We start from the raw sequence: 285,403 nt of genomic DNA, 5'->3' as shown, positions 1-285,403 counted from the left end.
TAGTTCCCTTTGTTCTGCCTGGAGTGTCTGTGTACAGCAGATGTCCCCAAGCAGGCCCAGTCTTCTTTCCTCCGAAGGAAATGGTTTTGAGGCAAACAATCTTAGTTTGGCTACAGGAATTTTGATCTGTGGAGAGAATTTTTAAAAAGCCTGCTATGACAAGGGATATTTCTCTGGCACCAGACAGTTTTGCAATGACACATCTGGGCATGCTGCCTCTGTGCCCAGAGTCTGTCTGTCAACTGCCAGCTGGTAGTGAAAGGATAGGACAGATTTACTCACTGGTCAGACTTTCCCATCTCTTGTCTGCACTAACTGAAGCAAACAAAGCAAAATATGGCCAGATACAGGTGTGTATGACCTCATGGAAATCCTGATTTGGATTCATTGGTGACTTAAACTGGGATGAAAAGTTACTGCAGCTGTTCTTAGTCAGAAAATTGTGGGAATAACTGCACAGTACAATATACAGTGAGACAGCATCAACATGAGCTCTGTGATAAGGCCTGTGCTGATCCCTTGTCTGCACTTGGGCACTAAAAAAAACAAGGGAGGGGTTTTCATTGCCAGGAAGGCAGGGCAGCTCTGCTCTAGCCCTACTCAGCCCCTGGGATATGGTTTAAAGCAGGCAGCAAATGTAAAACAGGAAAGCAGCTAACAAGATAAGGTTGTTTCCACACCCTATTTTTACATATGCCCAGATCCTCCCAGGTCTGAGGCTGGAGGTGACTAGGGGCAGTCAGAAGCCCTTGTGACCTCGGTGGAGTCTCTTTCTAGCATTCCTCATCTTGCTATTCCACTCTGTCACACGCATAGGCATGACTTCCACTGCCGTTTACTCCCTCTAAGTTTGCATACACTGTCATGGATTTGGTGTTGCTAAAAAATGGGCAGGGTATTCCTCATGCAGCCATACCTGGGATTTATACTGAAATTGGTGGTTGCCCATGAGGCAGGAGGTGAGCTAGAAGGAGGCCATCTGTGATGGAGCTGACAGGAGTTGCTAAACTTCTTCCAGGGCTATGTACATCTTTTAATATTCATACTCTCTTGTGAAAGTCTGGAATAAACCTTTTAGCCTTCCACCACTCCTACCTAAGCCATGTTTTCTTCCTTTCTCATCTCCATGGAACTGCATCAGAACAGCATCATTCTAGACAAACTTCCCCCTAAACAAATGCTTTAGTTTACTGCAAGCTTGGGGAAAGGAAAACATGAATTTTAGATCTCATGGTAGAGACAGTTGCTGGGAGAGGTCCAATACTCCATGTTCAGGGATGTGAATATCTCCCTTCTATTAAAATAAAGGACTCCCACTCTCCTATGAGAGTGACAAGAGAATCTCAAAATTAATATACAATAATATACTTCTAAAATTATTTACCACTGTAACTCCATACCTCTTTGTGCAAGTTTTGAAGAAGTGACTAGAAGATAGAATTGACCTCTATTTGGCTATAGTTGCAAACCAGGAAAATGAGGTAGCATTCACTGATGCTGGGCCCAAGTGGTGGGGATGGGAAAGGTCCCTGCTGTCCCAGTGAGAGTGACCACACCCAAAGCATATTGGGGAAGTGCTCTCTGGCACTCATACTCCTCTGGGAGTATGCTGAGTGGCACCAGCTCTGTATTGGGCCATATGGGTGCAGGGCTGGGCACATGTCTGTGCCAGAGCAGTGTTTTATTTCTAAACATGGGTGGACATGACAGCTCAGCACATCCCCAGCTGCATGGACAAGCTTATTACAAGGGATGAGGAGTCCACGCATGGTGCAGTCCCACAGAGCAGGTATGATGGCTCTGCCCTGTGGCTGATGGAGCCAAGGTGGTCCTTGAACGTATGCTGGTTGCAGATCTAAAAATCTCCTCATGATTGTTGATGACTCTGGATCAGTTTGAAGACATGAGGCAGGTGCCAATGACAAACTCTCCTCTGCAAGGTGGATGTGGGGGATATAGGGGTTACTCTTCCCTTTGGGTGATTTATTGTGCTGTTTTCTTGGGATCATATTAACACAGATAAACTGCTCTCTACAGCTTTGGAGTCAGCAGTGCTGCTCAGAAGCTGTTTTTCTGGTCAGTTCTTCTTTGAAGCTGACTGTTTCCACTCCCAAAATATCGTGTCAGGGTGAGTTTTGATCCCTGCGAATGGGTGAGGATGTTTGTTGCTCCCAGCAGGACCACTGCAACACGTCAACTAAAAAGAAAGAAAACAAATCCCCACACCGCCATCAAAATCAGCTGTGACAATAAACATCACTGTCCTGAGGGGTGAGAGGGGAGGGTGGTAGGTCAGGAGGCACGGGAAGACAACAGCTTAGGTCAGCTTTTCAGATCACCCTGGCTAAGGCTGATTCTGCGTGAACTGCAGCAAAGAGCCTGCTCCAGATAAGAGGGGAAATTGCTCAGTCATTTTGAGGCTTTTCCTCAAAACTCTGGTAGAGAGAGCTTCAAAAGACAGTGTGTTGAGAAAGAAAGGGTGAGATTGCCAAAATTTGAGGGGAACACCTGATTTTTGCTGTGAATTGCAGCAAAACTCCTCTCCTCCCAGGCAGTTTTATGGTACATCTGGCTTACATGGATGGGTTGTCCTGAGTGAACTGGGTTGGTATTTATCAAGCCTTCCTTCAGTACAGCAACATCTTCTAAGGTTGTATCATCTCATACCCCCAACTGGCAAGCTGTTTAGCTCTTCTCTCTTTGCCATCCCTCTTAAAGCACAATTTATCTTATAAATGAGATCCCAGTGTGACTTGCTGAATAAATCTCATGTTTAGGAAAAGCCTCTTATGTTTATTTGAAAGAATCACCAGAGAAGTGAAGAGCTTTGATATGAAACGTAGGAAGCCAGATAAGGAGGTTGATAAACTCTGTGTTTGCTCTAGGTTACATGGTTGAAGAAGAGTATTTTGCTATGTACCATGCTGCAAGCCTCTGAAACAGACTGTTTAGGTGAGCTAATTTCCAGACAGGTGTAGTAAAACTATGCATTTTACAAATGATGCCATTAATGGGCTTGTCAGGAAGGCAGAGGGATACTAAATGTAAACAAATCCACAAAAAGGACCATTTCTTCATTTGTTTGAACAGCTCCAGCACTGGAAGTCTCCAAATCACCCCTCTGAGGAGGCCTCCCAAATCCTACAGTGATAGAATTGTGCAGATTGAACCAGACCTCTTAAATCTCAGAATAAGATTAAATGATTAAAGTGAACTTCTGTAACTGCAATGGAAGACAGTATAGGTCTGGTGACAGCTTCATTTTATATCATGCAATGATGATGCTGCTGAGCCATGATTGCAAGCCACAGACCTGTTTTCTTATGTGATCTTGACAACTAAGAATGAAGCGAGTTTGGATGGAAACCAACATAAGGATTCAACCTACGGAACACTATTTCTTACAGAAGAGTTGTTTTCCTGCTCTGCATATATACTTCAGGCTAGGCCTGTGTAAACCCCAAGAGTCCAATGTTTATCAGATTTCTTCTGATATCTTTTGGTTTTGTTAAAGGAAGAGTTCTATTCTGGGAAACTTTTATACCCTACAGTCTACAATCTTGCTTTCAGTATTGAAAATTTGTATTTTAAACACATACTTTTTAACCAGTGCTACCAGAAATCCTGTCATTATTGAATTTGAGATGAGTTAAAAATATCTTCCTTTACATTTTGTGCTTGTTTCTCAGGTTGGGAACTGAAATGAAGTTTTTAATTTGGGTAGTTTTGCTAGGTTTCTAGTACTGCCTTGCTTGTGATGTGGCTATTGCATAGTAACATAATACTTATTTACCTAGACCCAACTGTTTTTACTGGAACAGAAGATTCCTTCCCATCAAACCTTGCAAAAATTTTTTATTTCCTTCAAGTTCTGGAAATAAATAAGGAAAAGAGAAAAGAAGAGGGTTGTCTGTAAGCTGACAGTAGCCTTTTAAATGTAATGATAATGGCCCAGCACTGGTGAGAAAAAAACCTGTGCTACAGGCAGACACTTAGAGACCGCCCTGCACAAGGACTGTGGGTCTGTGGCCACCAATCTGCACTCCTGCTGGGGTCCAGCAGTGGGGCTGGGAGCATGACAGGCCAGCTACACCTGTGCCCAGCACCCTCTGCACCCCAGGGACAATCCGGTGAAGCATAGTTCCTTATCAAGGCACCATCCTGCCCCATCCTGCCTATCTCAGACTAGTGGCAGAGCTCTGGGGCTCTGCCACATTACGATCTTCCCTGTTACATGTTCCATTTGTTAGTTTCTTTACCATCCTTCATGGTGGAGCTTTCCTTCCTTCCCTGCTTTTCTGCTCCGTTTCTGTCTTGGGAAGAGGTTATTCAAGTCTGGTAATTCACTGTTCAAGTGAAAAGTTTGTCCAGCTGTGTACTGCGTGTTTCTGAACACCAGAAGTAAAGAAGTATGCTGTAGTACTTCCCTGAGTATTTTTTAGTGTTTATTTCATTTTAGTATTTATTTCACAGTCACTGCTGCTGGCAGCACAGAGACACCCTGCCCCCCAGTTTGAAATCTGAGATTTCCAGACAAGGTCTTTAGGAAAGCTCTACTGAACGTGTGGCTGTCCCACATGGACCTGAGACACTGATGCTGCTGGAAAGGCACATGAAACCAGCGTGTCTCCTCACCTGGTGTATTTATAGAGAGCAGTTGTGGTCCCACTCAGCTAAACTGAGGCTGTTCAAACCTTGCTACGCTACCTCTGTCTGTGCTTTGACAGCCTCTGTCTAATAAAAATTCAGTCCCTTGGCTCTAAGTCTAGAGCTCAAATCAGTATGCAAAAACAAATGCAAATATGGGAGAGGTCTTGCTGGTTGATGCAGGTGAGCAGAGAGAATGGTTCTGCCCTTCTATTCATCTTTTTCCGGTCTCGGCTTTCATTTTTGACCTTATTGCAAGTCTTGGCTCTGGAATTTCCACTGCCTTTTCCTGTGGCATCCTTTGTATACGGACAGAATATGTTAGCAATCAGATTCAGCATCATTTTTTCCACTCTGTCTGGAACTGCAGCTCTGGGGTATCAGCTCTCCTGCTGATTGCTTTGAAGCTACTTTTTACCATCTCAAAAGTGTCACTAAATTTTGAGACATCTCCTTGTTAGAAGAGACAGGGAGGTGTTGCTGCTCAGTTTTCTTTCCATTTCTCCACTCAATTATTCCTCCTTAGCACAATTTAGTATAACATGCATGCAGTCATTCTCTTTCTGACCAGCATGGATTTCAACCAGTTGATTTTCCATCAAGTGTAATTTTATTATTTTTTTTCTATTGCTTCACTTCTCTTTTTTTTTTTTTTTTTTTTTTTTTGGTGAGTGTATGTAGCACACAAGGTTCCTATAAAACCATTAGTAGACTTTTTGAGCCTATTTCTGTAGCTTTTCCATTGGTATCTAGCAATATTTATCTAATGTTAGTTTTGAATACATGTATTTTAGAACCTGAGTTTTTGGCAGTTACTTTCCACATCTGGGTCATCGTCTTGTTAATTTTTGTACAGCTGTTCCTCTATCATGTTTTAAATACTGTTTTTGGTTAGGGATGGGCCAGCCCACTTATTTCAAGTAAGAGCAGATCAGACCCGTCATGCCTTACACAGACTCAGAGAGGATCAGCCAAAGTCGTGGGAATAGGATAGATTTTTTTGCCCTGAGGCTGAAGAGAAAGTTTCATTTAGGGGATTCACTCTTTCCCTCTTCAGATGTCAGTCAGGGAAATTGTTCATTCAACATGGCTGGCATCTTTTTCTTGGCTGAAAGCAGACAGACAACTCAATCTAATTGCACAGAAAGGTTAGCCTGCTTTCCCTTTTCAAGTAAAACAGGTTTATATGTTTCTGTGGAGCTGACTGAACAAACAACAGGTGGATCTAAAAAAGCCCTCTGGAAAATCTCTACAGTTGATGCACTGGGAAATGACAGGGGAGTGTGTTACAGCCACTCCCCTTGCTAGGGCAGCTCGTGTTCTGCTAATGTCCTGAGAGAGTAGGGGAGTGGAGGATAGCCTGATGGTAGCCTGACAACAGAGAGTGGGTTCTGAAAGTTTAAGTAAACTGTGCCAAAGTCATGACTTTATGTGCTTGTCCATATTCAGTCTAGAATCTCAGTGAAATTTCTAGGGTTCTGCAAAGAGCCCACTTTAAATATAGATAAGCATTTGTATGCTTGTTATAAAGATCAGTGTGAACAGGGAGGTGGCCATCTAAAAGTGGGACATGATGACTTTTCACATAGTTGCTAAACAAAAATGTGACAGCACAGCTCAAGGTGTTAAATTACTTGCTTGTTTTTGAGGATAGTTTGACTTAAAATATGCAATCTGTACCTCTTAACCTTACTGCCCATACTAGGTCTGTTACTGGTATAATGGGACCAACCTCCAAAAAGTTCTGAACTTTTTTTCCCTTTTAAGTCTTTCAAAAGTAGCTTGCAATTGGATTAGATTTCATTCTCAACCATTGCTCTCTAAATCTACTGTAGCCTTTTTCCACTTGAGCTATTCAAGTAGAGGAAGGGCAGGCTAAGTGGTCCACACTCAGGTGTGTGGGGTGAAGAGCAAAGGGTGAGGAGGGACCCTGCACCACTGACCCGCTCCTTAGGCATCCAGAAATAGTATTGTCAATACTTTAGGGCAGCCAACTGGCCTGTTTGTAGGTGAATGGAAATACCGCTGGCCTTTCGTATTAAAGAAAAAACCCAACCCAACCAAAAACAAATCAAACAACCCATCTAGTCTGAGTATTTTATACCTATACAATAGGAAACTCATTTGGTAGCACTTGCCCTGGTAGTGGCTTGTGCTAGTACACACTGGGAGATGCTTGGAGATGTCTCCTACTACTCTGGAAACATGGTTGGAAAAAAATCTACATCAAAAATTGCTGCTCCAAAACACGCACCTTTGGTTGCACCATGATGCCCCAGATCAGCATATGTGCCTCCGTTCTGGAAAGGGATTCACACTATTATCAAAAACAAGGGCTGGGAATGCATAAATCTAGCCTGCGGCCTTGCCATGTCTGGTCCCCACATCCCTGTCTTCTGCTGTGTTGCCTGCAGTGCTCCCTCCCCATCCTACAGGTTTCCCTCTGCCTGGAAGGAAAGGGTATTGTCTTCCCTATGCCCCTCTGCCTTGCCTCCTGCCTGCATTGAGGGAGGTGGTATCTAGTAAGTTTAACAAGAACAGAAACCAGCATTTAATGATCATGTGGCCAGGTGGGGCTGGTCACTTCCAGTGAAGTGCAGGATGGCACTGACAAAGGGGCTGGTACCTGCTGCTGCCTGGTTTTACTCCTCTGCTGGATGCTGCCTACTCGATACCTACCTTTGTCATGCTTGTTTGCTCATGGATCTGATCCTTCTAAGAGGTTTTTCTCCTCATAGTGACACGGTAAAGTACCATCCAGCCAAGTGAATCTTCACAAAAGTTTTTCTGCAATAGATGAATTTCTGTATTATGGGAAAGGACCTCTCCGAAATAGCTAAGTCATGGACATTTTTGGTGTGCTGCATGTGGTTTTTTTTTTTTTCTTTAGTTAGTTTTAACTTTTGCTAACAGTTCTCTGGTAAGCATCACTAAAGCTCACCACAAAAGCTGCAGTAACCTTGTGTATTTCTCTCAGTATAGAGCTCCTTCTGGGAGGGATCCACAGTCCTGTGGTTCAGCATAGGCTGTCTCTGTTTCCTCTGACTGTGAGTCACAGGGCTGTGCCACTAGGAAGGTCATGGGACTGCAGAACATACCAGTGGGTGGATTTGGGTTTTCTTTCATCATAACCTTAGCTGATACCTCTTCTCCCTCAATGACCTCTTGCGGGTTTTTACAAAAGCTAAGCCATATGCAGTATTAGCATATAACTATCCAGTCAATATTTAGGTTCCCGGGAAGCATCCCTTCCATGCAGAAGTCACCAAGTTCCATACGCACAGATCAGTTTCCATAGTAACTAATGTGGTTCAATGAGAGGGGAAAATCAGAGGATTTTGAAAGGCAAAGACTAACACTGCAAGGGAGTAAGTGGAACGAACCCCATGTACAGTGACTTGGGGCACACCACAGGTTTTATGATGTGTGTTTCAGGCAGATTTGCATGGTTTGTGAACCGTTTCTTTCCTCAAAACTTGGCAGTGCAAAGTAAAATGGTACTTCACAGTATTGCACACTTAGAAATCCTGTGTTAGCTATTCATGCACTTTGTGAGCTCATGAAGACAAGAGGGAAATGAGTTTTACTGCCTCTTTCAAAGAAAATTGTCATACTGATATTTTATGACATTTGGAGAAGCAAACATGCATTCTTCCAATGCTCCTTCCTCATCTCTGCTGCAACAATAGATGATGTCAAACAGCAGAAAAGAGCAGGACTCAGGCAGAACCATTTTTCAGTTTCTCATTTATTCCATGCTGTCACAAATACCACCATCGGTGGGTAAAAAAATTATGATGCAGCTAACATATTCTTATATATGCTGGTCAGAGTCACTACTACTGATCCATTTTTGCTTGAGCTGTGGGATCTGATGAACTGAACAGAAGTGTATATTTTCCTTCAGCCTTGTGCTATAAGTCAGGGAACAAACATACTGGTTAAAAATATATCTGAAATTAATTTATTATGTGAATCTAGAATCTTGTACATCACAGATTGTATGGTATGACATATATTCCTGTGGAAAGCAAATGTTCAGAATGTTAATTCTGCAGAAATAGTTATTCAGAAGGCAGGAACAATCAGTTAAAAAAGGCATAGGAAACTTTGCATTAGTACATTGGTACCAGTAGGTGTACATGTTAAACTAACAGCATGCATATTGCAATGCCTTTTTCTTGGACACAGTAAACTAAGAAGAAGCAAAACCACATAAAGCAAGATTCATGTCACCCAAGTTTAGCTGGGTTATGAATGTTGTCTGAGTTAGTCGTCTTGGCTCCATTTTTAGTTAGTGCATAGTAATGATGTCTCCTGTTGTTGACTCACCCCATCTATTTTAGATTACCCATTAGAGGTTCCTGTTGCTGTTCCTTTACTAAGAGAGAAACTAATGGATGATTAGATTTAAATAACCAAAGGCTGGTGAGGTGAAGCCCATGTAGAAGTGTACATCCAGTGAAGGTCAGAGGGCAATAGCTCCACAGAGAAAGAAGTTTGGCTCTCTAGTCCTTATTCCCAACCACAAAAAGGGCTAGGATCTATTTGTTTTCCTTGAGGCGCAGCATAGGCTGTGTTCTTCTAGTTACACATTTCAACCTCCAGATCAAGATAATTGCACCTACTCTGTATATTAGAGATGGCTCCTGCCCCTGCTAACCCTAGACTGATCCTGGGCACTGTCTGGGACAGCACTGTGGGGTCTCAGTCTGAATTGTGCAACTTAACCACACTGATAGTTTGACAGTATGGAAAAATCTCAGGAGAGGAGCCATGACACAGCATTGCTTACTAGTGGAGGTGTAGCTAGAGAATCAAAACCAGGAACCCATTATGTGCAAAGGCACAGTGGCTGGTGTGACATTATGCCTGTTAGATAGAGAAATGACTAAGAAATTTCTATAAGCTGAGCAGCAGAAGGGAGGGCTGCAACAGAATTAAAAAGGAAAATCCACACGGACGTTGAAGATCTTGGGCACACAGAGAGCACGGCTATTCTGGGCCTTGGTGAGACTGAGAAACAGACACAGCATTTCCTGGCAATATGCTCAGGAGTGGAAGCGTGATGTTCAGATCAGATGTAGAGCTACTTCTTGACTCCATAGTCAAAGCAGGTAGGAGTAGCTGAGCGGGGAATGTTACACAGCCACAGCTCCCTGTCTGCATGCTTCATCTCTTTCTGGAGAAGCCGAACACCCTGCAGGGCTGCAGATGAGAGAAGCATTTTCCTAATATTGTCTGTGCTCTTTTCCACGCTGATTCATGTTTCTGGGGCACAAAGGTGAGCAACCAAGCAGAGGTTATCATTTCTCAGCACCTTTGAGCCCTGCTTCACCAAAGGAAAAGAATAAAGACAGCTGCCAAGAGGTTATTGCCCCAAAGAATGCAGGGGATGCACAGGGAAGGGCAGCCAGCCGTCACTGTGTCTTGATGGCAGACAAAACCACAACCCAGCCCACAGAGCACTGCAGCCACTTGTGCTTTAACACATTATGCCCTGTGATAAAGAAATTACATAGATTATAGCTGAACATGGAAAATATGATTCATCCAGTCTCCAAGTACTGATCCCTCCATCCATCAGGTCTGAAGTGTACAGTGGAAGCTGAGGTGAGGCGGAGTTTCTGGGGAGCGGTCTACAAGGCTCCTCCTGTCTTTCTCCCTTCTTCCTAGACACAAGTGACAGGACCCTGTTCATGCTAATAAGACATGAGGGGGACATTTTGAGCTGTGGGGGTGACCAGAGGTGCCGCCAGTGCCGATGAACAGACAGCTGTGCTGTGTGAGCTCCCCCATGGTCCTGGCATCTCTGGCACCCTGGAACACCCTCAGTGCCTTCATTCTCCTCTGCCTTGGCCTGCCATTGCCTGCCAGTGCCATGGATCCCTACAAGAGTGCCTCAACCCAGACTCACTGCTCCTCTTTGATGAAAATAAATCGTTGTCTTCCAGGTACTGAAGCACTAATGAGAACAGATGAAACACAGTGGATGTGCAGGGGAAACTGTGACTTCCCTTACTCATGTAGAAAAAGTAACGCCCTGTATGCAAAGGTATGAAGGTTTCCTGTAGTAACATTGTTGTGGTTAAGCCGGTATTCTGAGAGAGTAAGCTGAAGTTGCTGAAGTTCCATTTGCATTTTGAATGTGCATAATTGAAAGTATTAATTATTTCATTGAAGGTGCAGGAGCCACAGCCAAAGCATCTGTATAACTCCACTTGAAGCTCAGGTATAGCAGTAGGATATAGATAGTCCTAGGACATAGGATAGGATATGCAGCAGCTGGTGTAGTGCTAAGCAAATGAACAGTTCTTACTTCTTAGCCACCAGCACTTTTGATTTACAACAGTCACATGAATTTGGAGACTGCAGCAAAAATGCTATAGGGCTTTGTATTCCTCGATGGAGTTAGAGAAAGCTTTAAAACTTAAGTAGGAGAGACAGATGAACTGAGAAATTGTAGTAGAAGCTTTAATATTTGAAATTTTTCATTCATATTGAAATCATTACATGATTTTGTTGTCATAGAAGCCTCGAGATCCATCAAGGACTAAGAGCTTTTAGGTTTCAAATAAAACACCATCATTTCACATGATACCGTAAGAAATATTGCTTGGGTGTGAAAGAACAGGTAGCATATAATCTCATTAGAACAAATCAATTTTATACCTGCCTGTCAACCAAGCTATTGATGTGCTCTTCATAGCCTTCCCCAGCAAAAGGTAACATTGCTATACCAAGCTTCAGTGAGGGTGGATTAACCTAAAGCAGGATTACTCAGTCTTTGGACGAGTCTTAACCTGCCTCCTCACCTCAAATATTATCCTAGCAGACACATATGGAACTATAAGATTCTGCTGCAATTTCCTTCCATTCTCACCCGAGCCACGTGCTAACACCCAATTTTTGGGACAAGGGACCCACAACTGGGACAAGGCAGGGACCTCTGGGGCAATCCTGTCCTCTCTTAATGCAACATTCAGTGATAAAGCCTGAACTGCTTCAGGGGACTGAAAGACATGTAACTGTGTATGTCCAATTCTGCTTGCTTTGCTATGTGAGGTGGTAGCGAGGGACAGAGAGGTGGTGGTAAACAGTGTGGAAACAGATGATAAGCATTTTGAGACATGTGTGTGCTCTGCGAATATTGCGCACAAGAAGTGCAGCATCCCTGCAGTTCAACAGCAACTCCCAAAGCCACTGCTTCGGGATTCACACTATGTGCCCAGAAAAGTAAATGATGTTCAAGAACTGAAGTCTGCAGTGGTTTTTATGCCTGTCTTTAGAAGACTCATTTCTAGCTATGCCTTGGCCTCTTTTATGCTTTCGGGAAAATTGCTTAAAGGCACATATTTCCAAATAATGAATTGGAAACTTCCTTTGATGCCACTTCCATGAGTGTCTGTTATTACCTCCTAGAAGCTGGAGCATGAGAAGGTGTTTTAACTTGTGTTTGATGGCAGGACATGGGAGAATGTCCCAGCCTAGTCAGGACAATTCCTGAACACGGGTAATTCCCTTTTTGCTCTCTACAATCTGATTTCCATCAGATGGAATCCTTCATGTTGGGAGGGGGAGACTGCTTGCTCCACTTAGCTCTCCATCATCTGGACTAACCCCAGTTTAGCCTCCCTGTGATGAGGCTTAAATACCTACTGATGCTGTGAAACAGCTCAGCAATAAAGTGAGCTTCTGCTAGGGCATTCAGGATTAATTTAAGGAAAACTGCTCCTAAGAAAGTAGAGAGACAGAAAGCCCCTGAGGTATTAAATATGCTAGTTACACAGTCTGGTTGGGGTGTTTAAATGCATACAGGGACTAACACTTAAAGACTGTCCACCCAAACTCCAAATGCCACTCTAATAAAGTTTGCAAATGTGTATGCAAATATTGAAAGTGGAAGATTAAAGACAGAATATTGGAAACAGAAACCTTGAATAAGTAAAATTGTTTTATAACTTGTTACTGTTATTTCAGTCTTTCAATATATTTTCCTAAGTTTTATTATGAGGTAATATTTTGACTGGAAAGGAGGTGTATGACCTGTGAAGTAGTGTTCAAAGGGAAAGATTGTATAAGCAGTGAGGAACCTACCTCTTCCACATAGGGTAGGATAAATGAAATTAAAACTTATTATTCTGGGTTCCTAATTCATTTTGCTCCCCATGACCCAGCGCACACACACACATATTTGCAGAGAGCACATGAGGTTGTAAGTTAGTGCAGTTCTGAAGGGAAAATGCCCAAATCTCTTTTTTTTTTTTTTTTTCTAAGCGCATATGATTTCTTCCTTACTTTACAAAGCAGAAGGCTGGGGATGCAATCACTGGCATTCTTATCAAGCAAGACCACTAGATGACCCTTTTAGCCTCCAAGCTTGAATCTTTTCCTGTGTTTGGTCAAAGTACTACTGTTGTCCTTGCAAGTAGTATCTCTTGCTGACTGTGCTTTTTGGCTGCAGCTCTGTGTCTGGTTTTCTTCATGGATGTGAGGCCCAGCAGAAGATTTAGTGGTTTCTTTTCTTGATGGCAGCATCTCAGGCAGTGTTTTCAGTGTTATCCTGTGCTAGTAAAAGCAATCAGATTTGGTCCTACAGATTTGCTTCTAGGTAGGTATTCTCCGTGGGCACCCAAACTGAACAGTGTATCCCTAGAGCCTTTCTGTTACCTTTCTCTCTGAAAAAAAACAAACCAAAAACTAAAATGGAAGATTACCCTCTAACCTTCCAGATTCCTCAGGCTCATATTGCAGTTTATTGTCTAGAAGTAGTTCATTGTAAGCATGATATTCAATAAAGTGTGTTCTTGGGATGGTAAGTCCCCTGCTGCTGCTATGTATGATTAACTTGTTATAATCTTTGTAGATGACAAACTTTTATTCTTCTCCAATACTTTGTGGAGAGAGAAATTATGTTTTTATCTGGATTGTGCCTGATGCTTCCTTCTCCCACAGATGTCCTCATGCTGCATGTGTACTTGCACAGCTTGTTGTGCCCCAGTTTTATGTTACACTCCTTATTGTTTGTGAGTAGCATTAATAATTTTCATTGTGCTTCTTTCTAAAGGGCTGATGATCTGACTCCCTCTGTTCCTCTATTTTGGCATATACATTTTTCTTGCACAGCTGTTAGAACAAAGAGTATTCTTTTGAGATGACATCTTTCAAACTAAACTGGAAAATGGTCATCTGGCAGCTCCTTGTCCAGTCTGAATGGCAGCAGTGGGTACAGTATAGAGCTGCTAAAGAAGTTTTTGTGCAGAGCTGTATTTCTTAGAAACAAATGAATCAAAGAAGCTCAAGCTCTGTGCTTCCCTGGACTTACCATGAGAGAACTGTGCTTTATGGTGTATTCCTTCACCTTTTTACCCAAAACATTTTATAAAATTCGTTTGGTTTTAGATTGCAGACTGCTTATCTCCTTCAGATACTGTAAAGATCAGCCCCATTAGCACCTTTGTCTGAGCTCATTTCTTGACAGTGCTTCCCCTTTAAAGTCTTCAGGTAACCTTGCAGACTGTTCTGTGTGAAAACTGTAGTAAAAATGTATTTCTTTTGACAGGAAAAATTATATTGATTCAGACTTCACAGAAATGCAGATTAACACAGGGTTCAATGGTGACAGGTAATGGTTTTCATTAACAAACTTATCAAGGCTTTACCCTCAACAACTCAGCTAAAATGGAAGGCCTTCAGATTAGTGAACAAGATGTTGTACTTCCTAAATTGTGCATCTCTTAAATTACTTGATTAACCAATTGTCCTGTTGTACATAAATAGCATACAGCGAGAATGGTTTTAGTGCTAGACACAGTCTTTGCAGATGTAGGGTTAGCTGGTACCATCTTATTAGGAAACTTGGGTGACCCACTGAATTTTACTTTTCTTTTTTCTCTGCACTTATTAGGGCATTTGGTACTCCCTTGTTGCCCCTAATACTTTTTAGATATACTTGTGGACCAAAACATATCCACTCCCTGCTGCAGGCAGGGAGTCCTGGGACCCTGCACTCAGACTTTCCTTCTCCCTTGCTTGTGTCTTCACTATTCCTAGCCTTGAGATGGGAGGTGTGCTCACCCTGCCCTTGTCTCTGCAAACTTCTTGGTGATACTTTAATAATTAATTATCAAAGCCCTTCTTTTCTCACAAGAGATGAATTTTTATGTCTGATATGTGACACCAGGCTTCAGTGCCAGCTGAACTTTTTTCAAAATGCATTTACAATCTTAAGTGATTTATAATAGAATAAAGATTTGTTTTTATCAGGTCTTGCCCTCCTTACCTATTTTAAAAATTTATTCCAGTTATTGGTGCCAGCAGCGTCACAGTGTGATGACAGAGCCCATGAAAGCAGGAGCATAAGAAGGATGGAGGCACATATGTACCACGGAGGTAAGGGTCTGCCAAAGTGAGACAGGGCACAGTGGAGGTCCTCTGCAGCAAGGGTGTGTGGCTGTGGCTGGAGGATGAGGCCACATTATGCCAGTGTGGCATGGTGGTAGGTCAAGCAGTCATCCACTAGGGAGGAGTTGAGGTTCTTTTACATGGAGGCTGTGTTGCACAGGCATGGGGGATAGAATGGCACATGTCACCTTGTGCTGCCTCCAGAAATCCTGCATCACTGTAGTCATAAAGCTGCAGTTTATGAAATGCCCCATATCTGTGGAGAGTGATCTGGGCACTGAAAACCTTAGAAGAACAATCGTCTCTGCGAGCAGAAGAGTCTCTTGCATGTCTTATTTTAAATTGGGTACCTTTGCATGTTTATGTTTTCCTTTGTTTTCTACTAAGAGCACATAAAGGCATCGAAATGTTTAAGTGTCTTTATTTGCAAGACACTCCAGTCAGTGTCTTGCAAATAAATTGATGAACTTCTCCAGGATCCTCTAAGGCAGAGAGACATTGTTAATATTACCCTTCTTAGATAGCTTGCCATTGTTTTGACATGTTTTCCACACGAAGAATGGCAATATACTTACAATCAATACCTTTTATTTTGATCAGGAAAAAAACAGGGATGGAGGAATACTAGGTGAGAGCCAAACTAAAGTCTTTATGAGGACACATGCTCTTTCCTTTATAACGTGGGGCATCTGTTTGGTTTGGCTGAGCAGCAGCCTGCATAACACTGATCATCCTTTGCAAACCAGGGGGGAACCTTCCCTCTGCAGTCTCAGAGGCTTGTGAGCCTCTGCAGCCCAACCCTGTGTTAACTACCGCTCAATGAACATAAAGAGTTTTGAAAATGTTTTGTAAAAGTCCCCCCTGAGAAGACTTACTGCTCAGAGGACCTCTCTAGTCACACATTATCCATGCTTGCCCTCAAAGGGGCAGCACTCCTGGGCCACATGGACCTCTTGGCTATTTTTATGCCATGGAGACAGATTGTTCCCCTATTCAGCCTTAGACTGTGGGGGAATCAAAGTGGCTTAGAGCTTCCTGTCCCAAAAGCCTGGGAATGCCTCAAATGGCTGAGAATTAGCTGAGTCAGTCTGTGCAGTCTGGTATTAGTCTCCAAGAACTTTCTGAAAACATCCTTGGAAAACAGCAAGGAGAGGGTTATAAGGAGGCTGATGCCAGGCCTTTAACATTCTCAAAAGTCTACCCAGGAAAAAAATAAACCTCAAACCATTCAAACAATGCAGTCCTACACACAGATTTCTACAACTCAGCAGTACAGCATGCTAAGTATTGACTTGTTTAGTATCCAAAAATTCATCATACACCTCCATCCCAAGGAGCATTCAGCCAAGTGATATGATGAAATTTTGTGTGTACAGTTGCAATCCTACTCGTTGACAACACTGGAAAACAATGAAAAGCTTCATCCGTACAAATACCATGTGAGAGCATGACCTTGCTTGGACAGAAGTACAGTGCGACCGGACTTGTCCACTGGGGAACTTGGACAAAGCAGATGTGGAAGTCCCAGTCTGGAGAGGACCCAGGGGATACTAAGGTCAGGGAGCTGTGTCATGAATCTGATTCCAGCTTCATCTTCAAGCTAACTAGGGGGTTTGTCCTTCCTCCATTCCTGTTTTGGAAACCTTTTAATATTTAATCTTAATTATTGCTTATATTTGCAACTACGTATCTTCATGCATTCCAGGTAAATAAGTGATGAAGCAACACGTTATGACTCACTTATTCTTCTTATATACAAGCTTAAAATTTCTCTAAATGCAAAAGAGAAAAAGATGCCCAACAAAAGTATTATATAAACTGTGGAGTTGGAATATAATGGATCTGCTTCTAGGCTTACCAGAGTCTTCTAAACCACTGCTATGCAGGATGAATTTGTATGAATTAGGAAAATGAATGAAGGTATCCACTACCTAGGCTGCTTCTGTTTTATGATTAAACTTGAGAATCATTCGTGTTGTGGTCTTCTGACAAAAGATCTGTCCTCCCCAGGTGCCACCTGCACATTGCCAAAAAGCTTTCCAGAGAACAGTATGCTGATGCTCATGTACAAAACCTACAGCAGATCTCAGGATCCCAAATCCCTTGAAATAAGTGACAGGAGTAGGGGCATAAGCTGAACAAAATGTGTGCACACAGGATTAGACCTCAGGAGGAAGAATGAATAGCACATGTAGATTCAGAACATGTAAAGCAGCTCAGCTTAGAAATTGAGTCAGCTTTCTGATTTATTGCATGTAACATCATCAAAATACACCCAACCTGAATGTTGTCTCTGCTATTTCTTATGACACATTGGAAAGGACATTGCGAGCAATAATTTATAAAAGCATTTGAAAGAAGTCCCTTTTCAGAAAAATTTATGGTCTGAAGCAGTGATTTTCAAACTTTTCCCCTCATGACCTTGTTCTTCCATGGCCTCAAGTGGCAGTGTCCCTGGCATGAGTGCTTCCAAGCTAACGGCTCCAAGAGAGGGAACCGTTGACCTGGAAACACCGTCTGGCCAGCAGCTCTGAGGCAACCCCCTTGCTTATTATTTATTTGTATTGTAGGTGGCCTAGAGAGATGCTGCAGGGCTGGGTCCCGGCAGGGTGCCCGGCAGTCGATGGCAAAGGGGAGGAAGCAGTGCAGTGGCTGCAGCAGACCAGCTGGCTCACCATCATGAGGCTTGGGGGATGGGCAGTGTGGCAGAGGGGTGTTTGAGGGAACATGAGAGGGAACAACGCTGGGCTGATGGTGGAGGTGTTGTGGGGACTTCCTTTTACAGAAGATATATGGCAGGGCAGGAAATATTTACATATTTTCTAGAAATTCTTTGTAATTATTGTGCAATAGCGAGGGAACTATGCTATGACAGGAACTCCTACAAATGACCAACATATTACAGTTTGCTTAGTCTGTGCAAAGCCCGGAAAAGAACTGGTCTTTTATGTTGGTTTTTTTGTTTTTCCTAGCCTCTCTGCATTTCAACAGTATCACAGCAATGTTGTTTTCAATTAGAAAGAAATGTCAGGAAGGTAATGTACATTACCAGAGGCATTTTGGTAGAAAGCAGTCTCATACTATACAGAAAACGCTACCAATACTCATAGGTCCAGATTGCTTCTTTCCAAAATTTGCTCTAGCACACTGCATGCCTTATATAACAAATACTACTTTAAATGAAAATTATTAGACCAAAATAAAGCATACATTTTTTTTCAAATATTTTTTTCTTGAGTGAGGAGAGACTCATAGCAATGAGATGAATGTTGGAAACAGTTTTCTGGTGTATACAAATTGAAAATGGATTCTCAAGCAGAGGTAGAAACCCGGGTAATGATCATGATGAAAAAGTCATAGGAGAGATAACAGACTCGGGCAAAGGTTGAACTGGACCTGAAACGGTAATATGAAGTAGCTTTAAAAAGCTGACTGTAACTTTGAGTTGCAAATGTGAAACCTAAAAATTCTAACAACATATCAAATTTCAGAAGGAAAAAAAATAATTTGCAGATATTTGACTGGAAATGAAGAGAAATTCTTTGGCTACCCCTTAGCTGGGGAAAAGAAGCAAGAAAAAAGAAATATTAGCTCGAGATAAGAAAGGTGATAGCTACAGAAGAAATGTATAAAGCTGTATATAAAGGTGGGTGTCATGAAGAATGTTTTGGCAGAAACAGGGATGGAGTAATCTGTGCAGAAACTGATTAGACCATAAGTGGCTTCTGTAGTGATGGTGAGTTTATCTTGGTGTATGACATTTGACCAAGACGAAACATGAGAGTAATTACAAGAAGTTAGCACCGACATGGGCCAGGGCTGTGAGATGAGCGGATCTTGTATCACAGCTGTCCACTACAAAAATACCTTCCACTGTCATGTTCATGCCTGATGTGTCATTTGATGCAAGAAAAGAACAAAATTGTGAAAATTAAGTGCCTGGGATAAAATAATGCCAGAAGGATGTGAAATGCTGAAACTAAGACTGAGTAAGGAGAAACAGCTTAAAAAAAATATGTTGTTGACTACTGTGATAAGAAGTTCCCTGCACAGGATGTGCCACATGAAGATGTGCAAAATCATCAGGAACCATGGTTCCTATAAAGGAAACAAAACAGGAAATGTCATGAATCATCAGCAAGCAGGCACTGGACAGGTTACATGGCTTAATCCTTAATGAAATTAATAATTTAGCAAGGTTGGAAAAAAGATATGTAAATAGCATCATAATGTTATGACACAAGCTTAGGAAAGACAGACTGAAAATTAACGCTGATCATCTCTGCTCAGCAGCAATATGCGAGACAAAGAAGTTACACTGCCACAGTGTGGAATGCCTCATTAACTAAACAGTCTCAGACACTAATTAAGACTATATAGAAACAGATACAAAAAGGCAAGCATGCTTGGAGACCTAGGAAACTTCGGGAGTTGCCTGGCACACAGTTAGCAGGGACAATCTCTATAGAAAGCTGTTTCATCAGCATCTCATCTGTAATCTTCAACTAATTCCCCACTGGTTTGCATCTTTGATTTGTATTATAGTTTCCTGTGTCCATTTACTACCAGTATTGTTTAGCAGAACTTGAAAGTTGGAGATGAAGGCAGCATTGGGCTTTTGGTCAAGATGAGCCAGCCCAGTAATACCTACTTCAGAGAGTAAAAAAAAAAAAAGAAAAAAAGAAGAGGACCGGTGTGATGGAAATTCTACAGGCTGACATGATTTTCAGGTTCCAGCTAAAGCAAGAGAAACAGATGAAAATGAACTGAATACAGTATAATTTGATGAATACAGTATAATTCAGTTGGCTGTTGCTTTTCATTGTGAGTCACCTTATAATAAGGTGCCTTAGCTGCTAGCTAGCTCTTTCCTTTATTATAGCAGTGACCTCTAGTGTACAGCTCTCAGGATCCAGACCTAGCATTTCCAGTTTACAGAGCAACGCCATTTTCCATCTGATGGGAAGGAAGTATCCTTACAAAGTGACATTTTTGTTAATTTTGGATTTTTTTTCAAAGAAAAGAAAAAAACTCCCTTGAGACTTTGATAGTCAATAAAGTCTAGCTACATCCACGTGTTTGATTTGTGACTGCCCAGCCCTAATGTTCTAAAACTATTTCATTTTGAAGTGGCTCAGGAAGAAATTTTGCAGCCTCTAGCACTGCCTGCACTGTTATTTTATATTTTGATGAGATAGATTACCTTTTTCTTTGTTAGAAAGCTAAATGTCAGATTCATTTTAGTGCAGGACATACTAATCTAGTGCCTAGTAGGTAAAGTCAGCTGGGATTTCTTGAAATGAAATGTGCTAATTATTTGTAAGATGAGTTACGTTTAATTTGTTTCTGCTGTAGAAATTCCAAGGGAATCACTAGGACACACAGTAATAACCTTTCTCTAGCTTTGAGATCTGTCTTTGATTGAGGCCAACACAGGAAATTTCACGACTTGTGTTCCTATAGGAATACTGTGCATTTCATTGTATGATGCTTCTTCTTGACAGCACCTTCTCAGTCAGTGAGGATGGAAGCTGCCCTATTCCACTGTTGCTGCCTGAAGGGAGGCCTCCCTTACAAGCTGCCACTGCAGAGGGGTAGGGTGACTTGGGGGTATCAGAGAGTTGGTTCTGAGATATCCTTCTGTGGACCATTGAGGGCTCACAGAGAACTAAATCTTTTATCCCTCTCATGCAGAAGACCTACAGCCACCCCATCCTTATTTCCTCTGGAGGCAAAACTAGATGGTGCTTGGAGAGGAGCTTGCCAGAGGCAGTGGTGGGTACCACAGATCTCTCCAGGCCTCCCTCTAAGCCATAGAGCTTTCCTGGGATTTGCCCCTGACAGAGTGAAGTCCCATCATCCAAGGTGTTATGTTATATTTCATCTTCTGGTGGTCTGGCTGCACAGGCCACCTCTTGCCTCCCACAACCAAATTTCTCTGACTGCATTTTCATACTCAAGGGCTATTGATAATTATCAGTACTAATTTAACTTGAGGGCATAAATGACCATGTCAGGAAAATAACTCTTCCTAAAAACACAATTGTATTTAAATCTGTTCATCTTGACAGGCATTTCCATTCAGTAGTCACAGATGTTTCAATATAATTGATAAAAAGAAACCATAATCCAAGTAATGAGGATGTGAATGGCGGCTGACTAGTAGGGTCTATGCACTGTCATAAATAACATACCCTCACCTGTAAATTGCTTTCTAGATGGTGAAGTTACAGAAGATCACGGAGAAAGGGGTCAGGAGCTTTCAGGAAAGCAAAGAAAATACATTTCAATGCAGTGGCTTCCTGATGCAAAACATCCAGCCTTACTGCTGAAGTATTCCAAAAATAGACAAGCTTGCTCATTAGCCTTGTGAGCATTTAAATAGGAGAGGGATCGTTACCCAAATTATATCCCTTAGAAGGGACTTTCACACTGGGGTAAACTCAAAAAAGAACATTTATGGAAAAAGCAATTTTCTTTGCCTGCAATCTTCTGTATTCCCCTAAGTCTCATTGAAATAAAAAACTTCCTCCTTCTCCAGCCTGATTCTCTTTTTTTCTTAATCCAGCTGTGAAATCATAAAGCCCAGTGTTTATGACAATAGTTTGCTACCATGGAAACAGCTATGTCGTCACAAATTTAGCCTTATGATATGACCTCCCTGACTGCAGGAACAAGTCAAAAATGAAAATGTGTTAGAAACGAGACCTTGTTTAACCAGAAATGTCTATTTTAAATCCTTTTGCATAGAACACCCAGCAGCTCTTTAATAAGAGGACCTTTGATACGAACTGTGTACCTCATTACGTACTGCTTTATTATGCCATTTGAATTGCTTTGAATGTCACCTTTGAATGCAAGCTGTCCTTTTATTGCTGAACATTTTGAATTCCCAGTGTCCTAACACAGCACTGTGATGATTTCTACAACTTCAGATCATTGCCCTTCTGAGCAGTTTACTGTACCCTGTGGTTTTCCTTGTTTTCTTCTTTTAAAATAAGGTAAAAAAAAATAAAGGAAAAGAAAAATCCATTATTGAGCAGATGTTGAAGTGAATCTACTGGGATTCTGGGACACCTCCTGCCGCCACATTGTATGTTCAGTCCTCTCATTATTGCTCTGCAGAGGAAGGGTCTTTCGTGCAGTGGTATAGCCAGATATTTTAAAATCTGTCATGCCTTGACACAGTATTGTCTGCCTCCGTGTGAGATAACCTAACCATGTATACATGGACAGTGGTTTCTAATATGGAATTTCTCCTTGCATTTCAGAACAGCAACTCACCATTTCTGCAAGAGATGGTGTCCAGCTCCAGCACAGGGGAGAGGGACCCACTTGAAGTGTCACACTATGGGAAGGTCACTCTGCACCTTTCTATGCTGGCTGATGTGTTACTTTGGATATCCGCACAAAATAAATGTATGTTATTTTCAGCATAATACCTGTGATATAAACCAAGAAAAAATTAAAGCCTCTGTAAGCAAGATGAGAAACATTTTGAAGTTTTGAACTAGTCTGTTAGTAAGCAAATCCTGCAGAAGATCATGTGTTGCTGTGCTGAAAATCCTCATTAAAATAATTACACTGACTGAAATGTGGAAAGTGTTATCACAGGGGCAATGGGGCAAGGCTCTGGTGGGTGGAAGGGGGAGGAGAATTCAAGTGCCTGGCTAGCACAATCTGGGGCACCAGCATCCTACATCTGCAGGAAGTGCCAGCTACACTGCTGTATGTAACTGGTGTGGCTGTGGTCTGCCCACACTAGCTTCATCCAGGAGCACAGAACTGCCTGAACTACACAGCATGTCCCATCTATTTCCATCAATTATGGCCATTCTGCACAGTTTCTTAAAAATACATATAATTTTATCCTTGTTTTCTTCTCTTGTCCTCTGCTTGTTATTTTATCCTCAATAAATGGACATGGCAGTGGTCTGTGTGATCGTAGAAATACTCTTCTACACCTTACTGACATCTCTGGATATCTTCCCACCCTGCTCAAACACATGCAATTTCATGTCCTTCCATTGTTCAGATTATTTAAGATTATTTAACAATTTCTCTCTTTGAATTTCCTCCACTTTTTTTTTTTTGTCAGTTGTAACAGAAAGATGACCCCAGATGGGTGTTGTGCTCACACTAAGACCTACTTGTGGCAGTCTACTTCTGGAAAAACCTCCACTAGTTTTACACTTGAGCAGTGTTCCTGCTTGGAATGCCCTTGCATTTGTGACAATGCCTTCTGTACTGCTCAGGATCTACTCTCTTTCCAGGTTGTGCTGTGCTGTGCAAAAGCAACATTCCTGCTTTCTGTGTCTATGCAACTGATGTTTCCCTTAGATAGAAAGCATTTCACATTTGTCTTTTTAAATTTCGGTTTGGTTGCACTCTATTTCTGCAACTTATCTAGCTCACACTGTGTTTTAAATCATCTTCTCCAAATTGTAATACCGAGTTGACTATGAACATTGTCCCCTCTGGTGATAGCAGAAGAACATTTACCTCAAGGAAGGCTCTTAGCCCTAAATAACCTTCATCTGTCAGACTGCCCCAGTGTCTTCTGCGCTAAAGTACTACAGAGCCTCCAGAGCATTCCCACACCGTTCCTTCAGCCTCCACCCATTTTAGGGTGGCTTGTCAACTGCTGGGGCCTCCTTTTAATATGTTGCTTTTTATCCCTCCAGTGCTAATCAAAACTTGAAGGGTTCAGTCCTTTTGGTTGCTGTCTGTGGCTTGTGAAATGCAGATGTACAGTAAATGACAAGCCTGGCGAGGGGTGTTGAAAGGAAGCAGTGGTGGGAAGCATTTCAGTTTAAGGAAAAATAGTGTGGGTGTGGTGCAGCACTGAAAGCAAATTGGATAGAAAAAGAAATTGGGGAGCAAAAATCTATTTTCAACAGGGCTTTGAAAATCTGGCCGAGGCCAGGCCCTGTCTGGAATGATGTAGAGCCATAACTATTTCCTGGGGCTTGCATTTTCCATAAGGGAGAACATCTGATAGCAAAGCAAGGGGTTTGTTCTTTCTGAGTACATCCAGTGAAAGCCTTATCATTCTTATGGGAGAAAACAGAGGACACTTGCTCCCCTGCACACAGCACAGATGTCTGGCTATTCTCCATGTTAGGCGAGATCTTCTGGGCATGCAGGGAAAACGAGAACTCATATGGTGAGAGATGCATCCCTTTGCAGTAGAGAAGAGACAGCATCTCACCCAGGCAGACATTGTACTTAATGGAGAACTGCCAGGAAAGAGATATGCAGAAAGAGGTGGTGCGTGTAATTACTATATTCACTGAGTTTATAACAAAAATATATACTTTTGTTTCTACAATCAGGATTCTCTGTGCTCTGTGCTTTGTGAGGGTGCTCACAGGAGGGAAAGCTTCACTGTGATCAAAGCAGATCTCTGTGAGGTTTCAAGGTAGGATTCCCTGGGAACCAAGATGGGTATTGGGAAGCACCTGTGTTGCTTGCACACATCACTGGTGCCCACTGCTGTCCATGCTCCCTTTCCAGCTGAAGGACAGGAGTAGATGCTTCTTGCACGTGAATCATCTGACCTGCTTAGACACCCGCTTTCTGAGGAGACAAATTGCACCCAAAAAGTACTTTCCACTGAGGACACAGGAAGGGTGGCTATCCTAGATGTGCATTTGGAGCAGAAATCTACCTTGTTTGCAAATGAAGACCTGCAAAAACTCCAGAAAACCTGCAGAGAGCTGCGTCTGGCCTGATAAGTCACAGCCCCAAGTCTCCCCAGTGGAGGGCCCAAGCCCCAGCAGGAAGGATCTGGTGGTCACTGTGGCAGTGCACACAGAAAAAAACTCATGGCAGGATCAGAGGAAATGGTTCAACAGCAGCTCCTGTGGGTCACTGCTGCCCTGCAGGCACCAGCAGAGCATCTAGCTGGAAACCATCTCTTCCCAGTACCAGACACTTAGCAGCTGTGCAGTGTTGCTGAGAGCAGCACTAAGTCTTTGAGGAATTTTGTTTCCAGGCCTTGTGGCAGTGCCTGGTGCACTCAGCTGGGTGCTGGTGAGCTGGTTGCAGGGACAAAGACTGTGCAGGTTGACAAGGACTGTGCTGAAATGGCCCATGTCATCAGGTGACCCTCCAAAATGTAACAAATCTCACCCTGCAGTGCTTCAGGGGGCCATTTCCAGTGAAGCGCAGTCCTTGAACCCTCTTTCTGCCTCTTTCTGACTTGGCTACTGACACCACAGGTACCTGCACCAAGGTGATGGACACCCAGTACCACTGCTGCCTCTCTAAGAGGAGCCTGGCCCACTGAAGGAACAGTTTCCAAAGCTTCTCTAAGCAGTCTCCTCATAGGGATGTCAAGGGCAGATGGTAACATCCCTGGGGCCAGGCCCTGGCTTCCCTCTGCACAGCCTGAGCAAGAAGAAGGACTGACGGCAGGTGGAGGTGGATGCTAGTGCCACATTCAGGGGATCTGGATTGCTCTAATCAGCCCTGAGGAGGTTTGTAGAGCCCTGAGGTCACTTGTTATTATGCTGAAGTGATGGGAGGATCTGGTTTGGCCTACAGTGAAGGAAGTGCAAAGGCGGTCTGAAAACAGGATGCTGAGGATGGCCAGGTAAGAGCAGCAGCATCTACTTTTCATGCAGGCCACTGAATCTGGACACAGAAACTTCACACAGCAGAATGGCAACCCTCCTGATAGCCAATGGCACTATCCCTCTGGCCAGGCAGTGAATTTGGCCTTCAGGCTGTAGAGGGGGACCCAACAACCAGCTGGTGTAGTTATTACGCACATTTCACATAGCAACCTCATTTCTTCTTTTCATTGTTTTCTTTTCCTCTTTTTTTTTTTCTTTCTCCTCTTTGTTCACCTGAATAATAGCTACTAACAGTTTAGCTATACTGTGCAACACATCTGTAGTAGTGCTGTGTATATGTATACAAATAGCGATCTTCTATTTCTGGTATGGTTAGCCTCCTTTTGAAACACATCTTTTACTGCTAGCAGATAGTTTTTAGCTATGCATGAAAACCATGACACTGAAACCTTCTTCCTTCCTTCTGCATGCACTGAATCCAACAAGAGAACAAACAGAAGAAGAAACTGCATTGCTGATAATCCAAGGTAAATTCAGGCGGGAGAAGGAGCCTCTCAAGTTGAAGTGTATTCCTTATCTCCGCATGTCCAAATGTCTGAAATCACTCAGGTTCAGGAGGGAAGTGTTGCTCTTTTGGCTGCTGCTGCATAAAAAGTTCTGCATTTGATAAGGAGCATGGTCCTGACAGGATCATACTAGAGCCAGTGTGCACCTACTGCTGTGGACCTGAGTGCCAGATGCCTCTCAGGTGAGCGTTAATATGGTACACTTTTTAAATTTCACTTTCATCTTGTTTATGAGGGGAGAATCATGTCTTTGCTTATCAGCTGGTGGCTGGTAAAATGGAACTGTGTTGCTCTTTTAGCAGGGCAATTTCAGTATGTGTGCGTGTAGTCCCTCCACTGTGCTCCTTACAGCTCCCCCAGCAGAACCTTGCAGATAGTGCTGCAATACTGCTTGTTCTCTACAAAGACAAAAGCTCTGGCTGGGGAAACTGTCAGTGCAGCATCAGGAGAGCTTCAACTAAGAAATACCAGGGTGTCTAAAAGCCATTAAGGTGGATAACTAGGAAACATCAGGCTGGAGAACTGCAATACCCTCCAATCTCCAAAGAAATGTTTACTATGAAAGACTTTTTTCCTAAGCAAATATTCAATTAAGCCATCAAGGAATTCTTTTAAATTCACATATTGGCACCAGTGGGGGCAGACACTGCAGCTACGGGAATGGGGTTACTGCCTGGTTTTCTACAAAATACAAGATAGTGGAGGGAGCTGCTGTGACCCAAAACCGCCACTACGCAGATTTCAGGTCCTCGGGGTCAGCTTGGTTTGTTGGCTGATCATGCGCAGCTTTCCAGTCACACTGCAGTGGTAGTGGTATTACTGGAGGTAGGAAATGTTGGGAGGATTTGTCTCATTGGAAATAGTTTCTTGAGGGGAAAGGAGAAGATGGAGATACGCTGTAGAACTTTGTCATTTAAAATTGGATTTTCCCTTAGGTCTAACTAAAAATAAATTAGCTAATAGTATATTCAATTAATTTTGCCAAATTTGAGCAATTCTTTTAATTAGGATGGAAGAGCTTAATCTCACAGAAAACAGACAATTTCCAAAGGCTGGCACATGAGCATGCCACCAGAGTATGCACCTATGAATTGATGTGAGATGAGGAACATAGACTTACACAGAAAATATAATTACATGCAAGTAGTGGAGACAGCAGTGCAAAGTGAGCTATTTAACCTTGAGGAAGTGGGCATGTACTGTCAGGATGACAGGTATTGTAGAGCTTTTAAATTCTTTTAGCAAGAGACTGGAAAACTAGTGTATTATGATAAAATTGGAATTTCATTTTATTGCTAAGGCTAGGCCTATTAATTGAGTGTCCTTACACGCATACTGGTGAGTGGAAGAGGGACTGAAGCTTTCATGGTCGTGTTTCTGAAAAGCACATTTTGTCTGCACCTTAGCAAATGCTGCAAGAAGTTTATTTATTAAAAGTGGGGAAAGCAGGAGGGGAGAGACCCAGCGTGATCATGACTTTATTGAGATTACAGGGCAATGGCACTGTAATGCTAAAAGGTGAAGATGTCAGGGCACATAAAGGCATTGGGGTAGTCGTGCCTTTTGCCTTACTCTCAGCACACCCCAGCATGAAGGGCCTCATGGTGGCAGACACACAAACTCTACAGCTATAAAAATCTCTATGATGAGTCACTTTTAATGCCTGGTACCATATATTTGTACCTGTTCAGACCTTGGAAATGAGGGCATTTAATTCTGATTTCCAGCTACTCCTCTCTGCTATCTTACTGACAGCACAAACAGAAAAAATATGAAATAATAAAATGTTTTACTGCTTCCTATTTCTTATTAAGGTAGATGTTAACCCATTGGCAGTCAGCTAGGTAATTTTACTATTTCTTTAACCAGGTTAACAGAACTGTGTGTGGGATTGCAAAGAAGAAAATTTGACAAAACTCTTTTTACCTATTTTACAAACTCATTTTTCATGTATTACACATTTATTTCCATTTTCAGTCTGTCCAGTTGCACAATAAAAGAAACAAATTTATTATTTACTTCTCTCTTCTGTTATTAGAGAATCCGAACTAGGGAATATACTGACGACATAAGTGAAGTTTCCTAGCTGAGTCTAGATGAATGAACATAAAACTGCTTCTTTCTGAATGCTCTGTGACATAGTCATATTCTGAAATACTAAGTATATAAATACTGTAAGTACTTCAGGTACAACACTAATAAAAAAAAAAAAACAAACCAAAAAAGGATGCTACCCAAACCTCCCAAACAAACAAAACCCCACAAACCAAAACAAGAAAACCAGAGGAGAAAAAAAGAAAAAGAAAAGAAAAAGTTAAAAAGGAAATCCAGTATGCCGTTCTTCGGCAGTTTCCATAAAACCACAAAGCATTTCTGAGGATTTTGAAACCACCTTTCTCCACAGGCTTACATGACAAATCATGTGTGATGACAAGTCCAGAAAATTATCAGGAGTCTTGTGATCTTTGGTGGTTTTTTGATGTTTTTTACAGTCTCAGTTTGTGTGACTAAACAATTCCTTGATAAATTTGGCTTTCAGTTTTGGAAAAAGTTTGTAGCCCTTTGGATGCAGAGCTGACCTCAGGGACCAGAAGTCTAGAGATCGAGTAAACAGGAAAATAATAAAAAATGTTCATTTTTTAAAATCATGTGCTTTTCAAAACAGCTTTATGAGTTTTGAGGTTTGTGGCATGATTGTTGAGTGTGTTCATTTAGCAGTATTGATTCACATTTGGGAGTATGTGCTCTTTCTTCCTTGTGTGTCAACATGTGACTGCTCCTTCTGCTGGGGACAGTTAAGGGCACTCAGTTGATGAACAAAGGAATCATGTCCCTGTGGCCCAAAGGTTTAGTTTTTCCAGGCAAATTGAGGAGTTGTGTTGCCTTTTTGTGGCAGAAGCTGGTGTCCTGCAACCCCAGATGAAAATGTGGATTGGGGCATCTAATCCGGCTGCCGCCCCTTTGTTTTCAACAGAGATCATGCCTTGGCCCAGTGCTGTCATGGAGTTCAATTTGGACAGCTTTTAAAATGAAAGCAATTTGGCTTTTTACTGTGTATTTTCCTGCAACATTGTGCTGTTTGATGTGATTCCTGACATGCAGACACCTTTTCCGTCCAGCCCTTGAGGATAGGGATGACAAAGGGCCCTCCCCAAAAAACCTGCAGGGATAAACAGGAATGAATGCCAGAGCCAGCTCAGGTCTGAGAGAAATCTGGGAGTCTCAGTTTTCCTGAGACTATGCCAGGCACTGCCCAGGTAGCATGTGTGGAGGAGATCCCTGTTTGCTCTGCCTGGTGCAGGAGGGGGAAACACTATCAACTATACAGATCTGATAAAGTCAGAGCATGATCTTATCTGCCCCACTAAGTTTGACCATACACTTGATGAAAGAAGTTGTATTTATGGGGCCCTTCAGTATTTATAGAATCTAATATAAGAGTAAGAGCTGAGGGAAGAAAGGCAGAAAACATGGATATGTGTTATATGTATACCACAAAATATCTCCTAAGGCTCAAGACTTTTTTTTTTGGAAACCACAGCAGTGGTCACTGTAGAGATTCCTTTATAGTTTCGGTGGCCCTTTACAGCTATGTTTAAATTACATGTATTTCTATTCTTAGCCAAATTAATACATCATTGTCTAAATCTTTTCCCAGGTCTAAATCTTTCCCCAGACTTCCCTGGTCAGACGAGCAACCTGTTTTACTAACGTATTTCCACTCTGAAAAGCATCCATTCATTATTAATATTTCTTGGTTCACAACAAGTTTTGCTTATGCCTTCTTTACTTACGTAGCTTCTGAAAATGTCTCTGGGGCAAATGCCATAATAATTCCCTGCTTCCCTCTGACAATACAAAGTAAGCTGCTAAATTAAGTGTAGCATGTGCTCCTCTACTATAAATTGCCCTGGTTGCCTTCTTCACACTGGCAGCTGCCTGAGGCCCTGGCTTGTGTCAGGGGCACCCTCTGTGTCAATATTATCACTCCCTGCCCACTCCAGACCTGCCTCACCTCTCCTCTGGCGCTGAGGCTTGATGCCTTTTCCTAACGTGAGGCATGAGTAGCACAGGTATGGGCTGGCTGGAGATGGGCAGGAAAAGGGTAGCCCATTGCCTGGCAGTAGTAGTCTGTGAGCTGGTACACTCCCAACCCGTTACCCTTGTAAAAGCACATTTTCGCCTTCCAGGTTTCACAATGTGAACCGACAGTTGCTTAGTCAGTAGCTAAAGAGCTTTTCCTTGGGAACAAAGTGTTCAGCAAAGGTTTCCTCCACCACAGGGAGTGCAGGAGTCCACTGTCCGTGTCTACTGTCCTGTCCCTCTTCATCAGGCAAGACAAGCAGTGCTCTGCCTGCAAATCCTACTGCAAACCTTCCTGGCCAAGCCCTGTTAACACTGCCTGTGTGATGCCTCATGATGCAATGGAAATAATGTCCCTCTGGGAGTTTTGGCTACTGAGACACAACGCTTCAGAGTGGGAAGGTGGGAAGAGCAGTGTTTATCTGGGTGCCCCAGTGCTGCATTTTCCTCTCCTACCTGCCGATTCTCAATGCGCAACACCACACAGAACAGAATCACATTTGGGAAAGTTTGGGAGCTTTGCAAGAGCTCCTGCTTATGACCCAAATTCTCAGTCCCCATTAGGTGACACTAGCACTGTTGTTGCTATAAAAAGAAATCTTCAGTGGTTGCCTCTCAGAGCTGTAGCCATCCATCCAAGAATATCACAACAAAGCCACTTTCACATTTTCTGTGGATTTTTTCCTGATTGTCAGAATTTAGTCTCCTCCACGATGTTCTGTTTGACATTTCCAAAATGGTGTTAATAACCATGTGGTAAGAAATGTGGGATCTGCTGGACTTGCTGCTGGATGTGGGGCAATTACTCTTTCCTATCTCCCACCAGATATGCCACCTTCTGCAGAAATAAGGATTTCTGCAATGTGTAAGATCTTGACAGGACACAAAGGGGACTTTGAAACATGCACTCTTCCCCCAGTATGAAATTCAGCCCAAACTCCCCTTCCTGCCCCACTGTCAAGGAGAACCAATGTGTGCTGCCAGCCACACTTAAATCAGACAAAATAGGCAGCGTCAGGAACACAGGCTTCTAGTCTCCTGCCAATCTCACCAAGGCAGCTGCCTAAAAGAGCCTGGACAAAACCAGGACGTTGTCAAACTGATAGTCAAATCAAAGTCCTGATTTCCAAGTGGCTATAGTCAGTGGAGAAATACCCCTTGCTGCTGCTGGGTATGCATACACCTGTGTTGGTTGGTTCATTGCCTCTACTTCTTTTCTTTTACTAACCCTGCATTTCAGTAATTTTCCAGCCCACAAAAAAACCCCCACAAAAAAACAAAACCAAATAATAATCAGAGACAAAAGAAAAAAAATTACTTTTTCTTTCCTCCTCCAATTTCCAGGAAGGCTGGTTTACCTAAACAACAGAAATTCTGAAAAATCCCATTCTGAAAAATTCTTGGAAGAAGTGACCAGCTCCTCTGTAAGTGCTGCCTCTGTCCATGGCTAACCTGTGCTGAGGGTCACTGGGGTGATGATGGGAACAGGGACAGTCAGGTCATTCGAGAGGGCTCTTCTGCTTTGGGCTGCTGGGTAGCAGCTATCCTTGGCTGAGGGTAGCAGTTGAGTCTTTAGAAAACCTGTAGAAGATTTTGTTCTGATCGTATCAGGCCTCTCATGCCACTGGCTTCCTCCTTTTCTTATGTGACTTGTGATTTTAAGTCTCAGGTCGATGCTTTAAGAGAGTGGGACAAACGGACAAACCAGGTTTTCTTCAAGCCCAGTTTGTTTTAAAGAAATATCCATTAGATGCTCTGAATGATTTATCACCTTTGGAAAGGCAAGCAAAGATATACTTCTGGGCCAGATTTCTGTGCTGGCATGGCAATTCTGTTTGCAGGACACCATTTTAAAGGTATACTTGGTATTTCCATGAGACCTAGAAAGTTCTGACAGCCATGTAGACATACTTTCAGCGTGCACTTGAAGATATAAGTTGGAAACTGACAGATGACCATAAAACTGATTGAACAAAGTGATTTTTAGTGATAGTAATCTCATGATTTAATGCATAATAGGTGACTGTACTCTAGATCCTGTTAGCAAAAGGTACATGGAAAAATGATCAGGCATGTTTTAGACCCAGAGGTTGTCTCTCCACTATAATAAAACAGAGCAGAGACCATTACCTGGCCCTGAGGCTAGCAGACACAGCACAGCTCACATCTGTACTATTAAATTCACTTCCCCCAAAACTGGATCAGTGTCTCCATCCCAACTGCTGCAAAGGGTGCCAGACACATGCTGACCCCTGACTGTGTTTGGGAGAGTACGAGCAGCTGGAGGTCCAGCATCCATGAGGAAAGGTCCAGTTTGGCCCAATGCTTTGAAGATGCCTGAAGACCACTTGGGCTGTGCATGGAGCTGAGGTGTTATGATCTATAAATGGCCTGCTTAATTTAGATGGTGTGGCCACCCTGACTGAACTGGTGTGTCTTTTTGTCCTCCCCTCCAGCCTCCCCTATGGCTGGGCAAAGTTCAGGCTGCCCATTCATGTGTATGAGCAACGTGGATGCTAAGTGAGACTTCGCTGAGATTTTAATTGACAGTTGTGCTTTAACCTTCCATACCAGTGTAGTTACATGCTTTGGGCTATGTCTGTGAGAGTGTATTTACCCATGGCAAAAGTCTGGAGTGCATGTTCTGCGGTTCACTTAATGTCACTTTCTTGCTACTGTCATAACACAGACTGGGTGTCAGGCAACGTCGCTCATCCATGCATGTTCACCTCAGGCTGTCTCCTAGTACACTGCGACCTTGCCTTGCATCAGATACATGACTCAGGGAAACATTTTTGCCTGGGTTCTCCATTATTTTTCTCAGGCTCCAGCTGCAGTTGGGGCAGGACCAAATTCCCTGAAAGGTTTTGAATGAGTCTGTTATGGGGAAGAACTTCCTGGGGGTCGGAAAACCTCTCAAGTGCAGATTAGATATGAGCTTTTTCCTGTTGTTTCTGTTACAGTATAGAAAACCCACAGCATTATTTACAGTTGTTTCCTTTAGCTGCCTCCTGGCTTTCAGAGTGGAAATTTGTCTGTGTTTTGACACAGAAATAAGAGTTGGAAGAACAGTACAAGCTCCCCACTGTGAATACCCCAAATGTTCTAAAAACCCTGCTTCCAACAGCGTACTTCAGGGCACATCTTCTGCCATTGTCTGCAGTTGCAACAGCATCTCTAATAAGCAGTTTCTAAACCCTGTCTTTCATATTTTCATAAGAAAAAAGAAGTAGTTGCCAGTTTATCTAACCTTACTTGAGTCCCTCACTAAAAACCATTTGGGCCTTCTTTTCTGTTGAATGTAGCTTAAGTGTGTGGAAACAGAAGCCAGAGTGCTCATTTCTTCTGTTCAGAGTGAACGAGTAATGTGAGCATATTCAAAATGTTCGGAGGCTTGATTCAGAACAATGGCAATGAGTATATCCTCCATGCTCAGAAGTTCTCTGGTAAGTCACTTTTCATTTCTTTTATTGAAGCCCTCCTCATACTGAAAGGAAGAAGCTGGTGGTGGTGTTGTGTTGGGCAGCTGCAGCTGTTTTCTCCTGTGACTTGACCCTGGATGCTGCCAAGGAGGCATCCCTCCCATTGCTCCTCACATGGAGCAAGGAAACAAAAAAGCACTTTTCAAGGTCATCTGGATCATGGGCTGACCCTGACTGCCTATGCCAACCCTGTGGCAAGCTGTATCATGCCTATGGCCCTGCTGTGGTGCTAGGCCCAGAAACACAGAGAGAAGGCCAGAAGGGACTGTGAAATCACCTGAGGATGTCTAAACATCAAGTTTTACGCTGTACCTGGTCACCTGAGCTTTGGGAATCATTACTTGCGTTTCATTCAATTAGTTGTGCCAGAGAGATGCCTAGACAGAAAAGGCATGCTTCTCCGATCAGCTCTCACCCCAAAATCCAGCAGGGTCACCAGAGAGAAAAAGGCACAAAGGTATTTCGAAGATGCAACTCATCTCAGTGTGAGGATGAAGTGTCCATTTGAAGTAATACACCACACTGTGGGAGTACCTGTTGTTCTCCAGAGATAGAAAGGGTTTCTAGTTGACATGTAGCTGTCCCCACTGAAGGACATGTAGGGGAATCTTACCCAAAGAAAGGCAAAGAACTGCCACTTCCTTCCATATATTGTGTTATAGTTCATCTTCTGTTAAATATAAGAATTTTTCTGGCTTGAGATGCCTAGCTCTGGGGCTTATCCCTGCTTTGTTAGATTAAAGGGTCTTTTGGGATTACCTGTTAGTCTTATGTGAAAAAACCCAATCTTTTTCCCTTGAAAGCAACCTTTCACTTTTCATGCAGGAAGGTGCCCACAGAAGTGGGATGTTGCCATCACTGAAGCCAGTTTATACCTTTGGTTAGACAGGCTCTGAGGCAGGAGCGCAGCCTTGGGCTGTCTGGATGGGGTCCCAGATGAACTGGATTCCCCAGGAAATGTCAGGGTTGTTGCTGGTTTCTGAACTCTTTTAGGAAAGCAAACACATATTTGACTGAAATAAAAAAAAAACAAGCCACTGCTGTATTTTTTTCCCTCTGATATTAAACAAGCATTTAATTTAAAAAAAAAAAATCCGACAGATGGCAGGGCTGTACCTAATGCAAGACTGAGTACTTCTCCAGTGAATTTAAGGTGGTCTGCAAGAGATTTTAAAAGATAAGGTTTGAGGGATAGATGCATTATTGAGGTTATATAAAAGAAAACCCTAATATTTATTTTGCTTTAAATTATGCTGGAAAAATTTTCTTCTTTTTTTCCTAAAACTTCTTAGCTTTGCAGTGCAGGGCCATACCTGGTTTATCCAGAGGCCTCCTGGGTGTGTGCCCAGGTACCTCCAGGATTTCCTCTCTCTGGTAACTGGTCAGCAGGAGAGGCAAGACAAGCTGTTAGGTGCAGTGCCTGCACCCTTCAGCCCTGTCTGAGGTCTCCAAGGCAGGAGATCAGAGCAGTGATGAGGGGACACCAGTCCCATGAATGGTCTGGCTCCAGCAGCACTAAACCTTCTGTTTCTCTCCCCTTTGCCATTTAAATTTCCCTGGTTTTGCTTTCTGTCACTGCATGGTCCCACCAGGAGTCAGTACCATGTCTCCCACCACATGGGGAGCCAGAATTTTAATGCGGAAAAAAAAGTAAGGCAACATCTCCGAGGTCCTACTTTTGCAGAAGCAATATGGAGTGGTTTGTAACTCTCAATAGGTCATGACTCATTTATAGAAAATGCAAACGAAATAATTCTTTATGTAAAACATACTGAGAGCCTTGGATCTCAGACACATTATTCAGTTGTTTATGTTTGAACTTTCCTGTGGGGTTTTTTGGGTTGGAAATGAATAAGTCAGGCACAATCATTCACTAGGAGACTTCTGCCTTAATCCCTTCCTGTTTTTTTTTGTTTCCCCCACTTCCACCCACATGGCAAATGAGGTTTGGGCAACCTACCTGCCGACTCCTGCCTGCCATCTCTTCTCCTTCAGCTTGTGGTGATGGTGAACCATTACCAATTATTTGGACAAAAGCATTGGGATGAAGTAAATGGACACAGAGGTTGTTGCAACAGTTGTGCAACAGAGGTGGCTGTTTTCTTTTACCCTGATGATTTACCGGGAATTCTGCTGTAGGCATGCAAAAGGAAAGGTAACTATACAACTGAATTATTGAGGTGGTCAAACCAACACAACTCAGCCACATTTTCTCTCAAGCTAGGAGAGCTTGCAAGTCCTCTGGAGTTCATGCGGGATTTTCATTGGTTTTGATGGGGTTTTGTAGGTTTTGATGCTTTTTATATAGAGGAAAATTAAAAGGAACCAAACATGAATGTTTAAACTGAGTTTTCCATAGGTTTTTCACTCTTTCATACAAATATGCTGAGGTGAGATTCTTACGTAGAAACATAAAAAAATTTCACACTATTCTCCACACTCTTACAATAAGGAGGAATGGATTTTTTTCTCTCTTTGATACCTGAAAGACACAGCCTGAGGACTGGGGTAAGAACTCTCTTATGTCCTTTCCAAAATCTTCCTTTACAAGATCCTGAACACAGGCTGTTACTATCTTTGTGAACCCTGGACCTTAGCCAGATCTGATGTGCTCACCCAGCACTTGCTCTTTGGACTCTCCACCACCAGTCCTCCAGCTTCTGCTATTTTTAATGGACCTCTCCAATGAAGGGATAAATCCTTTCAGCCCTGAAACTTGGAGCACCTTCCTTCTATGCAGGAGGAGGGATGTGGAGGTAGCCTTCATACATGAGGGGAAAGAAGTGAAGATAATTGCACTAGCAGGAAGGAGAGGAGCAGGCACAGCCTTCTTTCCCCTCTCTGGGGCTTTTTTATTTCCCAAGACACTTGCCATGAAAAATGGGCACCAGATCAAGCCAGTGCTCTACAATTTATGTGTGTCTCTGAGTCTGTAGAGAGCATTATATACTTTTCCCGTAGGCCAAAGAGATGAGTTTGTCTTTCGGATGACTTTGTGCCAAAATAAATCTGGAGATAGCAATGTGAATGCACCAGTATTTATGCGGGATTTTTTTTTTTTTTAAGGTTAGTAAAGTAGGTACTGGGAATAAAATAAAATTTAAAAAAATCCCCAATGGGTGGTTTGGGGAAAAATACAACTCTTTTTCTGTGTCTCTTCCACGCCTTACCCTTCAGGATGGTTTGGGTAGGACATTGGCTGAGACCTTATTTTCATTTCCATTGGGAATGTTTTTTATCTGGCACACAAGCTAGATGTGTAAACAGCCCAGGAGTTTGGGAAACTGCTTTACTATTTCCTCCTATAACTAACAATGGAAACCCTTTGAGAACTGTATAAGTCTCAGTGGACATTCGCATGTCTCCTGACATGCGGAATTGGCTGCCCTGCTCAAATATTTATCCTGACAGTGCTTCTCCCCGAGGAGCAGCTGTCTGCCTGCTCTCTGCAAAGCAGGCCAGCTGCGAGGGAGAAAGGTAGGGGAGGCTGGAGCTGCCAGTGTTGGGGTGCCCAAAGAACTGGTCTATGAAGAGAAAAGCTGCTTTACAAATACGGTTTGGGCTGATCTGAGTTTCTTTTGTTACAGTGAATTCAGCATCACACTAAAAAAAGCAGAGCCATTGCACTGTATGCAGAATTGGCCAGTTCCAGCGTGTAATAGGTTAGCTCAGCACAGTTGCACTTCTTTGCCTTGCTTGGTGGGTTCCCAATTTGTCTTCATTTTTATTCCTGTCCCCACCTTCACTTTGGCCTCTTTTTTTTTTGCAGGCAGTGCCTCTTTGGATTAATTGCATAGAGCCTGTCCCACAGAGCTAGGCAGAGCACAGACTGATCCATTGTGTGTATAGATATTTTTAAATGATCTGTTAACCAGAAACATAAAAACTCAGGCTCTCTTTGATGAAAAATATTCAGCTTAAACAATTCTGAGAATTCCTTGTTGCACATGGTTGACAGTCAAAGAAAGATGAAACACTTCAGAGTTGTGTCCTTAGGAATACAGACTTTACGGTAACTTTTCTGTGTTTGTGGCCCATTAAAAGAAAATAGGATATACACAACTACCTGCATAAATGGGAAATTTTTTTGAAAAAAAGATTTTGAAAATGGGACCTATAATTTTAAACCTGCATGTAAATATCTTCCTAAATCAGGCAGCCTGTTATAGCTCAGAGAAGTTTTATAAATTAGTTTGTAAGTAGATGACAGCTGAAATAGAAACAGCAGCACACTGTGGGGAACTCATTGTAGCTGCCCTTGTACAAAGCACTTCCACCCTTCCAACAGTGTCCTCAGTGTTGCACATGGCCTTGCTGAAGTGCGTATGCAGGACAAGATGAATTTTTGTCCCACTGGAAGACCCCTGTCAGCCTGAGAGAAGTTCCTTACTCAACTCATTGAGAAATGTGCTGTTGTTGGTGGTACTACAGGAGGAGAGGTATGGGGCATTTTTGAGTGCAACTTGTGTCTGAAATTCAATGTGAGGAGGAGCAAAAATGACTCAAATTTGCAGAAGTTGAGCAGCTGACCAGCGAAGAAGGAAGGGACCTCACAAGAGCACATAGGTGTTGGGCAGGTGATTCCTTCTCAAAGACCATCACAGCTCCTGGCCTCAGGCATCCAGCTGGAAACTTCACTGCACTTTTGAGCGTGGCTAAGCCCAGGACCTGGGGCACTCCATGCTGCCTAGGAGCAAATTCTGCCACTCCCAGCAGGGAGATGTCTGTGCCTTGGTGTGGCCAAGCTGCCAGCAATAGAAAGCAGACCTTTTAGTGAAGTCCATTGGCGTTTTTGGAGCACAGTTGTTTTGAAGAAGGCAGCTTCTTTCCAAAGCCTGCCTGAGTAAGCAAACAGCATGTGAGACAGGGTGAGCCAAGGGCAATACATTGTCATATGATGTGCCTATTTCTTTTTACCCACCTGTTTGGTTTTTTTTCTGAATGAAGAGACACGGCCAGTAGGTTTGACTGACTGAAACAGAGGAGTCTCTTTGTAATATCCATGCACAAAGAGCAACAAGACAGGCCAATATGCTAAAACCTTTCTGCCAAAAGGTGACTCCCCAAATTTGGTGTGTGTCTGGTACTGGAACCCAAGTATTAGGAATGACCAAACCCAACCCTGGCTTTCATGGATTTTATCTCAATAATTCCACTGAGCCCAGTAGGGAGTATTGAAAATCCTGGCCCATACAAATATCAGTAATAAATACCTCTGGCATTTTGTCTAAGACTTTGTATCCAGTTAGAATGCATGATTAGGTTCATTTATCGGTTTATATTTCATACTTTTCCATCTCTTAAGACAATGGCTTTACATGGCATATTTCACAGACAGGAAGACGATTTTTTGGCACCAAAGAAATACGTGCAGTATTTAGAGGTCACCGAATATACAACTAAATTACATTTCCGTTTGGGGTGGTATTAGAATGGCACCACATAGCAGAGCAGGTTTAGTTCAGGAAATGAATGATACTTTATGTAATCAAATCTGCAAGGGAGATTTGGCAAGAAGGATGCATACAAACAAACTACTGCTGAGTCTGCCCATGGCATTAAAAACATTAATTTTTAAGTTGTGGGGGATCACTAAAGATCTTCAGGAGAGGAAAAGGGCATATAACCTCCATTTCTTTAAATCAGAGCCAATACTAGCAGAGACACTGACCCTAATACTCAGTCAAAGCATCAGTGCACTATTTATGCATAGGAGTTAGTGCTGCTGTCTTTGTGGTCTTATGGCTACTTATTATACATGCAGGGGTCAGTACTGCAGGTACTGTAAGGTCCAGACAGTCTCATTTAATGTATTTGTTAGGGAAAGGCAGTGAAGGCATGTTATCGCGTTGGAGACCTGAGCGGTCCCAGCAGGGGCCCTGCTCCTAGCAGGAGGCCCTTTTTGGGCTGAAGTACACTGGTTACTTTGCACACGTGAACAACCATCCAGACACCTAAAATCACATTTTAATGTGTTCTATCATCAGAATGTCTTCCTCAGGGAGGACCATTCCTCCCACTTCTTCCAAACCCATATTTTCTGTCAATCAGCTTAATTATACTCAAACCTCAGTTTCAAAGTCTCACTCTCTAAAGCTCAAGATATCATGTTATCTGGGTAATTCCAACAAAACACACCATTTAAAACCAAAGGTTTGTCCTACAGAAACATCTGTCTCCTGTTTCCCAAGACTGGGGACCATTATCCACATCAGACCAGTCTTTGCCAGCTCACACAGAGCATTCCCAGTCCTACACTGGCCACATGTTTTATTTCTGCAATGCAAAGAGGAACAGCACAAATGAATGCTATGCGCTACCCTTGCAGTCCTAGGAGGACGAGAATGGATGTGCTGGTCCTCTGACCTTCCTCACTTCTTCCAGACAGGAGAGTGAAAGGATTATCTTTGGGGCTGCAGGAGAAGACTGTACCTGGAACCTCCTCAGACAGCTGGCATTGCTCTGAAAGGCTGTCAGGAAAGATTTGGCAGCCTCCACCCTTGGAGGTTTTCCAGATCCAAATAGACAGAGCACTGAGTAACCTAGTCTGATCTCAGCGCTGACCCTGCTTGGGCAGAGATTGGACTAGAGATCCCTGGGTCTCTTTCAGCCTCAATTATCTTCTGATTCTATGAAAAAACCTCTGTTTTGATAGTATTCAAAAGAGATGTTTGAGAAACCTGGATCTATGTTCTTAAGATTTCAATGGGAAATGCAAGGAAGACTTGAGTCAGACCCGGTCTGCACTGCTGCACATGCAGAGAAACATCACTGAAATGAACTGATCTGCAGCATCTGCTTGTCACCTAGGTACTGCCTGGACTTTATCTTGAATTATGTGACAAAGTGGTCATGCCAAAGAAAAGCAGATTTTCAGTGCTTACAGCTGACTCCTCAAGAGTTTGGAAGGGCAGTTCAGGGTGCATTTGTAACTGCATGCAGAGAGCATGTGGTCCTCCAAGTCTGGGAGCAAAACAGAATTTTTTGTTCTGGATTTGATTCCATACTCCCACTACTGCCTCTGTTAACACATGGCTGCTGTGTGAGTGTGGTCTTTGGCAGCCTCCCCTAGTAACGCTTGGGCTTCACAGGAGGTGCCTAAGCAAGGACAAATGCAAAGGAGAGGAGGAGCATTCACCGGGGCAACACCAACACCAATGCTGCAGGACTGGGGGTTTTATGTTATCCTGGAGACTCTCACCTTTTAGCCTAAAAATCAAGCACATCACCTTGATAGCATTAGGAGGGAGGAAATTTGAAGATTTGAACAATATTGTCTTTAAGTGGTGGCATGGCCGTAAGACAAGGTGCATACTTCAGGGAAAAGTACATTATAGTTTGGGCTTGCCCAGTAGGATTCCATGGAAATAAGCAGTGCAGAACATGCAGTAGCATTATAACACACTATAGTTTATCTTTCCGTATTTAGAAAGCATGTACTGACTGTTAATTTTTATGCTATGATTTGTAAGGCACAATTGATCAGAAATTTCGAGAAACTCTTCTTTCTCTGTCTCAAAAAATGCATGTATTTGGAGCTCTGCCCTTCAGATTTCAGAAATTCTTGTAATATGGATTTAAAGACAATAATAACACTACATTTCCAGCAGCAAGATTTCAAGAATCAGATGTCACCCCACCCGACCTCAATTAAGTCTGGCTGAATCAGCTGGATGGGATCAAGCAGGGTGTGAAAATCTGTATTCTAGCTCTGGGCAGAGAAAAGAAGATCAGTTGGAAATTTCAGTGTGAAGCTGGTTCTGTATGAAGTGGAGAATTTCAAGTGTGAATGCGTGTATGTGTTCGTGCATGTGCTGGGGAAAGTAGGGTTGGCAAGGGAGACAGAGGAGAGCTTTGTGTTCAGTGCTTCCCCTGACACAGCTCAGCCTGTTCCCTATCTCTCAGTTTCACTTCTGAATGTGCAGGAACATGCGGTGGCTCCTTGTTCCCACCATCTTCATCATCCCTTGTACGCAACAGGTAAGTTCATTAAAAAGAAGAAAAAGATTTCTCCCTTCTTCACCTTGTTCTGGTTAAAAGTTTTTATTTGCTTAACAACAAATTAAATTTCAGAGAAGCAAATTCCTCATAAAGAATAAGCAGCCATTCCCTACTCCTGAGTAAATTTCATTTGCAGCTTATTTACTGCATCAGTCCTGATTTTGGTAGTTTTTTTCTCTCTGTACATTAAGATGATTTAGTGGGAAAAAAAGTGTTAGAGAAGCTTAAATTGCCAGTGACCTTGTGTTTTGGTTTTTTTTTAAATTTAAGCACAAATGATTATCTGATGCAGTAAGGAAGTAAACATCCATGTTCATATTCCATATATGCTCATATTCCATATATCTATGTATATATGTGTATGCAAATATATATACACACAGTGGTCTGACTTCAGGCTAGTTTTACAAAGAGAAAGGCACCTGGGCTGTGTTATGCTTTGTCTCTTATAAGAAAATTTTAAGTGATAGCTTTTTGTGAAGGTATTTGTGTCAAAGCCCAGTTTCATTATTTATTTACTCAATTTTGAAAATTTGTCCTTTACGATCAAGATGAGTGTCAGATGAAGAATTTTCAAATGATTGTCTCCCTCTGCTAACTTTCTGCATATTTAGAGCCAGACTAAGAAAACTGAACATTAGTGATAATACATTGCCTACTTCTGCTCTTTGCTTATTTATGCCATACTGACCTTGTTCAATCTTTAACACATAAGAAAACAAACAACACATGAAGGGTACCTACACAATGGTCTCATTTTCTGATCTGCCCATAGGATCAGGAAAAGTATGCAGGGGGCTTCTGTGATGTGAATAACTTTGGTATAGAAACTTGGGGAAGCACAAATTAGAAAAATATTTGACCTGTAAACTTGACAAGCAAACTTTACATTTTCATTGTAACTTAATAGATATTTCAAGATTTTTCAGCTAAACCAAAGTTTTCGGTAATTTCACTACTAAAACTGTCAGATATTTGCCTGATGGTGTTTTTTCTTACTGGGGAACTTTGTAGTCTCACACCTTTCAGCTGACATCTTATCCTAAAAAAAGAGAGAAAAATCACTTAGGTAGAATTCTGTAGGTTTAAAGCATTCTTTAATTTGTAATACAAATTAAACATATCGGCTGAAGCACATAAGATTACTTCCTGCTACACATACCCATTTTGAAATGTGGTATCTGATTCAAGCCACATAACCTCATATAGCTGGCACACGGCCAGATAATAATAATAATAATAATAATAATAATAATAATAATAATAATGCTCTGCTTAAAAAGAAAAAAAACTGCAAGGAAGCGTTTCCTGAACGGACCATACAGTCTTGAATACTGCTAAATGTATAGGTACACCTGTGTGTCTTGTTTCCATAATGATCCTTCAAGAAGCTTTACATTTCAATGCACATGTTCATCAAATTAATGTTATGGTTTATAGGAAATTCTTAGCTGCCTAAAAAAAAAGTGCACTTAAGTTAGTTGCTTCTATATTATTGCTGCATTTAGGTAGAAAGGATTAGAAGAAATCCTTTTGCAAAATTACACATTTATTAAACTATCTTCTTCATGCTGCATGGAATGCCACATGACATTCTTTAATTTTCATTTCCTATAAGAATTGCCTGTGTAAATTAATATCTATCTTAAAAATCATTCAGCCAAAGGAACTTGAAAGCTACTATTTTGGAGCTTCATTAGTAGCTGTGGATTAAGATATTGTAAGTATAGTTGTAAATGACCATGAAAAATGGAAATTAGTGTTAGAAAAAAGGCTTTTAAAAGGTCATTTACTGCTGTACGCAATTAGGTCGGCTTAATTATAGTGTGAGAGTTTCCATGGGCTATGACATATGAAATGCTGAATTTTGTAGAGATTTCCAGTTTGAAAGTTGAGCAGAAAGGAAACCCAGGTGAATGACCCCTTCATGACCTTTCCCTCAGTATCTCTGCTGGAGGTGATTTCTATATCAGTAGAGCCCTGCGGTTTGGAGGAACAGAGAAAAACTGATAGGTTGGGCTTCATGTGCCTAGAAAAAATATAGACTACATATTTTATTTTTTTTCTACAAGCTTGATGGTGGTACTGGCACCTGATGAGGGGCTGGATCTTGTCTTGCTCTTTTGCTCTTTGGGCAGTCAGAGCTGCTTGACGAGAGTGGCTCCCAGGCCTTATGTTGTATAGTGGCCAAGTGCTGTGTGTGCCTCTACTTTATTATGGAACTGGTCATCTGTGGAGAATAAATATAGCATGATCCGCATTTCTGCTGAAATCAGCAGCATGAAAAGATCTAATGCTAAGATCTAAACTGTTATGTTTTAGATGTAGTTCTTAAAAAATGCAGATAGAATATAGCTGTCTCAAATAGATCCTTTCACACTCTGTGCTGACTTAAATCTCCCCCCATGCCTCAGAAAAATAAACCCGTCAAGAATTACTTAGGTTTTCCTTCACTTAAAAAAACCCCAAACAACAAACCCCCCCATGAATTCTGAGACGGAATGTGCAAAACAGTAAATTCTGGCTAGATCTCGACTTCTTACTGCTGATACAAATCTCTTTGCTCCATAAGCCCTGGATTCAATGAGGACTTAGTCATGCAAATAAATACACTCTTAGAAAGCAACCTATTAAGCTCAGTATGACTACTAGCCTCCCTTATTAGGATTAAATTTTTGTGTGTAGCACAAGTGAATTTGTAAATATTATAATGTGTACTCCCAAACAACTACTCAAATTTTAGAGCAAAAATAACATTCAAAAGAGGTTCATTATTTTAAAAGGCTTTTGCCACCAGAACTGGCACACAGGACTGTGGCTAGTTATATAACTATGTGACGAATCAAAAGTTAATTAATTTGATAAAAGGTTTGTAGGAAGGAATACTTAAAACCACCTACTTTAAAACACTGTTTTTTCTACTTCAGTTCTACTACACGTTTTGTTCTATAGAAGGCAAAGGAAAGACCAATGAATTGTGTTTTGTGCAAGCAGTAGGCCAGGCTAACTGTTAGAACACCTCAGTCCATGACAGTGGATGAAGATGGTCCTCTGCCTCTTACCTAAACTCACAGCCTTTCACTTTTCAATCCCATGAGATGAGAAATGTTATGTGTCTTCATCCAATGTGACAGTGTTTTCCACCTCAACTTTATTTTATGCTATTCCAGGTACACATAATACATTCAGCGCTCAAAATATCCCACTGTGTGTAAGTTTTTCCACAGCCCACCAGTGCAGCCTGGAGATAAACCTTCAGAAACTGGTGAAGTCCACCAGCGCAAGGAGGTTTGTCACTGGCCATGCAGATGTCCGCCTGTGCCAGCCTGCACCCCTGGGGTAAGCTTGGTGAAGGATGGCTGTGGCTGCTGTAAAGTCTGCGCCAAGCAGTCAGGAGAGCCCTGCAATGAAGCAGACGTTTGTGATCCCCATAAAGGTCTCTACTGCGACTACTCGGAAGACGAGCCTAGGTATGAAAAAGGCGTGTGTGCATGTAAGTGGTTCTTTCACGTTTCCTTCTTGAAATGCAGGAGGGTGGGACCATGCAGGTAAATGGTTTTGGAGGAAAATTCTGCTTGCAGGTGCTGTACAGCTCTGTGCTAAGCAATTTATCCTAATTTAGTTCTCTGACTGCTCATTTAGAGAATCTAAGAGTAGTGCTGGGGCTGGCTTTTAACTTTCCTGCATATGCATTAGTGAAACCAGTTCATCATGCACAAGCCTGTTATTGGCAGACATGTTGGTGACTGATTTAAAGAGCTGACCACATTTATGGCTCACCACATTTTAGCACTCTGTTAAGCAAGATCCACGTGCTCCTCCTGTGTTAGTAACTGTTGTTCACCATTTTCAGATCTGGTAGCTGTAGGATGTGAGCTCAATGGAGTTTATTATCCCAACGGGCAGACCTTCCAGCCTAACCCACTTTATAAGTGCCTGTGTGTCAGTGGTGCAATTGGATGTACACCTGTATTCACACCGAAACTAGCAGTGAGTCCCTGCACCAGGGTCACGGGCAGAAAGAAGCCTGGACAATCTATTTGTGGCCTAGGACAGCAAAAGCAGCTTCAATCAACCAACTACAGACTAATGTCAGGTGAGCCTGGCCACACTGGTAAACTTTTCTGTACAAGAGCCTTTATGCATTTAGTGTCCCCGGCTCCAGCAGCCAGGCAGGCAACGCACTGGCACTTTCTCAGTTCTTACTGAAGGCCATTGCCAGGGTGACTGTTCTGTCCCACTTATCCCTCTTACTCTCAGGTCACAGATTCTTTTCTCTAAACCTAATGAATGTGAAAAGCAAAAAGGCTTTTGGCTTCTGTCACCAGGGAATTGGGCAAAGCATCATTCTGCAGAGGTTTATTACTCATCAGATCAGCCCAATTAGAGATGCTGGTGGACAGCCATTTTGCAGCTTGGAAGCTGTCTCACTTTCTCCTGCTTTGTGGTGGTACAGAGTCTTGGTTTTCACATACATAAATTAACATGCTGCAGGCCTCTTCTTCCAATGGAAAGCAGAAAATGATAAAAATTGCCTTAATGGCTTTCCTGACAAATTTGAGGACACTGTAATGACAGTACTCCCCCTTACTTTCTTCTCTATTCAGTCTGATAAAAAACATCCACAAGCTTGTCCATGCTTGTCAACTGCCAGGGTCAGTTGATATTCCCTTTAACTTCATTCTTGCTCTCCTGCTAACCCTGTAGTTTTCTTTTTCACTTTAAGGAAGCACCATGACAGAAGCAGCTATCCTGGCCCTTCCCTGGCCACAGCTGCCTAAGCTTGCGCCGTCTCCTCCCCTGTGCATGTGCAGCTTTCCATGGTGAAAGCTGAGCCATTTATTTGGTGGCAGCTTGAATCATGATCATGGATCAATAAAATAAAACTAAAAGGATTGCAAAGCTTATCAGAAAACCTTCAAAGGCTGTTGAGTAAACAGGTAGATGCACAGAAGTCAATCTGCAGATAAACAGACCTGCTTACAAAATCTGAAGTTCAGTTTGGACAGCTTCTCACACATTAGCAGTGGTTATACAAGTCAGTAAAAATAAAAAAAGAATCCTTACTTCAAAATTATGATACAATACCTCTATCTAATATCAAAGCCTTTTAAGAGAAATGTCCTTAATGTTGTTGTATAAACATGCATTTGGTAAGGCAACTGACTTCAAGTGAAGAGTGATTTCTTTTCTAGAAAACAGTGTTAATCTGATTCAAGAGAGAACACACTGAAAACAATGGCAACCAAACCATTTGACCATTTGACATACAGTAATTGGGTTTGTGGGGAGATATATCTCAGATATCTGGAGAACAGTATTAAGCCAACATTCATTCCAGAATTTGAATCAACTGTGCAGAATAACTTTGAGAGAAGACCTTCCTGTTGGCTCAGTTGAGAGACCTAACACCCTGTCTCTGTGGTGGCTGTACGTGCTGAAGGATGCTGTTCTTTAGGAACCTTCTAAAGAAATACACCTTGAAATTTTTGTTTCAAAGTCTTTCCCCTTCCATTTCCCAGACCAGCAGACGTATCATGTCAACTTGTGCATGAACTCCATGGATGGCTCAATATCTATTTTGAAAAGTCCTTTTTCTGTTAGTGTGGATAAGTGCTAAGTTTCATTTTACTGCTCTTGTTTTGTTTTCTAGCTTTCTGTTTCAATCGAATTTACCTAATTCAGACACATAAGGATGTAAACAGGTCATACTTTAAAAAATATACCAAGTATAAATGACCATTTAGCTTCTCTTTATTTGTTGCAGTTCTGTGAAAGGCTTTTAAATTGCTTGCTTCAATGAGATCTTTAAATTGCTGTCTACTTCCAGGTATTCTGGAAAGCTGACAGCAATTCTGGCAATTTCAGGTAATTCTGCCTCTGCTCTTACATAAATGTCCAGATTCCACATAGTTTTTTTGCAGACTTTCACCATGAACTTTTCCAGTACAATTTTATTTCTTTTTTTAAGTGTACTCCACCTAACCCAGGCGTCATCCATCAGAAAAATAGGCTTTTTGGTGATATCTAGAAGTGATTGGAGTATTTTATTCCTCAACACAAACTCTAAAGTCTTCACAGTATCTACGAAGAAATGAACATTAATGTTTTCAGCAGCCCTTTACAAGCTACGTTTGGCCTGAAATAAAATAAAAAAAATCTGGACATTCCATAAAAATTCCACAAATAACCCTCTCCACATAACATTTCCATTAAGCAGAACTGGAGAGTCATATAACATATTCAATTTGATAGTCCTTACTAGGATCTGAGTATCCAGTGTCAGTAATGTTTAACAGCAGCTCAGCTGGCTTTTGAATAATGTTATTTATGTCTCATTTCTACGTTTACCTCCAGAAGTACCTTCAGGAACAGAAATCAAAGTCTTATCCTTGTATTTTCAATTCATCCTTTTGGGGCTGTTCTGCTGCATAAATAATATATTGCTGTCTTAGCTTACAGAAGCTTACCGCTAGTCTTGAAGAAAAAGTGCCTTGTACAGGCAACTCCCTGGACACCCTGCTCCAGGACCTGTGGTCTAGGCATATCCAGCAGAGTGACCAATGACAACAGAAGATGTGAGATGAAAAAAGAAAAGAGATTATGCTTCATCCAGCCTTGTCTGACTAATATGCTGAAGAAAATAAAGGTATTTTCTAATATAAAATTACTTCTTAATAGAAAACGAAAATATTGGAGCTAGTGGAAAAATGGATGTATTAGCAGTTACTAATAATTCATTTACTTCTTTCTTTTTTAAGGGTTTTAAAATAGCTCTTATGTTTTCTACATTCAATCTTCAGGCTTCAATAGTAAACTACAGATGTGCAATTTAAAGCAAAAAAAATGTAATGTCCTGATATAGATGTGTTGCTAGTGCTGCCCTGATGCACAGTCACTCCAAAAGTATTTTCTATTTGTTGACTGCTAAAGGAAAAATAAGGCAGTTTCAGACCAAGTTAGTTTCAGACTAACTTTTAAGATATTTCTAAGTAAATGTTGCAACTATTTCTTACATGGTCTGTTTTTAATGCATAGAAAACTCAGGCTTTTCTTTGTTCTAATATTAAAGATTTCAAAAGGAAAAACATGTCAACCAACATTCCAGCTTCCAAGAGCAGAGAAGCTAGTTTTTTCTGGATGCTCAACTACTCAAAGCTACAGACTAACTTTCTGTGGGGTGTGCTTGGACAAGAGGTGCTGCATACCTAACAAGTCCAAAATGATCACTGTACAGTTTGAGTGTCCCAACGAAGGCTTCTTCAAGTGGAAGATGATGTGGATAACGTCGTGTGTATGTCAGAGGATTTGCAGTGCTCCAGGAGATATGTTTTCGGAACTCAAAGTCCTATGACAAGTTACACCACTGACTGTAACACACTGACAATGCAAAAGCACATTCACACCCTGAGGAGTTAGCATAACCCTCTGCCACAGCAGTGTTTATACTGTGGCAGTATAAACAGTATAAGCAGTGAAATAACATAAGTGAATACTTACTCATTTTTTAAATGTCACTGGAAAACACAAGCAACAGTGCATCTTTTTAATGTAACTGTTTTTATACGGGGAAATACACTCTTAAGAAGGATGCATGTAACACCAGTACTGTCCAAACAAGAACTTTTGGTAATTAAGAAAGGCAAAGCAAGACAGCTTCATGCCTCACTGTAACAAGGTGCTGCCCACAAAAAAAGCCAAACATGCTCTAACCTATTAGAAAAAATATTACCCTGTAATACTTCATCTATCATTCCTGATTCTTAAATTAACCTTTTCAACTATGTATCTGCAACAGTAAAACACATCAATGCTGTTTGAAAATGAAGAATTCAACTTTAAACTCAGATTGCTATTTGCAGCAGATAGTGTTCCTCTAGTGTTGTGAATATAAACAATGCATGTGTAAAGGACTAAAAAGTGGGCGGGCAACTGCAGATAATAGATGCAAGATTTCAAGGAAACTACTATTTTTAGAACATTTTCTTAAAAAATGCTCTCCACAAATGCTAGCACAATGTTTTACTGAATGCTTCTGGACGTGTACATTGAAAATTGTGCTTACTTATACACCCACTCCAACTCTGCTAGAAGGACTTCAAGCTTCAGGAAATCATTGTATTCATCCATTCTGATGTTAAAACAGTCTTGCTGTTTTAAGACAGCTGAGGCTGGTAAGCAAGTGGAAATAGCTGTATGTTCTATTTCGTAAAAGTTCTTACTGTAATATAAAAAGCTGCTTACCCTGATAATTATAAATATTAAAACATCTATTTTACTTGCCTTCTTTCAAGCCTATAAACTCTGTTCTCCAAACACTCGTTATAATTCTTTACATATATATATATATAACTTCACTCTAAGTGCATGTTTTGGTCAGAGGTATACTGTATTATCTCATTATCAAGTGCAACTCAGCATTCAGGAATATGAGTCATTAAAATAATATGTTAATTAATACTCCAAGTATAACACTTGAAACAAAATTTATCTAGTGGAATTTTCTGATATTGCCAATTTTGGTATCAATTCAGAATGCTCTAATATAGCTAAGTACAACATAGAAGCAAAAATATTAAAATGATGAACATAGCTTAGAGCATTCTGAAATGTCCACTGTAAAGCTTAAGAAAGCAGTTTCATTAGAGACTTGCTTTCATCTTTGAAAAGACTACATAAGCTTTTCTTTCCTTCGTAGCTGCTTCTTAAAAACCAAATCTAGCAATGATCTTTCTTTGAAGCAAGTCCTACCTTTAGTTTACTGTAAAGTCTGAGAAAAGAATTACATTTTTGGCTGCTAAAATCTCTTTTCCTTCTCTTCACAGCATATGGTGTGTCAATTTACTCCACAGTTAGGATTACTGCTCTTACTGATATCAGCTATAATTAGGTGCTGTCAAATCTTTCTTACAGGCAGGGCTTATCACTTAATATGACAACTCTTGAGCTGAGGAAGCCGTTGTCCTGGTCCCACTTCAGAATTACAACAGCCAGGCATGCTGCAAGTCATTCTGGTTAACTGAAGTGGCTGGATGCTTAGGAAGTATTTCATTCTTTTTAAACAAAAAAATAAAGAGCAGTTCTTCCTTCTTTAAACAGCTATCTTCAGTCTTGATGGGTCTGTTCTAGGCCCACCTTTTGTCACATCCAGTTCATTGTACTCTTCTATTAGATCAGACAATGAGGACACAGCTTCAGAAAAACAGCTTTGCTCCATCCCATCTATCTGCAGATAATGGTGAAGGTGAGCCTACAAGAATTAAAAAAAAATAATTCAGTGTTATTATTTTTCTTGGCCCCTAATTGCTTTGGCTCAGTAAGTACCATTTAGCCTGCACTGAAGGGGGAAGTGCAAGCACTGTAGAAAGGAGACTTAAAGACTTGTATCATGACACCCCTTGTTTAAACACTTCACAACTTTAGTAACAATCCTCTATGGAATCACAATCAATATTCCTTATTCCTTAAACATCCATCTTTTCATACTGGTCGGGTGTACCCTAGGGGACAAACAGTGTTATTGGGTTTATGTGGCAAGGTTTTGGTAGCAGGGGGAGTGCAGGGCTGCAGGGGTGGCTTTTGTGAGAGGATAACAGGAGCTGCCTGCATGTGGGACAGAGCCACTTCCAGCTGGCTCCAGAATGGACCTACCACTGGCTAAAGCTGAGCCCATTAGTGATGCTGGCAATGCCTCTGTGACAACATATTAAGAAGGGGTAAAAAGGATGCACAACAGCTGAGATTGGATTTAGGGCGTTGTGAGAGAAACAGCCCTGCAGACACAAAGATCAGGAAAGAAGGAATGGGAGTGAAATTCTGAGACTGGGAAGAAAGGGCAGGAATGGGGATGAAGGTGTTTTCAGTTTTGGTTTTATTTCCTGCTGTCCTACTCTGTTATTCACTGGCAGTAAATTAAAATAATATTCGCTGTCTGTTTTGCACATGACAGTAACTGGTGAGTGATCTCCCTGTCCTTATCTTGACCTACAAGCTTTTCATTGTATATTCCTCCTGTCCTGCTGAGGAAGGGAAGTGAGAGAAAAGCTTGGTGGGAATCAACATTTAGATTAGATATGAGGAAGAAATTATTTAGAGGGTGGTGAGGCACTGGAACAGGTTGCGCAGCAAAGCTGTGGATGTCCTATCCCTGGAAGTGTTCCTGGCCAGGCTAGATGGGGCTTTGAAACACTTGGTCTAGTGGAAGGTATCCCTGCCCATTGCAGGGGCGTTGGAATGAGATGACCTTTAAGGTCCCTTCTAACCTATACCATTCTATGATTCTGTGATATTGTCAGGTAGGTACAGATTAATAAGGGATTTACGCTTTTTAAGAAGCAGCTGTTGGAATGGCTCCTTTTCAGGTAACATAAATAAAAATCTTGGGCTGTTAATTTTAAGCAGTCCCTTTGCCATACTAAGATTTGCTTCCCAATAACACAAGATGCTAATGATTAGTGACTACAGATATTACAACAATAAGAGTTGCACCTTTTTCTTGTAGAGCTTCATAAATCTCTCCTTGAGTTCAATGAAAGTTGGCTTTACGCAGGTGTTGTTTGCTAAAGCCAGAAGTGAATGGGAATGGCCCACGGGAGGTACTGAACACAAACCAGTTTTCCAGCCCTCTTGATTCCAGGAGACAAAGTGCAGAGAAGGTTTTAACCTGTGACACAAAAATTTAGTTATCTAAGGAATGTAAAGAACATGAAGGCTAAGTTTTCTGTCTTAACTAACAATCTGAAAAGGTTAACATTTAAGCTTTCAGAACAAAGAAGGACAGTTATAACTATCATTGTGAATAAGACATTTTAGACTTCAGACTAAACCACTGAGTCTGTTTGAAAGTCAAATTGCAAACACCAATATTGTTTTGTTAATTTAATGTATCAGGATTTGAAAGATGAAGTTACAAGTACCTATTTCTAGAAAAGAGATTGTAAGCCCTCTGAAATTTAGGAAAGGGGCAGCTTAATACTGTGTGGGGACAATCAGTTGACCTGTAGTTTTGAAATAAGTTAAATGCTTTAGCTTCTCAGAAATTTTCCCCATGCTTCCCTGTCTGCCTATAAACTCCCTTCTGTATGTGAAGCTTGCCTGCCTTTCCTGTTATATCTATGTAGCTCAATAGTGTAAAAGGTAGTACCAGGGTGCTAACAATACAGAGTTGTCAAAATAAGGATGATTTCCTATCTACATGACAGTAACCATGAAAGAGAGATATCTTCCGTTCAGTAAAAAAAAAAAATTCTACTACAGAACGTACTTCTCCAATATCCTTTACTGTCAGGAGACCCCTGGAAGGTTGGGCTTTGCTTTCTTTTGCATTTTTGAGAAAGGGAGGAGCAGTACAGGGATATCTAGTCAGCTTCCTTTATTTGGAAATCCAGGAATGCTGTGACTTATTCTCACTCATTGCATAAGTTAATTACAGTTTCTTCCCTTCTAAAATTCAGAAAAATATTTCTGAGTAAACTGATTTGGTATTGAAATTCTTCAAATGAAAAGTTGGACTGCTCTGGATGACTGACAACAGTTTCCCATGACTACTTTGTGTGGTATTACAAACCTTTCAATATTTCGGCGAAGGTCTGAAACCTGCACATTTCCTCGAACAAGAAGTGCACAGGCAAGGTAGAGGCTGTGCTTTGGATCTGCTTGAATTAGTTGATGATCTCTACTAAATGCATCTGAAAACATCTGATCCAACCTAGGTGAAAAGAAAGCAGTTATCTACTCTTATTAAAGTAGGATACAAAAGCTTTTCAGAACACCCACCTGCAGGGTTTGAAAGTTCATAAAATTCTGGAGATAAAGGTACATCTAACCTGGGACCATAAATTATAGGAAAAAGATTCAAACTTTTACATATACATATGTTGGCATTGCAAGTTTTTAAAAATACACTGGATCCATCTTCTCCCTCATGTTGCAAGCCACCGTTGAGTCAGAGAAGTTGCCTTTATAAAGGCAATTTGAGGTCAATAGTTACAAGGTCTTATGACAATTTGAGTGGACAATCTCACTGTGAAGGATCTGACAAGGAATATCAAAGTGCTGCTGACCCTTACAGAACTGGTTATCTGCCTATTACAATTCATTATTTAAAAGGATCAATGAATCATAGAACGGTATTGATTTGGATTAATGATTTAGAAAAAGACAGACTATACATACTTGTCTACTTATTCTAATTTTATCACGCATGACTGCTGATCATATTCTTTCTCTCTTCACTTCCTTAAGCAAGTTTCACTGTACTGTGGGATACCAAAGATGGTGTCTTCATGTTCCTGTGGACCCACAACATCTAAGCTATTCTTTCTATTTGTCTCAGACTCTCTGCATTCATCACCTCTATTTCTTTTTTCTTATATCACCTCTGCCACAATCTGCCTATTACAAAAAAATAACTAAATAAAGGAAACAAAAATATTACTGTTCCCACTTCATTCTGAGACATCCTTGACTGAGCATCTCCCCATAGTATGCTTCCTTCCCCCAGCACTGTACTGTCTGATTGTCACAACTTGCTATCACAGAATAGGGGTGGTCCTGTCCTCTCCTCTGCTTTGCATACTTTCATCACTTACCTTTAGTTGCTTCTACCATCATTGGGACCTCTATCTGATTGAACTTAATTCACTAAATCCAGTAAAATCTATTTTAACTGGTTATTTTTCTGCTATGTCAGAGGGATAAATACCTCAAAGAACTTTACAATAGTGTCGGCTTATCATTACAATAAGTTGATAAATAGGCACATTGCACCTCCAGACTCAATTAAGATGCCATTACTTCCCAAAGAGTCTAGTTTAATTCCTTGTTTGTTCTTTACAGTATTTTGTCAGTCAAGTGCAAACTGTTACTCAAAAGAACTTGTGGTGTGGGTTCTAAGTAATAAATTTTTCCAACAAAAACATTTCCCAACAGAGATTAAAAAGATGTCAAGTTTACTGGCTCAACCATTACAGAGAAAAGAGACAACAGATGTTCCAAAAATCAACAGGATGAATTTGAAAGTGTGGTAGACTTAAAAGTTTTAGAACTTCCACCCTTAGTTTTGCTACAAAATGGAATTTTTTAACGAGAACTACGGAAGAATCAGAAATTAAGCTTTAAATGTGAAACTCCCATAATATTTTTTTCCTACCTTCTAGAAGGTACGTTAACATCCGCCAACGTATACAAAGGAGTCAAGCTTGAAACCAAATAATGAAGTCGAGGAAATGGAACCAAATTCATACTGATTTCATTAAGATCCATGTTCAGGGAACCTTCAAATCTAGCAGAGCTGAAAATTAACAAACCATTATAAAACTATTATAAACCAAGGAAATCACTTCTATAATGTAAACCTCCATTAAATCTATTTTTCAACTGTTCTGTACAATAAAACAGTAAAACAACACAGCATTCAAGAAACCCTTCACGTATAATTGCAAAACTTTCACATCTGGCAGAATCAGTGCTAAATCTTATTTACTTATACTTCTCATTAAAGAACAATAAATCATCAAGAATAAGACCTTGTTTCCCAATTGCAGTCTTTAGCACTGTTTTTCAGTATGTGGACATAGTTGACTAATACCAGTTAATTAATACCAGTTTTACTAAACAAGCTATAATAAAACATGTGTGACTTAGCATTCCTGACAAGCTGTTTAAAAGAAAAACAGGCCAATACTCCAGAAGTATATTTCTTGCAGTAATAGACCATTTAGGAGCAAAAATGATCTGACAGTATAAAGTAATACAACTGCGCTAGAAAGGCAAACCTTTCTGGGCTCCACTGAACACCTGCCTACAAATTCACTTCAGTTTTAAGACTGTCATGGCTAAAGCAACACCACTACAATCTGAATACTTCCAAATACCTCAGCATTTAGTAACCAATTCTTAAAAAGAGAAGACTCATATCAAATGAAAATCAATTTATATTATTCAAGTTGATCCAGGCCTGCATATTTGCAGCAAACACCACCTCCAGCAATACCACTTTTTTATAGAGGAATAACCTGTAACTTTACCTTGTCAGGTTCAGCAGCAAGTTGGCTACAATATTATTCATTGCATCAAATGGCTTCTCTTGGAGAGTTTTTACACTGCCTGTACTTGATGTTACCAAGCTATTTTGCTTCACGGTTGACCCCAGCTTCCCAGAATTGATCATCTGATTAATTTTATTAACTATATCAAACAGAGACTTTGAGAGAGAAGAGAAAAAGCAAAGTAGTCTTGAGCAAAGAACTTTCAAATTCAGTACCCCAATTTTTCACTTCTATTAATCTTAAAAACCTGTTGGCTTTTAAGTACTGTTAGCTCAAAGATTATTCCTTTGATACATCTAAGTCCAACTTTTGAGCAATTCCAGTTGACTGAAGTGTTTCTGAAAGCCTGTTCCTTACATGTCACAAGTATGTATAAAGCTTGACACAGAAATTTGAATTCTATTCAACTGTTTAAAATCCTTATCCTCTAAAAATGAATATTAAATTTCCATAATACCTGTAAAAGGAAAAATATATTCTCTAACTATATATCACTTTCTCTTGCTTTTTTCATAAACAAATACCAAGACAGTCACCAAAGTTAGATTCAAATGGGTCTAGTACTTTGCAAGGTCAGGGATGCCTATGGTTCTCCTATCAGCCTATCTCCTCATCAGCACAGTTAAGTCTGTTGGAATCTGGAGTGGTTTGTCATTTCTCTTGCAACACTCTATTAATACTATGCACAAAATGACTGCTAAAAGAAGACACCCTGTCTCAGTAAATAGAAGCTTTTCAATGTTTACCTTGAAAAAGACAAAAAAATTCACACTCTAGACTACTTTGAAGGTGCAGAGCAACTTTTTAGTGATACTCATGTTAATTTCAAAAGCCTGCGACTTAGAACTTTAATTATTACTTTAATTGGTACTCAAATCAATACAGAAAAGGGAGAAATTTGTGCAGCCTAATTAAAAAAAATTGACAGAAATATAATATTAATTCTTACTTCATTCTCTACTGGTAACACACAGTCTGCATGTTCATTAAGCTCCTTCATAGCCAGAACACTATTATATGGAGAAGTAATAACATCATCTTCACCAGAGGGATAAACTGAAGTAACAAATCTATACACTTCTGGGAATTCATCCTCAAGCAAATTTAGTACAAAAGTTCCAAGACCAGATCCTGTCCCTAATTATGAACGAAAACAGAATGAGAGAAGATAAAAGGTTAAGGTTCCCCATGTTATCTTAGGCCCTAAGACTCACATATTGGAGACATACAACTTTTCGATTATATATGTTAATGAACATTTTCTGAAATATTTGGCTGACAGTGGAGGCTACTCAAATGTAACTTAAGGCAGGAAGGTTTTTACCAGACAGGAAAATAATTAAGTAAAAAAAGTATTTTCCACAGTATACCACTCAGGATGAAGTATATAATCTCAAAAATTTCTGCAATTCAAAAAGTCCTATTATGTAACTAACATTTTCCAAGCTAGCATTTCTATTTCTTATTTTAAAATTTTTATTTGGATTTTGAAACAAAACATTTGCTTGAAAGCACTGAACTGCCCCAAACAATTACTTTCTTTCCTTTTATAAAGTTTTCTCATTCTCCAGTCAAAACAGAACCATCCCTTTCTACCAGCACACAAGCTTTTTTCCTCATTATCACTAAGAACACAGCAGTGAGCTCAAATTTGAGAACTGAACTGTGATCTTTTTCTGAATTTGCAGCTACATTCTCAGTGGCAGACAATTTATTCTTATGAACAAGACAGCAACTTTCTGCAATAACAGAAACAACATCTGCAGGGTCTCTGAAATTAAGCAAACGGCCACAAAAAAGGCCCTTGACAGAGCTCTTGCTTCATATTTAGAGCTATTTTCTGTGTCTTTTTCCACATCATAGCCAGTTATAATACATGCTGCTCCCAGGTTTCTGGGCTAGGAAGGCTTAGTGGCAAAGGATTCTCCCTTTTGACTTACTAACAAAGCAACTAGATTGGATTCAAGAGAATTACGTGGAAGGAAAACAGAAAAACAAAATTTTTCTAAAATTTCAACATTTGAAGTCTCCTTCAAGCCTTTCAGAAAACGCTTTCCCCATGATTAAAAGCAATTTGATTACAACAATGACATCAGTGTTCAGAGGCCACTGACCCTTCTTCTGATCAGTAATTCCGAGGAGTTTATTTGTCTTTGGTACCTGCCTTGATCCATCCATTGCATCATATTTAAAATTTTAGCAGCATTTTTGCTCTGGGTAACACATTAGGGTTCCTTAGTGGTCTAACAAAATAAGTAATAAATCACTACAGGTCCACTGTGTTTTTTTTTTAATTATACATTCTGAACAATGTGAATTATTATGTTTATCTTCTTTTCAAGATACATGTTTTTCTTTTTCATCTGTGGCTACTGCAACCATACTCACTATAAAGACATTACTTACCACCTCCCATGGAATGAATTATAAAGAAACATTGCAGACAGTCACAATGTTCTGCGGTTTTCCTCAGCTTTTCCACTATGTTTTCCCGGTACTGATAGCCATATAGCTTATGACCTACAGCCCTGAGGATACAAAAAGTACTTTAGAAAAATATTCCAACAATCAATCTTTCAATTTTTTTATTTTATCTCCTTCTATTTGACAGTTTAGACTTCAGAGTCCAAAGCTGGGTGCAACACCTCATCTGTGAGAGTTTCCAAGCTGTGTCTACATAATGAGAATATGGGAGTCAGGATATGGTTTTAATTTTGAGGATGCAAGCAGCACTAAGTTCACATTTGGAGCATGCACTGTTATTTTGTACCGATGAGGAAATAAACTCCCACATTGGATGATCTAATTGTAATAATGAAACGAAAATTATATACTCCTTAACAATAAGGATACCCCTATGCAAAATGTGTACTGATCTTCCTTTGAGTACTATGCAAGTCAAATGATATCAGTAATTAAAAAAAAACCCAAACAGTTCATTTTCCATACACATGCCTGCTAGATGGTGAAGTTACAGGATGTTTTATTCCATGTATTGCCTTACAGGATGTTTTATTCCCTGTATTGCCCACCCTTTTGGCACATTTGCTGATGATTTGCTTTCCAGTCCGTAACGCACTGAATATTATTAGAGGCACATTAGGGTCTCCATGAAAATTTGCAATTTGTTATGTTAATCAATCTTTTTCTGAATTTCTCTTTTTGGGAACGTAGTTTAGACGCGCAAAGCCAGACTCTGTGGTGCTTAGAAATCAGAAATGTATTTGTTCATATATCTCATTTCCACAGTAGTTGCACAGTCTCAAACTAGATTATGGCTTAGACTGAGCAATGGAAGCAGCTGAATACCAAAGAAACAAAAATAAAAAGCATGCTCTTTTGAAACGAAAATCAAAAAAGAGGAAGAAAAAAATAGACAAAATGGTGTATCAGCAAAATTATCCTTCTGTAAAAGCCTTTTCAAAGTCCTCCTCCAGGCAACAGTGACTCCAAGTTTGCTGGTAAAATGCTGCAGCTCCCCAGGTGCAGAACGAAACAGAAAGCTACAGTTATCATTTCCCTTTTCAAATGCCATCTAATTAGTTGCTAAGAAATGTGTTCTGAAGAGGTTCTCACCAGTTGTTTCCTGAACCAGAAACATCTGTGATAAGCTGCTTGCTATCAAACATATCCCTCAATGGTCCCTGCAGAATTTCATTTACCACACCCTCCTCCATGTCAATCAACAGTGCCTTTGAGAAGAGAAAGAATTAAAATTCAGTCAGTAAGCAAACCACCCTTGAAATAACCCACTAAGAAATATAAAATTATTTACAATATAAAAGGTATACTGTTTCTACTCTGCTCCAGAGAAACCTTTTTTTTCCCAGTTGTTAACTAGGAGACCAACTAGATTAACCTTAGCTGATTTGCCAGAAGTTGCTCAATAGGACAGCATTTCAGATAATGAAATTTTGTTAAAATTTTATAATATTTTGCCCTGATAGAAATGAAGACCTTAAAATATTTTGTTTCAAGTTTTCTTGCTTCTTAAATCATTTAAAGTGGCTTAAGGAAACCCACTTCTTAGAGAATTCAAATAAATACTTAGTTACTAATAGCTGCAATCATTTTATTGGAATTACAATTTAAATTACTCAACAAGACTGGCAGCAAACTGTATTACTTGAATGAACCATGAAAGTTACTATTAGAAATTCTACTATTCAAAGCAGTATTTAAACCTGTATGCAATTTTAAGGACTTTATGAAAATTCCCACAGTTGGACGTAAATATGCAATGTAAAAAGAATGACCTTTATAGATTGCCTTACTCGTGCTTTTAAAGAGCAGATTTTTCCTTTGTAAATACCGGGACCATCACTGCCACTTCTGAAAAAAACCAGTAACAGAAAAATCTAAGCTCAGATTCGTAAGAGAAAATACATAACATAATAAAATTTTCTTTTTAATATTTTGTGTTCAAAGGAGTATGACAATGCAAACAAACAGAAACACCCTGAACATACTGCTACGAAAGACCTCACAATTCCCGGAAGTAATACAATTACAGGACACTATCTCAGTCAGAAATAGCCTAAGCATTACTTCAAGAAGCTGAAAAGAGAAGTATTTAATGTTTACTCTCAGATACAGCCTCTACAGGAATTCTACAGTTTGCCAGAACTTGAAAGGATTATCTTTTATCAGTATGTAATATGTGTATCTGCATCACATAATTGAACAGAGCGCACCAAGCAGCCCCACAAGGTTTTCAGTGGGGGTCGTTACGACACTGTACTTCTGCTCAGGTGTGAAACCCGTGTTACTGCACTAGCACAGCACTTACTTTTTGACTTACTTTGCTATTAAGATTTACCAGTTCAGAAATCATACTACAGTGCCAGTGTTCTGACTCTACTCAGTCCCATTAGAAATGAGGGGAAAAGAGTATGGGGCTGCGCTGAATTCCTCCAGGATTTTCCATCTTCTCACTCAAAGAAGCTCTCCAGACACTTCTCATTAGCTGAACAGCTCATAGCAGCCTCCAGTACTCATGTGATTCCTCTAGCCTACACAACACCTATATGAGTCCGCTATAGCAGCACTAAATACACCTAGAGAAGTTCTATTTCTCTTCAGGGACTAACAAAACTCAAAGAGGAAAAAACCCAACTCCAAAACAACACTTCTTTTTCTTCCTGTTGTCTTTGTGATCTTTCATGAGAGACCATTCCTTCAATCACTTGGATTCAATTGCTGAAAAAAAATCTCCACGTTCCTAGAATCACAGAATGGTTTTGGTTGGAAAGGACTTTAGAGACCATTTAGTTCTAACCCCTCTGCCATGGGCAGGGTCACTTTCCACTAGACCAAGTTGCTCAGAAAGAAAACAGATGTTTCTATTGCAGTCAACCCCCCAACTAAAAATTTGATGATTTCATCAGGCTTGTACAGAAACATGGGCATTTTTTACAATCAAATTTTCTTGGTTAAAAAAAAATGTTATTCCAGGAAATACCCACAAGGAGTGGTAATCATAAACTTCAATGCATTTGCATTGTTCTTTCAAAGAGGTAAAATTTGAGATAAAACAATTTGTATTTCAATGCCATTTTAATTAAAATCACATGCTGTACTATAACCTTGTCATATGATGGAAGGAAAAAGAGGTTGGTCAAATCCTTTTTAATTAACTTAAAGACAACAGAAACATCCAAGTGCGCATTTTATTTTTCCAAATTGCAAGTATTTTTCTAACTAGAGAGATAAGAGATGACTGAATGCTCTTAAGATATGAATTGGTTAATCCAAACTTTCAACGTCTTTAACTACTGAAGCAAGTATACTTAAAATGGAAGTTTAGAGAAGAATACAAAAAAGCAAAATCTTTTCCTAGCACAAACTAAGTATGACTTGAAACAAAGAAAATTATTACTTAGGTTAAGAGAAGACACTTGAACTGTGGATCCACTGTGTTAAACTCATGAGCTTCTTGATAAGACAACTTACCTTGTATCTACGTTCCTAAAGAAGCTGCTTAAGGCTTCATCATAAATTCCTTTCTAAAAGGAAACAACACAAAATTATGTGTAATGTCAAAAATTCTCAGTGTTTTTTCATAAAATAATTTAAGTTGGAAGGGACCTCTGAAGGTCATTTGTCAAACCTCACCACTCAAAACAGAGTAAACATCTATGTTGAATCCAGCTAGCTCTAGTCAGCTCTAAACAGAACATTTCACTGAAAAATCAGGTTGTTTTTAAAAACTGACAGGAAGACATAACTAGAAAACTAATTTTTCAGCACAAGATTAGACAACTGTAGTAGCTTACTGAAGATCCCAAGGCAATTATTAAATCAAATAGCTGCTGTTTAGCTGACTCAGTTCATCACTTACACAATACTCAGTTCATCATGGGCTCAATGCCCATGAAGTTCTGTGAAAAGGAAAGCATATCACAATGCATCAGTGATTCCAAAAGTCCCTGCTGAGAGACAGCATGCAAATTACTTACCCCGCCATAAAGCTAAAGAGACCTGGCAAGTTAAAATACTTTAACATTATTATTTACAGATTACTCACCATACTCAAGACCTGGTGAGGGAGAATTTGGAAGACACTGTTTTGTACTACACTACAACCAAAAGACTCTCCACACACAATAAGAACTTCACCCGTTGCTTCTAGAGAAGGCATTGAAGACTCCTCATCATTATCTGTTAATATATTGTGTTAACCAGGAAACAGTATCTTTATAGTCACAGCAAGGAAAGTGTGATTTTGTTCAAGGTACTCAGCACAATCCTATGCCCTCTTCACAGTGCTATTTTCTTTAGCACAGCTGTATGGCAAGTTTACAGCACAAGCTAAAATGGAGAACAACAGTGGAATTTGGGGGGCTGTCCTTTTGCTTTACTGCCAGTGGCAAAGAACTCACAGTGAACAGCCCTCTCTTGTCACTTACTGCCTCAAACCTGGTAATGCCTGGCTGTAGGGAGACATCCTGGGCTTTTCAAGATGGAAAGGCTGGAGAAAGCTGACCGGAATTAGGGATCACAGAATATTCTGAGCTGGAAGAAACCTGCAAGGATCATCGAGTCCAACTCAGCTCTACACAGGATGGCCCCAAGAGTCTCACTATGTGCCTGACAGGATCACACAAATGCTTCTTGAACTCTGTCAGGCTTGATGCTATGACCACTTCTCTGGGGAGCCTGTTCCAGTGCCTAACCACCCTCTGGGTGAAAAACCTTTTTCTAATAGCCAACCTAAACCTCTCTTGACACAACTTCAGGACATTCCCATGGGTCCTATCAGAGCTCAAATCAGTTCAGCAGTTCAATTACCTAGGTAGCCTCATCTCCTCGGATGGTAAGATTGATGGAGAGATAGACAATAGGTTAGCAAAGGCATATAGTGCTTTTGGAAAGCTTCATAAAAGAGTTTGGCGTAATAAACACTTGAAGAAAAGTACAAAGATCAGTGTTTACAGAGTCATAGTGCTGTCTGCTCTTTTATATGGTTCCGAATCATGGGTCATCTACCGGCACCACCTGCGTCTCCTAGAACACTTCCGTCAACGCTGCCTCCGTACAATCCTAAACATCCACTGGCCAGATTATGTGACCAATACATCTGTTCTAGAACAAGCAGCAGTCACAAGTATTGAGGCCATGTTGCTGAGAACACAGTTGTGTTGGGCAGGACACGTCTCCAGGATGAAGGACCACCGCCTCCCTAAGACCCTGCTTTATGGTGAACTTGCCACTGGCTGCCGCAAGAGAGGAGCCCCGAAGAAAAGATACAAGGACTCCCTGAAACAACATCTCAGCCTTGGCCATATTGATCAACATAACTGGTCTACTCTGGCCTCAAATCAGGAGGTCTGGAGACACACCATCTATAATGCTGCTGCTTCCTTTGAGAACGCACGCAGGATTGCTCTCGAGGAGAAAAGACAAGGCAGAAAGAATCGTGCCTTGCAGAATATACCACCTAAGGAGTCTTTCTGCTGTGCCTTTTGTAATCGGACATGTCTGTCCCGTATTGGCCTTATTAGCCACCAGCGTGCTTGTAAGAAATATGGATAGAGCCTTTCCCAAATCTTCGTTCGCAAAGCCTAGCCATGATCATTGGTCACCAGAGAGAAGAGATCAGTGCTTGCTCTGCCTTTTTGCCTCATGAGGAAGTTGTAGACTGCAATGACATCTCCCCTCAGTCTCCTCCAGGCTGAACAGACCAAATGACCTCAGCCACTCCTTATATGGCTTCTGTTGCAGACCCTTCACCATCTTGTGGCTCTCCTTTGGATGCTCTCTAATAGCCTAATGTCTTTTTTATGTTGCAGTGCTCAAAACTAAACACAATATTCAAGGTGAGGCTGCCACAGTGCAGAGCAGAGCAGGACAACCACCACCCTCGACCAGCTAGTGATGCTTTGCCTGATGCCCCCCAGGGTACGGTCGGCCCTCCTGGCTGCCAGAGCACTGCTGATTCATATTCAACTTACCATCCACCAGGACCCCCAAGTCCCTTTCTGCGGCACTGCTTTCCAGCCTCTCATTCCTCAGTCTGTACGTACATCGGGGGTTGTCCCATCCCACGTGCAGAATCCAGCACTTTCCCTTGCTGAAACTTCATACGGCTGGTGATTGCCCAGCCCTCTGACTTATCAAGGTCTCTCGGCAGTTAAAACTCACGACTAGTTAAAAGGCACAAGAACCTAGGGGTAGTTTTGCTCACAGTGAAGCGGCCTTGGTTTAATCAAACAAACACAGAGCTTTGCAGTCACAGCGACGAAGGCGGAAGGGAGCGCAGGGGCACCGCTGCCTCCCCACGGCGAGGGCGCTCGCCCCGGGCCAGCGGCAGCCGGAGCCGCGGCGGTAGCGGCGCCCTTACCTTGTTGACGGCGGCGTGTTCCCGCAGCGCCAGGTCCCAGAACCGGCAGCCCACCTGGTTCCCGCACTGTCCCACTGCAAAGGGGAGAGACACGGCTCAGGCACGGGGACGGTGTAGCGGTGGGGGGCTCTGGGCACCAAGACTCCTTACCCTGCACCACCACCGACTGCGTCATGGCGGGGCCGGCGACGCTCTGCCGTTTCGAAGTGGGCGCCCGGAAGCCGCGCCCCCTGAGTTCCTGCGGTGGAACGTCCCACCCGTTGCCTTGGATGCGGGCGCCCGCCCCGAGTGGAACATCCCATTAGGGACCGCCGGGGGGTGTGAGGGGATCGGGGAATTGTGGAGATGGTGAGCTGCTCAGACACCCGCTGTAGTCGTGAGGGTGAACCTGTGAGGAGCTGCAGGGTCTCAGACACCGGAGACTCAGCAAAGACCTAAAATGAAGTCCTTGTGTGGGAAATCACAGAATATCCCGAGTTGGAAATATTTCCATACAGTACAGTTCATTACCTTTTATGGCTAAAAGTGGTGCGATAAGAAGCATTTTATTTTCCCCAAATTCATAGTTCAGGAATATGGTGTGACGTGTGCCAAACGGTATGAAAATACAAATTAAAAATTAAGTGAAAAAGTGGTCATTCGGAAATGCTGTTGTAATGTACCTTCCCACCAGGCTCGCACGTTATGTTTTTCTTTAAGCTCAGTTTCGTATTTCTTGTGCATATAATTTTCCACAGTGCAACTGGGAGGTGCTATTGCCCATGTGTTTAACCTCAGGAATAAAAAAAGGAAAGAATGAAAAATGTAGAGATGCTATTGTCTCAGCACAGCAAGACTGGTCTAGAACAGCTAAGCTGCAAAATCATAGAACCGTTTAGCTTGGAAAAGACCTTTAAGATCATGAAGTCGAACTGTTAATCCAGCACTGCCAAATCCACCACTACACCGGTAAAGAATGTGCGATAAGCAAAGCAGTCGCTTGCAGAAAGCTGTCTTGTGACACAGATGGCATTTCTGCTTCCTGTGGGAGAACAAAAGCACTTCCATGCAACTCAGTTCATTAGGTTTTATGGCTAAAACTATCCAACAAAACAGTCTTTTCCCAAATATATTATTTCTACTGCTGGTGTGCAAACAAAATTTGCTAAATGAAATTCCTAATCCTTTATTTGCTCCTGGACATGACCTAGGATCCTGTAGAGATTAATTATAGGTCCACAGGAAACTAAAGTTATAGCAAAAGAATAGTTCGAAAAACTTTCTTGGAAAGATTATGTACGTACTGCAGCAAATAAAATATTGTACAATACAATCTAATAATGTATTGTATACAAGAAATAGATATACACTAATTTTTTAAAACTTAATTGAAAGAGAAGAGTCTATCTATTGGAAATTAGTATTATTCTTAAGAAAAAGTACTGAGTGGCCCAAGGTTACTCAAGTGTCATGTATGGGGTTGTAAAGGACCAATAACTTTAGTGTTATAGGCATGTTTAGCATGAAAAGAGTAATACTGTCTCAAACACTTCTTTTATAAACTAATAAACAATGTAAAACTACATGAATATTAAGAAGGAAAGCAGGTGATAATTTCTCTCTGGACAGTCTAGATGTAACTTATAGCTTAATTTTGTTCCCTGTGATTATCTGGACTGACTTATAGGCTGTGCTCTGTTCTAGCTATTCAATGTCAAACTGTTTCTGTACTTCTTGCCTACTATCACGTCCTTAAAGTCTTCCCTTCACATGCCTTTTTGGTCTTAGGCTAAAAGTAGTACAACATTGCTTATAAGCATTCTGAAGTTTAATTTAAAGTCTGCAGAATCTCTTCATAATAATATATCTGGCTTGCTTTCTTCTTGTGTAATTACAGTTTCTACTTGTTCTTTCAGTTAGTTGTAGGTTTTGTGTTCTATGTCCCATCAAGATTCAGCTTAATGGGATTCACTCTATTGAATATGAGATTGCAGAAAGACACTGTGCTTTGACTTCCAGTATGCTATTAAAGAGGTCAGTGCTGGCAAATGTTAAGTGATTATTCTCACTGAGCTTGGAAACACTAAGTCAGAGATGCAATTGAGATTCATATTCATATGGGAATATTTTTTAGCTTCCAGGAAGTTGATGCTTAATAGCCAGGTTGGCTTGATGAATATGCCCAGAGGTTTAATGAAACAGTCAGCTCAATTATACAAAAGAAATCATCACACACTGACTTTCTGTTTTGTTATAGATGAAGCCCTACTTCATCTACCATGTTATAAATGCATGAATCTATACGGGTCCCATCAGAGACTTTTTGTCTATGTTAATCATTTAATCAACAGACTTATGTTAATGTGTGTTTCTTACCCTAAATTTCTCAGTAACTTTGTGTTGAAGGTGTTATATGGGAATGGTGTTCCACAGCCTTGGAACACAGATTGAATAATTGTATGAATAACCTACATATTGAGAGGTTATGAGTTGCCATGGACCACAATGAATCTGCAAATAACCCTTAAATCCCAACTGTAACAACAGCCAATAATGCATAACAAGTTAAATATGTGTGCTATGCTTTCAGCATCTTTTTAATAACAGTCATTTGACTATTTAGGCCACATGCTGCTGTAGGGAGAATACACTGGAATTCAAACTAACGCTATCCCTTGATTTATATCAGGTCTTAGTTCACATATGAAGGTTTGTTGGTTTGTAGTTTTGTTTTTCTGTTTGGGTTGTTTTTTTGTTTTTTTTTTTCCTGGCTCTTTTTTTTTTAAACTTAAAATGGCTGGCTTATGGGGAATTACTGTAAGGCTTGTAACATTCCATCTTTAATTTTCCTGTCTAGGCTGTTGTCCATACTCTTGATCCTTGAAGAGAGGGGGGATCTTCAATATAAGAGATGAAGGGGCCAGAGATCCTATTTTAATATTTTATTTTGAAGCAGTTTGAAGAGTATTTCATTTTGAAATTGGATTCTTTCTTATATATACATGCAAAGGTCCAGTTTCAAAATATTCCATGATATAATAAGAGTGCCCTGATTTAGATAAAGGCTGCAACAACACTTCTTAAAATGTTGAAGGTGGCAGAGAAAAGTTATCATTTCTTAAGGTCAGTGCTCTTTTTTTTGGTAAGTTTTCTGCTGAATTGAGATAGTTATACTCATATTGAAAATGCAAATGGATAATCTGACAATGTAGCTCAGAATGTGAAGGTTTTTCCCAAATCTTTGGAGATTAAGGGTTTTGTACTTTGAAGCTATAATTTTTAAGATAGATACAGAAGACAAATTGAATTCTGGGAAGATTTCTCCTTAGGCAGTCACCTTCTCTTAAACACCAGCAGCTTTGAAATGAATGTGGAGGTGTATGTAATATAATGCATCACATACAGACTTTCTTTGGTGCATATGAAATGGTAATTTCAAGGTCTATGTGGATGTTGGGGGCAGGGAAATTTGCATTATTTTCTGCTCTCTCCTGAGTCTGCAAGTATCCTCTGGTTTATAGTATTTTTCTTTGGAAACCCTGTTCTGCAGAGGGAAAACCTACATCTCTGAGGCCTAGAAAGAAAAATTGAGGAAGATATCCTCCACGAATACTGCTATGTTTGATTAGCTGATGATATAGTAAAGAGAAGTAAATTGAATGGTAACAGTTTATGAATTTTAATGTGGTTTTTATTAACATATACTGTTTTAGTGTATTTTTAGTTTTCCATATATAAAGTATGCAAAGGACTGATTAATCAGGTTCACAGAACAAAACCAAATCACATTGCAGCAAATATGGCTAAGAGAAATATTGTTTATTGGATGTGGATATGAGAAAATATGCTTTGGTTTGAAGTAGGTATAAGACAGAAAAACATTCCGGGTATGTGAGTACCATTTAACATACAATGCTCCACTTAATACCAACATTCACTAAACTGTGATGCTCTTAGGGGGCACAGGCATATGCTATTCCTGGCTATCTCTGCTTAGCAGCTGCAGGCAACCTCAAAAGGAATTTCAGTAATCCTTGTAACAAACCTATCAGAACAGGGAATCTGCTGTTCTTTTCTCTCCAGCAATAGGGTCATGGAGACTAGGGCCTGAGGAAGCTTAGCTCAGGTTGTGGTGTCCTGAGCTTGGTTGAGCCAATCTAACAACTCATTAGCACTGGAAGGAGGGAGACTTCCTTTTTTTTACCCCTACTCCCAGCTACACTGCGATGACATCATGCATCGCCTCTGCTACCCACTGGGAATCCAGCATTCCCCCTCAACACAAATTCCCAAAACAAAAGCCCTAAATATTTTCTGTTCTGAATCTGCCAGGAGCAGAAAAAAGTTGAGTGGGCATAGTGGTTTTGGTATCCGAGACAAAGATGGCATTTGAAGGCAACTGGATTCAGGAAAGACCCACGCTGGATTCAGAGAGGCTGCAAAGGTATACTCTTAACTGCTTGCTTATAAACAGTGGGCTATGGAGTGATGAAAAGAGGGGTCTATATACCACTGCCAGAAGTACGGGGTCTCCATAAGGAGTGGGAAAGGAAATCAGTCCTCAAAGCACATTGCCTGAGAGTTCCAGGGAAGGGAAGTGGAGACATGTTCAGGAGAAGGCAGGTGGAACAGGCATGGGGACTGAAAGAAAGAGCAGAGCTGACAAGGCTGATGAAAGGAGAGGCAGTGGCTGCTGGAGCCATGCTGTCTTCTCTCATCCACCTACCACCCAACACTAGACTCTAAAGACAAGTGGAGAGTCAGTGATGGGGTCCCAGCTGCTGGAGAGTTCCCGTGCCAGTGTATCCAGAGCTTGCAGTTCTTTATCCAAAGTAAGCCAAGCCCACTGCAATCTGTCAAAACCCTTTCCCCACTAGGGGTAAAGTAGTAGGGAAGCTGCTTACACATGTGTCTTATTCTGGTGGTTCCTCCAGCTGTCCATAGATTCAAGATCTTTGGATTCCAGTTGTCACTTGTGTGTTTTCCAGATGAATTCCCAATCAATTTTTAGTCTCTAGGGTGTTGTCCTTTATTTTCGCCTTTCATACTTTCTGCTTTGCAGCTGATCATCTTTTGAGTTGGTTCCAACAATAATTTTCCCAACATTCATAAAACTTTCTGTCAACAGTACTTTATTCTTAGAGAAAAGAAACCTAAATGTGATCACTGAAGAGACAAAGTTTTGCAAGTGACTTGTGTCCAAGCCTACTGTGAGTTAAACCCTAGCATTAACTTCCATCTACCTTCTATGGTTATAACATAGCTCAGATTTGCAGCCCTTTGCTGTCTGTTTACATCTTCCCGTTTCACTCCCAGTTCCTCTGCAGCATCATATCTTCCAGAGGAACACGTTCTTTGAGTATTACTGCTATAAACTAAAGTCCTGCAGCAGTCTTACAAGGAAGTGATGAATTTGTAATAAGAGAGTCAACTGAAATTGGACCATGATTCTACTTTCTATGCTTCATGTTTACTTGTGTTACATCACTGCAAATGAAATCACAAGACTGTGAATTTAGTGCTATGTTTCTATGTAAGTGCATTTAAAAATTCAGAGAAAAAACTTGGAATTTGGAATTTTGTCTCTCCCTTTCTATGTAAGGCAAGTATTATTCTAAAACTGCCCAGTTTATGTAAATGATCAAATATATAAAGCATTTGTGTTAAAAGATATACATCCTGTCTTTACTCTGTGCTAGAACATATCCATGAAGTCTAGAAGTGGAATAAAAATTTTAATTTTTCATTGTTTATAAGCTTACATAATTAGTATACTCTCTGCCCCCCATTTTATTTGAGGAATGTAAAATTAAAAATATACAGTAAAATCTTTTAACAGTTATTTGTGATGCAGATCTATTATCTGGCTTTATTCTTTAAAGAGCATTAGCAGATGCTTTCCTGTGAAACAAAGGGTGACTAAAGTATGAAGTGAAATGATGTAGAGATCTATCTTGAAAATAACATATTTAATATAATTTTAATTTCTTTTATAATCCCACATTTTCACGTAACAGACTGGCCACACATACACTATAAGAAATGGTAAAGCTCACTCTTGTGGTATAGTAAGAGAAGTGCAGAAGCAACAGCCCTTTATTCTTCAGTGATTTTTCTTTGCATGTAAATATTAGACGTGACCCTTAAGCATGCTGCTTTCTGTAGATGTAGTTGTGATATTTTCATTCTTCTTCTCTTGCTGAACATGGTTACTTTTGTTCTATTTTTCTTTCTGTGGTCTAAGGAACTTTACAGGATCAATGCAGTGCACTATCAGGCTGCTGGACAGGTATTAATGCTTACAGCACCACTAACCAAAGCTGCTTTACTAAAACTCACTGGCTTTTCATCAATCATGAAGTTACGAATGCAGCCAATGAAGGAATTGCGTGTAGTCAGGCTCGTTGTTAGCAGAGACTCTGAAAGAAGCATATAAAAAAATTAAATAAATAAAAATTTAGAGCTCACAATGACCAAAATCATCAGTTCGGTGGCAGAATCTTTTAAATTTGCTACTAACTGCAGCTCTGCTGAATCTTCAGTGGGTCTTTTAAAACACGTGGCTTACTGCCAGTGTAGAGGTCATTAGAGTAAGTATGGTTAGTTATCTACAGTTATGTAAAGCCTTGATACCACATTGTCACCAGAGAGAAAAATTGCATTTTTTGACAACTACATTTTCTTTTAAGTAAGTGAATCCCCTTGTCTGTTTTCGTAATTATACATTACATTACTGTGTCTGATTTGTTAGTTTGCATCTAATTTGCTGTATTTGCATGGTCATCATCATCACATCATCATGGCTAGGCTTCGCAAACAAAGATTTGGGGATTTGCATGGTATTATATCTTGTTTGGTTTTGTGAAGTTCTATGTAAGATTTTTCTGTGCCAGGGTGATAATACTGTTATAGAGCCAATGAATGACATTACCTTAGTATTCTATAATTAATGTAGAAATAGAAGGCTCCGTTATGAAGCAGAACAGCATTTGCAATTACCCGTTTATATCACCTCTCTGGGAAGAGTTCTGTCCTAATAAAATTCCAGTTTGGATTTAAAGATGAAGAGGCATCTGTGCATAGGTTTTATTATTCCTCTTAGGCTCATTTTACTTCCTGGTAGTGTGGAATGGATGTGAACACCACACACTCAAGCCACTAATCCAAGATAAGCGATATAATGAATTTTGTAGTTAGAGCTGTTCATGATTGACATGCAAGGCACAGAGAAATAATGCTGCATGTTTTCAATGAGAAATGTACAGGAGTTGACTTAAAAATTGAATCACGTAGTGTTGATTACAGTTTGTATATGAACCCCAACAGAGTAGCTCTGTCTGTTGAATAAGGGAAGTAAATGTAGTAATCTTGGCCCACGCTACACAGATGGTCTGTGAGTCACCAATACACATGAGCAGACATCTGTGCAATAGAAACAACTAGTCAGAAAAAGAATCTCCTTGTTGTGTCTTGTTTTCAAAGATGCCATTGCTTGAAGATAAGGAAAGAAGCCTACCAGCAACTAAACCTTGAGACTCCAGTGACAGTGACAGCGAGTTTCCAATCCCATAAATAAATAAATTGTTTCTTAAAAGAACAGTAAATCCATAGTGGAAGGTAAAATAGAAAAAGAAGGATTTTTTTTTGTACCTCGCTGACTTCTCTACTTAGTCCTTACTGACCCTCCAGCAGCTGTGAATGTTTTGATTTCAATGCAGCAGCACTCTCTTTTCTTTGAGAACTTGAGACAGAACATTTCTGATCTGCTCTTGTGCCTTTGAATTTTACCAAGTTGTTCACATGTTTTGTTATTTTTTGACACGAAAACTAAGTCTTTATGCTTTCTCTGGAAACAGTGTTGAAATCTGAGAACAACATACCACAAAGCTGTGAAAAACGTACCTGGTACACCTCCAATAAACACTGGCTCCCTGTGGTCAATTGCCTTTGGATTTAGTGGCCCTACCACATGGTTGACTTCAGAGTCTACATCCAGCTGCACCACATTAGCATCTCTGATAACTGAAAGGAGAAGGAACAGGGATCAATAAGAAGTAGCACATGATTTTTTTATGACAGAAGGGAGTTATCTGTTTGATCTGATTAGTTAATTTAGTGTTTGCTAGATTGAGTGTGAGCCCTCAGTGAGCATGTGGGCAGAAGGGCCAATGGAAAATACAGAGTGGGAGCAAGGGTGCTTTTGAGTGGGGCTCTTGATTGCTGGTGGCTGTGTCTAGGCTGTCAAATATGAGCATACAATGGTGTGTGGCTTAGGAAAACTGTTTGCCAAATCATTCCCAATTGGAATGCAGTGACGTTTCCTCCTTGCTTGTGGGCCTGGGTTTCCTTCAGAAGGGAACCAGAATGCACGGGGAAAGGGTGCATACTCAGATCTCTTCTTGATGTGACAGCAGGAGACATCCTAAGTCAGCATCTAGACGGGAAGGTAAAGGGTTCAAAGTACCTGAGGTTTAGAAGTACTTTTTTGACTTTCAAATCCAGGAAAGAAGGATGACTCTCTGGCATAGGGGCAAAATCCTGGCTGTAAACATCTCTCTATTGTGAGCAAAAGGCTCCTCAGGTCTGTCTTGACCTTTAAAGGCGGCATATACTTGTGCCTATTACATTCTACCAACTTATTTAACCTCTAATTGAGAAAGGAAGAATATCATCTGGTATGTGACTTAGGAAAGGTTGCCAGCATTTCAGCTAGGCTGCTTTGTGTTTTTTGAATAAGGAGCTTCCATCTTTGCTTGTTCTTCCTATCTTCACGGGAACTTCTGCTTGTCCTTCCAGAAAGCTCTACAGTTCTGTATCTGAGGGATGAATAAGACTCCATCTTTCACACAAACCTGGGTCTTGACAGGTGAAAAAGAAGAACTGAAAATACGACCACATTCCTAGTGCTCTAGCCCATGGAGCTGGATATCTGGGGAGGGAGAGATGGGCTCTGTCACCTTAATTAGGGGATGATTGCATTTTACTGACCTGCAATTCGATGCCACCTGCCATCACAGAGACTCTGTTTCAGTGTCACTGAAGTTGAAAAATCCCTGATTCCATTATTCAATTTCACAGTAACCTGGGGAAAGTAATGTAATTGTCATTGTAAACACCCTCCTTTTCTCTTTTTAACTTCAGTTATAATAATGATGTATTCCTCACTCAAAATATGTCAAGCATCCAAGAGAAAGGAAAACATGATTTCATTAAATTCTTCAAAATAAAGTACCTTTTTTAATCCACAATTTAGGTAGGGGTTTTTTTGTTTGTTTGGTTTGTTTGTTTTGTTTTGTGTGGTTTTGTTTTTAATTATTGTTCAGATTCAATAGTTCTGAGACATTCTAATTTAACTCAAGGAAGAGTTCAAAAAAAAGATTTAAAAATAACAGCTAATTTCACTCATTTTCTAGTACCTCTACTCTATAATTTCCTGTATGGTAAATTAGTGTTTAGAAACATCAGATGATGTTTTGGCATCTTTCTAGCCACTTAATAAGGAAAACAGTAATGAAAAACCCAAGTATAAACAAACAGAAAAGATGTGAGAAAGGAATAGGTAGTGAATTTCAGAATGACTTTTAAGTTACTTTTTCAAGTTTACCGATAAATCTCTGGCAGAGCTAGAAAGTGAACCTAATTGTGAATTTTGTACCTCTGCTTTAGCTAATGGATTAGTATCTTTCTGCCTGGAAATGTTACAGCAGCAGCAGAGCAGTGTTGTGCCCCTACTGAGGGACATGAGATTCCCAATAATGACTTCAGACTGAGTTCAGCCACTCAGGCTTTTCAAACATTGAAGTTGCCCCTGATCATGCTGACACAGTATTGACTGAAAATAACAGAATCATAGAATGATTTGAATTGAAAGGAACCTTAAAGGTCATCTGGTTCCAACCCCTCTGCCATGGGCAGGGACATCTTCCACTGGATCAGGTTGCTTGTAGCCCTATCCAACCTATCCTTGAACACTTGCAGGGATGGGGCATCCACAATTTCACTGGGCAACCTGTTCCAGTGCCTCATCAACCTCACAGTAAAAAATTTCTTCCTAATATCTGATCTAAACCTACTCTCTTTCAGTTTGAAGCCATTCCCACTTGCCCTGCCACTACAGGCCCTTGTAAATAGTCTCTCTCAAGGAAAGAACTTCTATTTAATTCTAGAGGGTCTCTGATATAGTTGTAACTAAGAAATTTTAAATATTTTTTTTTGCAGAGGGGCACCAGCAAACGCAATTGAAATGATCCTCATGTTCTCTTTTATCCACCCTCGAACAAAATATATAGATTAAAGCAAACAAAGAATCATGAGGGAAAGTGACTCCTTAATAAATCACCCAGACAAGCTGTACTGATAGAGATGTGTACATTTAAAAAATGAATTAAAATTGCTGATCTTATTTGTCCAGCAAAACTGTTTTCACAAAGCAAGTCTTTCATAATGCATTCAAAGGGAACAGATAGTTAATGCTAAAGAAACACAAATGCTTACTAAGAATGTACTGGACTGCTGCAGTGACAAGCAGGGAAGAGCTGCTTTTTCACAGTGAATTTTGTTGATGAATTGTATATGCATTGTACAGGAGGTGAGGTTTCAAGCAGTAAGTGAGACAGCATCTTTTGTTAGACCAACTGATACAGCTGGGAAAACCAAACAAGTTTCTAGGCATCCAGACCTCCAGTTAGAACTTTACATAAGTGCTAGACTGGACCAGTTGTATACAGATTCAGCCTTTAAGTGTGGCATGATACGCAGCAATGCAATGTACTTTTACAATTTCTTTGTTAGTTCACCAAGAGCTAGCTACATGGGTAAGGATAACCTTTATCTTACCTGGTTAGCTGTCAAAAGTTAGGTGCCTAACTGAAAGACCCATTGTTCCATTGATAACCAATATAGAAAAATAGGTTCTCTGAATAATAGCTCACTTAGTCACCTATATTAGACACCTGCTTTCACCATGTTCAGCTGTCCACTCAGTCACTCTGCTGTAGGTTCCTGCTCTTGTAAGAGAGGTGACAGCATGTTTCCTCAGGTGTTGCATTTCTCTCCCCATCACACACATATATGTTAAAGGAAGAAGAGACTGAGTGCAACTCAGACTTCTCTTTTAACAAACAAGAAATTAAAATTCATCAGCAGTTACCTTACTTGCGACATTTTTAATGTGTAGGTGAAAGAACAGCACCAAAGAGTCAGTGCTTTTGCTTCTTTTCAACTGCTCATGAAATATTTATAGTTTGTGCCAGTAAAGTGATCTGATCATGTCTTAGGTGTTATCTTTTGTATTTTAAAATAAAAGTCTGGATTGCCTAATCTAAGCAGTTATCATATTTAGGAGAGAAATAAGAATCAGTAAATGGCAAATTTGTAAGACAGAATTGCATGTAGCAAAGCTCAAGTAGGTGGAAGAGAAATCAGTCAAAGCAGTGGAGGAAATATGACCTTCATTATACCTGTCCATTTCTCATGTGCATATTCAAGTACTCTCCATTCACACTGTGACCATGCAGTAGAATTCCTGAGCTGCTTCGGGGACGTATTTCAAAAACAACTTCAAATTTCAGGCCTAAACTGAAGGATTCATCTGTGAGGTAAAAAGAATAACACTGTTTTTGTGCTGAGTTAGTGATGAAATTGGGCATTTATTCAAAGTCAAAATAGAAAATCAAACCCAGAGTAGAATTTATTTGTCCTTAAAACTATTGAAACTTGAGATAGCCTGGTGTACTGTCAATGACCCATTTCAAGTTTTGTTTTGATTGTGTTTACTTGGAATACTAATGAAGGTTTATTTATTTTTTCTTATTATTTAAAAAATGTATTTTGTATAAAAATTTCTTAGCAATGAAATGGACAACAGGAAGTAAATGATCTGTATTTTTTGGCAGTTTCTTACTATGTAATTTGCTAGACATTCAGCAGTCATTACTGAGTGAGTGGGAATCCACTTGAGCTTTGATGATTCAGAAGGAGAAACTCCCTTTTTCAATCTGGTGGCAGGCCAGGGAGCAAATGAGAAATACTGTCTGATTCTCGGTGTTGCCAATGAATTGGGTTATGCAGTTTTCTTTCTTGTTCAGATCAGAGCCTATGTGACCAAATCACCCTTATAAAACACTTCCTGAAACACAGCAGGACTAAATGACAAAAACATGTGTTCTTTCATGCTGTTCTGCATTAAACATGCAGAAAGCATTTCTGTAGGATTTTTTAGTTATGTTGTTTTATTAATTAAAAAACTTAAGGGGTGACCATTTGCTGGTGTACTTGTCTTAGCAACATTGACTTCTATGGTAATTTTTACCATATTATAACCAGTTCCCTTGTGAAATTATTCAAATTATTTGAAATACATACACACAGATGTGTTTATGTTAAGTTTCACGGTGACATTGGGACCTGTCAACATCAGCTGCCTACCACAATAATGATCTGTATCCTTACAGCTCACAGCCTCAAAAATTACTATATCCTTTTGTGAAATATGCCATTCTGAAGCACAATCTCATTATAGGATACATTTGTTTAGAAGTGTATTACCAAGGACGACATATCCTCCTTCTGATGAAAAGTATGTTCCTGCTTCTGATGGGCCTTCAAAGCAAGGCGTTACACTAAATGTCTGCGAAGCTGAAGTAATTGATCTTCCATTGAGCTGTAAGTTGCTGAGACAGCCACTGAAACTGTAGACAGAATTAATCTGAGGGGTAAAAAAAAGCATGATTAGTAGATAAACTGCTTGTGGAAGGAAATAAATTCTCCTGTCCTTATTTTTACTTGTTTATAAGCTAAGGCTGTAAGGCTGTGATTGTCTGGCTCATTTTAATTATGTGTTGTTTTATTAATTAAAAAATGTAAGGAGTGACCATTTACTGGTGTACTTGTCTTAGCCACATTATTCTACAATAATTTTTACCATATTATAATAATTTCCCTTGTTAGGCTCATAACACTGAGGATTACCTTGAAGTAAACTTTATGTTCATTTTTGCTTTAACATTCCTAACAAGATAGATAAACTCTGAAAAAGCAGACCCCTATCTCACCTCGATGCTGTGAGGTATGTATAACACTGCCTTGCTCTAGTTGTGTTTTGTTTCTCACAGTTAAGTAAGGACTCTTTGAGAAACAACACAAGCTGGAATTACCTTGAAGGCAAGAGAGACATGAGAGGCTACAAAAAGCACTTTTCCTGCTTCCCTTCTCTGGAAACTGTTCTTAATTAAAATTCTAAAGATTACCTTGAATGAGACTGTGTTATGTTCATTTTTGCTTTAACAATCCTTTCCATATACTTCAGTACCAAGCTGTAGAACAGAATCCTGACTTCTAGGTACTGTCTTAAAACAGATACTAAAAGAAAAATCAAATCTTTTTGAAACCCATCCTACATGTCAGACTTCAGGGTGAAATTGATCTTGTGTAACTTTACCTGTGTCATCTCAGCTTGGATGTCACCAAGATTTTTCTGTTCCTTGTGAACCACTGGCTTTCCAGTTGCTGCTGCTGCAAGTCTATGGAAGCCTAGACGAGCTACCACCAGCCCAGTCATGTGGGAGCTTTGCTATAGACTTGAACTGAGGTGTTTGCTCCACAGTGTGCCGAGGATTCAGATCTTAATATGCTTTTGGCTGAACCCATCCCTACAGTCAGCTTTTGTATTAGCTGTACATAGAGGTATGGGCTGATTTAACAGGTGTCTGCTTTACCTGGATATTTTTTACGGCTTTTCCGGGAGCTACACCTCCAATATAGAGTGGTGCAGTGACTTGCCAAGCATTCGTATTACCGCCAAAAGATTCTTCCAGTACTCGGAGACCATCAATTATCAAGTGACCAATATTTTTGCCTCTAGTAAATATCACCTAGGAAGGGAAGAAAAAAAGTGTGGAAGATTACTTTCCTTTGTTAAGGGATCACTCCTGTGCAGTGGGAGAAGATAAGATGTTTGAGAAGAAAAGCTTGTGAGTGATGCTCTACCAGCCCATTTTGTTAACTGCCGGTATTCTTTGCTGGGCAACCCTCTTTTTTCACATTCATGTGAAAGCTAGATAGTAAAACTGCTGACTTTCTTACATTTTGATGTACAAGGCAGAGGTAATCAAGGTGTGACGAGGTCTACTGAGATCTAATCGTCATATATCCGCATGCATGATTTGTTGCTACCTATCACTGTTGGCATTTTCACAGTCTTTACTAGCTTTATGGTCTGGATTCATCCAACTTGCTTTAAACACTTAAATGCCCAAGTCAGTAGCTTAGTAACTGTAGACTTCCTCGGTAGTTAGTGTGAAGAGAGATACCTACAGAGGGAAATTCACCCTGACTCCTAAAATTGTCTTTTTATTTTCATAGACTACAGAGGGAGCCCAAGACAGCTGTGCTTGTAGGCATTTCAAAGACATTTGCTGAACAAAATTATCATAGTTATTTCTTTCCTAGCTCACTTAACTCTTAATTGCCTTACTGTTCTGCTTGTTTCTATCACTTCTATTTAGCTGTTAGTGTTGGGATTTGCTGGATTTTTATAACTGACTCACTTTCCTGCCCTTAATTAATGACTTGATAAAATGCAACATGGAAGATTTAAAAATATTGGTGGAAGTTTCTCAACATATAGGTGTGTTTATGAATACATGAATGCAAACTCCCTGAGCTGTCACATTAGCAGTGTCTTTACTGCAGCCTTGATAGGATGTGCCATCATAATGATTGATTTCTTTTACTTACATCGTGCCACAGACCATCATTGTATTTCTCTTGGCTCTTAATCCTTATCTTCTGATGACCAGCATTAAACATAAAAATGAGTCGGCCATGAGCAACGAAAAGGGCCATGAAGTTGGTCTCTTTTTGATCCGAAACGTAGAAAATCATTCCATGAGATGAGTGAGTTTTCAGACTGATAGAGAACTGAGCTCTGGCACAAAAAAACCCAATATTAAAAATAAAGTAGATATACTTGACTTAAAACAAACATCAAGCAGAGGAAGACTGGGATTTTCCTTTCATCCAGAACAATATACATCTCCTTTATGGAACTAGTGTTTCTGAGAAACATTCGGTGCTGGTTGTTGGAGTAGAAGTCAAAGTTGAAGAAGAAGCTGCCTCATAAGGAACTTGTTTTAAAAAATTAAAATCTCTGGAGTGAATAAATTCAATACAGACCACAAAAAACTGATGCTATATACACTGCATTTCCATTCCCGTTGAACAGCAGTGTTGGGGGAATTTTTAACTGTGATGGCATAGAGGCTTGATAGTTCACAAATCTTTAATGCTATTCTAGACTTGGTGCTAAGCTTCCTCTTCCTTGAAGTTCCTTGTGAAGTCCATGGCAACATGGAAAGTTATACACTGTTGGTTTGACAATGCCAACAGTGAAAATTTCTTGAGTGATTGCTGTTATTACTTTGGGTCTAAAACATGTCGAAGTTGTATTGGTGTAGACAGTGCCAAAACTGACTCCTCCTTCTTCTCAGTTAACTAACCTAGCTTCCATTCTTCATATTATCTCAAGAATCTCTACATTGCCGCTTGCATGTGTGTGTACATTCCATACACACTTAGGCCCATGCCAATATCAGTTGATTTAAAACCACACAAGTCATGTGTTTTTTTTTAAAATGCACGTTACAAAGATGAAGACTTAATAATGGTTGGAAAATATGTGTTGTAGGGATGAAGATGGGATGAAGATATTAGAGTTTGGGGTTTCCTTCATATGGGCACCATCAGGACTGCCCTAAGTAAAACACTATTGAATTAAAATAAGCATAGTGTGTTTTTTTAATTTAAATTAGGAAATAGCACTCTTCTGAGTTAGTGGTCTGGTATGCTTCCAGGAAGTGCTGTGTTGTTGAATTTATAGTCTTTAATGGAAACTATTAAACCAAAATCCTCGTTGATCTTAACATACTGCATGACATAGTCTGTGGGAGTATGAAAATGAAATGTCAACAGTATCTGGACTCTTTATTACTTGAATTTCCATTGAATTGGACATAGCTTTATGTCCTGCTGCACTGTATAGATTCCTAACCATTAAACTGCTGACAAGGTCCACTCAGCATGTAACTGCTTCATTTTTTGGTGAGCTTTCATGTTCTTTTCCACCTCTGCTCCACTGTCATTACTTCTTGGAAAAGACACTGATTGTGCATTGCTTATACAGAACTAACATCCTCAAAAGCTTCATATAAATAGGCAAGGAGACACATTTTGTTAATATACAATGCAGATGAAGACTCCACAAGAGGGATGTAACTGGAAACATTCTATATATTGCTCTTACTCAACTGAAACACCTTTTACTATAACCTAGCAACATCCTTGATGCAAAATTTGGCCTAAGATATAAAGGAAAAAGCCAGGGTAACAGCAGAAATGTGTCCCTTTTAAAAAAAATTGAAATACATCTTTCTTCTGCTCCATATATTTAATTTTTATTTCTAAAGTCACTTTACCTTTGACTGAAATCCTTTGGTATGTGATCAAATTCTTGACGGCTGTTTGCTGTTCCTCCAAACTGATACGCATGTTCGGTTGCCTTGGGATTCATGGGCAAGTGGCACTGAGGGTCCCTTTGCATATTCACTTGATAGAGTTTTTTGAGGCCAGTTGAAGGCTGTGAAATCTTGTCTTTCTCTCTTTCCACCTTCACAGAAAAAAAACTATTAACCATAATTTTAAACTGAAATTGACATAATAAAAGAACAGTATCATTTATATCTAAGCTAGTAATATATTGTTTCCTTACATAAATACCAGGACTGTTTCCAAGTAAAATTTTCCTTGAACAGATCTAATATAGATGCTGGTTTAGGACAGAAGAAGGGATAAACAAAATACATGTGTAGCTAACATAATTACAATTCAATTCTTTTGCAGTTTTCCTACTTAAATCTTTTCCTCTCTGCTTTTGATGGTATGAGCTGTACTATAGGCATAAGAGGACATGCTTGAATTAAAAATTCTGCATGCCGAAGGAAGTATTTGTTTCGCATTTATAATAGTGTGTGCTAATTGTAGGAGGAGCTGAGAACAGAAGCAGGTTTATTGCTTTTAGAATATAGAAGAAATCAAGAAGGCTTTTTTCTGCAGTACTTTTTTTAAGAAGTTCTAGTAAGCGAGAATGATGCAAGTGTAGGCCAGATAGATTGGGTCAGGGCAATCATTTGCAGTGATGGGAATATGTAAAGGAGCAGGATACTTCCCTTTATGTATCTGAAATTGTCTTTATGCATTTTGGATCCATGATTTAGAGAATTTCCAATCATGGCATTTTGGAAAACTCTAGGGTGGTACTGGGGCAATTTGCAGCAAACCTTTTTATTACGGTTTCCTTTGGCTTTTGATGAGTTTTTTCCTTTCTTATGGAGAAGAGCTACCGGAGGAGATTCAACAGGGCATCCATACAAAGATGTCTGAACTTTCTCGGAGTACTTTTGGAAATCTTCTACTTCAACCTCTTCATCCAACCTGTTTCAAAGAGGAGGTGACAAGAACACCTTTTTTTTTTTTTTTTCCCCAAGTGTTGGAATTGTCTTCACAAAAGTCACAGAATTGTACATTTGTAGTTTAAATGATGTTTGAATGGGTATTTTTCATTCTTGGATCATGGATAAAAATACAGATTGACCACTCAGTCTTTGGGTAATGCAGACAACCTATACTACCTCTGACTGTTGTTATGCTACCATAAAAAAGAGTATCAATCTGCAGCATCAAATTAACTTTAAAATCTTCTGTATAAGAACATTTCATAAAGCAGTTAAGATCAACATATTCTGACCATTTTCACATGACCAAACTCCTAACTTTCCCAGCTCCTGTGAGATGCTTTAATATAATTTTGTTTCAAAGGCAGAGCTGAAAACTGCATAACATAAATGTAAATTACAGCTATGCAAATTATACATTGCACCAGCAGCATTAGCAGGTACAGTACTGAAAGCTGATTTCATCAAGTTATTCCCACCTTAACAATATCTTAATCTAGCAGGTCTGTGCCAGCAGACTCCATGGCAAATAAGGTATTGTCTAGCCTCACAAAATGAGACGGGAATTTTTATTGTGACAATAATCACTTCTCTTGACCTACTATTCAAGCTCTTAGGCAATGACTGCCTGTGTTCAGGAGGAATTTGCGCACCTGGTGAAGTAAGCATTGCTTATGCAGCCAGTGAAGTTGGCTTGCTGCGTTCTGAGGGGAGAGCCACCAAAATAAAACTTCTTGATGCTGTCTGGGCTTTTCCCTGCTCTGTCCTTTGCTGAATTCTTCTTGCTTTGTTTCTTGTCATCAACAGTCAGCTCATACCTGCAAAGGCAAAGCATACATTTGGCAGGCTAGTTTTGGAAATGTCAGTGCCAGTGGTTAGACAACATATTACACGCACCCAAAATGCTCCACTCAGTGTATACATCTCTGAATGGTAGTGCTCAAAGTCATGAGAAGACCTTCTTGCTTTCAGCTGTGCAACAAGTAACAGTTCAATAAACCATTGACAAAGTTGTGCACAGAGACCCATGGATTTAATATTATCCTGCGGTTAATTGTGAAGTCCAAGAATATACAGTTCACTCAGTGAAGAAAGATAAACTAAACAATTGCTGATAAATGGATGGAGCCACCATTTGTGTAAGATAAGATCTAAGCACACGCTAATCCTTCTTGTTTATGCCTCTATCCCTTTTTCCTTATCTTTCATCACAGAACATTGAATTTTGAGCTTATACAATGCTTTTTGCCTGATCTGATTTTGCAACACAAGCCAGGAAGGATTCTATTGTTTTAATAAGAAACTGAGTATAACTAAATCATCAGACATAGATTTTGGTTGACAAGGTCAAAATTCAGCACACTCAGGGAAACACGACAATCCCCAAGGCTATTTCAAGGCACCTTTTCACACCATCAGCTTTTCAAAATATGATTCTTGAATGTCAGAAGTCATAGATACAAACTTCCACTTCCGTTAGAAAAGTAAGAATGACCTTCTTGCATCTGCATAGACAAGATTCTTGAAGAAAGTTGTTTTGATTATTTGACCTTCTAAGAAAATTTTAAAAATAGAAAACAACAGTAAAACATACTAATAAACCAATGCTTTCAAGCTTTTTAAGAAGCACAGAGAGAGATTTATTCCCTAGTGCTGTATTTAGTCTTACATTTGTGGTTGTCAGTGCTAAAAATATTTTGAACATGTTCCACTGTATATATCCCAAATGAATGCTTTATGTGAAGATGCCTCAATTACTTCAGAGTCAATTGGGAATTGCTTTTACAAATTAGAAGAACCAATCCTGCTGAAAAATGAGTCTCATGCTTGTCTTGAATTATATTAAACTGCTTTCTTACCTGAGGACAAAAAAAGGACTAAGCTTTGAGAAAAACTATTTTTTCGGTTTTACTAAAAATTCCAATCATCTTGGAACTGGCCAAGCTGGCAAGTTTTCAGTCACTGAATTGGTCAGTTAAAAATATCACTTAAAAAAAGCACCACTTACGTGTCACTTTGAAAGTGAGTATTAAATGATAATGTGCTTTACAAGAAATATTTATTTTCTAAAGGTAGGGACTAAAAGATGCTGAACAGCTTTACCTTTCTGGGGTGATAGAAGTAATGATGAAGTGGGTTTTTCCATCATTGTAATTTCGGTCTGATGACTGAATTTTGGTTCCACTTGCATTTAAAACAACAGCACCTCTGTCCATAGAGATGGATAATACATCTGACTGAAATACAGACAAAAACATCTTCACAAGCAAGTATAACACTGAAAACTTATCAATTCTCTGCATTTTCCTGTTGTATTTATTTTCCTTCCTGCTGTTTTCCCCATTTTTGCTTAATTTGCAAAAAGTTACACTCTGAGAAGCAAAACAGGAGATGATATCATTATAATTTAAATTCTTCCTGAATTCTGGGAATTTTGCTGCTCATTATGTCTCATGTATCTGTTACATGAGCTCCTTCCATCTGGCACGAATGTATGATGTTTACATTTCTGGTAACCCAGTACTGTATTGAGCAGCTGTTACTGTGAGATTCCTGCTGTCATAAGATCAAGACATTTTTTTCTTTGCCTAATTCCTCCTGATCAGACTTTTTCAATCACTCAAAATTATCTCAGAGATAAGATCTGCTATCTGGGTCAGGCATATAGGATCATTGTGCCACTAGCAGGAATACTCTCTGTTCCATTAGAGCAAGCACTGTCACTGTGCACTGGTAGCAACCATACTGTCTCATTCTCTCAAGTGCTAAATAGCTGAACTTCTGTTTATTAAGTAGGGCACTTGGCACCTCATAGGATTAGAGCTTTTGAGTTAAAACCTGAAGTGGTGTGTGTAAGGCCTCATTTATGCAAACGACGTGGATAACTGACACGGTTACTGATTTCAATTTAAGGTAATACTCCAGGCTGCAAAATGTGAAGTGTTATCGGTGTCACACAGCCTTCTCTGCTGCATTGTTGATGATATTCTGCAAGGATAGCAGAACAGACATTTGGGGGTGGTTGCAAATGTTCTGTCATCTGAGCTCATGCTTGCTGCAGATGCCAGTCTGAGCCTGCAGGATCTTGGGATTGCTTTGTCTCACACAACATTTTGTGTCCGTATTTCTGCCTGTGTCACACTTCTGAGGGGGTATTTAGAGCAGCCTGGCTTCCCATAGCTGCAAGGAGCTCTTCTCAAGTGCAGCTTTCCCTGTCACACATGGAGGTCTGATTACCATCTGGGAATATAGGCAGCTTTCTGACTGATTTCTGTCGAGTCAGCAATGCTCAAAATACTATGCCACTAATTCAAACAAACTTTACTTCTAGGTGGTTGTCTCTGGAAGGCAAATGTCAAGTCCTTTGCCTTATTTTTGCCTTAGTATTATTTGTACATTGGTAGCACCTACAGGTCCAAATAGGGATTGCAGTGCTGCTGAGCACAGCAAGATACGCTGCGCAAATTGAGCACAAATGGTGATTCTAGGCATATGATCCAGTTCTCTTTGCAACATCAAGATAATGTCTAAGAATTGCTAGTTTTCATCTGTAGATCAAATGCAAACTGTGAAAATGAAGTCACCAATGGATACTTCTATATTGCAGACTGCTTTCTCTATTATGAAAGCATGAAGTGAAAAATTGTATTATTCCCCTAGTATTCTCCTGGGAAAAAATGCAAGGATAAAATAAAACTAACTGTAAAGAAATAGATACTCACTCCCTCAGAATAGTAAAACAACAGCCCGCTGGGCTGCAATGTCCGGAAATTAAACCCTCCTTCAAATTCAGTAAAAAGGGACGCTTTTTGGCTTGATGCAATGAAGCTCTCTCCATTGAAGTATGCATTGCGGGACATCTGTGTGTTAAATAAAACAAAATTACAAATAAATATCAGAAAACATTTCAATAATAAAAAGGATGAGGTTATTTCTTCTTCTTTTTTTTTTTTTTTTTTTAAGGTATGACCAGTTCAGTTCTAGAAAATCTTACATTTTGCCTCCATGTCTTAACCTAATTTATATAGGCTTTCCATCACATGCTGGGAAAATCTGAAGAAAGTGTAGCAATTTATTCTCAGTCTCCTGGGATCTTGGCCTCGTCCTAAGTCTGCTGATGTTAGTGAGCATGAAGAGTGGAAGCAGATGGGACTTATGCCCCTGTCTGAGCTGTGTGGCACTGAGTCACAATTCCAACACGTGATGTATTAGTTTGTGTGCTGCACCAAGTGTTGGGGTGGGGTGGAAGGTGTTGGACATGGTGGTCTATAACCCTGTGAGTCTCAGGAGCAATACTGGGTCCAAGGTAGGACAAATTGCATACAGCTTCCTTGTTGACAGAGGGTGAGATTGTGTGAAGAGTTCTGCAAGTGGTGGGATCTTCTTCACAGGTTTGTAGCATGACTGCAGGATGAAGACTCCAAACACTGTTTAGATTTATCAGCCTTGCTGATATGATGGAAGGGATCAGAAACAAAATGGCAATTTTCTACGTGCTATTGCTGTGCAGTGTGTGTGTGTGTGTGTGTCACAGAGGAGGAGCTGATCTTGAAGGGTGAATGTTTTGCTGTCTTTTCCATTTCATACATCTGTATTAGGATGTGAGGACAATTCTCCTTGTATCTTTAAGAAAAACAAATTACACTGCAATATTTCTTTTCAAAATACAGTACACAATTTATTTCAGGCCTAGCTTTCACACTGCGATTTCACATACGAGAAGAATATCAAGTGAAACACCTTGTGCTGTAATTCAGGGTGAAAATTGGGTACTGTGTCAGCAGACTTAACAGACACCTCCTCCCACACCTCCTCTGCCAGTCAATGAGTGAATGATCATTTCCCTGGTTGAAGACTGTTCTTCCATTGTTTGGAGTAAAACTCAAGCTCACAGCTATATCCATTGTCAAAATTTTGTTACTATGTCACAAATGATGTCATGCTTACCAATGAATCCTCTGGGCACCCATAGCTGATTCCCAGTGTTCCTGGTTCTTCCAACAAGTTGAAATCCTTCTTTTGGAACTGGAAACCCTTCATGCAGCCTTTGAAGCCGATACTTCCTGCCAGATGTGAAATAATGCTGCTGGAAAACAATGCCAAACAAGCTGCAGTTAGATAGCCCTTGCCTTTCTGGACAGACTTTTGTTGCCAAGATTGTTCACTAGTGTCCAATTCTTGCATCTTTATGTAAAACAACTAATTAGCCGCATTATATGTTTTGAAAAGTCAAAATGCACCAGTTTTAACAAATTTTATGGGGAGAAATACATGAGAGTTCAGAGAGGATATACCTATAGAGTAACTTTAAATAGATAAAAATGGATGCTGAAATAAACTGAAATAAACTAAAACTAAAACAGATTTATTTTAAAATGTATTTCTACCCCTTTAAAGTGAAAATCAATGGATTTTTATCTCCATTTTTCTAAAATTTTAGAAAAATTCTGATATAGTTTCCTGTCTTGCTTTTACTAGCAAGTCTAGTCTTGCCTTTGGAAGCAAATGGATCTCTATTTCTTAAAAAAAGTCTCAACAGAGGTCATGGAAGCAAGAGTAAATTCTACTTGCTGATTTGTGGGTTTACATAATTGTAAATGTGAGCAGTAGGTGAGCTTCCAGGATCCTTTTTATGTCAGATTTGAGGTAGACAGTAGTTGAGTGTATCCCAACTGTTCCTACTCATTACTGTCAGTTTTTCAACTCCACACCTTAACAAGATATCACAACGTTACAGCACAGGGTGAATATAATTAAATTTGTCCTCACAATTCTCAAGGTGTAAGAAGAAGTAATTTGTGTAAAATCACAGCTTTGACAAGGCAAGGAAATTAGATGGGATCTACTGGGTACCAGTCCAAGAGATAACCAGGAACAAATACACCGAAGGAGTGAATGTGAAATCCAGAGTTTTGACCTGGCTACCTGGAAACAGTCTTTGTTCTTCAAGCAACGTGTGCCTTAGCAGTGGGATTCTTTTCACTTCACGTACTATGATACTGTTGACATCTGCTTCTGCACGAGATATCTGTGAGTTATCTTGTTGTAAGGTAGACATTGGAAACCTGGCAGATGAATCAAGCTCTTAGAATGCTTATTTTTACTGCTTTGGCAAAAATGGACCATCAGGTGAAGTAGTGCAGGTGTACTTGTACAAGTCTGAAATAAGGTGAGAGGAGGAGTGCTGTAGGGGCTCAATTTGCTCCTCAGTGAAACCAGCAGGAAGACAAAATCAACAGGAAGGCTTCTGCCATTCTCACCGAAATTTGGATCAAGGTGTGGGGTATCAGTCTACCTGTATAATCTTTACTCTGACCATGTGACTGAATGCCACAAATCTGCCTGTTAAATACCATTAACCTAACCATATGTTCTAGCAACAGGAACCATGGAAGATAGGCTTTCACCTAAAGAAAGGCTTCTTAGTTCATTTCTTAACAGTTCTCAGTGCCCCATGCTCCCACATCCCCTTAGCTTTCCACTTTATGCAGTGATTGAGGTGGAAGAAAAATAATGTATAGTGGTACTTCTAGATTCATTTATTTGGAGAAAAAAGGCAATTGACAGAGAAAAGTGCATTTGAAGTGAATGAAAAGACACTGCTTTAAAAGAATATGAGATTCCTCCTCTAAGGCTAAAGCTAGCTTCCCACCCTACTGTTGCTCAGCAATGTCAGTAAAATGTAAGTCTGTCTGGAAAAAGAAAGCATAAATATCAGTAGCGGATAGCAGTAGTAGAGAGATAGTAGCACCTCATCAGTAGAATATTAACTTATGCTCCTGATGAAAATGGGATGATATCACCACATTTGGACCATACTTTTTGCTGTCTACCTTTGCCATGAGAATGAAAACTGAGTATAATATCAAAGTTGAAGCTCTGCTTAAATAATTTCTGTATATATTTTTCAGCATTATAATTGATCATATTTTTACAATGTCTACTTTTTTTTTTCTGATATAACTTTTTAATTGAGGTGTTATTTTTCCTGCTTTGAGAGTACCTTCCAGGTGTGTATGAGAATAACTACAGTCTGCTCAGAAAACTGCAGGCATAATTCATGTGATTCATCTTCTATCCTACATTTGTGAACAAGTCTTATCTGCCATTGAACTGCTCAATTGCATAGATTTCTAGGTCCTTCTGGGCTTTTTCAGTGTTCTTTAGGCTTGATTAACCAAAGTAATTTTCACTATCCTTTTGTACTTTGTTCCTAGATCATTAATGTATTTAATACCAACTCTAAGAGAGATCCTTTGAGCATGTGCTGTAGACTTTTTATATTGCGAAAATTGAAGAGTTAGTACCATGTCCTACTTTCTCTTTCCCAGGTGCTTGCTAATCCACTGCAGCTTTTCCCCTCTCCACTCCACTGGTTTTCTTAATAGCCCTTTATGACAGACCATTGTAAAGAACTATTTGAAAGGACAGATAAATTATATACTCTGTTTCTCCCTTGCCAGCCACTTTGTTCACATGTTCAAATAATTCCATGGGATTGAAAGGCATCATTTTTCCTTACCTTATATTTGTCCCTATCTTCAAAGCTTCAAGATAAGGTATTATATATATATATAATTTTTTTTTACATGGAGGATATTTTAAAGAGAAATGGTATTCCTGTTAGTAGTTGTGACACTTGAAACAGCAGTTGGAGCCCTTCTGAAAATGCAGGCCTTGCTGTCTGATCCTAGGAATTAATATTGCCTATCAAAAGAGCATACTCTTCTCCAAACAGCCAGTCTGCTCTCAGAACATGACCCTGGGGTCTGGCAGATTCCTACTGCAGGAAATTAGAGTTATAAACTCTACACGGACTAAACTTGGCTTCTGTCAAATGGCGCAATGGGAAAATGAGACTTTTTCTTTTCTTCCCACGCCTACACAGAGCCAGCTGACTTGGATCTAGAGAGAACCTGAGATGGATAAGGACTGAAATGCTTAGGAGGAAAAAGATCATCTTTAGATTTGAAAATGCAGTTGTTAGAGGGTCTTGATCCTGCAGCTAGTGCATTGCTATTTTACAAAGATCACTTTTTGCAGAGTAAGGAGAAATAGCAATTTTATATAATCATGTGTTCTTTGAAAATGCCTTTTTATTTTAAGAAGCCGACTGTTTCTGTTACCCTTACTAAAACTAGGCCAGTTTCAGTAGAATTTAACTGACTGTAATGGATCAAGTCTTATCCTCGGTACTTCAGGGCACTGAGACAGAAGAATGTCTGAGGGGTTGTTTTACATAAGGTGTTAATGCCAAAGAAAATGTTTTATTGTTAGCCCTTCAGCAAAGGTCATACAACAAAACTTAAATATGGTGATCACTTGAATATAATGATTGAATCCCAGTTGTAAACTGACCTGGAGTGCAAGATCTCAGCAGGTGCTCCTCCAATGTAGATATCTGTGAATGGCATTGCTGTTCTTTCATTGTCCACACTTTTTATATGTCTCCTGTCTACTACCAAGATCATCTTCTTAGAATTGTGATAGATAATAGAAATCTGAAAAGAAAAGCGTGTGTTTAAAAATGTCATCTTTTGTAAGTCATCATGGTGATCTTGCAAAATTGATTGGATCTTTGTATCTTTTTGTTTGAAAAACTCCTCCGATTTATCAAAGAAATTGTTTGTAAATGGGAGATGTTGGCAAAGATTACTACTAGGAAGCTTATTTTGATTGATCACAATTTCTCTGATGACTGAATCCTCAGGATATTTCACTTATGAATAAATCCACATGAAAGTACTCCTGTCAAATTCTGCACTGCGGCAAACAGATAAGCTCCATTAACCGCAGAATGCTTTCTTGATTTATCCAAGAAGTTAGGGCATACTTCTTAAAAAACTTATTTTGTTGTGAAAGCATAAAAGGCATAATTGTGCTGTACTTTAATATAAATAGAACTATAGTTGGGGGTCAGGAATCAAGTTGAGTTTACATCAAATAAATGGCAGGAGAAGCAACTCACTAAGGGAAATTTGCATAGTCACAGTTACACTGGCTTAAACCAAATTCCTGGAAACCAAATACAAGTAAATATTTTACATCTGCCAAAGTCCATAAAATACTGTGCATATATAAAAGGATGCTACCAAATCAACTATCTTTTCAAATGAAATGGGAAATGCTATATTTTTTGTACTACAATACATAGCAACTAAGGTGGTGTCCTAGTTAGAACAGCTGGGACCAGTTCATCACTGTATGGGTGTAACCCAAAACTGTGTATTCTATAGCCTTCCATGCCATTTCCCAGACACTGTTATCAGTAGACCATTTACACTGTCTGCCCAGAGCAGCCTGACTTCTCAGGCTATAAACTGGGTGTTAAGAGGCCTGCGAGACAGGAGGATGCTCCTGTCCTCACACCCATTGTGGAACTCCCCGCCCTGAGGGAGGCACTGGGCATTCCTGCCTGAACCTGAGGATATATAATCTTGGGGTCTTGGGACTTTTTTAACCACTTGTGGGAAACAGAGAAGGACTGAACCACCACTCTCGACCGGACTGCAATCACCACTATTGACCAGACTGCAACAGCACTCTCACCAATAGGTTTTTTTCCCTCTTCTTTTACTTTGGACTCAGGGGGCCCAACGAACACCACTCTGTTCATGCCCCAGGGTGCTGGGTTATACATTTGGGTTTTGTGGGTTAAAACCAATTGTTTGTCTGTATAATCGTATTTACTGTATCATTTTATTAAATCGTTATTCTGACTTATAATCACTCTTTTGAGTTGGGTTCATTTCCCCTACCAGTTTACCTTTAAACCAGCACAGGTGGTCAAGTTAACATATTGATATGATTTTAGTTGAGGAGAGTTGTATATTTGAAATATAGAGCTGTCTTTGATATAATTTAATTTTGACTTAATAACGCTTTTTCTCCCATGTGAACTGTCCTGTCCTTGGCCAATAATACACAGAATCTGTCTAAAAGCATCGATTTATGAAGAGGAAGGGAGAGCCTTCCCTTTCCACTGCTCAGTAGTGGTGGGACTTGTATGCACTCTACTCTTCTACCTGTTCTACTGTATCATCACCTGGACCCTCATCATGGGTGTTGGAGCAATTATTGCTGCTTTGGAGTTTCTGGGATAGCTGGTCAAATGGTTATGATAGTAACCACATCTCTACCTCATGAAATTTAGCATCATTAATCTGAGCCTTCTTCATGGAGTCCTCGAGAAGCACAGGACCATTGCTGAAGCCAAAGTCATAGAGAAGGTACAAGAAACCATTGTGCATCTCTAGGCTGAAGAACATGCTCTGTATAAAACAAAACAGCAGTCAGAAAAGCAGTATGTGGTAGCAACTAAAAAAAAAATTAATAAACAGTGTTACAAGAGTGACATTGTGAAAAGCATGCTGGGAAAATATATTTTTATTTGCAAAACTATAACACAGTTATATTTTTATATTTATAATACATGTGTATATATGTACATGCACACGTAATTGTTTTATAAATGATACTTATTTGAAGACTTGGCAAACTGTTTCCCTATAGAAATAATATTTAGTAGCACAGTAATGGCAATATTCTTTACCAGCAAAGTATTCCTAATGCAAACACAACTATTTACTGTTGAAGAAATACCACATGCCCTAAATGAAAGATGTTATACTGGTAAAAGCAATGTTGTGCTAGAATGGCTGTATCTGCATTAGCAGCTTCTGTCACAATGTCTGTAATGACTCCGTTTTTTTTTGTCTTTTCAAAGACCTAATCAACACTGATATATTTACTGAAGGTTGAGCAATAGCTAGACTCTATTTACTATGTGTTTGGTTTTTGGAATTCCTGTCAGTTGCTGCTTTAGCTTCTATTCTGTGGCTGGATGACCTAGATTTTATAAGCAGGAACTATACTTTAGAAAGTCTTTAAGGAGTGCTTGAAATGAAGATCCGTACCATGGAATTAGCCTTGTTCCAAAACTGAACATAAAGAAACAGAAAGGGCAGTTTACAGCAGAAGTGCATCTGTGTAATGTTTTTAATGATAATGCTTGTCTTCTCTCCTAGTGTTCACACTGTTGTTTCCATGCCTAATGGAAACATGGGAACAATAATTCTCAAAACTCTACTGCAGGCCAAGAACTGCTGTCTTTGACATAGATGAGTCCACCTTCAGAAGTCATTATTTAAAGAATTAAGAGTAGGTTTTAATCTAGTACTTTTAAATGAAACTGCAGTGTGGCTTTGTTCTGAACAGCTTAAACTTGAAAATGAAACAGGGATTACATTCAGAATATTTATGAGCTGTCTTTGCAGAACTGAATAATGGACCGGCTTACACAGACTTTCTAAAAGTGCTTGTGAGAGGACATGGTCTCCCACAGCTGACATCCAACTTGACTGCAGCTTCCACTGTCAAACACAAAGTGCATATGTCTCCAAAAACCTCTAGGTGCTTTTGCTTGGAAGTAAAATAACTGGCCTGCAATAGAGGCTGTTAAAATTTTAACAGCAGCTGCTTAGTCGAAGCCTCCTAAGAATGAAGGTTAGTGGTAGCATGTGTAAATTGCAGCAGAGTAAATTGCTTCCCACAACTCTCCTCTGGAAGTTACTCTGAAGATAAACATTAGAGGGTTCTTCTAATGAGAGTGGATTTTTTTCCCTTCTAAATGCTTAATGCAGTATTACATGTAGGTGTCTAGACAAGTGTCTGTCTGGAGACTGCATCTTCGAAACAAAAATGTTTTCTGTGGCTTTCCCAGGTTGTAATCCACACAGGACTTGGGAGCTTGATGTGGGATGTCCAAAGACAAAAAAATCCAATGTCTTCAGGGGATATTTTCATGTGGAGTCTACTTTCTTCAAACTCTTACAGAGATTGCATCACCCTCAAAGTTCAGAAAAGCTGCTGACATTTGGATCAAGCATTTTTATTTGGAGTGCTTTCTATTTTCAGTAACTTAAATATTTAACTCTAGTACACCCTGAGGCACAGTTATAAAGTGGCAGCTACCACAAAGTGTCTGCTTTTTGGGAGTTACTTCATAGAAATTTCATATCGCTTTGATTGTGCATGCACAGTTAAGTAAAGGTACAACTACTGGGCTTAACTGGAGTCTCTCTCGAAGTATCATCACAAGGATATGACCAGTTTGAAGTCCTGACTGTCTCTGGATGAAAGCAGAGTTTAACTAAGGGCCTCATCTTTCTGAGACCTTTTCAGAGCAAGTTCCAGTTCCCTCCTAACGTATACCTGCACCAGATGAATACAAAATATTTCCTCTTTTCAGAAGTTAAGTGTAAGGATATAAGCAATTTGGATTGGGGAACTTATGATGCTCATGGATAAAGGGTACCAGCAGGATTTGGTACTCACCCCATTAATCATCAGCAGGATCAATCCGTTGTCCGTAGGTGTTCGAACTTCTATGTCAAATCGAGTTACCTGGCTGAATCTTCCCCTTCTCTCAATGTTTCTTGCCAAGGCATAGCCAGAGCCATCAAAGAAATAGCTCACAGCCCGGCTCTGAGTGAAAGCCAACTTATCTCTATAAAAGAACGAGATGGGAAAGATCAGTTGGTATGCACCCATTTTAATTTGGGGAAACTTAAAGACCTTTACATACTTTATTGAAATAATTGTTCTGAACTTCTGCTTCTTGCTGGCAATGGTAAGACTGATGACTTTCTTTCAAATTTTTTTCTATGAATTCTTTTCTGAAAAATAGTGTGCAGTTTTGGAGGTGTATCTAACTCCTTCATCATGCTTTAATCCTGTGCTGTATGTAGAGGACAGGAAAATTCTTTGCTCATCCTTGTAAAGTGACAGGCCCACAGCACCTCCTCATTATAAGGATATACATATATTTCTATTAAGAGCTTGCCCTGTTTGTGCAGAAATCCATTTGAATTCTCTGAGGCCTTTAGCTGAGCACTGACTCTGCTGGGGAGCCCAGGAGTAGCAGCTTGCATGCACTGTTGTGGAGAGCAGCAGCTTGCGCTCCCTGTGGGAATGGTGTGGAAAGCCACCATTTGTGCTATCCTAGCACTTCCTGCATTTTTTCCCACTGCATGAGGTAAATTTCTCTCCTTTCTCTAGAGAGGTTCTACTGTTGTTGCCTGTTGTGTAAGAAAATGCCTGCTTTGTCTGTGCTAAATGACTGCTACAGTCGACGTTCACTTCTACTTTAGGAGCTGCATTTCCCAGTTTGTGAAAGGCTTATCTAAGGAATTTCTATTGTGGATTTAAGAGTGTATGGCAGAAAGATAACTTCAGTACAGGTTTTGCTACCTGGGGGTGGGACTGCACTCAAGGTTACCAGACCCAGGGGAGCTGACTGGCTGTGGCTGTATCGCTTGCAGCAACATAATTTGAGTAAGGATCCTCCCTGTCCTAGACAAGCAGTTGGGTTAGGAGCGACATGGGACATGCTTCAGCTAACATGACAGTTCCCTTTTGGAAGGCATGATCAAGATTGTGAGATAGTTAGTGGAGACTACAGAAAATGGTAAAGTATCTCAAGTTAAAAGGGACCCATGAGGATCATAGAGTCCAACATGTATACATACACATACATACATATATATACACATACATATATACATATAAAAATTAAACTTGATGCAATCAGGAGCTTAAAGTGACCAAGTTCCTTCTGAATAACTCAGTGTCACCTTCACGTTTGTAAAATAAAATCAGGACTGGTACTTGAAACAAACCAGAGTAGCAGAGTGAGGACTGGAGTGTCCCCTACCTGGCACAAGGTGGCGATGTGGTGGTGTCGATGTTATAGACGTGCTTGAAGTTGTACAGGCTGATCACATCATTGTTTAGGGTAGCCAGTTCCAGACAACCAATGAAGCCAGGTAGGTTCAGGCTAGGAGGGAGCTGTGCAGAGGACAAGGAACAGTAAAAGGGGAAAGGTCACACTCTAGTTAGGTATTGGGAGATCATTTGTGCCTGGGATCAGTTTTGTCCCTGTGCAACTTGTATTTTGAAAAAAATGGGGTGATACTACTGTGAATAGTCTTCACAGACCTTATCATGATATGGTCTATGGGCTGTAAGTTAAAAGGGAGCACATAAATGGTCTCACAGTGAGAAAATTAGGCCAGGAATGGCAAATGCAAACAAAAGCTTCCTTTGCAGTTTTGAGTGGAGCACACTTGGAAGAGGGGGAAAGGGTTAAGATTTGACTAATAACTGATCTTACTCAATGTATTTGAATCTCTCAGTAGATAATTCATATCTAATGTATAGACATTGTTCACCCCAGAAAAATAACTTCTTACCATGATGAAAAGGGAGAGAAATGAGAGAGTTCTTTAAACCCAGGAGACTGGGATTCAAAGTCTGTACCAGTGGGTAATCCTCAGTAGGTATTATTTTGAAGAGTTAGCAGGATGTAGAAACTTTTCCTTTTAATAAAGGTCACTGCAAATGGAATTTAAATAGCCACACTGGTGAGGGAAAATTTCAAAGAATAAAGCTGACAGAGCTAGTGAATCATTCTTTTTATATTAAAATATTCTGCCCTGTGGAACAGGTGTGATATTAATAACAGCTCTTGTACTTCAGAGTTTGATCACTGTAAGTTCATCTTCTCATTATTTCCATTTTGCTTATGATATAATAGCAATGGTAATACAGCAATGCAGAATATATGCAGCTGTAAAAGAAAATCAGATTCTTATCTGCAGCACAGATACATTTGGTAAATGGTCATGGTTTCCCCCCCCATTTGTTTCGTCTACTACTCTGTTTAATTATGTTAAGCCTGAAACTTCCAATGGTTAGAAGTAGGTGGTACATTTTGTATTTGCAAAATATGTAACTGGGAAGCAAAGGCAAAAGCTTTTAGCAAATAAGACCGTATGCTAATAAATGAAAATGTGAGTTGCCGTTTTCTAAGGGGAAAGAGGCCCATATGCTTATTAAATAATACCATGAATAATTTTCTTCCCATTTTCTTTCACTTTTCTCTTTTGTTTTTCCTCTGCCCTGCTCTGGAACACACCTGGAGGGTTCATTTACTGGATGACTTTTTTGTGTGTGTATGTGTTCTATTCCCAGGCAATTTGCACCCAAGGCTCAGTAATCTAGAATTTGGATCATGGCATCTATCTGGTAGTCAAGTAGTGCAAAGCTTGGGAATACGTAAGTGTATTGAATTAATCTTTCTTTGTTTTTATACTGTTAGAAGAGCTGCTTGTGGATCAGTATTTGGATCTTTGTAGCACCTGCTACAGCTAGCCTAAAGAATTTAGCATTCTCTAAAGCCTTTCTAGTTATGATTTTATTCAGTCATGCAATTTTCATAGCTAAGATAGTTCATAGCAATTTTTAAACACAAAAAGAGGAACTGGTATGCTCATGGAAGCAGGTAAGTGAGGTGCTAATTCATGCCGACTATTACGCAGTAGACTCAAGCGTCTGGCACAAGTCTTCAGACATATTTTGCACAGGGAACTTTTCATGCTGTTATAAGGCTGGATTTAAACCAATGATAATTTAAATTCAAACAAATTACTATATTGCTAGTTTCCCACGTTGTCCTGATATTAACAATACATTACTTTTCATGTTTGTGACAGTTGTAAAAGAGAAATTCTAAGTACCAAGAACTCATTAACATTGAAAAAAACTGTTAGCCTGCAAGATTTGTTAAGCTGGACTAATAGACCTCATTTATGCATGCTAGTAAACAATTAGCAAGCCTTTCTTTGGTTAAATTTCTGAAAACTTGAACACCGGCTATCATCAATATGATCATCTTACTGTATGACATAATATGCAACAGAAAACTGTTTTTGCCATGGCTAAAAGATGAAGTCCTATGATAATAAATGACTAAATAAGGAAATTTTCTTTATTGACCATTTCTATGTTTAAAGGGAAGTCCAGCAAGATAAGTTTGCACTATTTAGTTTTGAATACAGAATATTTATCTGACCAACCTTGAAGTCTGGAGGCACTCCACCGACATAGAAAACAGCATTTTCAGGTTCCAAATTAAGGAGAGAGCCAGGACCAAGAACCTCTCCCTTTTTGATGAATTTTTCTTCATCTGTGCTGCTAAGACTGGGCACAGTTAAAAACATTTTGCCATGTCTTCCAATCCTGTAGAAAGGAATTGTAAGAGAAGAGAGTTTCATGTTGGCTGGACTTAAAAAAGAACAAGAAAACCTTCAGCTCCGGGAAGGGTTTTTATTTCCTTACTAGAAGACTAGTAATCTGGGGGAAGAGGAAGGGAGAAACTGCAGACACTTTCTCTTCCTCCATGTGGCCCCTTGGATCCTGGTTCTCCAAAAGCAGAGGGAATTTCCATCTATTTCAGGAGTAGAACCAGGCACTGAAGATTCCTGTTGGGCAGTTCTGACACAGCCTTTTCTGCTTGATTTTATTTTCCTACTGTTTGATTTGGGGAAAATGCACATTATCATTTTACCTCTCAATTTTGATGATGCTGAAGTAAGAAGGCCAGGTGCTGACTGGCTTGGCATCCAGAGGTATCTCCACGTCTTGGCCCCCCAGATTATAAATGTACACAAGGTTGTCATTTTTAATTGCAAGACCAATGTAATGTTTTGCCTAAAAAAACAATGGAGAAGGATGTCAGAGATACAACATCAAAAGAGATTTAATGGAGAACATTAGTAAAGGAAGGGCTTTGATAAACTAAATGACACCTTTTAATATTACTATTAAAAGCTATTTAAATATAAACAAAAGCTTCATTCTCTAATTGGTTGCTTTCACCAGATAAAACTGCATAGAAAAATCTCTTGATATTTTACTTTATATCAATTTTCACTGCCTTAAATACAAGGTCAGTGAGATGTCTGCTGACCATGAATTAGTCATGTTCAATGGGAAGCTATTCATCAGTATTTGGTGTGCAGTGTCATGCAGGAAATAGTCTAAAGCCTAGGTATTATGCTGCAATTAAATATTCTGTCAAAAGCGGTTTCACTCGATTTATATTCAGTAGTCATTCTTTGTAGAAAAGCTTAAAAATAAAAGACTGTCTCTTTACCCTTCCGAGGTAACAAATTGCCAGGATTATACCTGGCTTGTGAGGTGTGATTTTTTTTCTTTTAGGAACCATAATTTAAAGAACAGCTATTTCAAAGCAGTGATCTACAGAGTATACAACAGCAGCACAAGCCACAGATAAAGAAAACTGCTTATCTTGTGGGCCTCTGACCTCAGAGATTTGGAATTGACACTGTCAGCAACATAAACTGATTAAATTGTATCTCACAAAAGCCAGGTGGGTGACATTAACTGCTTCAGAGCACCTTGGTACTAGCAGTGGAGATAGCAAGTACGGCTTGCATCAGTGTCAATCAAAGCAGTACTCTCAATAGGCAGTCTAATTTCCTTTTAAGAGAGAATCCTTCATTGTCTGAGGTGAGAAGTCTCAAGGACAAGAGTCTCAGGAACCCTTGCTCTTTGCTTGTCACAAAATCAATGACAGTCATATAGTAGACACCTCTTATTTTGAAACATGAAGAAACAGTGAAAGGAAAATCCAGGGGCAAACAAAATTCAAATGTATTTCAATTTTCATTTTTTTGTTAAAAATATATGTAAAAAAAATAACTGAATTGTTCTCTTACATTTTTGTTTCCAAGGTACAAAATGAATCTATCTGGAGATGCTGCCAGTTGTGGATTGTCTTTCTGAAGCTTTATGTACAAGCTCATGGAAGTGAAAGATTTCAGTTCCTCCACGTTGATCTTTGGATTGACTTCAACAGATGATTGGCCTCCAAACATCATGGAAACTTGGACCTGCAGTTGCAAGTGTGCTACGTGAGACAGATTATTGCTGCCTGGGGTAATTACTTAAGGCAAATATGCAAGAATACGTAGGCAAGTACTGGCTTAGTGTGAGAGTAGAGTTGGCACCTATATGTTAGCCATGTAAAATTGCATGTTTATAACAATCATTTCTGGAAGACGCTGTAAAGAACGTGAAAGAAATTAATTCATGTAGTAGATCATATATCAGTGGGAGACATATATTCTTAGTTGAATCAGGGCACATAACAAAATCCTTACATAGCTATAAAACTTCTACTAATAATTTATTTCTTTGCTTTGCATGGACTATGACCAATTTTCTGTTCATGAGTAATCCTGTTATATTACTGATTCTACAGTGATATTTATGAGATGCTAATAAAATTGTAAAACCTTTTCATTTTAGTTCAAAATGCCTTCAACATGACTGAAGTAATGCTTTCAAATTGAAGCACAATATGCCTGAATGGCAAAATACATTTAAAGACCAGTCAAGCACTGCACACATACTGATTTTTCCTTTTCTTTTTTAAGTAATATATGTGGACTGCATATTCCAGCATTTTGAACATACAATAATGACCTGAAATTTTTATTTCTCTGAATGAATTCAAATACACTTTTAATTTTTGACATTGGTATTCTTGTTACAGAAAAAAAACTTCATTATTTATGAAATGAAAATGTTTTTTTCTCTATTAAATATGTGCAAGCCAAAGGTTCTCTTACCCTGCAGAAAATTAATTAAAAAGAAATACTGTTATCTCAGAAAAGTTTACATTAAATTGCCATAATTACTATTCCTGAAAACTGATACTGCCAGTTGAGTAATGATCTATTAGTTTTAGCTTTGAATGGTTTTGTTGTTGAGGCCATCTTATACACTGTGCCAATAACTTTAATAAAGTTCCTAGTGCAGTAGCAATAGTTTACCCCAACTGCCATGATAACGTTGACTGCTTGCAAAATAGCAACTGTAAAGATTTTACTGACCTCCACAGTGCTTTGTTTCTCTAGTTTTGGGGAGGTGATAATGTCCGGGTTTGGATTTCTAATACAGCCCAAGGAAATGGAGGTTATAGTAAGATGCATTTGATTATTAACACTAGTATCCAGAAGTCCCATCCAAAAGTTTTACCTTGCTTGCTACACTCCTGGTTTGTGCAATTAACTCTCTGATCCGCTGTATGCTGGAAGAAATATTGTTTGCTGGTGCCTTCTGTTCTACTCTGCGCAGTTTGTCCAGGAGTTCAGGAAAAACTTCTGTAAGTTTCTTCACTGTAGTTAGAAAAAAGTGACAATGCAGTTTTTTCCTCTTTGAAACACTGATTTTGCACCAGGAAAATTTCTTATTATCCTCTAGGTTAACTTACCTGTCTCCTTCTGCTTTAAGAACAAGTCCACACTGTAGTGTATGAGAGACAGTGATTTTAGAAAGAGTAGTGAATTATAAGAATCTAGTATTGCAAAAGGTTTTGGGAATAAGTTTGCACAAAGGAGACTATGTTTTAAGGGGACTCCTAAGTGATACTGTGGTGAGTTACCTCCATAATACTTTCCTCAAGGAGCTCTGCAAATGTTAATCATTTTAACCTTTTCATCTTCCTTCAAGGCAAATACATGTTAAACCTAATTTTACAGATATGGCAACTGGAGCAGAAGGATTATTTGTTCAGCATCTCACTGGTTATCCGTGGCTGACCTGGGAAGTGCATCTAGGAGTTATGGTTCAAGAGCTCTTCAAATTCATTGTAGGGGAGATGTATAGATTGTTTTCCTCAGCTTTTGTCTGTGCATCTCTCTGAAAGGTCATACCCAGATAACAGCAATGGCTGCACAGGTGTCTGCATGTGGTTTGCAGCCCACTCATAATAGAAACACTGCCACTTTCAGACTGTGGTAACAGGCCTGTAGTGTACAAAAATAGAAGGCCTTAGCTGATAATGTGTGTGCACCTAAACTGTACTTACTGCCTGCCCCAGCCCTTGTGATTGGTAACCTCTTCAGCTTTCCTGCCTACATCTGCCAGAGGTCGTGAATGAGAGTCCAGGACCTTTGGTCTTTTGCTGCTGTATCTTCTGGTGGTACATGTACAAGTGTCATTGTTATCATTGGGAAATACAGGGGCTTTGTTGTGTTCAAAGGGACATAAGTCCTTTTCCAAAAAGATAAGCAGAACAAATTTTCAAGAAAGAAAAATAAGTACCCTTTGTTATAATCAAGTTTCATCACATCACATTCCAATGACATGTTGCCCTTTGAAGGATATTTACACATCACATCAGTTTTCATCTTTAATTAAATGTAGGTACAAGTAGCTGAGTATAATGAAATGCGATTTTAGCCGCAAGCTACGTGCATGTAAGAAAGATCCAGCATTCAGAGTTAATTTTTAGTGACATGGATTGCCTATAAAGGTTAAACCAGATTTGTAGGGTTTGCGGTTACATTTTAGGGGTTGTCAACTTGCGTCCACCTGCTCTTGTGTTCTTCCCTGCATATTGTTACTCTTGTCTGATAATCACAGAATCATAGAATGGCTTGGGTTGGAAGGAAACTTCAAGATCATCTAGTTCAAACCCCGCTGCTGTGGGCAGGGACACCTTCCACTCGACCAGGTTGCTCAGAGCCCCATCCAGTCTGTCCTTGAACGTTGCCAGGAGAAGATAGCAGAGAAGGCAAGTAGAGGGGCTAATCATCAGATATACTGAGACTGTACAAAAGGTAAGAAAGGAGAAGTAGACTCCCATCACTTTTCTATTCTTCCAGTCTGTATTGGCTAAAGACTGAAGCAGCTCTCAGCTTCATTCAGATCAACACAGAATATGAGAATATCCCATTGAGTCCTACAGGTCTGCTTCTCTTTGGACAGAGTGAAAAGCTATATTTGCCTCAGTCCTGTTCTCTCTCTGCTTGGCTGTTTTCACTTGTCTTTTACTTTCCAAGTTCAGTGTAGGAGTGGGCCATATAGAGCTTTAGTTATTACAGTTATTCCCATTAAGTCCTGAAAGTCCCTTATGTTCTGGGGTCAGTAATCAGATATTCTATATAACGTCTACTGTATGTTAAAAAGCCATTATTTTTAGCAAATTCTCGAAGTAACACAGTAATTCCTGAATGCATTAAAATTAAAAGACCAAACCCAAATGGAATGATAATCAATTTATAAAAAGTTTTCTCTGCCTTTTGAAATGAATGTTCCATTGCATTGGAAAAAAGCCCACATTATTTTTATAGGTAAAAAAATTAAAAGCTCAGAAAGGGATTTAGCAAATTTCAACCACTTTTTTTTTTTTTTTTAAATAATCCACAACTGAATTGGAATTGTGTTTGATCTGATATCTTTTAAACCTGGATTTTCATCTGTTTGAAATTTGGTGTACGAAAATTGAAATGCTATTGTAACATGAAAATGCAAAGCCAACATGTATTACTACTAGAACTGTTATAAAATCTCAACGTAAATATCTTTCTTTGGTACTTTATAATGGCATTCTTCAACACAGAAGAATATTGATTTTTGATTTTAATAATGGGATGAAGGTAAGAGTGGAAAAGGAAAACTAGTCTTTCTAAGTGATGAAATATAAAAAAAGAATAGAAGGGAAACTGTCAAGGAGGATATACCTTGACTGTAACCTTCCAGACACTTTCTCCTTTCATGTTTTTCTTCCCAATCTGTCCTTCATACTGTCTGCTGAAGCCCACCAGTTCCTGCACAATGGAAACAGGCAGTATTCTCAGATATGCTCTCGCCCTTCCAAAAATCAAGTTCAAGCTTTATTCAAAGGCAATCCAGATATGCCAGCTTAGAGGCTTCAGCTGCTTATGGTAGTGCTATCGGTATGATGATCAGGTGTTTTAGTGTTTCAGGAACCCATCTGAACATTTGTTGTGACTTTCTTTTGGACTTTGGTGGACATTCCTCCTGTCAGATCAACCTCTCCTGGCAAAATACACAGCTGATCTGGGAACACTCCATTGTGCTTGGCGTGTCTATATCTGTCTTCCCAGGCAGTGAATCACAGTCACATCTGTCTGTAGCACTACCTGTGCCAGCCTTCTATGTAGCACTGATCTCTCTTCTCAGCTATTTCCACCTGATCTTTCTGGCAAAAAAAAAAGTCATGCCACCTTTGTAGCTTAAAACAAGCAAAACAAATGCCTTCAGACACAAAAATGCCATGAAAAGCCGCCTCCACGAAAGTACTAGGGCACACTTTGCTGTAGTTTGCATATTAGCATCTCTTCAACAGTGAGCTTGTGGTCAACAGGCCCTCGAGGCACTTTCATATGAATGCAGTATTTTCAAGGTGACTCCCTACCTGCAAAACCACAGTCACAGAGAACACATTTTTGCCAGGCACATCACATAGGAGCTGAACTGTTCTTAACAACTGGTGGTGCGTGTACCATGCATGCCTTTTTGAGAACATAACAAACTAGGAGAGCTGGGCCATCTTAACTCTGTTCACTCTTATGGAGTGTCTCAAGTGCCACTGGAGATATTTCTTCCAGAACAACAGCTAGTACGAGTGGATTTTTTGAATCCTGACTGTCTGCTGGTGTTTTGAGCATGAAGAGCCAAATGTAGTCTGTGTTGCTGCTCTATCTGCTAAGCTGGCACTGGTAAATGTTAAATGTAAATCAAGTGTAAAGGTGAATAAAAACAAAAACCTTCATGTGTAAGCTACAGCAGACTGTTTCTCTTGGATGTTTTTCATACTATTCCCTCCTGGGAGGCCAATCATATCCACATTTACATTATCTTAAATGGGAATTAGAGCCCATAGCCCATAGCCTAAACTCTGCTCTGTGGTGATCAAAAATATTTTACAGCAATGCAACACAATTGCTGTTAAATTAACTGTATGCTTATGGAGCTCTGTGCAGTGACTAACAGTGAGCTTATCTATTCCCAAAAAGAGCAGCTCACTGTTTCCTTTAGATGAAAAGCTCAGAGAAATCTGAGATTTTCTCCAGTTCTGGAGACAGAAATTGAGTTATTGAACAGCAATGAATTTCTTCTTGCAAAGGGAACCACTCCTAAACCAGTTCTTGGGAGCACTGGTTTCACTTAATGAAAAATACTAGTATAAGGGTCTTATTCATTACTGAATTCTGAAAATAACATGACCTTTGGGTTTCCCTGACCTAGAGGGAAGAGTGTGACTTTGGGACACTAGAAGCAACATTGGGTTTGGTACTCATTTGGTACTCAACACCATTTGCAGTAAAATGACAGCTGAGTTGCCAAATTTCTGATGGACAAGGGATTTAGGGCAGTAGGTCTTAGATTCAGACTTTCTGGATATAGAGTCAGTGGAGTTATGGACCTTCTCTGAGGTACTTGCAGAAGGCAAGACATCACTGAACAGTGTTGCAGGTGATGGTATCATCAAACGTATGAAGGAAATTATTTTATGGCAAGATTTCCTTGCCATAAATTCCTTGGGATTAGTGAGCCTCCTGAGCAGAGCCAGGAATACATTGAGCAATAAATAGTGGTGCTTGTTACCAATTTTTTATTCGAATATTTTAATTTCTAGATTGATTCTTTTCTTTCGCAATTGTTCTTTTCCTTCTTTCAACAGTCACTTCATTTTAGCTTCACTCTCACTGCCTTTTTTCCACTCTTGCCTATCATCTTCATTTCAATTTTGTAGTCTGCCCTAGGGGTTTTTTTTGTGCTTTTATTTATGTTAAATTTTTCATAACAAGTTTTCTAATGTTTACTTTTTCTTCTTCCCCAATAATAGAAGTGGAATTAATGTGATGTTTACAAGCTTTTCCAGCAATCACCCTGCTTAAATATTTTATTTCCTCGTTGATCCTCTTTGCCCCCTTTGTTTAGACTACAAGCTCATCGAGTCAGGACCATTTCTCCTCCATGTTTGTACCACTGAGGATGAAAGGGCTCTGTTTTGAAATGCCTACCAATGTTAAAAACCAAAAAAACAAAACTAAATCACCAATCATAATAGCAAGAAGTGTTTAAACAAGCTGTCTACCATTCAGTGTTACCTTGGTACCATGATAAAAATGACTTAGAAGCCAATAAATCTTCATCACGTAAGTGTTTTAAGTAATTTTTGGAAATGCACAAATATCCAACACTTTTAAAATATAGTCAAGACTCTAGAAAACCACTAATTTTTGAAATGATTTCATGGAGGTAAAATGTTAGAAGATTATATGCAATGAATATGCAATGTAAACAATTCATACAACACGATGTTATGGTGATTCCCTGATTTTTAATGCTAAGGAATGGGAAAATTCAGGTCACCATACCTGCATCCCCAGCTGAATGCACAGCATTGTCGTATGCCTCTGAATTGTGCTGGAAATCTTGCAGATTTTGAGACCATAACCTCACGTTCTCACCCATGGGGGTCGTAGCCTCTGTTACTGTCATGGTAGCACTTACAGCCTCTGCAGTCTTCTGTTTAGCTTGCTCCAAACGCTCTCTGGTCACTACTACAAAGAGGGAGTAAGGAGAAATGAACTCTTTCAAAGGTTCAAGTGTGTTGTTTGTACTGTCCCCCCCCCCGGTATGTCCTGTCCCCACCACCAACTCCCAGTGTCCCCCTTCCTTCTTCCTCCCAGTTCATATACTGAGCATGATGTCATATGGTATGAAATAGCCCTTTGGTCAGTCAAGGTCAGCTGTTCCAGCTGTGCCTCTTGCTAACTTCCCATGCACCCCTAGTCCCCTCACCAGCGTGGCAGTATGAGAAGAAGAAAAGGCCTTGGCTCTGTGTAAGCCCTGGTCAGCAACAGCAAAAACATCTCTATATTATCAACCCTGTGTTCAGCACAAATCCAAAACATGGCCCCATACTCACCACTGTGAAGAAAGTTAGCTCTACCCCAGTTAAACCCAGCACAAGGATCAAGAAGAATGTTCATAATTTCAGGTGGCAAAACATTTATTTCATTATGAATGTGTTAAAGCTGGATGTTTGCTATCTGGGTCTACTAGTTTCAGTCAAATTCCTTTAGGCATCCCTAGTACTGAAATCTTAATAGTAACTTCATAGGTCATATGGAAAGATAAAAATATGTTCTTGAATGTATGAAGATAAAGCATCATAAAGATAAAGTTCCAACCTGGGTCTGCTGATTGCATTTTTGCAACGGCTCTCATCAGTTGGTTTCGCAGAACATTCATTCTGGCAAAAGTGCCATTAACCTGCCAGCTGGTGTCTGCAATGTTATAATCATTACCTGTGGGGAGAAAATAGGAGGTAAAGTTGAGCGGCATCAAAGTGACATTCAAAAAGGTAAATTTAATTCTGTGGAGGTATGTTATTAGGCATTTAATACACCACAGACCATGACCTCTTTTAGTACAGGACATACTAGCACTCTCGACTTCATGTAATCTAAAGGAAAAAGCAGCCTTGCAGCTCCCAGCCACTATTTGCTTGCCACAGGGTGTCTTACAAAAATCTGGAGACCTGTATCTCAGTCAGTACTCTCTCTCTTTGCTTTACCAGAAGTGCTGGGAATAGCTGCAACAAGTATACAGGAGAAGTTTTAAGGAACTCAGAAAGTCCCAAAAAATTGAAAAGGTAATTCTGCAATTTTAGAGCTTTCTTTCTTTCACAGTGAACAAAGACCAAAATCCTTTCAGATTTTGGTGAAATTGGTGAAATCCAGTTTGCTGAACACTTATACTGTTGCGATTTGCTTTTAGTTGAACTACTAAGCTGAATATATTTACCAGTGAACAACCGTTTGCAAGGTCACATATTTAAACAGTGATGTGCCTTAGTGCCTTAGTGATGTGCTTTTAAAATTTACTTTAACATGCATGCCTTTATGCTGACTGGGAAAGTAGAAAGGACGTATATTTACTGTCATGTGCTGTCCGTTGTAGCTGCGTGGCTCGGATGAGAAGTTCTTCACTTTTACCTTTATGGTAAATGACCTGAGTATCAATTCCAACTGCAGCCTACAAGTATGTTCCAAAAAAGAAAGTCAGAATAATGTTTACGGAATGTTCTGCTTTGTCATGCTCAATTATGGACAACATATTACCTGCATATAAATGCAATTGCAAAGTCACTGCAGTTTCGTTACCTTTGTTAACATTTAAGATTGGCAAAAAAGACTGAAAAGCAGAATTTTTTGTTTTAAAAACATTCAGAGAAATGTGTGGTTTTCCAGACAACACTACTGAATAACAAAGGTTCAGAAAGCACAAAAGTCCTCTTAATTTATCAGCTCCAGTTTAGTCAACATGACACTCATGCTGCATGTTAGGCACTGACTACTGTCATCTCAGATAGGTGCTGAATGTTTGCACTGCATGGGGAGCTGCCTTGCAGTCTGCAATAGCATGCTGGAAACAGAGGGCTGGACTTGAAATCCCACAGCCCTCTGGGGTTCAGGCCTCTTTAATCTACCGAAGTCCTTTTGCTATCTCACTGATAAATTGTTGGTAAATAGCATGTATACAGATTGGAAATTATATATGTACAAAAAATACTTATAAAGTATTCTAGAACAGTAAGGCCAGAGACAAAATTAGCATCCTTATCCTTACGCTGAGTATATGAGTGGGCTTTGTCCCATTTTAACTTGATTTTCTATGAGAAACAGTGGTGCTTCTGTTAGATATCCTGACCACCTTTCCTGCCACATGGCACTGAGTGAACTAGTAGTTCTCAAGCACTAAATGCCAGCTCAGGTTCCCACAAGGCCAAGAAGTTTTCTGGACTTTCACAGAAGTGTCTCAATATGATTCACAACACAGAGCAGCATCACTCTGTGATGGGATAGGGACAGAAGAACCTGTTGGGTCTTTTCAAATATCAGGAACTCATACTGGCAGAATAATTAACCACATAGGATTTAATTCAGGAAATAATAAAGGGAAAATAGATGTGCAGTGAGAAGTTCAATGCTGCCAGTTAAGCTACATCTTGTTTTTAATTTACACTTATGTGTCTGAAGTCCTTGAAGCATTGCAAAGTAAAAGGTGATGTTATGAAAATTACTTACATCTTTAACCCGGTTTGTTGTGTTCAGTGCCAGCAATGCAGCTTTATTAGCTTCTTCAATATAACCAGCAATGTTTTCATACACATTTGAAGCATTGATTGCCCTTTGTACCAAACCATTTGAATCAACACCATACAAATTCCTGTTAAAAAGAGAGTAAAAGAAGAAACCAAACTGAATCAAAGTAGTTTCAAATTGATCAATATCCTCAACATTCTGACTACATAATCACACACATAAATATACTTAGCCTAAGTGGTAGTCTCTTCATTGTGTATGACCAATCTGAAACAGGTGAAAATTATGTGGATAGAAGGTACTTCCCAGTCATTTAACTCCGGGCATTTTGCACTTAACATCTATGTGAGCAGGAACACGTGACTACTGAACTTTTATCTTTTTTTAATCTAAATTAGATATTCCATAAATTTACAGAATAACAGATCTGTTGGTAGTCCTTCTTTAGGAATAACTTCTGGCCATGAATGGAAAGACCTGTGTGTGTCAGTGACTAGGATAGATGTATCACTTGCATGTTTATATTTTCCAAAAGTAGGTGGGAAAAGAGGGAAGATCAGATGAAGAACTACTCGTGGTCATGAAACTTTGCAAGAAGTTAAATTTAAAAAACACAAGACAACTTTGATGGCATGGTTGAGCTTGACTTGCATATTAGGTGAGAACTGGGAGATAAGGAGATATTCCAAACAGCATCTGGTTCAGGGCTCAACCTTCAGCTATTAGCAATTCTGAATCAATATTATTTTTTAGTGTTTTAGTGATAAGCAGATTTCACAGTATACATGAGATATAGATTTAAATGTAAATATACATATTTGTATGTGCGTGCATGCACTTCAAAGTGTTTGCACACTCAGGGATTGCTAAGTTTCCAGATTCACTGTTGTTGCAAGAATTTTCAGCTATATTCCCTTAAGGCAAAAGAATAAACTCTATCAAATAAAATCTTAACAGGCTAATAAAGCAAACTTATACAACCAAAATGATTTGAGGTCAGGCAAAATGTTTTAAAGGATTAAAATTTCACTGCAGGACAATCTTCTTAACAAATAAAAGAGTCAGCATATTTCTGTATGGATATTTTGTAATTACTTTTGTTTGCTTTTTGTGAAATTCCTAATGTGTTTGACTTGGTAGTAGTTTTTAAATTATTTTGGCAAGTGAGGAAGGCTAGCCATATGGGGTATTTTCTTTCAAGTGATTCTACTTCCCCCAGTTAGCTATCTCAGACTGAACATATTGTTTGGTTTTTAGGTTGTGTGTAGTTTGTGTGGCATTATAGAACAATTTCAGATGTCAGCTTTATATAATTGTATAAAAGAAAACCATCTGTTATTTTTTTCTCTATTTTAATCTCCTATATAGGGCATACTAATATTAAGAAACAACTGGTATTAGGATAACATACTTGAATAGTAGTTTTAAGTTTATCTTCCAAAAGCATATGCCCATGATGTTACTTAAAGCAGAATTCAGTGACATATTTTATTTAAGAATTCATTTACAGCAGTGATTTTTCCACGTGTAGTCCCGATCGCAAATAAGGTCATATTTCAAATCTGTCTAGAATAATATATTTGTACTAGTAGTAAGTTAGTAAATTGATGCAATGTTGATGCATTTAGTATCTTCCAGCAAGATAAAAAGACTTACAGTAATTTTTTATTACTACTGTGGGCCAGTTTCACTGGGACGCAACCTATTGTGAATCAGAACTACTCCATCTGTAAACAAGTTCTTAAACAAAAATTATCTCAAAGCCCATATTGTGTCCTGTAATGCTAAATGTTTTTTTATGTGAATGAACTTACTGACATGAGCTGTTTCTGCCTGTATTGTTTTACTTTTCAGTGATCTACCTTTCCTATTCTTTTGGTATTGGAAGAGAATGTCGTGCAAGATATGTGTTTATTCTTTATTCTTTAAAAAGTTTCATAGATTTTGCTTAGCTCAATTTCAGTTGTTCCCTCTAGACCATGACAAATCCTTCTATACGTGACTTAACACTGTTTTGTGCAGTGCCTATTTATGGTCATGATGTTTCTCCTTGTCTTTTAGTTCATTCAGCTGTTCAGTAAATAGCGCTCGTATGAACAGAGTCTGCTGAAGTTAAATTTTACCCGTCCAGCTCATCAGCAAGTCTTCTTAGGTTGTGTGTATGATGCATAGCCTTTTCTACCAAATCATCATCAAACAGAGACAGATTGGCTATTTTTTCTTGCAATTCCTTTTTCGCTCCATCTATTTCTGCGTAGAACCCTGATGCATTCTGAACAAATTATGGAAGAAAGGAAAGAAGATGAAAACTGTAAAAAATCAAGTCTGTATTTTGATTATTATGTTTTATTTTACCCTTTTGTATTATTATCATGTCCCCTTTTTTTTTCTGTAAAGTTGTTTTATTTTACATTTTTAAGAGCAAAAGAGGAAAGATCTAAAGGTGAATGTCAGTATGGAAAGACAAATGCAGAATGATAAAAATCAACCAGAACTCCAGGAATCCCTTAAGAAGATATTAGAGACATATGCATAAAATACAAAAGAATGATGAGAAATGTCTTACTTTATGTCTTGTATGTTTTCTCCAGAATTGTGCCAATAACAAATCTTTCAAAGTGAAGTGTTAAGAGATGAGGTAATTAAACCTGATCTTTACAAAAATCCCCTCATTGTGGTTCTTCTAAAGCTGGCAGTTGGGACCCATATTTTTTTATTTTTTTAACCTCTTCTCTGTGAAGACTGCAGGCCAGAAATTAGGTTTTGCAACTTCTAAATAATATCCATAAAAATGAAATAAATATTTCCATGGTTATTTGTCTCATGTGTCATCCTGTTACCGCATGGGCCCTGGCATTGTTTTGGCCCTGGCTGGCTTCTGCTCTCCCAAACCTGCCTCCTTGGGAGTAACATGGGAGGGTGCCTGTGCCCTGGCTGACAATTTGGCAATTGCTGGAGAGGGGCAGATAGTTTAATTGTACAGCTGTGAGCTGGGCCACATTGTATAAAACATGATATCCGTCATGCTAAGACATCTTGGGTAAGTCTAATTTGTAAATCAGTCCACCTAAATACTATCTATATGTATGTATAGCCAAAGAGAAGTAGTATCCCTTTGCCTTAGCCATCTTTCTTATATGAAATAGTTGTGGGGAAGACCAAATGGGCTTCACTTTCTCTCCAATACACAGTATTGCTGATGTGTTTGAAGATTATAAATTTGGCCTCAAAATACATGAAAAAGGATGAAATGGAGGGAGAGAAAAAGTATGAATGAATGAAACGTGAGAGTATTTATTGTTGATGAGGAAGAAAGATGTATGATGTTTGCATACTACCGTCCCTGCAGTGTGAACACCCTCTATGTGTAAACTTATCCACAGCAGTGAGGAACACGAATTGATAAACTGCAATAATTTGTTTTGCACAAAACACAAGAAACCCCCCCCAACATACTGCTTGATCTCCCAGGGGTGGTTACAAAGTAAGCTTTCTGTTTTCTCAAGTTATCTTTTCAAAGAAAAATTAATGACTTTTGATATTTGCTTTTGTGTTAAGAATGGGCAACTATGACCAAAGTGAATTCTCGTAGAAAATTTTAATTTCTCTTAAATTATTTCAAAATTTTAAAATAAATCATGAAGAAAAAACCCAGTTTTTGTAAATATTTCAGTTATAAAAATCCTAGTTTTATTTTCTTCATCTTTTCATAGAAAATCCAAACACCTAAAATTTCAAAAAATTTCCTACAGCACTATGTCTCACTCAAAACACTGGATAGTAATCTACAGTTCCAGAAGAGGGTTTCTATGAGACAATTTGTTTATATATGTTTTACACATTGCCTGGTTTTAACTCTGATATCTGGGATCTTTAGCCTTCTTCCGTGCTTACTGGTAGGTAATAGAAAAGGAATTTAGCATATAGTGCAGTCTTTTACCAGAGCATCCTTTGGCATCTGCTTATAATGAAATAACTGAGAACTCTAGAGCAAAGTCTTTCACTAAGCTTTTTGTACAGTAAGGTGTCCTTATAATAGAATTATTTTTTTTTAGGCAGTAAACTGTAATTACAGAGTTTTTCATCCAAGAGTTCTACTTTTTCAGGGGATATTAATCAGTATTTCAGTGAAGTAGTATAAAAAGGAGAGGTTTTTGATTAATGGTCCAAACACATAAAAAAGTCAGGACATATTATTTAAACAAGTCACTCAGGCACCTACCTTTATTACTTCACTTAAATCAGAGTTGACCTTTTGTGGTTCTTCCAAAATAGTTGTGGCACTGAGCAAAATGCTGTTCACTTCATCCATTTGCTTTTTTACTTTCTCAAGTTGTTTCTACAAAGAAACCCCAAAACATAAATCACATCCAATACCATTTGTGCATTGATAAAATACAGTGTCAAGTTAATTCAAAAGACAGTGGTGAACTAAATAGATTTTAGACATATCTGAAGTCTGATTTTCCCAGACATCTGTAATAGCTACATATTATAATGTGACTGTGCACTTTTTTGGTTTTGTGAAAGAAATGCTGAGTGATTTTTTAAAAAATTTATTTATTTTATTTTGTATTACAGCATAACCAGTTACTGGAATGAAACATTATTCAGTGCACTGCCAGAAGAGACAAATTAACCAGCAATTTTTCATAGTGATATGGAGATTAGTTTTTTCTGGAGTTTTTTAAAATCTACAGAAGAGTGATCTCTTTTCCTTGTCAGTAGTAAAGCATATTCCTTCATTGTGAGGAATAATGAAGATCCAACTGGTTAAAAACAGTGAACAAATGCAACTACACACTTCAGGCTTTGCTTCATAAATGTGAGACAAGCTGCAGCTTGGCACTGTAATTATGAAACAATGGAACAACAGAAGAGGCTTTGTACTGAAGGATCACAACCTCTTATAGAAGGATTCATGAGAGCAGCACACCTGATTTCTCTATTGAATTGTTAGACCTTCCACATCAGCATGAACTTCTATCACTGTAAATTTCAGGAGCTCAAAACTCAGCCTCTGATGCTATGAAACCCAGAGGTTGGCCTGAATTTGCAAGATTATTCTTCAAATCACAAAACTGCTCCCTAACCCCCTTCTGCTCCAGAATCCAAACGAATTCAGCCACTAAAATGAAAACAGTTTCCTTCAAATGCTCCCAATTCATTCTCCTCGTCGTTTTATTCTTTGCTGAAAAAATAAATGGGATATTCTGGTTTTGCATTCCTTAAAGGAAACTTAGGAAAACGGGGAAAGAGTCACAGAAACTCTGGGAAGAGAAAAAATACTCTTTTTTTATATGGTTGATGGATTGGGTACTTTCCTGGGATAAGAGGCTTGAAAATTCAATTTCCTCATCAGCCATACGGGATTTGAACCTAATACCACCACTTAGAGGCAAACATGCCCCACTTCCATGCTGTAGGGGACAGATCTCCTCTGAGCTCTCCTCTGGAACTATTTATTTGAACAGGTCATAGGGGAAAACTGCTGTATCCTTACAACTAATCTGTTCACCCAGCACGTAGGAAGCCTAATTTCAGGGTACCTATTGTGCAGCAGTTAGACAATTGATTTATGCATGAAGGTGCAAGGACCACCCTCTGCTCTTCCTGAAAAAGTGGTGATGCATTTTGTTTAAAGAGGATCAGAGAGAAAGTATGGGTGAGACAGTATGAATGAACTCAGACCAGGGCACAAATGCAGAGCAGAGTCTTTATAAATAATTGTTTTCATAGAATATAATTACTTTTGCGAGCATGAAGTTCTTTCACATTATAAGTCAGTACATAATAGGTGAAACAATCCCAGCACAATATTTATAGCAGCCATGCTACATGAAATTTCAAGCTTCCTGTGTTTTACTGTAATATACCTTCCAAGGGTAGGCATAAGTATCCATCTCTTCCTTGGTCTGATGAGACATGACATGCCAAAATTTGTCATTTATTGTCACTCCACAAATAAATAAAAGTACCTTGAACTTTCACAACTTGTTTCTTAGAACTGAAGAGTCAAACTCATCCTGCTGACTGATCCAAGAAATTCTTTTTTGGTGTGGTGATTCCTGACTTTAACTTATGTTCAGTCTACTACTTTAAGCAATGGCAGAGATCGAGCATTTGCAGACAAGTTGTGATAAATGTACTGCACAGTACCTCATGCCTTTGGAGACTGGCTGTGTTTTCCTTATTTATATCCTCCGTTTGTAAAACATAGTCAAGTGCCTGGTCTAATGCCTCCTCCAGATCTGACAGCTTCACATCCTGTTCGCTGAGTTGCTCTAGCACATCAGATACTAGGGATCTGGTGTCATTGTACTTCTCATGAAACACTTCAATTTGCTGTAGCACTAGGAGAAAAATAACAGGCCAATAAATCCAAAGCTTGCACGTCTGACAAAACTTACGTATACAACAATTTCTGTTGCTATTACTCAGGAAACAGTAAAACACATTTTGTAAAGCTCACTTTTGAGATCATACCCTTAGATTTTAATTTTCCTTCCTCTTTTGAAAAGGAAAGATGCCTCTCATTTCACTACCTTATTTTAATCCTATTAATTCCCCCTCTGAAGTAGAAGTCCTTAAAAGAAACTAGGTCTATCTTTCCTTGCTTTTTATTTGTTTTTCATTGTCAAAACCTAGGCAGACTATTCTGGAGAAGACAGTCCTTAAGCCTCACATTCTGACTCATGTTCACTAAGCTGTGAGAACTAGATTGCCACTCTTTCCTATGCCAGTAGTTTTTCTCTCTCTACTGGAGCTTGCTGTCCCCATGGCAGAGCTGGAGGGGAAAAGACATTCACAAGAGCAATTCCAGTCCTGTCATGAACCTTCTCTAAGCATCTGTTGTTGAGGTGCTGCAATGCACAGGCACACGTAGATCTTTTTCTCCCCATTCTGCCATGGGGAGCAGCAAGCATCAGCAGACTTGGAGCAGGCATTTGGAAGCAGCAGCATATCCAGCACACCAGTTGGTGCTTGCCAAATGCCTGTTCATTCTCCCCAAGGGCTCAGCAGTACACCCAGAGCTGCCCACCCCGTGCCAGCTGTGCAACATGTGGGTGAATGGAAAAGACTGAAAACTTACACTTCTCTGCTGCATTTTCCTCTTCATCCGCAAGTTGCCTTTGATTAGTGAAAGGCTTACGACGTTTGATCTCCTTCAGCATCTCCTCAGCCACACTTCGCTTCTGGGCAACTTCTTCAGGGCTCAGCTCTTGTTGTTGTTGAATTACGAGGTATTTTGACTTGCTGCTGATTTCTGGGGGGAAAAAGGAACAGATGGTCAATTCATTGTGTCTACAGAGAAGTAAATAATGTGGAGTACTTTTACTTTTGTGAATCCAGATCATACTGTAGGCAAAAGAAAGTTTTAAATATCTTCAACTCTATGGTAGATAATTATTATGTTTAATTCAGTTTTAAAATTAAACCTGTAAAAAAATCACACTTTCTGGCATATGTGGAGGTCTCATCAGAAGAGGATAAGATTAAGCAGGCATGGGATGTGTGCATTATTTGGCTTGGCAGTTCTCATAGGCTGGAATCATCATTTTATTTTGAGTTCTGTGGCATGTAGTTGGCTGGGGCTTTTATCTGGGATTGTGGTTTTTAAGTGCTGCTGCAAAAATGTTATGTATATTAAACAACAACTATGGTAAGGAGAAGTGTTATGTTTATTAAATAACAACAGTGGTAAGGAGACTGAAGTAACTTCTTTTTCCATCTGCAGAAGTTTGAGGCACCTTAATGAGGTATACTGCCTTGCTGGTTTGGAGATAGATACTATTTCAAGGTTTTGAAACAGTTCAAAACTGTTCAACACTGTTGGATCCCTGCAGCTAAATTGAGTTTACCAATCCCCAGTGTAAGCATTACAAAGTTTACCCACTTCTCACTTCCTGTCCTCGAATACAAATCACCACCTCTTTTGTACCCTGTGATGTGCGTGCCTTTGGCTTGTATTTATCACTAATTTTGTGGATAACCAGAGCTGGCAAAACCAGCAATATGTATCTGTAAGATTTTTTATAAAAGATAGATGTGTAACTGTGGCACCACTTATTCTTTGGCAGAGTGTCTCTGTATGCATTTTCTTGCTGGACCCTGAGCCCATTAGTGAAGCTTTAAAGGCTCATACTGAGCACTAACTGATCATGACCAGGGGCTCCATGGATTTCTTTTTCCTTTTGCTGGCACACACACATTCTCTTCAGTAAAGAGTGGTTTGCCTTGTACAGGGTGATGCCTCTGTAGAATAATAGTTTCCATCATGGTGGAAATAATTTTCACCTACTTGTTTCCAACTGTTTTCACTCTCTTTATTCACAGCCATAGATGTTGCTTCTTCTATAACAGCTTAACCTGATTGTGTTATTTGTGTGCCGAACTAGATACATATCTGCCTTATGCAGTTCCTCCTGCCCCAAATCAATTAATGATGTAACAGGATGATCCAAAGACATGGATCATGATTGCTAGTGACACACAACGAGGCTCATGCTGATGCTTATACTCAGTAATTGTAAAAATAGAATGTGAAAAATGACCAAGCAGCCAACGGTGGTTTAGCATTAGATGTGAAAGGAGGCAGTACAAATGTAACATCCTATGAGACTGGTATTAGCCTGCCTCTTTTGTGTGGTGGGATATATGAACCACATTTGCTGAAATAAAGTAGTGGTTGGAGCAGTCATGGAGGTAAGGAAAGCAAGGACAACAGCTGATATGTAACCACTCTTTCTTACACAAGTTGCCACATAGCTTGCAATAACTGCTAAGATAGAACTACTCAGGTCTATTAATCAAATATTTCCATTGGAAAAGGGCTCTTTAACCTCAACTGCCAGTCTATTCTATTCTGGTGCCATAGACAGCTTTTGTATACTGTTGGATTTGCTGAAGCCTGGGAAAACCCATGTGTTCTATAGCAGGATGGAGGCTTTCATGATGCAGCTGTACAGAAGACAGGGATATTTTTGAGTACGTTCATTTTGGGTTTTATTGCTTTCTGTAGGTATTGAAGAAGAGGTTGTAATTGGTTTAGTCTCATTTTTATATATGAGGATGATAAGAATATGTCATAGATATTCCAGATGAAGATGATTATCTCTGACTAGGAAATCTTTTTTAAGTGCAGCTGTGCTTGGGAAGTGTTTACTGTTGTTATAAATTACATACTGTCCTATATATCGAAGGATAAACCCTTTGATATGTAGGACAGTAAAAATTCTTGAAGATTCATTAACACATGAAGGTTTCATCAATACATTCTTGACACTGAGCTGAGCCAGAAAGAAATCTATTTACCTTCAATGTTATCTCTCATGTTATTGAGCTGCTGCACAAGCTGAGTAGCACGGTTGTTGGTCTCTATGGTTTCCTTCTGTACCAATAAGCCTTTGCTGGATGCTTCACTTCCCTATGAATAAAACATATGAAGTAAACATTAGATTTCTTTTCAGATGTGAGGATGAGGAGTATAAACACACATTTTCTTTTCTCCTGATGAGCATGGGGAAGTCCTTTTCATCATATAAAGTGATATTTACAAAGGTGCTCAAAGTGCAGATCGGTCTTGTTGATGTTTTCAGAATTGCAGAGTGAAAGATTAAAAGTTGTCCCATATTTATCCATTATTTGCTGAAATAAAATTTTCATAAATTATGTACAGTTGTAAAATTCCATCTGATGGCTTATTTTGCTGGGTATGGCATCTCTGAGTAGGCATATAGAATGAAGAAGAAGATGTCAAGCTCACAGTCATTTGCAGATCAGTGTCTTCCTCAAGTGAGGTCCCGAGAGCTGAATCTTTTTCGAAGTAAGAAAAAGCATGAGGATTAAAAATACTCTGAAAAGCATAGCCACTCTCCTATACTACTGTGTTGGAGGTTGCACTCTGCATTGTGTTCCCTTATAGGTAAGGGAAACAGAGAGCTACCATATCATAGTCACCTTCTTTTCAAGAAGGTTGCTGACTTTGGGAGTCTTTAGACTTAATTTTCTCTGTTATCTCCTAGGATAAAGAAAACAACATGACCACTGTGCTGTCAATGTTTCATGGACCCTTTGGGTGTGGATGTGTGTAAATCCACACTACACACTTCCCAGTGGTAAGGTGTTTGATTCACAGTCTCTGTTGGGGCTGCATCAGCAAAATTTTCAACAGTAAAGCTGCTTTCTGGGTTTAGGGTGCCCTGATACCTCATAAGGCAGAGGATACTTGGCTGTTGGTATGCTCGCTTTGTATTTATTTGACCCTGCAAGAAGCGCGTTCTGGCTGCAGGTTCAGCGCTGAAATCAACCTTCTCCCACATTTTCACGTGGGGTTTGCAGAGGCCCCAGGTGGCATTTGAAGGCAGGGCCAGGGCAGCCAGCACTGCTAAGAGGGATGGGCATACTGATAAAACAAATGTAAGAGTTAGTAGTAAGGATTCTGGTGCATGTCTGCCAAACATTCAGGATCAAGCTACGTGCTGTTTTACTCAAAGCTCATCCCATGCAGATTCAAGGAGCTACAGGTCACATTTACTCTTCTCATTTAGCAGGAGGTTTTGCCTGCAGTTGGTGCATTCATCCTGACTTTGGGGTTTAGATCAGAATCTGCAGCAACACCTGAGACATGGGAACATGCGTGTGAAGTGCTCCGAACAGAAAATGCTGCATATCTCTGCAAAATCCACTGAAGGCCCTACCACCCATTTTCCATTAAAGTGCCTTGAAAGAGCACAAAGTTCAATATATTCAGAGTTATTATTGTGCTCTTCCTCCCACTCTTAGAGTCTGGGGCCGTTATTTCCCTGCCTTTGCAAGCAATCATGGGTATTGATGTGGAACAAGCATTAGAAGTAACAAGGGAGAAAAGACCAGAGGAAACACTGAATTTATTTGTTCAAGGACAATAAAATTGAGGAATGAGCTCAGAAATCCCCAGATAGTACTGAAAATGTAATGTTATTATCCAAATTCACTAAATATTCATAGAAAACCTAATGCCTTAATCATCTGGCTCACCAACTACATAGAGGAACACTGAGGCATGTGAGCTCTGACAGATATTCACAGATACAGAGCTCTGTGTGTGAGCTGATTTAATCAAAGCTCTCTTGAGCACAGGCATAGTCTGTATCATTCCTAGGTGCCCTTTATACTAAGTAACTAAACTGTTGACCCAAACTCAATTTTTCTCTTTTGCTTTCCTTTGTGTTGTTTTTTTTTTCTCCCTACTTGCTCCTGTATTTGAGTTTTAGTTTGAGGTATAATTTTAATTTGTCTTGTGAAAGAATTGGTATAGTGAATATAAGGTCTGGCATTTTGCAATAAGCATGAAATATAATCTAGTCCTACTACAGATGTGGTTATCTCTGATAATAGCATAGAGTGATGTATTTTACTAATATCTATCTATCTATCTTAGCAACAGAAAGATGTTTAATATTATCTTTTTAAAATAGAGAAGCAGTTCTGAACCCTATTTTTTCTCTTAACATATAACATAACAGTATCCTTCTAGGGTGCAATGATAGTGTTGTGGGATCTGAGAGCAGATAACTTTAATTTTATAGCCTGGCAATTTGATATGGGTGCAATATTTATGACTAAAATTGTGTTAAAAATAACTTGAGCGCTGATCAGGTTCCCATCTCAGTGGATACATGAAAAACCTTTTAAATTGGCAGGTTTATAATATATTTTGAAATGTTTAATTGTGGCTAATTTAGTTTTATGAGAGCATACACGTAAAATAGATATAGTACAAATGCTTCCAAAGTCAATCTGAATTAGACAGTGTTGGTTACTTCACTTAACTAGAAAATAAAATGTGAAAGAGAAAGGCAGTGTGTATCTCAGATCAAACATGTTGTGTAGGGGGTAAGTGGGAACCCAGATCTGAGGAGAAGCTTTTTGTGATTGATGTCAAACTTCCAACCACACTCAACACACTTTGGCCTTACCTCCTTCCTTTTCTGTGAAGAAGACTTGATAGGTCATTTATGCTTTTAATTCAAAGTTAAAGTACAAAGCTAGAAATAGAAGGTTCTCCCAACTGTCTTTCAGGGCACATCCACTCTTGTTTGGTGAACGCAGAGATTCAGACTAGGTGTTAGGAAACATTTTTTTGTCATGAGGGGTCAAACACTGGAACGGATTTCACAGAGAGGTGGTCGATGCCCCATGTCTGTCAGAGTTTAAGAAGCATTTGTACAATGCCCTTAATAATATGCTTTAGCTTTTGGTCAGCCCTGTATTGCTCAGGCAGTTGGACTAGGTGATCATTGTAGGTGCCTTCCAACTGGAACTATTCTATGCAAGCCTTTTATACCAAGAGGTAACTATGGCAACGTGCAAACTCTCAGAGTTTTGGCAGGAGGCTATAAACAAACCTGTTCATCAAGTGTTGCTGCTTCTCTCAGGAGGTCATTCATTTCATCTGCAGCATCTTCGACCTGGATAGTCCAAAGCACAACATGGCTCTTCTTTTTGGACATTGCCTCCTGCATGTGGGGAAAAAAAGTCAGTGCCTCTGAAAAAAAACTATTTCTCTAGTGAGGGCAGGGATTGAAATTCACAGGAATGGAGTGGAAATTCAAAGATTTAAATTATATTAAAAAAAAAATGTCATCAATGTTGGTACCTGGAGATGGGTGGTAGTGAGGTTCAAGTCATTCAAGCACTTTTGAGCTGCAAGACCTGTAGAAATGCTCAGTAAAGTTGATTTGCTTTCATCGATAGCCAGAACTGATAATCGGATGTCATCTGTCAAATCCCAAATACATTTATCGCAGCCTGGTAAGAAAATAAGAAAGCATAATTTTTCTTTAATGTTTGTGTCAATTAACAGCAAATATCCTAAATTCACGTTATAAATTCATTTTATAGTGCTCTTGCACTGTGGCATTCCCTCTCTTTGTCACTGATGGATCCTGATGGATACCCATCTTTCTTTCACTTTCATCCACCTACTTCCAAGGTCCCACAGTACAGATATGATATTTCCAGCTGAGCAGCACCAGATGGAACTGCTCAAAGGGGCTGCCACAGCAATTCTGTAATCAGTAGGGAGAGAGGGAGAGGTATTTCCTGGCTATTCCCTAGGCTCTGCATGTTTGTGGCCTGAAGAATAGCAGATGAGGGTCAAAAAAAACCCTGCATTTTTTCAGAACCCAAACCTCTGTATTTAAAATTCAGTGGTATGAGAAGTAAAGATGTCCAGCACATGGGCTTTTGACTGCCTATTTGATTAGGAAGGCAGCTTCGAAAACCACAGTTATAACATGCCTGAAAAGTGCTTGTGCAGAACTATATCCTTGTTCCTGCTGAATGATTGCAATGCCACCTTGTTTTTAGTAACATTGGTGTCATCACTAAGCGCAAGGGACCTAGGTGAATGTGAGATTCCTACAGACATTTTTCCTTGATATTCTAGTAGCTCCCAAATGCTTTCCTTCTGGTTGCACTTCAGGCATATGACCCTTCTTCTTGAGAGTCAGTTTAGGATTAATGGTCTGCATTATACCACAGATATAAATATACTAACATTTAAAAAATATCAGTGGTTAGCAATAGTTACAACATAATGCTCCAGGAAACTCTCCAGGTTTCCTATCAGAATATGGGAGATAGTGTAAAAGCAACTGACTGATGGATATATGTCAAATTGGCAATAGCAACGATCTATATTAGATGTGCTGGTTTTGGCTGGGGTAGGGTTAATTTTCTTCACAGTGCCTAGTAGGGGGCCGTGTTTTGAATTTTTGCTGAACACAGGGTTGATAATATAGAGATATTTTTGTTATTGCTGAGCAGTGCTTACACAGAGCCAAAGCCTTTTCTGCTTTTTGTACTGCTGGTGAGCAGACTTGGGCTGTGTTGGAAACTGGGAGGAGACACAGGACGGTGATCCCAACTGATCAAAGGAATATTCCATATCATATGACATCATGCTTAGTATATAAAGTAGGGGGAAGAAGGAGGAAGGGAGGTGAAGCTTAAAGTGATAGTGTTTGTCTTCCAAGTAACTGTTACAGGTGATGGGGCCCTGCTGTCCTGGAAATGGCTGAACACCCACCTGTCCATGTGAAGCAGTGAATTAATTCCTTGTTTTGCTCTGTTTGCATGCATGGCTTTTGTTTTCCATGCTAAACCATCTTAATTTCAACCCATGAGTTTTCTGCCTTTTACCCATTTGATTCTCTCCCTGATCCTGCTGGAGTGAGTGAGTGGCTGTGTGGTACTTGTTTGATGGCTGGGGTTAAACCACAACAGATGTATGACTAGAAACCCATAAATTAAGTTGGAATAGATAAAGTTGTAAGGGTAGTTTTCAGGGCCAAAATATTATTTTGCAGGCGCTGTGGCTCAAAGTCTATGGAAATGGTTTTGGTGACACTTTTCTCCCCCTCTGCAGCTTGTACCCAAACGTGCAGTCTGTATTGCAGAGTTGGACATACCCATGTACTCTGACAAGTGTGTGAGAACATGCTTAAATACCCAGTCTGCAGGTCCTTGTGTATATTCACAAATTTAAATGCTCTGTGGGACCGAGGTCAAAGTGGTAAGTCCACTGGAGTACCGAGCTCCCAAGCTAGTATTTGTAAGCTTCTAAGTATAAGAGCGATATTAATTTTTGATATTCTTGTGATGATGTTCTTACTGATGGTTGGGCAGTCTGTGTCAGTAGAAGCTTCAGGACTGTCTGCGAGGCATTCTCCAGTCTGGCTGTCACACATTCTCCCTCCACAGTTACATGCTGGGGGAAAAAGAAAGGACATTTGAAAGAATAATCTTCAAAATGTACAACTCCCCTTTCCCCTCCCAAGACTAGCGAAATTATTTTACTTAGGATTGTGCATGGATAGTTAAACCAATATCAAGAACTTCTTGGACTGATTTTCCCTTCAGTATGTAGAAAAAGGTATTTTTTTGCACTATGGTCAAAATGAACCAAATGAAATATAAAGTGAAAAACAGAATGAGAACCCCTCTGCTGAGATTTCTTGTTCGAAGCCTGGTTACAAGCAGAGTTAGCGAGGCCAGAGTTGCCAAGATGGGTCATTGTGCATCAGCATCTAGAGAGAGTGACATTTAGGAGATGTGCTAAGAAAAACAGCACAACTAAAGTTAATTATTAGTTACAAGTTTCTCCAAAGCCCTGTAGAATTTATCAGCACTGTGTCAGGCTGTCACCGAAAAGGCTTTGCAGCTATCAAGGATTGATAGTGGACTCCAATTCCATCATCACCTTGAACATATCAAAAAGTAAATATCTCCTACCACTTACAGTGAAGAATAAATGACATTTTACATTTTTTCAAACTTGAGTAAGTAACATTTTTATTGCCAACACAAGCAGCTTTTTAAAAAGTCTATTTTTTAATCTAAAATGTCTCTTTCAAGGTTTAATTGGCCTTTTAAAATATATTATTTTAAAGATTAAAGTATTCTTTGAGCACTTTGATACAATTACAAAAACTCAAGCAAAACATAAGAACAGCCACAACTTTTCTGGAATTTGTTTTGTTCTTGTGATTCATGGTTTCAGCAGAATCTCATATAACAAAATATTTTACCATCATTTTATTGCAGCCCATTCGTTTCTCTCTATTTCTGTATTTACATTGCACATTGCACATTCAAGGAATTATCAGTGAAAATATGTAATACAACTTCAAAGACAACATGATGCAGTAACGTTAGAATAACTTCGTATAAGTGGACCAGTGTTAGTAGAACTAATCAGTTTTTGTACTATGTAAGAACAGAAATTGGTTATGAATTTTCTGATGCAGTCAGTATTTTGACCTTATCCCAATCTGTATGAACTGGGTGCCTACCAGCTTTTGGATCTACAAGTATTTTTAATTTGCTATTTCTTTTGTTAAGAAGTGAAAGAAAAGTCTCAGTTGAAAGCAGTTGCCTGTATCTTGGAAACCAGGTTGCCATGCCCTGATGGCATAATCACAGTTACAAAGTTAAAATTTGGTTGAGATCAGTGCTCAAGTAAATAAAATTGTGTCTTCTTATTTCAATGAATATCTGTTAGTTTGCTACAAAAAACTTATAGTAAATAAATTTCAAAAGCAGTCCTGACTATTTTTGTTTAAGAAGTACCACATTTTCAGTAGGGAAGTAAGACTTTCAATGCTACTGTGGTTTACTGGTGGAGAAAGCTTCTGAATTTACCTGTATTTCTGAGGGACACTGTGGAGAGTTTTGAAGTGTGGCTAAAGGATGTCTGGTTAAAAAAGAATTATTTAAAAGCAGCTGAAAACTACCGTACACAGCTACACAGGCTTTATCTTTGTACTCAAAAGAAAAAAAAAAAGATCTTAGATGGATAGAGCTGTTTGTTCCTTTAAGTTTTCTGGCCTTTTTTTGTTGTATATACCCTTTGAGATGCTCTGTGAAAACCATATATGCAGATTATCTTGATTCTTCCACTAGTTTAGTTTCTGTATTTTTCAGTTTTAAAGAAGATATTTGTCTCATTTCAGAATCCATTCTAAACAATAGTTTCTAATTGTTCTACAATGCCAAACAAAGTATAAGGTTTCCCTGTAAACTATATCAATAGTTTGAATATCATGGATGTATTGATGTACTGCAATCTATGCAGTACTGTCAAGTACAGCACATTGTGGTGTTCAGCAGAAATTAAGATGAAACAAGAAGTGTGTAATTCTCTGAAATATAATACTGAAAAATCAGGACTTGCTAGAGTGAACTTCAATATTGAATTCACTTCTAAATATAGAAAAGCTGTAGCTCTCACAACATATCCAAGTGCCCAAGCATTTTTTATTTTTAGCAAAGACCAAGTACTACAAGGAAATCTGCTAACAAAGAGAATTACCATGCTCATTTGTAGTCTGCATGGAAAGCCTGTACAGAGAAGTCCTGTGCACCTACTTTAGGGCACAAACAAAAAAACTATACTGAGGTGACAAAAATTTGACTTGAGTTTCAAAACTGTGTGTTCAGAGATGCCTTCCAAAATTATATATCGCATAACCTGTTTAGACACTTGGAATGCCCTGTAATCCTCAGATTTCTGGCAAAGCTACTCTTAGGTGTTTGAAGCTTTGCTTTTGCCTATGGCCAGGGCACAATTGTTGCAGTTTGCTGATTTGAAGTTCTGGATGTGTTTCTCCTTCCTCATGGAATTCAGCAGTCACAGATTAGATCCTGTCATTCATTCCTTATGGGAGAACTGCAGTTAAATCATCTCAGGTGAGGTGAATTGGGCAGTGAAGTTCATAAACAAGGTTTCCTTTTGCAATCTCAGAATCACAGAGGGTGCCTAGATCCAGATAGGAGGTGAGTTTTGGGGCATTGTGTTCCCTACAGCTGATGTCTTTTTAGCTGTTTTGGATACATGGCTTTGGCTTTTGGGATAACTGTACACGAGCACTATCTCTTCCTGCTCTTGTAAATGGAATTTAAGCACATGATTAAGTGATGTGAGTTACATCCTGGAGATGGGAACTCAACTTCTACCTGTCACCAGAACATAAAACCAGAAAGGACCAATAGTAATATCATATGAGGTCCCCTACAAATGAAGATAGCAGCACAAGGGACACTTGAGTACTCACAGACTCCATCTTGTGTGTCCAAAACCACATTTATAGTAAAGTTGTAAAAAGCTAAGTTCAAGTGGACAGTGAGTTGCAAAAAGGATCAAGACATTGCTAAGGCCCTGAGGCCTGTAGCTCTGTACCCTGAGGTTATGGAGTGCTTCTGAGGTCCAGATTGGGTGTGTACTTTGGCTGTGTCTTACCTTGGAGTCAGGTGAAGAGCTAGAAGTGATCTATCTCCCCAGTTTGTGTTCTAGTCCTTCAGGGAAAGACCCTGCCATGAGGTTGGGAGGGAGCTCCAAGGTCCTTGCTCTGAGCATCTGCATTTTGTGATGGCTATTCCTAAGTGCTTTGAAAGAGGATGTAAACTTGTCTCCCAGAGCCAAAGCAAGGACAGAGGGCATGAATTCAAAGGATTGAACTCAGTAGAAATCGGGAGAATAATTATATTAGAGGAGATAAACCTTTGTGAACCCTCTGTACAGGTATGTTTTGGTAAGGTCCTCTGGGTAGCACTGTACCAGACTGTTAAAATACAGTCATTTCTGGTGTGGAAATACTGTAACCAGCAAGATTACACCGACACAAAGGAAATGCAGAATACATTACCAGTGTGGAAACTAGCAGAAAGTGAGTGGGCACTGGGTCAGGGCAGGAAGGATGATCCTGTTCCCTTAAAAATACTTTCAAGTCTTTAACCACCGTCAGTCTGAGTGGTCATGTTGGGCAGCACATGGTGTGGACAAGCATAAAGGTGAAGTCTCTGTCCAAAGAAAGCTTAGACACCCTTATTTAAAACAAGATTCAGGAGGACACAACAGTGCCTACATTAATCCTGCCCAGGCACTAAAGGTTTTGGACTCTGGGATCTGAGACTTGCTCATGGGCACTGAAAAGAGATATTTCCCTGCCACTGGGAATGATTCAAACTGAACAGGCATCCAAATTATCCCACCAGGCAGATGGCTGGGAGCACTGCCTGCCTCCCAGGGCCACGAATATCTTCTATCTGCTTCACATATCTCTGATATTTGGGAGATCATCCATAGATCATACTGTGCTGCCTTTTGTTCAGCTCTGCTGGACTAAACTGAGACAATACCTGTACAGTTTTTAGCAAATCTGGCATCCCCATAGTAACCCGGAGCACATCGTTCGCACTTGAACCCGCTGGTGTTGTGCAGGCAGTTGTGGCACTGGCCAGTCACTTCATCGCAGTCTTCAAAAATCATGTTTGGATCTGAGTTGCCATTGCAGTCACATTTTTTACAAGTGCTTCCAATTAGCAAAGGGTTCCCATAGTAACCAGGGGCACACCTGAAAGACAGAACAAACCTGTCAGTGACAAGCAATGACATTCCCATCTGCAGTACCGTTTTTTCTGACCATATTTATGTTACCAGGAATTGATGACTGTCAGCAGCTACTAATGGACAGGAGGCAAATTAGGAGCTGTATTTCTGCAGAGATTGCTTTGTACTCTAATCTCAATCTGTATAATTATATATTTTTCCCTTCTTGAACACCCCTGGTATTTCATACACACCAGTCTGCATTGATTTACTTTTTCTGTGTGTCTTTAGCAGTGAAATTATTTGTTCTCTATTGTTTTAAAATCTGTGACAGAATGACCTTGGCAGAGAAGCAGCTATACAGTGTTTATTTTGGTCTCTTTCAGCTTTGGATCTCACCAACTATATTGTGTTATATAGGAAACTGGGGTAAGAGGCAGCATTTCATGATGCTGAAACTCAGAGGAAGCTCAGACTTATTTCTATTATAAATGTACATAAAAAGTACTGAGCAGGAAAGATTTATAGAAATACTTCTATGGTGACGTATTGGGGTGGTTTCTGGTTTTTGCAAAACAGAACAGGCACTGAACCAGACTCTGTTTTTCAGATCTGTTTGATGTTGGCCTGCTGGATGAGGGCAAAAGGCTGAGAGCAGCCAGCAGCCTGGGAAGGGAGGATTCCTCTGTTGGTTTTCAGAGGGAGAGAGGGAGGTGCGTACCAAGCACCACAGGGAAGGCCTTAAATGGGTCCAAATTGCTTGTTGTGTTTTGGCATGTTTGGGAAGCATTTCAGCTGAGAACTTTCTACAGCTTAAAATGGAAGAGATGTTGAAACTGTGGTGGTTTTTGAGACCCTAGACAAACCAGTGATATGAACCATTCCTGGGTGACCGGTGGCCCTAAGCTAAGAGGTAGTTACATACTTGGTCATCATTTGGGAAAAAAGTGTCTCAGTCAGAGATGTTTCTGCTGGTATCAGGGAGTGTGCTTAATCCTACAAGCAAGAGGAGCTTTTGCAAAACAACCAGCGAGGCAAAGAGAATTGGTACTGGGGTGAGCATGGAGCAATGCATGGGAGCAAATCCTCAAGAAAGGGATTTGCTGAAGGATCTGGCAGCTGAAGCAGCATGGAGCAGTGTCTGATGGACTGGAGGGGTCAGCTAGAAGGACAAGGGCAACCCACACTGTTCATGGTGTTACTGCATGGTGGCAGGAGGGCCCATGACCCAGAAGCCTGGGCCACAGAGATCAGGGACTTATACCCCCAAACTGGAAATGAAGAATTACTGCATGGAGGGGAATAACTAGCTGGTGTAGCAATTACTGGCTGAAGAAATTGGAGGCTTGGATAGTTGCTGCAATGTCTTAGGAAAGGAGTGCCTGTTGTAGTTCTTTCTGTTTTATCACCATATTGTCCTTTTCTTCCATCCATGAAGTCCTGTTTAACATGCTGTTTGTTCTGCTATTGGTGGTGGGGAGGGTGAGCACTCAGGCAGTTCAGTTAAATTTTCCCAGATTCTGGCTGGGTATCTGAACCAAGGTCTTTTGTCTCCTAAAATCTGAACATAGTCACATTCAGGTTATGCCATGTCTGAACAATGAAAGTGTAGGAGATCTGATACAAGATTTGAGGTTTGATCTGTTCTTACTTTTGCTGATTTTTTTTTTAATAAAGAAAGTAATTTCCTCAACACTGCTTTGTTCATGTTCCAGTCCTGAACACCCACAGTAAAAACACATAAAATTTTAAGCATCTTAATATAAACCACTTGGCTGCCTCAAATACTGCTTTTGTCAATGACAAGGGCTCTTTTTGTATCTTTGCAGTACTGCCAGAATCTTTGGTGCAGATTTTATCATGTGGGTGACCCAGATGTAAAGAATAAAAGTGTGACTGGGAGTTCTGTGCATCCCTTGAAGAACTGTGAATGCTAAACTGCGTGCAGAGTGTAATTTATCTGACTTTGGTGAAGTCACTGCCCATTCCTGTGGGAGTTAGAGCAGGCCGCAATGGGTAAAGCTACTATTTAATCATGCCAAAAGTCTTGCTATGATTTGCTGATATTTCAGCCAATGTGAGACTGTAGTATTTTTCCAAATTTCAGAATTTCAGAATGTTTATGAAGCTTCAATAAGGAAAAAAAGCCCTCTGCGTCATTGCTGTTTTTTTTTTTTTCCTTTTTGTTTGTTTTAATCTGTAGATGCATTTGATTTATTATGAACTATATAATCTTGAAGGGTTTGGTTTTGGTTTACTGTAGTTAGGTATTTTCCAAATGATCGTCTGTCTAATGTGGCCACCAAGTCAAAGAGGTCACTGAGCAGGGCTGGGGCCAGACCAGCCTTTTTCTTACTGCTAGCCAGCATCTACCAAAGACAGTGTGCTATCCTCTTCAGGCCTGCAATGTCTGCCCTCTCACTGGGACAAAGTAATTTTCCCTTTCTTCTTTGCTGATATATGCCATTCAATTCACTTGCCAGGAATGTAGTGGACACTTCCTCACATCCTCACAGATACATTTTGTAAGTGCTGCTTTTTATGACCACCTGAGGCACTGGAACAGGTTGCCCAGAGAAGTTGTGGATGCTCCATCCCTGGAGGTGTTCAAGCCCAGGTTGGAAGGGGCCTCGAGCAACCTGGTCTATTGGTAGATGTCCCTGCCCATGGTAGGGAGTTGGAACTAGATGATCTTTAAGATCCCTCAAAACCGGAACTATTCTGTGAGTCTATAACTCATTTTATTGTATTTTCTCATCTGGAGCAGCTGTTTAAAACAAAAAGAGAAGCTTTAAGAGCTGAAATTTAGTGTGGCACTTTCCCCTTCTCCTTTGCCACTCAGATCATCTCATAGGGCTGAGGCACTTGGCCTCTTTTGAATAATGAGTAGCATGTGAGAAGAGCAGAGGTCATTGACGGAAAACATACTGGTCCATCTCTGCACTTTATGTCCTGTAAAAATTTAGAGGCCTGAAGTAAATGTCTTTTCCTACATTGTATCAATAAATGACTCTTTGTTGCTAACAAGGGATGTTTCCTCTCCCATAATAAAACTGCTAAGCTATCTTTGTTTCATTTTGCAGCCGTAGTTTCTTCCTGTAATTATTGGTGAATAAGAAATTAACTTCCTCTTCCCCTAAAATGCCAAAAGAACCTTTTTAATCTATTTGCTTTAGAAACTAAAGTGTCATTTGTTCGGTTATTTTTTTAACATCTGAGCATTAACAAAACCTGCATTTCATCAGCTACCACTTTCCTGCCTTATTACTGAAGTCCAGGAAAAAAATTATTAGTTCCTAAATTTCAAGTTGGGAAGCTGGTTTTCTCAATTCCTAGCAAGGCCCTCTGTGAATTCACAGCACCATTTCCTGACGAACATAAATTGGATAAGTTCGTGCCAACCTCTAGAGCAGCACAAGAAAGCCTCCTACACAAATGCCGGAGGAAATGGAGCAGGTTGCCTCCCTGTGAGCTGTTTTGGGGATCCCACATGCTGGCTGTTGAGGGGTGTCCTGTAGCTCACTGTAACAGGGTGCCTGCCACTGACTACTGCAGAGAGCTGGGAGGGAGAATGGTGAGCAGGGTGTAGCCTTCCTCTCCCTGGGGACAGGAGTGGCTCTTTGAGCTGCAGGGAGGGACAGAGGCAATGACCCTTCTTGTTCAGGATCCCCCAGTCCTCCTGCCAGAAAGCTGATGGCCCAATAGCTGCGGTGGGAGTGGGGCGTGGTGACAGTAGCTGGAAGTGTATGTGAAGTAGGGACTTGCTCTTTAGCAAGTGGACAGAGACAAGCAATGCACCATCCATCTTTGAAATGCTTTTTGATGTTTCTGACACAAATGCAAGGAGGACCAGGAGCCTACTAGAAGGCAAGTCTTGTCTGTCACTGCTTGCTGCTTACCCCAGCAATTAGCCAAGGTCTTAATGCGGTGACCAGGACAGGCTGATTTCTTTCTGTAGTTTTTTCTACACAGCTTTGCATTCCTTCAGACAGATGTACTGTGTCAGGCTGGGTAGTGGCTATTAGAAAACAAAGCCAATGTTATTTTCTGCTGTTCCTATGCATCTGCTGCCCATTTCACAGGATTTGTGTTGCTTGTAGTCTAGGCTGACATTTTAATAACCATTAAGAAATCTCACTGACTTTTTATTGTCTGTATTATCCTTTTTGTATAAATCTGACATTTTGGAAGAACAAAAGAATACAACCATGGGCCTGTAAATAAGGGTGGGTTTTTTTTTATTTGTGTGCCATCTGTCTAAAGGGCTTTCACTGTTGCTGTCACCACGTTAGTGATGCGGAGGTAATTTACTGATGTTTTTGCATCACCTGCAAGGGGAAAAACCTTCACTCATTTGTTCACCTTACCTTTTTCATATCGATTTCTCTTCACATCTTAAGCATCCCTTTTCTCCCTTCTCTGACAGTTACATTAAGTATCATTTGAATTCAAGACGTGCCCATTAATGACAGTTGACTGAAGACTGAAATACTTCAGACGATTTAAGAGAAAAAAAGAGATGTTCAGGAAGCCAGTGTCTGAGCCATCCTATGCTCTTCAGTCTTTGTGTTAGAGCTGTTTTAATTTATTGGCTGCTTAAGGACAATTCCTGAATTATAATCAGGCCTCTGACATTCATTGAGACATCACGCCTGTGTATTCATAGCGAGTAAGACAGCCTCTTACAGGACTTGAGGGGTAGTTATATTTCTGTTGTATAGCTCCATTTATTGGTGTAATTTGTTATTTAGAAAATATTTACTGGAAATTTTTTATGGGCATGAGGAAAATTTGAAATGCAACACTGGCCTATGCTTGGTTTGACTTTATTGAATTATGTCTGTGAAGTGCATTTAAAATGTAACTAAAAAAGCTGCATCTGCTCATTAGGAATTTGACTCAATAATGGATTTTGTTCTTTGTCTTAGATAAATTTATTTGATAGAAGACTGCTATATGTTTTAGAGGGGTGAATTTCAAGAGGCATCTATGTGTTGGTTATTTTTCACTTCAGCTGCTGTTTCTGATTTGTATTTTGTATTTTTAAATTACATTCATTTTAGGAAGATCACCACATGAAGGTACACAAAGTGCAAGAAATAGATCAAAATACATCAGATGTAAATATCTGTCTTATGCTGACATGTCTCCACAGCAAGTTTTAGTGGTTTTTAGTAGAAACTGAATAAGATCATTTAACAGACATGATTCAACCTGATGAAAACAAATGCACCAGGTTTCTCGACCATGTGGGAAGATTTCCTTAAAAAATTCTGGACTTAAGTATTGCTGACCATCAAGTCATCCTAATTTTTTTCTTACCTTTCACAGTTGGGTCCTGCATAGTTTTCTTTACAGACACAACGCACACTTCCACTTTTTCTGTAACAGGAGACTGCAAAACTGGAATTTCATTAGAATGAATAGTTAGAAGAGCAAGCAATAGCAAACACGTGGGAATGTTTTTTATTATATTATGGACATTTGCTGTCAGTTTGAACTCTGGCTTTTGATGACTCTTTGCTGAATAGGTATTAAACTCCTATTATTCACATTATACCCCCTATTTAGTAATTTTAATTAGTATAGAAAGCACTAATTAGTATACAGTACTATGGAGCTGTATAAATACATACATACACACATATATATATATACACATATATAAAAGTTCTTGTCTTGCAGTGTAAATCACACACCCCTGCAGGTTTTGATACAGACATTTTAGATAAGGGACTTCGGAAAATGTCTATGTCATGTAAAGCTAATTGCTTCCTGTCTCTTATTCTAAAGGCTTGTGAAAGACACTGTAGTGACCACTTCAGGAACTGAGATTCTGGAATTGGTGTAGCAGTTTCCTATGCAAATCCAGTCTAGAAGTACCGAGTGGTGAAAACTGACCTCAGTGATGCTGTCCTCATTTACAGTAACTGAGTTCACAGTAACCAAGGCTGCTCTACCATCTTTCAGAGTAAGCTGGAAAGAGTCTGTCGTCTCTTCGGAGACCAACATGTCAAGCAGTGATGCTGATTGCAGTGATGGCTTGGGCAGTAATTTTTACTGCCTTGATTCTGAATCATGGATTCCTTTGTTTTCTTATGTTTTCAGCATGTAACAAATGATTAACTAAATATGAGATTCAAAGAACAGCAGTAGCCAGATGTGGAAAGTGTAAACTGTATATACACTTCAAACACAGTGGTGGACATGTCTTAAATACATTTGCAGAAAAAAAGAGATACAATCCTAAAGATGTTTCTAGTTAGTTTGCAATACGTGTGAATAAATTTCTGCCAGCACTAGAAAGCAACCAGAGCAGTGAGTGATGCCAGCTGCAGGCCCACAGTTGCTAAAACACAGCTCCTGAGTCACAGGGTGTTGAGCAGCTGTGGCTGGGTTGCATCCCTTTCACACTGGACAAAAGACTCAGATCAATGGGAGAGAGCATGAGCCATGCACTCCTTGTTCCAGGAGTAAACAGAATTGAAAGGTGTCAAGAATTCCTGCATAATTTCAGTTCCTGCCAGCATTTCTCAGCTGGTTGAACAACTAGAGACAAATAAATCTGTGTCTGGATCTCTGGATCTCTCTGCTCTGTCTCAAAATATTTCATATAATCAGAGAGAACATAAAATGAGATTCTACTCACAGAATTCACAAATTAACTTCTGTGCAGCTTTTACAAGAACATATCGAGAAAATCATAATAGTTTGGCAGGCTTGCACTTCTGTTACGGAGACTAATTTCTTCACGTAGTTGAAAAAACCACATTGTGGATCTAAGTTATGAAATACAACTGAAATCTCCTGAAGTTTTATACTTTTTGTGATCTTTTAGGGGAAAAAAAAGGTCATATAATTCTCTTGAGTTTGAAAAGAAATAACATCTGCTAGACTGGGAAGCAACCTCCATCCCCCTTTTTGTTATTCCAACGAGATGACATTACATTCATGTGTACTGTCCAAAAGTTACTCCAAAAATTCCCAGGATAGCAGATATGAAGATAGCCTCGTCAGAAAATCTAGAGACACACATCTGAGTTCCTGGAAAAAATATCTATCTGATGAGTCTGTCAGTTTACAGATTTGGTCATTTTGCCTAATATGAATTCACTGGCTATTTCCAAAATAAAACACAGAACAAAACAACATCCTTTGAATGGCCTTTAAGACATTTAATGCTTCTTTGACTTATGGTAGAGTTATTATTTTTCCTTACTATATATGGAGTAGTATTAATTAAGGAAAATTGAGAAAAACTAAGAAAGAACACTTTTGCTTTGAATTTAGTTATACAAGGCTTAATGGAACTCAATTATTATTAGCCTGTTCCAGACCCAGATGAAAACTATTTCTGTGGTCAGGTCTCTCTCATGCAGGAAGCTGAACAGGCAATTTCTGCATGTTATTTAAATAGGGGTATGAGGCAAATTGGGATGGGATATTGCTTTAATTATTGCCTTCAGTATTTTTCTGAGGGAAAACTCTGAAAAACTGAAGTAGATTTTTACTGAGGTAGTTTTAAAGGGGAGACATATCATAGAACATAGAATATTCTGAGGTGGAAGGGACCCACGAGGCTCATCAAGTCCAAAGGCTATAATTGCTGCTAATGGAGAAGCATCTGCATTCAGGCATTGTGCAACTTCTGTTCTCCCTTCCCAATCCCATGCTGCTATCCTTTTGGGTTTGGGGTTTCCTTATCTCTGGTGGTCTCAAATAGGAGAGGTATTATGTCCCTAGCAGAAGGGCTAAGGAGCATGTTGAAGCAGGGAATGCTATTTGGCCTCTGCTCCCATCTCACATAGACTGGTCAAGATAGGCTGTAGGTCAGGTCTCTGCTAGTCCTGCTGCACTGAGCCCTACTCAGTGCCTGGTAGACTGACCAGTTCCCTGCTGTCAAGGGGCACTGCTGAAGAGCCTAGTGGGCTGCAGGACTAGGCAGGGTGTGGGTGAGTGCAAACCAACCATGCTGCATGAAATCACGGCATAGGGAGGACAGATCAGACCTTTCTTGGCTGACTTTGCTTAGTAGAGACTAGGTCTTGTGCTGTAGTGCCTCAGGCATGAGCAGCCCAGGATGTGGTTGAGAGAACAGCTTCTTAGGCTGAAGTAGCTCCTCTGTGCCTAGCAGGCTAAAAAAAATCACGTTGCCAAGGGTAAAGCACTACTTCTGACTGTTCCTATTTTTTCAGGAATTACAGCTGTAACTGAAACTGGAGGAAGTAGTCTGCTTCATCCGTGAGCTCACTCACTCCTAAGCCTTTCTGTAAGTGAGCAAAGCCAGGTTCTTCCACCGTCTCTGGAGGATTTTCTCTGTAAGCTGAAGTTTTTCAACATAGCTGTTCTCCACCCCATGGCCCTTTCACATGTCTGCAGCTCACTGCAAAAGCCAGAGTTGTTTTGCGGGAATTTGGCCAGAGTGATTTTGTTCCATTGCCAGGTTGAGCCCTGAGCAGCTAAGCAAAATGCAGCTTATCCCACCTTAAGGCTGTGTGAGTAATCCTATGGCAACAGCAAACAAATACAGTGAGGACAAAATTCCCTTTACTGAGAAGCCCTGCTGAAAGCAGAATGGAAAACAATACAAGGGGAGTACGTAGCTTCCTGAGAAATAGCTTCAACCTATTGGCAACTATTTACTAGCATCTCTTCTGTGCACTATGGTGGGATTTGCAGAGATGCCTCTCTCCCAGAGCATGAAACTTGAGCAGGATGAAGTTGATAATTTCTTTCAGCTGCATTATTGATGTGCCACTCACAGTTTCTAATGGCTGCTCATAGTTTGTAGTTTTTTGTTGTTTTTTTTTTTTTTTTTCTGAAGGCACAAAGCAGTCAGCAGCTGGAGCTCTTTGGCTTGATCTTTTTCTGTCAGGCTTCAGAGTTTCTTACCCAAAAGTAGCTAGGCATCAGCTGAAGGGGCACCGTACCTATCACAGGGTCCTCTGGTCCTTTAACTGTTACTGTATTAACCAGATCCAACCGCTGTTGACTCAGTAGACTGACAGGTTATGCTTTTTTGTGGTTGCTTTTACCCTTCAGAGGACATGAACTGATCTTTCTGTCTCTCTGTCTCAGCCTCATAAATCCCTGATGCCACCTTCCTTGGGAATTGGACTTTAGGAGACTCTTAAAAGTAACCAGACAACTGAATAATCTCTCCTATGTAAAAGAGGGTGAACTTGAATTTGCTCAAATATTTTCTCCCCCCTCCTGGTAAAAATTTATATGAGCACTGAAGGATACTTTACACCTTCCAAGTGAAATGCTGTTTCCTGTGGTTATAAATGTGAGCAGCTGGTATTCCTCTTATATTCCCCCATTTGTCAAGAGCAGCAGCCTTGTTTCCTGCATCGAGGAAGGGATGCTGACCCCAGCTTGGGAAGGGTCAAAGCCAGCCCAAATCAAAGAAAAGCAAAGACTCTTTACATACTTAGAATGTGCTGGCAGAGGACAGGGGCAGGGCTGGCAGAACGTGGGCACTCCTCTGACAACATCACCAATGAAGCCGTCTGGACACTGCTCACAGTGCTGTCCTGTTGTGTTTCTCTGACAGTCCTTCAGTGGAAAGAGAGAGAATGGTGAAAGTTAAACAGAGGTGCTGCCTAATTCAGAAAGAAATTTAGCTGAAGACCTGGCCAAGCAGAACAGTGGCTGTTGCCAGACCTAGACCCTTCAAAGTACTGACAGATGTAGCCAAACCAGCTAGCACTCCTGAAAATAAAAATGCTATAAATGATTACATTGACCAGCAGCAAGTGTTGACAAGGTGTGATACAGGATAAAACAGACATATGTGCCTGGCAGGTGCTGGCGCAGAAGCAGCACTACCCGTTGTCAGAGATGTAGGAGGTACTCAGAGGTAGCTGGCAGCCCTATTTTGAACTGCTATAGCCAGCAGTGCAAAATCCCTTTTATTGATATCAAAACAAAATAAAAAATATCTGCTGGTGAATACTGGCAACAGACTTCAGCCCAGACACAGGTTTCAGCAAGGCTGCTGTGGTGGGGGGAAATAGTTTTTCCCCCTGCAGTTATAAAATGGTAAAACCCCAGGGGGTGGTGACCCTTGAAGTTTTGAAGTTTTACCCAATGAGCGCTTCTGCAAAATACAAACATATCACACTCAGAACGGAAGAGAAGGTAGTTGTAGTTTGGTGGTAGAAGTGGTAGCCATGTTCTGAGGCCACGAGGAAGGGGCTCGGAGCCCCTTGGGGCCTCTGGGCCCCCCCAGCCCCAGGCTGGGGGGGGCTGCAGGGACTTGAAACAGCATAAGGCTGGGCTAAGTACCTGTAGCTGAAAGCTAAAGAAGTTTTCTCCACTGTGAGTGAGCAGAGACAGAGCAACAGCAGTGAACAGAGGCTATGGCTGAAAGCCAACAGATAAGAACTGAACTGGAGAAGCAGCAGAAACAGCATGCAGCTGAGCAAGGAAGACACAGAGTTGTCTGAGAGAGCCGAGGGAGAGAGAGAGAGCAGCAGAGAGAGAGGAAGTTGGTGTAAGAACTGAAACCAAAAGACCCCAAACTCCTTGGAGACCCCTCACCTCCTAGAAGGGAGGGGTGAAGTGCAACATGCACTGCAGAAGAGCTGAGAAGCTCAAAGCATCCTGGAAAGCTGGACCGGGACAGAGAAGGAATGTGGAGGGGGTGACCTTGGCCCCCCCCGCTGCTTGAGACACAGCACAGAGCTCTGTAGGGGAACTTGAATCCCCTGAGGAAAGGGACCGTCATGAAGACCCCTGAGCTTCGTGGTATGACGTGCTGATGCAAGCTTGTCCCTGCTACGCAGTCCACGGAAGAGAAGACCCTCACTTTAGACGATGGGCCATGAGGGCTTGGATACCCCTCGTGAGTACTGGCAGAGATCCAGTTACAGCTGCTGCATAGAGACAGAGAGACCTGCTGCCTTAGAGACATTGCTACTCTGAAAAAAGGATATTTCCTTCTTCCCTCCTGGACTTTTATTTGGAGGGGAGAAGAGATTTGATCCATTGTAAATACTTATGTCATGGTAGAGATAGCTAAGACTGTATATAATGTATTGTAGTATTTATCATTGTAATATATTCCCTTTCCCCCATTTTGAGTCTCGTTTTGTCTGGAAAAACCATCTCACACTGGGTTGAGATGTGGGAGGGGGCTTGGACTAGGGAATTGGATTTTTGTGGCTCTCAAACCATGACAGCTGCTTCTAGGATTTGGTGACTGGAGAAGAGCATCCAGAGAATCTGCATGGAGCATCCAGAGAATCTGCATGTAAATGCTGCCTGTATCAGTGGCTCCGAAATTTTTCTCCTGAAATGAAGTATTATAGCATGAAGGGTTGTGTTACCACTAAACTTGGTTTTCAGTCTTAAAGAGGTCTACTTAAGAAGGTAAGAAGCAGGAGTCTTCTGTATGTGGCCTTTCTATGAAATACTGATCAACGGGGCAAAATGTCACTCACTTCATAAGCAAGTTTCCATGCTTTAATATTTTTAAGGAAACATGTTTCCACATGCAGAAGAAAATCAGCCACCAGCTGAAACTGTTGGTGCTTCAGGGAAGAAAATCAAGCTGTGGTAATTCATACAGAATATATGTTCCAAAACATTTTATTTTGCTAGGTACAACATTGGGCCGCTCAGATAATACCTTTAATAACAAAAGAAGTCAAGGTTTGCTGTCATCATGGCTAGGCTTCGTGAACAAAGATTTGGGAGGTTTGCTGTAAACAGTTCTAAATAGAACTGGTAAGTCATGTAAGCTTAAGAAACCATTATTATGCTTTTTTTGTTTACAAATGGACGCACTTGGATGCCACAGACTATGTGGACTTTCCCCTAGGTACATGACAAGGTAGTGGGTCAATGGCACAGAGTTTATGACCAATGCTCCTGCACACTGCAGGACTTCTGCAGATTCCCATCTCCCTTTCCACTTCAGCAAATATCCAGAAGTTATCATCAAAAACCCACAACCCTCCAAATTCTAATTGTCTCACAGAATCACTTTAAAACAGTATGAAAGGTGCATAAAGACTGTTCCATTCTTGCAACAGTGCAATGAGTTTTGCAATGTCCCTAAATCAAAACTCTCCAGTTACAGCACTTTGTATGGATAGGAGGCTTGAGGCAGCAAGAAAACACCTCATTGGTAGAAATATGTGGAGATCTATCAGTGCATATATGCTGTGCGTTTGGGTTAGCTTCCTTGATTCTTTCCTCTTCTGAGCTAAAACAGGGATAATGGAAACTGCAGACTGATCGATATGATTTTCATCCCTGGTAAAATGACAGTGTCTATAATAAAGAAGAAGATTTCTGAGTACATGAATAAGAATCATCTGTTCCAGGAACTTCTGCCTCAGTAATCTACTGTATAATGGTGCAAATAAGCAAGGATATGAAGTGGAACCAGAGGGTCTAACTTATCTGGTATTTCAATAAAGGCCAACTAAGTTGCCAAGGTACTTGAAAAAAGTTTCTTTTGCAAACTGAAAGCTGATAAAGGGCAGGAAAATAAAAGCAGGATATAACAGTTATTTTTCAGAGTGGGAAGAGTCACTATTCAGATCACCTAAGCCTTGGTGCTAATATGAGTTTTGTTCAGTATTCCCCAGTGTGCTACAGAGACCAAAAATGTAGGGCTGCCCAGCTGGGAGAGAAAGGCAGGAGGGTGTGTTTGTATAATTAGAAAGCTGGTAAATAAGTTGAATGCAGTACAATAGTTCACCCAAATTCTGCAATATAAGAACTGAGGGGCACTGAATTAAAAAGGTACTTATCTACAGAGAAGATAAACTTCTGCAATAGTACTTGCAGAGACAAAAAGGTATTTCCTAGAGAAATTAATGGGCAACTGATTCATAAATGGATATTGAAAGGACTCAAGAGGTATATACCCTGAAACATACACTAATATAGCAATTGTGGATGCTGGTAGAGCACAAAACACAGACTTCAGAAATAGGCCAGTCTAGGTGCCCTCCTTGCCTGGACCTCCATTGCCACTGCTGGAGACCATATATGAGCTGTAGAGACCTTTAGTTGGGCCCTGCATGGAACCTCTTGTGCTAGGTTCCCCCAATTTATTCTTCAGCAGCCATTTAATCTCATCACAGGAGTTGCTATGTTGTCAGCATTCCATGTAAGAAACAGAGAAGTTGGATGTGGGATTTCAGGAGTGCTCAAAGTGGGGGGAAGCTCCCTAGCCTTGGGCAAGGGGCACTGTGGCTGAAACTTCTTTAACAGCAGCAGGCTGGTGATGGGTGAGTTCAGCTAACCAATTTTTTCACCTGAGGCAGTCTCTACAGATTTGAAGCACGCTGTCTACTCCAAACATCATGTGTTCTTTGAAGAAAAGAGTATGAGAAAAGAAGAATACAATTAGGGGAGACATAACAAAAATAAATAGTCAGGCTTCATTTGCACAGGAATTCCTAAATGAGTTTTGTATCCTAGTATTGTGACTTTGATTTAGTGGCAGAATTTTGTCCTGGCGACACTGATGTTTTGGGTTTTGCTTGGGCTTTTTTTATATCATCAATATGCATTGAAAAGCACCATTTCAGTAAAAATTCTCACCCTTGTGAAAACATATCTGACTTTTTTTTTTTTTAGCCAATCTTTCTTATCTGAATTCCATTATAGCCTCCTGGTTAGGATTCACCATTTTACATCAGAGTTTTGATTCTAGAAGACTTTGTCTTGCTGCATGTTTTATGGTCTTAGAGAACCCATTGTACAGGAATTATTTATTTCTACAAGACTGTGATTTGGCTGGAGAACTCTACAGTAAGTAGAATGTGATAAGAAAAGGAAAAAAAGCAAATTTTTATTCCATAGGTCTTTAAATAGATTAGGCATCAGTAGTTTTAGAGCTAAAGGTGTTTTTTTCCTAGTCTTATTTGTGTAAGGAAGAAAATATTTAGTATACAGAAAACCAGGAAGTTATTTTAACTGAGAAGCAAAAGAGCAATCCTGTGTCTGAAGCACTGGCGGAGGCCTCAGGTGGACTGCATTCAATTGTAGCCTTCACTGTGCTCTGTGTTTGATCAATTCACTTCACGTTGTTTGTCTTCAGGTCTCCAAACAACACAATGGTATTAACAGAATAAATTTGTTACTGATTTCCAAAACTCGGATACCATTGCAATGAATAGAACAGGGTAGCAAATGCTACTTCTTAAATTTGTAGTTTTTCATCTTCTAAACTGAAAGGAAGTGATAATCGGCTCTTTTACCCAAAGATCCCCTTAGCTGAGTGATTGAAGAACTTTTGTAGTTTTTCTCTGGTTAGTGATTATGACTTTATCTTCTTTAACAAGTCAGAACTCCTCTGAGGATTTAAAATCGTATTTTTACAGCGATAGAAAAAGTGTCCTTATATTTTATGTTCCATTATTTTGCAATGAGATGCTGAGTGCATTAAGCCTGGGAGACATCTCTGAAGGGAGGGAGAATACCCTCCCTGAAGCTCATGGGTGACTCTCAGTGTTGAGTACATTGGCTTGGTAGTTTGAGAAAAGTGTTTTGCTTCTAAGTGGATCACTTTTGACAGAGAAATAATGAGGAAAAAAATTAAATTCCATTTATGGTGATTTCTGTGAAATTCGATTTCAAATAAGTGCTTTGCTGTAGAGTTGTAAGGGTTACTCTTGGTTCTGGTATTCATACATGTTTTAGAATGAAAGGCATCATTTATGGTTGATATTATATGTCAGACTATGTATGGGATTGCTCACAGCTCCCCCCGTCTCAGTGGTTAATTCAAATGTGCATGTAGAATTGTAGACGTATGTTTACTCATATTGGTGTCTACTTTTTCAAATAAAGAAACCCAGTATATGGTTTTTCTTTTGGTTTCCTTTGAAAAACAAGCAGAAACCTCTAAAAAATATGCAGTAACATGTACCTTAGGACATCAGACGCTGAAGTTTAGCAGAAAATTGCTGCCTGTTTTTGTACAGGACAGAGAGAGAAATGGCAAAGGTCAAGAATATAGTTGTACTATATGGTACAACCATATAGTTAGAAATATCACAGCTAGGCTTTATAATACTCTATTTTTTGTAAACTGTTTCAAATTACAGCCAGTTAAAAATCTAAGCTCAGTTCTTTTCATAAGCCCATGTTAATACTTTTCCCTTCCTCAAGAACACTTCAGCTTCAGCAGAAATAATCCAATATAATAGCAGCCTGGCTTCTAAAAGCTTCTGTGTGAGTCTACAGCATATAATAATTCATTCTTCAGTACACCAGCAGCAGCTTGTCAGCTGACAAAGTGGCTGGAGTGTATTTGCTTGTGGAAGAAAATGCCTTAGCTTGTCCTACTACTCTGCTCTCACTGAGTGCCAGCAATCAGGGTGAGCGTTTCTACCTGTCTCTTACTGAAACCATCTATATGCACATGAAAAGAACACAAGATGGTGCTATGGGGAGGGGGAGTGGAGGGAGGTATAATTTGGAAATGATTGCCAGCACTGAGCTCCTGAACTCATTTGCTTGGAAAGTATGGATGGAATAGCTGTTTTGAGACCATAGAGCACTTCATGTGATGCAGGTCTTCTCAGCAGATACATTTGTGCATAGATAATAATGAAAAGTTTGTTGATTCTCTTCAGGCAATGGTACCAGGACAAGTTTTCCAGCACAAGACAAACATGCTCCTGTAAATGAATATAACTAAAAATGAGAGTTGGGAATCTGCCCCACCTTAATTTAGGAACATGAACTTACAAGACAAGAGCTCATTCTAATGGTTTTCAAATGCACCAGCTTAATTAAATGTTCCATTTAGGGAGTTTTAGGGAAATTATTTCATCAGAAATGGGGTTTACATTGCTGTGCAGTTTGTTTGTGTTTATTGCTGGGCCAGTAGAGATTGGCCTGAGGTAGATTTAGACTTCCTAAGTCATATATGCCCTAATATCTGAGGTTACAGAACTGCATAACATTCCCAATGTCAGCACATCAGAACTTGCTACTGTCCCAAAATAATAATATTAATAAATAGAGTATAGTATAATGCCTTGAAATCCAAGAAACGCACATGCTTTGTCTTTTCGATCTATGAGGTTTATGATTTCAAGCCTTCTCTCTCTCCAGCCACTGTGGATAAGATGCAGTGCTAGTTTTCAGAATTTTGTATGTAAGAAGGAGATAAGGCACTAAAAGTAAACATAAGGTATCGTGAAATTTTTACTGAAATAAAGACAATTGTCTGCCTAAAAAAAATTAGAATAGAAAAAACCCTCACTTCCTGATATAGTTTGAGACAATATACCCCCTCTATGTCAAAGTTTTGATTTGTAGAACTTGTCCTTTATCAGAGAAGTGGGAGCTTGTGTTGGGTCTCTGTGGTCAGGTTTTTGTAGTGGGGGTGCTATCCCTGTAGCTTCTGCAAGAAGCTGCCAGAAGCTTCCCTCATGTCTGGTAGAACCAATGCCAACCAGCTCAAGGGTGGACCCACTGCTGGCCAAGGCCAAGCCCATCAGGAATGATAGTAATGCCCCTGTGATAACATATTTAAGAAGGAAAAAAATGTTATTGGGCAAGTGAAAATTGCAGCTGGAAAAGAGCAGAGTGAGACCATGTGAACAGCTCTGCAGACACCAAGGTCAGTGATGAAGGAGGGGGAAGGAGATGCTCCAGGCCCTGGAGCTGAGGTTTCCCTGCAGTCAGTGGTGCAGACCGTGGTGGAGCAGCTGTGTCCCTGCGGTCCATGAAGGACCACGGGGGTGCAGAGATCCACCTGCAGCCCATGGAGGAGACCCACATTGGAGCAGGTGGATGAGGGAAGGAGGCTGTGAACCCATGGGAAATCCATGCTGGAGCAGGGTCCTGCCAGGGACTGCAGACTGGTGGAGAGAGGAGACCACGCAGGAGCAGGTCTTCCTGGTAGGACTTGTGGCCCTGTGGGGACCCACACTGGAGCAGCCTGTGCCTGAAGGACTGTACTCCTTGGAAAAATGACCCATGTTGCAGCAGTTTATGAAGAAGTTTGTGAAGGAGAGGGGGGACCCCATGGTGGAGTAGGGGAAGGACTCCTCTCTCTGAACAGGGGCAGAAACAACCTGTGATGAACTGACCATAACCCCCTTTTCCGCCTCCCTGCGCCGCTGTGGGGGAGGAGGTAGAGCTTAGGAAGGAAAGAGGGATGGGGGGAAGGTGTTTTTAAGATTTATTTTACTTCTCATTCTCCTGCTCTAATTCTGTTAGTAATAAGTTTAATGAATATCCACACTTTGAGTCTGTTTCACCCATGATGGTGTTTGGTGAGTGATATCTCCCTATCCTTGTCTTAACTCATGGACCCTTTTTTATATTTTCTCTCCTCTGTCCAGTTGCAGAGGGGAGTGAGAGAGCAGCTTTAGTGGGTACCTGGCGTTCAGCCAGAGTCAACCCACTACAGAACTGACACCTTGTCTCCCACCTGGCCTCCTACTTTCTCAATCCATCATCTGTCTTAACGAACTGTGGCAAATGTGGCCGAGCAGGTGTGAGAGCAGCAGCAGCCCCTCCTCCCAGTCTTGGCCTGACTTCCTTTGTGCCTCTTACACAGGCTGTGCAGGGAGCCGAAACAAATTGGTTCCATGTTGGGGGTCACTGTTGCAAGTTTTCAATAGTAAACCAGTTAGGACAACAAATACTGAATTTAAACATAGCTAAGAGGGAGGAAAATTAGTTGACTAACACTAATGCTTTTGCAACTACTGCATTCTAAAACACTCTGGAGAAGAGAAAGGCTTCATTTTAGCACAAGACTGTTGTAGTTCTAGTTAGCTTTTCAAACATATATCACCAAGGTCACTATAGATAGCTGAGGTTCATCTTTATAGAAAGAAACATCGAGCTAAAAGCAACAAGGCTCTTTGTGAAGCCAGAAGTACCTAATAAGCTGGAGAATTTTACTACCTTCCTAACTGCTTTTTGTTCATACTTGATGGATGGTTGTGGATCCACTGGCAATTCTCCAGACCAGCTTTGGCAATCATGTGGAACATATTATCCTCTTGGGCAGAACTGCCAAATCTGTTCCAACTGTTCCACTCAGCTGTAAACCGAAACACTTAAACACAAATCACTCATGCTACAATATGCTCTATTGTAAAAAAGTTCCATAAAAGACTGGAAAAGATACCAGTGGATTTATCCTCTCCACTGTTATGATCATTTGCTCTTTCTTCTTCCATATTTATTCATATTTATTTATTTATGAGTATTTGGATATCTTCTATAAATACTAATCAAATATATGGGATTGAGACGGTAACAAAGCTCTTAGAGATTTTTAGGTAGACAACGACAAACCTACCCTTCACCTTCTCCTATAGTGCTCTCTCTGTCTCACTTGTTCTGCTCTATGTGTTTTCATGTGTCTATGAAGATCAAACCTCCATTAATAGTTGAAGCCACACAAAGGACACTGATAACTCAGCCCAACAAAAGTTTGCCTGGATATACAGCTTGGTGATTTTTAAATCTTCTCAGCCTTTCAATCCATTTTGTTGTGTTTGTCTGGAATCACTGCCATAATATATTGTAGTCATCTCAAGCAACTTCCTTCCCTGGAGTGCGCAATCAAAATTTTTGGTATGGAAAATCCCTGTCAATTATATTACTCGCATACTATATGACAGCTTATTACTTTAGACAAGCTATTTCACTTACATATGTCATTCATTTCAGAGCTGACCATCACTTCTCTGATGTCCAGTCATTTGAAGCCTGCCCCCACGTCTGAATTTTCAAATGTTGAACCCTCTGTGGATGTGCTCTAAAGAAATAGCCCTGCTGTAGGTTACTGGTGGAATAGGGTCAGGGGGATGGTGAAGGAGGCAAAACATTCCCTTCATATCTTCCTAGCTTATTAGCAGCAAAACATGATGTGCTTTATGCAGGAGAAATGCACATCCCTGGGTCTGCAGACTACTACTTGCAGCTGATGCAGTTTCACCCATTTAACATCACATATATGTATGTTTCTAAAATCAAAAGCTAAAGTCCTAAGTGCCTTTATTTTCTTCTCTTAGCCAGGATTAAGAAAATTATGTTGAAAATCTAAAGTCTAAAATCAGCACAATGAATTGACATTTCTTCCCCTACTAGACTTACCTGTATCAACAGATAACGTCTTTGAAATGAAGCATTATTTGACATCTCAATTTTATTATATCATAAATAGAGCTTACACTGTGTTGGATGTTCTTCCTTTAACACTTGGATGATTTTCCATCCTAATACAATGGACTGAGTGTCTCTTCAGTTTTAATCACAGGACCACATGACTGATTTCAGCACTGGTTTTATGTGGACATTTGTGCAAGAAAGGCTCTGTCTGCAGTAATTTCTTCTGTCTGGTTACCTAATGAGTTTGTTGATTCATTGATTGTGTCATTCAATAAGCTTTTAATGACTTGTGGATTTGATTTACACTCTATGAATAAGCTGTGAGAAGTTTTGAAACAGAATCTCAAGTTATATATGCTGACAGAAATTAAAGATGTGAGCACTCTACCTGAAGGCATTGCTAATAAGGATTTAATTTTATTTGATTTTAAATTCAGGGCACAGGCCAATGAAAATTTCATTAATTTGTATGCTGTGGGAACTACATTTGCCAAATTGATTTGGGAGATTTGCATAATATGATGGTCTCAGAGTTTAGTATGGAATCTGACCCTTATATTTCATCCCTTTTGAAGCAGAGTACTTTTTCCTTTTCATACTGTCTTGTCCATTTCACAACTTTATTCGGTTCTTATAGCTTAGTTATTACTTAAACTATAAAAAAATAATTATCTACCAACTGAACACAATGTTATTACTACTTTCATGTTATTATACCGTCAGAATTGTTAGCAGAGTTAACTTTAAAAAATTATGAGGTTTTTTAATGCTTAAATAAGTCTATTAAAAAATTCCATTAAACATGCAGACATAGAAAGTTTTAACTTTGGGGAATATCAGTTCTTCTCAAGATCTTCTGCTAAAGACATTCTGTGTCTATGGCTCATGTTTACAGTAAGATATGGTGACAGCGAAGGGTCCATAAGTGATAAAATTTTAGAATAGTGCTGCATCTCAGGGAGATAGCAGGTTCATACTGATAGAAGTAGAGGATGACAACAATAATAATATGGGACAAATATAGATTTATTTTTTTCAGCAGTCCATTGAAAACTAACTCAGTGTAGAAAATCTTACATCTTACTATCATATGTGGTGGTTACCATTGCAGGAATTATTGGATTAGTTTGCCTAAAAATTTGAGAATGGAGAAAATGGTGAGCTCTCCATACCATGTGGTGCTATCTCTTTGCAGGAACTCCCAGCTACTGCAGGTATCTACTCCCTTCTGCACCAGCCCCAGTCCCAGCAGCCTTTGGCCAGGTCCATACATGTGCTTGTCCAGAACAGTCCTTTCAGAAAGCTGCTTTGTCCACTGATTCTAATACAAATCATGTTACCAAACATCAAGTCACTTTTCCCTAATTTAAATTAATTCATTCATCTGACATGCTTCTCCTTGCTGTAATTCAAGTTACTTCTTTCATTCTCTAAGCTTTCCTTCTCCCAGACTTTTCAGTCACATTTGGTGGTTTACCAATTTCATTAGTCTTCCGAACTTGCCTGGATGTTTCCAAATGCTCAGGAAAGTCCTGTTACTGCAGTCCCCATGGCTGTCTCTTGTTCTGTTTTATGCTATCAAACTTTTAAAACTCCTTTTCATTCTGCTCTATCCCTCTTCCTTTCACTCTTATTTCACTTAAGCTTTTCACTGTTCCCCTTTATTCAGAAGTAAATGACCTGTATTTAATGGCTTCTTAAATCATTCAGATAAGCTATCAAAGGGCTTACTAGAAATCAAGTAGAAAATTGGTGTTTGGATTTTCATTTTATTCCTTACTACTGGGCTAATTCCAGGACTTTAGTGTCCTGAAGAAATACCAGTCAGGAATGGACAAACACCTTCAGATTATTTCCTGCTAATACGGTAGCTTTGCTGTTGTTGTTGCTGTTGTTTTGTTTTGTTCCTGAACCCTTGACATCAGGCTTCGTTTGTGGAAGATAGGAAACAGGTCTTCTGCTGTGTTTGTAAACTGAAGATATTACACTTCCCTACCTCATATATTCTACTCCAGAAGCTCTCTGGTGATCAGGGTTACCAGAAGCAGACATTTGACAAGCTCTCTCTCTTGTTCCTAAGCCTTCCGTCGGAAGTTTCCCCTTGGCATGGTCACTTGGCACTAAGGGGACAATCATCCCATGAGCAAAAGCCTTGTGCATGTGAAAGAGAATAGCTGTGAATGCCTAGCAGTGTAAAACCACTTTTGAAAATATAGTATTAAAACAGTAAGCCAATATGTGTTCTGCAGAAACCAGCCAATTCTAAGCACATTACAGTGGCCAAGCCATAGTAATTGTTCCTAGGCTGAACAGCTGCACTGTCTTCTTCCCACAGAAACAAAAATAGTAGGAAATAGGCCATGGAGCATGACTTTATGTATTTATATAACTGAAAACTTGATAGTGGCTGCAATGATGTAAAATATGTGAATATTATGAGGCCATTTTATGAAGAGATAAACTGAGGGCAAAGGTTTATGATTTGTCAAAAGTAACACATGGCAGAGCAAGGAGTTCTGGGCTCTACTGCTTTACAAGCCTGCAAAGAGTATACTAGTGCCTAGCTCTCGCTATGTGGTTTAGATACATTACAGTATTAACTTCCATCATTTTTATTAGTGTATTAGTGCTCTGACTGCCCACTAGTAATTGGGATTAGTTTTACTGAACTGATTTTTACTCTGGAGCTACAAATGTTCAACTATTATTACTAACACACACCTTTCTGTATGAGCTGATTCTGAGTAAGATTGAACATATTGGAAATTGTAACAGTACCTTGGAGTTCAACACGATCTTCCCTTGGTGTATTATTTCAACCTTCTCATGTTGTTCCTTCACAGCAGGAGGCTGCCATGCAGCAGAATTGCTATGGATAACACATGTATATACACTCACAGGGGTTGCTCACCATTGTAAATTGTTTATATTATATACAGCACTGTAGTCATAAAAGGAAGAAAGAAATGTGTTTGAATTTATAGATTTTTTTTTTCTCCAGAGGTATAAAAAACTCTTCACATATTTGTGATGGACTAAACATTTTCTCCAGCATACTAGGTCTCAAAAATACAGCATGCAGGAAGTGTTTTGAATGTGCGGAGATAATTTATGTAGGTGAGAATGAAATTTGGCCACGATAATGTTATTAATGTATTGATCTTGGCCCTAGTTATGATCAATCTTCAGCAAAAAGTCCTGTGGTAAAGACACTGCTTTTGCTGTGTATTGAAACTGAGCACCGGTGTTAATTGAAGAGTCAAACAATCAGAGAAGACAGAAATTCCTTACCACACAGATTCCAGATCCATCAAGGCATCTGTTTGCATTACCATTACAGTTGCAAGGAGAGCATTTTCCTGAGCTGGTACGATAAAATCCTTCTTGGCATCCCTGCAATGGAAAAAAAAAGTATTTCCTAAGGTTTGGTGGGAGGAGCAGAAAACAAGAACTATAACTATCAGGTCTCCCCAGAGCACACTGCTCAACCCAGTCATAGCAGACCACACACACACACTGCTGAACTCGAGTCTGTTCTTTTACTCTCTGTCCTGGTGCTTGCTTTTTTGCCTTAGAGTATTCAAGCTGTCAGCATTCCTGCCCGTGTCCTGTCCCTGACCAGCAGTGGGTGTGGAATTGGTAGATTCTTGCTACATTTTGTACTAGAGGATGAGTTAATCAGAAATGATAATCCTTCTCAGCAAAGAAGGTGTATTTATAGGAAAGGAATTCCTTTTTTACTTGAAAAAAGGAAAAGCTTTAGAAAATTTACTTTCCATCAAAGCTTTGATGAGCTTTGGATAAATAATCTACAGGAGACAGAAACATATCTACAGAGATCAAGGTCCTTCTGAATAAATGTGTGGCTGAGTCTATTCTATATAATTTAGTATTTTTGATAACATACCAAAGCTTTCCAAAATTAAGCAGAAGATTGTAAATGTCTACATTGCCTAATTAGAGCAATGGTATAAGGAATCAGAAACACAAGGCTATTAAGATGCCGCTCTAAGACTGAAAAATAAAAATAAAATTAAAGAGGATAGCTTTCATTTGATGTATTATGTGTAAATTCTTGTTCTCCACTGAAGAACTTCTCCCTCATTATACAAAGCTGATGAGACATGCACAGGTTGACCTCAGGAGCAACATCTCTTATTCAGGCAGCACTTGCTCTCCCTGTCCAGTCTCCCTGTGTCACATGGATTATGTTGGATCGCTGAAAACTCATGAATTTTTGGATCCTAAATATCTTAACCTTATCTAACTCTTGCAATATTGTTGCAGAGATGATGTGAAAGCACCAGTACATCATTCAGCTTTTAAAAAAATTATTTACCACATCCTGTTTCTGCTATCATTTGCAAATAGCACCCCTGAGGTGGCTGTCAGAGCCTGAGGTATGCCAGGTTCTCCTGGCATAAGTTTTGTGGCCAGCACTTTTTGTATTCTGTGGATCTTGAGGACCTACCCCTGCAAAAAGTGGGAAAAGTGGAAAGTTCAAGTGACACAGAAGAGCATGAATCTTCTCACATTTGTATGAGCTATGAGGCTTCTTATTATATGGTACTGATCAAATTAGGATTAGATTTCCTTTGTATCTCCCTCTTCCTTACTTTCCTGAGTTGCCCTGAAATCAAGGATGAGTTTTTTTTTCTGCACTGCAGCAACCTTTACTTCTCATGCCCACTGTAAGCTATGGCATGAACAGCAGGTCTATAGTATCAAGTCCAGCACCACGCAGTGATACTTCCGTTAGCTGCAAAAGCTGGGCTGTGAGTACTAGTGCTAAATATCCCTGCTGGTGGCTGGGGCTACCTAATCCTGGCATGGTGCTGTGGCCCTGTCACATCTGGAACCTGCACTTGCATGTCTTCATGGTGGCAGTTGCAGCTGTGGAGCACTGGGTAGCAAAAGACAGCCGTCTGGAGTCTCGTCTCCATGTTAACTTCCATTCTCAGGTGTTGGTAGGCACTTCAAAACAGCCAGATAAGCTGCTTGTTTAGAAAACAATGTATCTTGTGAGATGACTAACAACAAGCTTTAAAAAATGATGTTTAAAAATGAATCATTAATCCAGTCTTATCCCAGAGAGCTCTGAGAAGCTCAGATGAACATAAATGGAAATCACAGTTGCCTTTACCCTTCTTATGCACAATATTTTATCTGGTTTGCTTTGGAAACAGTATATTTGATAATAGTTCCTAGGAGGAAAAGTCTTCATACCACAGCCACTTTGGGACAGCAGAAATACTGTCTATTTGTACTGCTTGTTTCTTTCAGTTGTTTAGTCTTAACACAGAGCAGTAGGACTGGCTCCTGCCAGACTGAAGGTTGCAGAAGAATGATTACGCCACACACTGTGGAAGGGAGACAGTTAGTTTCTAAATTGAAAACAGATTCTTATCCCAGTGTCTGCCTTTGCAATATTTATTTCCACCTATACAGATCTAAAGCTTGTTATACTCTCTGATGCCCCTCAGCTGGAAGGTGGTCCTAGCTGGTCCTTTAGTGTCTGCCCAAAAGCTTTCTTGGTTTTGCAGGTCTAAGCAGAATAATTTTTTACTTGTGATATTGAATATAAACAATGAAAATGTAGGGATATGTGTAGAGGTGTCTGTGAAAATCCTTTAGTCAGCCACAAAGATAATCTTATTTTTAGTTCAACTAAGGGCATGCCTGCATTGCAGCCATGAGTGAGCTTTCATCTAATCCACACATAAGGCAGAAAAAGTTAGGTGCAGTTCAGTGCAACACTGCTGGTTCCAGCGTATGGGAAAGTGTTGCACAGTCTTTGCTAAGGTCCACTGGGAACCAGCTTACCTCCTATTCTGAAAAGACACACTTCTCAGTTCCTCAGGCCATCTGCCTCAATTTTGTGTACCTCTGCTATTTTCATTGTTGGAGACCCTCTTGAAAATGAGATGAAGGGTCCCAAGTCACCTGAGTATTTTTTCTGCAACATTTTTTCCTCATGTTATTCAATTCATCACAAAAACTTAGAAAGTGCTGATGCTCACTATTCTAATACAATACTTTAAACCATGGGTTGCATCAATGTAAGCCAGAAATGAGGTATTGACAATCAATGCTATGAGGGAAGAGGGAATGAGGGGAAAATGGGATCCAGATTGTTTCCTTTGGGCTAAGAAGTTTTCTCAGGCATTCTGAAGTATTCTGATATATTTGTGTTGCTCCTTGCCCTACTAGTGATAATGGAGTGATTGGTTGGTTGTTCCAGGATGTGAGCCAACATCATATTTACAAAAAGAAGTGTCAGAGTGTTGAACTAATTGAGGGATTCAAATTGCTGAATGTTCTGGAAGCATAAAATAATTGCACACAAAGCACAAACAGGTCTGGAAAAAAATAAAAATACCCTCCCAGAAAAATCATTATGTAGGCAATTGAGTGAGGAACATTTCCATCTGCTATCTGTTCCTGAATGGTGAATACAATTAGTGAGCCAAAATGTTAGGTCTGCATTAGCAATTATGTCTTCACAATTATAAGATTTCTTTTTCCCCAAGGGAAAAAGTTTGTTCCAGTTCAAGCTGAAAAGTCCAACTGAATGTTGGTCTTGCTGATCTCCTGAAAATTTTTATGCCTGTGTGTCATTTATTCCCCCCCTTCTCACTTTGCATCTGGATTTAATTATTACATTTCCCAAAAACAAGAACCAGCTGCATGCTGAAAGTGCTGTGGAGCCTGTAGTCATATTCTGTTTCTTCAGACACTTCTACTGGTCTGGGTGCAAGATGGGACTGAAGATGGAAGACAATCCACATATACATGGTATGAATTTACTCTCATATTATATTCAAGCAGTTCCATTGCTTTCATCACAGCTGCTCCTTATCCAAACCTGCATAACTGAGGGCAGAATTAGGTCCACTGTTCCACCTAGAAGTAGTGGTGCAGCTGTGCTGGGGTAGATATGTTTGCTGTGACCCTGCCTCCTCTGGTTTGCTTTTCCCAAAAGAAGAGTGTGTGCTGGTAGCATGCACCAAGTGTCCTCTGTGACTGCATCTGCACCGTCTAGCTGAAAGGCAAGGTGTAGTTTCAGGCCTCAATTTGCTCCTTGACAGATTGTAATTTTCCTGACAATGACCAGGCACAGCTCAGAGCATGACATTTGTTAGGACGTGCTCCCATGAGGCAGTCTGTATGGGACCGCTCTTCTCTGGGCAAACTTGGAGAGCGCTTCAACACATGGACATGGGCTGTGTTATGCTATTTGACTAGGAAGTCTCCACACGCCTTTATTCAGTAATTCAGATGTAGCCATTGACTCTCTCATCTAATGGTAGGAAAACATGGCATATTTCTTTAGTTAGTACTGGAACTTGTGACTTTCCTGTGAATATATAAACATACAAAGGGTCTCTGTCTTCCAGAATAAAAGGCTCCCTTGGATCCATACCAGTGTTTAGTATTTCCAGAGTTTTCTTTTGAGTGCTAGGGTACATGAAAGGATGTGTATCCAGGGCTAAATGGGCTACATTAAGACATTTCGGCCTTTGTTATATTCATTATTATTGTGCCTACCAGTCTTGGACCAGGAATCCCGTTACAATCTGATCCAAAACAAACCCAGAAGAAAAAGATGGTGCTTGCCACTAGGACCATTGTAAAAGAGGAGACAGCTGTTGCACTTGGGGAACTGAATCTGAGGAACAGCACTCAAAGTAGTAGAGATGGCACATCAGCTGTAAGTCACTGCTAAGTATAATGTCAGTCGAGCCTTGGTTGTAGCTCGCCAGCGGTGTTATGGTCTTTACTTCTAGAGTCCAAAGGTGTGCTTCCCTCCAGATCTGAGAAGGTTCCTCAGGGGGTTATATGGATGTTCAGGCATGAGGGCAACGATCAAACATTATGGTATTAGTAAACTCTCACTTCAAAGGTCTGCTCAGGATAGTAAAAGTGAATGCGAATTTTGTGTAGAAGGGTGATTTTTGATGACAGTAGGCAAAAATGCACATTTTTTTAGTTTCTAACAGGTCCCATGCATTACTTCTTTATATGTCAAGAGTTAAATAAATGACTACAGCATAACTTATTGTATGCTACTCAAGTCATAGTAACTGTCCTGATCATGTTCTTTTAGCCTTCAGTGGAAGAGAATTAAGTTAATTCTCATTACCTGTCCTCTGGTGACGGACAAGTACATACACAGATAGCTATTTCTGGTTAAGCTGACATATCACAGCTCATTCACCTGCTTTATGCTGGTGGTGTTGCAAGTTCATTGGACATATAGTTTAATTTTGAAAATATATTTGTGCATTCAAATTTTCATTTTTCTTCTGTCTGACCTGTTCTCTACAGGTGATAAAAATATTGCCAGAAGACTATTCCCTGAGGGAATTGTAATCTGTGAAGTGAGAAATTTGGCATGACCGCCTATCTCTCAATCAAAAAATTTATTGAGAACTGTGACACATACTGTTAATTATTTGCATAATAATATTTATCACTTGACATAGATTGATCAACAGTTTTGGAACCGTGGGACCCTCAGAAGTCCCCACAGTCTCTTGTGAAATGAAAGAAAAGAAAAGAAGAAGAAAAGAAAACAAACTCTACTTGAACATTATCAAGCTTTGCCCCAGAACCCATGAAAAAGAAAATATAAAAATGTTGCTCCTCTGATATAACAGTCATCATATCAGCCTTAGATACCTGTAAAAGTAGGACACATGCATAAATTAAGTCCAGGTTTTTAATGTGCTGATGAAAACAATCATAAAAATTGAGTGGAGCAATGTCCCTTCTTGACAACTTCATGCCAATATGTAATGTTTGTCTGGAAAGAATTGTTTAGACAAACAGTTTAGGACGCAATGTAATATCAAATCCATGAAACTCTGTTATATCTTTTGCCATACAGGTGTGAGGGAGTACCCTAAACATCCTTCATTCATTTAAAATCCTTGTGCCTAAAACAGAGAACAGTTTGCTGAAGTGCATGGTTTAGCAATGGAAACATCAGCCCTCTTTTTCCTGAGGACATTTCCAAACCCAGTCCAAACATGCTTGCTTATGTTTATTTTTCTTTATGAGCAGTATTTGAAATTGGCAGCCACAGTTCTGAGACCTTTTTGAAGATTGTTTGCTTAGGCCAAATTGAGATAAATATCCTACTACCCTTCCTAAAAATAAAGATGTTTTCCTGCTTGAATATCTCCCAGTACTTTCATTTATGTCATTATTTATTAGAAATGAGAACATTAGAGAAACAAGTCTGAAAAAGCGGTCGTCTACTGTACATTTGATGTTATTTCAGTTTCTCTGGTTTCCTCAGAATAGGACTCTTCTCAAAAGAGATTCCTGTTTTTGATCACCTACAATAGGGTCCTCACTTTCAGAAATGCTCAATCCTCAGTCGAAAGCTCACAGAAATCTTGCCAAATATCCAGCTTTCAGCAGGTCTCACCCGACATGTCTATGTCAGCCCTGAAGACAGTCCCAGGCTGAACTCCAGAGGACCTCTGTGCCCTAGGTGCAGTGCTGTGCTAACACAGCTGTGGCTGTGCTAGTATGAGGGTATCTTGGCCAGCATCCTCGGCAGCTGGTCAGCCTGACTGCCTGTGGAGGAAGACCAAACCACAACAAGCTGGGAGTCATCAACATGGAGACATCCACATGGGAAGAAGCCAGCAGGTCGCCCTTTGTATGGTTTGATTTCTTCTACACTGAAATGCATCTAAATTAGGTCAGCTGTGCCTGTTGCTGTCTACTGATTGCAAAGGGGGACTTGGAGGGCCAGCTCACATGTAGGTGCCAGCACTGCATACAAAGTCCAGGGAGATGGAACCTATGTTCCATCATGTCAGATATTCTGAGCCTTGTAGAAGTGTCCAGGCTGCAACAGCTGTGCTGGATAAACTGCTGAAGACCTTGTGCCTTTGGAGAAGTACAATGGCTCCTTAGAGTCTGTTTCACCAGACAGTATATTCAGGTAGAGAAAGTGGATGCATCTAAAGGAAATCTTCAGGTCTAACAGGTCCAAGCAATTCCCTTCCTACACTTCAGTTAAGCTGATTTTGGCCAGTTCAGAGCATGATCATGGGATGTTTCCATTTGTCCAGATAGTGTCTACTCTGATATTTACAGGTAACTTTCTAAGCGAGCTGTATTATATCGCTCTACACTGGTGCCACCTTTCCCATTGCAAGCTTGTGCATTCAAAAACCTACAAACAGAATCTTTTCAGCCCCCCTCTGAGATATATTTGGTTTTGCTTTCAGAGGCAGAGAGCATACATATATGCTAGCACCTTTAGTAAAGCTATAATTTTTAGGAAGAGTTTTAAAATATCACTAGACATTCATTAGTGGAATGTGATTTTATTGCTCCTAGTAGCTCAGTCCTTCTTCGACTTCAAGGCTTTGAACAGCATAGAGCATATTTAGGAAAGAAAACTAATAATTAAGACTTTCTATTGTCATCCAAAATACTTGGTACTCCCTGCAGTGACTTTAGTTCTAATACATGTCTGTGAGATACAAGATTATCCCATTTTACAGAGAACAAAACTAATGCCTGACATCATGTTAGTGCTGCCATGTTCATTCCTTGCTCAAGCTGAATTTAAGCACTGCAGATACAGCTGGAAAGAAGAGCAAGAGCTCTGATGCTCTTAGTGACTTTGACACTTTCCAGACCTGGTGACTGGAGTAAATCTCCCCACATAACCATGCAGGAAAGATCGAGCACAGAAAGAAGTATGGCCCCACTCTTAGGACACCTTCTGGTTCCCTCCAAAAGGCACACTTTTTCTGCACTAAAAATACTGCTTTGCCAAATTGGGATGTAAAGTGTTTGAATCCATAGACAACCTAGATTAAAATCACTCTGGGCAGGCACAAAATCTGTGGCTTATCATGATTGGAAACCATTAACTAAAAAATTATCTTATTTACCTTGGACAGAAATTCAAATCTTGTCGTGTTTCATTCATCAAAAGGTACTGAGCATGGCAACATGACTTCTACATCTGCTCTTCAGCTCAGGTCATAATTGACTTTCAGTTCATTTAAACATGGATTTTTAAAATCCAGACTTCCAGTTGTAGACTGATGGTCATTGACCATTTCTGGTTCCCTGGGGCAAACTAACAGACATTTCAAATTTCCCAGGTCAAAGACAAGTTATTCATAAGCATAGACACAAAGATTTAGTTCTTCTTCAGTCTACTGGGAAACTTAATGCGGAAAAAAAGGGCAGTGATAACACTGTACTCCACTCTCCTGAATTTCCTGCCTTTGCGGACCTGCAAGAGAAACCTTTCTCCATTTGCTGGCAGAACACACAACCCAGCAGATATACAGTAAACACTGTGTGCAACTGTAGTTCATTCCAGCCCATGCCACTGGTGTGCAGCACACTCAGAAGCCCTGGGCCCTTTGCCATCTTACACAGCTACCGTGCACTTAACAGATAACTGAGAAGGTGCTGAACCGCTGGAGGTTAAATTTTGGCTTTAGAATTCAGTATGTGTAGTTTTTAGGAGTGTCTTTTGACTGCATGGGCTTTCAAAAGTGTGTGTGTACATGAGGATGGACAAGGGTTAAGTGGGAGAAAAGGATATACCTACCTTCGCACTGTGGGACCCTGCTGCTGACTGAGCCATGATGGTTGCTGCCTTGGTCCCAGAGGACTGGATGGACTTGCATATTCACTACAAGACCTATGAACTGCACTTGCTATGTAGGGTCAGGAGACTGGAAAACCAGTATGCACTTCCCCCTTTTCTGAATGTGTAGGCAGGTACTTTGAGGCCATTAGAGACCGAGTTTACCAGACTGGTAGGGTGTTTATTAATTAATGCTCTGTTTGAATGGTCCACATGGACATGCCTTCAAGTTATGGAGATGCAGCCCTATATATGGTGGGGCATGAACTGCCAAAAGCTTTTATGCCCATCTCACGTCTTATCTAGCCAATGTTTCACTCATCTAGGCAGTGTGTGATGCTTCAGTGCACCTCACACTTAGACTTTTCCACTTTTGTGGGTGAGGAGCTCACTGGTGGTAGCTCTCCAGTTCTTGCTGAAAACACTTTGGGACCAAATATTGACAGCTGAGAAACACTGTTAAGTAAGTTTAGGAATGCATTAAAAGTTGGAACTATGCTGTTTTTATCTGTGCCCAGGAGATAGTACATATTTTACAGGTACATGTATGATATCTGAGCAGTGTGAGTCAGCAGGTAATCTGTCTTTCTTATTTGGCCTACCTAACCATGGAAGGCTGATTCACCACACTTCATAACTAGGAGATACCAAAACACTGAACCCAGTACCAGATGCTGCCAATGCTTCTGTATGGTTCCTGATTCCTGTTTTCCAAAAAGTTAGGCCCATCAGAGATAACTGCATTAAAACAGTGCTTGTAATATTATTTGCTGCTTTGAATATTATTTGTCATTGCTTCTGTTCTTCACAGCTTTTATCCTCACCTGTTTGATACATGAACACTACACTGTACAAAATCGCCAGCAATGTGTAATCAATAAATGCAAAGCAAAGCTCTGCATTTTTTCACATAATAGCTGCTAAGGAAGAAGCTTGAGAGGGTGGTATCTGTCTCTCAACAGCTGAAATTGTTAAGATAACAAATGGCTGTGTTGAAACAGATTCTAATTACTACTCCAACAATTAGATTTGATCTAACTATGGTAGGCCATGTGGAGAAAGGATCTGAGAAAGGAGAAAGGCAACCTGGTCTAGTAGGAGGTGGTTTTGCCCATGGCAGGGAAGGCTGGGATTAGATGATCTTTTAGGTCCCTTCCAACCCTTAACATTATAGAATTATATGATCTGACGTATCCTATGTGAAGTGTATGACTTGGGGTAGAATTTGTCTAATTAAATTCTCTCTGCTTTGTTTTGTTCTGATTTTTTGAGGCACAAGATAGAAAATATTTCTAGAAGGTGTCCTTGGCCTCTTTATATACAAGTACTTGATGACAGTTCTGATGTTGTCTGTCATTCATATTCCTGCCACTTTTTTACAATTATAACGGTATAGTTGCAAATAATTTGTTTATTAATTTCTTCTAGATCTTGTGTCCTCCAAATTTGGATGGATTTGAATTTGCCAAAGGAGATAGAATATTCATATGGATAGAGATTTGTACAGTTACAATTTCCTCAAAAGCATAGTGAGTACTTGTAGCAATGAGAGGTTTGCTGCAGACAGTATATTCCAATAGGCCCATTTATATATAGTGTGACATTAATTAAATCCATGGCTCCTCAGTTTGTATTTATAGCACACTCTAGCTTTTATTTATAGGTTACTGTTTTGTGTTGTCTATATTATATGTCTCTTTTGTTGGCAACGAGACTTGAATGTTATTTAAACAGCCTTACAGTAAATGCCAACTGGATGAAATGATTGTTCATTGGCCCTTCTTCAGGGAGGCCTCTGTACTTCTCTTGGGCTGTATCTATTAATGGAGCATCTGAATGTTACACTTATGGGTTATGGATCTCCACCTGCCCTCACTGGCTCCCACAGCCGTTCTTTTGTTGCCTTGTTCTCTATTCATGCTTGTGTACTCCCTGTTCTGCTTTCCATTTGTTCTCCCACTCCTCCACTTTGACTTTCCCTGCACCTGATTCTAGTCACTCACTCACTTTATTACATACCCTTTACTTCTAATGTACAAACAACTCCACAGCAATAGTTTCATTATATTGTTTGAAATTAATATAAGGAAAATATTCCTTCTCACTGACCGGTTAAGAAACTCATCACCTTATTTCCATGCATGAGCTTCTCTGTCCCTAATTGTGTTCATAAGGATATTGGCACTCAAGAAAATATATTCTTCTGCTCATGTCTTGTGTGATGATGAACACTACTCTTTCACTCTCTTTCTTGATCTGTAAAATGGAATAATGACCACAGCCACTCAGAATCACAAAATAGTTGAAGTTGGGAAGGACCTCTGGAGGTAAACTGGTCCAACCACTCTGCTTAAGCAGGGCCACCTAGAGCTGATTATCTGGGTCTGTATCCAGATGTATCCAATGTAATCTACAGTAGTGCATACAACGGAATCCTAGATTACAGTGTCCCAGATGTACCCAGCAGAAACACAACTTGACAATGTCATGTCTTTTAAAAGAACTAGTCAGAACCACTAGGAATAATGAATATCCTCACATGGGCAGCCATTTGTGGTAGTCATGTTTTGCTTGTTTCAAATGCCTGCAAGGAATATAAGGCTGTTGCCGGTCCCAAAACTTCCATGCTTCCTTATACAGTGCTGAAAGAAATTTTTTGGTTTCCAGTTAATCAGCTATGTTTTGAGGACATTTTGATACATACACAGCATTGCTTGGCATTGTGTTGCCTTTCCCATTTTTTCTCTCCATCCTTTCTAAGTGTTAGACCTCACTCTTGTATTTGAGGGTAACTTTTATGAGAGACCTGCAATGATTTAGTGCTGAAGCATACCAGCTATATGAAAAGGATTAGTCAAAGAGTGTAGCGAGAAAGCATTACATTTCAGTGATAAGATTTCCCATGAAAAGTGGAAACTAACTTTGTAAGAGAGCTTTTGAGGTATTTAAGGAAAATCTGTTTTTTTTCATAAGAGGAAGGAAACATGAATATGGAAATTTTTTTTTGATACAGAAGTTGTTTTTGTTAAAGTATCTTTCATGCCATTTGTTTTCATTAGATACAATGATTAAAGCATTTTTATCTTCTTGGAAAAACAAATAAAGTGTGTGAGCTCTTACTCAAGGTACAAATAACATTAGTTCTGCTGGTAACTTCCCCTTTAACCTGTCCTGTTCATTTCTCATAATTAACTATATGCATCTTTCTAGATCAGGTCTTGGCTTCATAGGAGACTTCTGTGAGTTCTTCCACCACTGAGTTAAAATATAAATAATTTTTAAAATAAAATGCCCTGATGATGCCTTTTTGCAGAGCTGTCATACTTCACTCTGTTGCCACTTCAAGAAATAAATGCATTTTAAATTTCCAGACCTTGAGTAATAGCATATTCAAGATTGCCTTTGTACTTGAACCTATAAGCCCCTGTAAAGTGACATTTCAGAGGAATCTTTGTCTTCCTCTGAGTATGAGGCCCTCAGAAGTCCTTAACTGACCTATTCACCAGACATGCTCTAACATCAAAGTAATTTAGAGAGACAGACAGCAATCCTGCTCTACACCATACAAGCAAACTCCACAACATACAAGCAAAAGTGGATGTCTGCTCTGCAATTTTATTTCTTCTCTGCTGATTTTTGCTAAGTTTATCAGAGTTTTGAAGCCTCACAAACTAGAGAATTAAATACAAAGAAGCTTGCTCACCAGCTTCCCCTAGGCCTCCAGCTCTATTTATAATTTCTATAAGCCTTCATTACCTCTAGTCTACAGTATCAAATTCTTCTGAACTAGAAAGGTCACATTTTAATTGTTATTACTGAAGAAATTAATTCAGTGTGTGACATCATAGCTAGACAGTTAATTACCAGTTAATAATTAATTTAATAGGACGCTTTGTTACTGTCTGTATGCAAAAAGCCACTTTATAATATTTACTGTTTCAAGGCCAGAAACCTTATGCAAATTACCAATTTGCAATTTCAATTGTATTTTTAAAACTGTAAACATTCCTGGGAGGAACACATTTTTTAGCTTAGTTCTCCAAATCAGTGTCCATGATAGTTTTATAATAAGCACTCTGGTGTAGTATGTGAAATCCCTATATTGTTCTTTTAAATTTCCAGTGTTGTTAACTGTGAAATATTTATTACTTTCACTGTTCCACTGATGTTGTAAATTAGGAATTAACCAGAAGTTGGTGAACAGTTTTAGGCACAATGCTGGTAATCTTTTTTTATCCACTTATCTTGACAAGTAGCTCAGTTCTAATTGCATTTAATGAGACTGCAAACTAAAGCAATTATGTGAATTACACACTAACAAGCTTTTTGTTTTGTTATTTAACTTGCAAATGTAAAATCAAATTCTTTCCTGACTAAATAGTCATTCAGTGGAACCCCGTAATATTTTTGCATATTCTTATTTTTTAAATTAAATTCTACAATGAGATAGGCTCCATGAAAAAGCCTCAGTGAGCATTTGCCATAGATCTGGGAAAATTAATATAATAATGGGGTATTCTAGGTAAGTGATATGAAATGCTTATTAAAGCTGCAGCAGTGTGTTTATTGAAGCTCAGCAATATGAATCTTCAAACATTAAAAAGTAATAAAAAAGCAGTGACAGTGTTTGTGAATCTGTAATCTTCTTCAGTAAATGAATGTTCTGTGCATGAATCTCAATATTGTTCCTTTATGCCTGCATTCCCCAGTGATGCTCCCACCTCAGAGCACAGGGCTACGGCTGATCTGGAGCCATGCACACCATGCCTGGCCAGTCTGCAGCTGTTAAACAATATATCTGATGACTGAATTTAGTCTAGTTTTCCAGCTGTTGTTGTGTTAAGCAACAACTAAACACTATAAGTTCTCCATCATTTATATATAAAGAGGGGTTAAGCTTGCCTCAGAATTTACAGAAAAAGTTATGGTTGTCTTAAGGGACACAAGACAAGATCCTAACTAATAACAGTCTGACTTGAAAACTTCACTTGTTGACTTATTCATGACAATTAGGATTATTTATGTATTACCTGAGGAGTTATCAACTCCTAAGCTTCCAAAACAGAACTTTATTTTTTATGATAATAAAGGACAGATTACGATGCTGAGGAAACCATCTTCCCAAAGTTTTAGACACAAAGCTCAGGGACTGCTAAAACTAAAACTAGCAAGACTGAAAGTAGTTGCTACAATTCTAGATAAAATCTGACTGGTAGGAAGACAGAGGAAAAAATATTACCTTTCTTTCTCCCTATAGCATATTAGATAGAGTTAGTAGTCAGAGAGAGAGAGAGAATATGGCTAATTGCATGTGGGTAATCCCTAAACCAATAAGCAAAGCAGAGCATGAGCAACAGTAAAAAATGAAAAGGAACCCCTTTCCCAGCCCTGTATTTTCTGGCTCCTTGAACAGCCCTGTGTGTGCCTCCACTACAGTAGTGACAAGACTGATGGTGAATCCCACAAAAACAAGAAACAGCTGAAAGCCAGATGGCTTTATGATGAAAAACAACATTATCTATTACCTTGACTAAGTAATTGTATTAAATTTTTAAAAAATTTCCTGTGCTGATAAAGTTTCCAGACTGTTATCCCTTCCCCAGTTCAAGTGGAAAACAAACTGCCATTCTGCAACAGAGATGGGGTTGGATCCAACATAAACACATCTCAGCTAGGCATTCTCCATAGAACTGCATAGTCATTTTTTCCATATACAGTGGGAAAGACAAAGCCTCTGCTTAAAAGGCATTCTTCTCCAAAAAGGGGGAGGGCTAAAATGTTTTAGCTGTCTGGAAACTGGCTAAGAGATTAATACCAGTCTCTGCACTAATTTACTTATTAGTACAGGCACCGAGTGAAAAACTTACTTTTCAAGACGCTCACTGTTGGAAATAGAAAATCTGCAGTTGAAAGGGTAGCTAGTTGATTTTCATCTTCCAAGCAAAATGCCAACTTTATTCAATTTACAGGAAAAGGGATAAATCTGCATTGTTTCCTTATTAACCACTCTCCACCCAGTCCCCAAAAAACACTCAAATAAAATGCACATTCTGAGTCATACTTTCTTCTTGAGTCCCTCAGATAAGTGAAACATAATCAGTTGATAAACTCCAGCACTCCCTGACAGATTTTCAGAGAGCGACAAAATTTTTCAAGGATGAGGAAGAAAAGTCGGCTTTAAAGTGGATATGACTGTGCTCATGAGACATTGTTAAAACTGAGAGGGTAAATCCGAAGCTTCCTTCGATTTCCCCTTTGCAGCAATTTCCCCCCCTCCTGAATTCTAGTATTTCCTGGTTTGATTTTGCAGTTCTCTGAAATGCTGGAATCACAGTAGAGAAAAACAGCGATCTGCTTGACCAATAGCCATAGCATCAATTTAAAAGCCTGTTAGAATGAAACACAAGCCACTGTGAAAATCTTAAAAGATGAAGAGAAAGAGATTTCACCCATGTCTGCCTCCCAACAGCGGACCAACTATGAACAAGACAGGCAGCCACTGGGGATGGCTGATGGGAAGGTGCTGTTCTCAGGAATGGGGCTTCCCCCTTGACTGTTCCAGCACTCTGCAAGCGCGTGGGAAGGGAGTGAGACTGCAACATAACTTACATTCAGAATGAAGCTGGGCAGAGGCTGTGCTCTGAAAGGAGAGAGGAAAAGTCAGGGTTCGAGAGAAGGGGTAACCTGCCTCGATCTCTCAAAGTCTCTGGTTTGTTTCATGATAGGTACAGTCTGATAATGAAGAAATTAGTTTCTTGTTGGCTCAAATAGGGGGAATCATAGATGCATCAAGAGAAAAACCCAACAATTTTTTTTCTCATACCTCACAGAATTCCATCACCCAAGCCCCTGTTTCCAGCTGATTTAAACATAACTAACTGGTGCATCAGAGACCCTATTGAGTTTCTGCAGACAATCCTTGCCATTAACTGGAAGCAGAGAGCCCCAGGAAACCACAAACTTGCAAAAAGCTGAGTAGAGCATGCAAATTCCCTCTGACCTTAAACCACGTCTAGACCTTCAACACCTGTCCACTTCCCTCTGAATGGATCTGTGCCAGGTACTGGTGCTCTGGAGTCCTTGCCAGTCCTCAGTGGGCCAGGCTGTGTTAACCTTTCTGGGGTAGGAAAGATTTTAATAGCCAGGATAGAGAGGGCTGGGGCATGTTTTGCTCTGTCAGCTCTTTTATTATTATTTTCCTTTTTGGATACTGGATCTGGACAAATGCTTGCTTCTGCAAAGTGCTTTTGAGGAAGGGTCCCTGCAGCCAGGAATGAGGAGAACAGCATAAGGGAGTCATGAATGGCAGGCTCTCTGTGGCTCTCTATGGACTATCATCCAGGCTCAGAGGTGGAAAACCACAGTGGGAGACTGGGAGTGGGAGTAGGACATACTGTCTTTGAATTAGCCTTGGCAGAAAAGTCTGCTAATCTCTTGCCACTTAGAAGGCCTTTCATAAAACAGTAAAAGGATGCATGGTAGGATACTACACAGCTCAGAAATTATCTGGTTTAGGTGCTAGTTCTGTGTATCTACTTTTCCACCTGACAGCAGTAGTGAAAGGCTGAATGAGTTAACTTTTATTCATTTTGTTGGACAGACGGAGTCAAATAATGATTCTCAGCCTTACAGTTTTAGCTAAAAGGGCTATTTTTACAGAACATATTGGAAGTTGTTTATCCAGGTAGATACTTTTTATTCAGTAATTATTAAATTATATTTCAAATTAACATTCAAGTGTGCCAGTTCTTCTCAGGCTCCCTGGTTTCCATATGTCATGACTTAAACAAGAAAATTTTAGTTGCTCTTACGGTCTTCTAAAGTTGGAATAATAACTTCTGAAATATTTTTCACAGCCTTCTCTCATTCTTTGGCTTTTGAATGCTGGGGGGTTAGCACTGTTTCTTACTAGTTTGTCATAAAAGAAAAAAAAGGAGTTCTAGTATTTATGAGGTATTTATTTCAAGGAAATAACTACATAAAGAATTGCACAATGCAGCTAAACAGGAACGACAAAGCCAGATCATATTTACTGCATTTTAGGCAATCTCTGAGTGCATTGTCAAGTACACACTGTATGTATTCTGACAGATAGGAAAATCTTTGGAATTAATTTTACAATAAAGAATTAGATTTCAAAAACTGTGGAGCTCTAACACCTTTATATATAATGCTATTCAGCAATTGTTGAATCTTGCATTAGGATGCATAACCCAAATAACCCCAGCTCATGGTGGTGTGTGAAAATGGACTGGGATCAGTTCCAAACATTCAAGAGGACCAATTAAAATACAAACCCCAAGGGTGTCTATATTTTGGTGTTTGAAATCTAAGTCCAGAAGCAAGTTGTAAATTATCAGTGGCTGGTTATACATTACTCAGAAACTAGACCTCTTTTATACAGCTCTTGAACCCTAGAAGCTCCAATTGTTATCAGTTTAAATCAGGCCAAGTTCTCTTCAGAAAGCAATTCTTTTATTTCTTCCTGGGCGTCCTGGAAAAACTGGACTTTTAATTCCTTCCTTGCTTCCCATGTTATGAATAAGAGTGGGCATGAAATACCTTTTATTGGTTTTCACAGCCCTGAATAAGCTTTGGGGCACTTTGCTGGTACTTGCCCAAAATTTTGTGGGAACTCACTGCTGCAGAGTTTAAATTGTATTTTCTGGTGCTTTATACGTCTTCTTGAAATGGAGAACATTTCCCACTGTCCATCCACTCTGTCCTGTGCTTCCATTTGCTTTAGTTTTCTATGATTTAAAAGGTTTGGGGCCGGGCGGCGCTACTCCAAGCAGCTGATTTTCATTAAAGCTTTGATGAGAAACTTAAGCTGGAATCACAAACATCTGCAGTAAAACTTCCTCCCCACTAATAGATGTTTCTCGGAACATAACCTTGTTATACCAGAAAAAAACAGCAGCTAGAAATCCAAATTGCCCATTATGAGAGGGAATTAACCTAACATAACCTCGAGGGTCTGAAGTGAGTTAATTTAAAGATCTGCATTTTTAAAGTAGATGGAGTACCCACTAGCTTAAAAGAATATAAAGGTTTCTGTCAAGCTAAAAACCTTTTTGGCTCATACCTCAGGATTAGGCCTTCTGCTACTTTTTGTAGTACTAGTTTGTTTTGAACAGACTAATGCCACAAGAAAGTATCAAATTGTGGTTTCTCTCAACAGTTTGCAAGATTTTCTGTTCCAACCTTTATGGGGGAAAGGGGTAAAGATGATTTGATGATAGTTTGAGTCTTAGAGTCTTTGTTAAGGAGCGGCTGTGACTGCTCTCTTTTCAGATATTTAAGTGAGCCATTTTAGAGAGGCAAGTTTGTCACTTGCCCCATGCTGATTAATGCTTATCATTTAGAGAACCAGAAAGAAAGCATCTCAAATACCGTTTCTTGCTTTTGATCAGCAGATACTGGTAGAAGTCAAATGGGAAAAAATGATTGTCAAACATGTCATTTTAATGTGCAAGCTCCATTAGATAACTTCTGCTTTTTACTTTCTTTTATAGTAAATGGCTAATTTTGAGTTGGCTGTGATAATTGTTTTCTTTAAAGGACTTTTGCCTCTCTGCCTTTCCCCTGAACCAAAACCACTGATGCTGAAAACAGTTTTCCTCTTCCATCCATCCAATAATATCATGCCTTCCTTCGCTCTGGGAATTGGCTTCCTGCCCTATCCCAACTACTTAATTTTTTTCTTTACTCTTAAGTCTCTTGATTATCTCATTCTTGCTCTAATTTTTTTCTCTTCTTTTTTCTTCTTCCTGCTTTGGTTTGCTTTCTTTCCCACTATTTGCTTCCCTTCTTTCCATAGAGGACATTTGAGATCATCTTTTTTCAACTTGGCAAGTGTCTCCACAGAATGTCTGTGTTCCCTTTCCCTAATCCTTCCCACGCTCATCTCCTGTACTGGTCTCTGAACTGTAGTAGTCATTTACATCAGAATGAAATGAGTATTTTACTGGATGCCAGCTTACATTCATTTTTCATTCAAAAAAGTAACTGCACAATGTGAATCACAGGGAATCATTTGCCATACTCTCCAGTATTTGAAGTCTTGTACTGTTGTTTATTCTCACCTTAGACTCCGTAAGGAACTGTCTTCCTACTGGGGAACAAAATCTACACCTATAGAGTAAACCCCATTATGTCAATGGAATTTATAAATGCAAATATTGACAGTGGCAGGCTTCAGACCCAAATGGTAATGTAGGATCTGCCTCTTACTTTAGAGGCATGTTTTTGATAGTGGGATATAACTGTTCTCACAAGTTACTTCTGGCTTTCAGTTTTACCGCTGTGCCTTACCAAAACGGGAAGTGTCTTACCATCCCCTTTCCTTCTACTGTGTCCAATCTAGTGAGTGAATGCTGAAACAAACATCTCTGATGTTTGCCACTTGCTTGTTTGCTTTCATTTGATATGTGCAGCTTTAAATGCTATGCTTCCATCTCTGATGAATCTTCCTTGTAAAATATTTTAATCTATCCTTATTTGGAAAAATTAGTCTTTGACTTCATGCCAACAACTGCTTTTGTGTTGCAATGATGAGCTGGATCTGGTACTCCGTACCCACTCTTTTTCTCACTGTCTCCCCATAGACATAAGAATTTGCCACTGTAACATGTTCCCAGCCTCTTCTTATTGTCTTTGTTAGCCAAGGAACTTAGTTTTCCTAAATACCACACAAGCAACTGAGTACTTGTGACTGCTTTTCATATTATCTGCCCCTTGATAGACAAACCAACACAAATTAATAACATCTCCAGTGCTAAATTACTTTTGAAATTAAAATTTGTAACTAACTTGTAGTCTCAACCCGGTCACCTTCAGTTTCCAGTTGTTGCATATGCTGAGACCTTCATTTGTTAGACTATTAAGCCTATTATTAATTTTTTTTTTTGCCTATGTATGTTCTTACACAATCAGTTCAATTTTTTTTCTTAACCTCCCTCTGAGCTAGGCAAATTGGATTGCAGAGTCTCTCGGATATCTTCTAATTCCTAACACTGTAATCCTTCTCATGACACTTTTCTGAATAATTTTCATCAATTTTTGAGCATTTTCATTGAAACAAGAGGCAGAGAGGTAGATACTTCATGGTGGTCACTAACAGTGCTCCTTAGGTAGGTTACACAACATTTTATTGTGTAGAATCTAGTCCAGTTAATTTAAACATCTACATTTTATGCCCTGGAATTTTAGCTGATTAATAAAGCTGTCCTGAAGCAAGCATCCAACAAAGTCCTTATGGAAGAAAAGGCTCCTTTGAGGGTCTCCTGGGAAGACCACTAGGAATTAGAGGCTTAAAAAACCTAGCATCTCCACTACTGTATGGGAAATTTGGGTTTATACTTGAAGACAGCCCATGATTCTCATTGAAACATCTAGGAACAGTTTATGTGCCTGATTTGGTTAGGTGTACTGGATTGCATAATTATTAAGAACCAAGGCACCAAGGTAGTAGATGTTGCCTGAAGTCCAGCTCAAACCTATGGTCCACTCTATGCACAGGTACAGCATAACAACATAGCCTTGAAAATGTAGTTAGTTCTCTTCTCTCTGCTTTAAGAGGTTTTCATTAAAATCCAAGAAAAAAAAAAAAACAAAAGAAAAAAAAAGAAAAGGCTCCACATCAATATTAATTCTGATTTTTTAAACCACTTCTCCCAGTTCCTCTCAGTTTAGGGTTGCCAAACATGGGAAAGGAAGAGGAGTGGAAAGCTGAGAAATAGTCACTATTATGTATTTACAATAATTGGAATCTCCTGTTCTTCTACAGGTCCCTAAGATCAAACTCTTAGTGGGATTTCAGCTTAGAAACTGCCACTGATGTGTTTCATGTTGCAGCTGAATTATACCACAGACCACAATGAAGCCCCATCCATTGTAGCTCTGCCTTATGAAACTGCCCCCTTTGTATAATTTGGCACTATTTGATGTGACTAACAGCCTGTGTCTGCTCGGGAGAGCCGTAGGCCTGAGTCAATATTTAGACGAAGGAGCTGAATCAAACCATGCCGTGTAAGGGAGTTTACTCTGCGGTTCACTGTTAGCTGTGGGTTAAGAACTCAGGCTTCGAAAGAGGCTAATTCAAACCTACTGGGAAAAACCCTGTTCCCAAGGCTGAGGAAGGGGAGGTGACCTGTGGGAGAGAGAAGCTCCCTGAGGACCAAAAGAAATGTTCCTTCCTTGGGTGAGAGACAATCAGACGATCACTCTCTGGCCCCTACATCAACCTCCAGGCTTAGACCCTGTTCCCCAGATCCTATTACCAACCACATGCATGGATCAATGGATAAGAATGTTCTCACTGTTACAGAGTCATCAATCCTATCCCAAAAGAGCATACTACTGGGCAGCCTTGGAAATTGCCATGGGGGTGGGTCCTGAAATCTTCAGCTACCAAAGGATCCTGAAATCCTTGCTCCTTTCTCATGAAAACACAGCATCCTGCAGGCAAGAGCCTTGACATGACTGTATCAGGCACAGTCATCCAGTTGTAACATGGGATCCAGAGTCTAAATGCTACCATTGCAGGGGCTGAAGTAAACTGCCAGGGCAAACACCAGTTATCGAGTCTATTAGGCTGGACTGAACAAACAAAACTTTGGGGAGGATTGAAATGTTTGAAGGAGACTAAAGTGTCATTCCCTGCAGTGTCCAGTGTATCTCATTGCACTTTTCCAAGGTAAAGTCCAATATATTTAAGTGAAGCAATGTGAATAGTGTCTTTGGTAAAACCATACTACACAATCATATCAAGAAAGACTAGCAACCACTTATGCCCCTTATCCTGCGAAAAGCAGCTATAAAGCCCATCCAGCTCTTGAATCAGGCTGATTGGGACTTTCCATGTTGTAAGCAACAGGTGGCAAAGCAGCTTCCCAGGGCTGATCTCAGGTCGGAGGGAAGATCTGAACATTTCACGTCGTGGAGCATGTCCAAGAACTGGGTTGGCTCCTTGTGCTGAGCAAAACAGGGTTTAACCTCCACTTTTCTCACACAGGTCATGTTTTGTGTGGAGTTGCTGGCAGGGTAGGCAGGCATTTCCTGAGCATGTCCAGCTGCTTGGAGCAGAGAAATGAGTTCTGCCCAGCCCTGCAGCAATCCTGGCTATCTGAAGGGCTTATGAACTTATTTCCATGGCTGTGAATTCTGGCAAGTGGAGTGGAGGTGGAAAATTAGCCATGTGATATCGGAGATTGTGATCTTGATATTGTCACAGTGACACAGCTGTGCTAATCTCACCTCATTTTTGGATGTTATGCTAGAAGAACTACTCTTTCCCTTCCCATGACCTTATGGAACTCAATTGGCCTCCTACTTTGAATCTTCCACGCATGACATATTACTGTGTTGTGTCCCCCATTCCACCCTCCCTCCCCCCTCAGGGCATGCTGGAGTAATTATTGTTTCCTGATGCTGTATTTTTGAGTAGTTCATTCCCAATGCAGCCTTGCTAGAATGAGCAGTATCAATCAATCTCAAAACACAAGGGTTGAAGGAAAATTTTCCATCATCAAATTGCTTCTCAGATCTCTCTAATTTCATTTGTCACTAATCCCAACCTCACACTTTCTGGAAATCTCTGCAGGTGTGTTCTCTTCAGGCAGTTTCCTAGATGCATTTGATTTATCATCTACTGCTTTCACCGCAAAAACAAACTTCAGATTTGAAGGCGAATGGCATTCAGAGGCAAAAGCACACGCTTCTACAGTACAGAGTTTACCATCAAAAGACAGACTCTTTCAGGAAATTGAAGTGACTTAAAATTGCAGGAATTACAACAAGGCAAGCAGAAAAGTCTTGTGACAATTAACTCTTGTAAAATAACTGTTTGGACAGGCCTATTTAGTTATGTTGGCAGGAAAGTCAGAGACAAGCTAAGCAAGCTTCACTGCAAAGCACAGCAGCTATCTGCTCACAGCAGGCAGGGCATGTGTACATTTTGAAGTCTGAACTGTATCTCTCCAGTCTCTAAATGCAACATCTCAGACACCCCCCCTCCCTATACCCGCCCCCTCCCCCAAACCCTCCTGTATCGCTTTAAAGCTCGAATGATTAAGCTAACGTTAACCAGATGGGAGCTTTGATACAGACAGATGAAAGCATAAAAGTGCAGACACTAGAGAGAGAAGGGAGTTACTGTACCTCAGCAAAAGTCACCCAACTTCCAGTAGCTACTGCCTGCTGCTGCCCTCTGATAACAGTGGCTTCTTGCGTGCTGACCGCTGAGCTACCTTCAATGTCAAACTGAAAAATGCTTCCCTCACTCGAGGCTGTGCTGGAGGACAAGCATCTCAAAAAGAATAATATAGGAGAAACGAGGGGCCAGACGGAGATCAAAGCCATTTCCTCCCCTTACATCCAGCAGTGGTCTTCTAGCGTCTCAGTAATTGTTTACCCTCTTCTGCAATCAGCCCCCCTTGGCTTAGTGATGCCTCAGTTATTTTAACTTTCTTTCAGCATTCAGTTTCCAGATGTGGCACTTCAAGGCAGTCTAACCAGATCCCGATTTAAAAGAGGGGAAAAAAAAAAAAGAAAAAAAAAAGGAAAAGAAGGGGGAAAAAAGAAAAAAAAAGGAAAAGAAGGGAAGAAAAACGCTTTTGCTGCCTCCCTCGTTCACTCTCCGTGCCTGTGGCTCCTCTTTTTCCCCAGAGGCTCCAGCACAATAACATACAGATGGGCAGTGCTTAAGCAGAGAGTGTCAAACAGAGATTGTATTCCAGGAAAGCACCGCTGGCTCCCCAGCCACCTTATCTCCCCCTGTCAGGATACAGACTGACGCTCTGTTCAGTGCTCTGGCTTCCTTCATATGTTCACATCATTCCCTTTTTTACCTTTCGTGTTGAGACCCTCCCACTCAAACTTTGCCGTTCAGAAAGTGAGGTCACTCTTTCTTCCCCCTCTACACTTCCCTCCTACAATTCTCTCCGACCTCTCCACACAGATCACTGACTCTCGTGACTCTTTATTTTTTAACATTTCCAGTTTATTCAGGGGAAGGCAGAAAGGTGCCAAATTTATTAAAAAACCCTAGCTAGACCAACCTTTCCTTGCGGCATGGGGGAGGGGAGGCTGTGGGCGGGAGGAGGAGGAGGAAGAGGAGGAGGAGGAGGAGGAGGAGGAGGAGGGAGACAGCCTGGCTGTGTCATGGGCTAAGAGGTCTAAGTGGTTTCTCTAACATGCTTCATTCAGTTCTTTCCATCAAGCCCACCTCTCAGCTTCTCGTTGGCTTGTGAAAAAGAATATCGTTCACTGCGATTTTGGAAAATGACTTCATTCCTCAGACTCATGAACTTTTATTTACAAAGAGCATCTTGTATTCCTTTTTCAAGAGATGCTTTGTGAGGCCCTGGTAACAAGGCTTGCAGTGTGTATATGAAAGTGAGCTGAATATGTTGCCCACAGCTCACTTAATTTTATGGCTACAATCTCAAAAAGACAAGACAGTAACCCTTGCTAGGTTTTGGGATGAAGTCAGGGAATAATTATACTAATGTGCACCACTCCAGACAAGGGGGCAGCAGGCTGTCCCTCAGAGGTCCTGTGTGCAGGGGGTGGTAGCACCCTTGGCCTGTCAGGCTTCATTCTTAAATCTTCATGGAAATCAGCTTATTTGGCTTCATTCTGAGAGTGGATTCCTTCTTTTTCCCTTCCTCCATCAGTTTCTTTCTCATTGAAGGTATTATCAACTAAAGAAGCATCCCACCGAGAATTAAGGGTAAAATTAAGTGTTTTGGTGATCTGTTAACTTCCATATACCTGTAGGTACAGTTTTGGGCCCACAAGTTTTTTACAGAGAGATGTAAAGAAGTTCACCATGAATAAACTCTGCCTGATTCAGAAATAGTGTAGATGATCAAGCAAGGCCACTCAAGCTCGTGGGACAAAGTATTACCCCGGCAAAGAAGAAAATGGTGTGAAACACAAGGCTCTCAGGTTTGGGACCAAGGTTTGTGGGAGGAAAGAAAAGATATTAAGTGTAGTTGCGAGTCTCTTGGTTAGTTGAACCTGATGTAGTGGCAAGAACACTGTCCTCCAGGAGCCTGAGGGTCAGCCTGAAAAAAGTGCCAGGACTTTTCTAATTCTTTCTGATAATGGCAGTCATGGGAATGGCCCATAACAGGTCTGAAGGCTCAGGAAGTATGAGACCAGGGAGGGCCCAGGCAGGGACTCCATGAGCCTCCGATTAGGCCTCCTGCTGCAGTGACAAGCTTGAGGTGTAAAGATAACATTAAAGCAGGGGCACAAAACAGAACAAAACGTCTTGACAATAAGTGACAGAATCACAATTCCTGTGGTGGCAATGGAGATTTTTAACCACCCAGTGACTTGTGTGGCAAATTACTGTAATATGTGTGAGACAATTTTTTGAATACTCTTTTTTGGAAAAATGAACCTCTACTCGAACTTCTCCATCTTCTGCAGGCATTTGGCAGCAGGCTGGCCGGCTTGGTGAGGCATCTTTTTAACTGAAGGACTCAGGGGGTGGCATCCAAAGTGCATCCTCTTGCACTCCTCCTGGGAAACCTGCATGCTCAATTACCCCTCTGAAATGCCTGTACACCAACACATGCAGTGTGGGGAACAGACAGGAGGAATTAGAGATCTGTGTGCATTCACGGGGCCATGATCTCACTGCGATTACAGTCATAGCTCGCATGACTGGAATGCTGTCATGGATGTCCATGTGTTTTTAAGAAAGACAGGCCAGCAAGGTGAGGTGGTGGAATTACTCTTTATGTGAGAGAGCAAATTGAATGGACGGAGCTCTGCCTAGGGGTGGATGAAGAACTAATTAAGAGCTTAGGGGTAAGAATTAGGGACAGGCTAACATGGGTGACACTGCTGTGGGTGTTTACTACAGACCATCTGGTCAGGAAGAGGAAGTGGATGAGGCCTTCTACAGCCAGCCAGAAGTAGCCTCATGATCACAGGCACTCACTGGGGACTTCAACCACCTTGCTTTCTGCTGGAAAGACAGCACAGCTGGGCACACACATAGGTTCTTGTACAGCACTGATGATAACCTTTTGACACTGGTGGTGGAGCAGCCAATGAGGAGAGATGTGCTGACAGACCTTGTACTGACAAACAAGGAAGAGATGGTTGGAGATGTGAAGTTGTTTGGGGGCAGCCTTGGCTGCAGTGACCATGAGAAGGTGGAGTTCAGGATCCTGTGTGGAGGAAGCAGGGTAATAAGTAGGATTACAACCCTGGAGTTCAGGAAAGCTAACTCTGGCTTCTTCAAAGATCTACTTGGAGGAACCCCATGTGTTAGGACCGTAGAAGGTAGGGGGGTCCAAGAGAGCTGGTTAATATTTAAACATTACTTTCCCTAAGCTCAAGATCAGTGCATCTCTTTGAAGAAGAAATCAAGCAAAGGGGGCAGAAGACCTGCATGGATGAGCAAGGAGCTTCTGGAAAAACTCAAATGAGTAAGGCAGTTTATGGAATGTGGAAAAAGAGACAGGCCACTTGGGAAGAATATAGAAACATTATCAGAGTATGCATGGATGTGAAGAGGAAGGTTAAGGTCCATTTGTAATTAAATCTGGCAAGAGATATCAAGGATAAAAAGAAGGGCTTCTTCTAGTACATCAGTAGCAGAGGGAAGGCCAGGGAAAATGTGGGCCCTCTGCTGAATGGGGGGGATGCGCTGGTGATAAGCATATGGAGAAGGGAGAGTTACTGAATGGCTTTTGTGCTTCAGTCTTTACTGCTGAGACCAGTCCTCAGGAATCCCAGAACTTAAAGGCAAGAGAGAAAGTCTGGAGGAAAGAACTTTCTCTTTGCCAAGGAGGATTGGGTTAGAGATCATTTAGGCAAACTTGACAACCGCAAATCCATGAGGCCTGATGGGATGCACCCACAGGTGCTAGAGGAGCTGGCAGATGTTATTGCTAAGCCATTTTTTATCATCTTTGAAAAGTCATGGAGAACAGGAGAGATGTCTGAGGAGTGGAGGAAAGCCAATGTCACTCCAGTCCTCAAAAGGGCAAGAAGGACCCAGAAAACTACAGGCTGGTCAGCCTCATATCCATCCCTGAAAAAGTGATGAAACAGCTCCACAGAAGGTTATTAGGAGTAGTCATCATGGATTCACCAAGGGGAAATTAATCTTATAACCTTTTATGATGAGGTTGGGTAGATGAGGGGAGAGCAATGGATGTTGTCTACTTTGACTTCAACAAGGCTTTTGACACTATCTCCCATAACATAATGACTTTGAAGAATTCAGGGCGTACATGTTTTTACAATTGGCCTAAAGTAAGTAATTGTATTGGAAACCTATAATAGCATTTGGAGGGCAGCACCTGTAGGGTATCCTGAGCCAGTCCAGCTGGCCTGGTAACAGATGGAAACAGCCCACAGTGCCGCAAAACACGGCTCCACTGCTCAAACAGATCTAGAAAGGACAGTAGCTGCTGAAGCAGGAGATACTGGAGGAGAGAGAGAGGGATGAGGGTGCACCAGGAATACACAAAAGGAAACATATGAGGATCCAAAAAGAGGACTCATGAAGAGAAATGTGAAGAGATACATTTTGAAAAATGTAAAGGAGATGTGGTAGGGAACATTGCTAGGGAGATGGCTCGTGATGCAGTCTTGGAAGGACACGCTTGTTGCTGGGTTAAGGTGCCCAACAGAGGGTGATCCACACCAGGCTAGGGACACCCTGAGGGAGTGCATGCAGCCTGCATGCACATCAGGGAAAACCCTGAGGATGAAGAGTAGAAATGCGCTAGGATGATCTTGGACAGAAGTTGAGTCTTCAGAGAGGGAAGGAAGGTATTTGGGTGTTTAATAATCTGTTTTCTTGCTCTTTTCTAAATATTTGAACAAGTGATTAAACAATTCTGTTTATTTATTTCCGATAAAATATATTATGTGAAATGTCCTGAGTCAGGACTGTTTTGTCTGCAACAGTAGTGAATATAGAAGTGTCGTGAATGAAGTGCTGAATGAGAACAACGGTGAACCAGAACAGTGGTGAGCTTCGTGGGCCTTGCTCAGCACAGCCAACCGACCATCTGTACCCTGCACATTCCATTAAGGGACTTTCTTCTTCAAGTGTTCTACTGATTCACCAGAGCAAGAAATATCATTAGAAATATCATTAAGGAGGTTTATATTACAAGTTCTTCAAGTAAAGCCTGATATGTATTGCACATATGTAGCAGGTACCCAGATGGACTTCAGAGTATGATGAAGGTGTCTCACCTAGTAGGTCATTAATAACGCAAAACCCCTGAAACACATTTACAGAAAACAGAAAATACCATTCTTGAAATGGGCAAAAGTTACCAAGTGAAAACAACATTGTTACCCATCACATTCCTTTATGTAAACAACAAAGATATTCATATCCCTGTAAAAGAGTTCACCATGCTAATTTACAGCCCTTTGAGAGTGGAAATATTGTAATTACTCCTTAGATCAAAGTCCTAAAAGGAGGAATATGTCTGCTTTGTGTCTTTGGAAAATCCCAGACTGGCCCAAGGCCTTAGAAATCTAAAAAATCTCATGTTATGATTCTGTATAACAAAGGAAATATAGATAACTTCAAATGGTAGAATTATTAAATAATGAATAATTTATGCTAAAGAAATAGGAAAATAGAATAAACCAAGAAAAACACAGTTCATTACAGCTCACTAGATCTAAATTTCTCTGCAAATGTATTAGTCCCATAACAGGAAAATTATAACCAAAATATTCTGAGCAGAAAATATAATATATATATTAATTTCCCTAAATATCACTGTACAGTGGGACTGCTTGTTAAAAAAAACCTGCTTACAAGAGCGTTTCCTGCATTTAATTTAAAAAATTTTCAAATATTGTATTCCTTTTAAAAAACTGCAGACTTGTGTAAAATTTTTGAAAAATTAAAATGATGCATAGAGTGCTTATAAAAATACAAACCTCTGAGTATAAATTTAAGCTGTGATGGATGTCCAGTTTCTTTATCTTTGGCAGAGATGATGTGACTGTGTTATGTAAGTAGTCTGAGATTTGGAACAGGAGTTCTTCAATATGGCAGGGTACAGAAACAGGAGTTTCTCCTTCTGTTCTCACTGTATCATCTTTTCTTTTTACAAATTTCTTCCCCAATCTTTAACATTTGGTTTTGATTCACTGTGATAGACAGTAGGACTGGTGAAAGACAAAAGTAAAATTCCAATGGAATGCTTATTACAAATAATGTATTCCAAATTAACCAATCTCAGGCTGTTGTGTGTGGGCCACTGGTGGTTTGTCAGTTCCCAGTGGGACATCTGCAAACAGCCTGTTAAGCTCTAGTGCCAAATATTACCAGTGAAACATTTGACAATGTTGCATGGTGGTGCAATGGAAATGTTGACAGTCGACTGATGTTTGTGATCCAAAATGTGTTCAAAGGACCTTTGTAAAGGTTAGAAAATGTTGGAAGCATATCTGGGTATCATCAAATGAATTAGCTGTCTACATTCTGTACTAGAAACCTATGACAATCAAGGTGTATTAAGCAATAATTTGTCTGTTATGGTTTGTGCCAGAGAGAGATGCTAATAAAATTAGTTATGCAAATAAAACATCACTTTTGTTAACTTATGTCCCATGTTTTAGATTACATCATACTAGGAACAGTCTGAGTTTGCAGGTAGAAGACAGAATTTATTCTGTAGGGTTCAAGGATGACATACCATCAGACTTCAGTTTGTAGATCTGGTGCAAGGAGACATACGCATGTTCTTTGCTTCTTCGCCGTACTGGTTAAGGGCATAATCTGTTTATTTTCCCTCATGACAAAACTTCAAAGCCAACAGCTCTCATCCCTCATGGTATTAGTTACCAGCAACACTGGGATCTGGCTCATTCCAGCCTGGTTTAATGAGAAAGATGTCTGAAGGTTTCCACCTCCAGACTGCAACAGGAAAACAGCTGCCTGACTTTCTTTCTGAAAACATTGTCCTTGGAAACTGTATGAACCTTGTAAAAGTAGTAATGAAGCACAACACATGATATACTGAATAACTTACTTGAAAAATTCAACCAAGCTGGTTGCTAAAAGTCAACTAGATTTAGAATAGTATTTTTCCCAATCCAATGTCCTCTCCCCAGTGGTAACTAATAAGTAATAACATCATTTTCATAGCTTTTCAATACTTCTTTCAGGACTTCTGGTCATTTTTGACATTCATATCTGAACCTCTGGTGTGAAGGAGCAGGAAGTAGAATGGGAACAGTTCCAGGCATGGAGGAAGATATACAGCAATTGACGGGACTTTATTATATGGACTTTACAGTTATTATATGGACTTTACTGTTATTATGTGGTTTAAAATATGTGTACTGCATTGTATCCACACTACACAGTGCACAGCTTGGGCATGCCTGGGCTTGCCACGACTTTGCCTGCTCCCTGTTTCCCCGCTCCTCCCTCTGATAAGCTGAGAAAGCTGCAGAGAGGAGACAATTACCATTCGCCCTTTCCTTCCCCCGGTTCCTCTCATGTTCCTCCCCCTTTGCCTGTGTCCCTACCCCGATTTGTTCCCCCGTTTGTCTGTCTCATGCTCCACCCCATGTTCTAGCTCTTTCCCTGCCTGAACTCATAAAACCCCTGCATACCTCAATAAACCATTCCATTTGCACCTTTACCTTGACTTTGGACCTGTCCGTGCTGTGTCACGGCTCCATTCCCCTCCCCTCTCGGACCGTGGCACCCTGGAACTCTTGATAAGTCATTATTTCTTTTGAATGGTCTGAATTGTAGAGGTGCTATACTACCATTAATGATATTATCTATTTCTTTCCTCACAGATTGTGAGGTTCTGTATGCTTCTGTGGCAGGTTCTCTACACAGTTGCTTAGAGGTGGGTAGCAGGTGTTAACCTAACTTCAACTGTAGAGGGGCACATGAGAAACAAAAATACCACCATCATAGGGAGTGTTGCATAAATAGCAGAGACTTGGTGTTAAAAAGTGAACTAGAGGAGGTGGGGCTGGTGAGATGAAGGTGAAGGGTATTTGCAGGGATGGAGGCTGTGCTTCTTGTCTTTTGTGGATAAACAGTCGAACCTTTTCATTTTCTGTTACAGTTCTCATGCCATCGTGGTGGTGGCAAGAGGACCATTGTCATATTCCAATCATTCAGTTTGTTTTGATCCGGTGTTTTGCTCTGACACCTTGGCTTGCACATCAGAATGTAATATTTCCAGAATGTCTCTCATGTAAGTCCTGGGCATGTCTACTTATCTTTTAAGATAAAATTAGCCAAGACAAATCAATTCAGTCTGTTATAGCCAAGAAAGTGATACTTGATAACAGCAACACATCATACAGAAGAAAGTAGATGGCCCTGACTAACAAAGTGTCAGCAGCTTCTTTTGAAATCAATGGGAATCGGCTTCAAAGTCAGACTCAAAGGATAGAGATTAATTGTAAGACAGACACATATTATGACCTTATTTATAGGCAGATAGGGAAACTGATATATTGTTATAATTATTAAAGTCACTGTGTATTAGTGAAGACAGAAATCATCACTGGGTGCTCCAGCATAATGCGGAAAGTCTAGGATGTGGATGGTGGATCCTTTTCTGCTGTTACTTGAGTACTCATTTATTTCTCAAAAAGATTACATAGGTAGAGAGAAATGGGTTTGCACATTTTAACCAGACTAATAATAGGTGAATAGTGATCCAATTAAGATAAATCCTTCTTTTAAAGTGAAGACCTGTCCTAAATTCAAATTTCCTTATGTTTTTTCCTTTTACCCTTCTCCCTGCAAATTTTCTCCAAATCTCCAGGAAGATACTTCTTAATTTGTTAATCCTTCATGATTTCACTCGTGTCCTCACTGCCTCTGAAAATTTATTGGAGAGTCCTCAAAGCTACAACAGTGAGGCTGCCCTCTCAGTCTAATGATTCCTCCCTTTGAAACCTTGACCACAAGGGACTAGCTGCTCTTCCTGATCAAGGCAGGAAGAGTTTACTCTAGCAACAACAACAAAGAAGAGTAAAGAAAAAAAACCCTTCTTGCTTTATTTCTAAGTCATCATTCTTAACTTGTTTTTGGTACTCATGCCCTGATAAATTGGCATACTTAATTACTACATTCCTTCACAGTGCAGCGTTTCCCCTTGCATTATGCTTTGTCCCAAACTGACTGCCTTCCTCCCTATGTGGTGTCTTCAGACATTTCCCTTTCTCTCCCAACTTGTTTATTTAATTTAAGTTGCATATCTCTAGTTTTTTATATTCTTCATTATCCCTCTAGGAAAGCTTCCCCACCCTTCCTCATCAGTTGTTTGATCATAATAATGGAACATTGGCTGAAGAAAATGAGTTGCATAAAAATCCGCACTGAACTGTACAACCCCTGTAGAAGTACCCATAAAAAAGCTTTCCAAAACTGAAAAAACCCTCACCCAAAAGCCCAGATCATGGAAAACTGTGCTTAACTTAGCCTTGGTTATGAAGTCACACAGAAATACATATTCCATCTCACTGCCAAAATGCTTCCCATGGATCCTGCACAGTCAGCACAAAGAAGAAATTGTCTCAGATCCCTTCAAGTTTATCCTATGCACCCCAAGGATACGGTGGTGACCAAAAAGGAGAATGTCACCTACAGCAGACAGCAAAAATGTGATCTGACAGAGCTAACTGAAGCAGTACTGAGAACACTAACAGTTTAACCAGGGCAGAAAATCACTCACTGAAGCTCATTTTCTGGCAAGTTTCATGGGTTTTAAAATGTCTTCTAAATTCTGAACTTACGCTGACATGTCCCTTTGTGCTAGATGTAGTGGAGAGATAGCAGACTTTCAAGAACATTCTTTTCCAACCTTGCGTGTCCCATAGGAGGACATCCCAACACCAGTCAGCTCTGTCTGCTCAGTTATTCCCTTTTTAAGCATTGCACCGGTTTTAAAATTGCTCTGTGCCAGCAGTGCTTCAAAACCAGCCTTCGTTGTCTTGCATAGCAAGCCTAAAATGTAGTCAAAACCTTTTCTACTGTGATGAGAAAGAGAAATGTTGCCCTGTAACATAAACAGTTTGAAAGGTAGATCCAGAATAATTATGTCTTGATTATTGTATCACACCTATTACCGTATGATCTAATGGGAAAATTTTCAAATCCTTGGTTTCTCTAGTACTGATTTATGTTTGTTTAAGTGGAGGGATCTGTGAGTGTGTTCTGTCTTAGATTATTGGTTTTGGATGCTAAAATTACTTCCCCTAAATGGCCCAGTAAGCAAGGAGGAGGAATAAATTTTGATTGCACTCTGCCACCTGTACTCCTGACAGCTTAATTTGTTAATGTCAAGTCTGCAGGCACTAAATGAATGCTCATGAAAGTCTTGACTATCTGATGAAGTGCACTGGCTAGTATGATGCAATTAGCTGAGCTCATCGATTATGATAGACAGCTGGAGCTCTCTGAGTTTTTCTGAAAGAGCTTAATCAAAGGCATTGGAATAATAGAAGCTCTCTAAATGAGAATGGCAGTAAACTAAGACAGTTAATTAGATTTTTTTTATATTGTTGTGTTTATTATACTTCCCATTTGTCCTTGAAATTTAGGTCTTGACCACAAGTGAACATAACTGTATTGCTGATTTCACTGCAATCAAAAACAGTTTTAATTTGCATAATAAGCTGAAAGTGTTTGTTTGAAACTAAGACCTATAGTAAAGCAAAAAAAAATTCTCACACAATTTTTCAGGAATTTATTGTTCTCTCTTAAGATCTAGGGTGATGAAAGTCGCTTTCACATACAGATTTTTTTGTTTACTTTTTTGTACATTTTTGTTATTTTCATCCTGGAAAACTGATGGATTCAATAAAATAACGCCACCATTCTCTTTGACAAGAGGCACAATACCAGCTCACCCAACTAGCCTGCTATTACTGGGGCTGGCTGAGCAGCTGTCCCCTGTCCCAATGCCAGGAAATGCTGACAGCAACAGCTACACCATTTCAGCTACTAACTGTTTCCATAGCAAGTTTTGATGGTTAATGAATTGCGTAAGTGCTACCCAGATCTGTCCAGATCTTAGCAAAAGAACAGCAGCTTTGGGATGTCAAATGCTTTGAGAGAGACCCAGCACCACAGAAAGCTCCTTTCAAATGTGTGGGTCAAGCCCTATTTGCAGTGACTTTGCCTGGTGTGATAACACAAATCAACCATGCTGCTTTTTCTGATAAAGAATGAAAAAGAGTTTAGGAGATACCAGCATCTTTCATCTGGCACAGGGTGTTTTGCTATGACAGCAGCCAGCCACGATGAAGCCAACAGACAGAGCAGTGTGCATGCATGTTGAAAATTGGCTGATTTAGTTGCTTACCCACATGTACAAATGAATCCTGGTAGCTCCCTAATTGCCAAGCTATTAGCTATGCAGTCAGGCAGCTCCAAGATTAAGCAAGTCTCTTCAATTTTAGACACTTGCTTTCATAACTGTGAGGAAATCCGTGTTACTTTGTCCACTTTTATTAAGCTATCAGAGATCTGAACGCGTACGCATGCAGACAGGGGTTGTGTAAATCTCAGAACAGATCAGTGCTGTGAGGCTACTGCCCTTTGGTACACATGTTGTGTGGATGACCAGAGGCAGACGATTCTTCTGTGGTGTCTTAGGCAGACTTTATCTGCAACAAGAAAAGTCATTTGCCTTTAACAAGAATCAGAAGCTTTACTTGGTGTCTTTTTCTAGATAGTAGAAAGTTATTAACTTTATTTGCGGATGATCACAAACATGATGTGATGAGTTTTAAAGGGAAATTTGCTGCACATTGCTGAGGCTTGTGTTGATGGTACAAGCCATTGTTTTTGGGGAAAACTGTCCTTGTGACGTCTCCTCAATTTGTGTTGGAAGTTCAGGCCTTCTGGAAAAATCTCACTGCTAGATACCTAACATTTGGAGAAATAGTGGATTGTTTAGATACATTTTTGAAAAGATTCCACTAAGCTTTGCACTGAGCTCAGATGATTCTCCTGGGCTGGGCTGAGAACACCTTTTTGAGAAGCTTCTCTTCACGATGAAGGTGAAGGATGTAACAAGACCTGGTTTCTGAGCTGAAGGTGTTTAACAACCCTAATAAATGGGTAAGCCTTGTTGGTCTGTCACTTCAGGCTACCAGTCCAGCTGGGATAGCAGCCTTATAAACTATGATGAGTGTGGATGGATGCCACTTGTACTCCAGCTTCAATGGTCCTCTTCTTCTTCCACAGAGCTCTTTACTTTGTGCTGTGTGAATGGAGCAATCCAGTCAAGCAAACATATAGCTAACACAACACAGATGCAGACAGGACCAGAAGACTCACCCATACAGAATCAAGGGACCTCAGCAGTGATTTAATTCTATATAGGAGGTATAGTCAGAATTTTCAGGTTCTATATTTATTTTAAAAGCAACACCAGTGGATATATCCCAGTTCTCCTGATTCAGAGTCTACTATAGCATTCCATCACACATTCTGTGCCTCCACAGCATCAGCCATTATGCTGGAAATAGATGGGAAATCCAAATGAGTAGCCAGTATCATTCTAATAACTCCTGACAAAGCTGCAGAGTACAAAGCACTTTATATATTTTTTGCTTACCACTAATCTGATAGTAGAAAATATACCCTGTCAAACTTCCTGGTATGGAGACAACAGTAAACCCATTAGCACTTTGACACAATTCCCATTGTGGTTTCCAAGAAAACCAACACTTTCTTTAGTGACTGTCACTAGTTTATATTAACTGGTAGCTGCCAAAAAGTTTTCTTCACTTCTCACTTAGGTTTTATTCTTACAGCTGCAAAAACTGTCTTTAAGCTCCTATTTTCTTTTCTTGGTTTTCCTTAGTTGGCAAGAACAGGTAGAGATTTAGATTGCTTTCATTTTCTGTAACAATCTTTCTTGATCTTTCCCTAGCTCCAGACCTTGTTGGGTTTTGCAAATGCTTGAACCAGACAACACAGTGGTTTCTTAAATTTTACTTATGTAATAGAGGTATTCAGGGCTGCTGCAGTAGCTGCACTTATTGTATCCATAGCAGCCAACATCACACTTGACTGCTTTGGAAATGGACTCTGTGTTTTCATGCAAATCCAGTGATTTGCATGAGAGGATGGGTTGTTCATACAGACCATCAAATTAAACAAAGGAAATTTCCTTTTTTTGGTTGCATTTGCAAAAAGACAAAAGTGATTGCTGTGGGCCTCATACTGTGAGTTCTCAGTGCTTGCTGGTCTAGAACCGGTTTTCCTGTGGATCAAATCAAGGTATCTAAAAGTCTTTTGGTTGCCATTTTCCAGGTCTGACACACTACAGTCTGTTGCCTGTCTCAGAGCAGATGGTTTTAACATTGTTCATCATACAAGATATCCTTTCTTTTTTGATTCTTTTGCCTTCTTATGTCAGTGGTACCTGCCCTCTCACCTTCTCACATATCACCATGTGCCTGCTTTGATCTAAGAATATTATTCTGCACTAAGATACTCCTTTAGTTCTCTTTCTTTGGTGCAGCACCAGAAAGTTTTAATATTTTAACCTCACAAAGTCGTCATCTGGTATGAGATGTCCAGTTTTTACGTTACATTTTTAGATTAGATGCTTTAGGCCAGATTTCACATTTTTTGACTTGTGGGTTAGCACTGAAAATTCAACTCTGGAACCTCTTGCTTGTTGCCCACCTGTTGTTGGCTAATGATCAATTTAGGCTACCCTGGGTTTGGTTGTGGTAACCTGAAGTTATTGCTCTAGACCACAGAAAAAAATTGCAAGCAAACTCCAAAAACCGGCTTTTAAACTTTCATTGCAAATTTGCCACACAGTTTTAAGGGTGCCATCAGGGACAGAAAATTGTGTCATGAAAGAAAAGAGGAATCTTTCCATAGGCTTCCTTAGAATTTCTTAGAGAATGACTTATAGAACTGGTCCTCTTTTATACAATTATATGGGATAATAAAAGTCCCAAAACCTGTTAAAAACAAAAGGAAGTTGCTCTGGCAGGTCTTTTCATGAGTAATTTCTGGACAAACTTACTACATAATTATGTAGCTCTGTTGACAATTTCACGGTGTTTTACTCCAATAATGCTGTTCAAAACAATGAATGTGATAAGCAGGATACACTGAGTGCAATCATCAAATATGAATTTAGTCAGATTCTTACTGTGCTACCCTCACTCTTCTGCCTAACTGCCTTTAAGCCTTATTTTCAAACTCCCTGAGAATTTATGCTGATCTAAGTCCATGTGTTAGCCCTGGCCTTTTTCTGATCCTGTGGTGAGCCGATTCAGGGAGCTGAAGAGGAAGAGAAGTGACCTTGCAAAGCAAAGCAAAGCAAATTGTTTTCAGTCAGTGTGGCTCCCTGAACTTGGTTGCTAAGAGATCAGCAAGTGCCAGTGTTAGTGCAAGCTTAATGAATGCTCTAAGAAAAAAAAGCTGTATTTTAGAAGCATGGTATCCTAAATCTTACCTGATCCCTGGCTTCTGAATGATAACATAAATTGGGATTCACCAACTTCTTTACTAGAAAAACTTGCTTTTCTTTTTCCCAAATGCGGAGTTTGTTGTGACTCATTAAGACATGCTTTGATGAAATAAAAAGCAAAGCAAATAACTGAACTGAATTATTGGACACCCACAGGTCTGCAAGAAAATACAAGTAGAATGTTTCAAAGTATAACAAGACTGCAATCTTTAAACTAGGTCTTGTGCATCAGTTCATAGTTCTGCCAAATGAGCCGGTAAGGTGGTGTCTTGACCCCACTGGAATCCATAGGAGTGTTCTGATTTACTCGAACTAGGATTTGACCGCAAAACTTTTTTTCTTACAAGAGAAAGCAGGAGACTAGAATTTACTGTCTCTGCATTTACAGTGGCCACGCTTGAATATGTAAATATATTTTTTGTATAAAAGGTGGCTCACAAATGCAGAAAAGAGGGGATAAACCTCTAGAATCAAATCAGAAGTTATTGAATGTATATATATTGATCATTGTAATGTGTAGTCCAAGAAAACAATTGATATTTAGGAGGAAAGGAATGCTTAGGGGAACGTTTATTTAATCTTAATAGATCTTAATAAATTTAGTTTAATAAAACTTATTTTTTCAGCACAGTGCCCTTATATCATAGACTGTAGTGGGATATATACAGTTGTGACACCTTGAAACATCTAATATTACTCTTTACCTGCTAAAACAATTGTCTCTTTCAGTGAAAAACTTTACCAGATGATTTTTTGGGATACAATACAGGTGATAAGGCCCAGAACTTGCATTCCTATATTCTTACATTTATTTGAAAAAATTACTGAAAGATTCAAAAACGTATAAGGACATTGCAGGATAACAGATATTGTCTGTTGTCTGACACAGACAGCTCATATATTGTGGCTTATCCCTTTCTCTGATGAAACATTGTCAAAATCAGGCTATTACTCTGACATAGCATTGATTGTTTGGGCAGAGGGAAAACAACCTTTTCAACACAACTATGTCAGTTTGTATATGAGTAATATTTATCAGCACTAAATCTGGGAAAAGCTCTCAAATTCAAAGCAGTAACCTGAAATAAAAAAGGAAGAATCAGAGCAGTTTAGCCATCCAGACTGAAAGCCAGAGCACAACTGAGCCTCACCAAACATGTGATCAATTCTACTAAAAAGAAAAATAACAAAAAGAAAAGAGAAAGACTGTTTGAAACGCTGGCAGTACTTAGCAGAGTTTATTGTTCATCCTGGTGTTCACCCTGTATTAATCCATTTCAGAGACTGCACCAGTACACAATAGTGTTGTTTTAAAAAGCCTAGTGTTTGACAGCTGTTTTTCTTGTACAGGATCATGGAGAACTGGAATTACATCTTTTGCCCCCACTGCCTGAATGCATTCACTTCCTTTCAGCAGTATTGCAACTTAATTCTCCCAGAAAAGGAAGGAGTGGAAATGAGGAGGACGACGAAGAAGAAGAGGAAAATGTCAACACTTAAAAATGCTATGGGTTTAATTTGGACTAGAAAGAGACTTCGCATGTCTGGAAGCACAATAGCTCTTTCAAGGCCCAAATTATCCTCGTATGATGACCTTTTGAAACAGTTTTTTAAGAGGGATCACGTCATGACTTGGAATTTGGATGTGTTTTCAAGTGCAGTGACAGCTTCATTGATAGGATTTTTTCTGCTACTTCTCTCTGGTTCCTGATGAATTCAGATAAACTGGATATGAGAAGAAACTGGAATTTTCCACCTTTTAGTGAAGGTTCCCTCCTCAATGGCTGTCATTAAATGTTTGTGGGATACTGGAATAGAGGACATGGGCTTCACTGCAGTCAGTGGAGCTGCAGTGCTTTACAGCAGTAATGAGCAACAGTAACAGACTGGAAACATCTTTCCTACATCTTTCAGGCAAAAGTGATTCCATCACACTCCCTAGATCGTGGGAAAGTCAGAGATTTACAGAGACTATCAGCAAGCTAAAATAATCTGGAATTGATTGCATTGTAGATAGTGTAAATATTTTTGACCTCAGTGATGATGCAATTCCAGATTGGTTTTTAGTTACTGAGTGTAGTTTGGCTCTTTCTTGTCTTTCTTTGTCAAATGTCTCTTCATATTCTTTATAAGATCCCCCTTTCAAATGGTCTAAAGTAAGAAGAGCAAAATGAGGACTGTGTAGACAAATGTTTCCTTAATTTTTACTTTGCATTGTGAGGGAAAGGAAAGAAAACATAAATTCATACTATTTTATCTGTTTGTTTATATGTACTACTAGAGGACATGAAAGGGTTTTTTTGCTGAATAAGAAGCAAACTTTGGAATCTTTGGACTCAAATATACTGACTGTAGACATCTTTTGACTAAATGTTTGCTAAAATATTGTGTTTCATTGCTGAGGTAAACAGGCAGGGAAGGAAAGAAGCTCACATACATACAAACATAGCATATACTCACTAGTTTATTTTGTTGTGCAATGCAGATCTTATTGCTTTGTCTAACTGGCTGTAGAAAGTGCTAGCAAAATTAGGAGTTTGGTAGATATCTTGTGTTTACTCTTAATATTAAAACCACATCCATTTTAGGCTTTACCCAGAATGACCACAAGGCTACTAATTACCTTTAACAGGCAAGTTTCCCTGATTTTGTGCTCTGAGTCTGCCTAAAACACAGAAATGGGCTGTGTAAAACAAGAGAAGACTCTTATTTGGAGACAGAAGCAGCACAGCATCACCTTTGGAAAAAACTCTGCTGGCACAAATGAAATCTGTATAAAGTGGTCTCCCTTCCGTATCTTTGGCTATAGTCTATTTTCTGCCTGGTCATGAAATATTTGGAGGGTGAATCACTCTCTTAACCAGCACACTGCTGCCTCTGTAACGCTTTCTCAGTTGGAGAAATGCATGGGAATGAACTCTGCACTCTCCCTTTTCCCCCCAAAGATAGTTACAAATGTATTCTCACATTAAGTGTATGTCTCTCTTCTAGGTTAGCAGGCTTTGAGTGGGCTCTTCCCTTCTCTTTCCTATGTTGGTAGCTAGCTCCTTGCTCAGTTGGTAGACATTCAGACCTCAGAAATTATGTGCACAAAGACTCCATTAGTTTCACACAAAAAGGAGACTGAAGTGCCGAGATGCCTTTCTGCTCCCAGAGGAAGGGCTGCCTGCCACTGCAGGGCATGGGGAAGAGCCATGAGGGGGGTGGGCAGAGGTCAGACCCAAACAGGCAAAGGGTACATTCCTTTTGTGGATGTGACGTGCTCCTAGTCAAAGGGGAAATACTTTTCAATAAATTGAAAGCTGCCATTTTGTGATTTCTCTCGTATATATAGTAATATTAAAGGACTGCACTGTTCTCACAGGGATGCTTGCAGATAGCTGCTGTGAGGTCCCCAAGCTGCCTATGCTCATGTGATGTGTTTGTGCTGTGAAAACCACTCACTAGGGCAACAGCCATGGTGACTGACTGACCAAGGATGCTGGTGCTGAGTTCACACCACTGTGCAGTTACCTGGGTAGCTGCTGCCTCTGAAACGCCATATTATGTCCCAGTGACAAACATACCTGCCTAATGTGTGCAGGCAAGCTGATCCTTCCACCACAGCAGACAGCCTGAGAGGACTTCTGCCACAACACCAATGGCTCAGTCCTGGCTATGTGGCAGCCAGCTGTTGGACACCCTGATCTCTAACACCAAAGGGTGTATGCACAGCTGTGGAACTGAATAGATTCAACTCTTAAATGTCTCAGAAATTCTCTCAATTTAGAACTTGAAACTAAATTTAGTACATTATTTTTTTAATAATTCATTTATTACTTTAGAAACTCTCTGAAAAGTACAAACCATGAATATACTACTGAGGAACAGCTCTTACTCTGTACATCCTAAAGCAGTGGGGTTGACTCTTATCTGGTAATGTTATTGTGATAACTGTTCAACATTTCTGCTTTACTGATCAGTTGGGAAATTCAAGACTTAGAGCGAAAAGCTTTAAGAGATACTAAAAGTGACTTGTTTGTTCTTCATACTTTCCCCCTTCTTTATTTAATTTATTATGAAGTCTAGTAAGGGGCTTTGAGGCACTTAATATATTAACATTCTGTTGAGGAAAGTGTGTGCTTGATGGTTCAGATAATATCAAAACTGCAGTGAAATTAATATTGTGAAGCATCTCGTGTGCCTTTCAACTCAAAAATTTGCAGTGATTGGTTAGTGTTGATAATTCAAGTTGCACAGAAGTCAAAAGCTATAAAATGAGATTGATTTTTGACAGGAAAAGAGAAATAGAGAGAGGGTCTGCATTAAACTGTGAACATTACAAGCTGCAACTTGTGTTCACCTTCACCAGATTTGGAGGCAGATATGAGAGAGGACTTTTAGTTTTATTATTTTTGGAGGAAAAAATCAAAGAATGTCAGTGAGGGGAAAAAAAAAGAAAAGCATCATCTTCTTGACCTTTTTATCAGCATATGCAACCATTTCACCTGAGGAACAAAAGGAAGAAGAAAGTTGGTGGAAGTGAATCAAAAGGATTTGGGAGAAAAGTTGGTGATGTGGTTAGTGCAGGAACTTGCACTGGTTCAGTTCTTTGTAATTTCTGGTCTTGTGTGGCTTCAAATGAATTATATCAGCTCTGTCTCTTGTACTTTTTAGTGCAATAATATTTCTTTGATTATTGCAAGTGTAGGCAGATTAAATTATGTCTTAGGCTGGGAAACCTGTATGGCCCTTACCTTGGGGATAGTAGGGTCTTTCCCTTGCAAAACTTATAACTCAGTATAATCTTTCTCAGTCTTATTTCCCTCTAGTGTTTAGCATGGCTAGTACATATTCTTAGTGCAAGTCCAGCAGCACTGCACATTGGATTTTCCTGGCTATTCCCAAGCCTGCACAGATGGGCATGTGACAACTTGGGCTGAACCCAAGAAAGACGTATCAGGGTAAGTTATAAGTCCTCTACAAATGGATGACTTTTTTCTGTTTTCCAATGTATCACAATTAAACATACTCATCTTGCTAGTAGCATATTGATAATAACCTTGACTATTCTTGTTTTGTTTGATATTGTTCTCTGAAATCTGTGTTGCATTACAAATATGGGTGTGCATGCAAAGGCACAGTCACACTTGCATGTATCTGCTACAAAATAGCCTATTGACATCCTCCCCATCTAAAAAGTGTTGGAGACATCAGTGTTAAAAATGTCAGCTTCTTCCTATGGATTTGGTCAGATCCCACTCTCAAGACCTCTGGATTCTGGGAAGCAGGTCCTTTCTGCTGACCTCTTATCTCAGTGCTAGGAAATCTTTTCACCAAGTCTTCCCGCAGGCTTCCAACTTCCTCTGTAAAACAGTGTGACCTAGAGAATAAGGCATTTTTCCAACTTCTGTGATATTGTTTATGGTGCAGGGAGAAGGGGAACACATCTTGCAGCTTGACCCTGCTCCCCAAGTCTGTCATGCAAACTTCCATGAGCATCAAGCAATGCTGAGCTCCTCAGGGAGCTGCAAGGAGATGGGATTGGAACTCACTGTCTGGAAAGCAGCTTTGCAATGAAAGACCTTGGAGTTCTGGTGTTCAAGAAGTTGGCCATGAGTCAACCTTTGAGGCAATGAAAGCCATCTGAATTTTGGGCTACATTACCACAGACTCTAGATTGAGTGGAATAACTACTAACCCCTTCTCCACTATTAGACACCATACGACTGTATGTGGAATACTGTATTCAGTTTTGGACTCGCAGTAAAAGAAAGATACTGTCAAACCAAAGCAAGTCTAGCCAATGAAGATGTTTAGGAAGAATATGTGGTATAAGAAGAGAGATCGAGGGAGCAGGTTTTGTTCTGCCAGGGAAAGCAAACTGCTGTCTTCAGCTGCAAAAATGAGGTTATGGAGATGACAGAGCCTGACATATCCTAGAAAAGTGCACAGTGCTGGGACTAAGAGGCAGTGGACACTGGCTGCAACAAGGGAAATTCCATTATCCATAAGGAAAAAATTTTCAACATTAGGGTGTTCAACCTTTGGGAGATGGGGTCAGAACTGGTTGTGGAATCTCCACCCTTGGTGATATTGCTCTTCTCCAACATGTGTATGAAAGCATAGTAGGTGGGGGAATTGTGCCCAGAATTTGGCTCTTCAGAGTTTATGAATGTAATATTTCAGAAGCATTGGGATATTCAGACTACGTTCAAGTAACAAGATCAACTGAGTAAGAATGACCATAGGACTCATAAGCAGAACTATAACATACTCCATTTTGGGAATCCACTCTGGTTTCTAATGTGAGTAGAAAATTAAATAGTTGCCTGACAGTGTCTGGTCATAATGTAACAAACAGCACTGGGTTCCAGCAGCAACTTTTACTGTTGTAGACAGTAAAAGTGAGGCATTAGCATATTTATATTGGACCAGAAATCATTATAGTAATTTAAGTATATTAATAATGAGAATGAATGATCATGCTCCAGAGGCTGGGTCCACGCCCTGTTTACTTTAACAGTGCAGATGAATTCTTGGGGATTAGTGTGCCCTGACAGACTTGTCTTTGTATCAGCTCTGTGCGCACTAATCCCATGCTGCCAGCTCCAGGAAGGAGTGCTTGTCAAATCTGCTTGCGTTCAGGCTCAACATGGCACAATCCAATGCAAATGTTGTGCCTGCAGGACATTTGAAATGAAGCCCCTGGCTGGATGTGCCCAGTCTCCCTGGTTAGAGAATTTATCTTTACAGCAGGTCCAAGCTTAAATCTTTCCTGTGCTGGAAAATGCCTTAACTGTCAGATGGTGCAGAGATTTTAGTACCTCGTAGGCCAACTGTTCTCCTCACCCCAAATCACACATGTCCTGGTCTATTTCCAGTAGAAAAAAACCACAACCTACAACAAGAAGCAGTCCTGGGCTTTGTCCTGTCTGTGAAGCAAAGCAATACAATAAAGAGTTTGTATTCATGGGCTTATATTTTCTCTTTAAATAAGGAGATTGCCTAAAAAACAGTTGAAATAAGTCCTTATCTTGTGCTATCTTCCAAACCATGGCAAAGGGAGCCAAAATTGGGCCATGAATCATTATCATAATTTAAGAAACTGAATGGTCATGCTTCAGAGGCTGGGCCCATGCCCTGTGTGCTTAAATGGTACAGATGAGTCCTTGGGGGTTAGTGTCCCCAGCTGAGGAGACCTGGTTTCTTGCCTTTGTCCGAAAGCTGCTAACATGACAGTTGCTGGCTGTAACATAAGAAGGTGAGAATTACTGGTGGAGAGAGGCATGTCTTAATTGGTCCTTTCAGGTGGAAATTATATGAAAGATACTAGGCTAGGTTATGGTTTATTTCACAACCTGACCCAAAAGGAATGTGCATCAGAACTGCAGGCAAGAAGAGGTTTCTGCAGATGTAAACCTCCATGGAGCTGCCATATCCTGCTGGACCCCAGGAGAGAAGGGGAAATCTGACAGAAGGGAAGCTGGCAGATGGGAGATGCTTCTCTCATCTTGCAGGACTTCCCGTGGTTTCTGAATGTTTGTCATTCAAAGGAAAAATGAAACAGGCAAAGTTTGAAGGTTTCAAAAGTTAAAAGAAAACAACTTTTCCCAAACCCCTTTCCACAAAACTTCTCTGCCTTACCCAGATCGACTCAAGCAAGCAACAACTAGCTGGTCAGGGCACTAATCTGGAACACCTAGATGCCAGGGGTAGGCCCTTGTTCTAGTTTTCCCTTTGTGATAAGGAACTGCGAGTTGCTGTGGGTTCTCCTAATTGGAACCAGCAAGCTGTAAAGTCCGTTTGCCTCCTCAGCCCCATGCTTATTTAATGATTTCTAAAATACGGAGCAGCTCTACGGACAGAAGGGTTCACAGGCAGTAGTCATATCCAAGGTCTTACCCAGACTATGAGATCCCTCCTTATTGTCCTTTGCTTACTCCCAGAAGAGTGTTATTCTGGCATGGAGACTTCTCAGACCTGAAATTCCGTTCTTATAGGTTTTATGAACCTTTTCTGACTAATTTTTATAGACCTTATAAAGTCTTATTTACCTTTTCTGACTAACTCTTCTTCAAAGTCAGCAAATCCTTCCATCAGCTTTTTTCTGGCAGTGACTTTTCTTGGCAATGAAAGAAACAGCATTGACTCATCAGAAAGTGCCTTTGGGTCAGACTTTTATTGCATTTTACTTATAGATCTGCAGGGAGTGGAGAGCTGTGTGTAGAAAATTATGCTGATGTTTTGTTCTTCAAAGGCTCCAAGGATGTATGGCAAAGAAATGCAAAGATGCTTTTCCTAAGTATATATGCTTTAAAATGGACCAAGACATTTAGCATCAAAAATCACCTCTCCCTAAACACAAGGTGACATACTGACATTCAGAGACAATGGCAACAGATCATTCTGCCACATAGTTCCTTATGTGATTCATGCTGATAGCTACATGTCAAGTCTTTGCTGCATACCAGTGAAGAGATTAAATGCAAAAATAAAAAAGTCTAGTGATTTCTTACAGGAAAAATCTGAGATAAGGATGATCTACCTAAAGGAAGCTACATATACTAAATCCATTAATTTTATGTTATTAGAAGTATTGAATACATGTGTCAGGTTGCATGAAAAGTGGCTGACATTTTCATGTATGCCTTTTTTCATTTTGCTTTCCAGTTACATGATCAAAAGCTACTGCATTTTTATGGGATTTTGTAGGAAGACAAAGGCTAATGTTTTCAAGAGCATAAGTGTCACTGAGGAAACTGAGCTCTGAAAGTTAAAGTCTGTTAGTCACCTACATCATATAGGCCAAGACCTTAACAACCAGAAATATTTGGTTGCTTCTTTGAATTCCAGTGACATTTTAAAATACATCATCCACCTTCTGCCAAACATATTGCTATTGGGTATGCTAAAAACCTCCCAATATTTGATACTGCTCTACAGATCCATGTGGAGTCTTCAGCCAAACTCAGAAGTGTTGTTTAGCTAGGTTTTATTTAAGAGCAGAATCAGGAATGGCTGTTCCAGACCAAAACCAATAATCCATCTCCCCCTGTATCCTGTCTCTGACAGTGACCAAGAGCAGGCTTGTTGGAAAGAGTATAGGAACAAGACTGTCACATAGTAATACTTCTCTGTGGTATTTTCCTAGTCTCCAAAAATTAGTGTTTGATAGTCTTCTGAGCCAGTGTTGTCATCTTTATATCATATGGCCCTCAATAGATTTTTCTTCCTTGCGTTTTTCTGGTCAAATTTTGAACTCATCTTAATTTTTTGCTTCTGCAGTGCCCTGTTCCAAAAGACTGCTGCCACTAACCATTTGATACCTCCTGAGTCTTAGGGGATTTCTTCATTAAAAGTTTACTTATGCAACTGCCTCCAATCACAAGTGTTGCAAAATCAGCGTATACTTTTCCTGTGGATATCTCTCTATTACAGATTCCTCTTTGTAAAATACAGCCTTGTTCTCACAACATGTAAAGATGCCACTTATGAATCACTGAGATGCTGTGCCAAGCCTGTAGTAAAATCCATTGGGAGAATGAACAGCTGAACAGCATGCTGTACATGAATCTGAGGCCCAGATAGTGAATAATGAGGAGAAAACAAATTATCAGTGGGATGCTCATTAAATGAACACCATCCTTTAGTGTACTGGACAAGCGTAGACAAGCTTATTATCCATTTCTGTATTAGAAGCAGTGCCAAATTCAGGTGACTCACATTTAACTTTGCAGTCTTAAACCGTTGTTTTAGTGCAGCATGTGCATGTCCCATCTCAGAGGCAACACCTTCTCTTAAAGTGGGACAGCTGCTTGTTACCAATGGGCATTGTATTTTTTATTTTTAAGTTCTAAAACATACAAGAGATTCAGTTTTGAAAACAGCTGAGTTGGTTTTTCTGAGGATTTCATTTCACAACCTACCCATTTCACTATGGATAAGCCAGTGCAAATATTATTTCTGTAAATGAAAAAGACCAGTGATAACCACTGTGACCTGTAGAGATCACAGGGTTAACTGGAGTGTTTATCAGGCTCATCCTGGTGGTGAAAACCACCTGCTCTTCAGTCACACTGAGTTGTTCATAGCTAGCAGTTGCCATATGAAACTAAATTGTATTTTGTACAGGGAAACATGATTGTAAGAGGTCCCAAGATGGTAAATACAAAAGGGATGGATTTAGAATCATCTCTGAAGGCAATATCCACTGATATTTACAATCTATATATTTTTAACTATTGAGAAAAGGGTCAAATATTGATGCCAGCTGTCCAGCTATCTTAGCAAAGAACTGGCAGTGAGCAGATTCAGGATAGATCTAAATAGATTTCTGAAGTAAACTCTTCTTGTACTGTCAGCTGTTTTACTTCTGGTTTAGAGATGACACAAGCTTCCTGGTGATGTTTGAAAGATTGCCTTTTTCCTTCCCCAAACTTGCTTTCCTGTGGGTAAAGCAAGGTATTACTGTTCCACAGGTGTTTGCCAGGACCTGGCAAAATAGTAGTAGTGGAAGTTAATACTACTGAAGGTGGAATTTAAATGCATAGGCAGATGAAAATTCAGAAGTCCTGTGTCTTATATTCTGTGACAACTAACTGGGGCAATATTCCATCATGGTCTGGTGTGACCACACTGAAAAACTGATGTGAAATAAATACTTTTGAATTTCAAATTAATAAACAAGGCAGTATAAGGATAAAAAGTGAATGAGTGAAGCAAATTCAAGTAAATATAAACTGTGATAAAATTAAATTGTTTCAAGTTTTCTGGATATAAAACAGTCTTTCTCAGCACAGGCATAAGAAGATATGCCAGCCATATGTCTAGAATGGCAGAACTAAAGAACAGGAGATACAGCCAAAGTAATTACAGTGGTTACTGTTAGGCCACAACCTGGACCTGAAAATGTGGTATATCTTATTTCTTAGTGGCAGAAGCTAACCTTCTCTGCAACAAGGGAACACATTGAGGAAAACCTGATATGAGCCAAAGCAAAGTCTCACAACTTTGTTTTTTTAGCTGTTAATACAAGTAGCCATTGCTCCATAACCTTTTTCTTGCAGGAGATGCAATCTTCTGCACATGCTGAGGGAGGCAGAAGTGCAGCACAAGTAGCAAGGTCCCATATCTATGCTGTGGCATCACCTCTGCATGGCGTTCCAAAGCTGTGCTGTACATCCAGATGCTCTGTATGATTATACTGATGCTTATGGATTTTTTTGATTTTTAGCTTTTTGTAGATTGTAGAAAAATTAGCTATGGTTGTCACACTTTAGCAAAGTAGTTTTCACATTCACTCAACCCTATTACCCCACTTCGTATCTAACTTTCTAAGTTCCTTTAGCTTGTTTAGACTTCCCTCAAGGTAGGCCTTTGTTCAGTTTAAACACATTTGCACCCCGGCTTGAAAAATAAGATACCACGACAGACAAAGATTCCTTCAAAACTTAGAACTTTGGAGGAGCTCCAGGGACTGGATGTGCTGTGACAAAGAGGAAGATGAGGAAGAGGGGGTCCCTGAGTCCCCTGCCTCAATTTCCAGAGGGGTGTGCCTGTAGGAGGATGGGGGGGGGGGGGGGGGGCAGATAAATCTAGGATTGGATGGGATAATACCTTAAATTACCTTAACACAGGGGGTTCTGCCTGTAGAACCCCCTGGACACGCGCGCCTGTCTCTTGGACCCCCGTGGTGGAAGGCCTTCTATTAAAACTGCTCTCTTATCTCTGTAATAATTGTCTGGATTTTCTGGCTCCCTCATCATTCTTTCAGGCTACAATACAGAAGGCAAGGGAGGATGCATGGAGCCAAAAGGAGAAATCCCTGGCAGTGTATGACTTTGGGGGCTCAGTGGGAAAGGAAATCTGCTGTGTGGTTGCTTTGTGGTCCATAGCCTTTGCTTCTGCTCACCTCTTTGTTCTCCTACCCTGAGACAGTAGAATGTAAACTGAATATACAGTCCTTGGGTACAGAAACTGAATGTCCAATCCTCTCCAGGCAGGGGCACATAGGTTTTTGGGGCTGCCCTTCTGAAATGCCTAATTCTGAGAGGCAATCCTAGTTATGAGACACTTGAATTTTGGCAGCAAAACATGCAGAATGTTGCCTCCCTTGGCTGTTTCCACTGCTCTGCCTTAATGGCAGCAGTCTGTCGGGATTTAGTTTTGGCAGTGGGTTAGTACTAGGAGGGGCATTCATAGGCACAAAGTCTACGTGGTGCACTGTGGGAGTCACTGGCAGTGTGGTCACAGACCTTACTGAGAGGGGAATCAAACAGGGGACTCATTCACAACAGAGATTTGTGATAGTTACCAAAAGTTTCATCTGCTCTTCCATCATCACAATAATCCCATCATACCACATGCTGTGCAGATGACTATTTGGTATCTAGCAGTTCTTTTCACTCATTTTTGGCTACTCATTTATATTTAATGTTAGATCCCCGAGAAAATAACAAGAAATGAGAAGCAAGTTCTAGAGGTGCTTTACCACTATATTATCTGGTATTACAGCCCATCTGGGTATATGTGATTAACATTTAGGTTTAAACAGCTTGAAAATAATTTAACATTTCCCTATCTTTCATTTGTTTCTCCTCCTCTCCCTTCCCAATATACTGAGCACTTCAAAGAGTGATGTATTTAAAAATGAAAGCATATTTACCTGCTTTAAAACACCTGTGTCACTTCTTAACATCAAGAGAGAAGCTGATGTACGGTAAAATTTTTTATTTCAACATTCCTTTTAATCACATAGGGACAAGAAAGGAAGAAATGTTAGCTTATTTGTTTCCAGGAAACATTAAAAATTCTCTACCCTACCCTGCAGTGTATTTTGTTTTGTTTTATTTTGTTAATAGTCTGTGTTCTGATTGCTGCTTGGTAAAGAATAAAAGAGGATTCTTTAGTCATGGGAATGCAGAGATGTTTATTTCCACTTTGGGAATATAACATACTTTAAAAAAAATTCATCTGTTTTCAGAGTTAGTTGCTGAAGCACCTGGTGTCCCACGCTCCACCCAAGATTATAAAAATATTTGAAACTGCAGGAAGGCAATACAGCTGTGCAAGCTTATATGGGGTCTTGTTGATTTAATTAAGTTCAGAAAAAGCAGCCATACCAATAAATGCGTAGTTGCTTGAAAGAGAGAGGAGCCATTTGCTAAAATACAGTTTCCCCCTAATTATCTGATGTTCAGTTACACATTATAGTCTCCCATCATTTCTCTGGTGCTGTGGCATAACTAAATTCTGTTCTTTGTTGAAATCATGTGTCAGATGATTGTTTTTTAACAATGACACAGTGAGGAGAAATTCAGCTCTTGCTGTTGATGTTTGTGGCAGTGTAACCTGCTTAAAAAGAAAAAAAACAAAGCCAAAACAAGCCAAATTAAATTTTCTGCCTTTGTGTGGGATCCTCCTTGGAAACAAATATAGTCTCCTGTATGAAGGAGACCTTCATGCCTTGATTTCCTTGGCAGTTGTACAGTTACAGGAGAGAGCCCTGGCTGAAGGATACCATATATATGGGGCAAAGAGCAATGAATGTTTCATTGGATGGAATTCAATTCCCGGAAGGGTGGATGTGTCACACCTCCTGTTGGTCTAGCTGGGGGAAAACTCCAGCAGTCATCCTGAAAACAGGAACAGTGACACTACATTAAATGAGGTAGGTGCTAGAGTGATGTTTAACATTCAGGAATAAATGAGGATATGGAAAATGATATCATGTGTAAAAATGTGTCTACCTTTGATAGATTATGTTGAAATCCAAAAGAAAAGCTATTTCTTAGAAATGAAATTTTTCTGCAAAATTTCAGTGTGTGGAAGAAACAGGGAATTTTCAGCTTTCCCCAAATTCAAGAATCCCAACCTATCTGGAAGAAAAGACACAAATCTATATAGGAAGCTTCTTGCAATTTCCTTCATTACATACTATATGTGGCAAGTTTCCAACAGTTAAGTGTAACAATCACGAATCATTATGTGATCAGTTAGCTGAACATGTATTGGTACAGGGGTGTGTTTACCACTTCAGGGTAGTACATCTCCACTAAGGGCACAGAAGGTGGAACAAAGATCATCATTTCATTCACTGGTCTTTAGTGTCTTGCACTGGAAAATCAGTTATCGTTTGAATACAATAAAACATTGATGGGAAATTGTTTTCACGTATTTGCTCTGCATCCTGTTTGAAGTGTTCCTGGCTAAACTCAATAGCAGTGCTTTCATGTGGTAATTCAGTATTTGCGTATTGTTGGGGGAGGACTCTGAAACTTGAGAAATCTCCTAAGTGAGGTTTTAATATAAAAAACAGTGACAGAAATTCCGGAAACAGAATATACCAATGACTGAAAAAAAAAAATTGCATTGCTTAACATATGCAAACTGAGTGGAAAGATGGAGTATAGCCATCCCTTTGTTACATATTTTTGCTTACTAGAGATGCAATTATACCAGAGACGTACTGAATCAAACCTCATTTGACTGGGTGATCAATGAGGCTGGTGCTTCAGCGAGAGAGATCACTGTAACTTCTGTGCTGGAAAGCATATGGGGTGGGTGAATATGAATTACTCTGCAGACTTAGGCATGGTTAATGCAAGTGTTGAGGATGTTACTGACACATACTCTAAAAACTGTGTAATGTCACTCCAACTCTTTACATACTTCTTCTCTCTCTGTCTCCAGTGATTAAATGAAAAGAAAGCTAAACTGATTTGTAACTATTTCACTTTCAAGTACTCAAAAGCATCCTTGCTAAAGGTGTTTTCCTCAGCTTGCTTGACTATCAAAAGCTGCTGCAAAGTTTGGTATAATCATTGCCTGTGACTCAGAAGCACCTCATCATAGAACCTGTGCCTGAAAACATGGGTGCTCAAATTCATGTGTGAAACTGTACTTTTCAGGACTGGGTCTGCACACTTTCCTAAGTAGGCATGGTCTGAATGGATTGGGACAGTGTTTTTGGGAATCAGCTGATGACCAGTTATATGGATAACTCTAGCTGGGTGGGGGAATCTCACTCGCAGAGCTCAGCACAATGCCAGTCCACACCTACTGAGCCCTTCAGAGCATCACCACAATAGAAATCACTGCGTGACATCCCGCGCCATTGAAATGCATGATGAAGGTTTATTAAGCATATGATTACTCCAGGGCTTTGTGTTGCACTTGTTACTCAGGAATCTGTGTTTTTCAGAGTTAGTAACTGTGCTTTTGTAACAATCTGGCTAGATGAACCACGTCTTCTGTAAATGGGAAACAGCTACAAAGGTTGAGATGGAAATGTCTGATTTTGAGTGGACAGTCAGAGGTGCATAGTACCAATCTGTCTTCACATCATGGAGTTAAGCACTTTCTTCTGTTCTACTTAGACCCAGCCAAGAGAACCAATGAAAATATAGAAAAATCTGCTTCTCAGATGAGGTACCCGGACCAAACCCAGAGCATCTCAGAAGTGCAGTTTTGTGCCTCACTGTGCAATCTTCAGATGTTTTAGCTGCAAAGGTATTGATCATGCACAAACTGTGCTTTTGAAGGGTCTGTAACTTGCCTGAATTTATTCAGCTTTTCACTGAGCAGGAAAAACAATTACTGACAGACAAGCTGCACTGTCAGCTATGAAGTATGTGTTTTAAAGTTCACAATTTTGAAGAAAAGTTACCAGAATTTACCAGAACTGAGGTTGTTTCTCTTCTTGGTCCAGTAAAGACTGGGAGGGATAAATCCTAAAGCCATGCCATCCAGCATGCAAAATTTGAAACTCAAGTGGTGATTGTTCGGGAAAGCCATAAAGTGAAATGTAGGCTGCAGAACATAAAGCTATAGGCTGGTAGCATTCTGGACTTCCAGCCTGCTGACATAATTAATTGTTACGCACTTGTATTTGCTGTGTTTGCTACACTTAGATGCTTTTATGGCAGGAATGTATTTATCTCTAAGTATTTTTCCATGAAAAAGTGATCTATCTGCATATACATGCAATGCAGACAGATGGAATATAATCTAGTCTTTGTCATATCAACTAACTATGCTCTTTTTTTTCCCTTTACATTTAGCCTAAAGTATGTTATGAATGCCACCATCTGCACAGCAGTATGCCCCAGCAAAGCCCACTTTTCCTAAAAGCTATTAACTGAAAAACTCTTCCTAATCTGAAACAAAACCATCCTACTCACCCCTTTTCTCAATTACTCAAGGAAAAAAAGAAAGCAACAGTGTCATGAGGCATTTTTTGTTATTTTAGATAAATATAGTTGTGAATTCTAAAGCTGTAACTTCTTTATATCCACCCCATTAATTAATAAAATTTCTTAAACATAAGTTGGTCACCCATGTAAATGTTTTCTTAATAAGTTTCAGGATGGGCTCATGAGCATGTCTGGCAAGCAGTCCTTTCCCACACAGTGCCTCGAGTTTCAGCTCGGACTCACTGGCTGATCTCTGCTGTGGAGATGAGTGACCTGGGGACAGCTTTACAGTGGATAGATTTAATTACAAGTGCTATAATTTGAAAAGATTTTGTAGTTCAGAAAAGCTCTTAAAAATCCTTGCTGGAAAACTAAATAAATGATCCTTTATTGCATCTCTTCTTCTTTGTGTGGCTGCAGGGAGATTAACAAGGACCTCTGCTGTTCATTTAATTTATTACATCCCCTTACACTTCACATTCCTCTAAGTTCTTTTTTTTTTTTTTATGAGTTCTTGTTTTGTTGGTCTTTCATAACATTTTTTTCATGCCCCTTGTGTGCTTACATGCACCAAATCCATGTCACATAAAAAAATTGCAAATCCTCCAATAACAGGTGGTGCAGCTAATAAACCTGTAACTTTACCCTTGTTGAACTATGTCAAATCCCTGTAACATCTGGCATGTTTTAATTTCTATGCTTTAGAGGGTTGAATTTTTGTTTAAAAACTCCCAGATATGGATCTGTCAAGAATTTCTGTGCACTGTAGCTTCTTTAAGCTCCTTAAACTGCTTCTGTAAGTGTGAAGACATTCAATCGACAGCTGCCAAATATTTATAGATTTTTTATTTGTTTCATTTGCCTTATTTCTTTTGTCTTTTTTTTTTGTTGTTTGTTTTGCTTTGTTTTATTTTTTTAATTTTCTCTTTTGTTTTCCTATATGGTGAGTAGCCCGACCAAATGAATAATGGAATGCTATTTTTCCCTGCTTGACTGATCTTTCTGTCTATGCTACTGAATCTGTACCTACAGATTCTACTTGAAAGAGGAGATGGGCAGTTTTGGACAAGGGGAACATGCAAGCAGTGATGGTTATGTTAAAAATACAGTTTTTAAATCTCTCCTGCTCTGTCATGTGAGATTTTTGTAGCATGCCTACTCTTAATATTTTTATTAACTCTGAATTTATGCCTTTTTCTACTTAATGGTGTTCTCCTTATTACAACTGGATTTCAGTAGTTCTTTCCCACCTTTTGTACTGGGCTGGACACACAGTGTACCTGTGTTAATTAACCCTCCAGATGTTAAACCTGTATCCTCCTTAGTCTCAAACTCCTGCCCTCTCACCTGCTCTCTTACCATCACAGCTGCTTCCCTGTTTTTAAACAACAATCTTGTTGAGGAAGATTTGCTGGAGTGTGTCAAAGGGTTAATACATTCCTCTCTCTCACTGCAATTTAATGAGTCATCTGTGTCTTTGATATTAGCTCATCTGAGACTACCCCAAATGATACATGATCTGTTTAGGCACTTCAGGAAAACCATACCATTAGCAATACTTCCACAGCACTCCCTCAGCTGTGTGAAAGACCCATTTGAAAGACAGGTTAACACATTTTATTGGTTTCACAAAAGGGATGAATTAAGGGAGAGAGAAACAAAGCAGAAATGATGCTCAGCTGAGGCCTCACTGTCACCACCTCTTCTCCTTGGTTCAAGGTTATGGGGCTGCACACCAGCTCACATTTAAAGTCTAAAATGTATCCCTCTCTTTTGGATAGATAGATACAACAGTATTAATATGAAAATAAATCACTTTACCTCTGGACTTGGCGGAAACCCTTTGCTAGAAATGGGTATGATTCTTAAAAGGTTTATGATGTAATAAAGCAATAGGTCCAACAACATACTGGAAAGAGCCATCAAAGCAGTTGATATTCTGTGCAGACTGGAAGACCTGCTGAAAATAAGCCGCTGTGTAGCTATGTGAAAGACCCACCCAGTGACTGCAGCTTGAGGGCTATCTGGCAGTTGGAGTGTTGTTCAGCTTCTTGGAAACATCCCTTCTGGGCAGAGTGAGGGAGGGTTTTCATCATATGTGTGTTTTGCCATTTGCAGTGTAACTCACACCAACGCACAGCTTTACTGAGGGGAGAGGGGCATGACTACAGTTAACCTCTGCCTGGGGATTCCCAGGGAGAGGGTTATGTGTTGTGGCATATGTACAGGCAACATGAAACTGAGAGAGTGCCAGAGCTGCAGGTCATGCAACACAAGTGCATCAACACCTGCTTCACGGCAGCGAGTGCACAGCACCATCCAGAAGACTCAGAGCTTTGTGGCCTCTAATACATATACCACAAATCACCTGATATTTCTGGATGACCAACTGCCCCATCTAAGCTGTATGTGCCTGGAACTGCGAACTGTTGAGGAAATCCCAGGCCCAGGTATGTCATCCTCTCTGACCTTGCTGAAGGAAATTTGGACATGTAGTAATCTCAATGGAGGTGAGGCATGTGCTTCTCCCACTACAGAGCAAAGGCTCTGTCTGCATTGCCCTGTGTGCTGGATTAGCACAAACCCTGAAGGGAGAACACTGTGGTCTACAAATACAGTTGCTTACTAAAATACCTATTAATAGGTACCATAAATTAACAGCATATTTAATCTATTTTATACAGTGCAATGAATCCCTGCCTTTTTCTTGGCTGTCATGTTTATTGTCAGATGTGCCAGTATGCTTTAGGAATGGTAGTGAACCTGGTGAGGGTCATTTATGAGGCTGAACTCCCGCTGCTGTCCTACACACGTGTCCTGGCTGTACAAAGGACCAAGAAATAAGACTCTTGTGAAAAGGGAGGTAAAGGGAATAAAATAATTCACTGTTTCTAACTGGAATTTGAATTTAGAAAATGAATCCCTTTCACCATGCTAAAGTGTTAGCACTCCACAGTAAATAGTCATGTAGCTCCTAGAGATAACCAGTTACAACAGTGCAAAACAATTGCCTTTCCACCTTTGGTCTTGAAAAAAAATTATATTAGCTTGATGATTCTCTCCCTATTGCCTCAAAAATCTTGTTTATATTTTCCTGTATTTATCTTTGCATGACACTTAAGTCAGTCATTCTACAGTTATTTTTTTTTTCCTTCCTCCGTTCTAAGAGATGGGCACTATAATACATCTTTTGCATTTTTCTGGTACTTCTCTTTTTCTCCATGAATTTTGAAAGGTGTAAAGATTGGTTCATTCAGGTCCCTAAGTTTGCTAGAGATGGTGAGAGTGGAACTAGATGTTTCTGTAGCGTAGTAATGTCTCACTAGTCTTCCTTCTAGCCTGAGCCCTTAATACTTTATCACTGATGTTAATTGTGTCAGCTGCCTGAGTCCAGTTTACTTTCTTAATGAAGATAGAAGCAGAAAGACTGAAGAAAATAAAAAATGGTACTAAATGAATTGTCCTTCCAAAAGCCATCTGCTACCAGCTTTCTTTTTCATCTGGTGGAGGACCAGGTTTGTTCTGATTTATCATATGTAATCCACTGTAGCCCTTCCTTTCTCTGCCTCAAATATTTTCCAAATGTTTTATTTTTACAGTATTGTTTGCTCCATATTGGGCCATCTTTTCCTCATAGTGAGGAGCCTCTCAAAGGATTTTCATTTCTGGGCGAAATTCATTTATTTTCTTTTAGCAATGTAGAGCTTTTTTCAGAATTATGGTTTATGGACATTCTTCTCAGGTGAACTGCCCACACCAGTGCTTTAGGAGTGCAGTCAAATGTCACTTATGTGGTGAAAAATGGTCTCATATGATTTTAATCTGATATTCAGTCTGTCTTCTTTATTTGCCTCTGATGAAATGCCCTGAAACTTCCACAAACAAATTACTTCCTCACTAATGAAAATTCCTAATGACCTTTTACAAATGTCTCAATATTACAGCACCTAATTTTTCCTACAGATCTTACACAAATTCAGAAATTTAATTGTTGCCCTTCAGAAAGATCTGAGAGTCTTAATAAAATTTGTTAGAAAGTGACCTGTTATTTAAAGTCAGCTTTGCTGACTCAGTACATCTCTCAGTGCTGCAGCTATCAGCAAATCTAGACAGTCAATGTCAGTGTTCACCTAGCATGCAAGTGACTAGCTGGCAATGAGAGCTGGGATAAACTTCTGAGGTATCCCTGTGCAAGATAACTTGGCTGGAATCTTACAAAATAGGATGAATGAGAACAATAGCAACTTGATATAAACTGAGATCAAATTTCCTGTGAATTATGTTGCAGAAGGTCTGACTTGCCTCCCCTGATTTAATGTGGAATTGATCTCAGATCAGCTCTAAGTCTCAGTACTCAGACTGAAGCTCTGCAACCCTGAATGTGATTCTCCAGAATCATGACGAGTGTTACAAGTACAAACCTCCCAAGCCTCATCAATAAAACTTCTAATACAACTTCTAAAGCAATCTTAAACTCTTTTATTGCTTGAGTTTTCCTTCTGGATTGAAATGATATGTCACATGGATTTTATTCTTTAAATTACTGGAGCACAGCTTTGCATGTTCCCTTGGTATGCTATCATAGTCTCCTACAGAAGTCTTTGATCTTTTAAGAAAATCCTCCTTTATCTGTGGGATAAAAGAACCCACCTAAGATGCTGCAGGAGTTTGAGTTCCTCCTCTGCCTGATTTGGAACAGGATTTATTACTTCACATGAGACCTTTCTTAAGAAGGATTTGGCTGCATATCCCAAGGTGACCCACTGCACTGTCTTCAGCTGAGGATGTTCCATCTTTGCAAAATGTTCATTGCTGAATCAAATGTAAGCCAAGAATCTGATAAACATATTGCCCACTGGACTGTAAGTTTCCATGTTTGTGGCCCAGAGGATGTTCAATAAACAAGACTGAGAAGCACTATGAACAACTGGTAGGTAACTAGCAGATAATAACCTGATAGTGTGTGAAGAATAGTGTAAGGAAACAGACTTTTTATTTAAAATCCTTACTGCAAAAGAGTATGTATAGTTTTACCTGTGCTCAGTGGAAATAATAGTCAACAGCACCTGTTGTGCATTGTGGGCATATCTGAAATGACTGGTCATACTCTGAAAATGCCTTGCAGATTGGATCCTGGGAAACAGAAGAGGGGTCACAAACACTGAAAAGCTTTCTGGAGCTGTTGTGGTTTAAGCCCAGGTAGATTTAAGCTCCATGCAGCTGCGCCCCTCCTCCCACCCCCTCAGGTGAGAGAGACAGAAGGCAGAGATTACGGGTTCAGGTGAGAATGATTTACTGGAAACAGCAATGAGATAAGAAAACAAACAGTAACAGCAACAATACTAATAACAACAGTGTATAAAAGAGGGTGACTACATGCAAAATGCTCACTGAGTCTAACCCCATGCAACCACAGCCGATGCAACCACAGCTGGTGCCACCCTGCCACCTTGTTCGCCACTTGCTCCCCCAGAAAAGGAACAAAATGGCCATGGACACTCCACGTGGAACCTTTTTCTTCCATCTGAAGCCATACTCCCTTCTTCCTGGAAGTGAGAATCCCTTACTTCCTCCCCACAGAGATGACTCGGATGATATAGAGTGACAACTTGGGCATGCCCACAGGGCTCCAGGCTCCGCTCCCTCTTGGCCGCTGTGAAAAATTAAACCTGTCCTTGGCCAAAACTAGGGCAAGAGCTCCCGGTATAAAACACAGTGGCATCAGCTAGAGTCAAGCATATATACTCCATGAACAAAACTTAAGGGAAGATGTTGAGTAAGGAGTGTTTTGAGAAGGCAGTTTCAGTATCTTGGTAGTTATACAGTACCTAAGTGTAGCTATGGATATGGACAACTAAAACATCATTAGGATTTTAATCTGACTTGTGGATCCTGCCTAGGATCACGAGAAATAATGTTCATAGTTTGCAGAAACCACAGGAGTATAGATCTCCAAACATGGCAAATGCTCTTGTGTTTCTACCAGTTCTGAAATGCCTGTTAGAAAGTTTGTTCTGTTCTTTTTCACAGAGCTCAGAATACATTTAGCAAGGATTTAGTCCCCTTGAAAAGCGTCTGCAGGGACTTAGCCTGTTTTACCCAGGAAAAAATAAAGATAAATAAATTAATAAAAATAAATTTTGCAAAATTGGGTTGATTCATTAGCTTCAGCAGGGTGCCAGATCGAACATCTACACAGAAACAGCCTTCCGTGGCTCTGACCTGGATTGCAAATTGTCTGTAATTTAATAGCGAGTGAAGCTTAGTGGGAGCAATTGCTTCAAATATTTTCTGCCATTAGCTTAAGGGAGAGGAAATGAGAGGAATCCAGAAGTTTTCATTTCCAAGTGAAGCAAGTCATACAGCACAGCACAAGACCTTTTTAAACTGCAATATAGCATCATATTAAATAGAACCCATCCTTTGGCTTTCTATCAGTTTACATATTTTCTTAGATGTAGTAGTAGCAAATGTCAGAGCTTTTTCATCCTCTCCTGTAATTCAAAATTAATATGCGACTGTAGGTCTATACCTCTCAGCTGACCCATTGCTGCAAACCCTGAGCTGCTCATCTTCTCAGAACTACTAGCAGTGAACTTAAATGGAGACATTGTGTGAAGTGACTTTTATTGAAATGTTTTACTGCTGTTAATGAAATAAGAGAATAGTAATTAATGTGAAATGATGCCTGAAAATGAGTGGCAAGCACTGGCAGATACTGTTGGGCTAGGTAGTCATATGGGCCATTAGCACAGTATGTGGATAGACCTGGGTACCGGGTAGGGATGTGGGCTGTACTTCTACAGTGTTGTCAGCATAAGAGAGGAGACTGGGGCTGGGCTGCCTGAGCAGGGATAGTGGCTATCATGACCCCTCAGTATCCCTGAGCTTGGGTTGGACATCTAGGGTAGTGGGGCCTTGAGGTCTGATCTTGCCTGTCTGGGGGAAGAGAAGGGGCAGGTGGTTCCTGCTGAGCTGGTGGTGGGGCTGGAGGCCTGGGGAAGGGAAGGGGCCTTGCTGGGGACAGCATTAACCATTAGCTGAGGAATGGCCTGTGATTTTAATGGCTGATTCCCAAGTACTAGTTGTTTCTTACTCTTGTAAGTGAGGATGTGAGCATTTAGATTAAAAAAGCAGGGGATTGTGACAGTGGAGATGAGAGATTGATATGCTGCTGCAAGGGCATTGAGGCATGAGGCCATAGGTGCCTGAAAGCGAGCTCCTTGCATGCAACCTGAGTCTGCCAGTGCTACCATCTTTCATCTCTCTGAGGACTGGCAGATTTGGGGGCTGGCAGGGAAGCTGCGCTGAGATGTGCTGTCAAAGCTGTCTTCAAGGGTCTTGCCAGAATGGGCCTCTGAACTGGACCCTGTGGAGAGCAGGCACAAAGACATGAGCTCTGGAAATATGAGATTTTGATGATTCCTGCAACTTAAAGACTGCCTATTGGTTTTGTTGTGAGTGGGCCTTTGTTTTGAAGGGCTTCACTGCCGGTGAGAGGGGAGGAGGATGCTTTTGATAGCCAGGAGTGGTATGGTTAGACATGATTCCACTTCTGACACTACTTTGTCAAGCTTGGAATCCTTCTGGCAGTGAGAGAACCAGGGGAAGGTGTTTGTGATGTGCAAAATGCTGTTTGCATGTCAGACACTGGTGTTCTGGCTGGAGTGTTTCAAGGGGTTGCTGGGATCCTCCACCACCAGTTTACAAGGGAATGAATGCAAGTTTTCAGGTGTATAAAGTGGGATTGCTCTTGTTGAACTGCAGCAAGTCATCTCAAGACCAGTATACAAATTGTTTCAGATGAGTTCCTCTCTAGAGGCACCTAGGTATTTTTCGGGGTATGAGTTTTATTGATCATCTCTGGCACTGATGTTGGTATTCTGTGTGTTCAGAGGGAGGGAACTGCCTTCCACCAGCAGCAGCCTGTGGAAATGACCTATTGAGTCTGTCTGCATCCTACTGCTGTAGCTGTATCAAATATTCTGGTGAAATATATCAATCTCTTTTATGAGATTTTTCTCCTCTGTTGATTCCAAGTCTAAAGTTAATCAGGCACAGCACCAAAGTGGTACCTCTAGTAACTTAAAAAGCAACGTGGAGGTTGTTGCATTTTCCCTAGCCTGCTACTCCACTATGTAGACAAAGATAAAGACAGGATCACTGAGTTGTGTGGCACTTGCTCCAAGAGCAAAACAAGAGTGATAATTCACAAAAGACTCATCAGCGACTCTGACAAAACCACGCTAAAAACATGAGGAGCACTTAATGCATTTCCAAAATTCAAAAGTTGCCTAAAGCTGTACTTACATCTAAGTCTCCATTTTGCTCTCATGGAGGCTGTGGAACATCAAAAGACCAAAGAGAAGCACTGATTTATTTACTTTTCTTAATTTATTTTTTTAAATAAAATTTCTGTAGGTTTGTTTTTTATACTTAATCTTCTGGGTCACTTTCTGATCCTTCTAGTTTGTCATTACACATACTTGTGACAATCATGGGAGCTTTGCACTGATTACAATAAGTATGATCAGTTAGATTAGGCTTTTTTAGGTATAAATTTACAAAAACTTAGATGGATCAGAGCCTAGTTAAAAAATCTCACCTAATCTTTTAATTAAGAGTTTTAACTTATTTATCTAATATTATATCTGTCTTTTGAAGCAAATAAGATTGCTCATGGGGACTTTTTTTCCCCCAGGCTGTTGAGGCCACCAAAAGTAAAGTAGCAGCATGAATGGAACAACCATGAGAATAGGACGTGTTTCTGTCTTTTAAAACTTATTTTTGAAAGCTTTTCTGTTTTCTTGGTCTGTTTCTGGGTCTTGAGGTTTTCTGAAAGTGTAAAGCCCCATGCAACCTGAAGAGATTGTAATGTAAGGTTAAGGAAAAATGGCTGTCATGCTTTCTAATATCTGCTTAATGATGTAATGCAGTGCAGATTAATGCCTCTCCTCCAGCTGGCAAACTCTGGTGGAACTCATTCACACACTCATGTACATACACATACTCATGCTTTTCCCCTTTTTGTGGCCTTGTAAAAACACCCCAAACATAACCTCACAGAACTAGCAGATTCTGGTCTACTCTGCTGAAACATGATTAATGAGGTATAAACAGATAGTTTTTTTATTCAAGGGCTACTGGCAGATTAAAGTCTGATTAAAGTTGATAGTTGTTTATGTATGAAAGGAGGCAAGTACTTGATTCCTGGTGGGCAGCAGTCATTATGGAAGGCTGTTTGCTTTTGATGGAGGTGAAGGATTGGCAGAAGGATTCCTGGAAGAGTGTAAATTTTTCTCTGAAATGGAGCAGCCAAATACTTCCTATGCAATATGTCCCAGTTTTTATATATTAACAGGTATATAAATGCATTGAGAGTAAGGAGGGATGGAGACCTCTCCTGGAAGCACTTAATAAATCATGCATCAGGTGATAAACTCACTGATATCAAAGGGCTCATCGTCTCCTTAGAGATAAGCTCTTATGTAATTTGATACTTATCAAAGACCCATGAGTTTGGAAAATTTATTTAGGAAATTTTCTGAGCAAAGGCCATGACAAGTCATTTGTGAAAACAGCATGGTATATTTCACAGATGTCAAAGCACTAGAGCAGTATCTTAGAATGTTTGAATTTCTTGCTGAAGCACAAGAAACTAGGGAAAAGAAGTAATGGAAGCTCAGATATATGCAAAATATTTTTAAGCTGAGAAGATTTGGCCACTGGGGAACCTTTATTCTGTGTCTCACAGTGCTTCATCAGCTCTTACAATCTGCAGTGCCCCAGTCTAAAATCTATCCCTGTGTGCCATGACAGTGATTTCAGCAGTTGCAGCAGGCTTTCATGGTGTGCATCCTGTCTGGCAGCTGCAGTGGATATGGTCCAGCTTCATTCAAGAAAAGTCTTGTTGGCAGCTACCCCCACCTTTCCTCGGAAGCTGAGTTTAAGATGGTCCTTGCCTGATCTGTGTCAAAATTGTGCCTGTACCTGATCTTGCACCTTATTGATCCAGACTCACAGGCTGATGCCTTGACTTGAGCAAGAGTGATGTCTGTCCAGCTGTGCCCTTTATCTGTGGCTTGCCTTTATTTTCTTCCATTGCAGACCAAGCTGCATCAAATAACTGTTTCCCACTGGTGAAGAGCATGTGCCAGGAAAATCAGTTGCAAGTTATTGCCCTTACTCTTTGAAACCACTCTCTGAAAACATGATCAGCCTGTTTTTGTATATCTTGTGGTCACATTTTATTTTCCTTTCTAGAAACTACCTTATATCATTATGCTCTTATTGCTCATGATAAACATAAACATATGCTGGCCAATAATAATCAACAACCATAATTCCAACAATGTTATAGTTTTGAAAGTCTATTTGCAGCCATCAAATGGATTTTTTTAATGCATACATTGATATTTTCCTTTAATTTTCTCTGATGGTGTCTCCATAATTTCTCTGCAGCAAACATCACAGTAATTACAGTGCAGAGAGACATGAACAGTGCTGAAAAATAGGTTATTCAGGGTTTGTTTTATTAGTTCAAAATAACCAGATGAGTTTAAGTAAGTTAGAAGCAACATTTTTGCCTCAGAGAGGTAAAGAGCCAGGTTGCTGTGTACATGCTGAGGATATTTGAAATGAGGCCAGTGACAAAACTGTGAGCTGTAGTTCTTGCCTGTTGTCACAGTGCAGCACCACAACCCCATGCAGCAGCATGCCCTGGCTTGGTAAGATGCAGGAGAGCAGCTGGTCCTGCTATGTGAGGAGAGGACCCACATTGCTGAGAAACACCCTGTGGGGTATCATTCCTCACTAATGAGCTTAAGTAGACAGAGGTGGAGTGCAGAGGCAACACAAGGAGAGGTTTTGTAGACAGCCCCAGCATCAGTGTGACTACAAATGGAGGTTTCCTTCTTCAGATATGAAATCACTGGACAGCTGAAGAAGGATGCTGATGATCCAAAGGGAAACACGTATTTTGCTTTGCACTTTATTTTGAATGTATAGCAAGGTCTGGATGTATTTTTGTTTGTGGGTGTATGCAGGGTTGGTTTTCTTTTGTTAACCGAAATACGTGTTTCTCATTTTCTCTGTCACTAATTTACACTGTCTTAAAAACTTAATCTATATCCTTCAGGTTCAGTTAAAACCTAGTTGAGAGCTTGGCTTTTGCAAGAGGCTGTGTTTATTGAGACATGAATTTCCACCCTCCTTAAAGGCTGTTATAGAGGTTGTAAATAGGCTTGTTGGCTCACCACCTGTAGGCATTGAATTCAACAGTTAGAGCAGGAGCTTATTGTCTTTCTTAGATCTTTCTATACTAGATCTAGAAAAATACACGTCTTCATCCCATCTGGAGTAAATTGCCCTTTGATGTTGCCTTTCTCTTTCCGTTCACATAAACCAAGTCTGTGGTGACTCTCTTGGGCAAGAGAGATGAACCTAGGCACAAACAAGGGAGTGTCAGGATGGTATTTGATGTTGACTTGTTGCAGCCATGAGGGGTCCTTACACAGAGGAATTTGCCTTTTTCATGACTGCTCCCTAGGTTGTGGTTCTTTTTTTTTAATGTAGCCAACTTCTGCTATAGTATTTTGTATGCTTATTAGAATTCCAGATGGTTTTTTTAACATACACAATACATTAAACTAGTGAAATGCAATCTCTGTGGAATCCCTTTGGATTCCCTATAAATGTTTAGCTTCCACTCAAGCTTTCTAGCTATCTTGTTGTTTCTGTCCTATAATAAGATCCTTTAATATAGCTCCCAGAGCTGTAGTATAGAACCTTACACCTTATAAAAAGGAAATTTGCAATGGATGGAAGGAAATGATATCAGAAATATCCTTGCAAACAGCTTGCCAATGAGTTAGAGATAGTGTTAAGGCTGGCATTATGCCAGCCCTGGGCAACCACTGCTTTTGGATATTTTTCTGAAGTTAATTTAATTTTTTACATATGTTCTCCCAAAGAAATATTTTTGCAATGCTCTTAAAAAACCAAAAAAATCAATGCCAGCCATAGAGTCCTTAGATGAAACTTTTAAAAACAAAGAATGCAGCACACACACAATAGAATTAAATACTCTGACTACAAGAAACAGATTTTTTTAAAGATAAAGATTGTGATCAGCAGTAAATAAGACAAAATAGGGCTTTTACTGTGGGGAAAAGAAAAAGTGAAGGGAATGAAGAATCCAATGTGGTGAATTCTTTGCAGTGTCAAGTCCTACAGATCAAGGCAGAAGTTTCATTACCTCTGAGTTTGGTTACTACCTGAGGTAGAAATAAGAGAGCATTTAATGTGCACTGCAGTTGGTACTTTCAATAAAACCCCCATTGCAGCTAGTGTTTGCATAGATTTCACTCTGTGCAATTTGATACAAATCTCTACTGCAAATATTGCTGCATTATAGGGGAGTTGTTCTTGCCACCAGAGATATTTTTTAGCAATCAAAATCCAAGCAGACCCCTACCTTGCAAAATCAAGCAAAGCCAAACATCCTTAACCCCAAAACTCAAAGAAATGGAGCCATTGTTCCCAACATCATAGAATCAGAATCATAGAATGGTTTAGGTTGGAAGGGACATTAAAGAGGATCTAATTCCAATCCCCTTACCCTGAGACGGGACACCTTCCACTAAATCAGGTTGCTAAAAACCCCATCCAACCTGGTCTTGAACACTACCAGGGTTGGGGCATCCACAGGTTCTCCGGGCAACCCCTTTCCAGTGCCTCATTACCCTCAAAGTAAAGAATTTCTTCTAACCAAAACTTCCCCTATTTCATTTTGAATCTCTTACTCCTTGTCCTATCACTATAGTTCCTGATAAAGTGTCCCTCTATGGCTGTCTTGTAGGCCCCCTTAAGTTACTGGAAGGCTGCTATGAGGTCTCCATGCAACCTTCTCTTCTCCAGGCTGAATATCCCTAACTTTCTAAGCCTGTCTTCATAGGGGAGGTGCTCTAGTCCTACAGGATTTTCAAGCTGCTTGGACTACCTGCTTATTTACACCTCATTCAACAGCGTTGAAAATCCTCAAAGATGACAATGTCATAGTGGCCCTGAGCACCTGTTCTAATGCTTAACCACTGTCACTGTGAAACCTTTCCCTTACTGCAGCCTGCGCTCATTGCTTTTGTTGGGCAGCTCTAAGTTATCTGACTCCATCTTCTCTACAACTCCATTTAAGCTGTAGAAAGGCTACAGTTAGATCACCTGACAGCTCCCTTCTCTCCAGGCTCAAGTAGACTCAGTTCCCTCAGCCTCTGCTTAACCATAAGGGGCAGTTTGCCTCTTCCTGAACTGAAAAAACAAAACCCAACTCAGCAAAAAACCAAGAAACCCCAACCAAACAAAACACAACCAAACAAAACCCCCCAAATCAAACAAAAAAACCCAAACAACAACAACAATAACCACCTCAAAAAAACCCCAAACCCCAGAAAACAACCCTAACCAAAAAAATCCTACCCTATTTTGCTCACTTTTCCTTAAAGGCCAAATTTTCTAAGGTCAATGGTTTTGCTACTCCATTATATGTGAAAGGATGGGGCTCTGATGGGATCGATTATTTACTTTTTCCTTTTCTCTCTTTTCTTCTGATAGATAATCAGAAAGACAGTGCTACCTTCAACAACTACTCAGCCTTCTCGAAATGATCTTTTCTCTTGAGACACTGTTGCAGAGAAAGGCTCAAAGTAGCTTCAAGGTGTCATGTCATCCATCCTGCCGACCTAATGAAACAGCATCCACTATACCACTGATACCTCTACAACTTGTATTTGACTAACACGATTTTGAAGATTTCCAAGGGTGAAGACTTCAGAATTCTCCAGCACTTCATTATTTTTTACTGTCAAATATAATTTTCCTGTACAATTTGTATTTTTCTTTTTGAAATTTTATCCTCTTACTTCTTGTTTCCTCCAACATAGGTACAAAGAACAAATTTGTCTCTCCTAAACAGCAGTCTTGTATCTGTGCACACTGTTTTCATGTTCCTTTTCAGTTTTTTCTACTACAGGCTGAACAGGTCAAATACCTTCTTTTCTTTGTCACCGATTAGCTTCCAGACATCATTTAATCATCAGTCTCCTGGGGACTCTTACCAACAAGTCTGAAGTTTTCTTGCAAGCACCATTCAGTGCAGTACTCCAGTTTGACCAGTGCCGTGTAGGATGAAGAGCTGATCCTGCCATTGCTGCAGACTAATTTTCTATTTATTCACCTCAGTGTGATGTTTCTCTTTTTTGCAGTAGCATGATGTTGTTGACTCATGTTCAGCTTGTGATCTGTAGCTGCCAGCTCCTTTTTTTCAGAATTGGTTAGTCATCTGTCACCCAGCACCTGTGCATCTGACAGTCCTTATGTAACTACACTCAAATCTGCACGTCTCCTTTGAATAATATTATATTTCTGTTAGACTATGCCTTTGAATTATCATGATTGTTTTGAATTCTATATCAATCTTTCAATGTATTCCCATACCTGCAAATGTGGTAAGCCCACTCTCTGTTCCACCCCCAGAGCAATCATGACAATGCTGTGTTGCAGTTGGACTCTGGGTATACCTTGTCGGACTATAGATCCATCCTGATAAAAGTTGCATACCTTTGGTATGGTTTCCCAGCCCATTTCATACCCTTGGATAGCAGTTTCATGTAGTTCATATTTCTCTAGGTTAAGTGTGATAATGCCATGCCCCACAATCTGAAAAATGTACCAGCATCACAGGAGCTGTTATTGTCCACACGAGGTCATAGGAGTGTCACTAAAGAAACAAACCCACCTGCATTAAGTTATATCCTGGTAAATAATTTTAGATTGTAGAAGACTTCAGGCATTGAGGTGCAAAGACAGAATGAAAAAATATTAGAAAGAATCATGAAAATAAAATAGCTTTTGAATTATCACTCTTTCTAACATCGTATGTTGCTAACTGTGTGGTTATTCATCTCTAACTTGGACACATGCTGAAACAACTTTCTTCACTTAACCTTTGCTGCCCTGATGCAAAAATGAGATTGAGGACTTGTAGAACCAAGCAGAGTGGGTAGTGTGGGTAAGGAAATTTTGCTTTTCCAGTAGGAATTCTTCTGCTATGTATATCATTACAATGTTCAATTAGAAAAAAATACCATGAAGAAGGTTAAAAACCAGATGGGACTATGAAACATATTATGAAATAGATCCATGGTGGCACATATGGAGAAGATACAGCACCTGGATGGAAAGCAGACCTGTGTTCTAGATGAACAGATCTTACACCTTTTCCCAAAGGAGATCTACAACATAATGCACCAAGGTACCCGTTTTACTTATCCTATTGAAGTTGGCAGGAATGTGGTAGGGGTGCTAATATTGCTGAGGTTTTCATGACAAATCTTCTGTTTCCTTCACAAAGTCCTGCACTGCACTGAGTCTATGTCTTTTCTCACTCTGCAATTGCCATGTAACACTTTGTGGTCTGCTCTTAGCACTTCAAAAGGCCAGCTGCTCCCTCAGATTATCAGCTAGCTTTTTATCTATAAATAGAGTATAGCTACTGTCTTGGGGAGATTCTGAGCTGGAATAGAAGCAAATGTATTTGACAGGTTTTCTGAGGCTCACTCCTGGGGGTTAACATAAATTTTCATATAGGATAAAAGTCAGCAACACATCCAAATATTCTTAAAGCATCTTATGAAACTGCAGATTGTTCTTGTTTATTTATATATGCTATCGCTCGTTAATGTGTTAATACACATCAAACCCTTATTTTCAAAAGGCAAGAATATGAACAGTCTCCTTCACTATGCAAAACTTGGGACTTTTAGTGGCCACATGTGCCCTTTGTATTCATTTGTGCATTGGTTTGGAACAGCATACCCTTATGCAATCTCTTCTTGAAGCACAACGAGAATGACATGCAGTGACAGTTTTGTTTCAAGCTCCATATCTTCCAGGCTTGAGTTTCATGTGGTAGTGTGAGTAGAGACACGGCAGATGGCAGTACACGACATCGATTACCTCTGCTACACATTCCTGTTCCCAGCGGTAATTGTCCGGAGCCGGTGAGATTACATTGGAGGGCATCCCCCACTCCCTGGGTCCGTGTGGAGGAAAGGAAGATACTTCTGTGAACCGGTGTATTCTCAAGCATCACTTTTGCTCGGTGGATCAAGACTTCTGACTCAGCAAAAAATCTGCCCCCAGATTTAAGCAGCTTTAACACCAGTAGGAGACTCAGAAGGCCTCCTACATAGAGACAGACCTCAGCTTTCAGCAGAAGTCAGTCCCCAAGTATTTTTGTTTTCACCCATGGTTTTATCTTCCACAACTTGATTAATTTTCTTAATAGCCTTACTGCTTCAAAATTTAGGCAATTTTCATGTTAAATTTTTTTTTTATTTATCCACATAGCTCTGGTTTTGAGTGAATGGTAGACTGACACAGAAATAATGATGACATTAAATGAAAGTTCCCTTACCAGATCTTGATATGAACTTGATCTGGGTCAAGGGAGCATCTGAAATAGGAGAAAAAGGAGGATAGAGGAGAAAGGGAGGAAATAGGACTGTCCTGAATGCATAAGAAACTAACACAGGACTGCTTTGATAACAATAACTGGCAAAACAAAGAAGAAAGTCTCCAAATTAGAGAATTTTAAGTGTAAAACATTGTTTTTAACTGAAACATTTAATTAAGACTTGTAAGGAGATGTGTCACTAAGATGATGAAGGGGTTGGATCACCCCTCTTGTGAGAAGAGACTGAAAGAGCTGGGATTATTCAGCCTGGAGAAGTCTCATATTACCAATATATATAAATACTTAAGGGAGGGTACAAAGAGGATGGAGCCATACTCTTTTCAGTGGTGCCCAGAGGCAATGGGCCAGGCAATGGGCACAAATTGAAACAGAGGAGGTTCCCTCTGAACATCAGAAAACACTTTTTTACTGGAAGGGTGACAGCTCTGGTACAAGTTATGGAGTGTCCATCCCTGGAGATATTCAAAAGCTGTCTGGACACAGTCCTGGGCAAAGAGCTGTAGGTGGTCCTGCTTGAGCAGGGTGGTTGGATAAGATGATCTCCAGAGGCTCCTTCCAACTCAACCATTTTGTGATTCTGTGAACCCAAAGGGATGCCAATTCCTGAATTTTTTGGGTTGGTAGTTGTACAGTTATGGTACTTTCCAATGTCAGATTACTCGTTAAAAGCTGTATGAAGCACTGTTAGATAAAACCAGTGTCTGAAATTATACTTGGAAAACTAGTGTTAGCCAATGCCCAAACATGGTCTCAGTATTCAAATTCCAAGGGATTTTCTGAGTTCCCTAAGTTACAACCCTAGGGCTACTTTCCCAAATACCTCAGCAAATATGCCATGTGCTATTTTTTTCAGAATTACATGTTTTAAATGGATCAGGAAGTGACAGAAATGCTGGGATAATACAAGAGATTGTGTCTTCTGCTAATTACCAATTTTGCACCTGAGCAAGTAGCGGTGAGGTAACATCATGCTTGCATCATCTGGAATTCAGATGAAGGAAGAATCTTCTTATCTTTGTTTTGATTAGATTTTCTCCTTCTTCCACCAAGAGACAGACACTTTCTCCTCTTAATATGTTAGTTCTGATTACCAAAAATGCAAAATTCTAAAATATGGTAAAAAATCTAGTTACCAAAATTTGTGAAAAAAATATTGTTTCTTTTCAATAAACTGAGATGCTGACAAAATCTTTTTATGCAAATGAAAAAATCTGCAAGAGTCCTATTAATCTTTTTGGAGGAGCCACCTTTTTTTTTTTCCCGAGCAAAGACATGATCAATATATATAAACCTGTGTGTGGAACTATGTAGTAATATCAATTATTTTTCTTGGTGGTCTTATTCAACTTGGATTGTTTACCCTCTATCCTGAATAATTTCAGACCAGAAGGTGTAGAAAAATATTTTTATTCTTTATATTACAAGACAAGAAATTGCTTTGGGATCTTTCTATTAAAGGACAAGAAGATTAATTTAGGATCTGCTTCCTAAAGCGTATGCTCACTTTCAAGAACAACTAAATAGGAGATAAAATCTGCTTTAAAATAGGTCTCTGCAGAGAGTGTTGATTTGGAATTAGGTCAGGAATCCCTCCAGAAAAAGATGCTTGCATCAAAAGCTTACCCTGTGCTCCTCAGGGTGTTGTTGAGACAACATTCCCAGGGGACAAATGTCCATATCATGACCATCCACTTATAGAGAGGCTCTGACTTTCATCTCAGAAAAGCCAAAGGGTTAATGAGCAAAAAGACTACATTTTTTCTTTTTCCCTGGGTGCCATTCCTCCAGGAGAAGCTTGAATGCTCAGAAATGTCAAAAGCACTGTGGGGACACTTGCACATCTGTGAACTGGTGAAGCAGCTCATCAGTCAGAGTAGTTGATTTGGGAAACAAGAATACTGCAGTTAATGCCTGTTTCAAATTCTCTTTATGGAGTTAGCTTAGGATTTCATATTGTATAACATCAACATTTCAGAGACTCATCTTTTTCTAGAAACTAAGAGCAAATTTTTACTCTAGTCTTTTTACTGCTTGTCTCAGAAGATCAGCTATTAAAAAAGGACAACTTTTAGCAGTCCTCATATCACCAATAGTCATCATGCTTGTGAATTTTCCAGAGCAGATGATTTCTAGTTCTCATGCTTAAGAAACAAAACAATATTAATGAGAGATCTTTACAAAGTCACAAGAGTATCCCACCTAGACTTAACTTTCAATGAGATTGGACTTCTTACACAGTTTAATGCTCTTGACACCAATTCAGTAAGCTTTGAAATAGGGTGTGATTCCTTTGTCAGTAGATTTCTTAGGCTCATTTGGAAACAGGGTAACCAGAAGAAAAGACCTGGACTGAGTGTGCCACAAAACAGGATATCTTATAGTGAGAGAAACTCACTCCCATGAGGCTGAAACCCTGCAGTGCAGTTGAGGAACAATAGGAAATGCAAAATTTTCTCCCACATACCTGAGCTGCTACATTTTCTTCCCTGTCCTCTTACTTTTCTGATTCAGTTTGCTTTGAGTTTGCTGCTTTGTGGCATTCAGGCCAGATAAATTATTTCAGAATCTTGTTTTTCCACTGCCGACCTCACAGAAAACTGTGATTTTCCTTCCAAACTGAGCCAAGGAGTATGTGAAATTTCCTAGTTTTCTGGGAACATGCTGCTATTGGTTGCTGTTTGTCTACTAATCCTTTGCTCCTGGACTCTGGGCACTGGTTAATTATTATAACAAACAGTCACTCTGGAGACAAGCAAAATAAAAAGGAAAAGTGAAGTTCCAACCTATATTGATTTACTGTTAAGCCAGAAGAGTAGATCTGTTAGTCTGTATATGTTACCTCTCCAAGAAAGTCTTTAATGGTCCTACTGCATAGCACCTGAATAAGTTTAATGAAAGTAAAGGGAGGGGATAATTTTGCACCAAAAGGGCCATGGATTGGCAGGTTTGACCCACTATTCATTACAATTCCTTCTTACTCATGGGTTTTTTTACTCCTTTTTTTTCACTCATGCTTTTACCTTGCTTTTGTTTTTGGTTGAGTTTTGAGAGTCCACTCACAGGAAGAGAGGAACATCAACTATTCAGCCATTTATAGACCAGATTTAACTTTTTTTTTCTTTAGACTAAGTAATTGCAGCTTAAGTCACTGTTATAGTTGTGTGTGTCTGGAGTTTATCAGTCTTGACTGTATCTTTCTTGAGCAAGGGCATCCAAAACTGAACAGATGTTTCTCCCACAATCAAATTCGTTCATAACAGGCATTCAGAAAGTATCGCTGAAATATTCATGAACCTTAAGAAATAACAATGCATGAATACTAATGAATAGTAAGTTGTATGGTGCTTTAGAAAATGACACAATAAAGCAAGTCCAAACTAAATCATCATACAATTAAACATTTCCTTAGCTGCACAGTCTTAGGTGAAGATTTCACACGTATTGTTTTCTCTAATATTCACAGTAAACAGAGAAAAGGCACTGAAGAAAAGTACATTTCAGTTTAAAAAGATATTTTGCCAATTCATTTAATCTGCCTTGAATCAAGGAGTCCATGAGACAATGTTTAATAGCCTCATCACTATGATTATTTCTAAATGGATATCTGTGGAACATATTTAAGGCTAATTAGAAATTTTTAATTCATTGTTTTTTTAATTTTAATTGAAGATGATACATCAACTTATCCTGCATGCATACAATCACTACCAGTTAGACCTGAAAATTGTGGTTTTTGACATGGGAATTTCTAATATTAATTGTCATTTTTCAGTCTTGACATTTTACCAGAACTTTTTGATGACACTTCCCCCCTCACTAATTTGATATCAAACAATGATAAATATTTTGACCATCTTAACTGGCAAGCTGTTGAACATGAAAACAGACAGCAAGTACTTTCACAATTTGGAAACAGTAGGTTCATGGTGGGCTCAGGTTATACTGTCGTTGAAACTGGCCATTAACTAAAATCACTTCAGATTTGTAGTCCATCCTCACTGAACACCTCCAGAAGTGGAATGCAGTGGACCAGGCCTGGAGCTGAGGGATCTGGCAGCCCAGTTCACTGGCCACCAACACTTGCTCTTTGAGGTCTTTGTAGGCTTGTGCCTTTGCCCTGATAACAGGACACACTGGCACCACTGTAACACAGAGTGGTGCCACTAGCGAGAATATTGCTATGTTCTAAGTCCAAGACTTTCTGGTGCTCTTTGACTTTCAGCTGAAAATGGCTGTGTTATGCAAATGCTGCATTTTGAGCCCCTGCGCTAAGGAGGGAGCTGCTTTAGCCCAGTGCACTGAGATGAGAATATCCCCTCAAATATTCTCCAATTTGTCCCATTTTACACAGTTTTTAAATTACAAATTACATTACTCCGCCTCCCTGCTGCCAGTGTTTAAAGACTCGTTACCATGGAATTTCAGATGAGATAGAAATAATGATGCTGAGAGATGTTAGCCGACAACCTCAGCAACTGATGAGCTCCAGTGCTTATCGAGACAACCCCTCTCACAATGTGATCAAATGCTGAAAATGCTGGCATTTCACAAGCATGTGTCATTAGGAGATAAGAAAAACGTTTTTTAGGGAGGGCTCAGACAGTCAAAATATCATAAATGATAAAATCTGTGATTTATAGCACAATGGCTAATTCAGAACAATTACTAGTCGTATTTTTATTGGGGAAATCATGTAAGATCATGTAAGGGAAGATGTAATGCAGAAAGAAAATGGAAGGTAATTATAAAAGGAAAGGTTAGTTGTCATACAGGTAATAGTACCTGTTTAATTGTCATATGAGATCAGTGGTGGGAGAGCACATAGACCCGACAACAAAAGTGGTGGGGCTCCCACTGGCTACTTTAGCCCCTGGAGTTTCTCCATGTTTTACTGTCAAACAGGGACAAGTCTTGCAGGGATGGTACCCACATAACCAGCCTTAGTGGCAACTTGGAGACAAGTAATTGTGATGACAGTATTTCCTGAACACGAGCCATAAAAATATAATCAATTTGGGTTTTTTTTGCCCTTTGTGGTAATCTCTTAGAATCTGGACAAAATACCAATTGTTTCCATTTGTATTTATGTTTTCTGAAACATTGACTTCTCTTATCAGTTACATATTTATCATTCATTGGAGTATTAAAAAGGAAGAATTATTCTGCATTAATCAAAATAATAGTAATTACTTTCAAATATTTGTTTATTTCCATATATTCAGCCACAAGAAATGATAATGTGATGTTTATTACCTTTACATCTATACCAGGTTTTGACTAAATATTTGTAAAATTGTATTTGTTACTGTGCAAATGATTTTGTATATATCTGAGAATCTTGTTGACCAGGACAGTCTTCAAGAGCTTCACAGAAAAAGGTTTGGAGTTGCACATTCTGCAAATCAGATGGTAGAAAACCATAATAGAAGCGTTGATAAGGTTTGAACTTTGCTCTTATCATGTATTTCCAAGATTTTTGTCTCTCGATTTATGATAACCTCCACATTTCATTGCCTTTCCCTCAATATTTCATAGCTTCACTTCTACATTTTAATAGAAGTTTCTTCTATAAGTAAAATTTATGGAAAGAGCTTGATTTCATTTTTTCTGCAGCTCTGAAGTGTCTAGCTGTGTTTTTCATTTCTGTCACCTGTCCTGATGAAATGTATAATCTGCTTGAACCATATGCATCTCTCTGGGATACCTCAGAAGGTGGAGAGGAAAGGAACAAGCAGATAAAAAAAATCAAAACCTTAAAATGTTATTTTATCTTTAAAAATCTGCAGTCTCTTTCTCCTCAGGATGAATATTAGCCCTTAGAACTATATATTCATTTATAAATGTAGAACCAGGCAGGACATGACTTTTTGCAGTGTGTGGTTCATAGATTTTCACTCAAAATATTACTTGGAAACAAGAACAAGAGCTGGCCATTCAAGAAGACACATGTTCCTGAGTTAAGGAGTTGAAGGGCTGGAAAATTTATCACGTTCTCTTCAAGGTACTTAAAACAGTTGCTTGAACTGTTAGTGCTCCCAAAAATGCAAGCTACTGCCTCACTCACTTTCATTTTGAGAACGTGAACAGTGGCTCCTTTAACCAGCACATCTGAGAGATCTTCTGTTGGAGGAGACAAAGATCAATGGGAGCGATACGAAGCCTGGAGACGAATTTATAATCCCTGAATGGACTTTTAATATACCGGATTTGACTCTTAATACTGATTATGACACTCACTGGATATGACAGTTGTACCCCAGTTATTCTCCAGTTTGTAGTTGTAATGTTATGCTATTTTATGTACTCCCTGTTGTTGTTTTAAAATTGTCCACCATGTTATCCCCTTCTTCTTCCCTTAGTTTTCCCGCCTTTTCCCTGCTTTCCCGCTCCTCTGCCTGCCATTGGTTGGAGTTTGGTGCAGTGCAGAGGTAGCTCTCATTGGTCCTTTCCCCCGGAGATATCCAAACTCCTCCCCTTCTTACCCAGTTGTCCAATCACCATGTTTCCCCAGTTGTCAGTCCCATGCTCCTCCCTAGCCCAAGTTCCTCCCCTTCAGCCTACCCTATTTAAGTCCTGGAGTTCTCTGAATAAAGCGACACTGCTTCACCGACCTTCTACCGTGTGAGAACCCCTTTGTGCAGTGCCCGATCCTATTCCCTTACCCCTGCGGGTCGGGACAATCTTCTGGTGCTCCAGAGGGGCCAGGAGACCCTGGCATCTAGACTATGTAACTACAGCACTCTTCAGCTCGCCCTGCTGTCCTGGTGCTCTGAATGTGTGGCTGGGATATACCATAGCTCCTTTCTGATCCAGCTGTCCAAGTTCCTGCTATGGAAGAAATTTAGAGGGGATAGCAAATGAGGAAAAAGGATTGATCTTTGCATGATGGTCATCATGTGGTTAGGGGGTGCACCTCAGTCTGGATCCACTCTCCAGCCTGCAGGTTTTGATATGGCATCAGAGAGAATGCCTTTCTAGACAATTGACTGGGTGACAATAAGCTTCCTTGGATATATGCCAGTTAACATCTAGTGTAGAACCATTCACCCCAATTATTGGTCTGTCTTTGAATACTGGTCTGTCTACACACATATATTTTGAAGTCTGCAGGCAGGGTGGGAGCTGCCTAACAAGTCCTGAGATGTCAGTAGAATGGGAGGGGCTCCACAGAAGATTCTCTGCCTCAGCATCCTGGTTTTGGCAGAGCAAGCTTAGGTTAGATGAGAGAACTGTGGTGTGGCTGCACATGGTGATCTAACTGGGCTGACATGACTAGACCCAACAGAATGTTATTATTTTTGCCAGTGGTGTAGTGATATGTTTCAAGATTATAAAATATCAAAGTATTGCCTTATTTCCTTTCAATTGCACTCAGACAGCAAGTAAGAGAAATACATAAATGCTGTGCTACTTTGCACAGAAATAAGTTAATCCTGTTTACATGTACATGACCTGGCTACTCCACTGTCCCTATTATGTAGGAGCTGCCTGCTGGGAAGGAGGGAAGAGCAGCCCCATCAAATGCTGCTGGAAGCTTCAGAAGTCCAAAATAAGTCTCTCCACCCCTGTGCAGGTTGGCAAGGTGTTTTATAGGTACCTCAAGAGGGTTGCTCAATCACCTAAAGGAGCTGTTTAACATCATAGCTTGGTTTTGCCCCTTTGTGTCCTTATGTCTTGCTTTTGATGACAGACAGGGCCCAAACTGTGCATTTTGGCCATACGCTTACTGAGAGCACCAAAGTTATGGAAAACTTCTGGATCCCTTTCCCCACCCACGACGTGGGGGAGCCCAGTTCTAGTTCCGTCTCCATCTGATGAACCATTCTGACGTCTTGAGGGATGGGGAAAGGGAACTCCAGGGATTTCTTCAGGGGTTTCAGGTCCTGAGCCTGGAGGGGAGAGGTGCCCTCCCCTCCCCCAGCACCCATGTGGTCCCATGGCAGGCACAGAGACAGCACACCGGGGGTGGAGAGGAGGCAAGAGAGTGTTTATTGCTGGGGATGTTACATTTATAGGGTTTAGGAGGATTCACAAAGTAACCAATTAGAAGTCTCAAGGGGCTTACAGAAACACCCAATCACAGGAAGGGGTTAACAAGGTCCAATGAAACACCTGAGGACATCTTGCCAGGACATTCCTGAGATAACACTACCTTGGGGGGTCTTGGGAAGAAGAAACACGTGTTTACAAAGAGACCACCAAAAACCATTTTAAGACATGTTTAAACAACAGTTTTCCCATATAATGCAGGTTTAGTGCCACAGAAAACTGATCAAACTCACATAATGCTGTAGCTCAGTGCCGTGATGGTTTTGGAGCAGAGCTCGGCAGGGGACACCTCTGCCCAGGGGCACAGGCTCACACAGTCTGCTGCACATCATTTCCTCTACTATGTTTTTAGGTTTGGCATTATTCTGGCAGTATTTGCCATAGGACGTCAAAGTATGATAAGACACAAAGGCAGTTTTAAATCTTTTACTAAACTATCTCCAAATGCTGCCTAGAAATGATGTGTGTGGTGTTTTAATGGACACATACATGCTCTATACCATTGCCTTAACACCCTTTGCTTTTAAAAGACTACTCTACAAATACACACTGAGAGGGAAAGTACTTTTTCCCTCATGCTAACACCAGAGTACCAACAGAATAACTTACTGCTAATAGGTTCTATGAAAACAGTGAATAAGAGCTAATGATGCTTGCAACTAATATATGTGCTTTCCCAGGCAATAGATGCATCTCAGGTAAAATCAGAAATGTTTTTAAGTGATCATCATGTCCGGGAATCATGAATCATATGTCCTCCTATATAGGCATAAATGTTTATTCAATAGTTTTATGCTGAATAAATGTGAACTTTATTACTTTCTTCTCTAGCTGAGAAGAACAATTTTATGAAGATAATGTGAACTATATATTTATTGCCTTTTAAATCCATAATCAAATTATATGTATCAGAAAGAATTAGATTATTCATTCAGCCTCATTGCAGCTTTGAAATATGCTCCAGATGCTGGGGACAATGACTTAATATTTAGTTTAAAATTAACATTTTTATTCTTTAAGCTTGTCGAATAGCTTAGTGAATAAACTGAGATATTTTCTTTTCCATCAAGCCAGCAGTTCAATTATTTCTTTCAGATAAGATATAAATGTTTCTTATGAAATTTTATAAATTATTACTTTTAACTTGCAATAAAACTTTAACAAATTTTTCATTATAGGCAGTGCAAAACTGCGTTTTGAATTCATGTCACAGTATGAGCTACACATGGTTACTTTTAGGGGAAGCAGGATCCTTATGGTAGAATGCAGAAGGAAAGCAGCTAGCAATTAGTAAGTAGCAACATCTGTGAATAGTCTCAAGTCAAAGTAGCTTACCTATAAATTAGTTTCAGACAAAAATTGTAAAAAGACAAAAATTTTCCGTCTCACTTTTAACATCTGACTATGAGTTCCTATGCCACTTAAATGCTCTAAAATTTCAATGTTGTATAAAAACCCAAAATGTTTTTCAATATTAAGGATCTAAGCAAATTAAATATGCTTTTATTGCTATTTTTAAAGAAGCAGAATATATGGAACTCTTCTAGCTCCCAGAGAGGTTCTTTCCTGTTCATGCTATTTCAACCTTAAAAGAATTGGTTAAACATTTACAAGTGTTTATATTGTTGACCAAATTTATTTGTTGATTTACATGTCAAAAGAAATAATGTTTTGCAAAGACATCAAACAACTCTTAGGTAGCCCTAAGATTGTGAAGATCAAGATCCCACAATGTGTTTACTCAAAACATTTCTAAAATTTTGGGGACTACAATGTTTGATTTTTTTTTTGCTTTTCAAGAGATACCTGGAGCTTGGTTTAACTGGATTAGAAATTCAGTGTGGATAGTCTCTCCCTTCCCATACTAAACATTCATATTAGCATTAGACAGATTTATGCACATATTGATAGGGAAAATGCAAACACACCACAGAGAAGTTAACAATGACATGAATGATTAATAATGTTCAAGTAGAAATTTAGTGCAAAAATGTGGGTGGGTAGCTAATTTAGCTGCTGTGCTTTCCCTTGCTTTGTGTCAAACTTAGTGTCTTTCCTTTCAAAGCTTGTTACTAGAAAGTTTTTCTGATTAGTTCTTGATAGCAAAAGACATGCTTTTTCCAGTTCTATAGACACCTCTATTTCCTTTGTTGAAGATAAACTGCTTTCACTCTGCCAGGACCTCTCCTTGTGTTGCATTTGAACTGTAACATTTTCTTTATTATTGTAGTGATCTTATTTCTGAAGCACAGGGTGTTGACAAAGCATGGGCCCAAGAGTAGTCATTTGATACATGGAAAAGAAGAAATGTCACCAATATTGGGGTGCAAATTTCCTTTATCCATTTATAAAGTGATTTTATTCAAGGGATGTCAAATCCAAAGCATAAGTATCTGCTAAGTATATTTTGCTGCTATTCAATAAAAATACAATTGGCTTCATCCTGAAGCCAAATTGTTGTGTTGATGCTGTAGAAATTTGGAGCTCTAGGCCACCAGACCCTGATTATCAGCAGGTCAACACAAACCTCTGAGAAGAACTTTAGAAGCAGAAAAAGTCTGGAATAATTTAGGAGTTGGTTGTTCTGGCAGGTTGCCTTAGATGGACACCAGATGCCCACCAAGCTGTTGTATCACTCCCCTTTCTCAGCTGGACAGGGGAAAGAAAAATATAACTAAAGGCTTGTGGGCCCAGATAAGGACAGGGAGAGATCACTCGCCATTTACTGTCACTGGCAAAATATATTTGGGGCCCAGCAAGTTGAGGGAGTTGATTCTCCCCCTCTACTCCACTCTTGTGAGATCCCACCGGGAATACTGCATCCAGCTGTGAGGTTCCAAACATAAGAAGGATGTAGACCTGCTTGAGTGTGTCCGTGGGGGGGGGCAACAAAGATGATCAAAGGGCTAGGGTGCCTCTCCTCTGAAGCTAGGCTGAGAGAACTGGGGTTGTTCAGCCTGGAGAAGAGAAGGCTCTGGGGAGACCTTATAGCAGCCCTCCAGTACCTACAAGGAGCCTACAAGACAGCTGGAGAGGTACTTTTTCCAAGGGCATATAGCGATAGGACAAGGGCGAACAGCTTTAAACTGAAAGAAGATAGGTTTAGATTAGGTATTAGGAAGAAATTCTTTATTGTGAGGTTGGTAAGGCACAGGAACAGGTTGCCCAAAGTTCTGTATGCCTCATCCCTGGCAGTGTTCAAGGCCAGATTGGATGGGTCTTTGAGCCAGCTGGTCTAGTGGGTGCCATCCCTACCCATGGCAAGGGAGTTGGAACTACATGACCTTTAAGGTCCTTTCCAATCTGAACCATTCTATGATTCAATGAAATTAATTTGTTGCAAATCCAGTCAGAGTAGGGTAATAAGGAATAAACCCATATCTTAAAACCACCTTCTCCACCCCTCCCTTCTTCATGGGCTTGATTTTAATCTTCATTTCTCTACCTCATCCACCCAGCAGTGCAGGGATATGGGGAGTGGGGATTGTGGTCTGATATCAAGAAGGCACTGCTGAAATTAACTGTGATTCCTCTCTGACCCATCTCAGCTGTCTGGGTTTTCTTTCATCATTCAAAAACATCAAGTGTTGACTTACATGCCTTTATCAGTGTCCAAGCAACAAGCAGAGCAAACTTTTTTTGTTTATATTAAATACCCAACATTAAATGCAGTTTTAAATAACACAAACTTGAATTTTTTTTGAGGGAGAAAGGTTGAAATAAAATATAAATCAGTCTTCAAGGTAATTTCAGTGTACAGTGAAAATAGGCATTTTAACAATATTTTCATCTTCTGATAGTTGTTCCACTGTGTGCATGGGAGGGCCAGCAGAGTTTACACATTTTAATCTCATTCAAGAAAAAGAGTGACACATTCTAATTTTGTAACCTGTAGCTTAAAGTATCAAATGACTCATTTTGCTTGCATGTTATAAACTGCAGCTCCTCCTCAGAGACAAGAGCTGCAGTCAGTCTGGGATCTTGAATTGATGTGCCTTCGCCAGGCTGCAGTGTCTCACCAACCTAAGCTTTAGACCTGTGGCTCTGCTCAGTCTCCATCCTAAAAAAACCTTTGCAGAGGTTTTGTTTGCTATCCTATGATAAAGCATGAGCCTTTGTGGAAAGGCTGAAGATATCTGTGAAGTTTGAAGTGCTCAGTGGGAGTAGCGGAGTAAGCACAGCTATTTTCTTCTCTGTTCCACTTGTAATAACTGGAAGGGCCCCTTGTCTCATTTTGGAGCAGCTTGAAGCTGCTCAGTGTCTGCACAGATATGGCCCTAAGAGAAAAGAAAGGGCTTGCTGTACACCTGCCTATTCACCTTGATTGTGAAGAGATGGGCACCTTCCTCCTATTCCTTGAAATTTGGGCTATGGTTCCTCAAAATGGGGAACATCTTGCTAATCTTTTTTCACCCAAGTGAAAGAGATGATGATTGCTTATAGAGCAGATCCTGATAGCCCTCTGCAGCAGCTTGTGTGTTGGTTCAGGAGGTGTGATTTCCTCAGTGCTCTTGAGCAGTGCTGCTGTTTCAAAACTAGAAGAATCTCTCTATATTAACTAAGCTCTTGGTACAAGTGTTTTTAATTTTTAGAAAATGTGGAAATGTTTTCATTTTGGCCTGGAATTACTGCTTTTGTCATACTGTATGTCCTGTAATGTGATTAAATGCTTGCCTAGTTGTGCTGTCACAACTGTGAGCTACTGTCATAACTTTCTGTCATGCTGTCATAGTTATTACAATAGTGCCATCTGTATTTAACAGCTGTAAGCAGTGTGCCTTAGTAATTCTTATGTAGCAAACTCCTATTATTTCGACCAGATGTTTATTTTCTTCACATACATCAACTAAGTCTAATATCTTATAAAAGACTTGAGGACACTGTGAGAGTAGTAAAACTGATGACAACATCCTATTTCTCAAGTATGTCTTCCAAAATCCTTCTTTCATTTCCATCATGATACTCTGCTATAACCAGTGCTATCCCACATGTGTAGAAAGAAACAGGTGCCTCAGCTTCTTCAGTAAGAACAACCTAGTCTCTGCACCCTTCGTGTCTCCCTGACTCTTCCCCACAGGAGCCCACCAGACACCTCAGTATGGTGGTGTATTTTCTGCAGTGGCAGGAGTGGTGAAAGAAGCCTGGACAAGTCAGTGGTTCAATTCTCTTCAGCACCAAAAATTGAGAAATTTATACAGGGTCCAGTTTACAGAGGTAGTTAGGTGCCTAGAAATGCAAAAAGGTCTGGATAGGATTTGCTAAATCCTAAACGGATTATATACTTAACTCCTATTGACCTCCTTTCAAATGGTTTTGATTCTTTTGTCTGCAAAACAAGCTGAAAAATCTGAAACAATCTGCTTCTGAAAACTCTGAACACTTGCTAATTTTGGTCAAGACAGAAATAACACATGAAAACCCCATCCATGAAACGCAAATTCTTCTTTATGTGATGTTACAGAAGCCAGGAGATGCAACAGAAAGTGAAGAACAAAGGGACCCTTCATTCCAGTTCTCTCTCCTGCTTTCCCCATGTTGTCACCAGTTACAGAGACAATATATCAGCAGAGCAACATCGAGTTTCTTTCCAGAGACCTGCTTCTCATCTGCACTGGGTGGGAAGGCCAGACCTGATCTTTTTCATTATCCTGCCCAGCCACTAGCATGGAACTGATGGCAGACTGGGTCATAGAACAATTGCAAATAAAGAAATGTTTATAAACAGGAGAAGGTAGCTACGCTTGGCACATATTTCCTCGCTTGCATTTATTTATTTTAAATTTGAGGTAGCCAAGGCAAGGTGACATAAGTTGAGCTTATGGGATGCCTTCCCACTCTATCCTATTCACAGACAGTAGTGTCTACATTAAAAAGTTGCAGAAAAAGAAAATTTAACTATTAAGCAGATGAACATGTGAGTCACAAAGGTGGCAGGGAATGGTGACAAGTACTTGCTGTGTTTCTATTCTTGAGACCTTCCTTGAGATCAAGGTGGTAAGGGAGGAGGAAAACAAATCTCATGGGACAGCTGGAGCCTTTATCCAGTACCTTGCCTTAGCCTTTATCTACTTACCTCCCATGGTGTGTAAGTTGTTTTGGGTAGGAGAGAAACAAAGCACACAGGAAAACAGGCATGAAAGAGGGCATTTTAGAAGTGGTCTAGTGCACTCAATTCTTTTAGGCTGAGGGCAGCACAAGCTGGTAAGAAATGTGAATCACACTGAGAAAGTGCCAGAAGCCTGAGGTTTGCTCCTACCTAATTGGCTTGTTAAGCTGTTAAAACTGAAAGCACCAAATCCTTGGATATTTCATGCCTGTGTTTTTTTGTTTTGTTTTGTTTTTGTTTGTTTGGTTGGTTTTTTTGCTTGTTTTTTTTTGGTTTTTTTTTTTTTTTTTTGCATGCACAGACGGGAAAAGAAACATATGCACATCTAAGATCTGATATAAAACTGGCTTTGCTACATCTCACCTCCTGTGTGAGAACGCCTTAATTCATTTTATTCTGTGCTTGTGCAGCACTCAGTGCAGCAGGGTCTTGAGTTGTGCCTGGGGTTTCTGGTAATGAGCATCATCACTGCCATCACATGTGAAACATCTAAACCACTATGAAGTGTGTCTGCTTAGCTTTTCTCTTTGGGAAGTAACGTTGTTGTCATTACCACATCACTTCTGTGTCATTTCCATTAGCTATTATTTTTTAGGTTTTGGCAGTACTAACAATGATCCATCCATAAGAGGTCTAAGCAATTTACAGTAATGAGATAATCCATCAGCAGTAAGTACCCACACAATGTATTGACATAATGCCTTTACCTCATTCCTTCTTTGCCTGTTATCTAAAATTGTGTAAAATTTTGGAATCACAAAACACCTCCCACCTGCAAAAGTGCCAACGAGCCTAGAAGTAAGTCTTTGTTGGAATTTTAACCATACCACAACTCCAAATTAATCTCCTCAGGCTTTCTGTGTATTTGCAGAAGTGCCTCTTTCTGAATTAGGTACCAAAGTTACACAATTTTTTTTGTTTTAGTTTAGTTCATGTTCATGGCTGTTTAGCTGTTACAGATCACATGTTATGGACACCATGTCTCTAACTGATCCAGGTCAGAAGATGAAACCAGTTAAGAGCAGCAGGATTTTATGTGAAAGCTAAAATTCAGTTGCTCATATTCAAGTGACTTTCTTTCTCTCTTTTCCAGGACCTTTGATAGGAGTATGCCTATTTCCATACTTGATTCTCTCACCGATTGAAAACTGCCTCATGAACAACTTATGGTATCTTGAATCAAAACAATTACGTGTCTTTCTTCTGTGTACTTCCATAATCATGATTTTCTCATGGATTTTGTGCATTAAGAACTGCCATTGCCTGTTGTGTTAATGAAAGAAGAATGCCTAATTCTGTAATAAAAAATGAGACAGTCAGTGTGGTGTTGTTCACAGGATGGAGTCTCTGCGAATGTTCAAAGAGACAAAAATGACAGAAAGTATAGAGCTGGAAAATATTTTTAAAGAGTTTTCTTTTTTTATATTTTTATTTCAGAAGCACTTACATCTTATGGACTTGTCAAATGATTTATCATCCTCTTTCTGAGGTTGTCGCTGATGCTGTTCTTCAGCATCTGATTTTTATGAGCCTTATTCTTGGTTTCTAGGTCACTGAGCCCAAAGGCAGCTCACAATTGGTTGTTGCCTCAGATGCATGCAGGGTGGGGGATATTTTACTCTTCATCTATTAATGTGCAGTTAATGCAAACAAATAATGAGGCAAATCTGTGGCCTTCTTTTTTTATATTTAATGTGTGAAGGCAGTTAAGAATGCATATAGAGCAGTAAATAAGATCAAACTAAGCCAGAGAGGAATCAATAAGTGATACTGTTTTATAAGCAAATTATTTGATTATTCCTTGCAGTGATTTGCTAGAGTGGCTGATTTCTTGTTTTCTCAGTAGGAACTGAATTAACAAGTGCAGAACAGCAGTAAAATTCTGACACACATATTTAAGAATCAGTAGTGTATCTTACACTCAAATACTGTATTGTTTTAATCCCCAAACAAAGGTTCAGGAGCCTAAAGATTTCCAAGTTAATGAATGACAATTTGACTACAGCCTGATGTCTTGGAGCGGCTGGTATCTCTATGGGGACTTAGTAGAGAAAAAAGTCAGTAAACTTAAGAGCTGAAAACTTTTATTTTAGCTCATTAAGCTCAAGGTGACCCAGCAATGTGTGCTTGCAGCCCAGAAAACCAACTGTATCCTGGGCTCCATCAAGAGAATTGTGGCCAGCAGGTTGAGAGAGGTGATTCTCCCCTTTACTTCACTCTTTTAGAGACCCCACCTGTAATACTGAATCCAGCTCTGGGGTCCCCAACACAAGGACATCGACCTGCTGGGGCAAGTTCAGAGAAGGGCCACTCAGATGATCAGAGGGCTGGAGAACCTCTCTTATGAAGACAGGGTGAGAGAGTTGGGGCTGTTTAACGTGGACAAGAGAAGACTCCAGGGACACCTTGTAGCCGCCCCCTAGTACCTGAAGGGACCGTACAAGAGAGCTGGAGAGGGACTTTTTACAAATGCATGTAGTGATAGGACGATGGGTAATATCTTTAAAGAGGATAGGTTTATACAAGATATTAGGAAGGAATTCCTTATTGTGAAGTTGGTGAGGTGCAGGAACAGGTTGCCTAGAGAAGCTGTGGATGTCCCACCCCTGGCAGTGTTCAAGGCCAGGTTGGATGGGTTTTTGGGCAACCTGCTCTTCTAGGAAGGTATCCCATCCAACCGCAAGGAGGTCCCTTCCAATACAACAAGATTACCATATATGTTAATGTTTTCTTTCAGCTTTTTCAAGACATGCAGGAGAGTTTTGTGTTCAAAAAATTCTCATTTTACGGATTCATGAAAATATTATAAACAAGACACATTCATGGTCAAAAGGAAATTCAATTAAAATGTGTTCAATTCTAGTAATTTATATTCATACTATAATAGAAATTGTAACACAAAGCATATCTCCCAATATTTGTTTGCAGGTAAATGAGAGTTTGTAGGGACTTTTTCTCCACTTATTTAGTATTTGTTGCTTTCCAGCTTTTTGTGACTGAATATTATGAGCATGAGTGATCACAGAAAGTAAGTTTTATGCTCCTGTGATCATAGGGAAAATGTGACTTATGTGATTTGGGGAAAATGAGCTTACTTATTAAAGGCAGTGTTTCCTAAAACCTAAGGATAAATACATTTTTCTTTGAACTAAAAAGCCTAGACAGTCCTAATGAGACAATGAAGCACACATTTCTCCCCTGTACTATCAGGTATCAGGCGCAAAACAAACCATTCAAGATAGAAAATATAGCGGAGAAAATGGAGATCTGTATGGAAAAGCTACGTGAAAAGAGAAATGAAATTTGTCAGACTTGATTCGCTGTGGACCTCGTTGAGCTGTGATGCTGAGTTTCTAAATGCTTTACCATTCTAGAATTTGAAGTGAATGATGATGCCTCATTAAGAGATTTCCCTTAATGCTTATTTGTCGAAGCCAATTGTTTACACATGTCCTCGCTCCCTGGGCATTTGCCCAACAATCCATCTGAATGTCCAGGACATGCCATTTCCCTGGATGAGTAATGGTGTTGGGTCTTTTGGTTTGAAAAGAAGCAAAAGGAGAAACTTTTCAGATAACTCAAGTGCCTCTTGTGCATGTTCATGCCTGAAAACTGAGGTTATGCAGCTTCATGTTTAAGCCTGTGTTGCACATGTACACAGGACCCCTGCATATAATCCCAGGAGCTGTGGCAGTGGCAGCCAGGACCACATTTGCCCTCAGAGCATGAGAGTCATGAAGTCTTGGTAATGTAAGAAAATACAAAACCAATTCCTAAATCTTACATCTCTGCTTATGATTACACTGACTAAGAGTCTGTTTAGCTACAAACAAGGCATTATTCTCCATATTTAGAGAACTCAAATAACCTCTTTCACCCTTGAAGAAATGCCCCAGCTCTGCTAAAAGTCATCTGCTGGATGGTCTTGCTCCAAATCCCTTTAATTAACTGAGCTGTTCTGATTGTTGTCACCCTGCTGCTACTAAATGTTACAAAACTTAGTGCCTGACGGGACAGAAAACCTTAAAGACATTGGACCTTTCCTGAGACAGAGGCTGGCTGGCTGCTGATGAGAACTGCTACAGATTCTTTATTCCCAGAGTGGGCTAACTTGACGCGGACTTCATGCGAGGATTGACTACAGATCTATACTATTTAGGCATTAGGGTTTCCTCAGACCTGCCTAAATGGATCCAAATGGCCAGCTGTTGTCATGGCCATTGTCACATCACAAGTGTGGCTCTGGGTTTCTTCAAAGTGTAGGCAAGAGGCAATTGGGAGGAGGCAGGGAGACTGCCACCTCCATGTGGCTGTAGTGTTTCTTGTCCTGCCCCGCTTGTTTCACGCTGTTTTATTTCTTATGGAAGAGGGCTGGCCAAGGACAGACCAAGCCAATTACCTAGAGCTCAGGCACCGGCAGAAATGAAAGCAGCCACTGTTTTGCCGCTCCTTCACTGTTTCACTGTTACATGCCCAAACTTGTCCCAGTCCTTAGAGGAGCATGCCATCTTTTTGCAGGACAAAATCAACTCATTTCCTGCTTTGATTTTAGTAAAATCACACCTTTACTAGGAAATCTACACTTGGGATCCAGTTGTGCTGATAGTCCACTAATCAGCATTTCTCTCAACATGCCAGCAGGCACTAACTATGCATGTTTTTCGAGGCAGTCAGAGATGCAACTTATTAATGAGAATTAAGTAAATGAAAAGAAACAATCCATATGCTGGTCAAACTCAAAATGTGCCTTGCAGAAACTTTTGACCTTAGTGAAAGTTTGTTTACCAAGCTAAACACTTTGACTGCACATGACTTTACAAGGCTACAAAGCAGAAACCTGGATCTTTAAATCTCTGTCAGTTCCCGTTTCCCAGACCTCCCATTCTGTCTGGATTGGACTAGTGTTGGAAGAGATGAAACAGAATGGCAGAGATATGAAGCTTGGAGAAAAATCTATAACCCATAAATGGACACTTGCATACCGAACTGGACTCTTTTATACCGGATGTGACACCCCATGGACTTGACAGTTTTACCCCAGTTCTCCCCAGTTCATTACTATATTGCTGTATTGTTATGTATACTTCCAGTTGTTGTTTTTAAAATCACCCTCCATATTGTCTCCCTCTTCCCCTCACACTTTTCCCGCCTTTTCCCTGTTTTCCCGCTCCTCTGCCTGCCATTGGTTGATCCTTGGTGCAGTGCAGAGGCAGCTACCATTGGCCCATTTCCCTGGTTACACCCAAACTCCTCCCCTCCTTACCCAATTGCCCAATCACCTTCAGCCCTGAGTTGTCAGTCCTATGCTCCTCCCTAGCCCAAACTCCACCCCTAAACCTACCCTATTTAAGTTACTGTTTCCTTAATAAAGATTGGCATTGCTCCACGAGACTTCTACTGTGTCGAGACCCTGATTTGCAGTGCCCGATCCCTTTCCTTTCCCCGCGGGTCGTGGCAGACTAGGGAGCAATGGCATCACACATTAAAAAAACTTACCAGTTTTTGGTTTCAGTAGGCAGCTCCATGCATTCGTTCACTGCTCATAAATACATTGGATGAACTGGATTGTTTCAGTGCTGCAAGGAAGAGGCCAAGGTTTTCATGCTCTCAGCAAATAGAGTCTAAGAAGATATGTTCAACTCACTGTAGTTTTATTTTTTTATTTTAAAGGCAGCTAGACTGTGGAGGCAGACAGAATATAAATTTATTCATGGAAGCGTTTCAAATCTTAGCACACACATTTGTAAGCTTGATTTACTGGCATACATCACAGCAGTTATGAGTATATTTGAAATAGAGATTTTAAATAGAGTGTCTCTGAAAGATATGCTCTGTCAGTTGTGGCAACAATTTGTAATTTTAGGCTGCTTTCTTTTTTTTAGTATATTAATATTTCCATGATATCAGTGAGAACAAATTAGGTAGAGGTAGAAATCTCTGAAATAGTTGTTAAAACCAAACAATAAGTATTTGTCATGTGATACCTGTAAAAATCCTCTAATGGTATTTTAATTTTATATTCCATTCAGGTGGAGGCACAACAATATATCAGACCAAATGCAATCAAAGTAAAGTATGCAGACAGAAAAAGGCAGCAAAAAGGGTTTGGTGTTTTTGGACAAGTCTTAAACTTTGTTATCTGCACATCAATATTTTGTGCAGCTGTGGGTTGTAAAGAGCATGCGGTTTTTTATTTTATTAATGCTCATAACACAGTGTCTTAAATATGAGTACGCTGGTCATTTTGCAGTGTCTATGCTGACAGTGAATGTATAAGCAAATCCCAGATGTTTTCATTTGGTACAATGCAATACTCAGTGGGCACAGAATAGCTAACCACCACCCATGCCTGATCACACTGCAGCTGTAAGTAGCTGTGATCATATCAAAATATTCCTGTCATTCAGCACACGATCTCAAACGCTAACTCAGCTTATTAAAACTTATAGGACTGTGCTTCTTCTGCCTTGGCAGGGAACATACAGGAAGTGCTGAAATAAATGACAGAGCACCAGGAACCAGTGCTGGAAGATGTGAAATAAGTGGGAACTAAAGTTCATAAAATCATAGAATACCAGGATGGAAGGGGACCTCAAGGGTCATCTGGTCCAACCTTTCTTGATAAAATCATGGTCTAGACACGGTCTACATGACACAGAAACCTACTCTTCACCATTTGAGCAGCTAATTTCTGTCACATACTGGGAAGAAACTTGGTCCATGAGCAGTACATGGTACTGAATGAAGAACAGGTCACGAGAAGACCTGCTTTTTTAACTAGTTTAAGGGTTTGGAGTCTAATAGCAGACATTTCCTATGAGTCTCATCGAGAAGTAATGGAATGCCACGACCTGCAGGGGAAAAGGGAATGGGGTCGAGCACTGCAAAGAAGGGTTCTTTACACAATGGAGGTCGAGGTGCAATGCCAAAGTTTATTGAGGGAACAACAGCTTATATAGGGTAGGTTTGAGGGTGGAGGTTGGGCTAGGGAGGAGCAAGAGACTGACAACTTGGGGATAAAAGTGATTGGATAACTGGGTAAAGAGGGGTGGAGTTAGGGTGTGACTAAGGGAATGGACCAATGACAGCTACCTCTGCACTGCACCAAATACTGACCAATGGCAGGCAGAGGAGCGGGAAAACAGGGAAAAAGAGCGGGAAAACTGTGAGGGGAAGAAGGAGACAATATGGAGGGTGATTTTAAAAAACAACAAGTAGGGGTATACAGAAACATACAACAATATAACAATAAACTGGGGAGAACTGGGGTAAAACTGTCACATTCATGGGGTGTCACATCCGGTATAAATGAGTCAAGTCCAACATATAAGTGTCCATTTATGGGTTGTAGATTTTCCTCCAGGCTTCGTATCTTTGCCATTCATCTTCATCCCTTCCAACAATGGAAGGAGTCACTCTTTCCCTCAACAGTTTTGTTTAGTTATGTAGGCAAAATCAAGATATCTGCTGGAAAGTTATGTAGAAGGATACCATAGTCATCCTACAAACCTAGACCTCCCTGGCATTTTAAGGAGTGAAAAAAAAGAGGTTATTTCAGGTATACTTTGAGCTTTGTAGGTTTGTGAAAAGATTTAGGGGTAGATTAATGTGAATTCTGTCAATTCTGGAAGGTGAATGGGTTCAAGTTGCCTGAGTCCCACCAGACTCCTTGGTTACAAACCTTCAACATACAAGGGTTAGAATAAATGGTGTCTGGTGGTATGTCCTGCTAGGGATTATGTATTATCATGGGGGTTTGAAAGCGAGAGGGATGCTGTAGTGCTTGTTCATTTCCTCAGAGAGGGAAATGTCTTGGACTACAAGAAGGATGACATTGATGTTTGACTTTAGAAGTGGGTATAATGAAAGAGAAAAAGAAAAGATCACTGTTTCAGGATGAGGTATACTAAAGGATCAGTTCCAGAATCCTACCCAGAAATGCATGGTCATTTTAGCCCAAGGACAGACAGAAATTGGGCAGAAGTTAGTGAGGTAGTAGATTCAAACTGGGAAAGAGAGATGTGAAAGAATTCAAACTTACAGCTTGAACCCCATGAGAACAGTATCTATAATCCAGTTGTGGGGATCTACCTTTTGGTATGACAAGTGATGCTTCTTTTTCCTCTCTTTCCTCAAAGCTGACCCTGTATCTGAAAGAAGAATGACTCATACTCAAACAAAGAGAGTCAAAAAATAAAGATTATACAATTATACGAAGAATACTCTGAACATTGTAAGTTACCCAATGGTTCTGTAGCTCCATTTGCTTACTTGTAGTTGGCTAATACACAAGCATAACACTGAGACAGAATAGCCCATAAATCTCATTGCTGGAGCTCAGGTGGCATTCAAATTTTCTGAATCAAATAGTAGACTTTTTTTTTTTTTTTTAAATTTTATTTTTGGTCACTGTTTTCCTCACAGAATATGGGGAAATTTAACTGTGAGTTTTGGGTAGTGGGACAAAGGGACTGTGAGGCTCACTGATACAGAAGCCAAATTTCCTAAAACCATCTTCTCAGAAGTTTCAAGTGGTTAGTGAGCTCTGTACTGAAACGGAGACATAAGTTCAAGCCCTAAGCTGACCCACAGACATCTCCACTCATTGCTAGAGAGTTCGGTATTTCCTGAGCCCCACCAGTGTAATTTCTGATCTCTATAAAGCTTGAGAAGGCTTTTCTGTGAACTTTTGCCCTCTGTTTGTAAGAAAGGTACAAATTTGAAAGGCTACCCAACAGGGAAAATTGCATTACTATTTCAGTGTGAAAAGAATAGGAGCAAGAAGGAGCGAAATGTGATGCAAGTTGGCCATTTGTCTGTGCTTACCTCAAGTGGCATGGGATTTGGATGAAAGCAATCCCTGCAAAGACAGAAATGTTTGTTGGGTGAGAGTGAAATGTATAGTGCAAAAATTGTCTTGTTAACATATCATCTGCTGAAATGTAACAAACTCTGTTTTGTTGGAGGCATTAAACATTGTTCAAATGTACATGGAAGATGTACACTCTTTTCTGTAAAGAGCTTTGGTGCTTCAGGACAGAGAAGCAGAATATACAGGTGATTAGAAAAGGTCTGTGCAACTGTGACTTCTCCCTCCTGTGTCTGTGAGGAGATAAACAGCACTTCCAGGTAGGAATATGGGGACTGTCATCCCATTGCTCACCACAGCAAATATAAATGGAGATCTGGAGACGGCTGTGTCTTGACAATACCAGATACTTTTGCTTTTATTAAAAAGATGGGGACTATTATCAAGTATTAAAATCCACAAAATGGAATGATTCACTTATTGGAATATCCAAGATAGTTTCAGAAAATTCACTTCCTTTTTCCGAGGACATAGAAATTTTAAAAATCTTTTTCCATCACAAAAAAAAAAAAAAAAAAGAAAAACCAAAAAGCGGTTGTGTGTGTTTCCTTCACTTTATCTCTCTTTTTTAACACCTTTTTCTCACAGAAAATATAAGGTATATTTTTTTGTCCTGACTTTCAAAAGTTTTGAATCATTTTTCATTTAAAAATTTGTCTTTGACTAATGAAAAAGATCTGCCAAAATGAGAAAGCAATTTCTGTTTTAGACTGGATGGGCTGAAAAAAGGTTTTATAGGAAAACAAAAAAGAGTATTGTAGCTACAGGCAAAATATTTCACACAGTTGTGTCAGAAAGCAAAAAGAATTGTATGGAGGCAGATTACATGTTTGAAGCCAGTGGCATAGTGGAACAGAAGTGGTAGCTGATGGGAAGATGAGTAGGTAGAGAAGGAGCTTTCTGCATGAGGTATTGAAAGTAATCTGTTGTGGTGAACTTGATGTTTTTTAGGGACTAGAGAGAGAGAAGATATTTTCAGGAGGATCTGAACACTATGACTGATATGGAATAGAAGATCTAAAGAAATAGTTCCACCTGAATATGAGGAAGAACTTCTTTGCTGTGCTTGCGACTGTGCATTGGAACAAATTGCCTAGAGAGTTTGTGGTGTCTCCTTCACTGGAGATACTCAAGAACTATCTGAACACAATCCTGTGCCATGTGCTCTAGGATGACCCTGCTTGAGCAGAGAGGTTGGATCAGATGACCTACTGTGGTTCATTCCAACCTGACCCTTTCTGTGATTCTCTAAAAAGACACAAATACAAAGGAATTTAACACTCAGGGATAGATGTCAGACAGAACTGAAGATATTTCCATAACCCAAAGTGTGTCACTCTGTTCATATAAAATATTTGCCTTTTCAGATAGAGAGAACTTGTGAGAACTTGCACTGTCATGGATTGATAGAGGAAAATGGGACTTACTGGAAAGAGGTATTGGCTAGTCTACAAACCAGCATGCTGGCTTCAAGTCTAGTTAGTTATTGATCTTTTAGACCTCTTTTTTCCCCTGATTCACAGATCTTATCTTTTTAATTTACTTGTACAAGTGAGAAAATGAACCCTGAAGCACCTGTAAGGGAATGGGTAAAATATAGTTGGAGTTTGCTTTCATTATACATTTAAGGCTGGTAACATCTTGCCAGAGAAGATGTGAAGCTGAGATAGAAAACCCACTTTTTCATGGCAAGATCTGAAAACAGCACATAGCAGTGACTAGCTCAGTAAGAAGGAGTTAATTGGCAGTAGCACAGCTTTTTACACTGCATTATTGCTATGCTGAGGAAGATGGCTTCTATACACCTTGTTTCTGACAGTCTGGTTTTCAGGTACATTAGGAGTACATTAGCTACTGTTAGGAGATGCTCCAAAAGAGATCCTTAGCAGAATACCCTGTGTCAGTGCATGGTTAGTGCTGAATCCAGCTGCATTTTATGTTCCATGTGCCACTCCAAGTTTTCATAGTCTGCTCTGACCTCACACAGGCCTCTACTTTCTTCATTTTTTGCTAAAATGCCTTACCTTTCCATGTAATAGCTTATATTTGCCTATTGCATTATGCTCTTGCTGCAGAAAATAACCCTGTCAGATTAGATTGCTGCACTAGTCCTTTTACAACCAGGTGGGCATAGGATGGATAGCTGTTGGTCAAGGTCATGTGTATTCCCCTCTGGATTTTGAAAATTGAGAATATCTTGTATGGAAATGCATTTGGAGCCAAAATTCATTGCTGTTTGCATAATGTATGGTGGATATTTAGATACCTGAAGGCAAGTAACCTTATGAATAAACTGTGCTGACTGTCTAGATGCCAGTCCCCCTGGACCTACTCTGTTGTGACCTCATTAAAGTATCATTTAGCTTTCATTAAGGCAAATGCAGAAGTGGCTGTCAATCTAAGTTTATTTTACAATTCCTGGGCCAAATCCTTTTCACCTCACTGGAGGAAGTTATTCCACTGAAACCAGTGAAGTATTTCAGTTATGATTTGCTCTTGATCAAAGTAGAATGACCTGCTACTGGTACTAATTAAGCTTCTCTCTGTTGAACTTCAGCAAAATCGACAGATGTGAAACAGTCCTCTTACTGAATGGTAAGTACACCCTGCTCATTGGAGAACGGCTCAGGCCTCAGATGGGCAAGCCTGAAATGATGACTGAACCTATTGATTTAGTTCGCTTTAAAAGGGAAGAGAGGACAATTTCTGAAATCAGACTTGGTGATCTCTTGCCATTCTGTCTGCCCCCATGAGGATACATTCTGGTACACAGCCTGACACTGGAGCCTTGCTGGCAGCCAGCTGAGGTGTTGAGTGGAAATCATAAGTGAATGGGAAGATATTTTATACTGAGCTTTAATATTGCAGAGGAAAACAAATCTATTAAGTAGGCTTCCAATGAAAACATGAACTGACAGTTACAAAGTATTACAAGAAGCAAGTAAAGCAATAGAATTAAACATTATCTGATCTAGTACGTTCTTTCCTTTTGCTTGTTTGATCTGACAATTAAGGTGGTTAATTATATCAAAGAGGAAAATTCTAGTGACATTAGACACATCATGGAAAAACATTGAATAGAACTCGTGGTAACAAGTTGGATACTATGCTGCAAAGAGTCTAATTTGTAGGGCATTTGGATAAAATGAAACTTAATGCATCATGGATTGCACTTCACGTGCATTTGTGATTTGGACTAGGGAATTGCAATTATTCCCTTTAAATGAGGAATTCCCAGTAAGCATAAACTTGCTTTGATTAAGTCCCTGCTCTTTGTACACACCACCCATTGCTACTACCCATTGGACAGTTTAGTGAGGCGCTATGTGCCATGCATTATGTGTTACACTATTTATCTGTTCAGAGTAGCTATTCTAAGTGATTTCTTGGGTGGTAGCCAAGTCCTGATGAGATCTTACAACCTTATCACTGAGTGCTGTTCAGGAACTGACAAAAACAAGTTTCCCATTCTGAACTGCTTTCAAGCCAAAGACTCATCTTGCAAATGCATCTGTCCTGGTGTCTTCAGGGTTCAAGCAAGACTCGAAAGACACCACTGGCACACAGTCCATCTCTAGGGTAAAAGCAGAAAATAAATGCAGTGAATGACTAAAATGCAAAACATGAGAGGGAAACATATACTGATGCACAAGAAGTGAGAGAAATGTCATGGGTGAAATTCTAGTTCTGTTGAAGTTAATGAAAGCATTGGCACTGATTTAATTAGGTCAGAATTTCATCAGTCTCTGCTTTTCTTACCAGAGAATCTTGTTATTCCTGACTGTCAGTTTCTTAAAAACATTAGTATAAAAGTGGACATTGATGGGACCAGAGTATAGATATTTTTGAAAATGTGCTTCATCTATCAGGGATAACATAGAAAAATATGAAAGATATTTGTTAATATAAATGGAAAAAATGTGGAAGTCAGGAAGCTTCTCAAAATGTATATCTCTTTGACTTGAACTTGGTGATTAATTAGAAAAAAAAAAGGTACTTGAAAAGATTGATTTTGAAATATTTTAAAGAAAACATTTTAAAACAATTATCCCATATTGAAATTTTCCTCCCCTTTATTGTTTTCTAATGTAAAATAATAGGGGAACAAATTGGTATATTTAGCTTTACTGGTAACAAAACATAACATTTACCTTGAAATTTGATTCTATCAATTTTGTTAGGTGGTCCCTTGCACAAAAAGAAATTCTTTTTTTCATATGCTTTGGAACATGACTGGTGCATTGGAAGAAGGGGACACAAAAGAATATTGTGGTGTAGAAAAGCATATGAGCAAGTGTAAAAACTGAAGAGTGAGAGAGATTGTTCTGATTTAAATACCCAGTTACAATAACTTAGTTCACAATGCAGTGAATTGATTGCTTCATCAAAAGTGTAGTAAGTGGAGCTGAGAAACACAGAGAAGTTAATTGTAATGTAATAGCATACATTTATGTATATACATGTATACACACAAAAAATGTTGAAAGATATATATTTAGTTTATTACAATTATAATCACATTCTTATAGGTTTGAGGTATGGGGCTTAGGGCATTACAAGAGTTGCTGACATCATAATGTCATTTCTAGATGTTTGGAGCAGATAAGAGATCACAGAGCCTGGGTCTATCCTAGCTTTTTCTCTTACATTAAAAGTTGTGTTGGGCAGAATGGGTTTTCCTGCCCTCTGAGCAGTGTTTCAGGTATGAAAGCTTTAAAGGGCTTGGACTGCACTGTAAAAACACATTTGGATTGTGATCAGGGGATGTTTGATAGGGTGAGCATGTCGTAACCGCTCTCATGGTAAGAGAGGGAGAGGGGCATCTTCAGATCTTTTGCCTCCCTCACATGCCCTTTCCTACAATAGTATCTGACATTAGTTGCAAGGCTTCTCGTGGACATAAAGACCTGCTTATAGTTCCCATGGATTAATCCACTGGCATCCCTAGTGCAGGTGACTATATCTTTGGGACAGGAATAGAAATTTGGACATGTAAAGAATCTTCTTCTTGTACTGCTTTTGTCAGCAAAACACTGCTGTGGGACACCATATATTTCTTCAGAAGGGTTTGGCAATTATACACAATACCTTAGAGTGGGAGCTGTTGACCACATATTCCTATTCATGTCCTGACATAGTGCAGCTTTATAAATTAAATTTGTTCAGAAGAGATGATCTGCCTTTGAGTTGTACAGTATGCACAGATGATAATAGTAAAAGCTGCAGGAATATTTTTTCACTAGTCATGCAAACGGGAAATGACCTTACCTCTCTTACCCTTCCCTGTACTCTTCTGCCAAACAGGAATTACTGGTGGGTGGACAGAGATGATAGTTATCACTGATTTGAATAACTGGAATTTGAAGAGCTTGTGAAAAATTGTTCAGAGTTGGCTTTGCTTCTTTTTCTTCTCCAATCCCTGGGAGAACAAATTTCTCAGCAATATTTCCAAGTGACTTCTCAGAATCATTGTTCAAAATGGGATTTGCTTGAGGGGCACTGTTGTTTTCAGGCCTGAAAAGCCAACATCTGTCCGGGCAGTGTGGCTGTGCCCCATGGAATCAGATGTCTGAAGTCTGTTTTGAGATGTACCTGCAATTAGTGAAAATTCATGCTGCTGCTATACATGTTACATCCTTCTGCCCAAACTGCTTATGAGCTCAAAGTGTTGATTTCCAGGGCTGTCAATCAAGCAGCTTTGACCAGAACTAAACTGACTTGAAAGAATCAAAAGAAAAATAACACTAATTTTTCAAAAGTGATTATTTGCAGTGTGAAAGCTAATAATTTCAAATTCAGACATTAATCCAAACCTGTAACCTTTAGCAAGAGCACAATTTACTTGTTCTTTATCTACTAAATGAATCCACATCTGAATTTTTTTTTCTGTTCAAACACAAATGAAGTTCAGATGTTTACTCAGAGGCAGTAATTTCGAAGTTAACCATGAAAAGCAGAAACATAATCTCCTAGTTCAGAAAGACTCTTTTTTCTTTCCTTTAATACTTGCAAAAACCCTCTATAGCAAGCTGTTTTTAAAGTCTGGGTATTAGTTTTATAGGCTTTGTCCCTCCCTTTAAGGACTATTTGCTCAAACATTCATGAAATTCAGTGAATAGCTGATGAAAATTGAACACACTTTGAATGGATGCTGTGTAATGGCTGAGTTTTGCTATAATGTGGTGTGATTCAGTAATAGGCATGTAATTCCTCCTTTAGCTTCTTCACTCCTGCGTGAAAGCTGTACACACACACCTCCTCAAAAGTCTACCTTAGGCATGGGGTAAGCTAAACTTATCTCAGAAAGCACAGTGGGCATGTCATGGAAACGTAAGATGGAAATTTTCATGAAGGATGTATCTGCATAGACATTACAATTTGGAGCAATCTGCAGTATGGGGCAGGTGTAAGGAGGGGTATGAATCAATTTAGGCAAACATGCTGCTGACTGCTGAGAAAGTAGATGCTTTCCTTCCCAAAGTAAAAACAACAACAAAAAAAAAGAGAGTAGACAGTGTTTATCTGTGCTGACCCCGAGTGCCCTGCTGCACAGGACCCTGGGGAGGAAAACACAGTAGGCTATTTGGAGGATCACATCTGGAGCAGTGGCAGCTGGTGCAGAGTCAAGTGCCTGATTGACACATGCCTGTCAGGACGATAAACCCAAGAGGGAGGTTAAATGTCTCCCCCACTACCACTTTTTCAGAAGATAAAAATATGCCCAGAGGGACTATGACTAGTTTTAGAAATTCTTGGAAGAAAATGCTGAACCAGATAAGGGAGTTAAAACCAGAGATTTGCTATCTGTTGATTAATCTGGCAGGTGTGATAGGGCAGGACAGCTGCTTCGGGGTGCTATTGTTATTGCACACGGGAGATAAGGCTGTGTGGGCATATGAATAGCTTTGCTTACATTCCCACTGCCTTTCATGTAACCGCTCAAACCAGAAAAATCTCTGACTCCTTTTCGACATTCTCTGGCTTTCTGGTCTTTATTTTCCACTCTGTGCTCATCCTGCAGGAAGGCCCCCTCCTCTAGGTTTGTCACTGCTGGCAAATGCTGTGGGAAAAGTCCAAAGCAGTGCTTTTACCAAGAAAGGCCATTAACCCCTTTGTGCCTTCACCTAGTTCTTCCTTTTAATACTACTCCACACCAGAATATTTAAAATATTATATAAACATGGATATTGCTTATTTTCAGGATGAAGTTGTAATTTTCTGCAGTCAAGGATGTATAAGAGCTAAAAAAAATGTTAAACTAGGTTGTAGAAACTGCTGGATTTAAATGTGACAAGTTGCTGATTTTTTTCCTGTTTCATGAAAAATTTATTAATAGATTATACACTGTGTGGGCAATCCTGTAGCATAGAAAAAAACAATTCATTTGCTGAGCAGTCTGAAAAGTGAAAAGAAAGCATAAGCATATCCTGTACCAGATTTCCTCAAGGAAAATTAAGTTCAGGAGAGGAAACCGGAAATAAAAATATGAACAAATTTCCTAAACACCTCTAAACTCTTTTATCTCTTTGGTGAATAAACAAAACCAAAGAAAACAATTTTGCTTTAATAGAGACAGATATGAGCTGAAAATCTTAGGATGAGCTTTTGAGCCTTGTTGCCAAAGCCTGATGGCTTTGCTAGCCATGCTATCAGAGTGGGATCATTCCCAATTGTAATATGCAGAAATCACAAATCACACAAAGTCCCATAAATAGTGCTGAGCAGGGTATATAACCTAACCCAGATTAAAGACTTCCCAGAGAGAAAATGGTAAGTGGATCAATACTACTACTTATCTTAAAAGATTATGTTTACCTTTGCTCTCCAGAATATGGGAAGTGTTCAACTAGGTCAGTGAGTTTTTTGGTAATCTTTGTTGAGAAAAAAACAAACCCTCAACACATAAGAGAGATATGACAGACACATTTTATATAAAGGTAATCTAGCAATGTTTTAAAGGAAAAGACTTTCAAGCATTTGCTGTTCTCCTAAGGAATTCATTATCTTTCAGGGCTTCAGAAAGTCCCAGAAATGGGAGGAATTTGGAGAGGGTTTTTTCTTCATCACTTGTCCTAGAGCAGGGTCAGGTGTTATTCACATGAATATCTGTCTAACCTCATTTTATGGTCTTTTTTCATGGAGTACCCCAGCCCCTCCAGGCACCAGTGTTTTCATTTTCCTTACAACCCACCAGACTTCCCTAGAGTGTCCCTGGGCTTCTCCTTGCTCTTTGGCAATAGGGTTATCTCTTTTCCTGTCTGCCAGAAAAATGGACAAATTAATACTCTTTCCTCTGTTACCTATTTGAAGACTTTTTGTCCAGTTTACCTTCTGGTAGTGCTTAGTGGTATAACCAAGCCCATTTTCCCTTGTCTTTCCTTATAACTTGTTTACTTGTGTAGACCCTAAGCAACTGAGTTCTTCTCAATCATGTCCAGTGGGTTCATATTTTCCTCTTCTTTTTTTTCCATCACTAATACCATTGATGAGTGCATAGGCAACTTCACATGATTTGCAACCTACTTCTCTGTTTATACGTATTGCTATGGGTTTGCATTTTCTGCAATAGCAGGTCCTTTTTGACTCTTGCTCAGATTCTGACTAACAATGACATGAATCCTTTTCTTCAGAACAGTACATGTTCTGATAGTAATTCTATGCACTGAGAGCAGTCTAATCTCCCATGAAAATGAAGGTACAGAACAACTGTAAAAGTTTGAGAAAAAAATGATCGAAAGTAGCTTTTCTTCAAAAATCAACTAATCCTATTAGGAAACTTCAGATAGGATAAGAGTATCCAGAAAAGGCATACAGTAGAGGTCTATCATATCACAAGTACCATAGAAGAGGGGAAAACAGACTTATTTTTTTCTTTTCTTATGTAAGAACTAGCAGAAATCAAATTAAATAGCAAAAATCAGATTCAAAACAAATGGACATGGTTTGTCATGGACCGTGAACTCAAGTTCCTAGTATTTCTTGCCATGGTATGTTTCGGGTGGCGGAAGAAATATGCTGGTGCAGAAGAGCAACCAAACCTTCACAAGGAACAGCATAAAGAGATCATCCTCTGCTTAGACAGTCCCTGAGCCATAATCTGTTTGAATCAAGGAGAGTATTCTTTTAAGGCATTGAGGTATTTTTTCCTTTTTTATTTTTACCATTTCATGGGGATCTGTCTTTGACCACTTTTACAGATGAAATGAGTCAATGGCTGACTGTATTTTTGTGTCTTAGGTGCACAGAAGCAGCTTTTTGGGTATATTTCGCTAGTCTAATTAGGGAAATACAATATAAAATAGTCAAAATTGTAACTAATGTCAAGATACATCACATCTATTGTTTCTCCTTTATTTGCTAGACCTGCTGTCCTGTTAGAGAAATTACTGATATTGGCTTGACAGAATTTGCTCCTGAAAAATCCATACAGATTATTATTCAACACTTTGTTTCCATTTATATTCTTGTAATAATTTATTTATTTATTTAACTGTTCCAGTATTTTTCCTGAAAGTGGAATGAAGTAGATATGTCTGTGGTTCCCTAGTGCCTTTGTTTTTCTCTTTCTTGAAAATAGATGCTGTATCTGCTCTCTTCAGACATTTCACCTTTCTCCATATCTTTTCAAACATAGCTGCAATGACTTGGAGATTCAATGAAGCTGCTTTTAAAATTCTTTATGATGACAATGTGTCAAGACATCAATTTGAAAAAATCTACCTGATCGCAGATATGACTTTCATACTTCCTTTGAGCAATATCACAATACTTCTCATCTCAGTTACCTAGTGGATCAATCTTTTCATTGCCTCCTTTCCGTGAACATACTTATAAATTTGGCCTCTAATAGGACATTATCCATGTCTCTACCTGGTAGTATTGGCACAAGATGTTGTACTTCTGTGCCTGTCCTTAGTAATCTGATTCTATTTCCCCTGCCTGCATACTTTGCCACGATATGTAGGATACATGGACACCTCACTTAGCCAAGTTAATTCCTTGCAATGCTTCCTATTTTTCTTTCACAGTGACGTGATTTATGTCAGTGCCTTTTTCCAGGAACTCCCTGCTTTTCAACCCCTTTTCTTCTTTATCTATTCTCTCATGAGACCTCATGAGACGGTTTGATGACTTTTTTTGTTGACTTTGGAATTTGTCTGTATCATTCCACTGCACCACACGTGCTTCTGTGTGGTGCAGTTGAATGACACAGATCAGTTGTTATAATAGTTGGTCTTTTCTATTAATGGGAACTGTGTCAGAATTATGGCAGAAAAACTTCAATTTTTTTTGAACAAAAATCAGAATAACAATTTTGAATTCAAGAAAGCATTAATGCACTCTTTGAGTCAGGCCTGACTAACTATGCACAGGGCTGGAAGGGGCTGCTCAGGTGCCTGAATTTCAGCAGACACCGCTGGATGATGATGCTGTAATCATCTGTGTGGTCAAGTGCTAGGCTGAATTCTGTCCCAACCTTTTGCCCAAGACTATAATGAATAAAATAATTACTGGACTTATTCTTATCTACAATTATATATTTTCTGTTTTCAGTTATTAACTTTTTACCTAAGCACAAAGGCAGTAAATAGGTCACTATTTTCTTCTCTGACAATTTTCTATTCTTTTTGGGGAGCTGCAGTAGAACTGGGTAACTCTCACCTCTGAGAATCATTCATGAGAGAAAAACTGATTACTTTTGATTTTCCACTTCCCTCTGCTTTTACAATTCCTTCCTTGCTCCAGTGTGCATCCCCTCACAGCTTTTCTGCTGGAGTTGTGCTTTTATGCCCATAATATCTTCACAGTCTCAGTTATATCAGCATGTACCAGGGCAGCATACTCAGAGAAGTCTATGAGAACAACTACAGGATCTTAGATAGTCTCTAGTGAGTTTTTGTTAAATATTTTTTCAGTCTATCAGAATTGTTTAAAACTATGTTACTTTTCTTCAAAGCTGTCTACTTCAGAGGATGTACCAGCCATTTCAGAGCTCCCAACATTCCGTAGCCAGATGTTTCACAGCAAAATATTTTCTCAGCTGGGTGGGAAATCTGTAAAATTGGGTAGAAGCAGTGGTGGGAATAATCAGCCTCAGTGATACACTTATATTCTGATTTCACATGGGAGAATGGCACAAAATTCTGAAATACGAATCCCCATCTTGCTGCTGATTTACCTTAATAAAATCCAGTTCCAGCAGAGAAAATGTAAGTGGACAAACATGGACTACAGAGTGTAACAATATGGAATGTATTCAGAAGTTACATCCTGCTTCCAATCATACTTCAGGGTGATAAATTACTGTTCAGTCTATGTTTGCAATGATACTTATGAGTGCCAAAAAATTGTTTGAAGTAAGTTTGGTTTTGAAAAGGTATTGAAAAAGGAAAAAAAGTCTTTAATCATTTCAGGTGGCTTATGAGCTGTGTCAGTGTCTACCTGATGCTGAATTCCCTATCCTGAAAGATCACCTGAATTAATTTCACTTATCAGTATATTTGCAGAAAATTGTGAGCTGAAGACTACAATTCCCTAAAAAAAATAAATGTTGCACAAAAACTTTGGTGATGAAACAGCACAGGTTTCTTCTATAACTGATCCCCTGCTGTCATTTTAGAGGACAGGCCTTGGGACAGCAGTCCAGGAGTGGCTGGAGGCAAAGGAAGCAGGATTTTCTACCAAGAAAACCTGCAATTCTGGTTTTCTTCTTGTTGTGTGTCACGTCTTCTGCAGCAGCATGAGTTCCAATAGCAGCCTGGTGATAAAGTGCATGTGTGGATGTGGGGCTGAGGTGAGGAAGCTGAACTGAAATAAAAAGGTAAGTCTGTTCTTGGGGTAGTGAGACTGTGGTCTGGCCTCTGTACTGGAGTTGACTGTTTTCTACTGATCTTATGTGTACCATGAAAGAAGCCCATGCGAAGGGGAAAACTCATCTTTTTGTCCAACTTTGAAAGCAGAAAAATGCAAATATTAATGATTTTGTAGATTTGTAGATTCATCTGCTTTTCGCATTCAAAATCTGCCACAGTAAATCTGCCTTCATTTGTCTCAGCAAGAGCTCAGAGATTAGCCTTGTCATGTGTCTGCTTATATGTTTAGGGGTAGAAATCAACATCTTCAATTCCTCTGCCTTTCAGAAAACAAACAAATAAAAAAGCAAAACTAGTCATAGAATCAGTCATAGAATGACAGAAACATTTAGGTTGGAAAGGACCCTTAAGCTCATTGAATCCAACTGTATTTCCACTGGTTTAAGTTTTACTTCTAATGTCTCAACTCAAAGTGGGAAACAGAAGCCTTGGCTATGAAGCACAGATAATCTCTCACAGAAAGCTGTGATGTTTCCCAGGAAATAACTCCACGCTTTAGCTTGCTTGCAAAGGTTTGTCTGGTACATATGGTCCATCACTTTTGTCAGGGCCACAGTAATTATGAGTAACTAGTAATTTACAGTTATGACCTCCCAGTAGCTGGCTGATATTAAAATATTGTTAGGTGGAATTACCTTATTTTACAAGTACTTTTAGGTATTGACCAAAGGCATACACTGCCATTGGAAAGAAGTCTTTTCCTAAAGATCATCTGAGAAAACATATGCCCATGACCTCTGATGGTCATAGAGACTGAAAAACAAGTGTTTACCAAAATATATTTTCCTGTGAATAAACATATTCTCCCCATGCTTTTCTGACAGCACCCTGAGGAAAAGGTACATAAAAATAGCACCCTTTTTGATGTCAGTTCTCCAGGCCTATCTTGCTTCACCTGAGGGTCTTTCTGTGACCAAGTCCAGACTCACTTAACTTTTTAATTATCACTGACCAGTATTATGTGCTATCTGGTACTGGATTCTGAATACAATCTCTTTTGTATGTACCTTCTTCTGCTAACTGAGGCAATATTTATATAGGTGTTTGTGACCTGACATTTTTTGTTAACCTGGATTCTAGCTGTATGCTTCTCCCTGTACAGAGCCAACTGCGTTCTATTCATTTGTGCTCATAGAGATCTTGTGTAAGCTACTAATGCCTCCTGTTTCTGTAAGTAAGATTGCAGAAGTCTCTGGGAGTACTGAGGATATAGACATGAGAGATCCATCAGCATTCCCAGTTTGGCTTCCCGGCCTTTTGGCCTCTCAGTATGTATTTTTGCTCTTTTCATTAAACGCTTTCTTTGGGGTTAGACTCAGAATGTCTTTTTGTTGTCTCCTTCCTCTTTGTGTCAGTACAAATCCCTTTCATTACTTCTTCACTTGGCACCAGTTAAGGCTGCTTTCAGGCTGGAAAGTTCCTGTGCACGCTGTAATCTTTTCCAAAGCCCTTGCCATTTCCCTTCTTCTTCCTCCTGTCCTTGGGACATCAGTTTCTGAACAAGGCTCCAGGGAGTGCTGGCTGCTGGGTCACATGCAGCTGGCAGCAACCTTCAATCAGGCTTGCTTCATTGTTTCCAGCTTCAAATTGCGCTAGAAGAATTTAAACTCCATTACCTTGTTCATAGTATTGCTTTCCTTTGCGCTCAGTGCCGTTGCCAAAGGGATGGTTGTGTGATCCTCTTTGGAAAAGATGATGATCAGCACTTCTCCAGTTGGAAGTGGAATGGGAGGGAAATGGGAGCAACTGTGTGGATGGGGTAGGAGTGGAGAGGAGATGGGGAAGGAGTGGACAGGAGATGGCAGAGAAGTGGACCAGGAGATGTCTTCCCTTATGGAAATGGGAAAACACACTTTTGGTCTTTCTCCTTCTTTTAAAAAGTTTGGAATACCTGTCTTGTCCTGGAGTAGTTACGATAGGAGGAAGAACTGAAAGATCTGTGAACCCTCAGTCCAAATAAGGGCAAGGTGCCAGTCCCTCAGTATGGAGGCCTTCGATGTGACCATGCAACTATGAATTAGCTACCCCTGCACAGCGGAGCCTGGACTGAAGCCAGGAGCAGCCAGGATGGGTAAACCTCTGTGGTGTGGGTTGTGTTTGTCCTTGTGCCTTCCAAGCTCTAGCGCTAGGTGTTTCACCCCTGCTTAGATTTTAGTAGTGTAAGATGAAGAATACAAGAAAATAGTTTTGACAAAAATTTGAAACAGAAAAGTAGGACAATACTTTTCTTTTAGGTTATGCTTATTTTCTATAACAGAATTGCTTCTGTGCAAATTTACATGACTTATTTTAAATAAGATGAATATATATATTAGGTGTTTGATAGGAACTGAATCATATTCCCTCTATTAAAGAGGAAAAACATGGATTTCCACTGAATTAAAAAAATTCAAAATACATGCTTTAGCTACCTCTTTTTTTTTCTTTCACGTTTCAGAACTGGAGAACTTTGCTCGTATTTTCCTCAGCTGTTCACAGAGACCCAGACTAAACACAGTTCAACTAACGCTGCAAACCGAGGAAGGTGACAGTGACAGCTTAAATCCAAGCTATAGTCACCTATTTCCTGTACTGGTGCTATACCTTCCTGCAGGTCAAACTTTTACTGCTGTTACTTTTTTGTATGTGGAAATCTAATGCATGTAAATATTTTTACCTTTTACCACTGAAGTTGGAAAATACGTTTTGTGTCTATGGTCTGTTCTTTAGTCCACGTGCTACATATGCTGCAGAATGTTGGCAGCAAAACAGGAACTGCTTTAGTGAAGTTTATAGTCTATAAAGAGCGTAGATGTTCACTGCCCAGCCTTTTCCCTGAGGGGAAACAGACTGTCTGTCTTCCACCCAGAGCATGCAGGGATCTCTGCAGAACAAGAGGCAAGATTTCTTCTTTGCAGATCATGGAATAGCAGCTGAACTATTTCTCAACCTTGTTTGACAACTCCACCTCCCCTCTCCAATCCCATGGCCAGAGTCCTTTCTCTGGAGGGAGGGATAATATTTTTGAACACATCTTCCAGCTGACTAGCACAGAAAGCTTTCCATGGGGCCTCTAACTGGGAAAGCAATGAACAGTATTTGATGGGAAAGAATATTTCACATGGAGAAAGGCTATGAAGACGTTGTCTTGGGTTGTTGTGTTGTCTTGGTGTCTTCTTGCTCTGTCAAACACCGACTGTTGGCTCCTGCAGGTTTACAAAATCAGAAATGATAAATATTTCCAGTCTCCTCCAACCTTCACCACCAAAAAGCCTATTTCAAGACAAAGCAAGCAAGAAAACTAAAATTGCCTCATCAAAGCCAATTGTTTGAACATGTCAAATTCCCATCCCTGAGCAGATGGCCGTGATGTGTTCAGTGAGTGGATCATGGTAAGGATAAGTCAGCAGCAACCGGAACTGGATGCCAGTGTCCCTGTCATTCTTTGTGGAGCTGGAAATAGAAGAGATGCATTTCTTGCCCTTTCTGCCACTGTGTACAGACATGGTAGAGGTTGCAGGTTGCTTCAGAGCTCTCTTCAGCATTCTGTTAACCCCATCCCAGAGGAAAAGGCTCTGCCTGACTGTCCACTGCAACTACTCTTGTTTCCCAGGCCACAGCAGTGGCAGGAGATGCCTGAGTGAAGAGAGTGGGATCCTGTTGGATGGTTGGTCAGGCAGGTCTTAATGCCCAAACCTCCTTAAGGGAGTGTAGAGCGGCAGAGCTGAAGTTGCCTGTGGGTTGGCCTGACTTTAGATAAATCTGAATAAATTATGCTGGTGTTAGCAAAATGAAATAAACAAACAAACAAACACAAAAATAAAAAGGGAGGGAAAAACAAGGGGGGGGGGTGAAGGGGGAAGAGGGTGAAAAAAAAGAAAAAAAAGACCCCAACCAAATTCTTTTTTTTTTTTCAATTCAATGCGCTCCCTATTTCAAGTGTATTTAGCCAAGCGTGCAGCAGATAAGGGGTGTATATATAAAGGGCTAAAAGTATTCCCAGTCAGAGAGTTGTCTATTTAGTAAGTCTAATCAACAATTGAGAAAACAATGGATCCATGTTTTGGTGACCAGACTCATGCAGTTAGTACATTTCAAAACTGATTCATGATAAGTTAGGAAATGGTATGCAAAATGCAGGTGTTTGAATGAGAAATACTTAGACATTGCATACTAACTCTGTCAAAAGTTGTTTGCAGTTAAAGCAAACTGGAAGCTCATATCTAAATGTGGAGTGGAAGGGGAGCAGTCTTGGAGGTAAACAACTGGTAATAATTAGAGCACACGCACCCCAACATCAAAGGAGAAGAAACCAACAAAATTCAAAAAAATATCTCTGAGCACACTAGGGAAAAACATGAGAAAGTGGCTATTCATTTGCACGATCCCAAGTAAGTTAAGCAAAGTTGATTTGGGAAAAGTAGTATCCTATCCTGAAGATAGGTCTTGGCTAGTGCTGCTGCATAAAGAAGTTTCTTTTTGGGCTACATTTGGAATCTCCAAATTCTTCTGGGGATTGAGAATCCAGAAAGATTTCTGCATTTCCAAGTGAAAATGCATCTTTGCAGCTTTCATCAAGAAAGAAACTGTCTTATCCAGAAGGGCATGGATATATATTGTCAGCAGAGCAGAATAAGAGATGTAGGATGTTTAAAAATTTTGCAACTTATTTTTTTTTTACCTTCCTGAGGAATATCACTGTATGGAAATTGAGATGTATGCAGCAACATATTAACTTCAAAACAATTGTTGCGAATGGTGCTCAGTTCTAGGACAGAGCAACAGAGAGAGTGAGACTGAGAGGGAGAGAGAGACCTGGTGCTGGGTGGAACACCCACATGAGTGTCCCTCTAGGGTAAGTCTGCATTTCTGTTCATAATCCTGTGTTTGTGATCAAAAAAATGATAAAGGATATAGAATTTACAGTAAACAAGATTTCACATTTAAAACCAAGACAATTTAAAACCAAGCTAAAACCTTCCATCTTTTTCTCTTTCCCCTCATTCTAACTCTCAAAAGTCCTGAATGCATTGAGAGAGGTATGTATAAGAGAATATATAATGCATAAAGACAACTGAATCTCATCTGTGTGTTAACTGGGATCAACAAATATCCTGAGATTACACTGGATACATACTGGAGAATATACATATACTAGAAAGTGTACACCTGCCAGACATGATCAGAGATACCCAGAGTATGTTGAAGAGAAGTGGTTTCTTGCAGCTGCTTTGAAACAGGTTTCTTTACATTATAATTTCAAGATATATTTCATTGCAGACTTGTGAGTTTCATATTATTTTTTCTTTGATTTACAGCTATTTTAAAATATTTTCACTGGAGATGCTGACCACGTAGATTCCCTTCAGACCAGGCTTAGTTTTTTTATCTGTTTTTCATGTACCTGTAATCTAACTGTTCTTGAGGGCATAAGGACTTTTAAGAACATCACTGATGTTGAATCATGCTTACTTAGACAATGAAATGTCCAAGCTTAGTTGATTTTCAAAATTGACTACACTCAATCAATGGAAGCTTCATGGAGCAAACACAAAAATGCTGTTAGTCATTCTTGAATAAGGAAACACTTCCCCAGAAAAATGAGAGCATTTCAGCACAATGTTTCATTTTAAGAAGCCAGTGAACAATGATAACTATACCTCTGGTTTTATTTCAGTTGGTTCATATTTTACTTGAGTGTCACTGTGCAAAGCCTGTTAGCTTCAGTGAAGGGTCAAGACTTGTTCTTATAAACTGAATAATATATCTTGTGAATGCGCTCTGAAATTCTTAACTCTTCTGCATTAGGAAACAGTTTCTATATCTCCTTCAAAGCTGCACACTGTCTGTTGTACCTGCGATTACCAGATGCGAAAGTATCATGAGGCTCCGTATTGACAAAAGGTAATTTTGTGCATGTTCTTCTAAGACTACTAGGAAATACTGATATTTTATAATGAAATTATCATCACAAACCTATGCAATTTAGAGTTCCAATAGCTGAAATATAGCATGATACCACTGGGTTTGTTAGCCAAAATTTGACCCACATCCATATACCTTTTGAAAAACCTTTGCAGATCCATGATGGATATGAAGTTAAATTATATCTTGATAAGGCTCTAACAAGACCTTGAGAGAAAAGAACAATCACTTGATACCTCTTCGTTACTGTGTATTTTAAAAAACTAGCTTTACAGGAGCCAATAAAATATGATATACTTCCTTTCCCTACCAAATCCAAATGGAGAAATGCCTCATGCTGCTGATTTCTGTGTTTTAATGTTTTGATCTTACAGCTAGGCTGAACTATATTTTTCAATTCAGTGCTGTCTTTGTCTTTGGGTCTTATGCTGACCTGCAAGAAACGTGATATTGATTTAGTTCTGTCGCTTCAATGTCCTGCTCAAATATCCAATGAACATTCGGCTGATGCTTGCTGCTCTGTCTATCCCACTTTATCTGAAAGTACTTATGTGCTTTAACTGAAACAGAAACATTTCAGGAGGACTCTCCAAATGCAGCATAAAAGAGGTGCTCGTTTCAGCAACATGAACAAGGAAACCTAGCATCACTGTACAGTAAAACACACAGAGCTCTAGCTGCAGTGAGAGAACTATGAAGAGGTATTTTATTTCTATAGCTGTTACAATTGTAAATCTTGTAATTTATGCATCTGATTGCTGAAAAATGCTGAGGGATGTGGTTTGTGTGCCCTAATCTATCACTGCGTCACCTCAGGCTCTCATATTGCAGCAAAGATAATTATCGTGTTTCCAGCGACACAGCATGATCTCACATTTGTTTATTGGAGGAAATATAAATATGGCTTTCCAAACAAAAGCCTTACATATATATTATGGCATGAAAAAAAGGGATTCAGGGGAAGGAGTAAGGAAGAAAAAGAGAAATATTTCCTCTTTATAGGGTTTATAATTACTTGGATTTTGATGGAATCATTTAGATAATTTTATCCTGTGCTTTGTGCGACATTTTACACTTAGTGAGAATGTGACATTTCATGTGCAAATTCAAAGTGAATATTCTGTTGTAAGAAAATTACCTCTAAGGAATCTTTTTATGTCCTCTTGGTAGCTCTATGTGTTATGTGATTCTGACCAAATTAAATTTATATAGGGCAACTGCTGCTGCCTGGAATAAATGGCCTTCATTTTGCTACTGCAAACACTCATGTGCACGTGCAGGTACACTAGTGCTCTCTCAATTCATGGCATCCAGAAAGCTTTATTTAATGTTCTAATTTTTAGTTGTTTAATTTATTAGCAGGAACAGATCTAATCAAGGTGGCAGTTTGGTTATTTTTCCTAGTGTGTTTCTGAGCAGACTGAGCATAGCAATTGCAGCTTGTCATATACCACCCCTGGAAGCTCTGTCATTCACATGAAATTTGTGTTTCATATATACCACTAGAATTATATCAAACATGCTGTTCTCTGGAAGATAACAAACTTATTAAAAAGCATAACAGATTATAAATATCTACTGGCACACAGAGGCTTCTTAGACAATAATGGAACAATAATAGCTCGGTCCCTGCAGCTCCCCCTGCATACAAAACTGGACTTCTGTCAGCTCTCTGTGAGGAAGTGTTTTTCATGATAAATCACAGATGATGGAATTGAAAGGATCAAGGTACTACTCGGATTCAGCCCCTTGTATTGAGCAGGGGAGGACCCTGTGGTACTCCATTCATTGTAGACATCTGACCTCTCCTTAAAGCTGCTGAAAGCCTGTGTCATAACTACACCATTAGTCAAAATGTTCTATCAACTGTACTGACAAAGAAGTTTTCCTAGGATGTGAGTGAGATATATCTATTTTTCATTACTAGACTACATTATGTTACACTTGTGGAATCCAGCATGAGAAATTATTTTTCTCTCTGTACTCATTTTTCTGCCTCAGATAATTTGATGAGATCAGAACAGGCTGAATGACAGTTACTCAAGAGAGATGAGACTGGAAAGGTCAGAAATGAACTGGGTTCAGCAGCACTGAACCAAATAAGGGGTCCCCATTTGATCTGCTGCAGCATGATGGCAAAATTTATGATTTTCTTTGCCATTCCTCACTCCCATTATTACGTCAGTTTCCAGCTGAGGAACATAGAGCATGTCCCATGACCAAATAAGCACCATCACCTCTACTGTGCTGCTGTCAGACAAACAACCACTCAGGCTGCTGGGTGAAGTTATCTTCCTAGCGTATGGCTCCATGTGCCTCAGTTAGAAATAGTCTGTGAATGATTCATGAACTGGGAACAATCTCAATTCAGTGGCTTTTCAGTTCTCCCAGTGTGGGTATCACACTTCCTTTTATTAATATTTTGAAGCTTTGCAATTTTAGCCTAACATATGTATTCGATTATCAATTTATATTTCCTAAAACCCACACACATTTCCTAAAATAAAACTCACACACACTTTTAGTATATCAGTAATATTTAACTTATCTACAACCCGGAGTGATTCATCTATCCAATAGGAACACATATGACAATATACTTATATAAAATCAGTGCATCCCTTATAAAGCTCATTCTCTTCAGTAATGCCTTCCAACTACTCTTAAACTTTCTAAGCAATGTGTGACATCTTTAAGTTTGGAAAGCACGTTCAGGAATAGGACTTCAGAGGACAAAAATGAAGAGAGGTCAACATTCTGTAAGAGTGCTAGTACCTGCACCTACAAAATTTGGAATTGAATGTTTTTGGAAGAAGAGTACTTCCTCTGCTGCTTATTTTCACAGAAGATTTTTTGGGAGTGGAAGAAAGAGAAACATGCTAGATCAAATCTTAACTCAAATTCTTTCAATGTTACATGAAAATAAGAAAATGAATATAAGTTCTGTTTGAAAAATGACACTGACTTTTAAGTGGTTTTTTAAATGGATTGGAGCAATGGATTGTGAGGCAACACTTACTCTTCCTCACCATTTAGGACACTGAGTTTCTTGTGCCACAGAAACCTTCAAAAAAGTAAGGAGGGCTCTAATCTTGGCACTAGTTTATCAGTTTTGTTGTACTTTGTTAAAAATGTCTGATTTTGAACATTCAACCTTGCTGCTTACCATATGATTTAACCCTCTACTTTCTATCAAAGACAATGTGTAAGAAAGCCTTAGTCTAATTTGCTAACATGTGTTTACTGTCTTTGTTAAATTGGGGTCAGGTTGTGAATCCCTATTTTTCATGAATGGCAATAAAGGTTCATGGTCAAACACTCATAGGATCATGTAGACTGATGCTTTCAGCTCTACTGATGGAAAATAAAATCTCTGCATCATAATAACTAATATTTTATTTATCGTTGTTCCCCCTCCTTTTCCTTGACAACAATAAATATGGATAGTACTGGGCTTTGTTTTTCATCATTGAGCTTTATTAATTAGCAGAGGTGAGGTAATTCAAACACAATATGAGGTTACATAATTAAACTATCTCTGAGTAGAATTTAAAACATTAGAAGAAATAAAGTGCCCAAAGAAACATTAGTATTTCTTCTTAATTTTACAAATATATATATATATTTAAGAATACTGCGTTGCCATTCCATTTTAGTTATCTAAACATAACAAAGAAAAATAATTAGTCTGTACTCTCTCAACCACGAAAAAATTTATAGCTAGGAAAGCTAGAAGCCTAACAAATTTGGCAATTAATACAGAGAACACTAATTCAAAGCTAATTCAATCTTTCTCCCATTATCATTGTAAATAGGTAATTTATGTGAGTTTGGACAATATATTCCAAACATAATACAAACCTGAGAAATACAACTAACATCCAGACTCAGTCTGTTCTTGTTACTTGAAAATTTATTGTCCTTTTATTTAATGGTGCTTCATTTCTTCTTGACTGAGCTGCCCATCAGCTCCCTGTAATTCACAAAGTAATGTCAGACAAAGTTAACACGTTTCAAGTATCACTATCCTACTCACAATCGTGCAGGTCCAGGACAACTTAAAGAGAATTTCTTTCAGTCAAGATACTCATGAGTTCCCCCTTCACTTGTTCAAGCCACTTCTGCACAGTTTGACATTAATAAATGAGTGACAGAGAGCTGCTGCATGTAGATGGAGTCATGTCTACTTGCATATTGCTAGCACCCACAGAAATCCCAAAACCCCTCTGAACTCTCTCTTGTCTTACTGTTTACCCTATATTCCTGAGCAAATATCCACTAGGAATAACTCGTTCTACCTTTTGTCACCTTAAATCAGCTGAGAACACTCTACATCCTGAATAACAGAACTGACATGATGGTTTCATGCTATAACAATCTGTATTCTATAACTATTCTTCCCCAATGATTCTCTGTCAAACTGTGTTATCATGTGGGCTTTCACCAGGAAGTTCAGAAAAAGCTGTATAGGAGCTAAGAACCACAGGTCCTACTAAGATGGGGTAAAAAAAAGAGGTAAAAATGACTATAGGTTCTGGGATGGGTTTGGTAGAAAACCTAGGAGCTGCTGAACTCTGAAGAAAGGCCCAAAATTACCTTCTGTAAGTTTTCCAAAAATGTCACCGTAGTTCAAGGTGAGAAATTACTTTTGAATTTTGCAGCTTATAGGCTCTTTTTCAGAGCAAGTGTGAAAAACACCTGTTCAGAGCCAAGTCATGATATATTCCTTACAGGAAACAAGTAAGAATTACTCAGATTCATCATGCTGCAGGCTGTGTAAGGATCCTTCATTACTTTTTCAATATTGATATGCAGACAGAACATGCATTTGGCTAGATTTTATGGATGTAAATATAGTGTATATTTAGACAGAGAGATAAAGCAGTTCTTGAATTTAGGTTATATTTTTGGTAGAAAGTAACTAATATATCTTTACTAGTTTATAATTATAGGATGTCTACACATGCATTTTAACTGCTTTAGGAATGCAGTTCTAAATGCCTCTGGAATTATACCTCTTCCAAGGCCACTTTGATCCTATAGTGAGAACAAAAGCAAACATATCTATCATATTTAAATGATGGTCAAAACAGTGTGATGACCATAAGCATGAATTTGTAAAGTAAGTCATTTAGCTGCAAATCTTCCATGTAAAATAATCTTTGATCTTTCAGAAGGCAAAAAATTGCTGCAGTAACATGTGAGAATCCGTTTTGTATATTTCTGAAAGTATTGCAAATTGATGGCTGAGGAAACTTGAAGACAATGAAGAGTCCACAGCTAAACTTACAACTAAGAAAACTGTCACAAGAAGCAGTAGTGTAGTAACATATTTTAGATATCTGGATACATACACACTCTTTTGCAAAGAAAGAAGAACAGTAATTACATAGATGATATCCTCAATCAAAATATAAAAAGGACAAAGGAAGTTAGACAACAAGATCAAAAACTGAATCTGTGAAGTCACTCTAATCTTGGACCCCCCAACCATTTGTCATAGGCTTTAGATAGTCAAACAACTTCTAGATCTGAATGCGGGTTTTTTGTTCACGGTTTCTGTGAAATAACGCGAGGTAATGGTTTCATATAATATTCTTAGTGTGATGAATGACCGCACCATGGTCATTAATTAAAAAAATAATTTATGATTCTAACCTGTCTGCTGGAAGTTTAATTCTCTCAACATTTCCCAAAATGCACCAGAGCAAGTCTTCTTTGTCCTTGGAATGTCCTGGAGTATTGGTGGCTCAGTGTTTTTGGTTTATTTTAGCCTATGGATTCAAGGCCAAAACTGCGCCGATATAACACCTATGTAATTGTGGCTGCATAATGCCTGTCAGTCAGACCCAGAGCCAGAACCGTCTGTGACAGTCTACAGGGTAGCACAGCTCTGTTCACACCAGGGAAGCATCTCTCCAGTCTGCTGTGTTTCTCCCTCTGTCATCTCCAGGGCAACTCTAATTCAGACATGTTTGTTTAACAACAGATGGAAACAAAGGTGAAGAGGAGGGTAAAGAGTCAAAAGAAGTAAAAAATATTTTAATTTGACACAGAAAGATTGTGCTGCTAAGATTAAGAGACAACACAATCTGAATAACAGTGTTAGTTCTGCCTGAAAGGGAATTCACTCCATGTCCTTCCCAGACATGGATTAAGCATGTCTGCTGATTTTTTAATTTGAATTTGTCAATTTCTCTCCCTTGTACTTAACTGACAGAGCAAGCAATAATTACGAGTATTGTGCCATGTAACTAACCATATCAACTCTTTAATAGCTTAACATCTGTTAGGTCTTCATGCACCAACATCCTGTAGAATATTCTGTGTGATGTAATTATGAATTTAAAATTTGTGTGCCAAGGGCTCAGGCAACTCTGGAAGGTTCAATTATACCCTGATATGGTGTGATTATTGGGGATGGTCCCGTGCAGGGCCAGGAGTTGGACTCAATGATCCTTGTGGGTCCCTTCCAACTCGTAAGGGATTCTGTGATTCTGTGTGATTCTGTGATATCATGAACTACGGTCCCTATATTACTGTATTAACCATAACAAATAGTAATGTTAGTAAGTCATACACGTGGCCCGCCCACCTGGCTCGGCCCCGGGCCGCGTGCACTCGGCGACCATCTGTGACTCCTGGAACGCTTTCATCAACGCTGCCTCCGTACAATCCTAAACATCCACTGGTCAGATTATGTGCTAACACATCTGTTCTAGAACAAGCAGCAGTCACAAGCATTGAGGTCATGTTGCTGAGAACACAGGACACGTACTGGGCAGGACACGTCTCAAGGACGAAGGACCACCGCCTCCCTAAGATCTTGCTTTATGGTGAACTTACCACCGGCTGCCGCGAGAGAGGAGCCCCGAAGAGGAGATACAAGGGCTCCCTGAAACAACATCTCAACCTGGACCATATTGATCATCATCACTAGTCTACTCTGGCCTCCAACCAGGAGGTCTGGAGATACACCATCTATAACGCTGCTGATGCCTTTGAGAACACACGCAGGATCACCCTTGAGGAGAAAAAGCAACGCAGAAAGAATCGTGCCTTGCAGAATATACCACCTAAGGAGTCTTTCTGCTGTGCTTTTGCAATCGGACATGTCTGTCTTGTGTTGACCTTTTCTGCCACCAGCGCGCTTGCGACAAATGTGGGTAGAGACCTTTCCCAAATCTTCGCTTGCGAAGCCTGGCCATGGTGAAGTCATACACAATTTTATGCTGCCATTTCTGGGGCAACCTTTACCTGATGAAAGTGTAACGTGTACAGATGTGCTACCTCTTACTAAAGTCTCAAACAGAAACACCTGCTTCAGCAGATCAGTATGTATATACTATCCATGGAATAACCATGTTTATTTGAGTACAGCAGAGTTAATAAGAACAGATAAGTTTATTTAAAAACTGTTTTTTTGACTACATGATATTTAACTTTTTGAAAAATGACTAGAATATTTGTGCGACTACCAGAAGTGTCTTACAAAACCAAGGCCTCTGTTTTTGGGCCTAGTGGGCAGACTGTCAGGTTTGTGAAACATATAGCCCAGAAGCCAGATAGATTTGCTATGTGAGCCAACTGACCACTTGAAATCTTTCTCTAGTATTTTTCAAATCCTATGTTCTCATAAACTGTTCCATGAATGTATGCAAAGGCAGTTTTAGCCTTTGCTCTCACCTAATAAGATGTCCACACTCGATGTTGCTGGGTTTGTAACAGCAGATAAGTTGAGAGCTGAATCTGGAATTTTGAATGGTAGGAGTGTTTAGATGCTTAAATACCTTGGGAGGTCAGTGCTGAGTCCTTTGAGTTAACCTATGGACATTACTGTCACAAGACTGTCACATAGGATCTAACTTCAAACGTCAACTCCTGAAGTGTTGATTATTCAAAGACTTCACCTATTGACTATATTTATTCTCCATTGGCCCTGCATCTGCTCAGTTACAACAATGAATCCAGTGCTGCCTGAAATAGGGCTGAAAAAGGAAAGTTTCGTAGTTGTCCCTAGTAATCTTCACAGGAGACAACACTGAGCTTTTGTTCTCCTTTTCAGATTATGTGGATTTAACAGTTGCCTTAACAGTTAATAACCCTTTAACAATGTGCCTAGAGCATTAGATTTTTTTGCACTGATGTTATGCAGGTATGCATTTTCTTGGTGGTTTGATGGGCCAGAAGCAGCAATGTCCCCACCTTGCTTTTTACCCCTGCAGTGTTTGGCAACTGGCTAACATAGCAGTATCTTCATAGGGCCTTGACCTGCCATCATGCATTGCTTCCCTGTCCTCTCCTTTGCCTCTCTGCCCTCTCGTAGCAAAATTAATCTGGATTTCCTGCCATGAATTTGCATTTAGTTTTGTATAATTTGCAGAACTAAAAATTAAGCTTAAACTCATGGGATGACTGATTGCAGAAAGTGTTTGCTGTGAGGTACTGTGATGGGTTGACCTTGGCTGGATGCCATGTGCCCACCCAGCCACTCTATAACTCCCCTTCCCAGCCAGATAGGGGAGAGAGTAAGATGAAAACAACTCGTAGGCTGGGATAAGGCAGTTTATTAAAACAGAAGCAAAGCAAAAGCTCACACGCGCAAAAGCAAAGTGAAAGATATCAAGGTTTATTCTCTACTGCCCATGAGCAGCGATGGTCGGCCACTCCCGAGCAGCAGGGCTTCAGCACACGTAACGGTTCCTCAGCAGGCAACCACTGGAGACAATTAATGCCCCCCTTTCTGCTCCTTGCCTTAGCTTTTATATCTGAGCTGATGTCATATGTTATGGAATATCTCCTTGGTGAGTTTGGGTCAGCTGGCCTACTTGTGTCCCTTCCCAGGATCTTGCCCTTGACTGAGGAAGGAATGTTATAGTGCTGATGCTGTGCTCAGCAGTAGCCAAAATGCCAGTGTATTATCAACACCATTCTAGCTACCAATGCAAAGCACAGCATTGTGAGGGCTGCTGTGGGGAAATAAACTCCAGATCAGCCATACCCAATATAGGTACAAAAATTCTTCTGTTCCCTTCTTCACAATTTCATTATTTTCATCTCTGTGTTCCTAGTGAAGAATAGGATGCAGGACTTTAAATATGACAGTGCTTGGCCTCAAGTCCTGGTTTGTGTTTTTTTTTTTTTTTTCTAAGGAAACATTGGCTATCATTGGAAAAATGAAATGGAAAATCTACATATTACAAAAAAGCAAAATATACTCATACCAGACCTAACACGAGCCATGTGTGCAACCATCCAGTGCAAGATGTTATCTCAATCACAAATATAAGCAATCATTTCTTACTACCACTGTGATTCTACTAAAATTCCCTGGTTTTCCATGGAGAAGGTCAATTTGGGGCAGAACTACATCGATGTGACTACAGTGACTCAGGAACCAATGACAACTCTTGAAATATGTTGGAGGGTTGGATTTGGGAGTTTTTATTTCTCTCCATTTTGCAGGGTTTTACAGTGCATAAATAAATGAACAATCCCAAAGGGAACTAAAAGGTAGATTGACAGATAAACACCATAGTAATTTGTAATGGGAACAGTTCCAGGCATGGAGAAAAACATACAGCAATTGACAGGACTGTGTTATATGGACCTTAGAGTTATTATATGGACTTTACTGTTATTATGTGGTTCCATTGTATTCACACTACACAGTGTACAGCCTGGACATGCCCAGGCTTGCCATGAGTTTGCCTGCTCCCTGCTTCCCCTGCTCCCCTCTCTGATGGGCTGAAGAAGCTGCAAGAGGAGACACCATTTGCCTTTTCCTTCCCTGGTTCCTCCTGTGCTCCTCCCCCTTTTGCCCGTGTCTCTATCCTGGTTTGTTCCCCAGCTTGTCTGTCTCATGCTCCGCCCTATGTTCTGGCCCTTTCCCCTCCCAAGCTGATAAAAAACCGTGTGCACGCGTGAATAAAGGATTCTACTGGCGCCCTACCTTTGTGTCGTGAACCCGTGCTGTGCCACGGCCCCATCCCCCTTTTGGACCACGGCAATAATTTTTAAGCAGTCGTGTGATGCAGTGTCATGTCTCAGTGAGGCATATATCATCAAACCTTAGCTAGAGAAAATCAATACAATGTTACTAATGGAAGCTATATGGCTCTGCAGTTCTAGCAGGTTTGTCATTATTTTTAGTTTACTGCTTTGTAGATAATATTTGTGTTCATAAGGAGCAGGTTCTGGGGGGCAAGGCAGGGGAAAGAAAGTATATCTCATTTTCTCATCTCTTAAGAGTTATAGGTTTGATGAAGCAAAGACTTTAGTTTATACTCTAGTCAGATAAGCAACCTCCAAAGAACAGTTGATGATACCTGCAGCAGGCCTCAGCTTTAGGGTGAGGTGAGGCATCCTCTGATGATGCCTGTTCTCCAGTGGTTATAAAAGAAACCTAGGAAAATAACTTCAAACTAAATGTCTTCATTTAGGATAATCTAAATTAGGTAGGAGGAAGAGAACTGAGGGTGTTCTCCAGTCCTAACTGCACAGGGACAGAGCACCACTAAAAAAAGGTATCTGAGAACTGGAGACAGAGAGATGAAAGAATAATGCAAATATGGTGCTCTAATGATTGAATTTTACCTCTTCTTGCAGTGACCTGAGCTCTTTGGATGAAACAACAAAGAATTGGATTGATCCTATATACTATACTTCAGTCTATGTAAGCTTTGTGAAGCTTTTGCTTTAAGATACAGCCCTAAAGAGGTTTTTGATTTTTTTCATGGAGATCTGTAGAGGATGCCTTTCTCATTTTGATTGTGATGGTTCAATCAGATTTGTCTGCTACACAGTGGATGCTTGTAATGTTTGTATTTCCCTGCACCAGCACGTCTAATTTAAACAAAAGTAACTCCACATTGTGCAAGGGAGACCGTGATGGAGGGAAAAGTTTTTCTGTATTTTCCACAGAATAAAGTATTTGTGCTAGAGATATCTGGAAACACGTCTCACTGTACATCTGATTTATAGGATCAGAAAGAGATATGTTATACTTATTAATGGGAAAATGAGACACTGATTCAGTTTTTAAAGGTAGATGTTCAGAGATTTTTAGATTGCATTACTATATTAGTCTGTTTTCTTTTATATCCTACAATAAAAAGCTTACCAGATGCTTATTTTGCCTGAGATATTATCTTCTCCGTTGTCTTGAGGGTGAAGTCATTTATTTAGACACTGGGAATTAGCGTCAAGCTAATCTCATTTCCTTAATCCACTGCCCACTGATGCAGCCATATTACATGGATCTAAAAGATCTGCAGGTAGTGTATATTCAGGGCACATTAGTGACACTGAACAAATTGATGTGAACTATAATTCTACATGTCAAACAGCACTCAACAAATAAGCATTTGCAATAAATATGTCAATTTCCATAATTCTCAAATTTTAAAGAGGCATTGAAACATGTATCCCTGGACAGCACTTTCACGTTTTATCAAGTACACTTGTTTATGCTTGAAGCGTGATTTTTCATATTTTCCAGAAGGGTTTTTTCTTTCATTCTTAAACAGAAATGACAGAGAGATAGATAAGGTAGAAAAGCATAATTAAGAACTCTGGTAAAAGCCATGTACTGATATTTAGTAGGTGTCTGCCTAAGTTTATATTTTTCTTGCCTTATCTGATAAAATATTTCCCTTGTTTTCCACAGAAAAGTATAGTGAAACAAAATTTTTGAAAAACCCTGCTTAAGGCTTTCCAGGCAGTTAGCCTTGTTCTCATATATTATGCTGACAAACATAATGTGACAGCTTTGCCTAAATTAACTTCTGTGATACAAAAACATAAATTTGTACTGTGATACAAAAACATAAATCAATCAAACCTGAAGTGATGGGTATCATTACTATGCTTGAAGGAATAAGGAAAAAAAAAAGACCCTATGTGAAAGAGAAAGGAATTTGTTCTACAATGACAAGATGAAAAGCAGGTTTGAAAGTTGAACCTGTGATAATGGAGAGCTTCCCTCAACTTTCTTGCAGTTATCCAAGGACACACAGAATAGTGACTGTTGAGTGTCTGAGCATTGTGTATGACTGCAGGTGTTACAAGTCTCACTCTTTCTTTCTCTATTGTAATTCTTATAGCCAGCAGGAGCATTGCACTACATGTGTAGCTGCAGTGAAAGGCAGTTTCTGCCCAAACTGTTACTCTGGTTTGACTGGTGGATAGAAAGGAGGAAAAGGGCATTTGTCTGCATGAAATTTTCCTGGGAGGAAGGAGAGTGAGATGGTTCCAGGCATGGTTCTTATGAAGTTTTGGGAAGCTTGACCCAAACCAGGCTTTGTGAAATTGTGGTAAAATGGTTCATTTTATGAAAAAAAAAAAAAAAAAGTCATGGTTTCTATTCAAACATGGTAGCATAGTGAAAAAAACAGTCCTAATATAATAGTTATGCTGATTTTTATGGAAAAGGCCAGCCCATGAACAAAGCACGTCTCTGCTAAGTCAAATGAATTTAAATTTATCTTAATTTTTTGGATCACTGACTAGCTTCTTTCTGCTTGCTGGTTTCTGCTAGGATTTCTGGGAGCTCTGTTTAAGGCATCTATGCAATGCTGAAGTCAAGGTGTTGGTTTGGCTGACCTGGAGAGTGTGGGATAACTTGTTTTGCTGAGCCAGGTGTGCCCTGCTTGTTTCTTGTGTATCTGGTCATTTCTGGGGATTTCTTTTGCCATATTTATCCAGTCTGCCCTTGAGCTTCTGTAAACTTTGAATGTCCTTTGACAGAGCAATTGCTCTCCTATTCCTTGGTTACTGTTTTCACCAATCCTACTAATGTGATCTGATGTTCCCTAGTTCTTCAATTCATTATGTTTACTTCAATTTTGAACAAATTTGAACAAATATGTTCAAAACAGAGAGCTCCACATTGGCAGTGAGCCTCACTTCAGTGAGCTCATGGTTGTCCCCACCCCTGTGCATGTGTGGGGTGGGTGAAGAGGGCAGGGAGAGGGTGGCAATGTTGCAGACCTTCACACTAATGTGGAGCATGTGTCCCTAGACAGACAACACAGCCCTCTTGTCTCTCTCAACAGGTCTTAGCACTACAAACAAGTCTTGAAGCATCCCATTTGGAAGATCAGCAGTCTGGTTTTAGAGAAGATGAAACAAAAATCTAAGGGTATTACTTGAGTGCAGAAAAAAATGCCTATGTTGACTGCTGGATGACAAAAAGTAACATATAGCAATTTTCAAGCTTTTTCTGACTTTACTTTTCTATGATATTTTACTTGGTTTTAACTTGCCTGTTGCTTTACCTTTTGACTCCTTTTGTCTTGGTCATTCTCCTTCAGGGAAACCAATCACTCCATAAAGTTCCTTTTCTTCCCATTTTCCTGCAATGTTTCCTTTTATTTCTTAATTTCCAATAAGGAATTATGATTTACTACTGAAGTACTGACTACGTGATATGGAAGTCCACTTTAAATCAGTTCCAAGAGTACTTTTGTTGCTGCAGATGTTGAGTTCGAAGGATAGGCTCTGAAAGGATAACAAGGTAATAGTATCCTTTGTATCATATGCAGCCATTTACAGCATTTCCTCTGTTAATAACTTTCATGTCACTCAGTGCTACTAAAATGTAAAGCTCCTGTAGGAAACACCTGCAATGGTCAGAGCCTACACGAGGTGGCAGTACTTGTATCAGATTGGTTTTCTTTTTGGGGGGTTTGCTTGTTTCCAGAAAATCTCCCTGTAAATTAATTGATTCATGTCAGAAGTGGGCAAGCTTGCAAACAAGTCCATCTGGTAAGCAGCTTACTACATTTCTATATAAATAAAAAAGATCATCCAACTTTTTCAGGGTCACTCCACCCCTCAGATCATGAGAAAGTCTGTTTTCAATGCAGAAAAATTCAGATCTGTACAGTGCTCCAAATGCATAGCTGAGCACATCCTGCCTGGCCTGACAATGATAGGCAACTGCAATGCCTAACAGCTCAGGGCAGAGTGAATCAAGCCTTGTATAAAATTGAGCATGGATTTGCTGGGCAATCTTTTCAGCTTCATGGAGATGTGGGTAAAACTTATTTCTGTTAGACTGAGTCTCAGAGAATAGAGCCTTAGGATAGGAATTAACCGGGTTTTAAGTCATCTACCACCAGAAGAAAAAGTCATTTCATCTGCCCTATTTTCATGGAATGCTTTAGCTTTGTGTATAAAAATCTCTACATCAGAATCAGATACTGTTATTGCAATCAATAAAGTTAATGGACAAAAATAAAACAAGTGTTCTGGTGCATTTTCTCCTCTCTCCTTCTGTTTTCTGATACTTTTATGTCAAATCGCTACTTTTTAAACAAATTAACTAACTGTCAATGTGGCTCATCTTCAGGGAGACGGAGGACTGTGTTTCACCAAGAAATCCCCAGAATTTTCCACCCTTGTTTTACTCTGTTTATCAGAAAAAAAATTAGAAATCCAAATTCCCAGGCAGATTACTCAAAGACCTTTTTTTCCTATGCCCGTGACTGTGCTGGCGGGATATGGTTTGGAAGAGAGAAGCAGGTCTGGGCATATGAGAGTGGAAGGGGGTGGAAGGGAAATGTGACCCCTGATGGGGAGACATGAGGCAGCTCATCCCTGGCAGCTTTGAAAATTAGTGCCCCCTCAGGTCTGTGAGCCCCCAGCTTCAAAGAGCAGTGGGTCAGGAGATCACATCTCCACTGTATTGATGCAGTAGAGTAGCTGCAAGACTGTACTGTGTGTGAGGTGCAGACCTATCTGCAGGGCATGAGGAATGGAACTCAACCATTTGAGTCTTTCAAACATACCCTGCAACAGAGACTATCTCCTCCATTTGGTTTCCTTGAACCTCCCTACTCCTGCTCCATCCTATCTATTCTTCCCTTGGTATTCCAGGTTGGAGAAGGACATTGCTATGGAGAACAGATGATGCTCATGGACTATTCAACTCAGGTCATTGTAGACAGCCTCTTGGCTACCCTGAGAATTAACAACAGGAAAGCCCAGCAGCTGGTAACTCACTAAAACTGCTTCCCAGGGCTGAGTTTCTGCAGCTGCAACCTAAGTCAGCCGGCAGGAGTATGGTTCCCAGAGGAGATGCTTGAGAACAAGACTATAAGGAGGGACGTGCAGATGGGGCAGGGACAGTGTTGAGTTTCTGTCATTTGAGAATTTGTCATCTGAGTATGTGGTGCATTCTGTTGGATGTCTGTGCTTCCCATCTCTTGAATGTGCTCCAAGGTTTTGTGCTGCTTTTCCTATCTTCAGACCAGCTTTAGAGCAGAGGCAGGCACATACAAAAAGCCCAAAACCTTTGGAGCTGCTTGGTGTCAGAGCTTCCACTGAAGTCAGTGAGATATAACCCTTTGCACTCCTGTCATGGTTTGGGCATGACAATTTTTACACTAAAGAATTATTGTATTACTTGAAGTAGAATCCAAACCAGAAAAAAACCCCCAAAACCAACAAACTACATTTCATAAGTGTTTTGAAAGACTGAAAGAAAAGTAATAATTTTAAAATAGTTAGGTGTGATCTTTATATTTTAGGACTTCTCAGTGGGTGCAGAGAAAACAAATGAAGCACTGTAAGAGCAGATAGTTGATGTTTTGCAACTCACCAGGGAGGGATAGCACCAGGCCTGGTGAGGGCAGGTATCCGTACCTTTGTCTCAGAAGCTGCCACCTTACTAAAGAGGTTCTTACAAGCCCTGTCAGCCTAAAAGGCAAAGACTGAATAAAGAGTGAGACCCTATGTCCCTTTTCTATATTTCCTTCTAAACCCAAGCCTTTTTCTTGAGCAGAGTAACTAACTGCTTTAAAATCTATGCTCTGAATTAAGACCTGAATTCACTGGATCAGAAGGCCATACTTTGTTATAAAGAAAAAATGACCAGATAGGTAGACTGGCAGGCAGGGAGCAGACACTATAATACATGACATGTTTTTACAGAATCTGTAACTACAACATATGTTGTGTTAGGTAGTTTGCAGTCCCAAAGCCCTTTGTTAACTTGGGATGCAAACAGTCCTTGTCTGCAGCACTTGGCACTGAGGCCCTGGATGATTTGTAAAACAAGATTATGTCACCCTCCTTCACATCTGCTGCTCTTCTTGGAGAATATCTAAATTCAATATGATTACTTTGAAAAAATTGTGGTTTTCTGAGGAACTGCATACTCAGAAAAAATGCTGAAAGAACCCATTAAATGGCTTACAAACTCTTTTTCCTTGTGCTCTGGTGGCCACTTGCGAGGGGGAAGGGTTCAAACCGAAAGAGAGTAGGTTTAGATTAGATATTAAGAAATTCTTTACTGTGAGGATGGTGTGGCACTGGAACAGGTTGTCCAAGGAAGTTGTGGATGTCTCATCCCTGGAGGTGTTCAAGGCCAGGTTGGATGGGGCTCTAAGCAACCCGGGATAGTTGAAGGTAACCCTGCCCATGGCAGAGGTGTTGAAACTAGATGATCTTCAAGGTGTCCTTCCAACCCAAGCCATTCTATGATTCTCTTATTCAAGTAAAAATGGGCAACAGCATGTTTGTTTTCTTTTTTTTTAATTTATGTAACAATTATAAAAAAGCTGAAATAATGGCCAAGAAGGGGATAATCCATTATTCATGCATTTATTTAATATTTTCTTTGTTGCTCAGGTATTGTGGTGATCCAGTATTTCAACCAAGCTATCTGTTTCCAGTCAGCTTGTACAGTGGAAAATTTCCTTGGGTTTGCAGTTACCAATACCCAAAGGAATTCTGCCTACAGAGAAACAAGAGAGTGTCTGGGAAACAAGAACTGCTAATCTGTTATCATTCACTCTGAAAGATCTCTCCCAACTTACAGCAGGCACTTTAGGTAGCTGACGTGGGTAGATACTCTCCTCAAACATATTATCTCTTCCCTAGTTCTCTCATCTCTGTGATGCCAAACTCCAGAACTGACAAACACTAAATGAAAACATCTTGCTTTGCTAAATTAATGGTTCACGTAGGACTGCACAAGTTGCTGACCCACAGGTGCCACCAAGGTCATGACTTGTCCCCTGGTGGAAAATCTGGGCAGGCTTCCAGCTGTCAACAGGCACACAGTGTTTCTCCTCAGTATGTTACCGTGCAGAATATAGCATGTTAGAGCTCCTTTAATTTTCCTTGAAAATACATGCTAATTCTTAACCATGTCTATGTCCTTAAAAGTACACTTTGAGAGCATCAGCAGACACAAGTCAGTTAGGATCAATATGAGAACTGACCGACCACTTTGTCCTTAGGGCAATACAGAAAGAAACATATAAGAAGTAAATTTGAGCCTGTGACAATGTTTGGACACAGCCATGCAAGTTAACTAGCAAGTGCAAAATGTACATTACTGAATCGTGAAATCAGATTCATCTTAGTCACATGGACACTATGTGATTTTTGAAGTTTGATTTTCGGATAAAGTACTGATGGCACCTCTTTTTATATCATAGTAGGAAAATTACTATGAACAGAGAGGAAATTTCTTATTCCCTGAGCCCAGACAGTATAACCTATTGCAGAGATACGACAATGAGATTGCAGCAATAGGAATTCCTGCCTCTCAGTACAGGTGTGTTACACAGCCCCTGTGATCAGTCTATCCTCTTGTGCATTGGGGATTGCTTCCTTCTGCAACAGCTGCCAAAGTGAGACCTGTATTTCAAGGTGATGTAGGGACAGTGCATCTCTGACCTCTGTTGGAGCAGTAAACAGCATGATCTGTTTACCATGCTAAGTGGTAAATTTGATAAATAGTTTAAATTGACTGATTACAGCTGAATTTTCCCTGTTTTTAAAGAAAGCTTTCTGAGGGCAAGAAGGAATTTGAATACAATAAAATATTCAATACAAAAATGTGAACAAGTTTATAGTCTACCATAAATAAAATGTTGAGAAAACAGTTTATTTTCTCTCAGAAGTGAAAATGGTTCTTTTCTCTGAGGCACAGTAGTAATACTCAGAGGTGAGAGAACTAGTAATCCAGAATAGGGCAATAGTGGAACAAATTTAGCTGTGACAAGATGATTTCCTTTTGCCTGCATATTGCAATAGGTAAACATAAATTAGTCAAGGTATACAACCGGTTGGTCACTGAAAAACATGTAAAAATGCCTAAAAAACTGTAAAAATGCCTAAAATTGTTTTTCCACTTAGAGTTGTAACAGGCACGATTTTTGCAGAGCAGAATTAGTCTCCACTTCCACTATGTGCTTTCAATGTCATCAGCTGGGCAAAAAATTACAACTTTTTCCAAGTTAAATTTGTGACAGAATTCGTACACCTGCATTAACAGCTGGGATTCTGTTCTAGGTTAAGACAACTAAACGCTGATGTTTTCATATAGGTGTTGATGTGTGGCTAAGCTTCCTTACCAGTCAATGGCAATTTAGTCAGGAGAGTCAATGGAGTTTCAAGAGCTTTTCAGGTGAACGAATGGTGCTTGCTCTGAGGTCTGCTGAGCAGCTTTGGAGTAGCCATTGACTGGGAGCTGGTTTTAGTTGTCTGAAGAAACACATGTAATACAACTTGGGACTCATCAAAATAATCATCCGTGACGTCCAGAAGGATCAATTCGTGAAGTTATGAATCAACCAGAGATCCTGTATCACATCTGCCAGACCTGTGTGGCCCTCTTTGATAGCAGAGGATATCTCAGGTTGTTGTGGACAGCTATGTTTAGGTACCCGTCCTAACTCCAGCAACCGCAGTAGGAGCTTAGAAGTACACCTCACATTATATACATAACTACACACAATCCCATCACACATAGGGATCTATGCATGTAACATAAAATATAGATGTGTATATAAGTATATTTGGGTATAATTGTAGAGACAGATACATGTGGAGACATATGTGTATCTACACAGGCTTTTCTCTGTATGTACTGTAGACATGTAATTTGATCACTTACATGTATGCAAACCTATATGTACTTACACGTGTACCCATATGGGATTATATGTATACATATACTGACTTACCTCTATGCATGCTGATTAAATTTTGCTTCTTGATCCAGAGCTGAACCTGAAACTAAAAAGCTATTTTCTTTTGCTTTCATGAAAGCATGATGTCCCAAATAAAACCAATGGTACCCTGAGAAAATCCCATATAATACCCCTTATTCTCACTAGGTAGCAGTGGCTAAAGAACTACAAGTTGTGACCTAACGGTAGAAAGATTTTGAGATAAATTACTTTCAGGCCACTACTAAAGCTGTGCTATCAGCTTGTATCAATTCACATTTTTGAAATTGGCAGCCCAGCTCCTTGCTGCTCAGTGCCTTGTAGATCCATCAGACGTTTTTTCCTCCTCTCCACATTAGTACATTAGGTGTGCAGGCAGTCCAGTGGGACTGTATATGTTACTTTATGATATCAGATAATTTCTGCTGCCATGAAAGAAAGATTATCCCAAAGACATTTTGACCCAAAATCTTCTCTGAGGGCCATGCAACCACCATTGATTGCAGTGGGGTTGCATGTGCATAACAGTCTCCTGGTGCTTGGTCAAGAGTTTTTCAAGAATATCAAAGCTTCCTCCATTTTTTTGTGAGAAGCTGAAACAACCAGAGGTGGGAAGGGGACAGTATGTACTCTATGGGGTAAATAACAAATAGTAACTGCAGCACTCCTCAAGAAAACAGATCAGAAGTCCAGAACGAGGACAGGAAATCATAGTTAATGCAGGGATAGATCACTTGTTCTGTATATATGCCCATGGTTCCCCTCCCCTTCGCTCCTCTCCCCTTTCCTCTCCTTCCATTTCCAGAATGTTTTTTAAAGTTTCCCTATTTATGTATATAAATACATTAAGCTCTCTTGAACTATTTTCTCATTAAAGTACTCCTCCCCTGTCAGCTCAGAGTTTATCTGTGTCCTAATGATCTTCTTAGGTTCCAGTGAGAATAAATGAGGAATGCCACTTACTCCTTCAGGAGCACTAACTTTGGTGGTTCTGTTTACTCTCAGTAATGAGCTGTAATTACTATAGCAATTACAATGTATTTGACTGAATTTCCACTGACTGCACACAACATCTGTACTGGTGGGACTATACATACTCTCTGATCTCTGCCTAGGGCTCCCTAATACATGGTAACAGCTGTATTCCATTAGTCTCTAAACTAGTAAGCAAGCAGAAGCCCTCCAGATTTATGCCTGTAGATTTAAACTAGTACCTCTTGTCTTTCATGTCAAGTAGAGATTGAAACATCCTGGATTTTACCTTGTTTCTCACCTAATATAAGGGTTAAATCATTCAATGTAAACAATCTGTTCATTACATGGCTTGTTCTGGATTTGTGTGAAAGAATCTGTCGATGCTGCTTTCTGAGCAGAGGTCTCCAGACTGATGTTTATTGATGCTTTTGGGCACAGTGTGTCAAATGGCCTTTCTTCAAGTGTTTGCCCCATAAAGTGTGTGCTACAGAGAGAACCTAGTCAGAGATCTGTTTTCTTATTGAATTACATGTGGTTGTCAATACTTCAGGAATTAGGAAGTTGAAGCTTGTTGTAAGATTTAGTTGTCTTCTTAAAGGTGCTGCTTAGAACTAGATAAAGGGATGGTTGTGTTTCAAAGTCATGCGCTCAAATGTTAGGACATAACGGAACTGAAGCTGCGTGTTTGCTTTGTGCCTCTGAAGACATTTCCCCTCCCTTATTTTGCAGTTCCCAGGTCTGTACCTGCCCTCTGTGATTGTTGGTCTTCTAAAACCTGATCCACAGCTCTTGGATCATCGTCTTCAGCATGTCTGGGAAGCACTGAACCCACAGGAGTGTCAGCAGGTACCCTACACCTTCTTACATGCCAGGCTCCTAGACAGTCCTTGAGGGACTAAGGGAGCGATTGTAAAGCAGTCCTACCTAGTCTCAAGTTGGGAGTGCTGGTAACGAGCTCTACAGACATGTGGCTCGCTCTGCTGGGTTAGCCTAGCTCTGTGTAAGTGCAGGCATCCTTGGTGTGGACACTCTTTTAGGAGGAATTTGTGGAATAAGGTTCCACTGAGCTTTTCCAATCTGTTTCTGCCCTTATAGGAATGCCAGGAAGATAGGTGAAGTTTTGAGATCTTCAGGAGCAACACTGATTCTGGAAGCACACTGCAGTGTTGTGTTGTGTGCAGCTGAGCTACCTCAGCCTGAGCTAGTTTTGGGCAGTGAGACCAGTCTTGATGGAAAGTTAGACAAATTGCTCCTTTTGTAGAGAAGACTCATTTCAAAGGGAAGGGGATTGGAATGAGCCCTGTGAAGGACTGAGGAAAGCAGAGTTGTGGTTTGGCATCCATTACAGAGTCCAGAGAACTAATAACTCCTGGCTTCCCTGTTGTCTTCAACAGCTCAAAAAATTAACAGATCACAAAAATCCCTTTCAGATGGTTAAAGATTAAATGGAAGAATAAACAGACTGACTATGTCTCTCCTCCCCTACTCTCTGCACACATCCATGCAGCCCTAGGTGAATGCCAGAAGGGCCAAGTGTCCTGCCTTTCCCTCCTGCCACTACTGTGAAGCTTCAGGATGCCTTTCAGTGGTCTCCTGGAGCTTTGCAGCTGTGCATTATGTCTTGTGAAGGGAATTGGCTAGATAACACACTCTGGCTCCTCGAACAGTAATTACTTCAATAGAATTACAAAGGAAAATTTCTCAGGTGAACGAGGACAGCACAAACCTGCAGATTATTTTTCTGCAAACTATAAATAAAGCCCTATCATACAATCATGCAATGAGTCCTTCCAGTATCAGTCTCTTCTTTCCTACCTTCTGAAGAGAACTTATAGTGAGAGAGAATAGTTTATGTTTATAAATAAATTTGTGCAGAAAAATTAATGAGCTGTGAAGACTGTCACCGAGATAGACAAAGACAGATTTTTCAGAGAAGAGATCATATGTTTTTGATACTATAAACAAAGATTTTTGGTAACTGAAGAAAAAAAAAGCAGTTAGAAAATCTTCAGTTAAGACTGACCAAAATGTACATTATTAAAAAAATATCAAATCCCACCAAAACAGCTGAACTTGCTTTCTTTTTTTATTGTTACATATATGAAAAGAACATCTGGGTTCAATCCACAAAGCTACTGGAGGAAGACATGTAGCCTCCTCCACACTTCTTGGAAATCTCACCCACGATGAGAGAGAGTTGGGTCCCAATCACATCTTCCACTCTTTTGCCTCCATGAATTGACATGACAATGGTTTTGGTGACAATACCGCACATGTTCCCACCCCTTTGACTGCTCCAGCAACTGATCCATTTTGTACAGTCATACTATTATTGGAATCAAGGATGGCTCTTGCAGAAAAATCATTTGGCAAAAAAAAATGTACCTGACTGTTTTTTACCCTAATACAGATGAGTTCATTACAGTGGTTTATGGAACTACTGGATGAAAAGACAGCAAGGAAGTTTGAACAGATTTTATTGGTAATTATTACTTCATAACATCGACTCCAATCAAAAGTGCCTTTATGTGTATTGTTTTATTATTTTCCACTCCAAGATAAGTTATGTGAATGGAAATTATGCACTGTTGGTCAGATAGAGCCTTATATTCACAGCAGGAATAGTAATTGAAATAATGATTTCTTACTATCTTCTTATTTACTTACAGTTTCAGACAGAATCTGCAGAAATGTGATACTGCCTAAAACCAGATATATTTATAAAAGGACAAGGGGGCCAAAGTTTGTGAGAGATTTCTCCCAGAAGAGCAAAAAAGAATAAGTGTGGCTATGAGATTTAGCACATCTGTAATTCTACAGATGTCCAAACCAACACTGAAGTGCTTTGGAAATGTGCATCTTTGTGTTTCCTCTCTTCTTTTTCAAATGGTTACGGATTACCAAAAGTCTTGAAGCCATTTACAACTAATCTCATGACTCCCAATATTTAAGTATGAGTTCAAAACATATTTAAGTATGATCGATTTGACATGACTTGGGAGAACGACTTAAATTAAGCCAATGTCTAACACTTTTGTAATTGTAGTGGAAAAAGACTTTGGAGAAATAGAACAAAACATAATGGCTATGAGAATAAAAATATTGTTTTTTTTTCTTATAGATGTCCAAAGATGGGCTGACCCTCTGGAATCTGACATCCAAAAGAAAAAATTAATAATCATATTAAAAAATGTCTCTGATATTAGATATTTTAATTCACAAATTTCAATTACATTTCAAAATTTCATTTTGTTCCAAGGAAGTTAAAAATGCATATCCAGGGAAATTCATGCTGTCTATGGTTATGCTTTTTCTCGAGAAGCAACGGAGGATTTTAACAAGAACGGATCAAGATCAATAAGTTACATGAAATTCTCTGAAACATTTTAACTCCTAAACTATTATTCCATGTTTAGTTAGCATTCAGTTGCATGGCTAGTAGTCAAAAAGAACATATAAAGATAAGTAATCTTCCATATGCAACCTCTACAGTGACAGAAGTGCATTCCTTTGTCTTATGCAGAAGACATCCAAATAAAATTTTTTTTGGTCTAATATCTTCTCCTGCTTTGTTTTCTACAGTGTTTTTTTTTTTGTTTTGGTGTTTGTTTTAACTTTATTCTCTGCTCACATTGACATTGTATTGCTTTATCTTCACTGACTTTGGAAGAATTACATCTGAACTACATGGGTGTGATTTACTGGGAATGAAGCCCATTATAGATAATATACTGTATTGTATTGTTATAATTCTTTTCTTTTTATTTAAGAGAATTTTTTCCTCCCTTTCCCCAGGGTGTGTTCCATCTGCTCCAGGATAGGAGATAGAAAGGGAAGCTATTTATTTTTCATGTTTTTAAAGACACAGAGAGCACGAAAAATGTTAGCTGGGTCTCACTGTTGTCAGGCTTTTATTTTTTCTATGCATTTCTTCTTGATAATGTCTGGATTGCTGAGGCATTGTTATTGTGTCCAAGGACAAGGTCACCCTGAAGATCAACAAACCATTATAAAAAGGCTGAGAAAGCATGAGAGCAAACTAGACGTTTATCTGAGACATGGACATCATTCCCCCAAATCCCTTCTGAGGCTCCTGACTACCTGCAGGCAATCTGAAGCTGTGTGCAGCCTTTCCACAGGCAGCAGTCATGAGACACCAGCTCGTCGTCCAAACTCCATCCCTCCCTTTCCTTGGTATGACAGGTTTCCCTAGGCAGCTCCTCACACCACACAGCCATTGTTTGCTGGGTTTTTCAAGGCAGACCAATTGCACATTCCATGGAGGTATGTTGAGAAACTGTCTTGTTAGTTCTTTGCTTCTGAACTGGGTGCCTCAGGTATTTTTATGTTCACTCCCTTTATTCACTTGCATCGTGCATTTGTATAATAAAACATCTTGAAAAGTATCTCAAAAGCTGACTTGTATGATGGACGCAAGCATCTTGTGGCTGACCTTTGGAATTTTGGTGCATTGTGGAAAGTGAGTGCGTTAAAGCAGCTCTCAGGGGAGGGTGATGCCCGCTGACTTCAGGGGGCTTACTGAGAAAATTGCAAGGCTTTTGCCTTTGCCTCAATAACAAACGTCAGCTTCTTTTTAAGTGTGCTGGTCTGAAAAGAAAGAAAGGGAAGGCCCTGGAAGACAAAGCCCTGAGAGCTAATTTTGATAGGCTTTTCTTACATTCAAAGTAGATATAAAACATTCCGAAATATCTTCCACATGTTGGTTTCCTGTGGTTGATTTACAGGCTGTGACAGAAAATCCATTTCTGTTCCTGTAGATGCTAAATTCATTACCTTGCCACAGAATTCAGATTCTCCACTTCTCCTTGAACTTCAGCTTGTTACTATGGCAACTAGTGCCAGACAATATATTTTTTCTTCTCTCTATTTTCCATTGG

At 39.8% G+C, this 285,403-nt stretch overlaps 2 protein-coding genes and 1 long non-coding RNA gene across 18 annotated transcripts; 1 reads left to right on the top strand and 2 right to left on the bottom strand.

Moving 5' to 3' along the window:
• The first annotated feature begins 25,406 nt into the window (after nt 1–25,406).
• Nucleotides 25,407–26,175, top strand: LOC127473103 (uncharacterized). Its single transcript, XR_007905284.1, has 3 exons — nt 25,407–25,476; nt 25,600–25,648; nt 26,118–26,175. It is a non-coding gene; the product is annotated as an uncharacterized LOC127473103 (long non-coding RNA).
• Nucleotides 26,176–42,004: 15,829 nt separating this feature from the next.
• TUBE1 (tubulin epsilon 1) lies at nt 42,005–65,122 on the bottom strand. Of its 14 annotated transcripts, none has more exons than XR_007905251.1 (14): nt 64,804–65,122; nt 64,654–64,727; nt 61,764–61,816; nt 60,068–60,143; nt 59,388–59,503; nt 58,218–58,339; nt 56,761–56,948; nt 55,791–55,966; nt 54,914–55,054; nt 53,330–53,470; nt 52,252–52,426; nt 50,515–51,013; nt 48,972–49,111; nt 42,005–43,993 (listed from the first exon to the last, which is right to left on the bottom strand). XR_007905251.1 is itself a non-coding variant. In XM_051792210.1 (13 exons), the coding sequence occupies exons 1-13, from the start codon at nt 64,826–64,828 to the stop codon at nt 43,935–43,937; spliced, it is 1,461 nt and encodes a 486-aa protein (XP_051648170.1). In that variant the 5' UTR covers nt 64,829–65,122; the 3' UTR covers nt 42,005–43,934. The 14 variants fall into 14 exon arrangements, 5 of the variants coding, with proteins under 5 accessions (XP_051648170.1, XP_051648171.1, XP_051648175.1 ...); XR_007905248.1 differs by lacking the exon at nt 48,972–49,111 and having other exon boundaries at nt 42,005–43,743; nt 43,856–43,993; nt 50,899–51,013; XR_007905249.1 differs by lacking the exon at nt 48,972–49,111 and having other exon boundaries at nt 42,005–42,805; nt 43,856–43,993; nt 50,899–51,013.
• A 5,723-nt stretch (nt 65,123–70,845) lies between these two features.
• On the bottom strand, nt 70,846–173,397 carry LAMA4 (laminin subunit alpha 4). Of its 3 annotated transcripts, none has more exons than XM_051792093.1 (38): nt 172,723–173,397; nt 150,216–150,317; nt 137,245–137,369; nt 133,134–133,214; nt 127,622–127,836; nt 123,597–123,692; nt 121,578–121,729; nt 121,327–121,437; nt 118,253–118,364; nt 116,031–116,204; nt 115,097–115,290; nt 113,160–113,276; nt 111,061–111,209; nt 108,920–109,061; nt 107,771–107,867; nt 107,021–107,137; nt 106,202–106,387; nt 101,046–101,185; nt 99,722–99,895; nt 98,548–98,690; nt 98,057–98,219; nt 95,854–95,987; nt 94,476–94,647; nt 92,279–92,410; nt 90,498–90,640; nt 87,087–87,225; nt 85,862–85,999; nt 84,243–84,376; nt 82,793–82,957; nt 81,966–82,119; nt 81,105–81,295; nt 79,369–79,558; nt 78,348–78,503; nt 77,179–77,338; nt 76,092–76,222; nt 73,621–73,714; nt 72,535–72,654; nt 70,846–71,051 (listed from the first exon to the last, which is right to left on the bottom strand). In XM_051792093.1, the coding sequence occupies exons 1-38, from the start codon at nt 172,921–172,923 to the stop codon at nt 70,906–70,908; spliced, it is 5,490 nt and encodes a 1,829-aa protein (XP_051648053.1). In that variant the 5' UTR covers nt 172,924–173,397; the 3' UTR covers nt 70,846–70,905. The 3 variants fall into 3 exon arrangements, with proteins under 3 accessions (XP_051648053.1, XP_051648054.1, XP_051648055.1); XM_051792094.1 differs by having other exon boundaries at nt 87,087–87,222; XM_051792095.1 differs by having other exon boundaries at nt 106,202–106,384.
• Nucleotides 173,398–285,403: the final 112,006 nt, after the last annotated feature.

This window comes from Manacus candei, unplaced genomic scaffold (assembly GCF_025592945.1).
Source record: "Manacus candei isolate 608988 ecotype Guabito, Panama unplaced genomic scaffold, ASM2559294v1 h1tg000034l, whole genome shotgun sequence".
NCBI lineage: Eukaryota > Metazoa > Chordata > Aves > Passeriformes > Pipridae > Manacus > Manacus candei.
Note: the sequence above shows the minus strand (reverse complement) of the source record. Positions and strands in the feature narration are given on the sequence as shown.

What these genes read in the sequence shown, in the direction of transcription:
- TUBE1 (XM_051792210.1), bottom strand. Translation starts at nt 64,828, where the DNA reads ATGACGCAGTCGGTGGTGGTGCAGG. An exon ending in AATTCATTCCATGGGAGGTG is followed by an intron (nt 56,949 to 58,217) that starts GTAAGTAATGTC and finishes GTTCATAATTAG; the next exon opens with GGACAGGATCTGGTCTTGGA. An exon ending in TGAACTGGATGTGACAAAAG is followed by an intron (nt 43,994 to 50,898) that starts GTGGGCCTAGAA and finishes TATTCTCCACAG; the next exon opens with ATGACCAGTTCCATAATAAA.
- LAMA4 (XM_051792093.1), bottom strand. Translation starts at nt 172,923, where the DNA reads ATGGCTTTGATCTCCGTCTGGCCCCTCGTTTCTCCTATATTATTCTTT. An exon ending in CAGCAACACTTGATGAACAG is followed by an intron (nt 118,365 to 121,326) that starts GTTTGTTTATAG and finishes TTTTATTCATAG; the next exon opens with GGAAGTGAAGCATCCAGCAA. An exon ending in TGCACATGAGAAATGGACAG is followed by an intron (nt 73,715 to 76,091) that starts GTATAATGAAGG and finishes TACTTTCCCCAG; the next exon opens with GTTACTGTGAAATTGAATAA.